Genomic DNA, 288,358 nt, shown 5'->3' with positions numbered 1-288,358 from the left:
GTGGCTGGTTCCACATGCATCACTGTCTTCTCCTGGGCTGTGGAACTGGGTCAAGCAGAAAGTAACACAGGACATGAGAAGTAATTTTCATGGACACCTGGAGTCAGAGCAAGGTCTCCTACTGTATTTCAGCTCCACACCATTAGGAACACAGTACGTGAAACCTGTGGCATTTCTCAAGTGATATACACATTGGTTTGTGAGGATGATAGCTTCTGGGCTGAGCTGGATTCAAATCTATGGTGAAACCTCGCTCCATTGATTTATCTTCACAGGCTGGAAAATAGCAGAGAACTCACTTAATGATATTTTTGGTTATTACATATTTTGTGGCATTACCAAACCAAATCACAGATCCTGTAACTTCTCAGCAGCTTCTCTGCAAGCCCTGGTTTTTTCCCATAGATAAAACAGCTGAATTGATTTCCACTATCTGTTATCTTCTGTCAAGGAAATTCCCATCTTATGGATGTCTTTTTTCTCATGATTTAATTCTCAGATCACTGTTAAAATGGCTGCTGCTGATGGAAGTTTGCATTAAAGCAATTTGCAAAGAACAGCAGCCCAGCTATGAGTCAGCATGTGGCAGCCAGGGCATTTGTTTCTGATGCTATTCTACCTTGTGACACTGGTGCTTGGCACTGTATTTTACAACATAAGAGAATGTTGTTTTTCCTGACATCTTCAGTAAGTGGACCAGAACACTGGATAGCTTAGGGAGAGGAAATCTATACAAAGTAATTTTTCTCCAGCACTGCCGCTGAAGGATCCTCTCTCCTTATGCCAGCTTCAGTCAAAGCACTTAGAAGAGAGAACTTCATTATTGTTCCCTAGATGGCAGTTGCTAGTGTTGAATTTATTTTTTTTTTAAAGAAAGGATAACTGCTGTTTGTATTTGGTAACTTGGTGCATACAAGTTATGGCAGCAACTCGTGGAGTGCATGGCTTTAGATGAATGGTATAGTACAGCCCTACCATTCATTCTTCTCTTTCATCCCTGTCAAGCCCTCTAAGGTGTTTTTTCCAACCTTTTGGTGAGTTAATTAATTTATTATGCCATTAATTTATTTTTTTCTCAAGTCAAGCATGTTCTTTTCACTTCTGCCAATATTTCTGACAAGACACATAGGTAAGTAGGTAAATTTGCTTTATGTATTTCTGCTATGCACTTCAGCCCTGAAGGATGCTTGACAGTTTTGTATGTATGGCAGCAGAGTGTCCTGGGCCCCATGCTTTATAGGAGGCTAGCACCTTGTTTTAGTCACATCCACTCACCCTTGGAACCTGTTTTGCTGTTGAGATGTTTATATTGTTGCTCATCATTATGTTGTGCTATGCCATATGCTCATTTTCTATCAAGTTAATATCACAGCTTTGATTGTTTGTGATACAATGCTTGGAACAGATAACCAGACTTTTAAAAATTATTTGTTTTCTGATATGTCAGGGTTCCCCTAGTTTATTAAATACATTAATTGTAGCTGATGTCACTGAATCATCTTTGCTCTTAAGCTTTGTTAGTTTTGTAAAAGAGCAAATGCATCTTCTTCAAGAATTAACTAAGTGTGAAACATTTTGCCCGAAAGGGTGAGCACCACAAATTATGATTAAATAGAAGTAGAGTTCTACAAAAAAAACCTGTAAAGTGGCATAAATATCATTAATGCTGAATACTACCTGTATTTGCCTCAGGACTCTTAATAACTGAAAGGAGTGGAGTGATGCCAGGGCTGCCTGGCTGGGCTTGGTCACGTTCCTGTGCCTGATCCTTCTGGCAAATACAAATTTGTGTCTTGTCACTGAGTTGTCCTCCCTGCATCTGCCAAGAGGCCCTAAGTCTTTATCTGAATTTATCAGTCTTTATAACACTTTATCTGCACTTCAAATGGAAAACCCACAACCTGTTCTGCCAGCTTTGAACACCCATGGTGGAAGGAGGCTTCTGCATGATCTACCAGTGTGCAGATCCTGCTGAGCAGGGTGTCTATGGACTGGCCTCTGGTGAACATTATTTAACCAATTTATCACATTTGGAGGAATATAGGAGTCTTGACAGTGGGGATGTGAGACCCCTCATCATTTCTGCTTGACTTGTAGCAGCAGCAAGGAGCTGCAGCAGTTACCTCCAGGCTGAGATGATTGACTAGAAGTGATTTTTCAGCAGGTGACATTTGCAATAATTACATGGTGCTTTGCTTGCTCAGAAGGAAATAATCAGTGCAACCTTCAAAAGGCTCTATAGAAAGCAGCTCTTGTAAAAACAATTATTTGAACCTCCTACTAGGGCTGCTCCCGATACAGCTGGGAAATGAGGGGAGTGCACTGTGCACACTGTAACTGCTCCTGGCTGCTGGAAAGAGAAGCTGAGCCAGGTGGGAGAAGAGGTAAACTCGAGGGAAATCACATTTCCTTCTGAAATCCTGTGCATTCTCAACATCTGCTTCTCTCTGCCGGGCTGCAGGTGGTGGGAAATTCAAAAGGAGCAGCTGGGGGATCACATCTATTGCATAGGCTGGAGCAAGGCTGAGGGTCTGAACCCCCTACTCCAGCCTCTCAAAGAAAGTCTTCTGGGTACTTGGCTGGGATATCTTGGTTGTAAAGACAGAAAGGATACTAGGTGCCTTTTAATCCTTTCTGCTTGTCCTGATGTCTGCCATGAAAAGCATCCCCACATCAGGCACCTCTCCTGTAACACCTGCCTGTGGGCAGAAATGTTGGTCCAGGAGTGCTGGGACCAGAGAGGTATCCCAATAGGGCAATGTCATCCAAAAATAACCTAAGCCAACTGATTTAATTCAGCAGAAACATCTAGCATCAGTTACCCAATGTAAATATTTTTTTTCTAACATCACCACATCCACTTCTTGCTGTGAAGTTGAGATAAACCTGGGATATTTTAAATGGGATTTTTTTTTCTTCTGTGAAATTATACTTGTTCTCTTATTTTGCTTTTTAAAAACTGAGCAGACTTTAAATAAGCAAATACATAAATAAGCTTTCTCAAGCTGAGAGAGAACTGGGAAAATGACTCATTTTGAGTGATGCTGAGAGGAAAGATAAGAAGTCTTGTCTCTTGTTCCAGCCAGTAAAACATGCTGACTTATTAGCAAAATCTAATTAGCTTTTCCTTTAAAAGGGTGTAACTAGATCCCTTAGGTAAGCAGGACAGCAGGGCAGCCTGGTGCTGGTCCAGGACCCCCCTGGGGCTGATCCCAGCTGCTGGGTTGCTGGGCCATGCTTGCACCTCATTTTGCCAAATTTGGCCAAGTCATCAAGTGATACTGGCTATCTGCAGCTGAGGGGTGCAGGGTTCAGTATCTGGCTGAGGCAGTGAGTTTTTTCTGCAGCACCCATTCCTGGTAGCACCCTTCCCATGGGGAGGGCTGCTGCCTGGGTGACAGCCAGCAGCTTGGGTGCAGGGATTAGAAGGAACATTTCTGGCCCACCTGTTCTTCTCAACAGCACCAGGACAAAGTCCTACACAGTCCTGGAGGTCTCTCTGTTTGCTTAGCTCTTTAGAGAGCACTGGCTGTGTTTGCCTTAAAGCTGCCCCATGCAGAACCTGGCTGGACTCCAGCGGGAGCTGCCAGGCTGAGCCCAAGATGTGCCTGGGACATCCCCTTCATCTCAGGAGACTGAGCTGACTTCAGGCTCCCCTTTAGGTTCTGATTCTTCATGAAAATCCTGAGGGCCAGAGAAGTTGCTTTCATCTGCTTTGCAGGTAATGCAAAGCCCACATTGGTGTCCTTCTGATGCCCAGTGCCCCCATGAGAAGGAGTACTGCCCAGGGTTTTCCAAAGAGTGCACCCTTGTAAGGCAATGGATGAGGTCTGTGAGAGTGTCTGCAAGAATGCTTGGAGCTAAATTCCCTGCACCTTCTGAACCAGAGCCCAACCATCTGCTGCACAACTGTGGATTGGTCAGGAAACTGCTGGTGACTCAGTAGAGGAAGCTGGGGCATGGGCAGTCTATTTTTAGCTGTCTGTAAATGTACTCAAGTGGCTTACTGCTGAGTTGAAGAAAGGACGGACAATCCCTGCTTGCCCTATTTAGGGAATAAATGAGAAATACTTCCATCCATTCCTAGAGTCTAAATTATAGGTGCTGCTAAGGAGAGGGGTGCTGGGGAGGAGAAATCCCTCACCATCCCTCTGTGTGGCTCAGGACAGGCTTTGCTTTGTTGCTACAGCAGCAATCCAAAAGGCAGAGAGCATGTTTGCAGAAAGAAAAGCAGAGGAGAACTGTGGGCACTCACCTGAACAGGAGCTGCAGCTACCTGGCTGTGCTCAAGTCAGCACAGCCCTTCCAGAAAAGGATGCGAAAATGAGATGGGTAACAATGAGCCCAAGAGGACTCTTTACTGTTTCTCTTACCAAAGGGAGCAGTAAGAAAGAAAATTAAATATTTAAATATTTAAATATTTAAAATAAAAATATAATAAACATTTATAAAAATAGTATCTGTATAAAATAGATAAATGTAAAGAAGATTCTGTTCACCTTGTATCAGAATACAATAAGATATTCTGGAAGAGTAGAAGTCTGTAGATTCATAGCTGACAAAGACATTTTACTCAACCAGCAGAGGATTAACCTGCAGACACAGCAAAGATCAAGGGTATAGTAAGGTTACAAAAAGGATGAGCCATTAAGAGTGTATGAAAAGGCACACATGGAGATATTAGTAGTTTTTTAAAAAATATGTTTCTGCCTGAAATATCTTGTTTCTGTTGACAGTAACTCCAACATTGATTGAAAAGGAGAGGAAAAAAGTAACTTCTCACTGTATGTGGCCTTGTCTGTGCCACTTTGGCACAATTCCTTCTCTGGTTTATGTTTTCAAGGCTTCCACACAACAGAAGAGTGAGAAGCCTTTCACATGGGGGAAGAGCTAACATCCTCAGGGAAGAGGTGTGCAGGGACAAAGTGCCACCTCCACAACTGCCCTAAAGCTGCTTTGAGGAATGGGATGGCTGGGACTGCCAGATGACATGAAGGAGTGACCAAACCAGTAAGGAAAATGAGCCAGATGTTAAGAAGAGCACCAAATGTATCTCCATAGGGTGCTGGCATGAGGATGGCTGCAGCTTGATCAAGGGTCTTCCTTTGGGGGGGGGGGAGTTTGTCTGGTGTGAGCTAGGCCAGAAACTGGGAAGACATTTGGGATTTGGTCTGTGGATTGTTGCTGCCATTGCATCTGTTCTCTAAAAAGAGACCAAGGAAACCTATTCCACCTCCATCTGTCAATGGCAGTGAGAAAGGCAGCTCTGCCCCAGGCACTGCTGCTCCTTAAAGGATTTCAAATGCTCCTCTGCTGAGATGCTGTTGAGGTTTGTTTCCTTGTGGTGGCTGTGGTCACAGATCAGTGTGATGGGCTCACAGCAGTAGGAGGCAAAGAATCTGTACTTAAATGACTTCAGAACTGTGAAATGATTCAATAGACCTAAAAAAGAAAGAAAGAAAGAAAAAAAAGCTGGTGGAGAAGAGAAAGGCAGAATGATCCCTAGAAAGGAAAAGGAAGAGGACTAATGGACTCCTGGGTTTTACTCATTATTTTTTAAGCATTACAAATAAGTAAAGGAGACCTAGGGGGATCGGCGCAGTGATTGATACTCTAGATTTTTAATTTTTAATTAAAAGATGGATTTTCTGTTTGGCACTGTTATGTGCTGGGGCTGCAGCAGTGGTCTGTTGGCTCTCCAAGACTGTTCACATATGATCATTTTCAAATCAGTGTGGATGTTAGCAAACCTCTTGTGGCTTTGCCTAGGAGGTACTTGTGGACCACTTCTGACAACATCCTCACAGGAACCAAAATGGATTGGTAAAAGCTCAGAGCTGCTGCCCTGCTTGAGCCTGAAGCAGTGGCTGAAGAGCAGCAATTCTGGTTGGTGGTAATGGGCAAGATGCTCCCTCCTCTCCCACTGCTTAGTCTTCTCCCCTTGCTTCACTCTCGTTCCCATCTGTGCAAAATCAGAGTGATGACTGTGAAAGACACCAGCACACAGCAGTGGAAATGTCTTCCTCTTTGGGCTTCAGCAACTGAGATGGAAATCTTGGGTCCTTCTAGTGCTGGACATTGCATAGTCCACACTTTTCTCTGCTGATATTTTAGCTGAGACCCATTAAGATCATTACCTTGTCCCTGGGGCCTGTCTTTAGGAGTCTCTTTGACTTTTAATTACTTAGTTGGCTCTTCTCTTGCACTTGTCATGAAGTGGCATAGTCCGGGGTCTCTTGCACTTTGATCTTTGATGTTTTCCTCTGGCTTTAGATTTGCACAATTTTACTAATAAATTCCTTCATGAAGCTGCCTGCTAGTGCAAGCAGTAATTGTTCATGTGTATGGATGCTGCTTGCCACACACTAAATTCCTATTGTCTCTGAGAATATGTGTTTAGTGTTAAAATAAGGAGTTTGGCTATTTTTGGCAATTGCCTTGTAATGGTCTTTGCTGCAGAGAAGGGATCAGTTGTCTGCTTACTGACTCCATAAGGGACATGTCCCTCTCTTAAACCTGGATGCTCTGTTAAAAAGTGATTACTTGTGGATTTGTGTTTTAACATTGTCCATTTTCCATCCACCTTTAGACATTCATTTCCTTCTATCACACTAAAGAGGAGGATTTCATTTAATTATTTTTCTTCTGTTATGTGGGAAAACACTTAAACTTGTTGGTTTGACCACTGGCACTTTGAAAGGCTTTCCCTTGTTTTCATTGTATGGTTGTATCTTGGCTGAGCCACCACCATCACTCATGAGCTTTAATTGATGAGAAAGCACAAGGTGTGTTTGCTTTTTCCTGAAATCTGCTCCATAAAAAAATTTAAAGGTCTATAAAATGCATTAATAGCCCACCCAAATGGAGCTGGTGCTGAGGAGAGGGAGGGGAAGCATAGACTGCCCCATTTCAGGGTAACGGGGAGCCCACCAGCCTCCTCCCATTCTCTAAAGTTATCACGTGTGTTTTGGGGCTGGAAATGCTCACTCGATGAATAACCCAGTGAGCACCTGATTCTCTGCCTATCAGTGGGATTTCTGCTTGGAAAGGGAAGTAGGGAATCTTCAGGAGTGAGTAAAAGCTGCCTCTCCTCTGGCAGCCCCCCCACAGCTCCCACTGCAGCGATGGGGGCTGGCAGGGCTGCCTGGAGGGGAAACAGGAGCTTGGAGTTTCCTTAGGGAGGCTGGCAGAGAGACAGTATGGTTTCAGTTCCCCTGGGGCTTAAAAGAGCAGAATTTGACTTTTAAAATTTTTATTCAGCAATTGCTGAATCTCCAGTGCTCCCTGCTGTGCCTGTGCTGCACCTGGGCAGCCACAAACTGCTTATCCATTGTATAATCATGGAATATTTTTGGCTGGAAGGGACCTTAAATATCATCTAGTTCCAACCCCCCTGCATGGGCGGGGGCACCTCAACTAGATTAAGTGGTTCAAAGTCCCATCCAACCTGACCTTGAGCACTTCCAGGGAGGGGGCATCCACAACCATTCACAACCTCCCTGGGCAACCTGTTTCAGTGTCTCACCACCCTCAAAATAAAGAATTTCTTCCAAATGTCTAACTCAAATCTACTGTCTTTCAATTGGAAACCATTACCCCTTGTCCTATGACTACATACCTCTGTAAAAACTCCCTCCTCATATTATTAAATCTGTGCAGCCAGGGGATGGTGAGTCCTCATCCCCACACAAATTTCCTCTCTCCCACATTGCTGTAGCCCTGTGAGCCCCCATGAGTGTGCTCAGGTTGGCTCTGTGCAAAAGACCAGTCCTGCTTGGGCAAGCTGCCTGCTGCTGCAGGGCTGGGGATTTGGGCAGAAATCAGGGCAGTGGGGCAGAGGAGGGAATGCACACTGGGTAAAAAGCTGGCATCAGCCTTGTAGCAGGGACAGTGCCCAATTTTCAGCCCCCCTGTTGAAGGGTTTCCTTCTGAGGGAGAGCTTAAAATAGGAGTTTTGAACTCCTGGATTAATGGATTGTGGATGAGAACTTTCAGCAGCTTTGTTGTTGCATGTCCTGGACTCAATTTGGTAGCCACAGCCTGGCCTGAAGGACCACAGCTCCTCAATTTCATAAATATTTACATTCAGATATTAAAGTTGTAGTAAGTGAAAAAGTCAGTGCCTGTAGTGGTCTCTTCAGGGATGCAGCTGAAGAAGTGCTTCAGCCCCTCCACACCTTCCCCTCCCAATGCTAAGGAGACCCAAAGCTTTCCTGGGCAGGGCTACAGAGGTCTCTTTTAAGGTGGTTCCTTACTCATTTGTCCCAGTATCAAAATCTGCCTTATCTTCTTGAACTCTGTTTTCTGGAGGATCTTAAGAACTTTCAATTTCAAATTTTTTCCAAAGTATTATTTTGCTCTGTTTAACAGTAAAAATAGCAAAGAAATGGCTCTACTTGACTCTGAGAGCCATTTCTCATGGCTTTCTCATTTCATATCCTAAGTGTGACTTCCAGGAAGAAAACCACATAAGGGGTAATCTGGATCTGTTGAGTTCTGACCCAGGATGTCCAGCTTCCACAACCCTGAAAGCTGATGCAATGGCTCTGCAGAGGAGTGCAAGTGAGCAGAAGCAGGGCTAAAGAGCAAGGCCAGTGTAAGGATATCAGGAAAGGGCAGAAAAATCCTCCTGCCTGGCTAGTTGTGGCTACTGGGCCAGTAGTGGGATGGCCCAAGCACAACAGAACTGAATATGGATAAATACTTTAAACAGAGCTCAGCTGGGAAGGCCTGAGCCCTCCTTACATGCTCCTTGCAGAAGGACACATCACTTGGAGGAGTCACGGCTGGTGTCGAGCCTGCACCTCATAAAACGAGGTGTTCATTACAGCCCTTCATCTCCTGCTCTGCTGGAAGCCCAGGAGAACAGTAGCTCAGAGTGGTGGCTCAGAGGCAGCTGCAATTAACGTACCTCTGTGTAATTACAGCCCAGCACCTGGCCGTGCCTATGAGGCTTGAGCAGAAGCCAAGCTGTGGGGGTGGAGGGTTTCCCCAGAGGCCTTGGCGAACACTGGGCTGGGCGATGGATTGATTACAGCTGTGTGTGAGGGGGGTTAAAAATAACTCTCCAACTTGCCAGAGGAATGTATTTGTTATGGAGTCACTGAAAAGCTGGAGTAAGAAACTCACGAGTGAGCTGCCACTAGGAGCAAGCCTAGAGCCAGGCAGAGCTGCTTCTGGATATGATGCTCCCTACAAATGTAGACTTGGGTTGTTGAGCAAGGAATTTACTCCTGTTTGGTTCCTCTCTTTGTTCAAGGAAGCAAGAATCTGTGAATGTTTTTTTATAATAAATAAATATTGCTGCATCAAGAAAATCCTTGAATCTTATAATCCATTCTACTGTAGTGGAAACAGCCTGGCAAGACCCCACACACTGGCTAATCCTCAGGCCAGATGAAGTTAACACTACATTTAAAATGTTAGTTAACTACTTCATTACATGGCTTATTTTCTGTTCTTAAACAAATTGTAAAGTTTTGCTTAACAAATACATTTACTAATGCACCCTGGTGTAGCAGCAGAGCTAATCACTAACATATGGGAAACATAGAGCCAAAAAATTGCAAATGGACAAGGAGGATAGCTGGGAACTGAAATAAGGGACACACACACACACACTGTTATCCTGCAAGAAAAAGTGCTCTGAGGTTTCCCCTTGTAGATACCTTGTGACCATAATTAACTCTTCATGATGGTGATGCATTAGGATGAAAGGGGACACCCATGAGCACAGGATTAACATACAGATTGAGGTGAGTGTTTTCTTAAAGAAGTTCTCTAAAATACATCCCCAGCATACACTGGGATGGGAGAGAAAAAAGCAGAGACAATCAGGTTGGTTAGGGCATAAAAACTGCTTGGCTTTAATAGAAAGGATTATGATCCCTTAACAAGGAGCACACTGGGAGAAAGGGTAATGTTGAGGCAAAAATATGGGGTGGAATTGGTGTGTGGAGGGAGAGAAATTGCAGAGGCCAGACCAGAATTGCCCTGGTCCTGCACCACAGAGCTGCAGGGTTTTGTAATATTAGGGCCATGATAAATTCCAGGATGTGTAGACTTAGCGGTGCAAGAGGAGCAGAAATACCAGCTGTGTGTGTGAGATGAAAGGTGGCTTAGTCTTAAGAGAAGTGAGAGGTTGCTGAGAGGGAAGAGAAGTGTTTGAGAGCTGTGGCTTACCCTACAGAAGTCCACGGTGTCACACCAGTGTGTATGAAAGATCTGTCTGGACCTTGGAGGTATTTGTCGTAGAAGTAGTTGGTTTTTTATTTCAGGGTTGCATTTTTAGGGGTGGTCACAAGGAAAATAACTTCAACTTGCAAGCAGTAGGCTTTTGCCTGGGTGTCTCCAAGAGACAAGAGCCCCTGTAGTGTGCTCCTGAACATGGGTTTGCAGTTGATAACCTCATCCTTTGGCCAGATGCATGCTGTGGGTCTGCCTGCAAAGTTAGACCTGCTGAAGGAAAGACATACATATATATATATATATATAGACAGATAGACTAGATGCAGACAAGCTGTCAAAGTATAAGAAGACATTGTGCCTCTTCTTTGGCCATCTCTGCCAGCAGAAGAATTCCTCTGGTTGGTGCATCTTATAGCCCAGAAGACTGCTTAGAAAGTTATGGCAGCAAAGAATCTGTGCTGTCAATTCTGCATCCTTCCAGAGACACCAGCCTGAAGCTTTTATTTAGCCTGGCATCTCAGGCAGCAGATTTGCCTACTGCAGTGAGGCACATGGAGGGAAAAGGTTTCTTGTAGGCACAAGGAAATTGTGTTTGTCAAACAGCTTCCAGACCTCCTCAAAGGAGGAGTCAATCTGCATGGCAGAAGGAACCAAATTAGTTCACATCCTTCCAAAGAGATGATTTTTGACTCATGTATGATTGAATAGTATGGTGACATGACTGTTTCTCAGGTTGAGCTTTGGCTCCTATTTCCTGGAATAAGTGCATGCATGGAAGTCTGAGTGCTCTGAACTTGATGATGTTACCTTTTAGGCTACAAATCAGCATTTTTGTCAGCACAGCATTAGCTTTGTTTTGAGAAGAGCCTTTGTGCTGTCTCTGAGTAATGCAAATATTGCAGAATCATTATTTCATTTTTCTTATTTTAAAAAGGCACCTTTTTAACATTTGCTGCTTCAAAATCTGTTCCAAGTTTGAGACTGGGATGTGTTTCTCCCTTTCCTGGCTTTCTCCACTTCTCCCACATAGCTTGGTAGGAGTAGGGAGAATATGAGAACAAGCTTGGGATCTACTTGCTCCCATGAACACTGCAAAGTACCCAACATCATTGGGTGAACAAGGACCCCCAGAGCATCCCCCCACCATCTCCTTCCTCTTCTTGCTCTTGGGCAGCCAAGGAAAGGAACATGTGGGAAGCATACCTGGGTGAACACAGGGAGCAAAATAGTGCAAAATGTCATTTTAATACCTGGGTTAGGCAACCAGGTTAACCCACCCTGCAATTCCACACGCAATGACACTTCTGCTCTCAGAACTACTCTGTTGATCAGACTCCTGGCACGTTGGGCAGCAGAGCTATATCTAACCTTGAAATAGTGGTGATAACAGAGGAAAAAAAGAGTAGGAAGGACAAAAAGCAAATTTGCTTTGGGTGTATCAGTGACAAGGTATGGCATGCTTTAAAAGCATTGCAGCAAGGTGAGCTTTGAGAAGGAGTTTGAGGGCAAATACAGCTAATGGGTGTGTTGTCCTGGAGTGGCCTTCATCTTACTCTTTCTTTTAGGGCAAAAAGGTAAAAAGGGAGATAAAAATGAGATTTTATGTTGGCTAAGTTGCAAAATGCTTGTTGTGTTGCCTCAGAAACCTGAAAAGACTGGAAGAGAAAAGCCCTTGCAGAGAAAATATTACTTAAAACCCATTCCTTTTGTGATATTTCATGTAATCTGAAATTTTCCACTGCTGCCTTCAGTAACAGAGAGGCCCTTCATACTCCCAGGTCTGTTGATCTCTGATAAAACTGCACAAAGGAGGCAGCTCATTAACTCTCATTCTGCACTGAGCATGTTTTGATGTGCAGATTGCTGACAGCACAAAAAATCCTTTCTGTCTGTGTAGGTAGGGATAATAGCAGTACTGACAGTGTGTACCTGCTGCAGGCAAAACACAGGGGATCCTCCATCTCCTCAGTGTTTCATCTGAGGAGTAATGGCCAGGGAACCTGAAGAGTGATTTTGGAGTTGAACCTAATACAAAGCACTCCCATGAAATCCCTTTGCCAAAATGATGATACAGTTCCTGTAATTCAACACCCACTACAGCCTCCCAAGTCAGACCCTGGAAACAAACACTAACTTTTAAAATTCCTGCCATTACCGACAGTTATTGTTTAAAATAATGATAGCTTTTGTTTCTATAAAGATTTGCAAGCTCTCTTGTGTACAGAAGGCTTCTCAAGCATTAACAATTCCAAGCATGAACAGAATATCTCAACATTTTGCTTGCAATGCTGGAGACCCCAAACAAAGCACTGTTGTGTTAATGTAAGGAAGCAGAGAGCAAAACTAACCAAAATGCCTCAGTTATCTTAACTAGATGGAATTAAACAGCATAAATGAGAAAAAGGTTCCATTAATGTGTCATTTTTTAACTAGAGGATGTTAGACATCAAAGCTGGGATGTTTTAACAGAGAAACTGTTGACAATAGTCATTAAGTCTATGCATGATGGGCACAGAGTTTTGTGGTTTTACTTTGATTCCTTTCCCTCTGCTCTGAAATCACACAGGTCATGGAGAAGGGTGAAATTACTCCATTAGAGTCGAATTCTGGTGTTCACTAATAGAACAGCGATATAAAGCAAGCAACAAATTTATTGCTACAATGGCTTGGGTGCTTCATCATCTTAGCCAGTGTCCTTCTCTTTCCTTAAATAGGAGATGGTTTCAGGCCCAGTTTAAGATGGAATCAGTGTTGTCTGTAGCAGTAAACATGGAGGCTGCACACCAGGGCTGCCTTTGCAGGTTTGGGATGGCTGGTGCTGACCCAGAGCTAATCCACCACCCCATATATGCTGGTCCTGGAGAGCCAACAGGTCTACTCTCCCCTGCACTGACCCAAACCCAATTGAGTGCCTGCCCCAGCACCACGTGGGCCAAGGAGGGTGGCAGTGATGCACATCTGCAGGCAGCAGTCCTGGTAAGGGACATCCCCCATGTAGAGGGGGAATGGGTAAGTACACAAGGATCTCCCCAGGTCCCTGAACATCATCAAGCCATGCCAGTGGCACAGCTCTCTGAACATGAGAGGGGAATGTGCCCCTTTGCCCCTGCTGCCAGTGTGTGCCAGGGCCCAGCTGCTCGCCCTGGGCTGGCACATCCCTGCCACAGCCACAGCAGCTCCCATGTCCATGGAGGGAGAGCAATGGTCTGCAGCTTCACAGCCCAAGTTCCCAGCTCCATCAGTCCAAGAAATCTGGTCTCTTCAGCTGAAATGAGACCTGAGGAACATTCATCTGGAATGTCAAGTAGCACTGTTTCATTATGCAGATTTTTCAGAGCTGCAGCCAAATCAGTCCAGGGCTGCTTAATTGCTTAATATGATAAATCATGGCTTTTGCCAACTGCTTGCCTGATTATGTATTTTATTCATTGTAAACATCAGCTCCAAGAGGACAGACAGGAGGCCACGCAGGGTTCCCACAGCCAATCTGATGGGCTCAAGTGAAGCAACCATCTCTGGAGCTATATTTAGCTGTGTCTCATTGCCATGACTGAAAGGGACCTCCAAGAAGTTATCTTTTATACCCCACCCTTCAGAATGAAGACTCTCTTCACCATCTCTTCAGGGAAGCTGTGTTTCTGGGTCTATTATAAAACGTTATTCATCTCATTACTGGTGACTTGTATGTTTTCAGAAGGTATCATTTGGCCTTTTTCAGTGTTTTCAGTCCAGAGATCGAAAGGTCAGGCTGGCTTTTGGCAGGAGCTGGGAGACTCCTTTCTGTCTTAACTCCTACTGGATCATCCCAGGACTACTGTTTTGGGGTTTTTTATGGATTTTTCTCAGGGACCAAGCAATTCAGACAAAAAAATAATGTTTCTGAAATTACTACATTTCAGTTTGAGATCTGAGGAAATTTAACTGTTTTAAGCTGGAAATTAAGGGGCAGGTTAAAGGTGGCAGGCACGTGGTGGTGATAAGCACTGTATGGTCCAGAAGGGCAAGGAGCCCTCTGCTCTTAGGAGCTCAGAGCCTGACAGGAGGAAGTCCAGTAATTGGGGTAGGCATGATCTTAGCCCATCACAAAACCATTCCTCGTGTCAGGGTGGCTACTCCAGAGCATCACTGGTGGAAGAGGTGAGACCAAATGTGTCTCCACCACCAGCATCCACATGGGGTTTGCTTGCACCACTTCCAAAATGCTCCTATCAGCAGAATACGATTTTCATCTAGATAAATGCTGCTGAGGTTCATGCATGTTAATGTTCACAGACTGACTGCCCTTTCTGATCTGCTTTAATTGAAAGATAAGCTGAGTTCCTCATCTTGTTCTTCTGCAGGAGCTGAATTTTGAAGTAGTAAATTTTCCTGCTCTATTCCAAATACATTTGAATTAAATGTGGTCATAGCAGTGGAGAAAGCCTTAACCTCTATATTAAATCCATTGGTACTGGGGGAGCTGTATAATACTGTGCTTTACAGTGCTGATCATTAGAAAGAACTATCTGAGAAACTGTAATTAAGGAGAAAACATCCAAGCCATCCATAGTGGCACAGTAAAATAGAAATGTCTTGTTACAAACTACTGAACATGAAAGTTGTTTCATTTCAGGGGATTTAATATCACTTTAGGATTTTTTTACCCTCTGATAGTGCACAAGATCAACTGTGCCTGTCTGGGTTTTAAGATCACAGCTCCCCTCCTGCAGATAGGATGTACTTTGTTCAGAGAGAACAGATTAGAGAAAGGAAGACCGGAGGTCTAATTACAGAAATATGTATACAAAACATGACCATAGCTGCAGAAACAACTATTAGAGTCACACGTGACAACTGAGCAACCCTGCACGTAATTAAATAAATGGGCATTTCCTCTTGAGCAGAAACTGCATGAGGGGATGGCTGCAGCTCCCTGCCCCACAGCTGTGTGGGCACCTCGGGTATCACATTCATTTCATGTGAACTGACACCACACTTCCTGTGTTGAAAACTACTTTAAAATGTATTTCCATAGAAATTCCAAAAGTTGTTAGATTTATTCTTGCATAATGTCAGCAACATCTATTTGCTTCCTGGTTTTCTTCTTGTTTTCCCTGTTTTCCCCCTTCTTTCTTGAGGAGATAAATAATTTATTGTAGGAAGGGGCACATAGATTTCCTTATTATTTTTAGTAAAACAGTACTTCAAAGCAAGCACTATGGGAGCTTTTCTCATTGTGACTCTGATTTCTGGATAAGGTACTGTAAACTCTCTGGGCTTTCATTTTTCACATGGACATATACTCCTTATTGTAGGTCCATTCTCAGCCTTGTGTTTTTTGAGTGTAATTTTGGAAAAAATACTTTGAAATTGAGGGAATGTTGTATGGACAGTTTGACTGGAAAATCTTTTGGGATTATGGATTTTAATTCTTTGGTCACAGCAGAAATTTTTAAAAAGAAAAAGGCTATACGCTGGAAATCATACCTTTCCCTGGAATTCTTTTTACATTAAGGTTATGCTAAATAATTTAGTGTCATCAAAACCACCTGAGAACTGTACAGCTGAGAAAGCCATGCATTTCTGTAGATTTTTTTAGCAATAGAAGTGCTGATATAAGGTTCAAAAGTTTAACCTTGTTGATTTGGGTATAAGTTAAAAACCAAACTAGTTTTGTAGAAGAAGTAGCTTAGGACTTTCGAAATTCTGAGTTTATAATATTGGAAGTCTAGTACTTCACATCACACCCACACCAAAAGCAAGTGTATAATCTTCAGAGTGGAGGTGTTGGTCTGCATGGTTGGACTTTGAAGTGCTCTCCAGTGCCAGTGACCTTTAGCTCTTAAATCTGTCTTTCACTTGAGGTTTTTGGTAACCTGCCATAAACCTATAAGCTACTTGGAAACTGTAAACACAGCAAGTCCCCAGCAAAATGTAAATCTTGTGCTTCTGACAGCACGAGTTGGAGTCAGAAGGTCTGGAGGAGTGAGGGGCTGTGACCTGCAGATGTAGCACTGCAGCTCCACTGACCCATACAGGTTGGGAAACACTGCTGGCAACGCTTGCAAATTCAGATGGAGTAAGTGGAGAGTATGTTGATAAAGGCAAGAGAAGCATAAATTAATTTAGCAGGTTACCCCTGTGCTCATTCTCTGTGACCCACAACACACATGTAGGATTTGGGTAGGAGATACTACAGAAAATTATTCAAAGTGCATCAAGGAGAGAGATGTCTCACATGGGGTGGTGGAGGTTTATATCTCCAGGACATCTCACGACTGAGATGGTTCTAAAGCAGACTAGGTCTTTAATTCTGCAACCAGACAGTAACTGTTCTGTTAAGAGACTGGCTTGTGGGGGACAGAAGCCACATCATCAACAACCTCCCAGCTTAACCTTGTTTTTGACTCACGGCAGGCAAACACCATAAGTGGATCAGGCAGTTTTGATTCATTCTGATTCACCATCACTACTGGACACTTCATCCTCCATTGTCAAAAACTCAGTGTGTGCATCTCCTTTCTGCAGCTTTGAGCATGGCTTATCTTTAAAGGACTGAGGACCAGTGTCCTGCTAGTCTGGTAGTGCAAGAATTACAAGTTTTGAGGGATCTCATCTCCATCCCTTTTTCCACACCTTTTACCAATGTAAAGCCTCATTCTGAGTTCTGATGCCCAGAATCATAAGAAATTTAGCCTTCAGTTGTCTGAAGATACTTTCAGGTGTGGTCCTTCAACCTGTTTAAAAGACCCTTTGAGAATCTTCTTGCCCCAACAGAATATTATTCAGACTTTAGTAAGCTATAAGTGAAAGTAGGAATAGTTCTGAAGGCTTTTATAATTTCCTAGGCAATTCTGCATTTATTTGTGTGATTTTATTGTGGTCCTGTGATCCCTGAAATCCTCTGGTTGACCTCTGTCCTCCTCAGAATATTAGATAACTGTGTAGAAAATGAGGAGTGAGAATGTACACCATCTTCACATGGCTGGGGAAAGCCCACACATATTAAGCCATTGTTATCCTCAAGAGTCCCAGGAGCTTAGGGCCTTTTCTGTAACAGCAAACAGCTCTTGGGAGGCAGCAGCATCTGCACTTATCTCCAACCTGTGGACTGCTGAGCCCCAGGACCTGCAAAATTCCCAAACTCTTGCAACTGTCCACTCCAAATATACATGCTGGGCACTACAGCTTTGGGTTTGGTTTGCCATAGGTCTCAAGGAGAGCAATTTATCATCCAAAGGGTTTTCTACTCCTCTAGTAGTATCTCATTTACACAAGTGATGTCTTCCAGCAGACAACTTCTAATATCTCAGGAACAGTGTCCTGCAGACAGGTAGCCAGCCCATGGCTAGTCTCTGAGCAGCCATCCCTGCTATCACTGTGATTTACATCTCGTCTGGTAGCCTGCAGAGCTAGGGCATGGTTTTACCACATAGGTGCAGTCCAAGCTGTGGGAGGCAGTGCAGCCCACGGCTCCTGCATATCACACTTCCACCTGCTTCTCCATAAGAACCAAGCTGTGTGCAGCAGATATACTGAGATGCCACACAGAGGCAAGGTGAGAGGCCATATATATGCATTTCATCTGGTTAAGTCAAGACATGAGAAATGTCAGTGCTGTTGGAACCTCCTGTTTGAACATGTCATACATTCCAGTGACTCAGAGTGACAACGAGTGTCAGTGTGCTGCACCACATAGATATACACAAGTCTATGAGCCTGGATAGGATACACCCAAGGGTGCTAAGAGAGCTGGTGGGGTTGCTTACCAAACCACTTTCCATCATTTGTCAGCAGTCCTGGCTGAGTGGGGTGGTACCACACTGTTTAAATGCCTATTTTTTTCTCCTGAAGTTTAGCAAATCCTGCTGGCCTCCTGGGCATCACTGGTATTTGTCAGGGGATCTGACAGGTTCAAGTGGGCTGCTCTTCACGGCAGAGATTCAGCTTTCCACCAAGAGCTGTTACTTAGGGCATAATTAATCTTTTGTCCACATTTTGCCTTCAGCAGCTGAGCACAGCCCCTCGCCACGCTGTGTGGGTGATGGATTGTTGTAAGGACTGTACTGGCCTTTGTCTAATGTGCCTGTTTGTCTCTCTCTCTCTCTTGGATTATCTTCTGGCTCGGTGGCTCTTATCCAGTCGTAGTTGTCCCCAGGATTCCTCAAACCCTGTGGTACATATGGTGTTTATATAGGCTCGGAGGGAACCTCTCTGTTGAGAGTGCGTAGGGGTTGACAGGGCCCTTTGTGTCCTCCTTATGCTTTGCATGTGAATTTTGTATTGTTTCCAGACAAAGTGAAACTCAGTTGTGTGTGGTGTCTGTAGCCTGATACAGGTTTTTTTTTGTTGGTTTTTTTTTTTTTTTTTTTTTTTTTTTAGGGTTTTTTTTTCCTTCCTCTTAGAATTACAAACTTGAAAAATTGTGTTACGCTCTTTTCCAAAGAAGCTGAGACCATTTATCTGACTTCAGTGGCCTTTCAAGGGCAACAAATGGAGGCCCTTGTGTTTGCAGAGCAGCAGAGGGTGAAGCACAGGGGTGCAGGCTTAAGCCAAAGGCCAGCTGTGATCAGCCCTGGGTTTGCTCACCCCAAGCCTCCAGCTAGAGCAGCTAAGGATGGTTTTTTTAATGGAAAAGTGGATTCTTGTGGAGTTCAGTGGCACATTTGGGGGATCACTTTGTCTCCCTTGAAGAAGCTTTCAAATACATTTTGAAACTAGTAACGCCTCAGTGAAGTGCCCAAAACACTTCAGGAGATGAGGGAAGAGGCCTCAGAAAATTTAACTTTGTTTGTAGTTTGCTGTGACTCTTATTTTAACAATTACAAAAATGCCAGGGCTATGTGGGTGGTTTTCAGAAATGTGTTTTGATAACTTTTAAGCCCTTTTGAATTTTGTAAAAGATCCCTTGTTTGCTTCCAGGCTAGGGTGGAAGGGGGTTACCCTGAGCTGAGGGTGGCAGCTGGGCAGGTCTCCATGCCTTCTGTCCTCTGGTGTCACAGCACAGATGGGTGCCTTGCTGCTTAGGTGAGTGGGGCTGTGCTTCATGCTCACCTCTTGCACAAGCTGAAAATCAATAAAAATGCTTAATCTTTGTGACTATGGTAAGATTCTGAGTTGTTCACTGTCTCGTGGTTTTTTCATAACTGATTTTGTGTATTATGCAACAGATAGCAGAAGTGCTTTCATCTGACACAGCAGAGACGAGTGCCTTTCCTCATGCAGCATCCATGTGTGGCTGAGCCAATTAGCTCTTCCTTCAAAAGCTGTCAGTCTTCTCGACAGAAATAAATGCCCAAGAAAGAAGTGGAGAGGCAGGGGACAAAAAAATGTTTAGGTGTGAAAATGCATATAGGAACGCTTAGTAGTGCCTTTGAGACAAGGAAATGTGTGATTTTTAAATTCCCTCTGCTCCCTTGCATGTGGCTTGTTTCATCTTATTTACATGACGCACAGAACCTAAGCTGCAGATTGAAAGCCACAGAATGGGACTGAGAAGCCAAAAATCTAGGAGAAAGTCAGCCCAGCTTGTCATGCCTTTGGGAAATCAATACGATGGGAAAGCTGATCCTTTCCTTCCTCCCATTTTCTAAATGCAAATGTTGGCCTTGTGCTTCACCACCTTTGTTCTCCATTTGCTTGACAGACAAAAGAGCAGGTTCTGCTCCCCCAGAAGGCTCTGGGGCCTCCCACTGAGCCAGCTTCTTGTGGGCTTTGCCTCTGGGCAGACTCTGAGCAGGAGTGCTCTGGAAATGGGATTTCCATCTGGGGAACATGAGAGAGCACAGAAATGGCTGTCCTTTGCTGAAGGGCAAAGAGGAGTTCAAATTCCCCTGAGGGCAAGTGTGTTACCTACCCCAGCAACATCCAGTAATGATGTAAATACAGAATATAAATACCATAACCATGGTGTGTGCAAAAAGAAACCATGGGCTCCTTGGCTTGGGTGCGGAAGCCCCCCAGCATCTCTGTGGTTGTGTCTGATACCACCAAGAACTGCCTGATTAAATCATAGAATCATAGAATCATAGAATTGGCTGGGTTGGAAGGGACCTCAGAGATCATTGAGTCCAACCCTTTTACCACCGTTGCGGTTGCTAGACCATGGCACTGAGTGCCACATCCAGTCTCTTTTTAAATATCTCCAGGGATGGAGAATCCACTACTTCCCTGGGCAGCCCATTCCAATGCTTGATCACCCTCTCCATAAAGAAATTCTTTCTAATATCTAACCTAAATTTCCCCTGGCACAACTTAAGACCATGCCCTCTTGTCTTGTTGAAAGTCGTCTGGCAAAAGAGACCAACGTCAGGAGGTGGCTGCAGAAAGAGGACTTTAACCACACATGCAAAGGTATCTTCAGATCAGGATCCAGGCCAGTGAAAAAGAATAAACACACAGTTGACTGGTAAATATCTTTAAGATGACTGACACGCTTTTATGAACTTACAGAAAAAAAAATAAATCAGAATATATAAAATAATCAGCAAGAACTCAAAAGACTCCTTAGCAGGACAGAGGCAGTGTTGGAGGCTCAGATGTTCAGCTGTACAGCTGCTACCTCATCTGAATGACAGTGAGGATATTTGTATTACTTTATTTTATTTTTTTCATGCTCTTATGATTTAACAACCCAATTAAATTTTCTCATCTGAGACCTTTGGTTTTCACAGATCCACAGAGTGATTTTCTTCAAAAGAAATGAAAGCTATCGACTGGTCAAAAATATCAGAGATAAAGGGCATATCTGGCCAAAAAATGAGGCACAGAAAAAAGTCAGTAGCAAAAACCTTTCTACCTGACTTTATGGAAACCCTGGGTGCTAAGAGGGTTTTTAGAAGCACGATGGGCTAATTTCATATGGCTTTGGTAGTGCATACATTATTCACAGTACCAGGCACAGAAAGTGCATTAAAAAAAATATTGCTAAAAGCATTTTCTTTCCAAAATGAAATATGGAGTTGCTCAGGGGACCAGGTGATGCACAGCATCACCAGAGCTTTGAAAAAAGGAGAAAACTGTGCTGTAGCAGGGAAGAAGAAAAATCCAATAGATCAAAGTGTTCATCAGCTACCTAAATTTAAGTATGAAAGCATTGTACAGGTCTCACAGACATCTATCTAACACCAGAAGAGCAGTCCTTGGCAGGGAAGAATTCCTCTGGACAGAGCTTGGTGGGTCCTTCTTATGCATCTCACTAGATCAGGGGCTGGAGCTGGTGTTTAAGATGGGGGACAGGGACATGAGTAGACAGTAGCTGGAGGACTTTGTGTTTGGTTTTGTTTGTTTTAAGCTTCATCCTTCCCTACTTACCATCGTGCTACTGCCCACAGTGAAGCAAGCAGAGATTGATTCCATCCCCCAGGAGGTGTCCCCAGCCCACCAGGCTCATGTCTCTCCCCCAGGGTGCACCTGGAACTGATGAACCTCACTGCTGGAAGACCAGCCTGATCAGTCACAGACAGTGTCTCTTACCAGACCTGTAAGAATCAAATGGTTCTTAAGTCCATGGCATTTTGGCCCAGTGGCAATGCAAGAAGTGTCTTTGTCGTCCTTCTTTCCCACCATGCATCCCACCCAGAGTTTGGCCCACAAAAAAGTAAAAACCTACTTGTGTTTATGGGATGACTCAGGGGAGATGGCTCTTCTTAGGAAGAAGGTTGTTCTCAGATGACAGAAGCCATTCATATCAGACACAAAACGCAAAACAAACTTCAGCCTTAACTATGTGGAGCAGCCCTGTACCAGCATACCTCTTAGACACAAGAATATACCTGAGAACAAAGCCATGGCCCTTTGCAAACACAAGTATGTCCAGAAGTCCATGCTTACACAGAAGTTTATCTGTCACCTCTTGCCCTATTTTTTGAACACAAATGGTTTGGAGACAAGAGGCATCATAAAGTAATACAAATATCCTCACTGTCATTCAGATGAGGTAGCAGCTGTACAGCTGAACATCTGAGCCTCCAACACTGCCTCTGTCCTGCTAAGGAGTCTTTTGAGTTCTTGCTGATTATTTTATATATTCTGATTTATTTTTTTTTCTGTAAGTTCATAAAAGCGTGTCAGTCATCTTAAAGATATTTACCAGTCAACTGTGTGTTTATTCTTTTTCACTGGCCTGGATCCTGATCTGAAGATACCTTTGCATGTGTGGTTAAAGTCCTCTTTCTGCAGCCACCTCCTGACGTTATTCTGGCAAGGGAAAAAGCACCAAGAAGCTTTCCCTGATAAATCCAAAGCCATTTACACTTCCAAAACAGACTTCTTAGTCCCAAGAGAGAGCAATAGCTAATTTAGCTACATGGTCCATTAGCCTAGTTATGGTTAAGAACCACGCTAAGGCTGATAGCTTCAGCTAATAAAATGCACAGTTTGAGGCCCAAGAACATTTCTAGTAGTGAAGAAAATATGAATATTTATCAGGGGACATATTTAGCTCTTTTAAAAAGGAAAAAGAGCTAACCATGTACCTGAGGTAATATACTGACCTTGATGGCCATTTTTTTATACTGATTTTTTTGCCTCATGTTTCTTTTTAATTCCTAAAACACATTGCATAAGGAGGATGCTAAATGCAGGGCTGCACACACAATTTTCAAAGTGTCCTGGGGTGTCAGAGGTTGGGCTCCTGCCCCACTGCTCTCCCTGCACTGGGGAGCTTGGCCTTGCCTGTTAAACAGCACAGCACTGCCAGCTACTTCTGAGGCCAGAAAAAAAAGGTGTTCAATTGTTAAAAATACTTGTCCTGTTGCACAAGCAGTCTGTGTCTCACACTGTCCTTTGGGGCAGCATGTGTCAAATTAGTTGCAGAAGGCTGTGCAGAGACAGGGGAGGGTTTTAGAAAGCTGTGGGCCAGCTGGGCACATTTTTCTCTTTCTCCTCTTTGACGTCTGGTAGCATTTCATTTCCATCCCCAGATCAGATACACTGGCTGGTTAATAAACTCAGGTGCAGGGCAGCATCTTGCCTGATGAAAATGAATAATTGCATTTTGCTTTCCCTGACCAGAATTTTGATTACCACCAATGTGATCAATAATATTTTTCCTAGCATTGTTTAAAGCTGTAACTTCTAGGAAACCATTTAGCATATTGGAAATGTAAATAGGCATTACATCACAAAAGAGATAAGGGATAGAGTGACTGAGGGAGAGGCATCATGAGAGATCATTCAGAAGAAGGTGGAAGGACTGAGAAATAAAATCAGTCCTGAGACATCTCAGAGGAATACCACCCCTCCTCTCATCAGCAGAAAGCAGAAAGCTTGGGGAGAAGTTAACATGAGCCAGATGTTCATGTTAATTTATCAGATGACTCTATTTCAACATTCAAATACAGTTGAACAAACTGTAGCTGAGTGTCGATATGCCAAGCATGAAAGAATTGCATTGGGTGCTCAGAAAGCACTTGAAACAAATGAACATTTTACCTTCTTCATGTTTGAAATTTCTAACACTCAGTTTTGCACTGGCTGTGTAGAAAGAAGCAGGACTCCAGAGGGAAAATGGTGGGGAGTGTGGGTTCCATTGATGTGTCCCCCTCTGCAGCTTTCCCATGCACAACAAGCTGGGGGTGGGGTCTGTTAGCCCAAACAGCTCCACTGGCATTGGCCTTATTCAAGCATGGCTTTGGGAGGGCTTAAGTCTTATGACCACTTGACTTTGATGACCAGGAAGGGGATAGCTTTGGCAGAAGTTTTTCCTGCACTGGGGACACCCATGGGTGTGCTATGTCAGTCCAGGATTTTAATCCTGCCTGAAGCTGAAGCCCTGAATCATTGGGGGATCTCCTGTGGGAAACAGGCAGCATGGGGGCTAGTGGGGACCTCTGCCTAGCTGGCTCTGATGTCTTGCCTGCATTTGCCAGCATTTGCCACCTTTCTGTCACCCTGGCTCCATTATGTTTGCCTCTGCCTTGGTCTATCTGCAGTGATGCTTACAATACTCCTTTTCTTGCTATCTCAAACAGTATCTTCTCCTAATCTCTCAGCAGGGTGGATTAGTTGTGGGTCAGGATATCCAATGTCCCTCTGCACTTGTTCCTGGCAGGGAAAATTTTCCATTACCAACACAAGGAAAGGCAGTGGTCTGTTTTCTCTCTCGAGCAAGTCTTTTCTCAGAAACTGGACCTTCCTGCACATGGTTGGAGTCTGCAGGTAAAGGGTATAGACCAATAAGCCCTACAGCCCAGAATATGTCCTGGGCATGTGTACATTTGCTGTGGTCCTGAGCAGAAAGGCTGTCACAATTATTTCCATCAAAGGAGATTCTCAAGGACACAGTGTCCTCCAAAACACTAGTGGACTTTGAAGGTTGAATTTCCTGGTACTTTTAAACTCTTCTGTTGACTTTTCTGCCCCCAGAGAGTTCACCCACAGCTGTGACTGGTTGGGACAGGGGCAGCCAGCAGCAGGCATGCTCCCAGCTAGGACAGGCTCCCAGGAAAGCTTTAGCTGTTGGGACCTTGCAGCTTTTCCTAAGAACATACAAATGTGTTTTTTAGGGCTGGACAGGTTTGCAGTTCTGCATGGGTCAAGAGCTGATAGAGTTGGTGTTATCATCTTCAGGTGGGCCAGACATCCAGCCAGAATAGGTCAGGAGGGGTAAAAGCCTTGTGGGGAAAATTATCAGAAATTCTGATGCTGAAACCCATTTTTTTCATAGACTTGTTTTTGTCAAAATACTACAGGCAGCCTGAGTTTATTTTCCCCTTAAAAAAAAAAGAAACATTCATCCAGAATGGGAATCTGCAGCCCAAATGGACAAGAGATACCATTCTCCTGAACATCTTGCTGTGGCACCCCATAATGAGAATTCTGGGCAATGACAACAACATCAATTGTGGCTGGGAAACCTGTCAGATAGATTGGATGTCAGCTGCAGAGCAAAATACTCCAGCCTAATTGTGGGCGTTCAGAAAGAGCTTTATGAATATGTAGAAGTAGTGGAAAATACACTGTGACACCCAGCTAACTCTTCAATATGTAGATAGCTGTGCAATCATGGTGAAGACTAGTAAAATGTACAATTACTTGGAAAAGGGAAATTGTCTGTGAATGTTCAAGCTGAGTAAGGCACACGAAATGATATGAGAGGGCTTTCTGCTCATTAATATCATTCTTATTCCAACTTCAGTTACGGTGGCTCCATAATGCCTCCAAAACATTTATTTTGAATTTCCTGTGCCAGATAAAACATTGTTGATAAAATAATGGACTCTGTGTCAGAGCACTTTAAAAATATGCATGTAAGACCAAAACCAAAATGCTTCACAGAGTCACAGCATCACAGCAAGTTAGGGGTTGGAAGGGGCCTGGAGAGATCATTGAGTCCAGCTCCAGTTCCAACAGGTCACACAGGAATGTCCCCAGGGAGGTTTTGAATGTCTCCAGAGAAGGAAGCTCCATAGCCTCACTGGACAGCTTATTCCAGTGTTCTGTCACTCTCATAGTGAAAAAGCTCTTTCTTATATTTACATGGAACATCCTATGTTTCAGCTTGCTCTTTACTTTTTCAGTAAAGCATTTTCATTGTCATTTATCACTGGGTAGGATGGAAGTAGCTGACAAGGAGTGTGTATGAGTGTGCCAGAGGTTATGGATGTGATTGGAAGAACCTAAACTGTTACAGAGCTTTGAACAAGATGCAATTAAAAATTAGTTGCATTTCTTTAAGCTGTGCCTGCTCCCCATGCTAGGGTTAGAATAGGTCTGGAAATGCAGAATTCATTTAAAATGTATTCAGGAAGAAATCACAGCAGTCAGCACTGCTCCAGAGACACACTGCAACAAACTTTTGATGCTTCATTCTTCTGAAGACATTGGTCACTATTTGGTATTGATATGTGTCCTAAATGCATTTCTGGGTATCCTCTTAAGTTACTAAAATGCAGGACAAGTGAAGATGAACAATGCTATGGGAAGGTCAGATGTACTGAAGTATCCTCAGCCAAAATGCATCAGCCAAAATTCCTACCAGTTTGAGCTCTGCTGAATGAAACATTGTAATGACATTTTTTGTCATACCTTGTATGTTGTGCTATAACAATCAGGCAATGCTCATGGTAAATAGAAGTTGTAATATATCAGAAAGAGAGGTGGCAGCATCTAGGAAAGCATGCTGCTGATTGCCTGGTTTGGAAGGATAACTCTTGCAACCTGGTTTTTGAAGGAAGTTTTAAGAATTATTGCTTACTAGGTTAATTATTTTGGGTCATATGCTACTCTTCTTTTCTGAAAAGCTTTTTGGAGTGGAATACAATAGACTGCATTTGTCTTTTCACAAGTGGGACTGAAACATTTAATTTTTGCTCTGAATTTCATGTGCCTAACACAGTAGATATTCAAGGTTTTTCAGCTTCATGACTCTGGGAAGAGGAGCTCACCACAGCTACTTAAGGTCTGCCCATCACTCTGGGGCTAGTGAGGAAACACCAACCAAGGGGGCTAGGGGCTGCATACACCAGTACACAAGTAAGCCATTCAAGCCATTATAATAAGATGCTTGTCCTCCACATCATAGAATCATAGAATCATAGAATGTTTTGGGTTGGAAAAGACTTTTAAAGGTCATCTAGTCCAACCCCCTTGCAGAGAGCAGTGACATCTTCTGCTGTGTTAGGTTGCTCAGAGCCCCATCCAACCTGTCCTTGAAAGTTTCCAGAAACAGGGCATCTACCACCTCTCTGGACAACCTGTTCCAGTGTTTCCCCACCTTCATTATAAAACTTCTTTTCCTTATATCTAGTCTATATCTATTCCCTCTTAGTTTAAAACCACTACCCTTTGTCCTATCACAACAGGCCCTGCTTTAAAGTCTGTTCCCATCTTTCTTATAGGCCCCTTTTAAGTACTGAAAAACCACATCATCTTCTCATCTCCAGGCTGAAGAACTCCAGCTTACTCAGCCTTTCCTCATAGGAGATGTGTTCCTTCCCTCTGATATTCTTGTGTTCCTCCCCTAGTAATTTTTGTGGCCCTCCCCTAGACCTGCTCCAACAGCTCCATGTCTTTCCTGTGCTGAGAACTCCAGAACTGGACACAGTACTCCAGCTGAGATCTCACACAAGTGACATGGAGGGGCAGATGCACCTCCCTGGACCTGCTGGCCACACTTCTTTTGATGCAGCCCAGGATATGCTTCATTTTCTAGTGCACATCGCACATGTCCAGATCTTCATCCACCTTCATCTGCAAAGTCCTTCTCAGGGCTGCTCTAAATCCTTTCCTTCCCCAACCTGTTTGTGCTTGCCCGGCCCACGTGCAGGACCTTGCACTTCACCTTGTTGAACTTGTTCACCTGGGCCCACTTCCTGAGCTTGTCCATCTTCCTCTGGATGACATCCCATCCCTCAGACATGTCACCCACACAACTCAGCTTGTTGTCAAACTTGCTGATGCTGCACATGCACTGTCTGTGTCACTGATGAGGATACTAAACAGTACTGGTTCCAATATAGACCTCTCTCCACTCCCCTTTCTTCTCTGTAGAGGTGGAAGAGAGCCTTCATTTTCTTGGAAAAGGTACTTTCTTCCTGCTGATTGTTATGTAATCCCAAAATTTGCCTCCTTGAGTTTTCCTGTCTCCAGATTCACAAGCTCTGTTTAGAAGAAGAGCCCTGGAAATGGCTTAAATTTTTGTGTCTGTGCTCCTGATGTGCAACCGATGCAAATTGCCACCCTTGACACAATGTGTTTGGATATGAAGTGTCTATTGTTTCTGGCTGCTGTCTGACAGTGGGAGGGTGGTTTTGAAAGTGGTCTTTCACCTGAATGGTTAGTGGAGACACAGCTACTCCAGAGACCAGTGCTGGCTGACATCTCCTCTTGTATGTGTGTGGCCCTGGGAACTTTTTTCGTTGGCTGATATATACAGAGCTGTATCTCTGCTTCAGATCTGCTTGTTCTAATAGCAGTATCTCCCCTCAGGCCATCAACAGAAATCCAGGCTGCCTAAAAATTTTGGTCTTCTCCCCAATATGCATCTCTATCAGATCTTGGGCAAACACCTCCATCCTTGCACTTGCAGCCCAGGAGTCACCTTAGGTTGGATGTCTCTGTAGATGCCCACATCTAGGTGATGTGCATGTCTTGCAGATTCCTTTAGTAAACTGCTCCACAATTCTGTCTATTTTTTCTCTCTCCTAAAATTATTATCCAGATTTTCAAATGTCTTGATATTTGCAAGGTTGTCTTACCAATATCCCCCCAGATCCTGCTATGAAGCTTGTTTTCCTAGCTCACTGTTTTGAACATGCCAACTCTCTCTATCCACCCTGCCACCAGTCTCCCTCCTCTCTTACAGTGATATTCCATTCCTTTCCCAGGCATCATTTCTCACTTACTGTCAAAACACCAGTGCCTGTCCTAGCAGGATTGCCTCCCACCCTCTCTCCCACCATCCCTCACACCTTCAGTTTTGCTACTAGCATTTCTGTGCTGGAAAAAGCTCCTTGCAGGCATCCAGAATGCTTCATTCTCACCTCTGAAACCTTTCTGAGCAACATCTTTCACTCTAACACCTGTAACCAGCTTAGGACAGGAAGGTGGCTGAAATGTGGAAGGGAGGTTGTTTTTGTCAACAAACACTTTTGGGTTGCTTCTCTGCCTATGCCTTTTTTTATTTAATGGCAAATGTTGGACCATATGATCTGGGCTTTTGTGCCTATGTTATTTAAGTGGTGGTTAGTTCTCCTAAGCACAGTGTTAATACTAATAAGGACAGCAAAGAGACCTCCAAAAACCCCCTGATGGTTTTTAAGAACCCCCTGTACTCCCATCCAGCCTTCAGCAGTAGGCTGACCTCCTCCCCACAGCAACTTGCTCTTCAAGGCAGCATCCTCTGGCTCAGAAAGCCTCCAACCAGGATTCTGGCTGCTTACCACTGCAGATGTATTATCTCAGTGTAGATGCAGTGGGAAGAAGAGGTGTGCACAAGCTGCAAAGCAGTTCTCCCTCTCCTTCTCTGTTAGCCCTGACCATGGTGTGTCCTCCTGTGGCACCCAGTGGGGCATTGGGACTGCAGCCCCAAACCAAACGTGCTCTGTGAGCAGCCCTCTTCCACCTCCCTGGTTCATCAATGGCTTCCACCAGCCTTGCACCACAGGGGCCATCTCTGGGACATCTCCGGGACTTGTTAAAAGGGTATGTCTTGCACCTTTCACAACTGGTTGAAGGAGGTTTGCTTTTTATTAACCAAACATTCTCTGAAGTATTATCTTGGGTTTGGATGGGGTAGAGTTAATTATCTTCATAGCAGCTAGTATGGGGCTATGCTATAACTACGTTATAGTTACTAGCTAGGATTAAACCATGACAGTACTTCATCTGTGAAAATAAAAAATAAAATAAAAAAGAAGCATGACTAGATGAATAAATTAGTCTCCTTTTATTCTAAAATTTCATCTTTCTAAAATGTATGTTTTTTAATGCTAATAGTATGTATGAATAAATGGCCAAAGGTTGGATGCTTGAATAAATTGCCTCTAAAAGCATGGTACTGTTAGCCTTCATTTCAAAAACGTTTAAAAATACTTATTTGTTTATGTCTGCATAGCTCAATAACATAGTATTACCTCTGGGTCATTTTTTGGTCATCCCAAACTCACTCCAAGCACCAGCCACTATCATGCTGTGCTACCACTCTGAAGGTGCACACCTACCCCTGACAAAGCTTTGCAGAATGATCTGTTTCATTTTTCACAGTGACTGTTCTAGAACGACTCTTTACACAGGGTTTGGCAGTGCCAAACCTGCCATCACTGACAGGGGAGGTGACCCAAAGTAGCAACCTCTGTCCTCTGAGGCACCACAATGATGAGTCCAGTGGCTGAGCAGTGACCCAACCCCCAGGCTTCCTGAGCCCCCATCCTGAGGTTTCAGTACTTGCCTGGGCACCCCAGCTCAGACATTGCTTCTTTGTGGAGTCCTCCTTAAATGCTCCACATGAAAGAGAAAAAATTATGGTTAGCAAAAGGCACACTAAATATATAAATGGATTAATTACCTTGATTAGTCCCAACCATGAACATAATCTGGTTTATCCTGCAGTGCCTGGTAACGCAGATGGGTCTGGATCAGATGGCAGGGGATGGAGTGTAAGGACTTTCCTCCACTCTAAATACTCTCTGAGCTCTCTGCTCCACAAAGGACTTTGTATCAGGTGTATGGGGAGCTACAGATGTTGGGGATAATGAAATGATATCTCTGTGAGGAGAGATGGAGATGACCTGAGCTCATCAGCTTGGAAAAGCAACACCAGGGTGGGGGCATATGATGCTGCACAATCCTCTGGTGAACCACATGAAGAAAGTGGATGGAAAGGGATCGCTCTGAAAACTCAAGTCACATTTTCATGGGCAGCAAGTTAAAAATAAACAAACATACTTTTCTTTCATACCCTCATTTAATCCAAAGATCACAGGGCCTTCCAGAGACCTGCATTTAGCAGGGATTCAGAGAAATGCATGCAGGAAAGGTCTGTATGTGACCATTTGACACAATGGACCAGATGAAATCCATGGCTCAGATAAACTGATCTGCTGGCTGCTGGGAGTTGGAGATGTGTCCCAGTGGATCCAGGGCTCTCTGGTTATTTGGACTCTTCACTTTTCCCCTCAGCATCTGCTTCTGGTTACTCTAGAGACTGGATGGTGGATTGGAGAGACCTCTGCTCTGACCCAGTGTAGCTGCTCTCACACATGACAAAGTTGTGTTTCACTTGAAGACTGATGTTACTGACATCTCATTGCCTTTGGCACCATACTTACGATGTAAGGTCCTTCTGTCTCCTGCAACTTCATCACAATTCAGGAGGAAAAAAAAAGCTACAAGAACTTGTAAAGCAAAAATCAACAAAAGCATCCATTCTTGAAATATCTTGTGTATTTCTACTTTACTCATGAAAGTTTAGAACTGTTTGTGTTTACATAACATTCAAATAACAACGAATAAAATATCTGATTGACTAGATATGGGGCTTGGCTTTGGTTTTGGTTTGGGATTACCATCTGAAAATCACCCTCCTCATCCTGCAGGCAAGACTGGTGACAATGGGAAGGATTTCTTCCTTACATTTTATATATAACCCAGAACTGTAAATAGTCCCTCTCTTAAGGGAAGCTTTCTAGAGACAAAGGAGCTTGATGGAACATGGCAGGTTGTATAGTTTGTGTCAGAATATCAATATATCTTTTTATATACATCATTTGTTGCTTCTTTGCCCTCCTAAGGCAGAGGAATCCCCATGACTGTGGTGGCTCACACACACTGTGGCTCCAGAAAATCAGACACACAGCAGGTTTTGATGGGTTATGCCTTGTAGTGGATATTTGTTCCTGGAATAAATCACTCTTCCAAACTGAAGCTACTAGAAGTTTGTCCTGAATTTTTTTGAGTGTGCTTCAGTGCTAACAGCCACATGAACTCTGAATGTATTGCTATATAAATTACAGCCTCATATTGGATTTTCTGGCAACTGGCACACAAAGGAGAGAGAACACAGCCTAATACTACTGTAAAGATAGCTTTATATAGTGTAAAGCTCTCTTTTGAAGTGTGTTTTATTTTTAACATTGCATCAGTTATCTCCAAATATAGACTGCAGTGAGATGCAAACAGGGAGAGAGAACCCAGCACATAGGAGTGTGGTTTTCCTGCCTCTGCCCCGTGCTGGTGCTGTGGGCTCCCCTCCAGATGCTCTCACAGTCACCATCCAGCCACTCCCATGCTCTCCTCTCCTTCCTGAAGATGGGGACCAGACAAGACCTTGGTGCTGTATTTCACACCTGCCCTGTGCTGGGTCCAGCCTGAGCACCTGCAGGTCCGACCGTACCTCCTGCAGTCACCCCAAATGACCTCACAGGCAATGACAGACCTGGACATCAGCTCCAGACATGGCAATCTTTGCTCTTTCTTGAGACAGACTGGCTGTTTGCATGTTCTCCTGCTTTCTCTTTGTGTTTCCACTATATCAGCTTATCTTACTCCCTGGGCTTGCAGCTGCATCCACTTTCATGCATCACCCCCAGCACACAGCCCTGTTGGTGGGACATTTGGGTGATAGATGGGGGCCCCTCTGCACTACTCACCATTGCCTGTATGGAGGGAGCACATCACCTGGCAGCAGGCTGGAGAGCGACCTGCTCCTTGGCAGGAAGGGATGGGAGCTGTACAGGACCCAAGAAAGAAGGTAGGCAGGAGGGATTCCATATCTGGGGCTGGCAGACCTCTGCCTCTGTCCCTGCTGCTGGTAAGCAGAGATACTGCACTGAATGGGCAGCAAGAGCTTCACCTCAACCCTGGTCTTCAAAACGTGCTCTGGTTTTGTTAATACAATGACTTGAAACTGAATTTCCTTCAGCCTCATAATCATTTGGCCATGCAATAGCACAGACTGCTTCCCTCACTCATTTTTTTCTTCTTGTCCTTTTGCAAGAAGGAGGCAGGCATCCTGAACCATGGCTGAAGTTTCCATCAGATGTGTGTGGGAGGCCCAGGAGAACCAAAAGCTGCTGGGGGAATCAGAAGAGAGGACTCTTCTTATTATTAGCCATGTCACCTGATGACAGAAGCTCCTCAAGCATCCACCCACACCACTTCCTACCACTTTGAACCAGCTGCTCAGCTTGGCTTGGTGGGGAAATGCTCAGCCAAATGCTGTTTGTCTGAGGAGTCTGTCTCCAACTCCTCAGTGTTAAATTAAATCACCTTGCTGCCAGAGCAAGGAGGAAGGCAAGGGTGGTGTCCAGGCTTCGTGGGATGACAGGGAGGAAGGGGTCCCCATGGCAAGGAGTGAAGGGCTCCAGGGAAGTCAGTGAAATGGTGGCTTTGCTGAACACCCACCACAGTAAAGTCATTGCTGAGGTCCTTGCCTCTACATCCACATCTATTTCACCTCACTTTTCTTTGGTTTTCTGTCTCTCCTACACTTAATTTTCTGTTCAGCCTAGTACTTAACTCTAGGAATTCCACAGCATTTGGGCTGAGGTCCAGAATAACTCCTTTTGCTTGCAAATTGCTTTAGTCACCTCTATGGTTTTTAGCACAGGTGCTGTTCATTACCTGGCAAAGTTAAATCATAGATAGGTTCTGCTGGGAGAATTAGAAATAGATGAGGAATTAGAGGTGTTTCAGGAAGTCTGAACAGAAAGCCTGGGGGATTGTCATGGCTATTGAGTCTAGTCAGGATTTCCCAGTGGCTTAGTAACACAGATTTTTTTTAAAAATAATGCATAATTAAGCTTTCCTTGATCCCCCTTTCTAACAATGTTGGTGTACCTAAATGCTGCAGGCAGGTTATCTCCAAGGGAACTCATTCCTTATAAACTTGGCCCTGCATGCCTGCTCACCTGGCTCTGTTCTGTGACATCCCATTCCTCTGGAAATCTCTTGAAGACCAGGAATGGCAATCCAAGGGCATGAGGTAATCAGGCATTTCCAGCCCTGAAGAGAAGGGGCTTGATCACACCCTGAGCATCCAGACAAGACCCCAAGACATGGGCTCATGATCTGTACCCATGCTGCTGTGCACCAGCAGGACAAAGAGGCAGCAGAAGTCCCTTCCTCAGTTCTCCTGTCCCTCAGGTTATATCTACTCAGCATCCTTTTTAAAGGCTAATGATTAGCAGCAAGCTGCTCGTTTGTCATTACATTCCCTGTGCTACATTCCCAGAGGATCACAGCAGTGTCTCACTCACAAGCAGGAGGGCCCTGAGCATCTCCCTGGCAAAGGGCAATGTGCAGTTTGCAGCTGTTCTCCTTGTAGCTCCTCTGCTTCTCCCGTGGCTCCTGGGGCACAGGGTGCTTTCATCCATGGGAAAGGTTTGGCAAACCCACCAAGTTAGTGAATATTTTAAGTATTTTATAGGTTTCACTTTTTTTTTTTTTTTTTTTTTTTATTTTACGGGTATTTTAGTTTTATAATATGACTGTGGTAAAGAAAAAAGAAAGCTTTATTATCCAAGTCCAGGCTGCCCTGGTGTTTTATCTGCAGGTGGGAGGTTCAGGTCTTTGGAGCAAGAGGAAGGACACCCTCTGAGCATCATCCTCAGGTTAAGCTGCTGGTGAGGGGTAGGCAGGGGAGAGCAATCCCTTCCCTCAGGACCTCATCAACCCTCTCCTAAGCCTCCCCACAAGGTGATCCTCCTGTGGAGAGAGAAGCTTACCTGATGGTGAGGTTCATTGCAGATTTAAGAGATTTTAAAATGATCCCTGCCAATGACTGGCTGCCTCTTCTGAGCAGGAAGTAAGTTTTCCTAATCACTATTAAGAGTTAGTCACTGGATATGGAAAGCCTACCTGCAGATTCAGATCTTTGTGTACAGCCCAGGTCTTGACCTGACCCCTATAACTATGTAATAATCTTTCTTTTAAAGTGTTATTACTGGGTATTTCTTTTCTATTCTGTTCTGTTCTGTTCTGTTCTATTCTATTCTATTCTACTCTACTGTACTCTTCTCTACTCTACTCTACTCTACTCTACTCTACTCTACTCTACTCTACTCTACTCTACTCTATGTGTCATGACTGGCAATGATTTTGCAGCCTGGGCAGTACCTCTGGCCCTGGCTGGAGGGCAGGATGGGCACCCGGTGCTGCAGGAGCCCTCTGCAGGGTGGGGGACTGAGGGACCCTCCTGTCTGCACAGCCTGTGCAGCCTGTGCCTGACACAGTACAGGAGCTGACACCTCTCCTGGGGACCCACAGTGCAGTAGAGGCATTTTCCTCTTAGTCCTCAACAGAATCAATTCCTGGTCACAGAAGCCATTCAGTGCAAGGTATAGCTTTGAGCAAGAAGGTGAAGGTGTTGGTGGGTGGATGAGAGGGGGCAGCATGCTGGTGGCTGGGGCTGAGAGCAGGTTGCCCAGTGCATGCTGAGGATGTCTGTCAGCTGGCAGAGGAAAAAGCAAAGTACCTGCTGTGCCTCACCACAATCTTAGCTTGACCCGGTTGGGATAAATCCTCTGCCAGGGATTGTCTTTGCTGCTGACTTTAAATAGGAACATCTTCATTACCCTAAGCCTTCTCTTGAGCCTTGTGGCTCCTCTCTCTGCCAAGCCTGCTCTGTTACCCCTACCTCTGACTGACAGATCAATCCTTCCTACACCCACATTGGTACCAGCAGTGCTCAGGGCTGCAGGCTCAGGGAGATGGTTTAAAATCCTGGCCTGTGGTCAATGGGCTGTGGAGTTTCACTAGGAATATTTCCCCAGAGCTCCTCTGCAAACCAAGCATCACAGTCACTTTTTTTAAAATTTTCCTTTCTCTTTTTTTCCTTTCCGTGTGCACAGGCAAAAAACACAGCTGCTGAAAGAGCCCCTGGCAATATCTGACACAAGGCCAGCTTGTCTTTGAAGACACTGCACAGGGGATGTGTTGAGGGACCTGGGTGGAAGCAGCCCCAGGGGCATCACCTCTGGCAGAGAGGGACATGGGGATACCCCAGGGAGGTGGCAGGGAACAGCACTACACCGTAGACAGAGCAGGGCATTACAACAGGTTGTATTTCTCTGTGCTCTCTACCTTGAGTGCAAGGAGAGACACAATCTGTCCTTTCAACTTCCATGTGCATATTAAAGTCCTCCTGAAGGAAACCACAACTTTCTCTTGTGTAATTATTCTGTTAAACGCACAGCATACTGGACCTGGTTTTATTTGTCAGGTCCTGTTCAGGAACCTGCTCAGGATGCCTCGGACAGCAACTCAGGATGGTTGCTTCATCCTTGTCTCCAGCCTCATTGCAAAGAAAGGGGTACAGGGAAGTCCTGCTCAAAGCAGTCCTGCCCCGACCATAGTTGAGCTCCCCCTTATGGATGGCTCAGACCTTCAGATCCCAAAGGGTTTTGATCTTCACCTTTCTTTACATAGCTCTTGCTTTGGATAGGGGTAGAAAAGCTTGCAGAGTGGCATTATATCATTGATGACTTTGGGAGCATGTTTAGCATAAGCAGATGGGATTGTAACACCATTAGTGTCATGACCCAAGCTCTAATCCATTTAGAAATCACAGCTGTCCAATGGAAAGTACAATTTAGGGATCAAAGGTTGTGCCAAATAAGATAGATAAAAAAGACAAACAAACCCAGTGCTCTGCTGGAGCAAGGTGCCAAGCTATGTGTAGGGTCACCCAAAGCCCTAGTCCATTCCTCCATCATCCCTCATTTTACCACCATTCCTCTTCTCCCTATCTAATAACAAGGAAACTCCAAACCAGTGTGAAATCTGTGCTGCTAAGAGCAGAGGAAGCCACGTAGGTGCCAGGAAGCACGGGGTGGTGCTCACTGGGACCAGCAAAAGTGACTCTCCAGTCTTTGCTGGGAACTACCTCAATACCCAATGGTCCCAGCAGCCTCAGATATAGGACCCGATGTAAGAGTGAGAAGTTGTACTGGCACCAAGTGATGTCACAACCTGCTCACAGGGTTCTGTACTTATTTCACCCAATGAATGAATAAATGAATGAAAATATTTAGTATTAGTCTCAGTAGATGGTCCAGGTACCCTGGATTCCTGCTGCTCCCACTTATCTCTGATTTACCACTATGTTGTCCTGTACTTTAGGATTCATTTCACCTCTCACAAGGTGGTCATAAACATCCTATCATTATGGATGAGATCTTCCCTGCATAAGGATGTACTGTGTTTTGTAAAGCCACAGCCATGTTCAGTGTTAAGAACACCAATGGATGACAGCACCATCTCACCCACTGCAGCTTTTTTGGAGGAAAATGGTCCTCACTCCTCCATGCACAAGCCCCTTAGCCAACACTGGCAGGCAGAAATGTGGAGCCATGAACTACCCACACCATCTCCACATGCCCTCTAAGAAGAGTCCTCTAACCACCCTACCACCAAAAGAAAGCTTGGATGACCTCCAGTGAATGCTCTGTGAAGCATGAACCCTACATCTCCCTTGACTGCAAAAGAGAAGCCAGATTTCCATTCAGCAATGACAATTTACATCCACTTAGAGGTCTGAGCTATACTGTTTGTATCTCTAAGGAACTGCCAAATAACCTCTCAGCATACTGATGGGGGAGTACAAATCCACCTGTTGAGCTGGGTAAGCCACAGCAGAATGGAAAAATTTAATTCCTCTCTTTGCCAGAGTGAAGCCAACTAACAAAAAGCTCATTCATCTCCTTAATAAAACCTTTCCTCCTTTTTTGTAATCAATATGGCTCAGACCTCTTTTACAGAGCACAAGGCTTTAATTTAGCTGAGTAAAAAATGCAATGTAATTTTGAGAATCTATAAATGCTTTAAATGTGGAGTATTTAATAACATCAATCCTGGGTAACTAGAAAGCAGGAAAAATATTTCTATGACCATTAGGGATGGCGTTTACTATTCCAGAGCAAACACTGGTAATTTTATCTCCCACTGCTGTTCACTAAATATATTGGCAAATACACTGCCTTCTGAAAGTGGAGAACACATGTTCCCTAACCCTTCACTCTGCTGAAATAGCCATTTAAAAATAACTTTTGAGGCAAGGCGCGATCTGATCCTTTCCATTCTTCTTCAAATGCATTCAGCCCCAGCACTGCTCAGTAGGCTGACCTGATCTTGAACAAATGCTTCACAGATTTTTGGTACTTATCAAAAGCTCAGTTTCAAGACGGGAGAGCATTTCACTCCTAAAGCATAACAAATCAGCTGGGAGACCGTGAAAGCCACTCTCAGCAATCTCCTTTCTGTAGGGTAATTTACTTTCAAATAAGCAGAGAGAGGTGTTTATGGACTCCCCACCATCACTGCTGGCTCCAAGCCCTGGCTAACAATTCAGTCTCCTCCAGGGGAGTGTTCAAACAGGTTGGAGGGTAGGGGAAAGCACAGCTCTGGGCAAACCCTCAGAGCAGGTCGCAGCTGGGGCACAGCTGGGGCTGCTTCTCCTTCCTCCCAGTTCCTTTCACATTCCTCATGAAGGACACCAATAGCACACTGTGAACTGCAAATCCTGGAGAAGATCAGCCCAATTTAGCCTATTCCCTGGCATTGCCATACCATCAAGTTTTGCAAAAAAAAAAAGCAGGCTCAGTCCCCCAGCTGAGTCCAAGCTGTAGTTTTTCTACTCTTTAATGCATAATCCCATGGCCAGAGAAGTAGAGATAAACTGCAGAGTTACTCTGAGGACAGGAGCTGCCACCACCAGCACTGCAGAGAAAGGCCAGAGGAAAGCCTAAAGCCTTTCCCTCTGCACCTTGGAGCAGACTTCATCATTTAGCACTCTTTCCTTTGTATGTGTTCACACATCCAAGGGAGACTTTCACACAGATGGTCCAGCAGACATGGCTGCCAAATGGCCCCTGTGCAGCTGCCCAGCCCTGCAGCCCCTTCCTGCCTGCAGCTGCAGGGCCCTAGGACACAGCATCTCAGCAAGGGACTGAGTGACACCTCATCCTGCAGCTCATGGTGAGGGATTCACTACGTGGAGGTAATTAATGCCTGAAGAATGACATTTAAACATGTGTTTTGTATTTTCTCAAAGAATTAGGGCAGAATTATTCTACTTTGCATTCTGATTAATTCTTTTAGCCTGCAACTGACTTCAGATTTGCATGAGCAGTGTAGTTCATGCTTTCTGCTACCAAAAGTTGAAAAGCAGGATATTTGTCAGATATTATTTTGCTTTCAGTATTTCAGTTAGTCTCTAGTGTGTTTGTCATTGCTCAAGAACATACAATGCATTACCAGGTCTATCATTAATGACAGAATAGTCAGAACGATGATGAAATCTCATTTGTATGAATTTCAGCTCTTCTCATAAAAATAAAAAATCCTGTGCCCCATCTGTAATTCTTTTGTGACCCTGCATGTTGCTTTCTGCCCTGAGGGCCACAAGGTAGATCTATGGGAGTAGAGTCTATGAAACTACATTTACAGTTCTGCCCATGGGTGGGACTGCTTGCTCCTGTATGTCAGGGTATGTTCAGTTTTAAACAGTTTTAAGCCTCTATCTGAAGCAGAAGCTTGCAGCTCCCATAATAGAAACATCACAGCATTACAGTACCGGGGCTCCAAGGTGGAGCTCATGCTCTCTTCAAGCTCTTATGGGATGCTTTGGAGTATGTGCATTTGTCACTCACTGCCTGTCAGCTACACAGGGTAGAAACAAAAGCACTGGCAAATTATTAGGGAAAAGGAAGGCCCACGTTCTGCCCTTCAATTCAAACTGCTTGGCTAGAAGAAGGGGCCTCTTTTATTTACCCCAGCTCCTGGTTCATGAAATGCTTCTCCTTTCTGCCCCATGTCACACACAGTATTCTTTATTACCCACCAATAAATCCCCAGAAGGAGGCATCTTTTCTTCATTTGGGTAGTGTGATTGCAAGACCTTGATTTAAAGTCACACTTCTATATGACACTTTGCTGCCTGTGACAATTAGCCCTTGCCACTAAGACTTCACATGTCGGGGAAGAATTGGGGAAGCATTGCAGGTTTTTCTGAAGGGCAGATGCTTCCCTGTAAACAGTGACAGGAACTCAAGTACGGACTCCCCCAGCTGTTCAGACTGTTGCTTGTCTGTGGGTCTTGAAGGATGAACTTCCACTCTGGAGTGCTGTAGTTGGCATTTCAGTACTGGTTTAAATGCCACTGCTCCAGGGGGCCCGGTCTGCTGGCTGCCACTGCCACCTCATCAGGGCAGGGCTCGGGAAGGAGATGTGGCACCTCCTGGATTTCCCATGTGTTGCAGCCTGGGGGACATGCTTTAACTGCAGCCTCCTACCACTGGTGACAGTGACAACCCCCCTGTTCTGCCAGACTGGTGGAGGAAAAGTGCTCTGGATGAAGCCTTAGCAACAATTCTCTTGTTTACAATTAAGCTTCAATCCTAAAGTAAGAAGCAGGGATGTCATGTTGCTCAGCAGCTGCTCTCTCTGATAAAAGTATTTGTAACCACTTCATTACATAGGCCATTAGGAAAGCAATGTGTTCTTGCTATAGGGCTTATCCAGTGCTGCAGGGCTGCAAGGCATCAGTGCACAGGTAAATTGGAGAACTTGATTCCCCACACTGCATGCCAAGTCTAAGGACCACTGGGCAACCCAACAAATCTTTGGCATTTAATGAGTACTTGCAAATAGCATGCAAGGGATGCAAGCTGCTTTGCCAGTCAAGTCCTGCTATTTGGAAAGATGCACAGCAGCACTCTCAGCACTCAGAGAACCAGAAGGCCTCTGCAGAGGTGGCCCTTCAGGTGCTGGGAAAGAACAGAGTCAAAATGGGAGCTGTATGAGACTCCTACTCAAAGACAGAGCTGAATAAATAAGATACTGAGCTCCTCTGCTTGGGAGGTGTCACCAGGCTCACTGTGGCACTGCAAATTTGCTGGTTGCAAGTCCAGTGTGTGTGCTCTGATTCACACCAGTGCCATGGTGGTTTCAGAGGCCAGAACCTCATGCTGGGCTGCAAGTCACCTGGCAGGACAAAAATCCAAACCCACCTCATTGCCCCATAAAGTTTAGACTGTAATGAACAGGAAAGAAGCCCAATCAAAGGTTTAACCAGAAGCTCACACAGACATTTTTATCCCATTACAGTCACACACACACTCAAACAGCCCAAACACTTCAGGCCAAAGGGCACCACAAGAATTTAAACAGTTTCAGTCTCTTCTGCAACTGCTCAGCCATGTTCTTGCAGAACAGCTGAGTCATAAATTCAGACACAAAAGCTGTTTCTTCTTTCTCCTCTCTTGATTAAACTGCATGGCCAGATTAAGCCATTTCCATGGGTGGAATCTTAATTGTAATTTCCATGGGTGAATCTTAAGCTTTCCTGAAGAACAGTGGAGAGCTGCTGCAGCATGTTTTCAGATGCCTAATTGTTGATCTCTGGATTTACAGTATTGTTTATCAGCTTTCTCAATATTTACACGTGATTCCCTTTCCAGTAAACAGATGACATACTATATGATACTACTGTTCAAAAAAACACAAGGAAATGAAAACCAGAAACTGCAGCAGAAACAGGCAGGAAAGGTGCTGAATTTAGGTTCCTTCCAAAGCCTTTTTACTCTGTCCTTTATTTATACATAATGTGCAGCTTATATGTATTTGGTGCAGGCATGAGCAGTGGTGGCAGATAGGCATTGCTTGATAGGTTCAGACTTTCAGTATTTTTAACTCAGAACCTCTCTCCAACAGTGACAATTTCCAGATGTTTTAGAAGAAAGATTTCTGAAAGGATGATAATAGGAAAGCCAGCCCCTAAATCAAATTCCTCTTTACTGAAGAAACTCATCTTCTGACAAGGAGCATGAGGGATATTTTGAACTGCACTTTTTGAAACTTGATTGAGTGGAGAATGAGAAAATGTCCCTGTTTGTACAGCCTTGCCTGGCTCTGCCTGAATCCTGTGTGGCTCTGGCACATTCCAGCATCCTGGGGCACTGAGCTGCCAGGCTGAGTGCCTTTTGATGTATGCACTTGAGATTTTTTCTACTTTTACTAGAGTACAGTACTGGCTGTACTTTTCTTTCTACTTCTTATATCTTTTTTTCAATATTCTGTTTGTTACTGTTGAAAGACCAGCCTGGAGTGCCTGGTGATGGCATTGCACACCACCTGGAAGATGTCCCATCCATCCTCTGCACAGTAAATCCCTCGGATAGCAGCCTGAGACAAAACCTCTTCCTTAGAGAGTATTTTGTCTGCACTTCAAAAGCAAGGAAGGCAAACCATGAAAAAAGGAGGTGTTTCCAAATCTGCGCTGCCTCCTGGCTTTAGCCATAGAGTGCCTGCATGCCACTGGAGTCTTGGCTGTAGCCCCTGCCCTGCCCTGGGATGTGGGTGTCCCCTGGGGGTTCACGAGCCACAGAGGATGATGCTGAAAACAGCTTCAGAGCAGCCAGTGACTGGGAAAGCAAACAAGTCCATGGCTGGAGACAGGCCCAGGGTAAGTGGCTTTTGCCCCAGAAGGGGAAAATCCCTCTTGCTTAATTGCAGGGAAGCTGTTGTTACTTTTATATTGCACTCTCTGGTCCTTAATTAAATGGAATAATTTTACATAATAAATGGAGTAGTGCACCTGCAGTGGGCCATGTAGATTGGGCAAAATGTTAATTTTAATTACATTAAGTTTATTCAACCATGTTAATGCCAATAACTCCAGCTGGCTGCAGCAGCAAGCACAGTTTGGCATTTATTTCCAGGTATACAAAGCTTTGATTCTGCAAACTGCAAGGAGATGAGCTATCTAAGAGAATTTGATTGGAATGTTTGATTTAGCAAATTAATCTTAAGCCTTGAGAACATAAGAACAAATATATCTGTGTCAACTTCACCTGCCTCAGAGTTATAGGGGAACATTTCCTGCATATTAACTAGCTTAATATGAACCCAGTTTTGGCAATGGCTCTAACTCAGTAAACCATACCATGAAGAGTTAAACAACTGAAGAGATTTTAAGAATTAGATTTGATTGAATATTAACGTGATGCTTTTTCTTAGTACAGAATAGCTGCTAAATAATTCTCTTTAAAGACCAAATTTGAGCTTAGCCATGAGTTGCAGTGTGTGTCATTTTGTAATGGGGGTAACACCTCCTACTATACTGTACTTGGTGTTTGTATACTTTATTTTAAAATATTCTTGTGTAAAGTGATTAAGTGATTTTAGTAAAGGATTTGCCACAACACATGTCACCAAGAGGGTGACAGTCCCTGTATTTCCATGGGGAGAAAACTCAAACCCTTTCTGCTTTTATTCTGTGTTTCTTGGTTTGTATGAATTTATTTTTTGTCACAAGCAGAAGTTTTCCTCTTTCCTGGTGTACAGAGGAAGACAAACCATTCGGAGTCAAGCACATTTGCAGAGGTGACAGAGATGCCTGTTCGAGCTCATTCATTCTGCTTCTGGACTCTCAAGCATCTGCAGAGAGATGAGGGCCCTATCTGAAAGAGCTGTGTGTTACTTTTTAAGGTAATGAATAAATGTACAACCTCATTAACATGAGTTACTGCTGTTAAATAGCCAGGAGATATGAAAAGATGAAGCAGGTTGGCAGGTCCTTGTGGTTTGCGTGCCAAATAAATATGGAATTGAAGAGGTTGCCATTAAAAGGAGACTTCTTGCATATTGATTTACAGTGTGAGTGCCTAAGCATAAACCAGAAATACCTTAGGGGTTAGAAAATACTGAGATTTGATGTGTATTTCTGTGATGATAAAGTAAATTCTTCCTTTTTTAATAGCAACTTCTGTAAAGCCTCTTTTTAAAAAGGTCAGTCCAGTGGATCTACAGCAGATACGGGATGCAGAGAGCTCAGCTTTCTAGAAGTCACTGCATAGTTCCTAGTCCTGGTATCTGCAATAATCTCAAAAGCATTCACACAGGCTTTGCTCAAGATACAAGATTTATAATATAAACCATAGTACAAAACAGCCTTTTTATCAACCATCTGCTGCAGTCTGAGGTTTACCCCAAGGAACAAGAAGAGTTGCAGTGCTTTGGTCTTAGCAGAAGCCACTCCTGGTCTTCAGGTCCAGGGTGTTTCATCACAAAGCTCCTACTCTTTCATCAGAGAGCCCCAGTGCCCAAGAAGTATGAGCTGAACTCCACATCATTTGTGGAAGGCAGCTGCAAGGCAAACCAAGAAGGTTCTTGGGTTCTTCTGGCCAGAAGGCTCCCCTGTGCCAGGCCTGGTCAGAGGTGCACAGGACATTTCTCTTCTGTCCCAAGAAGCTCGACGGACTTGGGAAGTGAAAAATACCAAGTGACTACTAAGAAACAGTAAAGAAATGGCCATGTACAGTGTCCCATGGCAGGACACAGGGACTCATGTATCTGCCCTGTACCCCAGTGTGCCCCCAGGTCTCAGCACAGCAGTGACAGGCACGTTGGGCTGCCAGGCACCCCTGGACAGGCAGCTCTGGGGCTGTGAGGACTCATAGGGCCATGGCAGAGAGCATTGTTACAGCCCTGGTGGTTGTGACAGGAGGTACCTGCAGCATGGGCCCTTGGACATGAGTCACAATTACATGCCTAAAGAAGGTGCCACTGTGGAGGCAAACGGTGGAGAAATAATTAATGCTAATGGCAGGTCAGTAAATTAAACTTACAGACTCAATTACCTGGTACTCCCATCTTGGTGGGCACTGTGTGGATCTCTAGGCTGGCAAATAAATGAGGCTGGAGCATCAATTCACCGGCTGATGTCTGAGCTGAGAGGTGTGCAAGAATGCAGACACATGTCCTATCACTGTCACAAACAGAGGCATGGTCCCAGGGCATCCTTGAGGCATGTGTTTCACATACTGGCTTGGCAGTCAGGAACCAGGAGGTCTCTGAAGATCCAGGGAGGATTGGAGGATGTGGGGGATGATGCAGAGGACGAGCTGCATCTCTGGACTGAGGTTGAGATGTATTGTCATAAGGACAGAGGGCAAAGGCTTCACATTGCAGTCTGTCCTCAGGGAGGACAGATTCCATTCATCTCCAGAGCAGAACCAAGCACATGCTGGAAAAAATACCGAAAGAAAGGAAAGAAGGGGTCTGGTTTGGATCATTGCTATGTCAAAATCTGCAAAATAGGACTGACATTGTGCTGGAGGACAGAAAGCAATAAAACCCTGTTTGTTGGCCTCTGCAGGGCATGGAGAACTGGTGGGAGCTGCGCTGCTCTCTGAGCCTGGCATGCCCCTGCAGCAGTCTGCATTCAGATGAGACCATCCTGGAGGGGACAAGCACTTTCCATCTGCCTGTGGTGTGCCAGTGTGCTCGGAGGCTTAGGGCAGCCCTGGCAGGACAGGCAGGGCAGTGGGGGCAAGGACACATCCGGGGCAGAGATCTGGTTTTATTCACTTTTACAGTGGTGGTGACAAACTATTCGAGCCTCTCTCACTTGTCTTCTCCAGTGCAAGACCCCTGCTCCTCCTTGCACTAAGTTTTTCTCACCGTGCCCTCCTGTGAGCAGCCCGGCAGTGGCTGCTCCTCTGGCCAGGAGCCTCCTCCTGCCGGGATGGGGTCGGTGCCCGTGTGGCCGTGTGTGGACATGGCACTCCAGCACTTGATATGTTTTTTCCATAGCAGCTTTATTTATAGAAGAAGATGCAGGAAGAGAAAAGATAAGAGTTTCTGGTAGCCGTGGGCCAGTGACTGGCTGCTGAAACATTGCCCTCTACTTCGGTGCTTTTTCTGGTTTAATATATTGCCCTTCTGTGTTTATTTTGCAGGTGTTTATTTTGGAAAGGGCTGTGTTTACATTTCTGGTTTTATGTGGAGTGCACATATGGTGATATTTGCTTTGCTGGGACTTAGCATTCCTCCTCCTCCCCTCCCACCCAGGCCTTGCTCCAGCTGAGCTGCCCGGCAAATAAAAGGCTCCTTTCACTTTCAGCCCTGGTTCCACCCATCAGCTTCAGACCCATCCCTCAGGCAGCTCAGACAAAGCATGTTCACACTGCAAAGTGTTTTGAAGTGCAGCTGATATCAGCACTCTGCACCCTCTCCTTGTCCTGGAATGCCAGAGGAGGACAGATGTGACTTCCACATGGAAAGCATCTGAATCATGTCACCACAAAAGGTCTTTTTCCCTTGTTCTGTCCCTCCTGGTGCAGTGACCTGGACTCTGCAGGTCACCCCCAAGCTGTGACACCACAAACCTGGCCATGGTGCTTCCTCTGGTTTGTGCTGAGGTGTATGGAAAACCAGATAAATAGGATCTGTCACATCTAGCCTGTGAAGTTGGGCAGGTGGAGCTTAACTTCCTCTTTAAAGGGAAGAAAGCCACTTAAGACCTTACACTTGGGCATGTGCCCTCAGTGCCAGCTGAAAAAAGTGGAATTAGGATGTGCGATGTGCCAGCCATGCTCTGCTTTATGGTGTCTCTCCCACCAAAAACCACATGTGAAATTTCTAGGAAATGGGGGATAATACTCACTCAGCTTTCACAAGTGGATGAGTTACTTAATTTCTCTGATTTCTTTTCACAGCAGGCTGCTGTCAGCAGTACCACATGCTGCTGACTGCTGCTTTGCATTCCTGCTATTGGAAGTTTTGGGTTCTCGACCTCTTGCCTGATGTGCAGGCTTTGCCACCACCCCTTGCCCTGGTACGGTGGTGTCTTTCGGGTTCATTGGAACTCTCAGGGTGGGAAATCCAGCTGGTCACTTGAGGGCATTGCAGACCTCTTCAGAGCGATGCTGAGAACAGGCTTTTGAAGCTTGCAGCACAACAGATGAATACACTGTGACTCCTCTGGAAGAAAATCCAAGACACCTTTATGAATTTTATGTGTGGATCTTGTGGTGTGACAATGTAACAGCTATTGACTTGTTGCTGATTTTGTAGTCACACAGGTAAGAGCTACACATGGGTTAGACACACTCAAAATGTCACTCAACTAGACATTCATCTGTCCTACAAACACCGTGTTCATGTATTTATACTACTCAAGATTGCAAGGGATCAATCTCATTTGAGTCTTTTTGCTCTATAACACAACTGATTACCAAAAAATGAAGACATGATGGACAAATTTTGATAGTAATGCCCTCTGTCCAGGCGGGAGAGTGTTTCAGACTCTTCACATTAGTGATGGCAGAGGACATCATCTACCTCCTAAGAGTCACCTCCTGCCCCCAGGCACAAGAAGAATGTCTCTGGGCAGAGGAATTGTGTTCCCAGGTAGAGAAACACTGAGAGACAGATAAAAAATTTTCTTGCTTTCCTCTGAAGAGTCATGGGGGAAGATAGCACAGGTCTGATCTGGTTTAGCTCTTCCACAGACCCCTTTTCTCATGTCTTTTAGCATCTCTTGGGTGCTTGCAAACTGGAGTCTCCCAGGAAGGCAAGAGGTGAGGAGCCGCTGTGGAGTGTCTGTGTACAGTCTGTCTGGAAGAAACAGGGGTGAATGCATTTAAGCTCTAGTTTTTGTTTTCTCTTCTCCCTGCTTTGATTTGATTAATGATAAATTAAATCAATTTTTTTCCCAAGTTGCTTCTGTTTTTCCCATGACTGTAAGTGGTGAGTGAAACCCACAAGTCCTTATCTCGACCCACAAGGCTTTAGGTGGATTTCCTCCTCGACATCCCAAAAATGGGAAAGAGAGTGAGTAGCCATGTGGTCTTTTGTTACCAGCTGGGCCTAAACCACAGCAGGGAGGAAGGTTGATTTTATGGGGATTTGGTTTTGTGACAAGTGGGAATGATAAACTGAGCATTGCTGGATTTTCCCTGGGGACCTGGAGAGCACTGGACCATATGGCAAGCAGCCTTGGTCCTTACCTCACTGCCATTTGCTTCCTTATACTCTGTAGGGCTCAACTTTTTTTATTACAACCAAGGTCAAAAGCCACAGAAAAACTTAAGCATTTCAAGCCCGCACAACCCTTAGGACAACAGCACTCTTCTTGGAAGACCTCAACCCTGTAGTTGTCCTCAGAGCTGCTCTAGCAAAGTGAGCAACACTTAAGAGCCTGCAGAAAGCAGAACTCCTGGCACTTTTTCTTCTGCCTGCCCAGTTCAATCTCCTTCCATCTTAGAGGACCTGGGAGTGGAGACCTTCTGTCTCAGAAGCTCTCCCACAGCCTGAGGACAGCTCATCAATCCTCCCAGGGCTGCCCCACTTTGCCTGGCTGACCCAGGCACAGAAGCTCAAAGCCCTGGGAAAACCTGGTGCCCAGGGATTTCACTTACAAACTCTGAGCACCAAGCCCAGGATCTGTACAAAACATATATTAACTAAAAGCTATATTATGCTAAGTTGATCTTTAAATACTCCCAAGTCATAGAAATCTTTAGAACTGGTTATGTTTTAAGGACTGTCTGTTTGTTGACCAGCACATTAAAATTCTTTGTTTAATCTTACCACTGAGCTCTTGAAAAAACAGAAGCAAATTTGCATTCATCTTCCTCCTGTCTGTGTCTGCTTTGAAGAATGAAGTACAAGGAAGCCAACATCTAGGAAGTACAAGAGTATCAGGGTCAGGATTTGAAAACTGCCTGGGAGTTTGGAAATGAGAGCTACAGTTTTCATTCCCCCTGTGCTCAGGCAGCTCTGCACAGCACTGGAGTTGTCTCATTCTTTTGTGAAAGGTTCATAGGTCTCCACAAAGACCCTGCTGACAGCTCGATGCTGAAGGAGAACTCACATTGTAAGTCAGAGTCCCCAAAATGGTCCCTAATTGCTTTTCAGAATGCAGCATCACAATGTGCAGCGAAAAAAGCAGGGAGGACTCTCAGATACTAAAGATGTGGTGTCTGCTCTGTCATAAATATCTGCTGAAAAGGCTGTCATATTCTGTTCTTTTACAAAAACATGCAGATTTGGGAAGCAATGATTTCCTTGTGAAGGATGAAGTCCAGTGCAAAGGCAGGATAGTGACCCATAGCCTACGGCTCCTTCCCTTGGTGCTGTGGTACTCTGCTCAAGCAGGTGTCCCTCTGCCAGGCCAGCAGCCCCCATGGCCCCCCCACTCCCCCACTATCTTCTTGCCACTCCACACAAGAAGCCCTGTCTCCTGGGAGATCCCAGGTTTCAGGAATCCTCCTGAGCCCTGGCAATTTGGGGATGACTCCTCTTTTGTCCCAGCCCTCATCTGCGCTGTGGCCACCAGACCTCTCAGACTGCTCCTCAGCAGCAAGCAGATGGTCACACTCATTGCTATGGGACAGGGGTCACTCTAGACATCCTAACAACCTTCTTCTAGTTTCTGTGGGTTTTGTGACATACATGAGACACAGATGAAGTCAAAATGCCTTTAACTGCACTAGGAAGTGACAAATCGCTGCAGGTGCCTATGTCCCTTCTGACACTGTAGCAGGAGCTGAGGCTCCTTGCATTAGATCACACCTAGACTTTGGCTCTGGGCTTTAAGGGTCATGACTAAACATGTCATATCTATGTATGCTCATACACTCATATAGTTAAAAGTCATTTCAGGCTATTATTGGTGAGCTCTGACACTTGAAGTTCATGAAAAAAAAACCCCAACCTGACTTCTGCTGGTTTCAGGCTGAAGGGGTGCCGAATTCAAGACTTTAATAGGATTTCTCATTATACATTCTCTGCCTTCATGCAACCTTTATTGTGTTCATATCAATTTGTTTCCTTTTATGTGAATTTATTTGCAGAAACACTTGCTCCTCTTCCTCTGCATGCCCCACTTGTGTTCAGATAAGACTTTTTGGATCAGAAATGGGACAGCTTGGGTTCTCTGCTCTCAGATGCAGCATGTTTGCAAATTGCCTGGGGACAATAGACATATTTTAAAGTGAATTACTGAAGAGAAATTGAATAGTTGTGGGTTTTTCTTTTCATATTCCTGCAGATTAAGCCCTATGCCTCTATTTAAAATATTGCACTTGTTAGTAGTCACTCAGACTACTAACACCTTTTAATGTCAGTGGGAAGGCTGATGCTAGCTATAGAGACTATTGGATTAGGCATAACAGTTCCATAGCACTGACACTCACAAGATCTTTTAAGCCACTCTTACTTGCCTTATTCTGAGGTGTAATTGTGTCCTGGACTCCTTGTGTAAGAGAGGTGCAGCTATGGGGAACCCCTGGCACTATGTTTCCCTTGACCATCTAGGTCCCCAGCTTCTCATTTTAAAGTAATTAAGGTGCTTGACCCTCACCACTCCAGCACAGGCTGTTCCCAACCAGAAAAATGAAGAAAAATATGTAGACATGAGGCTGGGCAACCTTGTAGGGCAGCTGGCAGCAACTGGAAAACCTTTGTATGGGTTCCTGCCACTCATCTCCCAAACACTGTTGTAAGTCAGAGATGAGGGGAGGATGCTGAGGGCAGCTCCCCTGAGCTAACATCGGCAGCACAGGCAGAGGCAGGAATGGGCAGAGGAAGAGCATGTGTCTCCTGAAGGGCTGCAAAGGTGTGAACGTGGGTTCTCAAATCATCCTGTCCATGCCTGAATGTACCAGAGGTGCTTTTCTGTGCCAACAAACAGCAGCTGGGTCTTGAATCAGCTTTTGAAAACCACCCCCAGCCAAGCACTCTTTCTGATGCCACCTGGAGCAGGGCTCCCCTTAGACAACGTTCACCCTCCTTAAACCTCCTCTTTCTTCTCCTCACTGCCCATCCAGGGTGCTCCACCTCCTAGTAGTCAGCCACAGCCCACCTCTCCATCCCTGTCCCCAGAGCCAGCTGATAATGGCACCACACCCTTGCTCCTGATAGTTATTAAGCTGATACTAATTTAGATAATGTTCCTAGAATTTAGCTGAAATCTTGACATTTTGTGTTTAAAGAGGACTTGCTGTTCTGCAAAGCAGCTACAAGGCTGTGTGGGAGTTCTTTTACATAGATGTTGCTCCAGGCTTTAGGACCTCCCTGAGGTGCATCCTCTGGGTGAAGGGACCAGCTGGTTGGAGACCTGGGCTGGGGACCTGTGAGGACCATCCTTTCCCATCACTATCCGTGATGACAGCAAGTGATCAGCTGTATCCTGCCCTTATTTCCCACCTGCCCCTGGGCTACAAGTGTGCCAGTTCCCATCCTGCCTGCCCTCCTGTTTCTGTGACAACTGCTGGCACCTTTTCTTCTTGGGATATCTTGTTCAAGGGTGGGTTCTCATTGAAAGGGATACTTTTGAGCACTACTGATTAGTGCTCAAAATTATAGCAATGCTCTGCATAGGCAGGGTTTTAAAACGTATGGTGGGAGGATTAGAAACAGAAAATGTATAGATGTACATGCTTTGCAGTGTAGGTAAACTTTCAGTAGGGAGTGAGGCTGCTGGATACCAAAACTGCCTGGCCCCTGCCATGCCAGTGGTGCTGGACACAAGTGCTGTAAACAAGCTCCAGCCTCCTGAACTGGTTAAGTATGTCAGCACAGTGGAGTTGGGCTGAAACACCTTTAACAATCTGATTCTGGATACATTTCTACCCGGCTTGGTCCAAAATGTGCTTCTAGCTATGATGAGCTAAGTAACATGTGTCTGGAAAAAAATAAAAGAAAAACAAAAAACAACCCAAACAAATTGCTTCCAAATGTTTCTGTGTTGTTCATAAACACTGTCCACATAAAGAAGTCTCTCATAAATACCCCTGAGACTTTCTTAATAGCCTCTGATACAATTCCTTTACTGAAATTGGGCTCTGACTCAAAGCCATAGCTCTGTCCCCTGAACCACTGCAGATGTAAACTTGTGGAGCAACATCTTCCTCAGGTTCCCTGAGGTGCTCTCTCAGGGTTGTTTTTTACCTGCATGAATCCCTTTAGATTTGCAATGTGCCCTCTGCAGCAGCTGTGTTACTGTCCCACAGTCTTTCATCTTGCTACTGATTACATCTGGACAAGCTTCAGTGGGCAGGAAAACCTGAAAAGAGAAGGAATAAAATCTGCGTGTTGAAGGCTCTGGCAGAAGGTAGGAGCTGCATTACAATTATGTCACATTTCTGTAATAGGGCTTCTGGTGGTAACACTGATGAAAAAACCTACCCTACTTAATGCTCAGTGCATTCTCCCCTATTCCATGGTGGAATTAATTTATATATTAAAGACATTGAGGGATCATGGGCCTTCAGGCTGCCCAAAATCCACTATTTTCAGTCCTGTTCAGTCCCGGCTCCACGTGATGCAACGTGGGCCCATCCTGGATCCATCTGCTTTTTGGTACTCCAGGGAACTTCCAGTGATCTGGGCAGAGCTACTTCTTGCTTACACCCATGTAAGTAGGAATGGGACTGCAGATGATATATTTACTTTTTTTTTTTTTTTTTTTTTTTTTAAAGCTGACTGGGTAACAGAGCCAGGAACAGAGACAGCTTTATTATAGTGAAATACTAGATTTTGCCAGACTTCTGACACAATTTTATCCTGCAAGCCCTAAAATCTGGAGTTTCAGTAGACCTCTTGTTTGGTAGGATGTAGCAGGAGCTAATTGCTGCACACACATGCCAGGCAGGAACGCTCTCCATGCCAGGCACCAGGCTGGGGTTGGTCTGGCTCCTGGCTGGGAGAGCTGTTTCACAGTGTTGGGGTAGGGGATGCACAGGGAACAGAGAGCTGTGAAGTCCATCTCAGAAAGTTTCAGGTCTGTTGCCTGTGCTCTGGCCCAATTATATTGGGTTGTACATTATTTGGAGAGAAATTAAGAAGATGGAAGCACATCTGGAACCTCTGCACAAGCTCCCCACACACACTGCCCAGGAGACCTTTGAGCAGCAGAAAAACCAAAGAGGAGAAGACTGAGCTAGAGGTGAAAGTAACCACCAAACTGAGACACATGATCTGCCTGGAAAGCTGTAAAAATGGCAAACAACCCTGCTATTTACAGTGCTTCTTGCATCTTTTGAAGAAGAAAGAACTAGTTCATGCAAGATGCTGAGGGGCTGTAGCTCATCTTGATTGCAGTGAAAAGCATTCGAAACTTCTGGGCTTCACCTTGAAGAGTGGTCCAGACAACAAGGAAAATAGTTGTTTATGCCTGATACGAGCTTGAGATACGCAGTTTGTTCCAGATATGTGCCCAGGGATGTGCAGCAGGCTGTACATTCCAGCAGGGTCAGTCCCAGTTCCAGCATGGTTGTACTGAGTCTGACTGCAATGGGGTTGAGTTCCTTAGGTCACTCCAGCACAACACAACAGTCACTCGTGGTCTCTGGAGTAGCTGTATGCAGGGGAGCAAATTAGGCCAACAGCTTTCCCAAAGTGTGAAAGGGCTCTTCTAGAAATCTCTGCCTATTTTTTTTATTATCCTGGTGTTGAAATTTCTGTAGCTCACTGGGAGATTCATACTTTCTTGTCAAGTTGAGAGTTTCCATAATTTTGACATCTTGTGGCTTTGCATTAGGTGAGCTCAAGCTGCACCAGTGAGGCTGCAGGAAAGGAGTACGGCTTGCTCCATTGCCTTCTGTGATTGGCAGCATGCCAGGCTGGGAACTATATCCAGGATATACTGGATATTACCAAGAACAGAAAAATTGCTCCTTTTGCCCTGTTTTCCAATCAAAATGAGCATGCTGTCCCTCGAAGCATGTCTGTCTCTTCTCTCATTCTTTGCCCTCCCCCCATAGCTTCTGAAACCATTCCCCAAATCCAGTCAGACTGGCAGCAGGGCAGAAATTTCGAGGAGAATGAGTTTCTCTGTTTTGTGAAAACTGGCAGGTTCTTAGAAGAAACCAAAATTAACAATCTTCTTCCCAAGGACACATGGGAAGAGTTCAGGTCTTCTTTATGCAGCTGAATCAGTTAAGATACACTGCTGGACCAGCCACACAGCATGTGATGAAATCCAGGGTTGCTATCATTTCTGGTCCAGCTAACATGTCCAAAATAGTCCATATGGAGTAGCAGGGAGTGGGAGGCAGAGCATGAGTGGTCTGCAGGCCCTTGGGTTGAGCTGGGCACCCTGTGGAGGCAGTTTGGAAACATTAAGGGAGAACTGGAGGGATTTGGGAGCTGCCTGCTGGTGTGGGCAAGAGTTGGGAGCCTTGTAGTGAAGAATCATAAGGGACATGGAACAGGTCTGGAGTGATTGCAGTGAGGAGTATAAAAGCCTTAAGACATGATTCTAGAGGAACCTTTCTCTCTTGGCTGTGTTGGAAATAGAAGTGTTGGAAATAACACTCTTTTCAGTAATCAGGTAACAGTGAGTCTGTTTTGGCATCTAAGGGAGGAAAAAAAAAGGATCTTTTTTCTTTTTTTGCCATTTACTTTTCCCCTCTTTATAGCAAAATGGTTTAATTTCAACCAGTAGTGGAAATCAGTTCCTCTGCATCCTCAGAGCTTTCACTGTTGCCTGCTAACACTGTTTTTCTTTTAGAGCTGAATTTCTAACGTTTTATCTGCTTTGCTGATTGCTTTAAAAATCAAAAAAAATTATAAGGATAGACAATGACTTCTTCCCCTTAATTTTGGCCTCTCCTCCCTTCTTTTGGTCAGCTACCTTGAACTAGTCCTTGCCTGTCAGTGTCAGGCTAGCACTCCGTTATGCAGATGATATTTACTGTGTATCCCCGACTCAACTGCTTTACTGTCTCTATGTTTATTGTTGCTGACCCACCAAGGACCTTAAAATCCAATAAAATTTGCCCCTTGGCCACATGAAAATCTGCCTCATCCAATTAATTTTCTGATACAGAATTTCCAGGCTCATTTTGTACTGTTTTTGTTTTCTCATTGCCTAGTTATGAAATGTTGCATGACAACAGATTTGAACATAGTGGAACTTGCTTCTTTTTGCCTTTTAGGAATGACTTCTGCCTTTTTCTAGCACAGAACTACCTTTCAGTAAAACAAATCAAAAGAGACAAACATGCAGACAGTTAAGAGAAGTCAAATACTTGAACTATTTCTGCCCTTTATTTCAAGGAATCAGTGTTCTTTGTCTAATCTTGAAAAGGAAAATTTTGCATCTGAGTTTAACCAGCCCAGCATTAGGGTGAATAGGCAGTTGTGCCATCACCTGCCCTGCATCCTCAGGGCAGTTCCTGTGGGACAAGCAGGATGCATTTGGGATCAGTAGCCTTGTGCCTTTTTGTAAAATGTTTTTAGCTCAGCCACTCTGACCAGAGCTGAAGGGAACAATGCTAAGAACTGGCTTTGTCTCCTCCAGCCAGGTAGTCTTGCCATTCAAGTTTGTCTGTTCATCTAGCTGTTCTCTGGCAATACTGCCATACTGCATGTTAGCAACATCTTCATCACCAAACTTCACCAGCACAATATTGCTTTTTGTGCAATAAAAACCACCTGGAAGTGGGGTATCCCTGTGTCTTCTCTTTACATCTTCTTAACAATTTAAAGTATTTATAATCTAGGGGCCATCCTCAAACAGTTTGGTGGCACGCATCCCCAGAACAAAAAAAACCTCAAGATAATTTAATGGGTGCAAAATACTGCTCTTGCCCACACCGAGGAGGCAGTGGAGGTGAGGGCTGGATCCACAATACCCAGCCATGGCTGGTCATCTGGCTGACCAAAGCCCTGTCCCTCCTGTTATGGTGACAGTTTCATGTTTGCTTTGGTTTGTTTTGTTTTGCTGAGTTTGGTTGCTGGGATTTAGCACAGCTGGGTGACTTGCAGTATCCCACTTAGAGGTAATTGGGAAAACAGACTGAGTTTTCACTTGCTGTGAGGAAAGTGGGGACATCTGTTGTGGCTGGATAGGGGCATCTCAGTGAAGGACAGAAAGGTATTTCACACAATGAGGCCCTTCACTCAAAGCATTGATGACATAGATTTTAGTTGCTATTAAAGACAGATGAGAGCAGTAAATGTGGCAGATATCAGTAACTGGATTTTACAAAATTTCATTGGTTTAGCTTGCTTACATTAATTCTTGGGCTATTTCTACATGGTTTTGGCAGGAAGCTGTTGGCTCTACCTCACCTGTTCTCTACAGCAACCAAACATTGTCTGAGAGTGGTTACTTTCTTTGCTTGGTTTTGGTGGGGTTTTTTCCCATGTAAACCATGTGGCTCCAAATGGGGGGCAGAGTGAGCTCTTATCTGCCTGCAAAACACTGTGCATGCCTACCCCCAGAGTCATGAGTCAAGAGAAAGACTGGCAGATTGGGTGGATTTGGGGCACTCTGCCTTTACATATAGGTTCCTATAAACCACTGCTGGGTTTGGGAGCACAGTCAGCACATTCCTACCTGTTCATGGTGGGATCCAGCCATGAGGTTGCCTTATCTGTGGCTTTGCTTTTATGAACCAGCATGCTGGGAGAGCAAATCATAGCACCAAGTCTGGCTGCAGGGAAGGGCACTCAGGAGAGACAAAAAGCACCAACAGGAGCCTGCAAATGTCTAAAAGAGAATCACAGAAAGTTAGGGGTTGGACAATGAATCTGGGTTATTGTCCAAGGTCCTAATAGACTCCATATTTGTCATTGCCTGTGAGGAAGGAATGGGAGATGACTAGAGAGGTGTTTTGTTCTCCTCTCTCTGAAGATTGGAGATTTTGTGATTTCTTGCTGCCCCAGATGCCTGGCAGCTCAGTAATGGATCCACTCTCTATCCCTGCCTCCCATTGCAGTGCCAGGCTGTGCCAGGGCTGCAGAGCCTGTGGGCTGAAAACAACCTCTGCCCTTGCCCTTGTGTATGTGCTGTGGGCTCAGGCATATGACTGATCTGCATTCACACATCCATCCATCTCAGAGCAACATCAGGGACACGTGCAGGTGTCTCAGGGGCTGGAGGGGAGGCTGAAGAGGGTGCTGGAACAGGTGAAGGTGAGAAGTGGGGTTGTCAAAGGGATGCAGTCAGATGCTGCTCTGGCACAGCTGGGTCCTCTCCATCAGCTTGGGAAGAGATGATGCTAAGTAGCTCAGATCTTCCACATCCCAGCACAATACCCTCACCAGCTCTTGTGTTTAGAAAATGTATCACAAATTTTGCACCACTTACCTCTTAGGTATCAAAGGGAGAAAGGGGAAAAGTGTGTGTTATCAAGGAAAGGGCAAAGACAGCTGGTGTAAGCCAGAAAACAGATGCCAAAAATGCTTTCATTGCTATCTCTTCAGCTGCTACTGACACTCATAAATCTTTCTCTATTATCCATGAAGGAAGAAGTTAATGAAGCGCCTGCCAGGAATGCTGTGTGCAAGGACATCAAGTTCCCCTCCCAAGAGCAAAACTCCAGGGTTTTCTTCTGGCCGACCTTTTGGTTCTGCTCCAAAGCCTATCTGCCCACTGAAAGACAACCAGACAAAGCCCAGCCATTTACAGTCTACCCAACTAGCATCAAGGAGCTGAAATTAGGTGCTGGGGAGGTGCTGGGTCACTGGGAAGGACATAGAGATGTCCTGGTAAGGACTGGCAGGGAAAAAAAACAGAGTCAGTTGTTCATTATGTCCAAATTCAGCCCAGGTGAAATTTTTCCCCTTTGGCCAGGTAATGACAGGGTGGTAGGCAGTGACTGGCACAGCCTGGAACACCCCCCTGGGATTGTTTTGGGGATGGGGAGTGGGAAGCAGCCCTGTTTGCAGTGGTGTGTACTCAGGCATCAGCTGGGCTCCTGGGAGTGGGCTGCAAAAAAGCAGAACTCTGCAGAGGAAAACAGGTCCCCAAGGCCAAAAGCAGATCTGCCTCCAAGTGCCTGGGAGGCACGGGAGGCGCTGGGCCCACTGTGTCTCCCCTAAGGAAGGACAACACCACCCTCTTGCTCCTGAGTGAGGGCAATGAGGCACCATGTCACAGGTGTGATGAATTTTATCTTTCAATAAATCAGGTTATTTACAGACTGGTGTATTTAACAGGTGTATTTATAGTATTTCCATGTGGGGGTGCAGGCTGGTGATTTGTTGTTACAAATTAAATACTAGTAGCTTCCTGTATAAGATAAGCTCCATAGAAGTGGATGGCAGCAGCTCCAAGGAGAAAGGGAAGAAAGAAAACTGGAGAGTGGAAGCTCAGGAAAAGAAAATAAGAAAAGGCAAAAACATTTGAAATCTGCCAAGTGCTTTTAAAACTCTGAAGCTTTTTTTCTTTTCAATTGGAAATATTTCTTTTAAATCTAGGTGCGACTAAAACACAGATGACTGAATTGCCATTGCAGATTTCTGTTCCTTTCTCCTTATTGGAGAAAGACTTATTTGGGAGCAAAAGGATGTTTCTATCTTGTTTCTTTGTTTTTCTGCACTCGCTATCTCTGTGTGCACTGTTGGTTTCCACGATGCTGTCAGGCACTAGGGCTCTCATCCAGCTAATACTTAAGCACACGTGTAACATCCCAACCAGTGTAAAGTTATCCATGTGCTTAGATGACTTTGGGTCAGGATCTTAATATCTCTGCAGCTCAGATGTGACTTTCACACAGCAAGGAGGAGACACAGGAAAGCCAGACAATTAGCAAATATTGTGAGACCACAGAGATCCTGGCAAGAGGGCTCAGGGGGTAATTCACTGCTTGAAGTATTATTTCAGTCTGGGGGAAAAATTGATAAATCAATTATTCTCCTGAAAGTGCTGGTTTTGGGCAATAAAAGCAATCAGCAAATTCAGTCTAAGCAAGCCAGGTTAGGTTAAAATGTGCAAATAGCAGTCTGAGAGCAGAAGGGTGGGCTGTGCTTCCCAGCCAAGCAGTCCCCCAGGCCAAATGAGAGTGATCACCAGTGGGGCAAACACCGTGACCCCTCCTGCTCACATGGCTCTTTGCTGAAATCCCACTGCAGATTGAGACCTGTCTTTCCAAAAATCCTTGGCTTGTTTTTGAAAATGCCCAAAATGCTTTCTTTGATCCAAAGGGATTAATTTTTTTCCCCTGCATGCTGCCAAGTAATCAATTCTTGTTTGATCCGAATGACTTTTCCCTGTTTTCTTTCTGTTTGGCCCCAGATTAGTGCACACAACTCAAGTGTAAGTCAATTAATGGAAAACATCCACATTCAGCAGCAAAGTAAGCCTTCTGGCTGGTCCCTTAGGAGGCACTGATCATGAACACTAGATGACAGGGGTTTTTTCCAGCTAGGAGTATTTCAGTTAAGTTTTTGAGCTCGTCTCCTGGTGCTTCAGTGCCAGTGAGGTAGGATCCCTGCAAGGGTTATTCCCACCCAGCACACATACTACTGCCCAGAGGCCTAATGTTTTATGGAGTGGGCCATTTCAGCTTCTCTCACTCTCCTGGCTGTGGTTTTGGCAACAGCACAGACTCAAAGTCCTTCCTGACAGGTAAGAAGGGATGAGGCCACTTTATCAGGGGAGATGCTGGGTGCTGCAGGCTCCAGGGCTGCTGTGACACCAAGTCAGGGAATGGGCCCCAGCTCCTTTTATCTGTCAGAGGAGATGTAGTCCTGGGAGATGTGTGAGGTGGCAGAAAGTGAGTGTGGGGAAACTGGCATAAGGGAGGAGATGCAGGAAGAATGCACCAGCCCCCAAAATGATCAGGTCCTGTAAGGAGGTAGGTGCAAGCACAAGTTTAAAAGTTCATGTGAGAAGCAACCGCGTATCTCAGGAGGCAGAAAAATCAATGCAATACTGCATAAGGATAGAGGATGGCATTGTTTAGGCTCAAATGTCAGAAAAATTGCTGCAGACCAAGTGAAGTTATCCTTTCTACAAACTACATCACAAAAGAAGGGAGCGCAAGAGCTCTCCAGCCCTCAGCAGCACCCATCAAAGGTCTTTGTTTGGGAATGGGTTCTTAATGCCAATACTCACCCCCACCCAGCACTCCAGCCCAGTGGCTCCTCTCACTGCTGGGAAGGTGCTGTATGGGAACCCAAAACTATTCTTTCCAAAAAGGCAAACATTCACCCTCCATAGGAGCAGGAATTAGTGGCACTAAAAAGCCATGACAGATATGTGGAGAGTGTAGGATTTTCTTACAGTGTTGCATTCCTGGGAAACCATCTTCCACCTGATTTGGCTTGAACAATAATTCTTTCACTGAACCACTGTGAGTGAAAGGGGTGGGCTGAACCACTTTCTCTTCTTGTTTTTATTTCAAACCCCCCTGTGCTGGTAGTGCCATGTCAGCTGTATCAAAACTAAAATGTCTTTTCCTGTGGGTTTTTTTCCACCCTGGTTTTCTACAAGTGCAAAAGTCAACATGACAACATTTTGCTGAGCCCTGTTTCTGTCTCTTTTTTATCTATGTAACTGATGCCAATGGAAACATCAGCCACTCTTTCAAACAGCAAGCTGCAGAGACCAGCAAAACACATGTGGTTTGATTTATATATATATATACATATATATCAATACCATTAAAATCATGCCTACTTGCTTTTTTTTCTTCCTTTTATTTTTAAAAATGGTAAAAAGTCACGGGCATTTGAGGAAGGATTTCAAGATGAAGCATTTTTTTAAGTGTTGTTTTGGTTAGAGAAAAGACAAGAGTAGATTGTAGAGTAGGCCAGCTGCCTACCTGGCTGCTTTCTGAGAGTGAGGATTAACATCAGGGAAGATCTAATCTTTTGTGGATTCAAAGATCAACCCCCATAGAGTTTCTGCTCCCTGCATGTCTTCCATTTCATGGGCAAAAAAACTGTAACCTGTAGTTACCTCTGCAGAGATGAAAGAAGTATGGGAGGAAAAGCTGGATTGCATCCCACCTTGTAGCACTGTATCCCTGTGTAAGTTATTGCATATGTCCCCATAAATATTATAGGTGGATTTAGATATCAGAGATATCTATGGGTATGTTATGATATATATATATATATATATATATAATACCTATTACTGCAGTCAGTGAAGCTCTGGCAGACTTTCCATTATGCTGAGGGTGAGAGCCAACCCATATCCCCTGGCAGGGCCTGCAACAGGCCCAAATGTGGAGGGGTGGGAGGGATAGAGGAGCTCCCAAAGGCAGGATAGAGACCTTTCCTCACTAGGCATCACATCCCCAGAGTGGAAGGAGGAGTGTGAGTCTTTTTACCATGGTCCCAGGTGGATGTAATGCATTTGCTTCTCAGCAGGCTTCAGCCTTTAAATATCTTTTATGTATTTTTCCAGTCAGTGCCCGTGTCTCATTGCTTTGCGCTCACTTGGTTGATTGACACTACAGAAGAGACTGGTTTGGCATTGGGGGTTTTATTACAGCAAAGTTAAGCTAAATCAAGGAATACAGGCTTTTCTTCCATTTTTAGCAAGATTCTTTGGCCTTTTGCTTTCATTTCTGTGTCCATCTGCATGGTGTAAACATCTTCCTTGCTCTGGGATTTACCCCTATTCCTGGAAACCTTTGCAGGTTACAGCAAGGGCTGTGGGGACGTAGGGATTTCAGCTGGAAATGCAGAAAATCTCCCCATGGAGGAGTCATCCTCAGCTAGACCCTCAGTGGGGAGGGGCAGCAGGATTTCTCCCAAGCCCTGGGAATTAGGAACAGCACATTTTAGGCTGCCATTATCACATTTTTTTCAGAGCATTGGCCCTTTTTTTTCCCTTTCCACTTACTGTCTTTCTGGCTGAAAATTATAACCTTCACAGTATGTAATTAGTACATCCTTCTAAACACCATGCATGGTAAAAAAAACTGCTCCGGGCTGTTGCCATAAAGGAGAGTGAAAAGGTTATTTTCACACCAGAGGACAGAGGTGCTCTGCACACCTGTGTGTCATAGGTGCCTCGGACTGGGCTTATGCTGGAGCAGAGCAGGTACAGGAGCCTTGGGTGGCTGCTGCCCAGAGTTCCAGGGGTCCCTGCCTGGCCACCTTAGGGCCTCAGCAAAATGCTATTGAAATGTTTTGTGATCGTTCAAATGCATGGGTTGCATTGTCTGCTTTTGAGAAAGGGCCTTGAAAAGAATAAAAACCACTACAGTCTCCCTCAGGTCCCCACATTCTTGACAGTCTAATAGAAAGTAATGCACTGCATATCACTGGAGGATATCTATTTAAACAGCAATCCCAAACTTTCTGTTGTCTTGAGCAAGCATAGCCATTAAGTGAAAAAATACATTTGTATGTTATGGTACAATTTTATTGGTGGGTGTTGACGTGAAGTTTCAGCTTTCTGTACTGGATTGATATGTGTGATTATATGTAACACATGTAGTAATCAGTGCGGTTCCTAAAATCCATCACTTTATTCTTGTTCTGTTAAACTGTCACAGCTTTCTCAGCTAGTTGTGAATATTTTCTTTTTAAGGCATGAGTTTTAGTCAGTGGGGGCTGCCTTGATCTGTTGTAATAACTCTTTCAGCTCTCTTCACTGCTTTGTAACAAGGCCCAGGGGTCAGCTCATGGCCCCAGAGGACTTTGCCCCCTGACACAACCTGTCCCAGCAAGCCCTAGGACAGTGGTGGTGATGAAAAGATGGTTTCTAAGCTGTGCTGAAGAGGGAGGTCCATGTATCATTAAGTGCCACATAAACCAGCACTGGATGTTGTTGATGCTGAATCACAGAATCATAGAATGTTTAGGGTTGGAAGGACCTTAAAGACCATCTAGTTTCAACCCCTCTGCATGGGCAATGACACCTCTCAGTAAAGCTAAATATCCCAAGTATCTGCTGCTCTCACATTTGGAAAAGTGATAGAGAAGAGGCAGATGGGGCTTAGGGCCCCCTTCACTGCCTGCTGGCCCCACGTCCCCACCATCCTCCCTTTGACCAGGCTGGGGGAAAGCCCTCCCCGCACCCTTTTATGCCCCATCCCAAACTGTCCTTTCACTTTTAGTATTTTCTCTTTCACCTGTTGCAAAGGGGCCAAAGTCAATGTCAGCAGAGGATGTCCCAGTGTTTGCATTTGCAGATCCCATACAGCTTCACATCTGCTTCTGCTTTCACCACAACCTTCTATTGTGGTTGATTCCTGGTATTTTATGTCCTGGGCACAGGTCAGTAACCAGTACCAACTCAGATGAGCACAGGAGTATTTTTATGTTGCTGACACTTTGACTTTCCTCCATGCTTTTAAAGGTGAAAGTGTCTCCCTCCTTCCATCCTCTCCCAAGTCCTGGCTCTGGTGGTGCCTGAGCTGTGGGGGTCTGGTAAGGTGAGATGAAAAAAAAAAAGCAGGAAATTTGGGGGAAGAAGTGGATTTTAGATAGAGTTACAAGAAAATCTGAGACACATCCCTGCCTGCAGGATAAAGGCTGAAGAGGTGAGTTTGAGACAAGGGAAGACAGGCACTGCTTCATTCCCCTTCCAGGAACATTTTGTCAGGAGCATCAGCAGAAGCATCTTGGGCAGGTGAGCAGGAGGGGCTGGTGGCCGAAGCTTAGGGACACGAGGCTGAGGTGGCTAGGGACCTCTGGGGGTGGCTCACAGCTCTGCATGGCTCTCACCCTGCATCCCTTCAGCAAGGACCTCTGTTCCCTCACCCCAAATCTGGGCAGAGATGCTGGCACCCAAACACGCATCTCTGAGGCTATGAATAAAACCTCAGCTGCGTGTTATTTTGAAAGCCCCTAATTTTAGCTAGTGGGTGCAGCGCCCAGCTGCATATCACCGAGGTGCCCTGCTGCACACAGAGGGCAGAGCTTTTGCCCCTTGGCTTTGGCAAACCAGGCTTTGTTTTTTCTGCCGGAGCCTGGGGATGCAGGAGGAAGAGGAAGAGGGAGGCGGGTTTTCTTCGGGGGACAGGGTTAACAGAGCGTCGGCGATGGGACCAACCCCCCCATAGCTCAACCAGCTCCAGCGAGCCCCCGATGTTTGAGTTGTCCGGGCACCCGTGATGGTTCCAATGTGCGCGCAGTATGACAGATGACCTATTGAAATAATTTCGGAGCAGTGCTGGGGTTGCCAGGACAACCAGTGCTCCCTGGGCTTGCGCCGGGCCGTGTGACGGCCGCCTTGACGTCAGCTGGAGGCAGAGCCTGTGGTTTCGGCCGCGCAGCCAAAGCCTTGTGAGAACCTGGTGGATGCTGGATTTATCCCCAACGCCGCTGCCGCTGCTGCCGCCGCTGCTGTTTCTCAGGGGCTGCCAGAGCATGGACTATTAAAAACTTGCATTTCTGCGGTGTGAGGTAACCATTTGCTTTGTGTTCTCGTCAGGTATTTTATTTTATTTATTTTTTTCCTCTAAAAAAAAAAAAAAAAATCGAACAGAGAGCAGCTTACCGTGACTGATATTTTTTTTTTCACTTGTTTGTTTTGGCTGGAAGTTTGCCTTGATGAACCAAACCAGCACTATCAGATAAATGCAAAGCAGCTTCCAGTTACTCATTCTGTGTGCAGACAGCAAAGCACAATTAAATTTGGATTAATGATCCATGAAAGGAGAATAAAATGATATTGTTCTCGTTTGACACTTTAGGAATATAAATGAACGTGAGTAATCCTAAACTAATGCATTCGGGAGTGAAATGAAATTATGTTTAGGTACCGTGTTGATCTGGGCATCTCTACAGTTTTATACCTCTGTTGCAACTTGTAGGTTTTTAACACTGCCCAATTCAGGCAGGTTTGTACCCAACGTGTTCAGTGCGGGGGAAGCCAGCAGCTGATGAAGCTAGGAACAGCTTGAGATCCAGGAACAGCTTGAGATCCAGCTCCCAAAGTTCAAGTCTTTGAATCATCTTTGTTCACACGGAGTCCCCACACCCCGTGCGCTCTCCGGGCTCTCGGTCCCTCTCCCGGGGCAGGCGGCACTCTTGACCGTCTCGTGTTTACAGAGGGGAGGATCAAGAGCTTCCTGAAAAACTATCTGAAATATGCCAAGAGAGCAACATTGCCGTAGCACAGGCTTTTTACTCTTTTTCTCACACACACACACGTACAGCTTGTTTTCCGCTTTCTTTTTCTTCTGTTGTGGGTTGAGAGTGGTTAGAATAGCTAAAAATGAACTGCAGCATGAACAGCACCGCGGTAATTGAAAAATTGAATGCTGTTCGGTTCTTTTTTGTAAAAAGAAGAGGGAGTTTGAGTCTGTTTCTGCATTTCACTTGCTCCAAGGGGGTTGTTAACGGGGAAGGAGATCCCCAGGGCTGCTGAAGTTTAGAGCCACAGCCTGAGTTTGTTTGTGTGGGAACGTATAGATTCGTTTGAAGAACAGATCACAGTTAAAGCATCGTGTGCATTATTTCCTGGAAAAGTGTGCTATATTTTTCTTGTCTTCTCTAATTATATAGCCCTGTTCCCTTCCTCCCAAAGTTCAAAGGGTTTATTGATAGTGGTAATGATTTCCTAAAGCGAATGACTCTCTGAAACAATCACAGAACTACAAAACAATGTAAAACACAGAGCAATAAAAGATTTTTAAAATTCTATTAAAATTATCCTGATGTTACTAAGTACAGCAGAAGTTAATTGTTTCAGAAAGGGAGCCAAGGCAGAAATTAAAACTGAAAGCACTCCTGGAAGGAAAGTTATGGCTTAATGCTCTGGGTTTCGCTGCATTTGGCATTCTTATCAGGGCAAGAAGGATAAAATGCATCTGAAACCTCTAGACCATCTCACTTGGCATTATCTCATCTGTTCTTTCTGATTTAAGTCTTGTACCTAAGATGTCAATGTCTGGTGGAGTGAAATGTTTTAAATTTTATTTATTAAATTCTCCACCTGATGCCAGTGCATCAGTGCACGAGGAATTCTGACTGGCTCCCCATAGATGAATTTAACCAAGGTGTAATGAAGTCTCATAACTTGGCCAGGGAGCTATTGTCACCCTGTGCTCAGCCTGAAACACTCTCCTCAGCTGGTGCAGGGAGCCATCTTTCAGCTGCTGGTGGTCCGTGGCCCTGCATCTTCATGTGAGTCCCCTCAGAGCGGTGGGGTGGGAGAGGGGGGAGGTGGCTGATGCAACCCACCCCCCTGCAAGGTCTGCTTGTTCACCAGCTTACAGTGGGGCAAGCCTGTCAAGGGATTTGGGCACTAAGTACAGGGACAGATTTGAGCTGAGCAGCACCTGCCATTCAAGAAAAGTAATTTGCCTTTACAGTTGGAGAATTTAGAGCCAGATACAGATGTGGTTGCCTGCCAGGTTTGACTGGAGTCAACATTGTAGCACAGATGCTTGGTGAGGCTTCACCTCATTCTTTTGGGTTTGAATACAGCATCCTGTAACATTTGATGCTTTAAAAGCACCTGGAAGGTAAAAAATAATTCAGGCAGCCTTTGTTCAAGAGCTGTTAATTAGAAATATTTTTCAAATAGATTACTCATCTCCATTGAATGGACATACCTTGCTTTAGCAATACTGAGCAAGTGTTCAAAAGGCACAAACTTCATCTGAAAGAGGTGGTTGATAAACCGCTTCATGTTTTACCAGAAGGGTCCCAGCTGTGTTGTGGCAGGAGCTCTGAGAAGCAACACTGCTGAGGAGGCTGTTGAGTGCCACTGAGGTTGCACAGGGCTGTATTGTGCTTGGCAGAGTGAGCAGCTCTGTCGCCTCTCGTTGATTCTTGGGGGGTTTTGGACATCCCATCAGGCCAGGCCCCTTTGAGCCCCAGAGATGAGGACAGCCAAGCCGTGGCCAGGCAGCAGCTGGCAGGAAAGGTGGGAAATGCAATGGGAGGAGAGGACACAGGTTCCTCATTAGGAGATGGGCAGGGGAGAGTATATGAGAGTTGCCTTGGTGTTGTGTGCCCCTGCTTGGTGATTTCATGTTCTCGTTTTCGCTGATCAACTCCGTACCAAACCCTTTCAAGAAACACTTGGATTTTACCTTGGGAGTTTGCAAAATTGCCAGGCAATGTAATGTTAAGCATTCCATCATCTCTGTCCTACCGTTTCATCAACAATGGGAAAAGAACAAACAGCCTGTAGGTTCTTTCCTGTCACCAAGAAGGGGAGAAAGTAGTTGCGGTCCATCCCTCATCTTCTGCCTGATGCCACAACCATTACACTGACAGATTATCCTCTTACATAAAGAGAATAAGAATAAGATGCACACAGGCTTGATGACACTCCACTGTCTTCTGGGGAGGCCAGGTTGACCCTCATACCTCCCAGCAGAGAAGTCGTAGTGTTTGCAAATATCACCCCCTTGCATGCACACAAGGAGGAGGTGATCTCTTCCCGCAGTCTCCTTGTCTGCAGAGAAGGGGGAGCAGACCAGCAATTCCTGAGGAATTGGAGCACTTCATCATAGGAAAGACCCTGGCTAAAGCCTGGACTGACATCTCCTGGAGCCACTTCTCACACAACTGGGTGCAACAAAGGAGATTAAAAACCAGACACGAGCTGTTGATGGCTCTAGCCTAGTGATAATAACACTCAAACCTTCAGTGTGCTCTACCTTGATCTGGTTGAGATGATGGGCAATGACAATCTAAATTTAGGCTAGAAGCATAATAAAGCCTAAAAAAACCTTACAGTGTGGATCACTGACTCCTTGCATTCTTTTAAACAAAATGGGGGTTCTTCATTCTTTTTAAATGTCTGACCCACTACTCAAGACAATATTTCAGGGGAGAATACAATCCCCACATACAGGAGAAAACTACCAGACAGTGGGAACTGATGTAGCAGTTCAGAGCTTCAAGTCTTCAAATTACATATTGCAGAAGTTGGTTTCCACCCTGCTGAAAATCATTATGTTGTGCTAATTTAATGTCCTGCATCAACATTAGCAACAACTGGTTTAAATTATAACTGAGCTGCAGTAGAAATTTGGCATTTTAATCAACAGTTGCTTTTCCAGTTAAACCCAGATGCCATGCAAATGGTACTCTGACTGCATAAACGTTGACCTGATTGTTTGTTCCAAGCTAAAGCAACAAAAATCCTACTTCTGGAATACTTTTGGTAGTCATATTTTAGAAATCTTCTCTGGTGAGCCAAAAATCTACGCAGACAGTTAGAGTCAGATAACAGCTAAAAAAATAGACTATGTTTTGGCTGTACTTTTGCTGCTGTTAAATTTATCTTCTTAAATAGCAGGGAGTATGAGTTGAGGTTTGAGAAACAGTAATTTTGTAATTATTTTACATGGATTGAATTATTCTATCATCAATTTTGCATTTCAGACAACATTACAGTATGAAAATATAATTAGAAACTGTAATTCAGGAATTGCTGAATGTGATATTTCCCAGAGGGAGCACTCTAAAGAAGCTGCCCTCACTACAGCTTTAGCAAAGGCTGAAATCATATAGGTGGAAAATGTGAAGATGGAGTTGTAAAGTTCCTCTCCCTTCTGCGGTCTCAACACATTGTTAACTTTCTGCTGAATGTCATTTTTTTGTGAGAATAATTCCCACAGAAATGTCTAATCATTAAGAGCTTAAGTGCTTAGATCCTGTCCTGCTGAATTTCAGTCTGACTGTGCTGATAATTGCTGAATTACTTTCAGCCACAAAATGACACTGAGATAATATAGGGATCTGATTTACACGCAGAAAAGCCAAGATGAGTGTTATTTGGGCTGAAACACTCCTTTTAGTTTGCCTCGTGCCCAGTATTCCCAGCAATGCCTCCTCTCACAGGAGAAGAGGATGGGTCTCAGTTTAGCTCTCCTCTTTTTTGTAATTCGAAAATTTTTGCTGTACACATTCACGATGTTGGACAAAATTTTAGCTGCGTAAATCTCACTGATGTCCATCCTTACAGGTTTTCATTATTCTTATTACAATCTTTGGCTTACCATAGGCATCTGACCTGGAAACGAGCACATCCTCACTTTTGAGTTGGGCTTGTGTTGATTAATTCTGCCTGCTTTTGTCTGAAACATTCCTTTCAAGAGCATCATTCACGATCAGGTTTTCCCACCTTGCTGGGGCACAGGACAAGTCCTATGTAGAGCAGAGCTCACGATGCACAACGCACTGGGAGAAGGCAGAAACTGAGTGCAGGGTATGTTTGATGCAGCACTGTTCCTGTACATCTCTCAGTCCCAGTGCTGCTCCAGAGGAAATGGCAGGACAAGGAAAGGAGAAGTACAGACCTCTGAACCCAGGACTTCAGGGATAAATGAGCTGGTTGGTGACATGGTTCTGAGTGACTCGGGGACACTGCCACCCCCAGTCTGCTCTGAGGAACAAGACCCTTTTCCCATGCCTGCTAAGGGCCACTTTCCTGCACCCACCTACAGCCAGGCCAGGCCCTTTGCCTATTACTTGGGGGAGGATGTCTGCCTTGCTGCTCACATTTTGGGTGCTGCATGTCCTGTAAAGGCAGGAGCTTCAGGATGTCTCTTCAGCTGACCTGAGGAAAGATTTTTGTTAGGGAAAGTGAGATAAACCAGTCTGGCTCTTCATAGGTGGCCTGGCTTGGGGAGCCCCATGTGAGTGCTGATCTGCAGGTGGGGCATGAGCAGCTCCTGAGCCTCACACCAATATTTTTGCACATTTACTTATAAACTCCAGAGGAGAATACAGTTTCCTCCATCTTTGTGCACAGAAGCAGGTGCACACGGGGGCTGGAAGGCTTTGAGACAGGTTTATACCTGCCACATTTGTCACAAAGCCTCTTAGCAGTGTGCTGAATTTCACTGTTGAGAGCATGGGGGCTTGGGAGCCATCCAGAGCCATACGGGCCTGTACGGGGGCAGGATGGACCATGGGGCAGCAGGCAGCACAGGGGAAAAGGAGAGCCCAGGGCAGGACTAAGGGACCAGATGACAGTAGGATGCATCCAAGGGCAGGAATGTCACTTCTTGGCTATCCTACAGTCATCATTTCATTTGCCCCAGCAGAGAGCTCGGGTAGCATTGCTCAGTGTCACAGGCTGTCTGCAGTCTGGGCCAGCCGAACCTCGTGTTAAACAGAGCTGCCTGAGGGAGTCCGGAAAGCACCATGCTGGTGTTCTGTCCTGTTGCTTCTGTCTGAACAGTGCTGGAGAAACACTGCACTGTCAACCCTTGCACATTACATGCTACTGGAGAGCAAATATTTTGGTTTCAAAAGCTTTGTGCTTGTTCTTATGTTTTAGAAGAGAGCAGGTTTCAGTGAGACCCAAGATTACATGTATAGGGGCTTTATTAGACAAGCAAATCAGATAGTTCATGGGCTTTCATTTCAGCAAAGACAGATTACAGCAGAGGAAGGTCAAAGTCAGCTTCTTTTCTCATCAATATTCCCCATTCCTAGAGCAGGCAGCTTCCCTGATTACACCTCACATGGCCTTTCTGTGTCTCCTCCAGGACTGCAGAGACACAATGGATCCAGCTCATCTGAAGTGTCTGACTGCAGCAGAATAATACTCAGAGACTTCAGCAATGAAGCAATTCAGCCCTGAGAACCTTTAACTCTAAAGAAAATACTCTGCTCATGTTGTGTGCATGTTCCTAATGGCAAATGCAAGATGCCAGGGGGAAGTGAACACAAAGCCCTTGATTATTTCCACAACTGCTATATGCTTCCTATCACAACACTATTTTTCTTGCACAGTATGACAGCCTGATTGCAGGGACCTCTTTAACTTTGCCATTTTACCAAGCCCAGGTCCAATTAGAGCAATTATATCTCGGCAGAAACACTGTCTGTTGTCCTCTGAACCTGTCTGTCAAGTGTCCTAATTATAGCTGTTTATCTTGCGTGAGGTTTTTCATATAAAATTGTTCTGACCCTACTAAAACAGTGTAATCTGAAGGGTATCCTGTGTTTTTGTAGACTTATCTCACAAAATGATGTGAACAAGAACAGTGCAAAATTAGGACTGGCCAAGGATATGTGACTAGCCAGACTAGCCATGGTCTCATCTTGCTTGAACATTTTTCTGATTTGACACAGCATGCAGATTTTGCTTTCAATTATTTCACTTCACCCTTCACTTTCAATTACTGTATTGCTAAAAACTGGGAAGTTTATCAGAATTTGTGGTTCTTCCTTGACACATTGGAGGGTTTCTTTAATCAAAACACCTATAGTGAGTTGCAACACATGTAATATTTGATGGCACATGATGCTAAAGCATTTACAGCTCTGAGGTCTGTGTGGGACTATTTGATAACAGAGTTATTGAAGAACCACCCTCTTGAAGAAGGTAGTAGGCACATGTGCAGAAAGACTGCCTTTGTTTTGCCTTACCTCTGCTGTCAGAGTCTGAGGATGGAGCTGAGTGACTCCTGCCAAGGAAGTCTCACATGCCCCCACCAAGGTAAAAGATGAGAAGTGGAAATGAAATGCAGAAGTGTTTGGACTCAAGAAGGTCAGGGGCAGTGGAAAGAGGAATTCTTTCTGAATAAAAAAGAGTGTTTTATTATCTCATCCTTCTCCTGGAAAGGAAAATCCAAGGAGAAGTGTTTGGAGTCTTTTTCCTGAAACAAAATGAGCTCTTTTCTGATAATTAGGGAATGAGGCTGCCTTTGAGAGAGCAGCCCTATCCCTGCTGCTGGCTCTGTGACATCCTTGGGAGCCCCAGTCCACAAGCACAGCAGCGCTGGGGCAGGGCAGAGGTGCTTTAGGAACAGAAAACATGAGCTCAGACCTCATTCTTTCTTCCTCTGGCATCAACAGGCCACGTTTATTTTCTGTTTTGCCGCGATTCTGCTAGGTTTTTATCTCACGTGTGAAGGTGGCCAGTCCCCTTTGTCTGGAGGACATGTGGAGCTGCCTGTGGTGGTGGCCCAGATGTCGTCAATGTCTTCCTTTGGCACAGGATGCTGCAGGCAGGAGAACCGTGCCGGTGGTGACCAGGGCTGCAAAGAGACCTTGCAGAGCTGGTCACAGCAGTGGCAAGAATAAATGCTGAAGCACCAGTATAACATATTCCACACCAGCTCTGTGAGGGTCTCAATGAATTTGTGAAGATAAGCTTATAATGCTAAATGTTTACCCAGATCTGCAGTCTTGGCAGGCTCAGTTTCTTTGGGTAGTGAGCTGTGTGCAGGGTTAGATCCCCCCAGATCACCGTGTCCACATAATACTTGTGATGCCTCAATCAGAAAAAGGCAGTTACTTCAGAGATGAGAAAAGGTGACAGAAGCACTAGTAGGGTGATTGCTTACCTGATTTTTGCTCTTTTTCTTAGACACTGGGGCCTTTGCAGAAACCCTCACCTCACTTAATTCAAAGCATCTGATTAAAAATTGAAGAGTATTTCACTAGTATTTCACCATGTATCTGTTTTTAGTTCACCGTGGTGTTGCTCCCATACCTATGGAAACCACACACCATGGGGCCCACCACGCTTGCTGGTGGCACTGTGGAGAGGTGGCTGGGAGAGAGCAGATTAAAAAACAAGCCATGGTTACTAGTTTAAGGCATTTTTGAAAACAGCAGCTTTTCTTCTGTTTGCTGAATTCCCCGTGCTTTTCCAGTGTTGTTCTCACCATCCATTTCTTTCTCAAAATAACATTTTTAAGCAGAGAAACAGCTTGAGCAGGGAGAGAGGGGGATCTGCAGCCGAGCAGGGCAGCTGCGGGCTCTCCTGTGTCTGCACCAAGGGGGTTCTGAGCTGCCCTTGGGTGCTCACAGCGACTGCCAGGCTGCAATTCCCTGCATTTCAGGAGTTTTGCATTCTGGGCTCTGAGCTTGGCAATTCCTTCCTGACAGCCTTCAGTGGTGCTTCTTAGATACAAGCCTTGGGTTTGCACAGCTCGCAGCTGCCCTTGCAGAGAAACCTTTATTGTTCTTTCAAAGGGGAAGCCTGAACGTGTCCAGATGGCTTCCAACTACACAGGAGAAGCTGGGGGATGTGCTTGTGGCCAGCACAGTAGGAAGGTGCCCTGGCAGCCAGCATACTCCTGTTGTCCAGGATCTTTATAGCTTAGCTTGGCCAGAAGCATCACTTGCTAGTGGATGCTGCTTTGAATGAGATGATGGGGAAGCCTTTGGGAAGCCTCTGGGGAAGCCAAGGGAGCCAGGCCCCAGAAGTGGTGATGCAGGCAGATCCCTCTGAGCTGAGACACAGCCCCAGCCCTCGAGGCGCCTTGGGTGTCCCATCCTTGAAATCTAACCTGGGAAAGAAGCTGCTCTGGAGGGGCTCCCAGGCAGCACCCACCAGGCTTGTCTGGGGACACCCCTCTCTCATTCCTCACAGCCAGGCACACAGCCAAACACTGTGAGCTCCAGAAACGGGTGCCAGCAGCCTTCTCCTGGGGGTGTGGAGATGGGGGGAAGGGAGGGTGATGGAAAAGAAGCCCCAAGAGGGATTAAAAATTAAATGCTCAGAGCAGGAGCTTGGTGTCACCATGTCCCAGTGGCTCATCTTTGCTGTGGCTGGCTGGCTGCCCAAGCACTGGGGGGATGGAAAGGAACATCCCATCCTCTGCCCTTGCTGGAAACCAGCCAGCCGTCCTGCAGCCCTGGTGGGGGGACAGAGAGGAGCTGCCCCCTTGCTGCATACAGGGTCTTTGGCACACAGAACCCCCAGAAGCAGCAGTGCCCACCTCTCTGGAAATTCCCAGTCACAGAGGAAGGTACCACGCAAGGAGTTGTCTGGACCCAGATGAGTCACCCATCACTTGGACAGATGCTGCTGCTAAATATGGGGTGCTGGGGGCTGGACTGGTCTCTGGTTTGGGGTCTGAAATAACCACCAGCCACAGGCTTGCTTAGTGCAGGCAGAAGTCAACCCTACAGGGCTGGCATTTGAGGTGCAAGGGTCAAGCCTAATGAGGTTGGTATTCGTTGTGCTCATCTTGCTGCTTGGTCTGCAAGTGCCCTGAAACCCCTGCAGAGCCCCAGGAAGCCCATCACATAACCCAGAGCTTCTTGCAGAGCAAGGGGATTTGAACCCTGGATCTAGTTTATAATCCTTTCTCAATACCCCTTTTCCTAGTAGGAGCTTCCTTCCCCCAAACCTTGTCATTTCTTATTTGAGCATTAACATTCAAGTAGGTGACAAGTTACCCAGTTTCCTGAGGGAATGGCTGTGTCTGTGTTAGGTGCTGCAGTAATTAGGGAGCATCCATCCCAGCACTGCAGCTCAGTGATCTAAACCACTCCCTACCCAGAGCAGTCCCCATTCCAGTTTTGCTCCCAGACAGTTCATATCTTCCCAACTGGTGCCCAAGCCCAGCCTGGGACTTTAGCCTGTGCCACTGGGCCTGTCCCATAGAGCATATGGTACACAGTGACTCTTCAGGAGGGTGCAAAAGCTCAACAGCAGGGAGGAGGGAATTTCTGTGCCAGTTCATCCCTATGCTGGGGGATGCACCCCAGTGTATTTGTTTTGTAGTCACAGGTGATGTGGTAAATGTCATCATTGGTAAGTGCCACCATAATCCCCCCACTGGCTGGGAGTCTTTGGGAAGAAAAAAAAAACAAAAACAAAACCAAAAAACAAAAACCAACAAAACCAAAAAACAAAAACCTACAAAACCAAAAAAAACCCCAAAAAACCTACAAAACCCAAAACAAACTTAAAACCAGAAAAGTGTTTTTCAGAAGCCCAGGGATGGGGAAAGCTCTTGATCTGCAAGCTCTTGCTATGGCCACCAGCAGAAAACCAACCTACTGAAGCATAACAAAAAGGCTGGCAGCTCCAGTCTGTTGAACAAAGCAGTGGGTTTTTAATAGGACCAGAGTGATGGAAGTGAGGAACATGGCTAGAAGCAAGGATAAAGAAAAACCTTTAGTGTATAGGGAGACAGCTGACTGTATAGAGGGAATTTGTCATTTTCAGTGCTGACCTGACTCTACACAGAGATTTCTTCCCCTTATCTGTGGGCTTGATGCTGATTTCATGTTGTTCCTTGGTACACACACTTCATACCACCTGGTTCAGTTTCTAACCTTTTCTAGTTTAGAATCTGTTTATTTTAAAGATATGAAAACTGCAGAGGTGGATATCCAGTGCTAAACCCTTTATGCTATTTCTCCAGGATGAGTAAAGTGTCATCCAATTGGCAGATTATATTATTGTTGTTGGTTTTATTACATCATTAACCCTCTCAATGAGAGACCAACATGATTCTATTTCTTTTCTATTGCTCTGTTGTGCCCAAAACCTGTTATCTGAATCCTCCCCGGCCTGAAGCAAGCACTGCAGAGTGCTCGATGCCCTGGCAGCCTCCCTGCTGCCACAGCCCCGCCACAGCCCCACATCTGCCATGCAGCACCTTCCAGTATTCTGTGTTCCTTCTGCAAGAGGAAAGTGATAGCCAGGTGCTCTCTTCATAACACTTCAGGGTCAAAGAAGTAAAAAGCAAAGGAGATTTCAGTGCTGTTTTCTGCCAGTGTTTCTGTTTTTGTCGAATTCAACCTTTACATTTTTGGCCTTGGAGAATAATGGCAGAGGGGCTCAAGAGAGCCAGTGGGGCATTTATCTGACTCTTTAGTTGTGGTTTCTCAAGCATGTTTGATAGTTTTCATTACTTATTCTGTTAAATGTGGAGTATTTTCCACTTTCCCTGTATTTCCCAGTCATATACAGCTGTCTGTTCCTCTGCTGTGGTGCAGCAGCCTCCTGCTGTCTGTGGGGACATGGGGAGCTGCATATGTGGCTGGTGGGACAGGGCTAAACCTTGCTGCATGCTGGAAGCACAGCTCATTTATCAGATGCTGATCAGAGGTAGGCTGTGTCACTTGGTAGCAGGAAAAATCTGTCACACTCAGGCTCATCAGGCTGGGGTTCTCATTTAAGCCCCCAACTGATTCAATTGTAACTCCAGATAAATCATTTATTGTCAGTGGCTGTCCCAGTCAGAGGAGCATGATCACGACTACCATGTCTTGGCAGGTTCTTTCATGGAAGCCATTGCATGGTACTCCTTGATACTATTTGCACCTTTGCATCAAAACCCTGCAGAGCACCAGAATAGTGGCTGGGCTGGGCTGAATGCTGGGGCTTGGTGAAGCAGGACCCCAGGTTTTAGTAAAGCAGAACATGGACATAATTGCATTGAAGTGTAAAGTTTTTCCCTTTAAACAGAAGTTGCTGTGCTCGTATTGCTTCTACTAATACAGGGGATTTAGAAAGACTAGCACTAAGGACTTATTTTTTCAGTCAATGAATATGTTTTAATCCTTATTAGCCTTGAGCAAGTGTCTCCCAGTGATCTCATGGAAGGATAGGTGTAATTAAAGCTCTGCCCTGCACTGCCTGCCCTGCATTTAAAGCCACACAACTGCTCTCACTGGTGAAACAGAAATATGCTTTTTTAAAGGAAAGCTCAGTTAACAGGAAATATTTATTTCACAAAACTGAACAACAGCTTTTCTTCCTAGCACCATCACATAAAAGCAAAAAACTTTCCTAAATTTCTAGTTATGCTAAGCATCTGGCTCTAATGTGCAATTACTTGACTTTGTTCATTTTTTAACCAAAATGAGCTCTGGTTTTAACACATAGCTGTTTCATTCAGCAATAAAATCCTATACAACCATTTGCATGTTTCATCAGTGTTTACATTCACTGTTCTGTATCATATTTTGTGTTTTGTTTCAGTCTTTCCACTGAAGAAACAGTGTTGCCCCATTTGCACTGCTCAACTGGTCATAACTTCCCATTCCTTACTACTCACAGTTGGCTATCTAAGTCTGCTGCTGGGTAATTTTGATCAAGATTCCCCAGAGTGCTTAATTTGTCCACACAGACAAGACAATGAGAGGATTTTCTCCCAATAATTTCTGAAATCCCCCATCCCACCAGTTACACAGATTTATGATTGCTGCCTTTCAGGCATCTGGCACAAATGGAAGTGAAGCAGCCTTGTGTGACATGCTCGTTACTTCAGGCATTAGTCTTGAGAAGTGCTGGGTAATTGGATGGTTTGTCATGTCTGCTTAAGCACATTAACCCTGAAAATTCTCCTCCTCCAATCAATAGAAGACTCCATAAAAATTGTTTAAACATATTAAGAAAAACGTGATTTACTTCAGGAATCTTTATTGCATTTCATTATAAACCACTGAATCTAATCTACAGAGAAGATTGTTTTAATTATAAGTGGACAAAAGGAAGATCTGCACTGAATCCCCAGTAAGAACTGACAACAATGTGCAGTTTCTCCATCTGATGCAGTCACATAAACTAATTAGGTTTGGTGTTTCTAGTGGGATCGATGGTTAACTGTATCACACAGCCCCCAAAAGAAATTGGCATTAGAGGAATTCATTAGGTACTGTGATATCTGTTCTCAGGTGTTTTTTTCCTGCCCTGAAGAAACTTATGAGATAGCCAAAATGTGGGCAGTGGGTTCAGAGGACAAGCTGCTGGTCTCCCTATTTCCTTTATAATCAGGTTCATGAACCTCCGTGCTGCCCTCTATAAGCTCATCAGTGGCATCCCCCTCCACTTGCAGACCCCATGGGTAGCTCATTGGTGTTTTACAAAGTGAAGTGCCATTTACAAAGCCTTGGTGTCATTCACAAGTATTTTGTACTTTGTTGCTATTTGAAATCCTGGGCAGAAAATTTTCGAGAAAAGAGAAAATTCAGTCCAATGTGGTGTCCTAGGGCAACAGCTTCCCTCAAGCTATGTTCTTCCCCATTAAGTTGGACAGTTGACAACTTTCATGCTCCTTAACTTCTTGACTTTTTGCATATAAGCACTTGATGGTTAAACAGCAGAATACATTTCCTATACCCTGCAGACTGTGTTGCATACTGCAGAGACAGCATTCCTTAGAACTGTCATTTAAAGTATTTTAAACATAGAAAAGACACATCAAAGGATGAATATTATTTTATTATATGAAGTACTTTCCAGGCATGGAGATCTGAGGGTCATTTTCTGCCTGTGGAGGAACGGGTGTGCTCAGGCTACAACAGAAAAAAGGATGCCCAGCAGCAGGGAAATACATGATGTAACTCTGGGGTTGAGGGATCAGGAGTGTAGAGATGGAAAAGCACAAATCCTGAGTGGTGAAGCAGCACCTATGCACCCTGGCTGTGGGAGCAACCCCACATGTTCAGGACATTGCTGCATGATGGTGATAAGCAGAAGGGTTTCTCTACATTTGTCTTGGGGGAGCATATGGCAGGGGCTTTCCCCACCGTCGCAACTGAGATGGTCCTGGGCATGTCCTGGAGCAGAAGATTGGCTGTCAGGATGTTTAAATGCCAATAGCCTCTGTGCCCTGGCAGGGCCAGGGTGAGAGTCTGTCCTGTGCTGGTCCCCCCCTGTCAATCCAGGAACATTGAAAACTGACCATTCCAGGAGTGGTCCAGGAGCATAGGATACAAAAAAACATACAGACAGGTTAGAAAATCCTTTCTTCCCTTTTCCTGTGCATCAGTTCAGTCAACACTGAAATGCAGATGTCACCCAGTAATCTTTGTAAAGTGATCAGAGGTCTCCAAATGAAAAGGTGTGTTATATAAGTTCTTTTGCTCCTTATAGCAGACAGAAGGATCATATTAAGGAAGAAAAACTTTGTAGAAAGGGTAAATTACTCCATCAATACTGAATATAGAAACTAGGCACATGATTCACTTTCCAAGAAAATGGAAAATTTACTATTTCACATATTTGGACAGCATACTTTACTAAGCCTCTTGACTCCAAGGTTAAGCCTGACCAGCTGTGAATTTTACAGAGGTTACTTGTAAATCTTAATTTCAATTACATCTTTGCAATAATCATATTGCTGCTCCCAATCGTACTGACAGAGCTGGCTGGCTCTCCTGTCCTGTCTGCTGTGTCCTGGCACTCCCTCATCTGCTTGGATAAACCTCTGCTTGCATTCCTGCTGCTCTGCATTACTGATGTGCAGCAATGGGAGATTACACACTGCAGACAAAGACATAGATACTGTAAGCATATTTACCTGACATTACTGCCTTTGGCTCTCCTCTTTGGTGATCCTTTGTGCCAGAAAGACTCTGTCCATTGTAAGAAGCACAGTTGGTTTTTAGGATGATGTTTCTCTTCCAGTGGAAGGCAGGACAGGAGGATACTTCCTGACTCATACAGTCTGTATCTGCCTCATATAGACCCTATTCACGGGTTTTTCAAACTCTATTTCCACATGAGCTAAGCCATTTGTCTTGTGATCTTCAGAGAAGGCTGTTCCACAGACCTCACCACTCCAGTGGTTAGAGATTTGCTTCTCATTCCCAGCCAAAATTTATTCATGGCTACTTTATTCCCATTTGTTCTTGTGCCAGCATTGTCCTTCAGTTTAAACAGCTTTCCTCCTTCCCTTGTGTTTACCCCCTCTGATGTATTTATAGACTACAACCATATCCCCTCTTGGCCTTTCTTTAGCTAGGCTAAACAGCCGAGTGCCTCTGGTCTCCCCTGAGAACACAGGCTTTCCATTCCCTTATTTGGCTTAACAGCCCAGCTCTGCAGCCACTGAGAGACCAAAATCCCTTTTTCTGAGCTTGCTTTCCTGGCTGTGTACTACAGTAATCCAGGTGAGTCCTTATGTCACCAAACCCTTGGATAACTGGCTGTCATTAATACTGCTGATTAGCACTGAGTCCCCCTCCCTGGACTCACCTGATCAATCTCAGTAGGTTCATTAGGAAACTTCATTTATCCCCTGCAAGTCAAAGCATATTGGTGTTTTACAGTTAACTTATGGCTGTATAAGACTTTCAGATCTTCCTCTAGCTCCATTTCTAATAAAAGGCAACTCATCAACTCTTCCTACTTGTCTCTCAGAAACTGAACTTCATGAGAAGGGATTTCGTCCCATTGCACTATTCCAGTGCTAAAATCATCCCATTCTTCTTTCATGGTAGCCAGCTGACAATGTTTCCCACCTTGGTGCCAACAGCAACTGCACTGTTTTGAGATTATGCATCATGGTTATTCATGAAAATGTTAAACAAGATCCATGCTGAAACTCCTCTTGGAAGAGCTCCATTGTAACCTCCTTCCACCAGAGATTTCCCCTTTCCTTTCAGTCCATGGTCCCTAAAGAGGAAGCATCTGTCTGACTCTGTCCAGAACACCCACAACAGGAATGATTTACTTTACTCTGATTTTACCTAAGTGCTTTTGAATTAGCCTTTCTATATGAAAAGTTTTTCCAACCAAAATGATTCTATGATTCTATTCCATTATAAATCTATCAATTAGTAATGAAAGCTTACATGCTGGTTTGAAAGCCAGTGCAGGGTTTCCATATTAGGCCAGTTCTGCCAAGAAACTTCAGTTCTAACCTCTAACATTTCTGCAACTTCAGTCTGAGATCCCTTCAGCAGGACTTGCCAATGGTAGTGCTCAAGTTAGGGTGTTAGCAGATGTGTTTTGCTCTGCTTCAATCTCCCAGCAGTTATGAAGCCAAATTCATGATTCAAATGACTAAACTCATTATTCAAGCTTAGTACACTTTTTTATGGGAATTTGGAATGGGGTGAAAATTTTTTTGTGCTCTGGCCTATGTTGATCAGATCTTGGCCTGCAGAGGAATAGAAAAAACTTTATTTGTACCCTTTACATTCAAAATGGGTGAGACTATAAATATCTTGTAGTCCTAAAACAACATTCGGCTAGTTCTTCAATTAAGACTGGAAGTCTTCTCCCTCAACATCTCCCTGCCATTCCCCACAAAGATCTGACTGTCTTCCTTTCTTCTTTGTGCCAAAGGGTTTAGAGACTTTTGAAGAACTTAGTGGTGACATCCCACAAACCGAAGAACAGAGCTACTTCTCTTTTATGCTCAAATAAAGCAAGAAAGGAGAAATTACTGAATATTTGGCTGCCCTTTTGATGACAGGAAAAGCAGTTCTTGCACTCTTTCTCTTTCAGGTTTTCAATTTCTTTCAGTGTTATCAGCTAGTTCTTCTGAGTATGTTCTATAAATGAGAACTGAATGACTCTCCCTTTAAAAAAAAGAAATTAAAGGCCTTCAGAAATATGAAAACAGCCTGGTTAAGTCTGCTTCTTGCACTGTAATTCTGGGGTTTTTTTATTAACACTAGAGCATTCTCTGATCTGAAGAATAAGGTTTCACATTTTCATATTGAGGACTGTCTGACAAGACTTCACCTGGTGCCTACATCTGCAATGATCTAAAGCCAAGGACCAGATACTACCAGGATGCTGCAGATTTTAGCTTACTCTCTTGGTCAACAGTTATCCTGACAGCAGCTCTAAGAATAATTGATTTGAGGATTTGTCTGCTGAACTGAGTTATCAAGCAGAAAAGGTTTTAATGTGGCATGAGCTTGTATTTTCCAGCTCTTTTTGCTAAAACGAGGGAACTCCACAACAGCAACAAATTATATAATTCAGTCTGACATTGGATGTGGAGCAAACTGAAACTGTGCTCTCCTCAAGCACTTTGGTGAAACCAGCCTCCAATATTTCTGTTACTGCCTGAAATCACGCCGTGAATTTGGAGTTTTCTCAGTCACTCTCTAGACTCCAGTGATGGTAGTGAATGGATTTCCATAGTTTGTATGGAGACAACTAAACTTCAGTTTCTTAATCTGGAGGCCCCTGCTTTCTATAGAAAAGTAATGTGGAGAGTTTGAATACAAACTGATCACCTCCTGAGCTGCTGTCAAAGGATGCAACTGGAGAAAAGTTGTTTCTTGATTCAAAGCATTTGTGTAAATGAATATTCTGATCAAGCCCAGCCCCCTTGCTCAGGTGTGTGGTCTGGCTGTGAATTTCCAGTCAAGGATCCTTTCCACCTGGGAACCTCCTTGCTGACTTGAACCCATCAGAGGGAATACTTCTGCTGGTCTCTGCCTCTCCTGTCAATACAGGACACAGGCTGAAGATGAACAGAGCCAGACAGCTGGGTCCCCAGTGCATACAGAACTGGTGGTATCAGTCAGAGATGTCCCTGGGAGCTGCAGACCCCAAGCCACACACAGTCTGCAGTTGGGTGCTTGGAGCCAGATTTTTTCCCCCTCTCCTTTCCTTTCCTCAGAAATCCTTTCCTCAGAAACAGAATATCATCTATTGCTGAAAAAAACTTGGATGTAGGGTGCATCCAAACCAAAAGCACAGGGAGGGGACTGTACCAGCCTGCAGCTGATTAGCATCTCAAAGGGAAGACTGAATTCCTTGTATCTGCAATTGAGATGCAAGCAGTCACTTTATCGACAGAATTAGTTCATATTCCAGTCCATCATGTGTATAGACAGACCACTCTAAGATTAAGCTACTGGAGCAATGAATTTGCTAACCTAATTTTAAAAGATAAAAGCTGCAGTGAAATAAGGCTTCATGGCACACTCCACTCCATTTGATTTCCAGTGCTTTGGAGGCAAGGAAGCCCTCCCTCAGGAAGCTGCTCTGCACTTCCAACCTCATCCTCCAAAAGTAAATCTTCTGAGGAAGGAAATAGAGCAGCACTAAAACTCCCCTCCCTCTGGGTCTCAGCATCTGCTGTTACTCTTTGCAGCTCATATGAAAGGCTGTATGGAGCAGGGCTTGGAGAAGCCCTCCAAGCACCACAGGAGAAGACCTGCTTCCCCTTGCCCCCACCCTCCCCACTGCTTCAGCAGTATCTGACCACCCTCCCCATGGGTTTTGTACAGCCACCAGCACCACAAGCCCAGGCCATGGACCACTTACTTGTCAGGAAGCAGAGGTAGCTTCTGAGTGCTGGTAGCACACAAGGTGCTGATGCCCACAGGCTATTGATGCTCAGCAACAAGAACTGGCATCAAGAGGGGGAAGGAGAAAGCAGCCTGCAGCATGATGATGCTGGGCAGGAATCTCTCTGGGCCTTTGTCTGTATTTTGGGGTGAGGGATGGCTGAACCTTTTGGGCATCACACAAGGTTGGATGGTGTCTGCAGATTGCTCAGTACCAACAGGCCTCCTGTGGCAGCAGTTTAGGGATAGATATAGCAGCTGATAAGGAAATACCAGGCTCTGGGCATATCAAGCTTGATGTGAACCTGGACCTTGGCAGAGGAACAGCTGAACTTGTCTGTCTCTGCAGCCTCAGTGATGGGAATGGCTCTACTAAGGTGTGGACAAGAGATGGGAAAGAGATGGCTGTGTGTGCATGGGGAAGGTGTGCAAATAGGCAGGCACATGGTTTATGTCCCTCTCCAAAGACATCACAAGTCTTAACAGGTCATTTGGTTTTCACTCATGACTGAGCTGCCATGCATTGCTAGTGGGACCAGAGTTCCTTACACAACTTCACTGAATTAAATTCTTCATCTGGCCACGCTGCAAGGATGGCATTGTTAGAAACCACAGGCATGGGGCCCATGTAGTGTTGGTGGCATAACTTTATTTCTCTTGGTCATGCTAGAGGAATTTTCAAGCTGCACCAAACATTCCCTGGCATTTGGTTGTCTTCATATTTGAAAAGGCAGTATTCGTATTGCAAGCTCTGGCAATGTGTTCTTTGTGTGCTAATTTAGCATAATTTCAAATAATTGATCAAGACAAAAAGGAATCCTTATGTTGTTGTCTTCCTTTATGAAGACACAAATGGATGATGCTCCAAATGGTGTGCTGAAAGCATCTGCAGATGCATCTGCTGATTGTGGTATCTTGTTAGCATGGACTGCACATAGCTTCTGTACTACCCAAATCCAAATAAATTAGGTCTGTTTGTTCTGTTGAGTTCACATAGTGTGCTTCAGCTCAAAGGGAAAACACACAAGAAATGCAACACTGTCAGGCACTCCCTCCCTGTCCACAGTTGTTGCCCATAGAGAAAGATGCTGTAACCTATTCGCTTGCACCAGCTTCACAGCTGGCTTCCAGCCAGGAGCTGAGTTCACCCCAGTTCTAGATGTGAACTTCAGACAAGGTTTTCAAGAAGCCCTCAAAAAGACCAGTCAAGGGTTTCAGTGGGTTTCACCAGGACCAGCCCCCTGGACCTTCCTTTGCTTTTGCTGCTTTTTTTTTTTTTTTTTTCCCTTGCTTTTTTTTCAGGTCTTCTAGATATTTCAGCATGCACACATTTCAGAGAGGAGTTTTTGCAAATTTTTTATGAACCAGGGCTGAATTTAGGCAGTTTGGTGGAAAAACACTTTTTGCCTGGACCCTTTGACAAATATGCACATTGCTTACAGGCTTCTATTTGAAGAAGATATCACACAGGTGCATGAAACACTGCACCCAGAGAAATCCTTTCTGTCACTGCTGGCTGCAGTATGTGCAGTTTCAGTCATTTTGCACAGCTCCTGAAACTGATACTCAGCTCTGTGCACAGCACATCCCTGTTATCCTCCACCAGATTTGTTTCAGCCTCTCTCTTCTGTGGTCCTTATTTTGTTGGGTTTGGTTTGACCCTGGACCTTCTTCTACACTTGTATGTGTCTGAAGATCTGCAGTGCCTGTGGGATGCAAGGTGTAGTGTTAGAACTGGAGGCAGGAGGGCAGTGAGCAGGGTTTGGTGAGGAGAGGTGTTTTGGGGTGTCTCATAAGTTTCTGTTGGTTCTTCCTCAGCCAGGACGAGGGAGTGGGGCTCCAGGCTTGATTCTTCAGGATCCTTCTAGAAAGGCTGCTTGTAGCTGCTGGGCTTCTCTGGTGCAAGCAGCTATTGTTTCACACTCCCTCACTTAAGGGAGGGAGGCAGCTGCATGTTAGGGGAAGATATGGCCCATTTCCATCATGGTACATTGTCATTTTCCACAAAAGCATTTACCAGTGATTGCTCCAATCCATTGCCAAAAAAAAGAGCAGTTTTTCTTCCTTCAAATAAGAGTGAATATAGCACTTGAGCTCATCCATCTTCTTAGAAGTGATAGTTTCCCACACTAAATGTGCCACGTACATAGGAAGAAATCATAACAGAGGAACCAGCACACATGTCAAGGTTTTTCTGTAAACTTCCATCTCTGAGAAGGAGATGAGCAATCTTTATATTGAAATATAGCTGCAGTGATTTCTTTTTTCCTAAGTTAGTGTCTGTTACCATGGCCACAACCTTCAGAATTTTCTGACTATTTTACAGTCATTAATAGGAGTAAAAGAGCAGATGTTTAATTACACTCTTCTTATTCCATTCACTAAGGCACGGCTAACATTTTAGGAACCTTCAGTTTAAAAAAAAATGAACCTTTTTCTTGTTTATCACTTTCTTAGAGAAAACCAACAGAAGTTAATTAATATATGCCAGCATGTACTTCATTTGCAGCTTCTAAGTAGGGGTAAGGAAACCAGTTTCTTTACAACTTAAAGACTGAATATTAGACTGGTATTAGTGGCAGTCAGAGGTAGGTAAAAAACAGATTCCAATTCTTGTCCTGGTGACCAGTGGCACTAAAGGACTGAGCAAGTCCTTCAGACCCTCAGCCTTCCACCCAAAGAAACACCGCAGAGCCAGGGACCCTCTCTCTGTGTATTTGTACATCACCAGCAGGGTCCTGCACAAGCCCTGCAGGATCCCTGGTCAGCTGCCCAGGTGCTGTGACTGTAGGTACAACCTCATGTATGGACACTGTATGGACAAACCTCTGAGATTTATTAAAACACAAGACCTCACAAGAAGCTTCTCCGCCACATCGTGGTACTTCTGGTTTTTGAAGAGAGTAAAAAATTTCTCAGGAGATTTCTTGGTCAACAGGACTGCAGTTCATACTGTCCCCTAGGTCTCTGATGGACTGTTCTTGGTCTGTTTCTCTTTACTTTACATGTGTCTCAGTATAGAAGACCTCTTCATTAGAGCTTTCTGGACAGAAAAAAACAAATATGGGGTTGCCTAAGTTTAACATTTTGTATCTAAATGCTGGTGACCTCAGCAGGTCATGAGAGGCTTGGTCTCTCCCTGTGCAAGCTTCCCCAGTGAACTCTCTCAGGCCAAAGGAACAGCTTTCTTTCAAGAATGATCAAGTATGAGGTAGATGGTGAGTCCTACTGAAACTGGTGTGAAACTTGCATTATGCTGAGATACATGGTAAGAAGGCAACCCCTGAAGTCTTTGTACTTCCAGGGATAAGTGGCTGATGAGTGTGGACTTTGGCTGTTAGGCTTGAGCAGGTTCAGATGGAAAGACCAAACTTGTCATCTTACTCTCACTTGCAGTGCTTAAATTTATTTGCCTCCTGTTGCTCTGTGCTTGAGCTCTTCACCAAAGACTTTCTTGGTGGACTGAAGTGTTGGGAAGGTATTTTCATTGTTCTGTTGTTGTTGTCCAGCTCCCCTTGGTGCTGGAATTTAGCTAGTACTGCTGCTAACTTAAAGGTATTGATGCACTAAGCCAACCATGATCTCAGCAGCGATGATGCTGATTAACACTGATTTAAACATTTTACAGAACAGGACAAGGGGCAGTGCTTCCCTTCCCTCAAAAGCAGTGCACAGGCTGGAGTGAGATGCAGCATGGTATTCCCTCTGAAATCCCAAATGGAAACAGAGATGCCAAAAGAGAGGGTCTAAATCAGGGTCAATGGCTGCAGAAAGTCCCACAATGAGAGAGACGTGGTCATTGCATGGCAGCAACTCACAATCCCAGCTGCAACATGGTGCTTACAGCATCTCCACCCTGCTCTTTTCACCATGCAAAAGCTGAGCTTTGGCTTTACAAAGTGATTCTTCCTACAACAGTAGCATGATGTTACAGACCTGTCCTAAATGACTTGGCCAAAACTTAATACCATGCTACCTAACCTGGCTGAGTTAGTTTGGGAAGAAGTAATCTGTTACCTACATAGGCCAGTATCATGGAATCATTTTGGTTGGAAAGGACAACAGAATTGCAGCTCAAAGGTCACATGAAGGTGACTGGTCAGTTCTGTGCAAAGCTCTGATGGGTGACCCCAGATCTGTCCCATCTACCAGTTTTGAAGGACCCATTTGTCTCTCTCTTCAAAGCATTTACAGTTCAGCCTGGCACCCACCTCTGCAGCTTGCTCCCCAGTCTGGTTTGCATTAAATTATCTGGGAATCTAACCAAGGCACAACTTGTTTTCTCCTCTTGAAAGTGTGCCCACGTTTCTATGGTGTTTAAGCTAATGTTACATATAGACGTGCACACACATCAATACATTACATGTACATGTATCTATACTACATGAAAACACAAAGATGAACTGTCGAAGTTGAACAGTTGGAAAAGTGTAAATTTGGGTGATATGTGTTTTCATGTCCCAGTTCTTCTAGCTTGCACCTATTCTCATGTAATTAGAGTGTACAGATATTAATTCAGTGAGATGTGCATTTCCTTTGTTTCTTTCATTTTTGTGACACCCCTTGGAAGCCAGTAGCAGAAGTTCAAGAGTGAGACCTCTTTGTGGATGAGGACACACCTCTCACCATGCTTGTGCTGATCTGCTGCTTTTCAGGTGCTAACTGCCTATTACCCACTCCACAGAAACTAATGACCACTACCCTCTCCACTAATATCCCTCTCTGCTCCAGATGTGCTAATTACCCTTTTCTGCCATTTCTCTAATGCATTAACAATGATTAATTTACAGGCAACAACTTTCTTGGGTTTAGCTTGGGGCTCACTGCTTTGTCTGGCCCACTACAGTGCCTGTGAGAGTCCATTTATTTTTACGTCATTAGGTGGTCAAATAAAAGATTTGTGAAGACCTTTCTTCAGAAATACAGCTCCTTACCAGTGTTTTTTAACCATTCTCACGTAGTCCTGCTATATTTATCATTTCCTATCCTTTTCATGTGTAAAAGGTGGTCCTTGAGGACCACCTGCTAGTACCCTGCTAAGAGGCATCATGTGGAGCCTTCCAGGAGCACTAATACATATTTCCAGTCAGAAAGCAAGCCCACTGATGAATTTCTAGAGGTACATCTAAGCAGTGGGTGGAGAAGGGTACACAAAACTTGTTTGGAAAGAACTTATTTTCCTTCATGAGCAACAGGGAAAATCTAAGTGATGAGACTTGCTTTCAGCTTTGTGCTTGGGGGGGCTTCAGCTGTTGTGCCAGGACTCCAGCAGACCATGGACCCTCACCTCTTGACCAATACAGGATTTTCTACCTCTTGCTAGACACATGCAAAGCTTCATTATGGCTGATCCAGTGTCATGGGGCATTGGACTCACATTCCTGGTACCTGACTGACAGTCCTTGTTAGAGCCCATAGCATGTCCATGTTTGCTCCTTTGAAAAGATATCTAGATCCATGGGCAAGAAAACTGCTTCCACATCTCTGTGACATAACACAGCATTTATTCAGGGGCTGGGCATTGGGAGCTCACCATAGGATGCCCCCTGCCCACGTAGCACTGGTGCATGCTTGTTCCTGAGCACATATAAAACTTAGAGTACCAGGCTCCTATCATCAAGTGAAGTACATGTAGTTGAACTTTGGCTTCCTCTGCTTTGACTACAGCAGAAAACAAGGGTCTAAAAATAAGGAAATGTTTGCCTCTTGGAAATTTTCTAAGCAATTAATCTAAGAATTATTGATGTTTCTAATTTTGTCAGCACAGGGAGGACCAGGAGTCACACTCAGAAATGCAGCTCTTTTCTGATAACTCATAGAGTGGACTGGCTTTTTAATGAAGTTGCCAGAAGAAAGGTTTGCTGTGAAAATCAAGGATATTTCTCTATCCCACACCTACTCCTTCCTCAAGAAAACTTCCAAGAAAATTCTGGCTTTTGCCCAAAGTTGATGTGAGTGCCAACTTTTCTGCCAACCTTTTAAGAATCAAAGGAATGACAAGATATTGTGATGGGAGGTTTCACAAATCAGTATGAGATCACTGAAACCTGTTCCCATCTGAACACAAATGAATGAACAATGTGTGGGTTTGAAGTGTGTTCATTATATGATGATAGCTACATCTTTCATTTAGATTGAGATCAAATGAATCTTACCAAGTGCTGGGTGGTAAACCTGATAAGTGACTGTTTCATTACCCTGTGAAGACTCATGTGAAAACATCCTTATTTTAATTTAACTGAGTGATAGGTTCCAGAGCTCCTTGCGAGGAAATATATACTGTTTCTTCATGAACAGCTCCCATTCCTAGAGCAGTCATTAAAAAGCAGTAAGTCTCCTGTGGAACATCCATCTTCTAATGAAGAAAAAGCCAGTAGAAAATGAGGTTTTATATATATTTGCATAGTTTTCCGTTTCTTAATCTTTCTTGGAGGATTCCTTTGGCAATCTCTGTGTTGCTCACTGATTTAAGTGACTTTCCAGTGAAGTCATTAGAACATTAAGATATGAGACATATTTAGTGGAACAGGATGTGCTTTTATTATTGAATAAGTGATTTGTATGGTGATTTTATATGGCACTTTAGAAACAGTGAGCTAATTCTTCAATGTTCATCCTGTGTCTGAGCAGTGGAGCTTCACTGGTTTTCATAACATTGACAGGAGAGGAGAGGATTAGGAAATACTTTTTACATGAAGGGAGAGGAAGCATAGAATGTCCCAGGGGTGAGTTTGGGCACTGAGCTCATATTGGTGAAGATGATGAGGAAGAGGGAATTGAGAGCTAGAGATGTTTTAAGGACATTTTTAAAGTTGCATGTAGCATGCAGTGAGAGGGAGACATTTCTAGTACAAGACCTTTATAAGGCTGAGAATATGTACGATGCTAGAGGTTAAGGTTACTGAACTGACTTAAGGTTACTCTTAACCTTAGGAATGGGCCTTTTAGGGCAACAAATAATGCCAGAAGTTCAGATCTCAGTGAGATTATGATTCCATAAAGGTGTATGTCAATGAAAGGATTAAAAGGATTGACCATCGTGTAAATGGTGAATCTTCCATTAGACAAAAATTCTGATTAGAGTCAGCATTTCACACATTTGCATAAATTTCAACTCCTTTGCATGCCTGAAAAGTATTGTTTCTCAGGAAAAGGAATCAGATCATAAAATCTCTGAAATTGTAATCAAACCTTGGTGATGGTGTTGTTCAGAGTTCAGAAACTGCTCTTAATAACAGCATCACTGGTACTCTACCATTAAGACAAAGGAAGCAAGGCAAAAGTGTGGTGGATAGAATTGTAATAAATAATAAACAATAAACAATAAGTAATAAATAATAAATTAGACTAGCCTTCCCTAGCTTTTTCTTTAGGGTGAATTAATTAGGGAAAGAGACACAGAAATTAAGTCATAGATGGTTTCCTTCCAAGGTTTCTAAACCCTTCTGCTTTGGTCACAATATATTTCATGGTTAGGATAGTGTTTCAACACACAGTATGGTGTGGGAAACACCAGTACTTGAGAACACTAATGGTAGGAACAAAAATACAGAGGAAATGATAGAGAAAAAGATTAAGAGAAATTATATGACATGGACTTCATCATGGACAACAGAAAAAGTAGGAAAGATGATGTTTGTTCTAGGGAGCTAAGAAATACTAGAGAAAAGTAAGAGATAAGGGGAAAAGAGAAATAAAACATCAAAGAAAGAAGAAAGTCTTATACAATAGCATAATAAATACAAATCCTAGGAAGTGAAAAATGGGAAGAGACACAAGGAGTCACATGTAGAAAATCTCAGAGAAGGTGACATCCTGAGAACAACAAAGAGGCAAAAGTAAACTGCCCTAAAAATGTAATAGGATCAGCATTTCTACTTATTTACAGTCACTAGAAAGTGATGAAAGGTGGCATTTTATTTCATGGTGGATAAAATCTGGGTTTATTAAAGTTAAACTTTGGAGAGACATTTTCTGGTTCTGCCACTTCTACTTTTCTACAACAATGATACAAATTGTTGTTGCTTACATGAGAATAAAATTGTTTGTCAGAAAACAGTTATCTGATAAACTTTTTGTTTACATCCTCAGAGGATGTTAATAGTAAAGACAGAATTGCTGTTAATGCATTAATTTGTGGAGGAGTTTGCCTTAATTAAATTTACAGAAAATTTTCAGTGATGGCAGAGATTTTTTCAAAGCAATAATTCAGATTTTTCACTCCAGATTCAATCCTAGCTTTTATACATGTTACTCACTGCAGATTCTGTAATGCTATGAATATGTAAATAATTTATGTTGATTTCTTGCAAAAAAACTGTTGGTTTTGGGTTTTGGGGGTTGGATTGTGTTTTTTTTTCCTACAGTCTATATTATGACTCTGTGATAATAATGGCATCTGTGATAGATGCCATTACAAAGTTTCCTTTATACTACCTCCAGGTGTACTACTGACACAATATTGAGAACTGTTAAGGCTTTGATTATTGATAGCAAGTAATAGTAAAAATATAAAGATTATACAAGCATTTTTATGTGCATGTGAGAGAGATGAACAGAGAAGGACAACAAATCCTTTTTGCCCTTAATGTTTTCCTATGCCTCTTAAGGGAGTTTGCTTACTGACCTCTACCATGTTGTTCAAAATCCCAAATTCATCCCTGTTGAGTAATTCCTAAAACCAGGCATCACACTGTGTTATGCATGGAGCAGCAGTTGGATAATACACTGGTCTGTGTTTTTCATGGTGCACTGTCAGAACTGGATGTCATTCTGACTTTCAAAATGAACACAAATCAAAATCTTCTTTTAGTAACCTCACAGATCATATCCAAGCAATGTTTTCCATCAGCTTAGTACACAAGTTGTTCTCAGAGGCAGCAGAGAGCAGTAACTCCACACTAAAAGCTTGTTGTGCACCCCAAGAAGCAGTCTTCCCAGGTCAGATGTCCACACAGAGAGGGCAGAAGGTGCCCTGAGGTGTCTTGAGCAACATATTAAATTGTTAGGAAGAAGGAGATCCTGTCATCACCAAAGGTTACTGTGTTCTTGTCCACAGGAAACTTTGTGGTGGGTTTGGTGCCTAAACTGGGGTCCATGGCTGAGCTTAACAAGCAGACTGGATTGTTGGGTGAGCCTGAGGGCAATGATGTGTTTTTCCTGTGCCTTAGCTGCATCATGAAGAATATAATATAATATATCTGTATGGACAGATAACACCTTTTAGGAAAAATAACAAAGACAATGTCTTAAACCAGAATTAAAATGTTATTTTATTCTGTTAGTACTAAAATCTTCCATGTCATTATGACTTCTCAAATAGAATTCAAATTATGACTTACCTGGATGAAGTTATCTTTTGGAAAAAATAGATTTATCTTCCTATTAATGTTCAAACCCAGGCATTTATCATGAAACAAGCATTTTACTTAAATTATAATTTAAAAACCTTTGTAAAATCAAAGTGGCTTTCTGCACGTAATTTGAGAATTACTATTTCCTTTCAGATGTAGGGGCTTAGGCAGTGCCATATGTCACTGGGAGGATGTTTTCTCATTCATTTGGAGGAAAATCTTGGGTTTGAATGATGAATCCCATGAATCTGGCAAGACAGCATGAGGAATAAAATACAAGTGGTTAGCCTGAAATTTCCCTAGATAACTAGGAGCAAGAAAATTACCATATGTCACTGACTTTCCTGAGCAGTGCTGAACAGTAGAATATTACCCTCTTCTGCAGTGTTCCATACTGCCCTAAGTCATTAATACAAAGCAGATGGCTTTGTTGTTGATTAGAGCTGCTTAGAATCGGAAATTCCCATTCCAAGGAAAATTTTGACATTTATATTTATTTTCACTGCAAATTGGAACAAAACATCAGACTTTCCTGGTGGGGTGGAAATTAAAAGGATCTGGAAACACCAATTATTTCACTTCATTGGCAACGAATTGTTTTCTCAATAATGTCAAAACCACTGTAAAGCTAAAATTAACATCTAAGACAGATGCCAAAATAAAACTAATAATAATATAAAGTCACATCAAAAATTTTTGTTTCATTAAAAGGAAAAGACACAAAGTTGAAATGATCAATTCTGACATTTTCCCAGAATTTGTTTTTCTGCATGTGACTCATGTCCACAAAACATTTTTATTTCAGCTAATCTGCATTACCTGATGGAAATGGGTTCTACAGAAAAATGTTCACGTAGTGCTGTTCTTCCAGGGTCAGTAATTCACAGGCTCATCTTGCAAGTTAATGGATGTAAAAATTCTGAGAAATAAGACATGCAAAAAGAGAAAAATAACACTTCTTCAGTTGCTTTAAAAAATTCCTACAGCTTCCACAAAATTCCTTCAGCCATCCATATAACCTCTTACATTAGACCCCTCACGTTCAGGCACACCTGATGGTGTTAGGTGCTGGACAAATGATCCCTAGCATGGATCTTCCTATTTATGAACTTGTAAACACTGCCATTATCTTACTGCATCTTGTTTCCATCTCCTTAGCAAGATTCTGGTCCTGGCTGCCAGAACCTCCCACTCTCCTGTTGCCTACTTTCATGGAGAAAGTTCCGTTTAATTTCTTCAATATGGAGCAAAAATTCACAGTTACTCTCCAGACAGGAACCTCCATCATCATCCCTTTCCCCATCGTAAGAACAACTTTTGTAGTATCCTCTTTGCCAGTTAATAGCTCTGTTTTTTCCAGTATCATGCTTTCATTTTGTCTGTCAACACCAAGTCTCTGCTGTGGGATAGGAGACCATCTGTTAACTGTATTTTTAAGGGTAGAGTAAGCACAAATGTCACTCTTTGGGAGTCACGTGCTATTTTTTTTTTTTTTACAAAGACAAAAAAAATCAAGATCATGAATTCACATCAGCTTCTCCTGTTACTTTGTGCAACAGTAGCTTTCTGCTTTAGTTTCCACTACCTTCCACCAAGGTATTGCATGTGTGGTTAAGTAAAAGGACCAAACGAGATGTAGGACAAATGAGAAACCTGATAAAGTTGCTGCTAGATGAGTTTGATGACCACTGTGCTTGGGTGCACTGGGGAAGATTATGTTACTGTCACTGAGTGCCTCACACAAAGGAGGGAAGCACTTCAGAGGAGAATGAACTGCATTTGATGTAGCTGGAGATGTGAGTATCAGGATAAAGACAAATGGCAGTGACACAGACACGTAGGCAGGTTGGCTTTTCTATAGCACTTGGGCCCTGGTTGGATACCAAAACAAATAGTGTGATTTTCTGGTAGATATCAGTTTACAAGGTACAGGCACTTTTTGAGAAGCTGAATATTATACAGGTGCCAAAATGGAAGATATTATTTCCTTTGAGAAGCCCATTTAGCTGTGGGACCTGAAAAATGTGACCTTGAGCATTTTAGTAAATGTGGTCCAAAAAGGGATTGTTAATCAGAGAAACTTCGAGCTCCTGAATGGCTTTCATAACAGGAGACACAACAACTGATTCCACTCCTGTGCACAGGGGAGCCCCCATTTACACCACTTAGACCTTGGAGGGTCAGTCCCAATGTTAGAAATACTCATGTCTCATCATTTTTCCTGTACCACACACTCAGCCTTACAGCAAACATTTTAGTAACAGAGACCTTCTCTGAAAGCCCCAGTGATGCTGAAGCTGATGCAGAGGTGAGGTAAGGGGGGGTGGGGGTGGTGGGGTGTGAGGGCATCATCCCTTTTGCTGTTCAAGCCTGGAAGACCCCTTACTGGTCTCAAAACATTTCCAGCCCAGAGCATGCACACTGCTGAGAGCAACACGATAAGCACCAGGCTGTTGCCTACATAACCCACCAGTCCTAAAGTCCCTGCTAGAAATGTACCCGCATTTATTGACAGGGGCACTGCCTTTCTCCTGCTTCTCCCTCCTCCACCCCCACACCAGCCCATTGCTATGGCAAAGGAATTGTCATAAAGAGAAACAGGAGACAGCGTGGAGCAGCTGTAGCATTTCTCTGTCAGGGTAAATCTGAAGGGATGAGCCTGGGCTTTTGATGTTTGATATCCATAAGTGTCTGCAAGTTTCAAACACAGGAACTTGTTGCAGCTGCTCCTGCTTGGACTGCCCACCTCAAGTAGAGCACCGAGCTGGAGAGGTTTTACTTTTCTTTCTTGTCTTGAGTTTCTCCTGGGGGCTGTAGCAGGAAAGCATGGAATGAGTTGCAAAGGAGCAACCAGGGATACCTTTTGGAGGGGAAGGGTCCCTAGTATGGGGGCCACAGGAGCAGGAAGGTGACACAAACCAGTAAAACATTTTTTCACCAGTGAAGCAGTAAAAACATCAGGAACCTGGAATCACAGTCATAGCCTAATACAAAATGAATGAGATTAATTCTGATGAACACATTATGAAGCACCAATCAGTGACTGGGTGACACATGTGTCCCCTGTTCCTTCAGTTGACAAATTAAACAGTAGTACTGGATGATGATACCATCTACATCTTTTCCTCTGTTTTTTTTTTTCCTCTTAATTTCTGTGTTATTCCTCTTTCCTGTTCTTCAGTATCTGCTATAATTTTAACCAGAATTTTTACTCTGTAGTATGTGTTTCAGGCCTGGGTACTTGTTATACTGCCCTACAAATCTGCTTGCTGCTGTGAATATTCATAAAAACGTGTCAGATTTTTTTAAATGAATCTTGCTCATTAATTTTATCTATTTTTTTTTGCTGCTTGCCAGTGTAAGCAGATAAATTGAAGATGGCAAGGCTCAGAATTTCACTCTGCATGTGTTTATTTTTTTTGTAAGCCACCTTGAGATTTTTAATAGGTTTGGTTTTCTTTCAAAAATATGTTCCAAGATGCTGGGTTGTTTTTTTTTTAAATAAACAAAAGCCTTTCTTGGCAAGCATTGCCACACTGGTTACTCAAATGAACATATGAAAACAAACTAGAAATGGCCAGAAGGAAAAAAAGTGGCTGCTTCCAAGGGTCTGCAGGGTAGTTTTCTGTAGAATCTCCTGATCAGGTCACACTTGCACTTCATGGCTAAAGGCTAAAACCCAGCAAGTTCTTTCCCAAAAATCACTGTATCCCATGAGAGGGATTCAATGCTGGCACTGAATTTTCCAGCTGGTAGGTAGAGAGCAGGGCTGGAGGTGACTCCAAAGTTGTGAACATCAGAAGGGAGGAATGAGAACAGTGCAAAAGAAGAATGTTCTGCCTGACCTGCTTGCGGGGAGCTCAGTGAACATTTGCAGAGTTTCCCTGTGCAGGGCAGGACAGAGACCATGAACAGACAGATGTTCTTGCCTTGCTCACCCAAGTCTTGCTGGAGAGCTACAAGATGACAAGCAGGGCACTGCCCACATTTTCTGTTGGGTTTGCATTCATGATCAAGCCATGGCAGTGCTGGCATTCCAGACACAAGGAAACAGTCTGCACAGATAGGATGAAAAGTATCATTTGAGGTAGCTTCTGCATTGAACTATTCCATTACAAAGCTTGTAAGGAAGCCTGAAGCCTGAAGGAATAGCTGACCTTATGAAGGAAACTTGGCTTTTACAGCAGAAAGTGTCCAGCAAAGCCTTGACTTTTGTAAATGCACATACCTTCCCCTATTCAGAAACTTTGTGTGGACAAAGAGAAGCCAGGCGTTCATCTGGAAATGTCTATACATTGCATCACAGATTACAGCAGAATTTGCAGAGACTGCCCCATGCTGCACTTTGTGAACAGGCTTTTGGTATCTGCAGCTTTACTAAGCAGTGGTAGCAGCTGCCAGGGAAGGAAGATAACAGCTCTTACTGTGAAATGTGTTGAGAACGGTGAAAAATTTTGGCTTGTGAGCCCTGAGGACACATCCCCAGCCGAGTGCCATGCTCTGAAATGCACTGCAGTCTTCCCTTGACATCCTCCCTTTACCACAGGGTAAGGGGGTGCTGTGCTACAAAGTTTGGTTAGCCAGACATTTGGTTAACCATAACAGAGTTGTACTCCTTCTTCAAACCTGTGACAGAGCCAAATTGCAGAGGGACAGGCAGAAATGCAACTGGAAGAAGAGGCAGGAGAATTTAGTCTGTGGGAGCCCTGTAGGCTGTGCTGTGGAGGCTGCTATGCAGTGACAAGAGATGACTTTCCTTGGGTAGGACACGAAAGAAGGTGGGATCCCTGCCACATCCAGATGTGTTGGCAGCTTGAGAAATAAATGGTGTACATGAGTCCCCTTGCCACATATTCAGGTATTTTTTTATATTCAGAACTTGCTGGAGGAAAACAAGGGTGATGGTGAGTGGAGTACCACAGTGCCTGAAGGAAACCCTTGTACCACAAACAAACCATCAGGCAGTGCCACAGGGGACTGGCTCATCTGCAGCTCTGCTTTCTCACCACTGCCAGGTGGCAATAGTGGTGATGCTGTTGTCCTGCTCAACCTTTGGCTCATTCCATTGGTTATCAGGAACTTCTTCACCTGATCAGCAGAGATCCATATCCCGTGATTGTTGTTCTCAGGAAAATTCCCAAACTATGTGTTAGAAATGTTAAAGACAGCCTTGCCCCCAGGAGTGGATTATTTCTTGGGATTATTTCTTGGTCAGGCCATGTGCACAAGAAACCATGAAACAACCATTTCTGAAGAAAAACAACAGTGAGGTCGTTCATCCCTGTTTCCTGTAGTATTACAGAGCCATATTACTGGTTAAGTGAGCTGGTACTGGTATAGTCATCATCCTGCAGTTTCTCAGCTATGGTGGAGAAGTGTCCTGGTCACTTCAGTGGTGTGTTAGCAAGATTTTCTCCATCCATGTCCCAGAATTACCTCTGTGTTCCTTGTTTGGCTTTAGGACTTTATAAACCATCTGTGTGAAAGGCTTCTTGCATTGTCCAGTGCTATCTCTGTGCCACTGAAACTTTGCATCCTAAATATCATGTTCTGTTACCTAGTGCTTTGTAATTTTCAGTTGTGGAATGACACTGAAATCACAAAATGGATCTTTCATGGCTTCTTTCTGAAAGTTTTCTGCCCTCAGTTTTACACAGTTGGTCTCTGTAGCCAGGGCTGTGGTGTGATTTCTCTTGCTATCCCCACTGGAAATGTATGAGGCAGGAGCTGTCTTCAAATTCATTCTTTACACTTTTCAGCTGTTTTTTACCTTGTTAGCTTCAAAAGTACCAAATATTAATTCTTTACTTTCAGAGCAACACTTCCATGGCCAAGTGCTCTTTCTCATTTTACTTTTTCTCATCAGTGGACTTTCCTCTGGGCTTAAGCCTAAATCAAAGCTAAGATGTCTTAGTTTTAAATAAGTATTTTAATAATAAAACTCACCAGAAACCCCAAAGGAAGGGTTGTCTTCATATGGTGCTTTTCAAATTTGAAGAGCAAGAACATTGTTAGAAATCTGTTGCTAGCTCTTCATTATTACACAAACCCCACAACAGAAAAGAAATATATTTTATTTCTTGTAAGGAAACATATTTAGTAGCTTGCCTTGCAGTAGCACAGCAGTGGTTGGCTGCACATTCGTGGCTGCTGCATCTTCCCAGCTCCATCATCAAATCATGTTTGCCAGAGGTTTCAGGTGGAGGTAACAGCTGTACCTGAGCAGCAGGAAATTGCTGACATGAGACACGCAATGGAGTGAGTGCTCATTGCCTTTCTGCCCAGTCAGTTCTCCCTGTTTGAGGAGAAGGCTGTAGCAGCACTGATGTCCTCTCTGCTCACACACCACAGCACTGCAGGGAAAGCCAATTGGTGTGGTGCCCATCACTACTTCACTTTGTTATTCTCTTAATGCTGACTTGTCACAGCCTTTTGACTGCCAAAAAGCTCTGTCTTCAGTCTCATCTTAAAAACTCCAGACTTAGACCTGATCAGAGCAAGCTCTAAGTATTAACTTTGTGGGTCTGAGCCTGTGACATTTCCTACAATAATCAGTGAATGGAGATTCTTTCCATAGCAACCACACAGCAGTGATGCTTTCCTTTCTGATCTTCTGTAGTTGTTGGCTGAAATGGTATCCACCCTTCAAGCAATAAACCCATCACAATCTTTTACCAAACAGGATTGCCTTCATAATTAAGACTTTAATATTTTTGTATGTCATGTGGTCCCATATACAACATGGTTCATATATATCATGTCTAACACCATTGTGTCAGAGGAAGAAGTTGTAGAAATGCAATTAAATGTAATAATTCAACAACTTGTCTTTGCTTTGTGTGCCCATAGCACCCATATCTTAGTATTGTCAGTATTTTACTTCATGACTATGACTGTGTTCATGAGTTTTTTGCTCTATTTTTAACATGTAATAATTCATTAGAAATTTGAAAGATCTACAGAAGTGATAAAGTGTGAAAAAATGCCTAAAGTCAGATCCAGTTTTATTTCACTCTGTGCATTTATTGCTGTCATTGTTAGCTGACATTCTCTTAGCTCACTCTAATAATAACAATAATACAAATATAATCTATCCTAAGAGTCAGGGAAGAGTATATGAAGTGATTGTAAGGATCTTCAAGTGTCTTCAAGGATTTTCTGTATTTTGACCACAAAAGTATTTTGATCTGTTGTTGGTAGAATGGTAACAATAAATCCCATCATTACAGTTCCTAGAATACCATTTATTAACAAGAAACAATCTGGAGGGCAAAGAGCATGATATAAATTCTCCACAAGGAGATTCAGAATTAATCTTTCTAGTCTTGACTGTGTTGCCTGGTGTCACCGTGGCTGTGAGTTTCACCCTTTTGCTGCAAGCCCCATGTGGTTCACTCTCTTTCTGTGCCTGGAGAACACAGAATTTTCTGATCATGATGTTTCGTTCCTCCCAATGCAATTCACTGTATTCTGCTATTCTGTATTTTTTATTATTTGGTAAAAATAAGTTGAACCTGCAACCATGTGCGGGTATCAGTGTGTCATTTTTTTGGACTGAAACACATTCTTAGCAGCTGCTTCTTGAAGACCACTGCCTGTGTGTTACCTTGCTGCCTTATTTTTAAAAAACTTCTAAACTAGAAGTGTGCAAGCTGAGTTTTGGGTTTTCACACCTTTGAGATACTAAAAAGCAGCAAGGGATTACCTGGTTAATGCCAGCTCACTCCTGCTGCATCAGGGTTGTAAATTGGTCAGAGATTTTCTGACTTTCCCCTCCATCTGTCTGAGAAGTGTGCAGCTCCTGGGGCTGCAGAAGAGCTGCTGACCCTGGGCCTGTGTAGCTGCTACCCACTCTGGGGATTTTACTGGTTTATTTTTTATTAAACCAGTGCTGCCCTAAACTAAGCCTGGTCACTTCACTTATCCACTGCCTTTTCCATCCCTCTCGTGTTGTCTTGCCTGACATAAAGCTGTCTGGCTGCCCTAATGTAATCCTTTCACTTGATTAATTCCCAGCCTGTGTATTATGGACCCCTTCCAACACCCACTGAAGGCAACACAACCTCCAGCTGCCCCAGCAGCCATAGGAGCAGGCCAATAAAACAGGAACTTTTTTGGTAATTTCAGGGTATTACAAACTTGGATGACTTAAAAACTGTACTGTAGGTTTTGGTGAGGATGAAAGAAAGAAAGGCAACAGTTAAAATAACCTTTGAGATGGTATCTTCCTCTTTCCAAGTGTTTTGGAGACAATTGGGAGGAAAAACAAATATTTTTTGGATCAAGATAGTCCCACAGGCCCTTGAAATGGACAGGAGATGGAGAAGATCCCATTAGGTAGGACTCCTCACCCCTTTCAACTTTATCTCTGAGAACAGGAGAACCTATTCTCCATTGACTCTGTATGCAATGTATGAGTTTAGATTAGACATCTAGTTACCAGACAGCCATTTTGTGGAGATAGATCTAGGATGGATTCCACCATTTTACCTTTGAAAAAAAACCCAACTTTGTTGTCATTCTGGTTCAAGAACACAGGAGATTAAAGGGTCATTCCTCTAGCTACCTTATGGAGTTCAAATTAACCTTGTGAAGAAAGGGAGCTACAGGAAACAATCAGCACCAACCCAGGGGAACCTCAATTCCTTTTTCCCAATGCTAAATGGAAAAGGAGATTAGCTTTAAATGGTGGTACATTTCTCACTAGCTGCTTCTGACATGTAATGATATTCTATTAGTCCTCATTTTTTAAAATATTACCTTGGTCTGGAAAGGACATTTTATTGAATTCTCATTATCCACTTCAGACATCCATCATTCAGAACTCCATCTCTGTGGCCCAGAAGCTCCATTCTGACAACACTGTGGGAGTCTTGTATAAATTATTCTGCAATCCTACTTCAGTTATCTGTACATCACCTTTTAGTTATGTCCATCATTCATGTGACAGATTGTCAGGGAGGATTCTGTCAATAGAGAATAGCTCCCCACAATCCAGGCATAATGCTAAGTTTCCAGTAAAACTGATGCTGTTGCCTTTTGGAGCCAGCACATTCAGGCTCCAAAACTTAAAGCCCCAAGGGCATCAGTCGTTAGTAAATCTGCTACACAATGTGTTATGTAGCAACTCACCTTAAATAAAATATAATCAAAGTGATTTAACAGAACCTGTACCCATTAATATTTCTTAATGGTTAATTTAAGGGAAATGAACTTCAAATTTTGATGTCTGGGTACCTTTCTTTCCTCCTTTTAAAAAAATTTTTTTAAGATATTTTTTCAAAGAGCTGTAACCACCCAGATTATTATTATTATTTAGTAATAGATCCAATTTCTGGTTACAAGAACAATTTAAAACCACAGGAATAGTTGGGGTGGGGTGATGCTGCATTTTTAACTAAAATGTGAACTTGTCCATGCTAAACAAGAGAAACAGATTCTGGGTTGCTGTGTTTGATTCTGGCTATAAAAGTAGATCTAGAAGGGCTTTGAAGCCCCTGGTTTCATTGTACACTGGAGATGCACCTTGATCCTGTTTTGAAGCAAGGCTGAGTGAATGCAGCCCCTTGTAACAAGCTGGTTTCCATCAGGGGTACAAATAATGTATCTTACCCAGGTCTGGCCTTGAGAGATCTGAGATGGAGAGGGTGCTGCAGCACACAGCTGAGGCTCAGCTACACCTTGCAACATCCATTTCTTACCTTATGATTCGAAGGAAAAGTAGGATAGCAATAAATTCAACTCAGTTACAGTTCTCCAGACTGTGAAAATCCAATGTAATCAATATATAGATTAGGCTTGTTGATTTTTTGAGCGTATACTTTTAGTAGTGCACGCTGCCCGAAGTTTCAAATGATTGCCAAGGGTAAGCTATCATCAGAAAACACAGAATACAGTGCACTGTTCTTCTAAAGCCTCCAATCAAATAGTTATTAAGTAGTAGTAGTAATAGTTGTGGTAGTGGTAGTAGCAGTAATAATAATAATAATTTGTATGTGTTTGATTTTCCTCTGCAGTTAATATTTTGAAACCAATATGGGAAAGCAAAACAGCAAACTACGCCCTGAAGTCATGCAAGATTTGCTAGAAAGTACAGACTTTACAGAACACGAGATCCAGGAGTGGTACAAAGGCTTCTTGAGAGACTGTCCAAGTGGACATTTATCAATGGAGGAGTTTAAAAAAATATATGGGAACTTTTTCCCTTATGGGGACGCTTCTAAGTTCGCGGAACACGTGTTCCGCACTTTTGACGCCAATGGAGATGGAACAATAGATTTCAGAGAATTCATCATAGCCTTGAGTGTAACGTCAAGAGGTAAACTGGAGCAAAAGCTGAAGTGGGCATTCAGCATGTACGACCTTGATGGGAACGGCTACATCAGTAAGTCAGAGATGCTGGAAATCGTGCAGGTACGTGCTGCTCAGAGGCACCGCGTGGCCTCCTTCCTTCCGAGGAGATTATTAAGCAATGGTCCAATAAAACACTGAATTTAAAATTCTGGAAGCATTTTTAGGGGTTTATGTTCTTGGTTGCCTGTGTAACTGCTTGCATCTTAGTTGTTACTGTGTTTTGCAAAGACCATGTCACAATTCAAGCTACAGCATTTGACATCCATTTTTCCTGAGCAACACACTGCATGGGAAGTTCTCCTCTGGGGAGAGAACTTCTTTATTGGGCAGGAGCATGGCAACTAACCTGATAAATGGGATTCTGTCCCCTGGGGAATCACTGCAAAGGAATTAATCACTGTTGGACCAAGCAGGTATCTTAGATAAACCAAGTAGTGTCCTTTTAAAGAAGACAGGCTCCATCCACAATGATAAAAAAATCTGCTTTGAAATCATGTTGTTACAGTGAACCAGCTCATATGTTTTAAAAGATGTCTGTCTGCCTAATTCCAGCAAGGTCTGTGTACTTCAAACCATACTAGCTGTCTTCGTATTAAATTGTAAGTATAGATAAACCTTATCTGAGTAGACAGTGATGATTCTATACACAGTTTCTTTGGATGCATTTTCTTGCAGTGCTAGTAGGAGGTTTCCCACCTCACCTTGGCTTTCTCTAACATGTTTTTACCCTTGAGGTGCATCACTCTACTGAAAAGCTTAAAAACATTTTTGATATGGTGTTATAGTTGCACAGCTCGAGCCTGAATAATGCATCACTGTTTTAAAAAAAAAAAAAAAAAAAAAAAAAAAAAAAAAAAAAAAAGCCTGCTATCAAGATCCTTCTTTCCCTGGAAAATTTTAAATGCTAAACTATGTACTGTATTATTCAGATTTATATTTGCACTGGAAATCAAGGGAAAGGAATGCACACAAATTACAGGCTGTGGTGGTAAACTGCATGTAGGGAGTCAGCCTAGGGTGTGGTGCCCTCATCCTTCTACTGAGGCTCTTCAGAGTAGCACCAGCACTTTTACTGCTTCAGCAAGACCAAATGCCAAGCTCAGCTGCAAATGGAGGGTTGTTGTGTCATCTTTCACTTATCCTGTTTTGCTCTCCGGTGTCTGAGTTAAAGAGCAGGACTGCATTTGGACACAGAGACCTCTCTGTCTCTTTGCCATGACAAACCCCATGGAATATTTGCGTTAGAAGATACTCTGGTCTTTACAAATCTTCCTCTCTGCTGGGTAGGGTAAACAGGCTATCAATTATTGTTTTCCTAGCTGTATTTCTCCTCATGAGAAAACAAAGACAACCCCAAATGAGCTAACACAGTACAAAGCAAACATGAGGAGCCAAACACAAGCAAGTGGTTGCTCCTGAGGAGGAGGAGGAGAGGTCCCAGGGACCGTAGGGCCCCTTCCTGCTTTCTAATGGCCTAGGAAGGCATCCGTGCTGAGTGACAGCACAAGCTCCCCAGACCAGGAGATTTACAAACTGGAGAACAATGCTACAACTGTGTTCATGTCAAATTTGATAATAAAAAAAAAAGGTCTTTCTAGAGAGCCAAGTGAAGGACCAGCAAAACCAGCAGCTTTTTCCAGTTACCCCACATCTGCTCACCAGCATGATTAGAGGCTGAAGTGCTCTGCCTCCTCTTCACAATCCTGTTGGTACCAAATCATAGGATTTTCTTTTACAACTATGATGCTGTCATCAAATGAAACTGCAGCTTAGGGATCAGCCTAGGGTGACATTTTATCAGTTGATAAAAAATGATTATCATTAATTGATTAAAATCCAAATTGATTATGGACAGAAGCAGTCTAATAAGCCTGGGCAACAGTCATTACTGCACCATGGACCATCAGTGGTTTTACAGTCAGGAAAGCTGCCTTTCCTATAATGGAACATCCCATGAGGCAATATCCTTGTCTATCTCACCCTCTTCTTTCCATTTTTATGGTAGTGGTGATGTCCCTGCACTGCACTGGTCACCCTTAGCTCCTCCCAGTCTCTGGAGGAGTGTTCAGCTGATGTGTGAATCTGAAGTATATGAGCACATTTTTTTGCTTCATTGAGAGGATCCTCTGATGCAGAGTGACTAAACTCATAAAAAAACAGCTAACAACTATCACTTTCATTTACAAAAGATGATTAATTTTTAATATGGAAAGACAGGATTCTGTATCAAATGTCTTCCTGGGGGCCCTCAGCTGTCACAATCTTTCTGATAGTGAAAAACAGAACTCTGTTATATCTCTGATATATGTCTCAGAGGAACCTATTACAAGTCCCTTATCCAGCATATATTTGCATATTGATATAGCAGGATTTGTTACGTTTTCATGGGGATTTTTGCAAGAGACAGTACATCAAAACATCAAAATAAGGGCTAAAAGAAACACCATCAATCGAAAAAAACCTCTTAGTTTCACAGAAAAATACTGCCTCTATTACAGTGGAATTACTGTATCTGAAATAACACGGGCAAGGAATGCTTTTCTTCTTTTTCAGTCCGTTTTAATTTGTGCTTTGAAGGTCCCATCCGGGTAGTGATTTTTGCTGTTATGCTGATGTTTATTTGCATTTCTTTGCTCATGCTCTGGTCTAATCTAACCCTGCTGCAGGCAATGCAGGCACTGGGTTCTTGCTCAGCATTGCAGGAAGGTGTTTGTGGTAACAGTGGTAGCAGCAGCAACACTGGAACAACAGAGTTACAGGTTAAGATGTCTCACATCCCACAGGAGCCCCAGTGGCTGTCCAGCTGCCAAGAAGATGACCATGAATGGGCCACTACAGATTTTTGACTCTTGTTTTCTCTGCAAAACAATGGGCTAAAGGAGGAGGCACTTTCAGTCCTTTCAGCTCCATTTAGGATAACCACGTATGCACAGCCTATCGCAGACTCATTACTCCTGCCCATGAGCTTGCCCTGGACAAGTCTCAAAAAAACCTTGCTTAGAGACACACATGAGCCATCCACATGGAGCTGTGGCTCACATAACCTGATGGACTTTAGTGGTGGGCTGAAGATTGCAGAGTCTAATGAAAGAAGGTCCACAGGATACTGCTGCACCTACCAGGCACAGCACATCTGCAAAGTACTGCAGGAAAATGCTTCATAGCCTGCCCTCTTGGCAGACCTCACTGCAGATCTCCTCAGCTTCTTCTGCTGTAGAAATGCTTTCCATGTCTCCTGTATGTTTACCTATAATCTAAATAACCAAACCAACTCAAAAACAGCTGAGAACCAGCTAAAAGATGTGTTTGTTCCCCTTGCTGAAACGGGACATATTTGGTGAGAGTTTCTCCAAGTACGAGTTCAAATAGAAGATGGAAACCTTGTCATGAGGCATCCTAAGAATACTGAGGCAAGAGATGGCAATAACACCTCCAGTTTAATACAAATACAGCACTTGTGTCTCACTGGATGGATGGCTAGCTCATTTGTAAGCCAGGAGGAAACAGAAGCTGATATGGGAAGAAGCAGAAGCTGATATAGCTCTCAGTAAAGACTGTCAAAAATACCCATGGGATTGAGAGGAAAGCAATTTTTCCAGTCCTATTACTCACTTCATGAGATTTTTAGCTGTCAAAATTTATTTCAAGAGAATAGAAAAAATTGCCTCAAAATTTATTCTGTCATTGCTGCCATCACTATAAGGAGCTCTTAAACACTTTGCCAAGTACAGCATGGAAGTTCAGCCCCCCACACTGCTTCTGGCCCAAGTGCAGCAGTGGCAGCCAGCAGCTGGAAGCAAAACCTGTGAAAATGGATAAAGGGATGAGATTTGCCATAAATCACCCATTGCTGCACATCCACACAAAAGTAGAAAACCAAAGGGGAGAGCTCTGCAGGGAACCAGCCAGTTCAGATGAAGCTACATCCTGTGCTAACTCCAGTGATGAGACACAATTTCTTGGTGACATTCAGGGGCACCAGGGAACTTTAAGGATCCCTCCCGACTGAAGTCCCCCTGCAAAGGCTGCCCTGACTCAGGTGGCTGCTGATAGGTAACCACCTCCAAACCTTCTCCTGCTGAATGCCACCTGTGCCTTTCAGCACAAGTGCTGTGATGCCAAGGAGCTGTACTCTGTGTGGAGTGGAGCCCCTGCAGCCTTTCAGTCCCAGGTTACAGCCCAGGCTTAGTGCAGTCCAGCTCCATGTAATTATCACATGAAACCATCTTCCTCTGAGAGTTTGCTCTTTCAAACACACAATAAAAAGCTCGGTGTAGCTGCACTGAATTAATATGGGGCATGCCTCAAGATTCTTAATCAGCTTTAGCTTGCTTATACTTTGGGAAAACTTCCCACTGAACTTCTGAGTAAGGACATAAGAATTTGCCCAGAGTAACCATTTTCAGCATGAAAGGAACGCTTACTATGTTATTCCCATCTGGCTTTCCTAGAATATCTCATCTGTTATTCCCTTCACACGCCTCTGTGAAAAGGACCCTGGAGGATGAAGTCATCTTGAAGTGCTTTTTTTTGTCCTAAAAATCTGCATATTCTTACTATAGTTACTTTGATCAGAGTAAACATGCCTGCATTCCCAATCCAGGGCATTCCTCCCACACTTTCAATACAGATTCTCTGCTTTGCCATCCTCTCACCCAGAGTGAGGGGGTGACCCCTCCACCTCTCTTCCTACCCCAGACAAAAGCCAGGCATCTTAAGATGCTTAAACACTGGCAGATTTATAGTCCTCATCTCTGCTCTGACCCCTGTGAGTTTTGCATGCTGATGAGGATGAGGAAGGTGTAAATTCTTCCTGTCCACCCTCTCTCTTTTTTTTTTCTTCCCCTACTCCCTTCTTTCCCCAGATCCTTCATCCCTATAGTCATGTGCTTGCATTTTCATCCTTTCTTCTGTTCTGGTTATCAGATTACCATGGCTGTGTGTACAGCATCCCTTCCTGTACTGAGGCTCTGCTCTTTTGGGAGCCTTTGTGCATTCCTGTAGTGCGAACCATAATGATGGGGATTAAAAAGGTGTCCACCACTTTTCCATTCAGCCAGCCACTGTTAATACTGAAATATTCTCCTCTCTTCCCCTGCTCAGGCTCATAGCCAGTGGTACAGACTTACCTGAGGGCAGATCAGGAAATCTGCAGCCACAGCATCAGTGATACAACTGAGGGAGCAGATGTTTGACTGTGCAGAGCATAAGAGATGGATAATTAATTAAACAGACAAATGCCTTTCTCAGAATGTGATTCTAAGTTATTTAATGTGCAGAAGATGTGAAAGGTGAGCTGCTGACAGAGGAGAAGCCAGCAAGATGGATGATGAAGAGGGTGTTGCCTACTCGGAGTGTAAAATGTCTGTGCTGCTTAGTGGCATCCTCCAGCAGGTCACTCTGTGCTGTGATGGACCTGTCCCTTGGGCACCCTGGGCCAGATGATGGGAGCAGGCTGGGCAGAGTGCCTCCTCGAATGGGAAAAAGGGAGGGGAGAGATCCAGTGAGCAATCTTGGTCCTGCACCAAGGACCCCACTCCCAGAGCAGGGGGAAGCAGAGAACAAATAGCTGCAAACAACCAAATCTGCATTCAGTTGCTGACTGACCACTGCAGACGTGTTCGGGGAGGAACAGGAGTTTGAATATGTGGAAGAAATTGCTCTGCATCTGCAGGCCATGGCTGGAGGGCAAAATGACTGCTAAGTGCAGCAACCATCAGGAAGAGGGCAATGAGTTTTGGGAGGAAGCAGAGGGAGCTGGTTACACCAGGGCAACGCTGCCTTGAGCTGGGACTGGATGTGCTGCCTCTCCAAACAGCCGAGAGGCTCCCCCAAAGCCACCATCCCACAGCCATCTGTCTGCTGCTGCTCTGCCAGCTGAGCAGCACCGTGGAGATATCTGACATACAAAACTCTTGTGTACTGGTACTGCATGCTCACATGTGCAGGCAACATTTGGATAACTAGTTCAGAGACAGCTACTCGTCCTTGTTTAAATTAACATTGCCTCTCCTTTAGCGGCAGCTAATACCCTTTGTAACTAATGGATTTCTCTGTGCATAGAATAGCTGTGAGTGGCATCAGTGCCCTGTGGGACCACAACATCTGCTTTCTGTGGAACCAATTGTGAATGGATTTTTTTGGCTGTGTATCAGCACCAGTCCCCAGGACTCGACCACCCTGGTCAAATCTTCATTGTCAGTGAGACATGGGAAATGCAGTGAGGGAGTCACTGCTCTCCTCTCCCCATGAGCAGGGTGCTGACCAGAGGGGGAAAGAAATGAGATGGGGGGCAAGGGAAGGCAGTGTGAGGGGATGAGAGTGGGGAGGATGGAGCCTGGGTGGCCAAAGCACAGAGTCACCTCACAGTGCAGGACCTCAGTGTCTTACCAAAGGAGCTGCCAGTACTTAACAGGCTGTACAAGTGATAAATTCATCTGGTGACTGTTTTCATAAGGAAAAATGTAACCTCGATCCAAACCCAGATCGTGTTTGACCATGACTAAATAAGGAAACAATATTTTATAAATGACTGTCCCACTGAAGAGGGCAGCTGCCTGCACTGGTGCCACCTGACTACCTTCAGTATCCAGACAGCAGGTCACAGTAAATGGCCTTGGTCTATTTTCTGCCTTTTTTTTTTTTTGTAACCACAAGATAATCGTATCCCTGCATTAAGATAATGTGTTTCTTACGAGCTCTTTGCTCCTGTCATATCTCACAGGCAATCTATAAGATGGTTTCTTCTGTAATGAAGATGCCAGAAGATGAATCGACACCAGAGAAGAGGACAGAGAAGATCTTCCGCCAGATGGACACCAACCGTGATGGTAGGCACCTTCCAGGTGCCAGGGTGGGTTGGGTGTTGGGTAGATGGGGGTGTCCTACCCACATGGGGTGACCCCCTCAAGCCCACCACTTCTCCTGTATCCACCCAAGCATTCACAGCCAGCAGGGTGCAGATGGGCAGGGCTTTGCCTTGCAGGGTTGCTTTCTCAGGGATTTTCCTTGGGCTTCCCCAGCTTCCTTCCACCATGCTTTTCCTGAGGCTTGCCAGGTATGCTGCAACCCACCACATGTGCTAAGCAAACGTGTTTCTTTTCTAGGAAAGCTCTCTCTTGAAGAGTTCATCCGAGGCGCCAAGAGCGACCCATCCATAGTCCGGCTCCTGCAGTGTGATCCCAGCAGCGCCGGGCAGTTCTGAACCCGTTCTTTGGATGAATTATGTATCTGCTTTTTGTTTTTTCCTTGCCAAACAACATTCATGGTAGTGTTGCCTCTGTATGGCCAATTATGCCTTCTTTTGTGGCATCTTATAGCTTCTTTTGTTGTGGATTAATATAAGAATGCTGAATTGCTCTTAACAATTTGTCCAGAGCACAGGCAGTACTGTTATAAACAGATATTGTGGTGTTATCATTGTTTTAAAGATTTTGTTTTGTTTTGTTTTGTTTTTGTTTTAACGTGTCTATTTTGGAAAGCAGGGTTGAGAAGGAGGAAATAAATAACAAAACCCTTAGCAGCAAGACACACTAACAGATTTTTAGACTGCTGCTTTAGTAGCTAAGTATTCACCTGCAGTACCTGAAAGTGTAGCATAGGTTGAACCAAAGGGGTTGTGATGGGAAGGATTCACCTGCAACCTCCCCTCCTGTCCAGAAGGCACCAGTTAAGGTCAAAGACAGGACTGGGAAGAAGTAGAAAATTGCAAAACAGTCGTGAGGTGTATTGTCTGCACCCCTGCTCCTACACCTCATTGTTTCGATGCTATGAACATTTTCCAGGTCACAAAGGAGAAGGGGAAAAAAAAGAGATGGACAGTTTTTCCTAGGTTTACAGTGTTTGATTTCACATGGCTTTATCTGAAAATTCAGCAACTTGCAATCCTGATCCCCAAATCCACAACTGACTATACCTCTTGCCGTTTGGGATCAGCAAGGACAGACACAGATACGGAAAACTGGGTCTTGGCATTGAATATAAGAAGGGAGATACACGTTGAATGTGAAATTTTCAGGTTAGTAATGAAGGAGTTTCTACTAAGGAGAGTGGGCATTCACATGATGAACTCGTGGACATGCAGCTCCAGCCGAGGCACATCTGCTGATCTGAATGCTCTTGGGTAGCATGAAGTTTTGGGGGTGTTTTTGTCTCTCTCCATGTAGCTAATGGAGTTTCCGGGACTGCCCCTTAGGGGAAGGCTGTCATCAAAACTTGTTTTAAACATAAAATTGTAGCATTTATATTTCATTTATTTTAGTAAAGTTAAAAAAAAATCTGTACTGAACTGAGGAAATGGTACGCTTTATGGTATATTTATATATATATGAAAATTAAAACAAAAAAAGATCAGCTCTTGAGAGAAATGTTGAATGTTTATCTTTTCTCCTAGGTGCAGGAGTTCTGAAATTTTACTGCTGCAAGACTTTATCCTTTGCTCAGAGTTGCTGTATGCAAAGCCAGTACACATCCGTGGGGTTTCTTAGGGACTTCACAAGCGCTGCTGCAATGGAAAAGCTTTAGTGACAGGAGGCATTATGCTGACTAAATTGGCATTAATCTGTCATTAGCTAAAGTCTGCTCTGTGATCCCGTTGGAAAGGTGGCCATGTAGGCAGTGCAGGGCCTTGGGAATTGGTGAGCTTGTTAGAGTAACCTTTGTCTGACAGGCAAGGTTGGCGTTTTGTCAAGTGACCTTGTAGATGCTAATCCCCAGTAGCCTTAATTTAAAATAAACCAAGTCAACTTAGTCTGCTTTACAGATGATGATTAGCTAAATACTAATTAGAAGTCATGAAAAAAGTAGCCAAATACTAATAATTTTTTGTTGAATACTACCTAGCATGTACAATAGCTGAGACCAAAAAAATCTCAGACTTAATTTTCCAAGTGCAGAGCATATTAAAATAAAATAAAAGTAAATTGAAAATTGAATAGCTAATCAGTTGTACTAAAATGATTATGAGTAGCTAATTACACTCAGTTATGAAGACACACCTTTGTCTCAAACAAAAAATCACAGAAATACAGCCAATGATATATTCCCATTTTCTTAATCAAAATACTGAGGGGGGAATGGTGGAGGGTTGGAGTGAGAAAGCAAAAAAGGCCCATTCGGAGTCACCAAGAGATTTCAATCCTTACTGCTTTTAGCTGTTACAAGCATCCCTGTTAAATTTTGCACTGATTCTTCCAGCTGATAGAAATGTTCTGTCTTAGCTCTTTCTCCCTAAATTTCATTAGATATTCTGTGCACAAATCAAACCCTTCAAAGGACAGCCTGCACCTGATTTCTTCAAGGTAATTTTCTGCTTTACCTGCAGAGGTTCCGGCCCTCTCTCCCATATCCATCATCAGTTCATGTATATTCAAAGCCAGGTTCCCTCCTGGGTGCTTTGAGGGCTTTTATCAGCAGGACCAGCCTGGCCAGACTCCAGGCTGCAGGAAGCTCAGTGGACACAAAATGATCAACACCCCCTCTGTCAGGAACCACCCCACCCCATCCCACTGTTGCTCCATCACCACCATCACCTGTGGGGCAAGGCTGGGTGATGCCAGAGGAATCTTGGCTTGGGTGCAGGCATCCTGACCCAAAGCAGCCTGGGCCTAAGAAGCTGCCATCTACTGAGGGTGAACCTGGGTAACCTGTGCAGTTCCATCTTCTTTCTGTGAAAACAGTTGCATGTGACTGAAACCTTTAAACCATTGTCTTTTGTTTGGGCAACTGCATTCCATCTCTTTTTAGTTTTGTAAGATATTTCTGTCCCAAAACCTAATCTTTCTGTTTGTTTTTGCTCAGTAATTTTAGGACCAGGCTTGCTTTACATGTGAATGCTGTAAAACACGTGTTTGAAAACACAACGTGTGATATGACCCCAGGCCAGCAGAGATGTAATTCTTTCCACAGTTGACAAAATCTGGAAGAATAAGAATTAGCCTACAGCTGCAGAGGACGTAGCTGGAGATAAGACTATAGTATAAACATTTAGAGAGTGAACTGAGGTTATTCTTCTACCTGACTACCACTGGTGTTTGGTATTGTTTTAAATTATTAACTGTCCCTTTCTTTCTCTGCTTCTGCATGTGCTTTAAAAGTGATCCATAGCTGGAGTTGTGATTGAAGCATCTGCAGACCTTGGATCAGCAGGACAGGAGGGGTGTGCTGTGCCTCGGATTGGAATTTTCTGCTTTCTTGCCATTCACATGTGCAGTTGTAGCTGCCTTCATAAGCCATCTGAAGACAAAATGGCTGTATATTTTTCCTGTATAAAATAGCACAGGAAATTAGACATGAAAGTGTGATCCATTAGCAACATTTCCATACAGGAGGATGGCAGGTAGCCATCACCTCTCTCACCTATTGCACATCACCTCTCAAATTTGTAGAAACATCTCCACTATTAGTTGCATGTGAAAGAGGTGGCCCTCACTCATATGCTGTCCAAGTGAATTCATGTGTACATCCTGCTTGCAGGCTGAACCCATGGAAGATGTCAGTCAGCTTGCCCAGCTCTGGGCCAGAAGATGTGAAGTGAGGACTATGGCTTGTTCCATCTGCAGCAGCCTGTCTTTGGTTTAAGGGTGCTTTGGGAAGGGAAATGGGAACACAGCCCTTGTAAAACCAGCATGCATGTGGTTTTGTGAGAACAAATGGTTTATGAGGTTTATGTTTCAACATTATGTGAAGCCCTTTGAGTTCACAGCAGTGGCTGTTCCTAAGGTACATGGAGCTGTGCTGGTCCTCTTGCTGTTATCAGGAGCTTGTAAGATTTTTACCTTGTTGGAGCATTTTGTCCTTTGTTGTTCTCTGTTTTATAGCATGACCTCCACATTTTCTAGACACTGCTGCTAAGAACGATGAGCCAGAAGTAACGTCTGTAGCAGAAGTATTGCAGTATTGCACACTGGCACACAAAGTGTTCATGAGTCTCCAAGTCCCCATAGTGTAATAGCTGCCCTAGGGGCTGAGCTCCTGGGCTTTTCTGCATGTGCTCTCTTCACTGAAGGCAAACATGCAATAAGGCAGCTTAGCTTAATTTTCTTTCACTGCAGACCAAGCTAAGTCTCATTTGCTGTGTGCTGGAAGCACACCCATGGGCAGAAGCCTCAGCTCAGCTGACTCATGGAAAGTTGGTGAACTGCAGTAACTTGATGCTGAGCCCTAATCCCCAGCCTAAGCTGGGTGAGAGCATGGCCAGGGCCTTATGTCCCACTGTGCATGTGAAGTGGGGAACACAGTGACAAGTGGCAGGTCCCTGGGGACACGTGGCCATGGGGAGGGAATCCCCTGCCTCAAAACAAATGTCCTGAGCTCAGCTCAGCTGTCTCCCTTGTTATAAAATTCTCTTTTTTTTTTTTTTTTTTTTTTTAGCAACAGTGGTGAAGATGCAACATGATAGCAATATAACACTGTCAGGATAAAGAAGGCATCCTTCAAAAGAGTTTCCTTTTCAAGCCTTGGGAGCATCAAGCAAAACAAGCAGAGAGGAGGGCTGGCCAAGACCTCTCCCCAACACCCACTCACACCAGCACCTCCTTTTGTCTCTCTCATGGTGCTTCCTAGGTTTCCTGTGGTGAGATGGCCCTTGGATACAGGAAATAGGCTTCAGCTAACTGGAGCAAGACCAGTGGAGATGAATATTTTACCTGCTCTTTGCACTAACATTTGGATGCCCTCTTTGCTCTGTGTTTTGCTGCCTGGGCTCTCACGTAGGACTCTTTCCGTGGAAGGAGGTGGTTTCCTTGGTATAGCGGGCAGAACTTGTCCTTAGAGAGGCAGAGAAACTTGGCAAGCTCAGGCAGTTGAGCAATGCTGGGAGATGCATGTGGAGTTTTCCATTGACTGTGCATCAGACAGCTAAGATACAAAGCAGTGATGTGTCAGGCTCCTGGTGTGAGGTGTGCTGAGATAGGGACAGACCAGAAATTTCACCTTCTAGCTGAGCAGCTCTGCCTGCTGTGTACACAGTCAGAGGCACCAACAAAATACACTTTTAAACACCTTTTGCATGAACATGCAGCTGCAGGAGAATAACTCTGATCTTTCCTGAGTAAAAGTAAGTGAGCTTCTTGCTGTGCCCTGGTTAAAATCCAAACAAAGAGCTTCCAGGAAGAGCATGTGGCATTTCTTACGTGTAACTGAGGGCAAAACATTGTCAGCAGGACCTTTCTTCCCTCTCATGGTAGACAAGAAGGGAAAGCTCCATACAAATCTCAAAGCCCAGTGACCATTTTGCAGCCTGGGGGAGATGAAAAAAGCGGCTATGTTTTAAGTAGACAGAGGAAAAAAGCAGCAAGGTTGGTAAATTGGCATGGAAAACAGTGACAACAGATCATCATTGAGGGGCTGCAGAAGCCTCTGGAATTCAGAGCAGTAGAAATATCAGTTGGATGCAAAGTCTACTTCCTCATCCCGTTGCAGAAACCATCCCTGCCTATTATGGGTGTCTCAGCTGGTTGCACTCCTTATTACAGCCTAGATTTTGTTGCTGTTACTTTCCTATCACCCACATTGAGAAGCTATTTCAGGAGGGGGGAGTGTTACAGCATAAGACTTAAAGCTTTTCAGGTATGCTCTCCATATCTTAATAAGTAACAGCTGGAAAGGCCAGATGTGAGGGGCTTCTTGCAATGTACAGATTTGATTTCCCCATTACTCCTACAGGTGATGTGTTGTTTTAACATGTATAGTTGGGATTAAGGTATAGTGTAAAATGCTGACTAATGCACAATAAACAAGGCAAAAAAAGAGCCTGGGTTGTAGCAAACAGTGTGAGAAGACTAGAGAGATGAAAAACTGGAAGAGATATCACTGCTTCTCTATCAGGGCTTGAATTTGCAGCAGTCAGCCCAGAATAGCTCCTTGCTCACAGCCCAGTTTGAGGGCTGCTTCATCCCCATGTCACACTGTGCTGAGTCTCAGGAGTCTGTGTCCTGAGCAGAAGTGGTCATCTGAGCTTCTTGAGCCTGCTGAGTGCTTCCCAGATCCTGAAGGACATGGTGGCCATGTTGCATTCTCTTACTGTATAGCTGAGATACGTCTTCGATCTTCCCCTCTTGCCCTGACATTATACCAAAGATGTTCTCACCTACCCAGGGCAGGTGCTCAGGCTGTCCAGGTCTCCAAGGCTCCTGGTTGCCATCCCTATTCTCTCTGTGAATGGATAACAAACACCAGCCCCTGACATCTGGAGGAGTCTGGCTTGATGCACTTAGATGGAACAGCTTCTGATTCAGTTCCCAGCCTTTGGCCCTCCTGCATGTACCTTGCCAACCACACTATTTATTTCCTATAATTAAGTAATGGTAGTGTTAGACATGCCAAGAACACACTGAACCTCTGGAACAATGTGGTTTTCATTATCATGTATCTGTTTGCTGATGTACTGCAAAGTCAATCTGACCAGAGCTCATTCTTAGCTCCCATGGTTTACTCCTTGGAGAGTCCCTTTCTTCCAGGCTGGAGCAGTATTTTCCTGCCATCCTGCATGTGGTGCCCAGATGCTGCCTGGAGCACCCAGATGCTGTGGACCAAGAGATCATTTTGGCACAACCATGTCAGGCAGAAACCCTGCCATCTGTCAGAAACACGTGTCACGGGGTTGACCTCTGGTTCTCCTCCCTAGGGACAGGGGTTTCAGTCGTATTCAGGGCTGGCCTCACATTACCCCACCAAATGGAATGAAGGTGATTAGTAAACCCACCTGAGAAAATCCTCTTAAGTTCTAAGCTTTGTTTGGGCTGTTAATTGGCTGCTCTCAGAGGGAAGATTAACAGCTCCTACCTGGTTGTTTGGGGGAGAAATCACAGTTCCCTGTACCACCACCTTTTTATTTCCTGTCATTAGCTTATTCCCATTTCTGAGGCAACCCAATAGTTTTTATTAGTAATTGGGAGAAAAAGAAAAGAAACAAAACCAGAGATTCAATCTTATGAGGATGTAAGGAAGCTTAGTGAAGACATTGTGCTCTGTCTTAGTCATATGAATCATAGAATCATAGAATCATGGGACAGTTTGGGTTGGAAGGGACCTTTAAAGGTCACCCAGTCCAAACCCTCTGCAGTGAGCAGGGACATTTTGAGCTAGATCAGGTGATGCTCTACAAGATCATATTTCTTTGATATATTGTTTGATTTGATTTCATAATTTGTTTTTTAGTAGTGTTCGTGAGTTATTTATTCATTGTGGCTCCTCTTAGATTCAGCCCTGCCACTTGTTTAGCTCCCAAGCTGGCAAAAGTCCCAATTAACCCAAGAGCAGAACTGCCTGAGTTATTGCTAGCAGGGTGGGCTCACTGTGCCTCATAAAGTGCTTAATTATGTTAGGGATTATTTTTGTCTGCACAATTGCTACAAGGAGGCAGATTGAAACTCAAGTCAATATGCTTATCTCTTCCACTTGCTCACTTCAATTTCACCTGCACAGTCTTGTAGTGTATTTTTATGTACTCAGTCCTGTGTCAGTTTTGAACCCAAGGTGGCCAATATTCACCTCTCCTGACAGAAGTAATTGATACCTTTGGATTTTTAAATATTCCTGAGTGAATTATACAGTGTATGCAAAAGTAAACAGTTATATATTTGTTTGAGTAAATTTGGCCAGGTATTTTTGGTTCTGGAAAGACTTACAAATTGAATGGATACAAGTGTCCAGTTCCCATTAAGTCCCTGATTATTCCACAGGGACAGCTTTCTTGTCTCTGTTCCCTCAGGTTCTTTCCACATTGCAGCACAGAGCAGATAACAAAACTATCTTTAAATAAGCTACTATGGACAGACTAACTGCAGCAGCATAGAGTTCAGCATACCCTGTGTCTTGGCAAAATTATTTACCTCTCTAGATGAATGCTTTGCAAGCAAATCTACATATCCTAAGGAAGACTTTTACAACTCAGAAAGGAGTGACAACTATGAATTAAATTAATTTGATCTGCATAGTGTTCTTGTGGCTGTCTAGAATTTCTAGTGTCCTGTGTGTAGTTGCCTATAGTTGTTGTGATGTGTTAATTTTTCCCCCTATTCTGTTGTAAATTAATTCAGTGATACTCCTGGTCTCCAGCCAGTTCTCAGCCAGGCAAAGCACATGAAAATGACACCTAGAGGTGAGCTGCCTCAGGAAGACCAAGGGCAACCCTAGGGATTTGTCCCAGTGCTGTTGCATGCTCTTGGAGCATGTGCCCACAGAGCAACAGGTTAAACCTACCTGGTAAAATGGAAGTAGATGATCAGAGGAACCATTAGAGGAGACAGAGAATTTGGCAGAGGGTTGTTTATGTGTTTTGTGCCTCCTCAACCCCAGCACGTGCACCGTTCCCCCTGCTATTATCTTCCAGCTAGGATCTTTCTTGGATTTTTAGTGTCAGAGTAAAGTTTTCTTATGCTGATAATGCATTTGTATTATGCAACATGCTCAGAAAAAAAAGAAAAAAAAAGAAAAAAAATACTATCTCTCTATGACTGTCCTCTCCTCTTGAGAAGCTGTTCTCTTCTGTACATATGATATGCAGAATGTATGGGAGTCTTACCAGCATTGGTTTGCATTTTTAAAACTGTACTAATTAATGTGTGATACTAGTGTGTTCTCATAGTGGCATCTTTGATGTAAGATGTAAAAACTATTTAAAATTATTCTTTTTTTGTTGTTGTTCTTGTTCAGCTTTTAGAGATAGCACCAAGGACTGCATGTTCACTAGAATCAGCCTTTTTTCAAGGGCCGCTGTAGCTGCACACAGGGGCTGCTGTTTCACCCAGAGCACAGTCCCTGTGGTCTCATTTTAATAGGGGTCAGTTTTGAGTGGAAATTTAATTCTTCCTGAAAAGTCTCGTATCCTCTCTTCCCTCTCTCAGACTAAAGCTTCTCCCTCTAGTGCTGGGTGCCAGTCCTGGCCTGAGGAGCAGACCCACCCAGGGGTGCTCTTGCAGCACCCCGCTGGCCCCAGTGCCAAGCACCCTTGTGCACATGGTTTTCCTTGCAGCTGCTGGCTATGCCAGGACAAAAATGATGGGTTCACATTTTAAGACCATTTGTGGAAGTTACTTATTGACTGATTAGTGACTTATTAACTAAGATTTTGAGGAAGAGCCTCAGCAGCAAGTCTGGGGTCCGAATCTTATTGGAGTTTTCGATATAGCAAGAACTTGGGGTCAGTCCCCAAAAGATGGGACCATTTGGGGGGTCTTCATTGCTTATGAGGTTCAGAGAGGGAAGAGAGGCTCAGATCCAGCCTTTCAGGCAGGACTGACTTATTTAAGAAATCGAGTCTGAGGGAGATGCTTCTCCAGATGATGTCCTGGGACAGAAGACATGCTGCAGCTTAGGAGGTGGGGTTTTTGGTTTTTATTTTTCATTTTTATTGTTGAGGGTTTTTTTTAAAGCAGAAATCAGTTCAAACTGCAGCTGGCAAAATGACTGACTACAAAAGCATGTTTTTCCTTGTTATATAGACACTCACAAAACAGCATTGTGTGGTTAAAAAGGCTCATTTGTGATAGTTTCATTTTCAGTGCCAAAATATATAAGCAGTATTGTTTGAAGGGAACTAAGGATTTTTTTACTGTATTGTTATTACTGTTGAACAAATATTGTTTTTAAATGTTAGATTTTGAAGACTTTTGTATTGTAAACTGTTTTGTGACATGGTGCTTTTTCATACTGGAATTACTGATTGCACCTAAATATGAATTATTTTGTTTTCTTACATAAATATGTAACCTTGAACAATCTTGATGAAAACCAATGTATGGTGGATACCAACAGTTCAAACAAAATCTCCTACTGAAATCCCCTAAATGTTCTTTCCTACTAATAAATATTCTGCTGCAGCTAGCTATGGTGTGCCCTGCTCTGTTACTCCCTTCACATCAGAGCCTCAAAACCTTCAGGCAAAGGGGCAGCAGCCAGACAAGCCAACTTGGAGGGCTTAGCCAGGGCTTAAGCCCTGGATGGGCAATGTGCTGGCACATTGGAGCAGCTGGGTTTCTAACAGCAAAGAAAGGACAGCACAGGGCTGAGAGCCCTGGTCCTCTTGGGGCTGGAGAGGCCAGCTTAGCTGGCTAAGTTTCCCTGCCACAGGTAAATCCTTCCCCAGGTTCAGGGTACTTTAAACTCTTCAAACTATTTGCCTGGGTTTACTTTGGAGTTGGGATTAGCACCAGGGTGCTAAAGATAGCTCAAATCCCTCTAGGAGGTAACAGGAACTATTGCCTATTTCTTCTCAAGGTTAAAAAAAAACCAACCTGTTTGTGGAACTGCACATCAATGTGGTCCTGACACAGGCTGGAGCCTGGGAGGAGCATCAGTTCCATCATCCAGGTGTCCCTGGGATACACAGTCCTCTCACCTTCCCATGATGGCCATAATACAATTTAGCATTAAGACATTAAAAAGGAAGTGTATGGGGTGTACAGATGTGTTTATTTGCATTAGGATGCTAAAATCCTCCACTTACCACCTACTTTGGCCAGTGCACTTCACCGTGCAAAGCTTGAGGACTGTGTCCCAGGCCAGGGATGTGAAGGAGCCTGGCTTCAGGCAATGGCCACCACGGTGCTCTCAAGACCCTGGCAGACAGAAACTCTCCTACAAGGCCTCAGGGAGAACAGGACCTGAGCCCCCTCACTCCTTGTCACTCAGAGAAGAGCCCACTCTGGACTCAGTCACTGTTTTCAGCAGCAAAAAATGAGCTCAGAGCTTGGAAAGATGCAAAAATCCTGGCTTCATTGCCCTGTTGAGCTCCCTAAACATTTGGTCAAGGCCTGGAGGATCGGTGTTTTGTTCCCCTCTCCTAGGAGAGCTTCAGCTTTTCTTAAAGACCCATGTTCAGCTGTGCCAGAAATGTGCTGGTCTGCACACAGCAGATGCAGCAGTCCCTCCCCATCAGCTGGCACCCTTCCCCTTCATGCCTCCCTCCTCCACACCTTGAAGGCAGAGCACTTCCAACCACTCAACTGTTAAAAGGTTTGCATTTTAAAAGCCACTCAGTAAAATGAGTTCCTAGAGAACATCAAAGGCAGTGCTCAGGAAAAGCAATTATTTCAAGAGTTCCAAGGGAGCTGGTCCTGGCTCAGCCCACAATGCTTGTCCAGGGAAAGTCCCCAGGAAACTCCCCTAAAACTGCTGGACTGAAGAGCTGTGGTGGCAGGGGTGGCACCTGGAGCTGTGAACTTGTCTATGGGGGCAACCAGTGCCAGCAAACTGCAGTCAGTCCCACAGCCACCATTATATATATATATATACATATATGTATATATATATTTATATACATACATATACACAGCATTATGGCTTTTGGTTTCTGCTGTAGCTCAGGTGTCAGCTGCAGATAGGCTGGTGAAGGAACCCAGGCTGGGCTGGAGACCATCACCAGGGCAAAGAGCATGTGGTGGGTTGTGGGTATTCCAACTGCATCTGGAATACCTCTTCAGCTCTTGGCTAATGACCATGACTGCATACCCACCAAGCTGCAGAGCAAACTAGTGCCCAGTGCTCCTGCTGTACCACAAACTGCTTTAAAAAATGCCAAGTACACAGGGAAAGTCTTTTTGTTGCAATCATCTAGGCTGTAAAAAGGCTCTTGGAGATGGACACAGGTAGATGAGAGCTTTTCTCTGACTGGGATGGGCTGAAGTAAGCTGGGCTCTTGCAGCTGAATTTGCCAGGCAATACACTTCAGGTGAATCTCTGTTCTTCATTGTCCAGATGTTTTCTGCCTGACACAGAAAGTGTCTCAGGGGCTGGCTCCCACATGGCATATTGCCCCTCTTGGGTCCTTGCTCTTGGCAGGAAGGTATCAGCACTGAACTTCTCCAACCCATGGCAAGACAGAGCTGCTCCACCACTGCTTAAGCAGCCTTCCCTTGCCAAGTCAAATGCTCTAATTTCCAAGCAATTCCTCACTTAGCTCCTGGATTCTTGTCTGAAGTCAGTCATCTGGCAGACAATAAAATGGTTGATGGAAGTGTCTTACTGCAAGAGAGATGTTCTGCACACAGGGCACAGCAGGAACAGAGGTGAGTGAGGATCTCATCCCAGGTGCCCTGGACTCATGAAGGTGTTAGTGCCAGCACTTCCAGATGGGTTCCCAGGACACTCCAACATATCACAAAATCACAGGGTGGTTGAGGTTGGGAAGGACCTCTGGATGTCATCCGGTCCAACTTCCAGTGCTCAAGCAGGGCCACTTAGAATCAGTTGCCCAGGACCATGTCTGGATGTTTTTTAATACCTCTCAAGACTGAGACCTCCACAACCCCCCCTGGGCAGCCTGTGCCAATGCTCAGTTACCCTCAGAGTAAAATAAGTGTTTCCTGATGGTCAGACAGAACCTCCTGTGTATCACTGTGTGCTCATTGCCTCTGGTTCTGTCACTGGGCACCACGGGAAAACAGTCTGGCTCCATCTTCTTTACACCCTGCCTATGGGTATTTACATACATGGATAGATCCCTGTAGCCTTCTTTTCATGAGGCTGCCCAGTCCCAGCTCTGTTGGCCTTTCCTCACAGGAAAGATGCTCCAGTCCTTTATTGTCCTTTTGGGCCTTTGCTGGACTCTCTCCAGCAGCTCCATGTCTCTTAAGAAATAATAATACGCCAGATGTGGCCTCAATAGGGAAGGATCAACTCCATCAGCCTTCTGGCAATACCTTGCCTAATACGGCCCAGGATACCTCTTGCCTTCTTTGCTGCAAGAGCTCACTAGTGGCTCATGTTCAGCCTGGTTTTCACCAAGAACTCAGGTCCTTTTCTGCAGAGCTGCTCTTTGCTTTCCAGCCGGGCAGTCCCCAACACCTACTGGTGCATGGGGTTGTTCCTCTCCAGGTGCAGAACTTCACTTGTCCCCTTATTGAACTTTATGAGGTTCCTGTTGGCCCAGCCTGTTGAGGTCACTGGATGGCAGCACAACTTTCTAGTGTACCAGCTCACTCCTCCCAGTCTGGTGCCCCCTACAAATCTTTCTGAGGATATGCTCTGCTCCCTCATCCAGATTATTAATGAAGATGTGGAACAGGACAGGACTCAGTATAGACTCCTGGGGTGTACCACTAGACATCACTCCAGCTTGACTTTGCACTGCTGCATTCCACCCTCTGGGCCTTACCCATTCAGTTTTCAGTCCATTTCACTGTCACTCATCCCATACATCAACAGTGTTTCTATCAGGATGCTATAGGAGACAGCATCACATGCCCTACAGAAGTCCAGATATACAATACCCAGTGATCTCCCTGCCATTTACCAGGCCAGTCACTGAACCCATATTTTGGTTTGGGTTTCTTTTCAAGACTCCTCTTTTCTAGGGAGAATGAATTTCTGTTTTCTTCTTGTCAGAAAGTTTTCTGGGCTCAGAAACAGGAACTCAATCCCCAGTATGTACTAACACACACACACCACAGCAACAGAAATATTATCTCATACATAGGAATATTTATTTTTTCCTTCTTAAAAATGTACAAAAAATAAAATAACTGTATTTACAGTTTATCAAACCCCTCTCCCAGTTGCAACACTATTGTTACATAAGCTATTTTTTTAATATAAAAGCACACTATTTATACATAAAGTTTCCTTGTTTGCCAGAAAGACGGCTTGTCACAAACTTTGGCACAAACATTCTTGTTTGCATCTTGTCTCAATTCATAGGAAATGGAAGAGCATATAAAACATTTCATAAGCTTTATATTTTAAAAGTCATAAGATATTCCTTTCCAGTTCCGTATCAATCAATATACAGCATCTTTGATGGCTGGAAAGTTTAGTTTTTACTAATTGTTTGAATTAATTTACAACATTTAAACAATCCATAGACTGAAAGAGGAAAATATACAAGAAAGACACTTGATCTCTGAATTCCACTGACCAAAAACTTCATGAGAGAGGACACACAGGAAAAAAAAAAAAAGTTTTTTTCCTTGTAGTTTACATTCATTGATAAAAATACTCCAGAATGCTTTGATGGAGATACCATTGAACATCAAGAAAGCTTCACTGCAAGGATGCACTTTATTTTGGAGATATCAGCACCTGACTGTGTAGAAAGATACTAAAATTTGAGATTTGGGGGTTTCATAATAAAACATTAAGTGGACGGACACAGTGCCAAATCTGTAGCAGGAACCAAAATTAGAGTTTAAAAGACTCCTTTTGCTCATCTCTCTCCGAGTCTTTTGAAACAAAACATCTACAGACACTGCACAGCTCTGATTCTTCATAAGGAAAATAAGTTGAGCAGCATGACACCCTTCAGGCTGCACTATGTAGGATTCAAGACAACTGTCTTAAAGAAAGTAAGGAAATGAGAGGTTTGTTCTTTTAAATAAACAACCACAGCAGTGCCACAAAGAGACAAAAGAAAGCAAGGCAGATATTCCTGTCCCCTGCTGAACAGTAGCTAAATCTTACTCCCATTTAACTCATAATATTTGGAAGATCCAGTGGTAATTATCATTTTTCATTTTAAAAAAGCAACATGTATATTTTAAACAATACACATGCAAACATTTTGTAGTCCTCAGGACCTCTAAATCAAGCAGGGGACAAGGAGGGCCAACGCTTCAGAAGCTTCTATGATTTGTTCTGTCCCTTCCTTATCATTTTGGTAGCCTGTTTTTGGCCAACAAGTCCTTAAAAGATGAATGCTGGGAGCTTGTAGCTTCACATGACCAGCATCCAAGGTTCAGTGGTTCTCAAGCAGCTGATGCTGTAACTGCAACCAAAAGGGTGCAGGGTGATGTGCTTTTTGTAATGACACAGGTGCCTGCAACGTATGTAGAGAGGAGAAATAAAGCCCTCAGACCCTTGCAGAGACATTAAAGTTATGGGAAATCATTCATAACTAGCTCTGGTTGTCCTTTTAAAGTACTCTTACCATCAAAGTAAATCATACTCACATTCCTCGACTCTGCTGCTTTCATTAAGACTGTACAGAGGAATTGAAGACAGGAATATCAGTTCTCTTATAACAGGGATTTGCACACTTTTAAGATGTATTTTAACAAGCTTTCAGTTAATTTTGAAAGTGACTTCCCTTTCCTTGCCTGACCAAAAGCTCCTCAAATGGCAACTGAAAGGTAACTCCTTAAGCACAAATATTTCCTGAAGCTTTGCAGTTCCCACTGATCCAACCTTGCTTCCCAGAACAAGATGCTGCAGCATCCAACAGATTCCAGTTCATCTCCACTCATGTATGACATGAATGTTGTATAAACCTGATTGCTGGTGCTGCCAGGACAATTCTGTCCTTCTATGTGAACCCCAAATTCTCACTGCCTTTTTTTAGTGCAGTTCATCTTAATCTGGGCCAGCAACCCTCTAAGTAGAAGGTTGGATGGCAGATTTGTTGGGGTCAGAAATAGGGCTCAACTCCTGCAAACATTTATTCCTATGCTTTACATGCAGCTTCTGCCCAGACATCGTGACCAGCTGAGAGATCCCAGCTAATATCCATAGGATCCCAAACACTGTCAAAACAACAGAGAAATACAAGAATCAACACCACTGCTCACCAGTCCTGTGTGCTGTTCCACTTCCAATTGCCACCTGCTATAACTGTCCACTTTTTTTTAAAAAAAAAAGTATCTGGGCTAAGTCAGCATAGGCTTTTTATCTGAGCCCGAGCAGTAAGAAAACAAATTGAACCACCATAAGTCTCCTGTATTCCAAAAATGTCTGTTCTTAAGCAGGGTAGCAAGAGCATCCTTATTGGAGCATGCATTTATAAAAAGATAATGGAATTACTACACAAGTCTGAATCAGGAGGAGAAAGAGCACATGACAAAAGAAAAGGGAGGGAGGAAGACAACACCTTGCTTTGTAGATGTATGTGGATTCTGGCTCTGCTGGCTCTGTTGCTAATAATCTGGACCTTTCATAGGTTCTGGTCATACAGAAACTTCCACAGGTACCTAACAATTCTATTTGAAATACAAATTTAATGGCATGCTATTGCTAATGAAGTTAAGAGAGTGTGCAAGAGCTTACAGGACAATTCATGCATAAACATGACTAAATTAGACTGCCAGCTATTCCAACTATTTTGTTTGGATGTAAATAGCCCCACACAGCTCAAAACACTAGAGAACGAGGCCTGTTGAACCAGGCAGTGTTTTTTTACACCATTGACCACCTAATGAAAACAAAGATTCTGTGCCTATACAGAAAAAAGATTTCAGAAGGAAAAAAAAAACAAACTCCAAAGGCTTCATGTAGGAAAGGACCCGTATTTCTGTCTGTCACACAGGATCCACACATGGTGCATGGAGAATAAAACACTGAAACTAATGGGACTGGATGCTGAGTGAGGAGCTCTCTTTGATAAGCCAGAGGAGCTGGAAAGGAGAGAGAGAGAGATGCTGGGTCTAGATGCACAGGGGACAGTCAGGTCTTTAACCCCTTTCCTGGTGTGATTTTAGCCTTCAATTTCCTCTCACACAGAATTGTTGAGACAGAGGTGGAATTTGATGGAATAACCTTGTAGTTCAACTAGGGTTCAGATCCAGCCCTTGTGAGACCCATCTCCACACCTCAGTTGTGTGCTGCTCAGTCTCCACTGGTAAAATTGTTCCAGTTTCAATAAAATATTTACATCAAACCAAGTTTATACCTCACCCTACTGTCCTAGGAATCAAACCAGAATCACTCCATGGAAATACAAGGGCAAGTTTCCTTTAAAAGGAGGTTGAAGTCCTGTTTCTTACAGTCCAGAGGAATGCTTTAATGAGCAAGCTGCTTCAGAAAGCATCTATCTTTGCCTCCACAGGCTTGACAAAAGCCCACTTTGAGAGCTCCTGCTTCACCAAGAGAACAGGAAAGCATCCCTCCTGTACCTTTCTTCAGGCACACTAGGCAGCAAACATATGCATGCCTCTAGGATTTGGTAACAGCTGGATAGGGCACCCAGATATTTACAGCTGGGACTTGGGCACCTAAGGTGGGTTCATTATGCCAGAGCACTCCAAAACCCTTAGCACAGTTTGCTCCAGTGTTTCAGTATAAAAACTGGGTGGGCAAAGGTGGAGTGTATGACTGCTGATGCAGTTATCGGCTTCTCACCAGACACTCCTTAGCAGATTGCAGAAATCTAATCCTCTAGGAAAGACTCTGTCAAACCCTAAACCCCAATACATAAGAAAAACATAGTGGCAGTAAACATGCCCACATACAGTAGTTAAAATATATTATTGCATATTATAAACATTATATACAAGGTTAAAACGGTTTCTTTACCATTTACTTACAAGTGACATTTGTAGCTGAATGCCTTACTTACAAGTCCTCATTGCTACGTGCTGAGAACTACCAGAGGTATTTGGCAAGACTATACACTATAGAGAGATATGGACCAGTCTGAGCAAGAGAGCTCTGTCAGCCACTTTCCCCATCTTTAGCACTGGACAAGTTTATTTATTAACAATGACTGAGAACTACTGGTTAAGTGATTTACACCAGGTTTCTGAAACTAGATCAGCATGATTCCATGTTTTCGGGTGAACTTATCCACACTGAAGTATGGATTTAAATCCTGCACTTCACATTTGCAGTGGGTCATCTGGTTACAAATCCAGAGGCAGGTAACTGCTTGTACACTAGAGAGTGGGGAACAATAAATAAGGGACCAGGCCTTATGCTTGACAAACCCAAGTCCATATGCAGTGGGTGCACATGTGCAGAGTGGACACTATTTCCAAAGCAGTCTTGTAACAGTTTCTCTGATAAATGTCTGTCAAGTTCCCAGGGAATCTTCTGCTTTTCAAGAAGAATGAAATGCTGCGGTTCCTTACAAAAGGGCTCTGCCTGAGGTTAGATCTCTGTCAGTGTGATCTTGAAGCCTTCAACCATGTTCTCCATGTGCAGGATGAACGTGTCCTCATTGGAGTAGTGCTCAATAATGTTGTCATCCATATTTACCAAGATACTGGTGACAAAGGCAAAAGTCATTACTTTCATGTACTAGGACACTGAAAGGCAAAGCCATGCACTCCATGGCATGTGCTAACTTCACTACAATGCAAGAACAAGACTACAGTACAAGACGTTGCAGGGACAATAGTAAGAATCATCATGAAGGTCTGTCCCACAATCCCTTATAGCCTTTGGATTAGAGGCTGCTACTTGCTAAAGTACTTAAGGTAAAAGACAAGCCAGTGCTGGGGTGTTAACCCACTTCATAAGCTGTCTACAAGGCAAACTGCACTCGAGATCCCTGCTAGCTGGTGTTTCCCATGCCTGGTGTTGGCTACTCCAGGTACATCACCATGCTACTCCTCAGTTACTCTATCTGAGCTGCTGTTCCTCTGTAGTGTGAGTCACTAACAGGGTGGAGCAGTGTAATTTGTGCTTTGCACACAGCTCACAGGTGTAGTACTCAACTTGGAAACTGACAACAATTGGAAGTTTCTATGAGTGTTTTCCTCACTCTTTACAGTAAAGTGTTTTTCCACCAAAAAAAAATTGTTGGAAATGGTGTTACAAAGAAGCAAAGCATGAGATGTTTCACTGGTCTTGTCAAAAGCTAAAGAAATCACCAGACAAAACCATACCCTATACTAGAGTTACGGCTGGAAAACAATGATTTAAAATTATATCACTACAATATTGTGGTTATTTAGAAGTAAAAAAAAGTTAAAGTGGAAACACTCAAATTTATGGCAAAGAGTAGTTGCCTAAACTATCCTACATTATAGCTATGACACACATCTAAATTTAGTCATCTGAAACTCTTGCAGCAAACATTGCCTGCCTGCCTTTCAGATTTGAAAGGAAGGAAGAGGCCTGCTTCTTCCTAGCACTGCAGAGAAACTCCACACGGTGTTTGCAGCAGAGGCTGTGCCTTTCCCATGCTAGTGGAGCCACCATGTAAAGTGAACAACTTAGAAAGAAGACTTTATTAAAATACATTTTCCAAACAGAAATTCTATACCCTCACAGTAAGCATATGAATACTGGCAAGATACAGACTGGAGATTCATGTTTCTCCCTCTGACACTCCTTGCTGTCTCCACAGACAGAAAGATTTCAGCGTTATGGGTAGGTCCCTAGAATTGTTTATACTGCCCAGCATCACAGAATACCATAGAATATCAGAGAATGGTTTGGGCTGAAAGAGACCTTAAAAAGCACCTAGTTCTACCCACCCTTCCATGGGCAGGGACACCTTCTACCAGACCAGGCTGCAAAAACCCCAGTCAATCTAGCACTGAACACAGCTTCTCTGGACACAATTTTATCATGACGCCCCAAAAGCATAGCTGGGATCTCTGAGTACTTCTAAAGGATCCTGCAGAAGTCCCTAGTTAGTTTGTTTACTTACCCCTTTTTGCTCTTCTTATAAAGTTTTGCAATCTTTTCAACTGGCAGCCCATATTTCTCTGAGATCTGAAATAATCAGAATAAAATAAACATCATTAAAGACTGACAAATATGAAAGGATCACCTGTCTCTACATAAGGCATTAAAACACAGTTTCTGCCAACCCCACCGGATAGCTATACAGAAAAGCTACTTGATAGAAAAGAAACATAGATTCATTTAAAGATGATTTGGGGATGAATAGCCCTAAACATTTTAATCTAAAAACCACAATCGTTTCCATCCACAAACTTAGAAGCTATAGTTTCATAGGATGTGAGTCATCAAAACTGCCTCAGCATCTCCTAATGCTCTGCTCAAGTCAACAGATTTTGTTGATAATTTTGTTAAATTTCAGCCTGATCAGCCACCTTTCTGCCAGGTGGATTCTGATTTTCTGGGCTTGTGGAAACAAAGGCTTATTCCACTGGGCAGAAGACAGAGAAGCTGATGGATTGATGGATTATAAAAAAAATTTTAAAATGTACACATTTCTATTTCTCCATGGCATTTCAGGGTTCATTAAGCTAACAGGACCCTCCACAGGACTTCCTTTGTCTGAAAATTATCTTCGAGGTACCTTTTGTGGGAGGGCTACAAACATGGTACACACAGCACTAGGAAGCTTCTGTATTGTTGAAGAGAGTTGTAGAGTCTGGCTACTGGTGTGGTAAAATGAGCACACTGTTTGGCTCACAAAACATCATCTAAGTGTACAGACAACAAGATGAGATGCCACAGAGAAGTGTGTTTCCAAGGTAAAGGACTTGTAAAATCAACCTCTTGTCAGCTACTTAAATGATAAAGCAGAAAATACAAGAAAACTTTGGAAGACAGAACTACTTAGCTGACAAACTGCCATCACTAACAAGCCCTTCACTCAGATGCTTTGGCATTGATTGCAGGAGTATACATTAATAAACTTTTAAAAAGTCAATTCTGCAGTGAACCTCTGGTGTGCTCATGGAGCTGGTGCCTCTGAGGCCACAGTCTGAGCCAATTTTCCTTTCCAAATTATCACTCTTCTTTGAAGGAACAGGTCTCATAGCTCGTACTTTAGAAAAAGATTGTCCCAGAAGGCAAAACTATTATGGAAAAATTACATTTTTACAGTGATTAATGCTATGTGACACCCTACAGCCAAAGTTTCTGGCCCTTCCCAGGTGAAATACAGCTTTAGCTAAAAAGCTTATCTTCTGCATCTGAAAAGCACAATTAAGAATCCATTTAAAGACTGTCAAACAGCAACCACTGTTAAATCTTCTGTTTGTGTTCAGACTGCCTTTGAGAAAAATTGATTATTTTGGAGCAGTAAACTGAAGAAATTATCATGAAATTGAAAATGGAAATAAAGCAATGCACAAACTTGGCACCAAGGACAGATTCAAACAGCCACAGACTGAACCTCAAGCACACCTCCTGGCCAGAAACCCAGGATTCTCTGAGATAATTAATTAGCTTACACTTGCCTGCATCACCTATACTTGTATTATTTTCATCTTACCTAAGACACAATTTTGTATGTAAATATATAGAACAATTGTGAAATTCTGAAGAACAAAGCTTCATTTACACTGCAAATAGTTTTCTTCTTACCATAGTGTATACCTGTGACTAACACAAAAGGGAGAGTGTAAATAAGCAGTAACTACTCATAAAGTGCACTAGACTCATCCAGTCCTTAAGTTTTGCACCTAGCAGAAAACAAAATATAAATTAAATTGTGGGTTGTACTTGCTACTTCAGTTTTACTTGCCCCAGCATGTTTTACTACCCTTTTGGATATGGTTCTGGAGGTATTGCTGGTAGTCCTGGTTCTATATTCTCAGTTGCCTTGGGAGAGGCCCAGCTCAGCTGCACAAGCTCACATGCTGCATGGTCCCACTCTCCCTGCTGTGGGGAACACTCCACTTTGTACATTCACACCCCCACTTATCTTGTATCTCACACAAGCATCCTCACTATCAGACTGCAAACCTAATCTTTTTTACTATGCAAAAGGCTGTGTGTAGCCCATGTAAAAGCTTTGTAACCACATGCACAGGGTGGAAGCACATCCTGCAAAGAAGTTCCATAACATACTCAGCTTATCTGGAACAAGTTCAAGTCTTTGCTCCAAATAAGGCAGAACAAGGGTGATGCAAAGTCAGGGTTTGCCATATCCCTGTGTGGCACGTCCTAACCTATTCCAGCTACTCTTAAACTTCTGTAAGGCACTCACACCCTGCCCCTCACTCCAGTGGCCACCACTAGGTTTCCAAATTAGTGCCTCACCTTGCACTGCTCCTGGAGGGAGCTGCCTAAGCTGAGGCTGGTGACTCCTCTCCTGTACCCAGGAGAAACACCCTATGGACAAATCTTGAATATCATAGAATCATAGAAAGTTAGGGGCTGGAAGGGACCTCAAAAGATCATCAAGTCCAACCCCTGTATCTTAGAGAAGTTCTCAGAGAAACTTTCATGTTCTCCTTTTATTCTTTCATTCCTTCTAGCTTTGCTTACCACAGTCTGAACAGAAAGACACCAGATAAGATATCTGGTGTTGAAGTTCTGTATCTGTGGTTTTGTTTTATACCTAAATTTAAGCTTTCCTGTAAAGCAATAACAAAAATGGCTCCATTGCATTGGATTGTTGAAAAAAATCCTTTGTAACAGGCAACAGAGTAAAATTGCAACCTGGATCTGCAGAAAAGTCACAACTGTGTGAACGTGGGGAAATGATTTATCTTATTCTTCAGGTTATTAACTCTGAAGCCTAGTGATCAGTACTTGAAGACACTTTTCACTAACTCCATGCAAGTAAACAAGCAGGAAGAAATCTTACTGTGCCAGAGATTTAATACAGCTCATATACAGCATTCTGCACATTCCAGCATAAAACTTCCCTAGAATATGTGGGATACCTAACACTCACACATTCCAAATGTTGCTCAAAGTGGTCTGGGACCCTGGGACACCACTTCCTACTTAAGGTATGAGAGGTAGTGCTGAGAAAGCCTTGCGTGTCACACTGCCTATGACAGGTGTGGGATTTATATAACATGCAGGGATTAGTGAGCTTTGCAAAAGACTTCCAGCTGACTGAATAAGCACATTTCTCAGGAACCCCTAGGGATTCAACCAATTATACCAAGTAGTGAGCTGTGGATGAAAGGCTTAAAGTGGGTGTGGGGGTGAGCCTCCCACTCACAGGCTCAGAAAACAAGTCTCCACTGCCAAAGTGCTAAGTCCTGCTGCAGAATCTGAGAAAGCAGAGAGCAAGCATCTGCTGGGGCATCTCACTTAACACCCCCTTCCAAAACACGTTTCTAGCCAACTTGGGAAACACTGCTACTGCCAACTTCCAGATAAAACAGCAGGATTTCTCACCTGACTCCAAGTAGGCTACAATAAATTTTAAAAAGATATCCTTATTCAGAGGAATGTTTTCCTTTATCATCTCCACTGTCCACTTTTCTACCCTCTGAAGCAGCAGGACAGCATTCAGAGCAGTAGTGAAATAACAGACTAGGTGTTTCTTTGGGCTGCAATCTCCTGGAATGGCAGCTTTGAGCAGCTGAGGGAATTTGGGTTGTTTAGTCTAGACAAGAGGAGCCTGAGGGGAGATGTTATTGCCCTCTACAACTGCCTGAAAAGACACTGGAGTGAGGTGGGAGTAGGTCTCTGCTCCCATGTAATGGGTGATAGGACGAGAGGAAATAGAGTCAAGTTGCACCAGGGGAGGTTCACATAGGATATTAAGAAAAATTTCTTTACTGATAGAGTGGTCAGGAACTGGAACAGGCTGCCCAGGAAAGTGGTAGAGCCACCATCCCCGGAGATGTTAAAAAAACATGTGGATATACACCTTCAGGACATGATTTAGTTGGCATGGTGGTGCTGGGTTGGCAGTTGGACCTGATCTCAGAGGTCTTTTCCAACCTTAATGATCCTATATACATAACTGCACGAGTCAGTGGAAATGCTTTCTCTGCTGGAGTCAGGAAGACAGAAAGGGCAGCATCTAGGCTGGCTGAAGCACAAAGGAGAACATCTTTGCAATCTTACTTCTGTGGAATGGTCCAGTCTGTTGCCTCATATTGTCTGGAAGAACGCACACATTGACAGGTATCTCATAAACTGTGGTCTAAGCAAGCTCTGCTGAATTCAGATGTTAGCTTTGAATTCTAGAAAGACTTTGGGAGATGCTTGAATTTCCTCATTTAGATCACCTTCTTTAATCTGAATAAATAAGCAATTCTGCACAACATAGGGCTAGGCTATCTACTGATATTCACAGAGTTAACCTTAATTTGGATCAGTCTCAAAGCAGGATGCAAAGCTGGTCATTCACTACATATGTGTGATGTTTTGTGGTAGGCAGCTTTTTCACTATTCTTTGTTGATCAAGACTGACTGGTGAAGGATGCAAACATCTTAAAAACAAACCTTTGCATAAGTTTCTGAGATCCACTGTATCTTTGAAACCTGAGACCTCTAGATACTTGCCAGACAAATGAAATCTGAGAAATAATCTGATTGTTCATTTGGCATGGGGGTATATGAGAGAATAAAAATAAACATAGTATCTGACAAAACAATAGTATTAATCACAGGAAAGCCACAGTGCACAAATAGTGGTTAAACAAAAAAAGAACCAAAAAAGTGAAATTCATAAACAGAGAAGGTGGGTATGATTCAGGATCCCTGGTGCTGTCTTCCAGTTCCAGGGCTCTATAATATTTAGAGCCTCAGTTTCTAAGTTCTTACTACTGAGTTTGGAATGGAGTATTTAGGATGTGCACAATTACAAAACTACATGATTTGCTGAAAAGACTGTAGAGACTATTAAAGAGTATGTAATTTGACAGCTTTTTGGCATTGATTTATCAATCATATCCTGCCCAAGAGAATTAAAATTTTCTGAATGTGTTCCTTCCAGTGAACTGGGACACTTTACAACAGATCAGATTTCTCTGGTGCCGAAAACATGCCACTGAGTCAGCAGCTGTGCTGACAGAAGAATGCAGAAACCTTTCCTGCTTCTGCATCAGCTTTGTTTTTATGATACACAGTGGCTGGACAGGCATGGAGAGGCACAGGATATTGGAGATATTCATGTTCACTTGAAAGGTTACTGAAGGACTACAGCATACTTTTAACTTCCATAGTAACAAAAGATAAAATCATGGTGCAGCTTATCATGAATCAGACTGCAGCCTCTTCAAGCAAAGCCTGGCTTTTTTTATACATGATGTTCTGCAAAACAACTGAGCCGCAGTCACAACTAAATAACAGGATCAGCAAAAGCTCAGTTAGGACCATCAAAATGCACCTAAGTCTCCTCAGAGATACCATGATCTGAATAGGTACTTTAAACATCTTCACTAACCCACAAATCTTTTTTTTGCCTTCTGCTACTGGCCAAATATTGACCAAGTAACTCAGTCTTTACTGCATGTAAAGTGCTCAGTACCTGTAACAAAACACTGAAACAGTTTATAAGAGTATTATATTCACACTTCTAGTGCTCAGCTGAACTCTCCAGATACACTTTAATACCTTTCCCTCTTCTCACCTACACACAGCCAAGGCTTGAAATCAACTCAGCATCCCCCCTGCCAATCTTATGTTACTCTCCATACCAAAGTAGGTACAACCATCAGTGTATCTTCACTCTTCTCTCACCAAATTTCACACATCTACTAGCCTTCACCTCATATAAACAGGATTAAATGTGGAAATGGCCACTCGTGATCATAGATAATAAGCAAAAACTGAATTCCAAGAAGCAGCAAAGTGGCAGGCTGGTAGGTAGGCCACTCTGGAAGTGAGGGCTAGAGAAGGGATTTGGGACAGGAGGTATGAGTCTGCACTGGCTCAGCAGCTGCCTCTTATATGCTGGAAAAGCAATTGCACAAAAGCCATATGAAACACACATGGAAACAGTGCATCCTTGAGCCTTCTCTTTAAAAGACAACTGTGAACACACTGATTGGCATTAGAGAACACTCATTCAACAGGCTCTGAAACATCAGTTCAGAAAGAAGTATTTCAGAAAATAGAGTATGCACCTCCCTGCCTCCCTTGCACTGGTTTTTTACAGTCATTTCTCAAGGCTCAGGTCTCCAATAAATCAGCTTTGTGAATCCATTTAATCCCAGTAACCTGCTGACAGCACTGGATTCAGAACACGCCAGCATTTCAGAGGCTTGCTCCAGAAAGACTTTATTATAGAATGATTTGAGCTGGAAGGACCTTAAAGATCATCCAGTTCCAACCCTCCTGCAATGGGCAGGGAGACCTCCCACCAGATCAGGTGTCTCAAAGCTTCATCCAACCTGGCCTTGAACACTGCCAGGGATGGGGCATCCACAGCTTCCCTAAGCAACCTCTTCCAGTATTTTACTACCCTCATAGTGAAGAATTTCTTCCTAATATCTCATCTAAATCTACCCTCTTCCAATATCAAACTGTTCCACCTCATCCCATCACTATGTGTCCTTTATGGAATGCTTTTAATGTATTTCAGAATAACTTCATCTTTACATTATGTTTTATCTCAATAATGCATTGAAAGCTTTAAGATTTTCTTGCCAAGAAAGACAAACAATGTGAGGACAGTGAATACTTACTGCTTCCATTAACCCCTTTACTGTGGGTGACTTCAGCATCAAAGCATCAAATACCTCATCTGTCTCCTTTCTCACATACAAAAGCACTGAAACAGAAAAAAAGTAAAGTTTGGAGCAGGATCAAAAAAACCAACAGATGAAACACCCCATATCAAGTAGAAAAACAAATATTAATTCATCACATATGAAACAAAGTGCTGAAGATGGCTTGGTTTTAAAAAAAGAAGTAATACTATCATCGATCAACATGGAAAATACATCATAGTTGCTTTGAAAACACACAAAGAAAATTCAAGGAATTTAATGTGAGGAATCTTTAAATATTTAAACCTCCATTTACTAAAACAAGAGAAGCTAAAAAGCATTGAGGCCCTCTCCCTGGGTCATAGGACAAAGTACACAAGCTAGGTCTTCCTCAACCTATGTCTTGTCTTCCACCTCTCCAGCCTTCATCCAAAAGGCTGGGAAAGTATGTTCAGATAAGACAAGTCTGGCCTGCCTTTAGCTGAGCCTTTGAGAGTAAAGTCAACAAAAAAGAAGACAAATAGTTGTCTCTGACACTACCACAAGGGTAACTGCAAATGGGGCCTGACCAATCTTAAAATAAACACTGGAAAGCATGAGTCTAAAGTCACTTGAGACTTTATAGGGGAGACATTCAGAAGCACATCTGAAAGGCAGGCATTTACCTGCATGCTCAGGTACCCAAATCCATTGGGTACTTCTGAAAATCTCCTTTTCTTCATGCAGATGTCCTGCTGGCTCTTGGTTTTCACAGGTGCTGTGCCTTTCCCTCTCTAGTTTTGTTCTGCCCTCTTTGACTTGTACAGGTCAAAGGAGGAAGCTTGCCATTACACGGCAAAAGCAAAGCAGACAGCTAAATAGTGAATAAACATAAACACTGGAGAAGTGTTTTAGGTGTAATCTCACATGACTCTGACAAAGTAGTAGGTTAAATAAGATGTTCCACAATCTAGTTCCCTAAATAAACTTCATTTTCAAGTAGCAGTGCTGCACATTAAGCCCAAATACACACGTACTGTTAGTTATTTTATGTCTGTGTGATAAACTACATTGGTAATTTTATTCTTTTTTTGTATGCAGAGAAAGATATCTCTTGAAACCACCAATCCTTGTTGCCCAGAAGGCTTAATTGCCCACTAGAAAACCCAACAAAGAACTTGAAGATGAATCAACAGAGATTATGGCATTTTTTATGCAAAAGCAATTGTTTGGAAGCTAATTCTCAGGTCAAGACTGTAGCAGGATGGACTCAGGACCATTTGCAGACAACTGAAGCTTCTTTGCTCAGGTCTAGAAATGATTGAAAAGAGATTTAAAACATGGGCAGATCAGTCACCTGTCATCTTCTACAAACCAGAAGAATGGTGTTTTTTGCATCTTTAATTCAGACGCATGAGCCACAAAACTTCTATCACAGGCATACGGAGCCACATCCTTTTCACCTACATTTTGGTAATTCTTCAGAATGTGCCTGAGAGTGTGTTTTTAAAGCAGCCCTCAGGAGAAGGACTTGGGGGTGCTGGTTGATGAAAAGCCAGCATGAGCCAGCAATGTGCACTTGCAGAACAGAAAGACAGCTGTGTCCTGGGCCAGTTCTGGGGTCCCCAATACAAGAAGGACATGGAGCTGCTGAGGCAAGTCCAGAAGAGGATCATAAAGATGATCAGCAGAGGGCTGGAGCACCTCTCCTACGAAGACAGGTTGAGAGACTAGGCATGGTTCAGCCTGGAGAAGAGAAGGCTCCATGAAGGCCTTATAATGTAGTGGCCTTCCAGTACCTGAAGGGGGGCTACAGAAAAGCAACCTGGTCTAGCGGGAGGTGTCCATGCCCATGTAGGGGGGGTTGGAACTAGATGATCTTTAAGGTCCCTTCCAACCCCAACCATTCTATGAGTCTATAAAGGACTTAGAAGCTGAGATAACTTTGGGTCACAATCTATGTAACTGTCAGAATATAAGAGAACAAAAAAACTCCACATCAGTAGTTAAACTTTACTGTGTTGGATATGTTTACTTCCATGAGCTAGCACTTGCTCAAAGTACTTATTTTACCTCTACCAACACTTTTATCAATTTCTTGTGACCAGAGGGCTGTCCTGGCTTTTCAAACATCTGGACCTCTGCCAACCTTAATAATTACAAATGTATCTGGAAGAAGAAAAAAATCACTTGGTCCAAGGTTAAAGCTGAGGACATTGTTCAATCCAAGTGCTTAGCTTTAAATCTCTGTTGTGCTTGACATGCCAGGCAACATTACAGTGAATGAAGGATCCATTAGAAGGACAACAGGGAACTTGAATCACTATTATACACACAGGGAACCAGGATTAGTAAACATATGAAGGACTGTTGTTATTTTCTTTCCCCTGACAAGTGTGGAAATCCCAGCTTTAATTCACTAAGGCACTTCTTCAGAAGTGACTTCTGGTGACAGTGATGCCTCAAGAAGTGCCTGTCTCATCCCTGCCCTTATGCTCTGTTACTCTGGCCTGTCTCAATGAATCTTCCCATGTCCCGAACTCTTGAAGAGCACATGCCAGTGAAAAAAACAACCCTCTTTTGAATTGTTTTTCAGACAGATTAGGTCCCTGCTGCAGTGTACAATGTAGCCCCACAAGCCTTTGAGCTGGCCCACAGCAGGAGTTGCAGCCAGAGCAGAGGGAAGGGGCTGCAGAAGCTCCACTGGGCTCAGCAACATCACCACTGAATGCCAAGTCAGTGACAAGTCATTTAAGGCCTCTGATCCTACTGTCACTACATTCACGGCACATAGATGTTCTCACTTTTAAGTGGTCTCACTTTTTTAATTGCAATATTTGGAGGAGGGTTAGGGGAGAGAAACAGAAAGACACAATCTTCTATGAGGCAGTGAGCTACTTTTGACAGAAAGTAACATAAAACAGATTTGCCTGACCTCTACACTGCATGGTCTCAGCACTTAACCTTCTTGCCAGTATTGAAACTCACTGTAGTCCCTAATGCTCTTTAGACATTAAAAAGAATTGCAAAAGATAGGGGTGATAAATGTATCCTTAGTTACTTAAGAAATAACAGTGATTCAAAAATCGTGGAGTGGCAACCAGCCTTTAATAAAGGTAAGGGAGGTTGTTGCACCTGGGAGATAGTGGGAATCCAGGCTACTGAAGTGAGGATTGAAGTGTGAATGAAGAACAATGTTAGACAGCTCTTCTGAAAGCATTAACAGCTTGGCTCTCCACTGGCAAGTCTGCCACAGCAGAAGAGAAGCAAAAGACACACAACAAAAATGAAATGATGGACATGACAGGTCAGTAATCCTCCTGCTTGGGCCACTTAGTCCAAGCCCAGGCATTACAGATGCACGGATTGATACCCTATAAGTAACCACTACAGCCTTTAAAAAGAGGTCTCTGGATGGAGATGTGGCACATGTTAGACAAGGAAAGTAGAGCTGGTACTTGTGGCCTGGCTTTCCTTTCTGTATTTGGAGTTTTCATGAATTGCTGAGTCACAAATTCCCTGGGTGATAAGAGTTCATGCTGTCCTCCACAGGGATGGTTCACAAAACCCTGATTGTTATGGATCCAAAATGTTTCAAAGTAGTTTAACAAGACTTTGCTGAGAGACAAAAGCTAGACAAGGTTACTTTCTTCAAGCTGAGAACTACAGAACTGGTATCTCCCTGATCTGTGACACAGCTGCTGGATTTATAATTAACAGGAAACTCCTTATGAACTCAGTAAGGGAAAGTGATTTGAGAACTCTTACTCAGAAGTCAGAACAGGAAAAAGCTACAACTTTAGCCAAGTAGCTAGTTGTACTGCACACCTGGTACAGATTAAAATACTTGATGTTTCTGTGTTGGGCACTTTTGCCTCCCTTAGAGGTGAAAGAATAATTCAGACACAGCAAACCTGCATGACAATATGAACTCTATTTTGGCTTGCAAACTTCTTCAGACCTGTTCTCTTGAAGAGTACCCTTTAACACTTCTGTTTCTGTCAGACAGTATTACAATTAGGTCCAACAGCTGCCCCTGGCCCCTCAGTTGGTGCTACTTACCTGAACTGCTCTCATAAGGAGCCACCTTGGTTTTACATTGCTTCTAATGCATATTTTCACATAGCAGACCTACTCACTCCCAAACATTACACCAGTACCACACCTGTATCAGCTGTCCAGAATTAGTAATTCTGGTGTACCCAATATATCTGTGAGAAAAAAGCTTCTAGTATGGCAGAGCTGAGGAAAACAGTAGAACATTTAAATGCCCCATGACTCCTGTGGCAAAGACAGCATTGTCAAACAGGCAGATTCAGCTGAGCTGCACTCCATCAGCACAACCCCAGATAAAAGGATCCCGATGGCAGGAAGTTCACCAGAGCAAAGGCCATGCTGGAAGAAGCTTGGCCTCCATCCAGCATAGTCCAAGTTGCAAGAAACACTGAACAGGAAAGGGATGTGAAGACAGGATCATCCAAACCTCTCTGGTTCCATGCCTCTCCTGAATTTAATCAGTTAACACAGTTTTGCCACCGGTTGATAAATGTTGGGTTTTTTTCCTTTCAAATCTTTCCCTTTAAATAGTTTCAGTTCTGGATAATATTAAAAAAAATTACCACAATGATCAAAGAAATAAGAAAACCAGTTGCCCAGGCTTCCAGCTGGAAAACCCAGGTAAAAAGAAAAAAACCAACTTCTATGTAGCCTTTGTGGCTGTCCCCATCTGCCCAATGAAGCCCTGACAATATGAATCTGGTCAAGGTCTTGAATCAACCAGATGCAGGTCTGTGGTCAGTACTGACCTCACCTAATTCATTGAAGATCTAGTTAAAAGAATAATATGTTCACATTATTCCAGGAAGATATCAGTCTCCATCCTGTAATCCTGTAAGCTTCTTCTGGTTCAACTACAACACCCTAACCAAGAGAAAACCTTTGCAAAGGCAGGCTCATAGAAGGTTGTTTCTATAAAGCTCAAATGAGTCTTAACACATGGTGCAACTAAGAACAACTGAGCTCACTTCTGTATCTTGTGGCTCTGATGTCTCACAAACCAATGGGTAAACTCAAAACATTTGCAAGTTTGAGTTATATAAGTTGGTCAGACCTCTGGAACCTTCAAAAAGCTTATGTGGCAGAACTTTTGAGTTAGAAGGAATGACATATATTGCCCAGAGTGTCTAACTGTTGCAGTGTAGGAAGTTATCACCTATAACACTGGACCAGAAGCAACTGTACACAAAGTAGATGAAACCACTATCTGCTCATCCTTACCTTCAGCACAAAGTTTAACAGCTCTACCTAAAATATTACTTCATTGTTACTCAGCTTAAGCTTCACTGTAGCAGACTGTAAAACAGGATTTGGTATAGCATAAGGAACACGACTGTGGTAATATTTATTTAGATCAGTAAAAAAGTTAAAGGAAACAAACTTGCAAACAATTCAGGTCTGCTGGGAGATGCCTTTCCATGCCTTGTATTTCTAATGGGGTAGGAAATTTCTGAGATTTTATTCAGGCTAATCTTACTCTACAGTCTGCTTTTCTGTGTAAGATGTCAGTATTTGACCCAATGCATCTTGCATATTTGATTCTGATCCTAGCCAGAACAAAAAAGATGAGGGAAAGTTAAAAATAGAAAACCACAGATTTGCTACTGGAACATTTACGCACTATGTAGCTCGGCCAAGGATCAAGAAACTTTCTAGCTCTTTTTTGTGTTTTATACACACTTATGTCCTCATCCTGCCTTAAGATAGCACAGTTCTTTATATTTTCTGCTTTAAAATCATCAGCAGCATTTGTTACAATGCCTTCCTGTGTACTGGCAGTTTAATGATATATTCTCCCATCTACCTCACATTTGCACTAGCATTAAACAACTGACTTGGGCTGAGCCACACCAACCCTTCCCAGCCTGAGGCCATGAGTACCAGAGCATTATTTTTATCTGATATGATTTGGCTGTTACCTCTTTTGAGGCCTTCTTCTTTCATTTGTTTCAAAGGAGATGGACCAAACTCCTCCTCCACAGGACGGAACATCCTCTTCACCAGGACACTGCTACTGGAAAACACACAACAGGCACCAGTAAACACGACACAGTAAAACTGTGCTTCCAAGAGGAAAGGAGACAACAGTAGCAGTCATGACTCAGTTTGTACTTTGGCAAAAAAACCCAGTAATTATTCAAGTAGGATCAGACAAGAAAATGTATGGATTTGGCTTTTGGTGCTCATCTGAACACTCCGAGCCCAGGCTCAAATTGCCCAGGCTGACTGGCTGGGACAGGTGACAGGAAAATATGCTCCATATTACTATTTTGAAAATCCCTGAGGCCTGTAACTGTTTAACAAAGGAAGGGAGGTGAAGAGCAATAAACAGCTAAGTAAGCAGCTGAACCCACATGTATGCATTGATTCATCTCCTCTTTGGGGTTAAGGAGACAGCCCCAGGAAACACCAGGAATATTTCTAAAATCCAAGACCACACAAGCCAGTGAGTTCAAAGGGAATAACATGCTGAGCCAGATCGAGCCTGAAGATGTGACATGCTCCACCAGGGAAGCTGAAGGCACTACAGCACCCCCATCCTTGGCATAGCTTTGGCAGGACTTGGCATCTCCTTTTACTCTTGGAGGAGAGAACTGAAGCCAGTGTGCTTGGTGCAATAAAGCCCTTTGTTTCTCAAATTGCACTGTGAGCCTTATGAAGAACATAAGCTTCATAGAAGAATCAAAATGGGTCTCGTTTTCAAGTCAATGTTAGCTGCAGGTGCCTCACCACTCCCTCCCACAGGCCACTTTCTGCAGGCTTAAAGTGCAGTTGTCTTACTCCAAACTCTCAGATTTGTGGATGCTCACTTGGGATTCAAGCAACTTCTAAAAATATGGGGCTTACACACATTACAGTTAATATTGCCTGAACTTCAGACATAATGTCCTCATTTCATGATATCTCTAACAACATTAGAACAATTTTCCCAGTCCCTCCAAAGCGAGACAAGGGGATGCTCTCAGTTCCAGCCTTCCTCCTCCCCCCCCAGGATCTCCTGTTCTCTTTCTGCCTTTCTCTTCTGGAGTTTGGGGATTTTCTCTGCAGTGACTGTATTTGTCATGTACATGTGTGTGTGTGTTGCTAAACAGCTTCCATGAACAGAATGAAGTTCAGTGCTTCATTTAAAAATTCCTGTTTTTTTTAATTATTTGAGAACACATATGAGACACTTGATTGTCAAATACATTGTCCTATCCCTGTATAGAACCTTATGGCCCTTTAAATTGTTTTACTCAGAAATGTAATAAAAAATAGATATCAAAACCAGCCAGCTCACATAAAGGAAAAGGAAGTTACTATAAAATAAACCTCCCTCTACCAATTCTACATATTATTTGTCCACCTATCGTTAATTATGGAAATATGAAGGAAAGGGGAGAATGGGTATCAGTTTAATCGGATTACATGTTTTGTGCCTGCTTTCTATGAGCCTGCATTGCTAACTGCAAAGCTTGTAAAACAATAAATGTCTTACCCTTCTCTCTCATCATCTGTATTATAGTAAACCTAGAATGGTGGAAAAAAGAAAAAACAATTATTCCCAGAACTAGATAGATGCTTGACAGAATAACTTCAAAATGGAAAACAGGCAAGTGGTTCACAGTTTTTCATCAGTTGAAAATCCTTTTCCTTGTATAAAACACAAACATCTCTGGTTCTAATTGTGATCTGGAAAAAGTATGGGTTACAAAAGCTGCTGTTGAATATCATCTAGTGGAAATATATTATAGGATTTTGACAGATGTTGCCATCTCCCCTGGTTTGTATCATTTTCTCAATTATTTTACAATCCTCTAAATCAGATCACTACTCACTTAAAATTACCTCTAATAGGATTTAAGCCACAACATTCAAAAGCTTTTGTGTGTATTTAATACTGTCTGAAAATCTAATTAAACTATAAAAACCTATATTAATCTACAGACCTAATGGAAATGCAATTCCTAATGGTACAGCTGAACTTCTTTGCTGCCAGAAACACAGGCTGTGGACAGAACTGCAAGTCCAGACTGTTGTTTTGCAAAAATCAATACAGCTCACAGAAACTGTGACCACATTTACAATAGCAGCAAATGTGACTAACAATGGCAGGGGAGGTATAAAATCACAGTCTGTTGTTGAAGGCTTAACAGAACAGTCAGGCAAATTCCTCACACTGTGCCTGCACTGAGGGCTGCACCAAGTGAACCAGCATTCCAGCTGCTGAGTTACAGTGCAAGTGTGGGGCAAAGCCAGGGCACCAGAGGCCCTGTACTGCTGGGGCAGAGCAGGGCATCTTGGGCAGGTTTCCAGCACTTGTGCTGGCAAGACTCAGAGCACACTTGGCTCTCAAGGAAAACCTTCACTTCTGAACCTGTACAGTGAAAATAACTCCGAAGTGTGTGTGTGTGTGCAATGTAGATGCCTGCAACTCATTCTGTGTCCAGGACCTGAATGTGGCTACACTTTCATAATATATCACTCTTATACTAAGTAATACACACAAAAAAAGAAAAGTTCAGGATAGCAAAAATGCCAATATGGCAACTGTATAGCAGTAAAAGACGGGGCTGAACACTGCCCAAGGTCTAGCAAACTGGAATGCCTTCCAGTTATTTTGGAAAGTTGTTTACAGGATTACATATGCTAAGGAATGCTTCCACCTTCTCCTGTTTTGAGACAAATCCACAGTCTGGATGGGAAGCCATGAGGACAGAAGGTACACAGCACTGAGAAGTGAGTAGGCGTCTTTCCTGTTTTGGAGAGCAAGTCATCAACAGCTGTGACTGCAATGTCTGCACTCTGTGCTTTGCTCTACCACAGTTCTCATTGCTTTAAAATAAACGACAGTTCCAAGACTCAGTGTCATTTCACCTTCATTATTTTAATATTCTGCAGCAAGATGCATATAGAATTTCCTCATCTATTATAAACAGATGCATAAAGGTCTCATTCTACTACTTGTCAAGTTAGTAAGTAACAGATTCACAATAAAAAAATTGTCAGACCTGACTCTCCAGTTCAGATTTGAAACTTCCCAGCAAGTAATAAATTGGTCTTAAAAGAGGTAAGTCAGCAAAGGCTTTCTCACATTCACTGGTGATAATGACTGTCAATACTGACTATTAACATTAGCATGATAGATTTTCACTTTGTAGAGTGAAAATATTTTCTTCCAAAGAATTCCCAGCTCTAGCTGATGCCAACAGAAAATGGGGAGTGGTTTTTAATGAGCCTTTTAATGAGCTCTTTAAATCCTTACACAACATGTAAGAGCTCAGTCTTTGTTTTCCGATGTCACAGGGAGGGGGACCTCTGCTACCACAAGGTGGCACTTCGCTTCATCCAACCTAATAGCACACTGAAAACCAGACTTTGTTTCAGTCTCAGATCAATCTTTCATTTCAAAATTTTCATGTATCTGTTCCATTCTTTCTTCCTGGAAAAAGAATGGCAAAACCATAACAAACACTAAGTAGTCAGTTGTTAATGAAGTATAAACTCTTTTTTATAGTCTTTTTCACACCCAGAACTGGAAAGGCACTTGTAAGGTCTTTTTTTAAGTGACTCACCAAGGACCTCATTTACCAAAACAGGAGTTGAAACCAATGACCCCCAGAAAGAGTGCTTTGCTTTCCTAAAACCTGCCTCAGAGCACACATGGCTGGATGACAGGTGGGCAACAGTTTCTCATTATCATTTCTTACCTGTCCGGTTCTTTGTAGGTTTCCAAAGTGAACATCTGGTATGAAGAGAACTGGCTGGGAATCCAGGTCAGCCATTGTTTTGAAGAAGGTGATATCGCTCTTTTTTTGCAGAGGGAGTGCACTCAACTTCCCTTCAGCTGCTAAGAGGATCAGAAAGCAATGTGGTTATAAGAGGAGGCATATTAAGTGTGACTTTGTCCCAAACTGGAAAGGTCAATCTTACTTACAGTTGTTACACGAGGCTTGAGATGCCTGACCTTTGCCTTTCTTCCTGTTCTGCTTCCTCTCTTCATCTCGGATTTTCCTTTCTGCTCCCTAATTCAAAAAAGACAACCCACAGATAATACCCAGACCGGCCCCTGTGAGAATCATCTGCTGCGATGCCTGAAACCACAGTGATGGACACAGCAGAAATGCTGAGACAGCAGTTATCCCATTACAGATAAATGTGTACAGGCTGCTGGGAATGTGCCAGCTCCTAAGCACTTGCCTGTGCCGGAAACTCAGGCTGGCACATCCAGCAGCCCCCAGGGCTGGAGACACCAAGAGGAACATATGAAGATGCTGGCTTGCAGAAGATGGGATGGATGGCGTAGGCAGCATGCAGATTGTGGCAGAGCTGTTGCCACCACAGCTTGTGCAAAAGGCATCCTGAGCCCGGCACCTCTGTGATGGATAGAGTGCTCAGGCCAAATACTTTGTGTATGTACTGACATAAAACACCTGCAGGATTGCTATCATCTCAGATCATGTCTGTACTAAGTTTTTCCCTAAACTCTACTCCACCCACCTTGTCTGGGAGTAGCATTGCTCCACTGTGGCCAACTTTGTAGAGGCCTCTGAGATTTGTCAGAGCAAGAAGGCTACACTGATAGCTTGCCAACAATGCAAGGGCTCTTATAGAAAAATATGGGTATTTCAAAAAGGGAGAAGGCCTCCAGTAACTGCAAAGCAATGTAGCACTGTCTTAGTAGGCCCCAGTAACTCCTGGGAAGTTGCAGGCTTCTATTATGTAAATACTCTCAACAAGTTTCGAAAATAAAACTATTGACATAAAAAGCAGCAACAACTACTTTGAAGTTCTACTGACTTACTTATAAATATGAATAATCATGCTGTAAAGGATATTAAAGATCCATATGCTCCTAGACAGTCAGCATGCAAAATAAAGACTTTTTTCTAAATTTAAATCAGAAGTTTCTTTAAAAGAAAGGGGAGAGAGGTAAGGAAAGCCAAAAATATACACTCAATATGGCAAAATTCACACATAAGCCAGTGAACTAAGCCTGAAAAGAATGCAAGGAAAGATACATTCCTGGCTGTGATTTATCAATAGATTTCCATAGGCTGAAAGACATGGAAAAGAAACAGCTCTTTAAAAAACATGAAGGTGTCTCATAGGAACATCTCTGAATCCAGGTCCCAGTCCAGTTGTCACTGACTTCAAACACAGAAGACAAAGGATTCAGAGTTGTGCCCTTATCAAATTGTTTCTAAGGGCACATCTGTGTCTGTAAAAGCCACCTGTTCTTTGGCAGGAAGCTGAAAAAATATGCCTCAAAACCACTGTCGTGCAGAGGTCACAACCCCAAGAGCCCTGTGCTGCACAAGGCAGCTCTGCCAGGCAGCCACAGCCCTTCCTGCCACTCAGGGCTGCCACTCTGCTGCTCACAGGTAGTGGGGATGAACCTGGAAAGTCATTTAGTACACGGAGGCAAGCATGTGTTTCCTCTCAGAAAAGCCAAAATTTATGAAGACTCAAATCTTTTACACATAATAAAGAATGTATGTTTTGCCAATCTTCCTTTAATATTCTCTGCATTTAAAAACTTTGTAAAGCTTCATGGCTTTGTCTTTGTTCATTCAAGGCAAGACACCCCCAAGGTACAGGCAATCTCTGAGCAGGACAGTCACTCCCACCTGCCAGTGCTTATTTGTGCCACAATGCAGCAACTGCAATACCCACAGAACTACCTAACAGCCCTTCCAAGCTAGAATTCCACTTGGCACACTGCAGGGGCAAGCCAAGCCTCCAAGATGTGCCTCACTGTTGCAGATGCTGAGTCAATGGATCACAGCACTCTTTTTGCATAGCAGTGCATTTCTCTGGACAGTTTTCACAGCTGAGCCACCTGGTGCACATCTAATATATCAGTTTGCATATCTCTTCAGGACAGAACTAAAAATAACCCTGTCATAAAGGGCTATAAATTATGCTCTGACCAGTCAAATAGCTGAATGAGTTTTTTGTGTTTTCATTGATGTCTGGACTTCATATAAATGCAAAGAATATTTTTTGCTACTAACCATTAGCAATAGCAACCTATGAACTTGAATCAATTTTTTTTTCAAGTCTTCAGCTCATTTAAGCTTATGTCTTGCATTCCTGGCCTGCATCAAAAGAATAATGGACAGCCAGTCAAGGGAGGCAATCCTCCCCCTGTACTCTGCTCTTGTGAGATCCCACCCAGAGTATTGTGTCCAGTTCTGGAGTCCTCAACATAAGGAGGACATGGAGCTCCTTTAACATATCCAGAGGAGAGCCACTAAAATGATCAGAGGCCTGGAGCACCCCTCTTGTGAAGACAGGCTGAGGGAGTTGCGTTTGTTCAGCCTGGAGAAGAGGAGGCTCTGAGGTGACCTTACAGAGACCTTCCAGTATCTGAAGGGGGCCTACAAGTAAGCTGGGGTAGGGCTTTTTACATGTGTGTGTAGCAAGAGGATGAGGGGAAATGGTTTCAAACTCAGAGAGATGTAGGTTAGACATTAGAAAAAAGCTCTTTACTGTGAGGGTGGCTGCCCAAGTAAGTCGTGGATACCTCCTCCCTGGAAGTGTTCAAAGCCAGGTTGGATGGGGCCTTAGAGCAACCTGGTCTGGTGGAAGGGGTCTCTGCCCATGCAGGGGGGTGGAACTGGATGATCTTTAAGGTCCCTTCCAACCCAAATCATTCTATGATTCTAGCTACAGTCTTACAAAGCCCATACACTCCTAAGGACCACTCAGATCACCATTATGAATCTCATGTGCACACCTGTTTCTTACTCAAGGCTCAAGTGTTCCACATCTACTAAAACAGGCCCATGGACTTCAGCCTTCTTCTCTCTAAAGCTGAAGATCAGTAGGCAATACAAGATGCCTGATACCTTGTGATTATTCATTTTCTCTATGATGGTCCACAGTAAAGATGAGGGCAGGAACTGCACCTATTCCAGGCAATACAGATTCCCAATTTTACAAGTAAAGAAAACAGAATTAATTTATTTTCTTTTTGGAACAATGTTATGGTATTTGCCAAGTCAAATGTTGCTGCTTCTTTTTCAGCAGGCTATATAGGAAACACAGAATATCAAAATAGCTCTGAATGCCCAGTTCTTTCACACACTGTGGCTAAACACATCTTGCAAGATATAAATATAAATAGGCCTGGTAGCAAGTTTGCTTGACACCCTACTTAAGGAATAAATATTATGTTCTCTTATCAGAATGCAGAATCAGTGACCTGTGCATGATAAAAAGACTGCAAGGACAGAGAGAGTTAACACTGAGAAAACAAGAAGTTCACTTTAAAAACTGATTTTAAGATTGTCTATTAGAAAACAAACAGGGACAAAATACTAGAGAACAAATAGGAAGCAAGCACATTGATTACAGCCTGCATTTCCATACATTTATGTCACACAAAGTCCCACAGTTGCACTATCACTGCAGAAAAAAAAAATCTAAGAACAATGTCAGGCACAGAAACGTTTTTTCTTCCATGCTTCAAATTAAGATACATTTCAGGACTCGGGTAGAAGGAACTTACTGTGAAGTTCCTCTGATCCAGATAATTGTAATAAATCAGGAACTTTTCTCATCAGCTTCTCTTTGGCATTGTCAGATTGAGGTAATTCATATTTTTCAAATGGATAAACATTATAATATGCTTGCTGGCTTTGGTGTTTTTTCTTTATATGATCCTGTAATATTTTTTTTTTTTAGTTAATCTTGAAAAAGAGGTCAACAATAATTGTCTGAGCTTCACAGCCTTTCCTCACCAGGCAGCAAACACTGCCTTGGTCACTAGAGGTCGACTCTTTCAGAAGTTACTCTGAGAAAAGAAACTTAGCAAAGACCCCCCCACCTAGAACCCACTCAACCCTGCTCCACCTCAACCACTGCCAGGGTTTATTTTGGCATCATGGAAAGATGAAGGTAGCCAGCCCCACCAGCTACCTTTCTTGAGCATGAGGAATCCTCCTAGTGCTACCAGCAAGTGGAAATTATCCAACCATTTCTTAACTTATAAAAGCATCCTGACAAACTGATGTCAGTAAAGAGACTGCAGCAGAAGTGAGGGGAGAATCAGGCCTCAGTCTCTTTCCCAGTGCCAATTAGCACTAACTTGTCATGCAAATTTACCTCAATAATTTCCATTTGTGCAAATTTCAGCTGTGCATTAAGTTAATAAGCTCTATGTACACGTATACATTTATATTCTCATGATATATAGCCCACTATGGATACCCTTGAGCCCTCCAGTTCCCACTTGCAATACAGTTTTCATGTGGATAACATTTTAACTACCCCTGTGATCTTTTCTTCTAGTTTGTGACACTTTTGATTAAAAGCCTGAACATTCATTTCCTGCTCTCCAGTCTGTATATTTGAAGTACCAATTAAGCCAATAGAGGGGACATGTATTATTCAAAACCTCTACCAGTTGTGTCTACAGGTCACCCTTGATGAGTTTGTGCTCTGAATTTCCCTTTTTTTTTAAATAATTCAGAGTTTTCTAATTGCTTTTCAAAAGTAGGTAGATAAAAACGACTTGTTACTTTGATATTTACTGAGCTTTTAACATCCAGCTGCACCTTCAAACCTCTAAATATTTGACATTCAAAATTACAATTAAAAGCATAACATTTTGACTGCAAGAAGACCCCAGTGCATACATTTACATTCATTATTTTCAAAGTTTTTGCTCCACTTACACAACTGACAGATTAGCCCTCAAGATTCCGTTGTCAAGACAGCAACAGGGGAATGAACTGAAAAGAGGGGAAGGAGCAGCAGCACAGGGACCTTGAACCGTTGAACTCCTACCCTTTCCATTAAAAAGTTAATGCTACGTATTGCCTGGGGCATGGCCTTTTGCCTTACTATTCCCATCTGTAAGATGGCAAGACTAATTTGGATGAATTTCCAAGTCACTTAAATAGATGTAAGATACCTGAATCCCTGAACTCTGACTAGAATCCAGGCATCAGTTCTACCCTGGAATCTCTTTTCCAACAGGGTTATAGTCATCAGCTGGCAGGTGTTAAACACAACTGAAATGTGGTCACACTCACATGTAAGAACCATCACTGAGACAAGATTTCTGAGCAACTGTTTCTACCCAGTGATAAATACAGCTGACCATGACACTATCAGGTGTGTTAAGTCATGATCTGTGTCTTGATGCTGAAGAACCTTACCAATTCCCACAAAAAAACGGGAAAACCCCACTCTTAAATTTTGCAAAGGAAGGAAAAAATGTAATAGTTATTGAGCTGCTACATGGGAATAGGTAATACATTTTTGCAGTTTATTTTTAATAGGAAAATTCCATCAACATAAAAGTCTCACTGAAGTTTCCAGAGTAACAGTATGTAAGGAAGTAGGGAGGGCATGGCATTTGCTGCATTACTGGGACTTTGTGTTTTCCAACATATCAGAAAAGAGCTTGGAAGGCTGAGAAGTGCATTTCTCTATTAGGGACCTCTCTACAAAGTTTATACATTACCTATCCTGGCTGGGAGAGCCAGGAGAGATAACATGATCAGACTGTCACTTGTATGAGCCAGTGGTCAGCAGTGACCTTCCACGTAGAGATCTTTACGTTTGTGGTTTCTATAACTTTTTTGATATTGATATGCTGTCCTTAAACAGTCCATCTATGGCTCACAAGCTCAGGAATCACTGCCAAAAAGGCTGTAAAACAGTAATTATAGCCTAACCTGTTGGATTTATGATATAGTTGGTCCAAATTATATCATGAAAGACAATTCTTTAGGAAAAGAAAAAACATTTAATTAGGTCTAAAGTATGGCAATAACAAACTGCTTATCAAGGTTTCTCCTCTATTCATGGTAGTTGGCTACCCATGGCTTTCCACTTACCTTGTCACAAAAAACCTTGATCTGGCAGTAAGCTCGGTGGATGGGTTTATTGCTGCGGTTGTTGTAGCTGTAAGTATCGATCTGGATCATCAAAGGAAGCCCTTTTACTCCTTTTTGTGAGGAGAAGTCTGTGCTCAAACAATTCACTGTGATGAAAATCTGTGTGCCAGAGAGATGACTTTTAAAATGTGCTGCAAACAACTATCAAACTCCTGGAAACACTTGATAGCAAGCAAATGAGAAAATAAAAGCAGGTAGCACCCTCAATAAAAAAGATTTCAGCTACAATCAGCACACTGGCAATTCACATGTTTATTTCTGATTCTGTCCTAAATTCAGCAAAAACACTCCCACACTGGGAAGAAGGACAAACTTTATGACAGGTATTGATGCATCCATTTGCATCAGAAGCTTATATTTGAGGTAAATCATATGACTGCCCCAACTTACCATGCTTTGGTTCACACCAGAGAGCACAGAGTCCATGAGCTGGGTTCTTTTTGGAAGATGTGTTCTAAGAGCCCACCTCACATGTTCTTTCTGTTTGTGGCTGCCCAGTCTGCAGTAACTGACTAAAGGTAATCTGAGATAAAAACTCTTAAAAAGTATCTCACATGGATGTCAGGTCTTTAGCCCTGACTTGTTCCACTTTAAAACCTGTTTCATATCTTTGCACTATTTGCTAACACAGACATAGAAAGACCATCTTGCATCATCCTTTCCAACTATGTTTTGGCCTGGCATGTTCTTCTGACAGCTTACAATTTAAATTGTGTGGCCAAAGAAAAGTCCTAACCTCCACTACTCCCCGTCTCTCTTCACACTCTGACCAACAGTACTCCTTCCTCCATCCCATAAACAGATACTCCTCATCTTCACTTCAAGGGCCCTTCTATCTTTCTTAAATTTCAAAACTGCATCTCATCCTGTCTTTCAAAGTGGGAAGGAATTTCTCAAACATTACTTCCTATTTCTTCTTAAAAGTTCCCCTTACCATGTAGCATCCATGCAACTTGACACTGCCATGGCTCCTGTCAAGCCCTGCCTGCCTTTGCCTCAGGAATCCATCTACTTCCCTTCTGCAGCCCCCATCACTGTTGACAGACACTTGCTACCTCCTGCTCTTCTTCATGGCCTCCTTTGCCATGTGTTTGTAACAGGCCCTTGCAGATGAGCCTCCCACCACCAAATATCCCTCCCGGACCAACAAGCAGAGGGAAAAAAAAAAGTCTGAGCAACCAGAATACCAGCATCCCTGAAAGAAAAGCCTGAGAACAGAGAAGGGCTCCAGTAGGGCTGATGGGGGGCACTTTACCCTAATGGCAGAAGTTAACATTACAGTCGGGGTTTTTAGATTGTTTGCCTGACTGAGCTAATGGCACCTCCTCGTTTCTGCTTCTGATTGTATCACAGAGCTGCATTTACAAATGAAATAGTTGAACTTTAACTGCGGGGAGAAGAGGGAGGTGGGGAAGGGCCCTAGGTGAAACTCTGATTTTTAAAGCTGATAGTGTTATTTCTGTTTCAAATTACAACTTGGTCTCCTCCAGCTCCAAAGGTAAAGTGTGGCTATGTGTGCATATGCCTTTGAAATGCCTGAATTTTCATTTGCCTTCAGACTCCTTTACAGTATCAAGGTAATGTTGTAAAGCATATGTGAACACAGAGCAGCGGAATGAGTTTTAGAATAAAACACAATCTGGTCTTTCTATATTTTAGTCCATACTTCTGCACATGGATTTTTTAAACTGTACATTAAAATGTGAGAGGGGATGTGCAGGCTTTTCCATCTGCTCGGCACTTGGTACATCCACCACCTTTGCTGCACACTGCACACTTGGCTGAGAAGTAAAAAAAAAAAAAAAGAAAAGAAAAAGACCTTGTCCGACCTTAGTCAGCTACATAACACTGTGCGTCATCTCTTCCACTGCCTCCAGAAACACGGAGCAGAGTAGGAGAGGCTGGGAAAGACAGACTGTATTGTTTTAAGAGTCCCCATACAGCAATAACAGATTATTCAGCATGAATAATAGATGGATGCTGTAAGATTCAATATCCTTGTCCTGACACTGCAATACATCAGGATCTCTGAGGAGCAATGACTCTACATTCATGCGCATGAAGTGTACTACACTTTGTCATTCATTTGCATCTCACAGATAAGAGATGGATTCGAATTAACACGGGTACTTTATTTTTAGAAAATTTTTCTGTCTCCGCAGAAACTTCTACTAGCTTTCCTGTAAAGGACAACACTTTGAATTTGGAAAATCCTGGGGGCGTTGCAGAGGGAGGGGGAAGAGGGCATAAGTTCTGCTACCTGAGTTGATTTAAGCAGTGTTTTTTTCTTTTCATGACTGAAGATTTGCACCAGTTTCAACACCGTGGTACAAGTGAATGGGACCCAGGGAATCCTTTGGACAGTCCCCTTCTCTCTGCCCCTGTCCTGCCCAGAAACCTTCACCTCGTCAAGGCAGTGGCTGAGGAATGCTGCCTGCTCTGATCCCACCTGCCCACTTTGCCCTTTACAAGCCTCATCTCTTCTTCCTCTGCAGCTCTTGTCCATAATGCAGTTACTTCCACTCTCCAGTAAGAAAAGGAGTAAACACAATCCCCTGGGCAGCCCCAAAAAGATTAAATACCATTCTACCCCTCTTGAAAACCACCTAGCTCTGGTCTCTTGAATGGTAGTTACATGGCTAGAAAATGCAGAGTTAAAAAGAAATGACAGTTGCAGGAGTATAAATTACTGGGTTTTTTCCCTCAGGGCCCTGACTATACTTGACTTATAACTCTTTTAATGAATGTAACTATGGCTGTACCTGAATTAATTTTAAAACCTTTTTTTTTTCCAGTGCAAACTAGATTCTAGCAATGTTTTGCTATCAGGAACAAGTTTGGATTGTCGTTATAGTGATGGGTTTTTTTAAATGTCAGCATATCTTAGATTACAACAATTAACGATACAGTTCCACCCATCTAGTCTCCAGCTCAGGCATGCCATTGGCAATGAGAAACTAATTCTGAGAAACATTTGGTGCCTGAGAGAGTTTCAAAAGTGGCCTAAGATAATGACAACTCTTCTGTTTGTTACAGAGCATGTCTAGAAAAAGCACTCTGTTTCGGGAAAGGCGCTCCTCCACAGCCTAGATGTTATTATGTGAATTACTGAATGTTTGATAAACACTGCAGCATAATTAGTGACGTGCAAGACACAAATACATTAACCTGCCTTAAGAGAAAGCAAGGCCCAGAACTGCATTTCCCCTTTCATCGTTTAATCCAGCCAACATGACTCCTGCCTGCTGCGGTCTCTCAGCTTACACACTTTAAAGGTCTACAGCTATGAAACCTCTAATAGAAGCCTTTTATTACTATTTACATTTCTGGCTCCCATCGTCTCCGAAAGAGCCAAGGGCAGAAGGGAGTAAAGAATGTTACACTACAAAATCAGAAACTTAGAACAATTTCTCTGCTGAATACTGGCAATGCACAGAATTTATGCCTGGGTGGCAGGTCTTTAGAAAATCCCATTTTAAAGGTGTTTATCCCTCCAGACTGTAACAACAAAGAGTTAAACTAATTGTCTCTTAAATGACTAACATCAATCCCATCATTCCTCATATACACAAGAAGTATGGTTTTATAGTTTCTCTTGCCAGCCATTACCTTATAAATCCCATACAAAGGTAAGACCTTTGTTTTATTTCAATACAAATGTCTCCAGCAAATGTTTACACTACTCTTTTGAAGCTTCCTCAACCCACACCACACCCAGGCAACTACATAAAAATGCCATTTGCCTTGAATCCTAGATGCATATTTACTGAACCATTTGTATACACTGAAACTTCAACATTACTTGCTACCACAGGTTAAGTCTTCCTTAATATATACATGTATGTGTGTAAGCATGATATATATATATATATATATATATTTTATATATTTATATATATATAGAGAGAGAGAGACACACATGCATAGAAACCAAGGCATGATTTATTAAACCAGTTACCAAATCTAATCCTATATAATTCCTGGTATTAAATCCCTTCATCAAAGTATCTTCCTCCAACCTTTACATTTTCAGAGTAGTGAAAATATTGATTTCCTTCCTAATAAAATGAAACTTCATCTAAGTTAAGAAATTAATAATTAAGAACAAAATAATTCTTACACTATTCAAAGTCTTTATAAGTACTGCCAGCAATGCTGAGGAACAATAGATTGTCACCATACAAATCACTGACAGACCGCACTGCTCTGTCAGCATCATTTTACAGTTGTGCCCACTGGAATCATAGCTCACTTCAGCCCACAATGTCTAAGAAACTAATCCTGCAAATCACTCTCTCATTGAAAACACAGCTTATTACTGCATAGGCTATGCCAAAACTCATTAAATAACTGGAAAGGTTCCCAGAGGCTTCAGCATGCTTTGGATTCAAGATCTCCATTTCAGTTAAATATAGCAGGACAATTACTGCACACAAGTATACAAAACAACTGCACAGCACACAACTACTGTACACACCAAAAACCATCTACCAGCACCTGTCCAAATAACATGTCTACCAATATCACAGAATCACAGAAAGTTAGGGGTTGGAAGGGACCTCAAAAGATCATTGAGTCCAACCCCCCTGCCAGAGCAGGGTCACCTACAGCAGGTCACACAGGAACACATCCTGGTGGGCTTTGAATGTTTCCAGAGAAGGAGACTCCATAACCAGGGCTCTGTCACCCTCACAGTGAAAAAATTCCTCCTTATATTTATACCGAACCTCCTATGCTTCAGTTTATAACCACTGTCCCTCATCCTATTGTTAGTGACCCCTGAGAAAAGCTTTAGTCCCTCCTCCTGGCACTTGCCTCTTACATATTTACAAACATTAATGAGGTCACCCCTCAGTCTCCTCTTCTCCAGGCTGAAGAGCCCCAGCTCCCTCAGCCTTTCCTCATAAGGGAGATGTTCCACTCCCTTAACCATCTTTGTGGCTCTGCACTGGACTCTCTCAAGCAGTTCCTGGTCCTTCTGGAACTGGGGGGCCCAGAACTGGATACAATATTCCAGATGTGGCCTCACCAGGGCAGAGTAGAGGGGGAGGAGAACCTCTCTCCACCTACTGACCACTTCCTGTCTAATGCACCCCAGGATGCCATTGGCCTTCTTGGCCACAAGGGCACATTGTTGGCTCATGGTCATCCTTCCATCCACCAGCACCCCCAGGACCCTTTCCCTTATGCTGCTCTCCAACAGTTCAGTCCCCAACCTGTACTGGTGCCTGGGGTTGTTCGTTCCCAGATGCAAGACTTTACACTTGCCCTTCTTGTAAATACATTAAATGGTATTTACACCCTTATAAATTGTATTTATACCCTTCTGGGGTGTCAGCCACTCCTCCCAGTTTTGTGTCATCAGCAAACTTGCTGATCGTACACTCTGTTTCCTCATCCAGGTCATCAATAAATATATTGAACAGTAGTGGTCCCAGTACTGATCCTTGGGGGACTCCACTAGAAAACATGTCTGTTTATCATGTCCAAGTTGCTTTGCAGAAATGAGTAATTTCTTGGTATCACTGAAAAGTAAGTTTTGTCTGCTTTAAAATGACATTTTCTTTCAGCAACTGTTCACTAAAGTCACACCTTTGAATTTAAGGTTAAAAGGTGCTTTCCATAAAATATACAGTCAATGCATTGTTTTGGAGTAACATAATTCATTTAAAATTAGCAAAAGACTTAATCAGAGAGAAGGCATATCTCCAAGGGTTGCTCATGCTTTATGACAAAGATACTCTCCTTTTACCAGGAGAGTTCTGGTTCTTCATTATCTTTGCTGCAAACAAACTTCTGTCAGCAACCAGACCACAAGCAGGCAGATGAATGTCTACCAAAAATGAAGCTGAGCTCTAAATTCAATAGCCTCAACTAGAAATTTGTCAACCAGATGCTGCAGCAGAAACTTCCGCGGGGCAACAGCAAAGCAACTAACCTCTAGTGTATCATAAAAAGACTTTTAAAAGATGGTTTAAAAGTCAGCCAGTTCTTGTTAACTGATGTTTGTCTCCTCACCTTTTTTTAAAATAACTCCTTTAAAAATACCAAACATAACATTCAGGTTCAACTAAAGGGAGCCAACAAATAACCTTCCCCATAAATGGTGCATATTTATATACCAAAGTAATTACAGGAATAAAACTGATAGACTATATAAAAAGTATTCTTCACTCTTTCTTATTGCACAGTATGTTTGTCTCCAGGCAGCACAAGGAAGTTTGACATGACTGCAGAACCTTCCTGTCATCCCCCTGTATCCTGCTCTGAACCACAAGCCCCACAGTGACCTCTAGATAATGGCCCCAGTAGAAAATTATTTTGTTCTAGTAAAGGTAACAGTGTGCCAGGTTCTGCTCTGCCAGCACACTTCTGCGTTTGACTGCTGTTGATGACCAGATACAGCAGAGGAAAAGATAGTAGAGTGGTGTTACCAACTTCATTGCAGTTCCCTTAGTCCACAGAAAGCAATGGTGAGATAATTCCACAACTCAATATATGCTATACATGATTTCATCTTCCATTAACTTTTTCTGCCAAGCATCAGTTGGAAGACAAGCAACTGAGCATGAGAAGCTGGAGCCAACACCCCAGCTCCTTCCATATTACTGAGAGGATGGAGAGGCCTCTGAATGCCTGTTTCTTCCATGTATGATCCAAATGAGATGCTGCCTTACAAACCTTTAGCAGGCTCACTGTTAACAGGCACATTCTGGTACCACCCCTGCACTGTTATACCCTCACCCCAAAGGGCTTCCAGGAAGAGGGTGCTGTTCTGCCTTCATGTGGCAGGAAGAATCTAGCTTTAAATCAGCTGCCCTCCAGGTGAAGTAGGAAAGTGAAAATAAGGTAAGTCCTCCTGGATGCAGGTCCAGTCCCTCAGGAGACACATGCATATTTGGTTAGGTGATTGCTGCTGCTTCTGTATTTCAACACCAGTCCTCTGTGCTCTTCCAACAACCACTATTTTCTTTATTTCTTCCCAGGCCACTGGAGCACTTCATCACATCTCAGAGGCCCTGGAAAGAACGGCTATGTGCCACTTTTGTCTGACTCAGAAAAGGAAGGTCTTTGTGCCTATGAGGTTAAGTTTTAATCTTGGAATTGAGGTAAAATGGGAAAACAACAGTGAGCAGGAACAATGGAGCCAGTTTAAAGATCATCATTCAATAACGTTAAGAAAGGAGTCTGTAATTAGGCATTCAAGTTCTTCATCTCTCTAGAATGAGGTAATTGCTGGAGAAAAAACAGCCTTCAGTGAGATGCCTCAGAGTCCATAGCTTTCTAACACCACAGGGAAATCCTACGGGAATCCCCAGACCCAGCACAACTGGTTGTTGCATTAAAACCTCCAACAAGAACAAGTATGTGGGTATGTGTGCACATGTGTGGGGAAGGAAACACTTTAGTGCACGTTGATAAGCTTACAGGTACAATCTGATTTATGTTTGATAGTCAAATACCAAAGAACATTATGAATCCTCTTACTTTTATCAATACACTTGCAGTTCAAGCTCCTAAAAGATCAGATTTGATAACTGCCCTCTGGAATAACATGGATAAGAAAATTTGCATTTTAATGACTACATCCAGCAGAAATACAAGCAGCTTTCTTAAAATTTCATTCCTGACATTTTTTAATCCAGCAACAATGAGCCAGTCATTATTTTAAAATCTGTTATATTTCATGAGATCATTACAAGAGTTGTGTTCTTAATGTTCCAGCACTGATGGCAGGAGCACTGTGAATAGCATGAGATTAAAACAAAACATCCAGGGATAACACCTGACATCAACAACCTGATCCTTCAAGTTGTGACTTTCTTGCTCCTAGATCAACATGGTGTCTTGCTAAGTCTGGTTTGCAGCAGCAAATGCAAGTGCATCAAAGAACTTGCCAGCCCTGGTAATGGTAATGGGGATGGTAGCTGCTGGGTGAAAGAGACTGCCATGCTCTGGCCTTGGTACTGCTCCAGCAAAGGCCTTCGGGAAAGTTTGTGTGGTGTAGAGATCCCCAACCTGCATTTGTTTGCATAATGATCAGATGCACACCAGGGTCACCTGTTGTGACTGCAGAGGACAACAGATTGCTGTATTTTGAAATGGAATCACATAACAGGAGAATATCTGGGGTGGTGAGAATGTAATTACTTGAGTAAATACAGCATCATTAGCAACTGGGCCAAGTAAGAACTCTGTTTACCAAGGACAGCTTTTGAATTAGGCAGTTTTCAGAACTGTTGCATTTTCTGTAGTGCTCTATTCTTTTAAAATGTGCAGCAGAGATGAAAACCTGAATTACTGCAACCCTCAGCACCATCAGTCAGCAAGTCAGGACAGTGACTGCTAAAGCCAACTCTCTGTGTTCTGTGCAATCTCTGTAGGGCTCTGCTAGAAATGCAGTGGGGAATCAGGGATGAAGATGTTTCTGTGTTAGAAAGATCCTTAGCATTACTTGAGCACTGGGTATTTTGTATTCAACAGGAAAACAGTATCAAGGAATTTACTCTCAGTGGCATTTGCTGGTTTTTATTTCTACATCCTTGAGAGTCCCACGTTATCCTCCACTCATTCCACACAACCTATTTCCTTTGTTGTTTACTTTCCAGGGGCCAACTTCTTATAACTACTGGCAGCTTTTCATTCTCCTGTGCTAAGTCCATGCAGGTCAAACACTCTGCCACTCTTTGGATAACTTTATCTAAAAGAAACTTGCTAAAGTGCTCTGCTGTCCTCAGAATTATCAGTTGGAAGGGACCTCTAGAGATCATCCAGTCCAACTCTCCACTAAAGCAGGATCACCCAGAGCACATTACACAGGACTGCATCCAGGCAGGTTTTTAATATCTCCAGAGAATGGGACTCCACAGCCTCCCTGGGCAGCCTGCTCCAGTGCCTTGTCACCCTCAAAGTAAAACAGTTTTTTATTATGGTTAAATTGAACTTCCTATGCTGCAGAGCTTGTCCCTGCTGCCCCTCCTGTCACTAGGAACTCCTGAGAAGAGTCTGGCTCCATCTTCCTTGCACCCACCCTTTAGATACTTGTAGTCATTAACAAGGTCTCCCCTTATCCCTATCTGCATTCTTTATGCAGCCCAGGATTCCACTGGCCCTCCTGGCAACAGGGGCACATTGATGGCCCATGGATAATTTACTATCAGGACTCCCAGATCCTTCTCCTCCAAACTTCTTTGCAGCAGGTCCACCCCTAACTTATATTGGTGCTTGGGGTTCTTCCTCTCCAGGTGCAGGACCCTACACTTGCTCTTGCTAAACCTCATTAGGTTCTTCTCTTCCCAGCTCTCCAGCCTGCCCAGGTTATGCTGGATGGAAGCACAACCCTCTGGAGTGTCAGCCACACCTCCCAGTTTTGTATCATCAATGAACCTGTTGAGGACCCACTCTGTCCCCACATTCAGGTCATTGATGAAGATGTCAAGCAAGACGGAATAGAGCATTGACCCCTGGGGGATGCTGCTGGTTACAGGCCTCCAACTTGACCCTGCTCTATCACATCATCTATAGGTCCAATGTAGCAGACATATCCCTGAATGCAAAACCTTGTATCTGACAGTACTCATATGTTTACATAAAGACAGACAGAAAGACAGCACCAGTCCTCAAAAATATATTCATACCCAATTGCAAGGACAGTCTGTATATTAATAAAAAATAATGGCACAAACAGAAGGGAAGGCATAGTCTAGTTTACAGAATACTGATTATTAAAGGAAGTTTGTAACTTAGAGAAAGAATACACTCACCTTGTGTCCTCCACTGACTTTGCAAGTAGGAATAAATACTTTACTGTTTCATAGGCTGGCCATATTTTACATAGAAAATCAGAGAGGCCACCAGTAAATATTGTCAGTGATACAGGTGTGAAGCCACTATCACCTCAACAGCCATCACATACCATCTTGCCTTTTAAGGATGGCCAAAATCCCCAGGGTCAGCAAAAGTCCACAGTTTGCCTGGCTTTCCAGAGACTGAGCTCTCACCTCCACCCACCCTTCCTATCATTTGCTAAAAAGAGAAGAAGTGGAACAGTGACTAAAGATTTATGGTACTTATAAAGGGAAACCATCTGCATGGCTTTTCCTCACCTTTGCCTCCTCATTGACATCCCAAGTAAAGGACACAGCATTGAATGCAATTTCTTCAATATTCCCAATGGTATTAAAACTCTCCTTGTAATCAGCTGTAAGAAATAAAAACAAAAAGACTCATTTAAGAAGTCTGAACTTTCTCTTTTGAATTCATAGCACACATTTGCTTTTTCAAATGGCTTGTCTAATGTATCAAAACTACCTCTTGTATTGTTTATGTTGAATTATTAATAAGCTTAATTGCAAAGAGGTAATAGACTGCAGCTTGAGTCTTAGGCATTGTAAATCACTAGCTTATGTTCTTGCAAAAAATTCCTTACTCTCAAAAACAAATCAGTGTAACTGCAGTGGGAATGAGTAGGTGCATTCATTAGATTGGCCAAGGAATAACCAAAACTGGAAATTTAACTAAAAGCAATTGAACATTTACCAGGATTGTTTAAGTCTTGACATAAACAGCATTATGGTAAATCCTAGAGAAGCTTTCTAAAAAGCCAAGAGCTATAATTGGAGGAAATAATCAGTAGTAATAATCATTTCCTGCCCAGCCATTTCAACTTCTTCAGGAATTGCTGGCTCTCTAGTTTAAAAAACAAAATCAAAACAAAACAAAGAACAAATAAAACAAGCAAAAAACTAAACTAACAAAAAAAAAGAAGAAAAAGAAAAAAGAAAAAAAAACCCAACATGCTACAAAAAGAAAAACAGAAAATGAAGAACCAAAAGCACTATGATCCTTTCTCCAAGAACATAAAAGAGAAAAAAAATATTTTTAAATTGTCTAACTATAAAATCTGCACCCTCTTCCCACTTCTTTTCAAAAGCACTGTTAATATTATCAAATCAGGTAGCATTTCAGAAGGAACAATAAGCAAGAGGGAGGAAGTCTGAATTTCAAAGAGGAGCCCAGACCCTGCTAAAAACACTAAGGACCAAAAAACACCTAAAGGCAGGCAACTACCAGGCCTTCTTTTTAACTGAAAACAAGAAAAAGCTCCCCTTTTTCTCTCCTTTTGCCAGTCAGTTTAACATATTTACTTCTTTTGTATAACAGATTTAAGAGAAGAAAACAGGTTTGTGAGAAGGTAATGTCTGCTTGATTAAAGGAACTCCCAGATTATTCACATAGATGCATCAGCTCTCTCCAGGACATATACATTTCCTTAGAATCCCTTCAGGGCTGTAGTGGCTGTAATTGGACTCTGTGCCAGAGGGCTGAGATTACATCATGCAGCAATCTTGATCCAGCTTTTGCCCAAATACCTGTTTCAAGAGCATGCTGATTCTTGGCTTTTTAATTAGAGAAACATGATGGTTTTATATTCTATAAATGAGACACATATGTTTTCAATATCAATTTATTTTGCCTTCCTAAAAAGAAACTGTTGGTCTTTGAAAAATAATTTGTAGATAACTGTTTTAAATTAATTTATAACAAAAAAATTGATGCAAGAATTATTTAACAGTTGAGACATGCAGGGATGCTGTCATTTCACTGGGTAAGTGCAACTGTGTGCCTGGGATACAGAACGATTTTTGGATACAATAAAAATCCACTGTTCTGACCACAGGAACAGCATGAGATACTGGTGATGCAGGAAGTGAATGCGGTGTTAGGAAGGGCAAGGCAGGCTTTTTGTTACCCATCCTGAACACAGATCTCCCTTCTAACTGAAGTAATTGTCTTCAGCATCTAAATTCATGGGAATGCAAATGAGAGGAATTATAAGATACATAAGTAGTTTAATATGCATGTTCACACAGCCAGCCACCCCTTCAATTTATGATTCACCAGAAAGTGCCTCATGCAACTGACTGCTGCATATGGGCGTGCTGTGTAGGTGCACTTTGGAAAGACATGAACAAGATGTCTTGTAAAGACACATGTTTTCTTCTCCTAAAAGGCTGTCAGAACCCCACATCCCCTCAATCTTTCCCTTCCTGCTATACATGCCTCCACTCCCTTAACGCAAATCCCATGGAGTGTCCATGTAACATGCTGTTTTGTTTAAAAGCAGAAGTGCATCCTGTTCCCCTCAACTTACAGGTAATTAAAAAGAATCCTCAGTAGATTAAGTAATCACTTACATCCAAGGATATTTGAAAGTTGTGTGACTACGATTTTTTCTTCTGCTGTGAGCTACCAGAAATAAAAAAAATGGGTTCTTTGATACACAAGAAAACAGCTTTAAAAGAATTATTTACTCTTCTGCTAATTGCATATTAAATAATGGCAAACTTCAACATTAAACACCTATCACTTGCACAAATTACATATCATTGTAGTAGGTTTTGTATTGTGCACATAATAACAACTATCCTGGAAAAAAAAATGGGCAAGGCTCTGGAGCACAAACAATTCAAAATCTAAAGCTTCCGCATCCACCCTTTCTGTCCATGTTTGAATCCCTTCTAATATCTATCAAATTATGGTTCTGATTCTAAATAATTTGTATTTGCTGTGATCTAGTATCATACTCTTTATTTTAAAAGAAAAAGCTGTGATCCACTGTCACAGCACAGCACTGTGGAAAAGTCTGCTTTTATTCTCCCACATTCCTGCTAAAATCTTAAAGTGCCTTTCTCCTTCTTCAGAAAAATCCGTAACAGCACATAGCCTGAAGTCTGGAAAAGACCTTTTCCTTCTTGCTTAGCAAGAGTCAAGTCCTCAGGTTTATTCCTCAAGCACTGAGGATTCACTTGCATGTAAGTACATGTCTATCCTATTGATTTCACTGCATCTTCAGACCCAGTACTGCACCTCATCTATTCAACCATCCTTCCTCCCAAGAGGTACACAAAACAAATTAAAGCAGTGACCCCCTGTATGTCTGGAGTGAGGGAAAAAGTCACTGTATTCTGATGTCCAGAATGCAAGAGTAGGTCAGAAGGGAGACAGAGAGACCTGTGCTGCTGGAGAGAGCAGAATCACCACTTCTGAGGGCTACAGAGCTGGAACCCAGAACCAGAACAGCCCAAATTCATTTGATACTGTGCCTGCTAAGGACCAAGTCATGCTCTAGATTAAAAAATATATTCATAAACAATTATAGATTCACAGTTGTTCAACATATGCTACAAACATTATGTTAAAATAATATTAATTATTATAAACTTATATGGACGATGTTAAGAGTTTTATGGCTATTCAGATACTTTTAAAGAAGCTTAATACATGATTAACACTTTACATATCATTGATTGTTGGTGTGAAATCCAAAATATCATAGAAGTAGGGCTACCAGCAGACTGCCAGATCATCCCCAGAAGATGGGACAAATCTGACACCATCTGACAACATTTTCCTAAGCAAGCTTCTCTAACTGCCTGTTTAAATGGCTCTCCAGGGCATATCCTGGCATTTCCTACTGTCCCTGACAGACACCAATTCTCCCAGTTAACCACACAGGACCTGGACACAAATTCCATACTCCTTACAGGAACCCTTTGAGGAACTGAGTTTTTAATGTCAAGGGAAATCTCCATAGAGCCACACCATAATTTAGCTTGGAAGGGATTCCTGGAGGTAATCTGGTTCAACCCCTACCCTACTCCTGTTCAAAGCAAGGCCAACTTCAAATTTGGATGTGGTTGCTCCATTAGAGCACATAATGAGAAAACTGCAAGATTTTGCTAAATGCAGCTTGATGCTTGTATGTGGAATGCAGCTGGGAGCCATTCTGCCCAAGTAAGCCAAAATTCACAATGTAAGTCCCAAAGAAAATCACACGTACTTCAAAAACATTACACTTGGTAAGAGCTAAGGCTGTATTTCTTTTGTTCTCAGGAAAACACTACTGAGCAACACACCTAGGTCTTTCTTCTGAAAACACCAACATGAATTGTGCTTCTGTAGTTCTTAAGTCTGACAGGGAGTGCTGTATCAGTAAGACTTGCTACACCTGGCCTCACTCATGTTTGCAATCCAAATAAAGAATATGAGCTGGAGTGCCTCAGAAGTCAGTGCAGACCTATTTCATCTCAAACTAATAGAAACATGAAAGATACTCACTTTAACATAGACAAACACACATATCACATACAGTATTTGTTCTGCAGAACACTGTTTTAGAGAATGTGCACCACAAGCTGACTTGTGTGGGTTAGGGGACTGAAATGTGCTGGTACAGCAGGAGCGCAGTGGGGCCAGAGGGTGTTGGCACTACAGTGGAACAAACTCCTCAGCACATACCTTCAAAGGTATGAGCATTAGTACTGCAAGCTTGTAGGGACTAGCACAAAAAAACCAGGCAGCCTTCAGAAATAGCTGTGACGTGGCGTACTTGCTCTTTTAACATGTCATGATAGGAGTCATTTGGTCTGGGGTGGAGGTTTAACTGCCTTAACTATCCCAAAGGACTAAAGAATAAAAAGCTAGGGAAATGGAACTATGATAAGAAGAAGAGAGAAGATGCATGAAGAGCTGCTTTGACCAAACACGACTGACTTTAAGTAATGCCAGTCTCAGTTGAGGCTGTAGCACTTGAAAGTCAAAAGGCACTGAATGTGTAGGACCATGAAGGGACTAATTTCCAGCACTGGAGGTGCTTGATCACCCCTGAGGCCTTGCAGTGCTCCCTCCAAGTAACTCGGCTTTTTTTTCACCCCTCCTCTCTGCCCCCTCTAATTCCTCCCATTCAATGGTTTGGTTCCCTCAGGCGGTCAAAACAAGATAGACTTTGTCTGCTTTGGTCTCGCCGACTCCTTTGACTGGAACCCGCTGCAGATGGCTGCGTGTGTAACTGCATGTGGGAGGGGAGAAGCTCTTGATGTCTAGACACTCCCACAGATTTCAACTTCAGGCTCCTAGGCAGCAGCTACGTGTTCTTCCTCTGCTAAAATCTCCCAAGCATGCGGACAGGGCAGTTGTGACTGAAATGGGCTCATAAATACCTTAGATGGGATGAATGATAAACAAGTCTCTCAAGATAGCACATCAGAATTCACTTCTCCTTCATAACCTACAAGACTCAAAAACTGGAGCTTTAGGAATCCTGTCCATGCCTTTGCAGTCACCATAATGATGGCATCTCCCTTCACTCTCAAGCTGTACTTACACATCCTAACTGTTATGTGGGCTGCTACAGCTCCTGGATCAAAGAATGGATCAGCCTTTGAAAAATTAAAGGCAACAAACACTCTGCCACTCCTGAGGAGGCGCAGACCTCAACTTCCCAGCAGCAGAAGGTGTAACACCATTAAATACAGCAGCTCTTCTTTGAGACTGCCGAGGATCATACTTTCTGCGTGGCCTCCATCTTGCTTCATAGATCCCATAGCCCAGTCCTAAAAAACTGGCAGAAGCCTTCTAGCTAATATATCCAACCACATCCCTCTGCATGGTACCAAAGATTTCCACATTCTGCAATCTTCCCCTGAAACATCTGGAGATCCTCTTATACTCACCGATGTCGAGGACCCTCTGCTTGGCTGTGTGCTGCCGAGAATGCCAGTATTTCCAGTATTTCAGCTGTTCATCTCTGTTTTTATCCTCACTGAAAACAACCATGACCACACTCTAAGAAAATCAACAACACAAGTTGCATTAGTCAATCTAACTAATATCCAGAAACACAAAAAATTAGAATTTTCCATATGCCTCTAATACTGATCCATTTATCACCCTTCCCCAATGCTTTTGTTGTAGAAGATTCCTGGGTTTTAGTCCAGTTCAATATCACAATGCATATAAAGACTCAGGGCAGAATGAATGTAGTTTTAAAATAATGCAGTGCCTAGGATGATATTCTTGATAGTTCAAATGAAATTTAATCATATTCTTGTAAGAAGTCTCAGTTCCCTTAAGCAAAAAGTGGTCATTTCAAGGTCACAGGATCCACAATTCCAATTCTGATCCAAGTCCAGTCCAAGTGTTGGAGATCAGATTTTTTGTCACTCTGGAAGATGACATTACACTGTAAAGGAGCACAGGCTCACTGGCTAAAAGCAGGACATTTTCCAGTTTTACCATCCACAGTCCACATACCCAGCTAAGTAGCAGGACTCTTCCACATAAGTATTTAATGACAAACTCAGTGTGACTATTTACTGAGCTGTGATGAGGTTTTCGGTTCAAGTTCTGAATTCCCTTTGTTAAGTGTGTGATTCAAAGGAAACAGTGAAACTTTATGCAAAACTTCACATGAGTAATAACAGCTTTTTAAAAAGCCCTGCTGTAGGCAAGAAAAACAAAACAAAACAAAAAAGAAAAAATGCTCATACCGGGTAAACTGAAGTGAAAAGAAATCACGGAGAACAAAAAAATTTCACTTTTAAATATCCCCTTTTGTTCCCATTCTTTCTTTAATCCTGAATCACTAAGCTCATAAAAAATACCATCAAGCTACTACATAAGCCTAGGAGCTGGATCACATTTGGTTCATGATCTATGTCCCTTCACAGTCACCACAGTCACAGTCACCCTTCACGTGCTCTGTGACCTTCTCCATTCCACCTATAAAGGCCAAACATCATCTCTCTGTCTTCCAGGTCTAACTACTGCATGGGCACAAGGCAGTATGTGCCATGAACGAGTCCTGAGTGAGGAATATGCATACTGGCTGGCCATCAGGTATGTGCTGGCTGAGGCACCAACCAGAATTGCCAGTGAAGGCTGTAGCTTTTCCACTTTTCACAGCATTCATTTTCTACCTCTTACATGGAACTCATAGAGGTTTAATACCTTCAAAACCTCTTGCCCCTCTCTCAGGTTTGGATGGAATTAGCCATAAATTCAACAGTCTCATGGCTGGGGGCCTGGCAAACAGAACATGATTGTGAAAGCTGAGCGTGGTTTCACATTCTTCTGCAAACTGCACATCCTCCAAAAGAAATGGTCCAATCTCTCCTTTACAATTTCCACATTTCTGCTGTCACAACTTCAAAAATCATGTGGATGTAGAGTGAAGAATTATCAGCACTGGTTTTCAGCCAGAACAGTAATCTCCTGATTCCTGCTTCAGCTGCACAGGTGCTAGAGCTGCCCCACAAAGGCGGAAGGAATGGGTGGCTGGCAGGGAGAGAGACTTCCACAGTTTACCACACACAGGGAGGTCTTACATCACTTTCAGCCAACAACTAAACACCATCAGCAGCTTCATGTCCTTAGGAAAAAGGGATAAAAAGTAACTGCTATTCAGGGTTATAATACATTGCTTCTCTTTAGGAAGAGTCTCTCTGAACTTCATGTAGGATAGAAATAGATAGGTTGTTGTCTGCTTCACTGCTCACGTTGACTTTCATTGGTTCCTTCAGGTAAAGTCACACCATTTTTAGAGTACTTCATTTATTTTGATGGAAACTCTTTTTCAGACTCATACATATGCAACCTTTCCAGCTTCAGGGTGAAATTTGCAGGGCAGCAACTCCGAGGCTTATTGTTCATTCCAAAGTTACTGCGTTAGGATTTGCTTACTCAAAAACATTATCAGGGAAATCAGGAGGCCTGTTCTCCAGGCAGATGCTGCTGAATACTCAAGCTCCAGTTCTTCCCATGGAATCTAAGATGCAAATCATCCGTTTTGTCAAATTGTGGGTGAAAGCTCTGGTATCAAGTTAAAGATCACACTTACATGATGTAAGTGATTTAAACTTTGTCACAAAGGGTGGGTTCACATTTTATCTGGAACAGTTGCTGAAGTCCATGTGTGAGTGAAGATGAACTTAAACAATAAATGTAGCAGTTACTGGATTTTTTTCTTTAATCATGGCAACAAGTTCAACAATGCCACCTGTGCAATTACTATTCTGCCAAACCATAAACTGAGACAGATACATATATAATTTACCTATAAGATCCACTTAGAAAAAACTGAACCCCAAAATATTTGAGACCACCATCAATAATACTCTCCCACCTTTGTGGACATAAGAGCAAGCTTGCTTTTTCCTCTTCCACAAGAAAAAAAAAATTACTAAAAACTAACCTATCCCAACTATATTTATCTGCAGAGCTCCATTCCCATGTAGGAAAGAAAGTGGACTGTACCCTGACTTTGCTGATGGGATGCCGGAAACATTTGTTGTCACCGGTCTCGCTGAGGGTGATGGCGTAGAACTGTCCTTTGTTCAGGTAGGTCATGGGCCCCTCCCCTTGCTTCTGACGCAGGGATTTGGTAGCTTCTAATGTGTACTGAAAAGTGCTGCTGAAAAGACAGGGAGAGAAGCACCAACAAAATCCATATCACTTTCTCTTTTTCTGTTTCTCCCCATTTCCTACATATTACATGCGTTGTATAAGCAAGGCATGAGAAGTCGATAATAAAATTCCAGCAAAAGGTCACACAGGTATTTAAATGTGCAATTTTCTTTTTTCAAGTTCATTAGATCTGGCAATCAAGTGTAAAACTATCTGGACTAGAAGTCTCTTGGAGCAAAGATTACATCTTTATTTTCTCTGAAAAGAACTATCATGAAGTACAAGTCTACATACCCATTCAGATATACAAGGAGGACATGCAGTATGATTTGCAGGAAATCAGCTACCTCCAGAGACATTTAAATGTGAAAGTGTCATAGAAGTATAAATCAAAAAGCCAAAAATAACCAGCAAACTAAACAGAATAAAACTTGCAGCAAAAGATGAACACTGAGACTGGAAAGTCCAGCTGCTACTTGCAGCACAAGAGACAGGAAGGAATACAACCAGAAGGGACAGTATATTGGTTTGTTTAAAGACAATGTGCCATCAAGGTTTTTACAAGCCTTCTTTTCAAAATTAATCAGCAAAACAAAATACCTACATTTAGTTGTACCTGCAATCAAGTAAGAAAGTTTGGACTTGTCTTGGAAGTCAGATTTTGGAAAAGATTCTTCTTCATAGGAGAACTTTCACTTATAAAGCAGTTCTCAAACCATGAAAAGTTAAAGGTGAATTAACTAGTGAACTGATTAGGTGAATACAATTCTCACAGATCCTCTTCCAGCTGCCTCCTCCAATAATGAGCTTAAACAATAATCCAATAAAAATTATGCCTGCAGCTCCTCTTAAGTGAAAAATAATGTTAACCTTGCAGAATAAATTGTCTCTTCAAACTGCATTTGGCCACCACAGGAAGCTTAATGCAAGGATGTCCTCATAAACTGGAGATGCAGGGGAAGCATTTTCACAAAGGTCCTAATTCAGCAAAGTATTCGAGCATTGCTGGAGTACAACCAAAAAGACGAAAATGTTGGTACAAAACAACAATGTATCCTTAACTTTCTAGTTCAAGCAAATACTCTAGATCATCTTAACACTGTGATATAATATGGAAGCAAGAAGATAAAAACATTCCTAACTATCTAATGGGGAAAAAAAATTCACTAAAATGCATGAGTAACAACATATAAATTCTCACTTGAAGGGAGCATAGGAAAAAAAAAAAACTGATCCATTGTCTTTCCATCCAAAGCAAGAGGTTCCAGACAGTTAAATATGAATTATTTCGTTTACTATCAAGACAAATTCCGAGTGTTTCTGATTACTCTAGCTTATAAATGGGAATTCAGATATTTTTCCAGTTGCTTAAAAGTTGCAAATCAAAGCAAAATTAAGGTAAAAAGCAAGCATTAACCTGTACCTATCTGACCCACTGATGGCAGTGCCAGCACTTCTCAACAATGCAGTTGCTGCCAACATGCATTAAGGCAGTACAGTACAAAGGGGACTGTGGTCCCCTCCGCTGTCATCCTGTGGTGAGCACCGCTGCATTCCTTCTCTCCTGCACACAAGTGCAAAGGGCCCCATCCCTGTGGACCAGAAGAGCAGAACCACTGGTGCTGTGGACCCAGCACCCATCCTACTGGATATTCTTGTCCTATGGATTGACCATTTGTTAACAGAGCAGGCACATCCTCTGATTTACTCACACTCAGGGACTGCAGGTTGCATGTTGCAAGGCTGCTGCACAGTATGTACTGAAGCATGCTGTGTCCTGGGAGATGCACCTCAAAACATCCCACAAGTCAGGGAGAAGGCCTAACAAGGATGTGTGCTGAGAAGGGCTTAGGATGAGCCAAAGCAAGAAAGTGTCTTAACAGCACTGCCTACAGGCTGCCATGATCTGGTCTTCTATTTCCTGGCACTCTGTATGTTTCAGAAAGGCTTCACAAAGTGTAAATTCCAAGACACACTGCACCTGGCCTATTCTGCAGTCTCTGTGCAGTACCACTTGGGAACTTTCTTCTTCACAGCTGGCAATCAAAGCATGTCCTATTGCAGGAGGATTACTATTACCCTTAAAACTTACTGCAGCTACTCAAATTATAATAATATTATTCTGAATCTGATCACAGGTCTTAACTAAAGTCCTGTGCAGGACAGGGTCTTTTATCAGGCTTCAAATTAGCTTCATATTCACCAACTCTTTTGCTGAGCCTGAGGGCTTTCATTTCTGAGCATGTATCACTTCCAGGTAACTCCCAGGAAAACTGTATTTCATTTTTCCTAATGTACATTTAGAGGTTTTGTTCTAAGATGGACCAGGGCCATGGACCTAGGCCATAGCATCAGATACTTCATGTCTGAGAACTGTTAACAAAGAGAATGCTTCAGATTCAATTTTGTAAATCTCCAGTGTAATAAGTGAGCAGTCTTTGCTAAATATCTGCTTCATATGTACTGCCTGTATAATGACTCAGTTTTGATCTCACTGAAGTTAACAACTGTTTTAATATACCTCAGAAAAAAGATCAAGCTGCAAGGAACCTCCACTACAGAAGCAGTCATATGCCTACTGCAGAAAAACTATGTAGGCATGTTCCTGTTTCTGAAGTCAGAGTAAGCTGTCAGATACAAACAGAACTACTCACAAGCTTGAAATGAAGCATCAGCTTATACATTTTATATCGAATTAACTGATCAGTCTTTATCAGTTAAATGACTCTGCAGTGTCTGCCCAGTCTACAAATGCCTACCAGATGGACACTATTCTTTTCAAACATCAGTTCTTGAAACTTCTTAAAAAATGTTTTGTAATTCTTACAGTTTCTACATGGCCTGCAATAGATACATCATTTGTATTTCTTTATAGGTAAACATGATGTGCCACAACAAGGAGTGTAAAATGACAGAGGGTTTCCTAGAAAACCTACTCGAAGTAACTCAAAAAAACAGAAAGGAAAAGTAAACATGGGAATTCCATAAGGTTCATGGACTCATTCAACCATGCTGGACATCTGACTTGTGCATCATGTCATCCTGAAAGGTGACAAAGACCTTCCATGACCCAGCTGTCAATGCATGTCCTGTTACCTGGGGAATTTCCCTGAACACTTTAATGTCATGTATCTCCGGGGACTTCAGAGGATTAACTAACTGAAAACAATTGCTGGGGAAGATAAGAGATGGAGATATAAACTGGTCAGACTTGGAAACTAAGATGTGCAGGAGAAAAAGGGGAGAGGACTGCTGGGCAGCATCAAGGGAGCCCTGAGCATGCCCTAGGTAAATGCAGGCAGCCTCTCCTTGATAGATTCCTACATGATGCCAGTCAACACATTTCAAAGGTTTTGCCATACCTTGTTTGTTCATAAATATATTCTTCAGCACCCACGGACACACTGCGATACTTCTGAAAAATAAAAACAACAATTAAATATAGCTCAATACATTCAAAACAAAAATACCAACAAAAGTAAAATTATGTCTAGTTAAAGAAACTATCAACAAAAGTCCCTAAAAAACTGGAGTGGATCCTCCATGGTTTTTACACTACAACTGACACAGATAATTCACTTATATCAAGCTTCTAGAGTTTTCATAACCTAATTGCTACAGGAATGTAGCAGAATATTTTATGCCCTATTAAAGTCTTTGCCTACACATTAATATACTTTAAAACAAGCCTGTAAAAATGTACCTCATCACAATATAATTAGATTTTCAAATGAAATAACAGTTTTCCTAGAGACATCACTTTTTGCTTTGTCTTGTTTTATTTAAAAATATGTAGCCATCCTTAAGGCCTACAATGAAATGCTGGTAAGAAATGAGATTGCTATACTGCTTGTTTTGAATGTTAGTGATGATGCAGGCTAAGAAAATATTTACCTTAGACCTAAGATTCTGCTTAATTGAAATGCACATTTTATCATATTAAAGGAGACCTACTCTTTAAAAAAATGAAAACATATCTATCAAAAATTACATCAAGAGGTGGGATTCTGAAAAATTTAAGTCTTTTTGCACAGACTAAGCAAGAATTTGAACTCTGTCTACCTGAGTGAAGAAGCCCATTTGTACTCGACTACATAAGCCTTGCTGCTGCTTCTTGGATTGCCTTTTCCTCAAAATATGTTGTTACTGATGTCTCTCTCATGACCCTAAAGATCATCTAGTTCCACCTCCCCTGCATGGTCCGGGACACCTTTCACCAGACCAGGTTGATCAAATTCCCGTTTTACCCCCAAGTTTAACAACTGTGCACATTCAACAGCACTTTGCACAGCATGGACTGACTGGGTGGCTCTCAGTAGTTACTCAGAACAGAATCAGTCAGCTACACCACTGAGGGAAGGCCATGGGACTGGTACCACTGGACTCATAAAAAGCCACTTACCAGCTACAATGAAAAACAGTGATTATGTGATTTGGTAATGCAGAGAGCAGTGTTTCTAATCCAGGATTTGATGTTACTGATTTTTCAATGGCAAGCTAGATTTCTTCATTAATTATTCGTTTAGCCGACCTAAATGTGTTCTGTATCTGAAAATGGATTTCACCTCCAGACATCCTGATCTATGATGTTCGTGTGGGGAAAATTCACTTCTCTATATTACACATACACAAGCGCAGTTAATTTCTTGTATTATCAATCAGTAACTCGGCCTTAATGTAATTTGCTTTGTATTTCTGTTATATTTACCATTTCACAGACCTGGACGAGAAAATCCAAGGAGAGTTTTAGCACCTAATATCTCTAATTATTTGCAGAGGTACTGTCAGCTTTAAGTAATTTTTACCTTTTTAACATTTCTGGCTTGTTTGCATTATTCTGCAGCAGGCAAAAACAGATGGAGGGTACTCACCATATTAAAACTGACTTTGTAATTAATTACTCTGCCTTAGCGAAATAGTGTGAAATAATCTTTCTTCTCCTCATTTCCCTACATACACATGCACCTTACCTTTCCCTGCCAGCCAACTTCTCCATTCCCCTCTAGTCACCCAGTTCTACTAGTTTTTTCTCACTTGTCAGTGTTTCAGAGTATAGCTTGCGCAACAGCTTCTGAATAAATTACTTGGGTTTAATCAGCAGCAGAGGCTGACACTGCTCATTTGCACTTTCAGGAGAACATTAAGGATTTCCTGGTTACAAAGTGGCAGTTATTTCTTACTGTTATGTATAGGTCTGAAGGCAGATCTTATAGTGGATAACAGATCTTCTTTCAGAATGGCAACCATCCTCTACTTGACACAACATCCCAGAAGACAGAAGATCAGTATCTATATTTCTCAGTTTCCAATAAACAACTTTAAAACTGCCTTCTGAAACACTTCATGATGCTCCCCTATCACCAGGGCACAAACTGATAGGAACACAGAGAGAAGCAGAGAGAATCTGTTGAAACAAGCATCACTGTTCTTCTAATGGCTCTTGTGGACAGGTCAATTCTCCTTATCTTGTTTACAAGCTCAAATCTCCTTATCTTGTTTACAGTGTTTTATTGAGTTCTTAGATGCCAATTTGAGGTGGAAAACTTACTTCTGTACCTCCATCTTTGAAGGTGTCACTGTACGTACTGTCAGGAGTACTGCGCTGGTCATCTTTGAGATAATTTGTGTGGGGAGCAATGTTGGACACTTCATATGGTTCAAAGATAACTCCTCGGTGCTCCTCATTTTCTCCTCTTGCGTAGTGTGCTTGTGGGGTCATAAAAACAGGAGTGAACTCCTCTGCTTTAACCACAGTCACTGCAGTCCCTGTGATGGGTGTCGAGCTCCCAGACACACTTGTGTTGTATTCCCTTTTGGATGGCTCCAAAGGATCTTGGTTCAAGGAAAGGTTAACCGGCACAGTCTTCAGGACTTGCACGCGGTTCTCTCCCCCACTTAAATTACTCTGAGCTTCCGTGCTATTAACACAATTTCTGTGAGACAAAACCAAAAAAATGTTATGAATGCTTATGTCATGAAATGTTATGAATAGCTTAATGCTCTTAGATGGCAGGGAAGGAGATCTTTCAACTCTGATAAGCTACTGCCATAAGAAGCAGTACATTAACAAATACTAGGCAAAAGACATCATGAAGCAAGCAGAGGTCCAGAGCTCTTTAACAACTAGGAAAAGATAATACAATTGATACAACCTATAATCAGTATGACTTGTTACAATAAATTCTAGGTACAGAAGGCTTTGATTTGTCTTACAATTTGGATGTCAAAACAACCCAGCAGTGCAACAGCCTTTAGGCACAAAATAAGCATAAAGAGTAATGCAAGGCATGGATTACTTACAGTCAATAATTTGCACGTGAAATAGGCAGAATATCAACAGCAAAATTCATAAACTGATGCGTGCTCTTTCAGGCTGTTGACAAACCACTACTGTTCATGTAAGTCCAGTACCAACACTCTTCTGAAAGAGCAGCAGGCTTGGGAATCCCATTGTATCAGAGCAGATGAGTAACTACAGCAGCTGCAAGCAAGGTAACCTCCAGCAGCATTCTCACCTCTGGTTGCTGTTGAAAGCGATCTGATTGCTGATACTACTTGCACTGATATAAAACTGTTAACTCATAAAACTTTTAGTAGGTGTAACATACTACTTTGTTTTCAGCCCAGGAGATCTGTTCTGACATTACAACTCCTCTCTCTTGGCTTTCCACTGAAGACCAGTTTTGTCAGTCACACTTAACAGAAGAACTTCTTGGGTGTTTGTATAGGAATAACTGTCCCTTTAAAAATAGTTTCATACTCTGTTTTGAAACAGTGAATTTATACTATTGCCTATTTCAACTTTCATCTTACATGCTACTGGAGATCTACACTGCAATAAATCTTGTGTAGCTTCTCTCCACTATAATTTTACATGAAGGTGTCTTTCTATATGTAGAAACTTAGTTCTTTCTACATAAATACACATCCTCCTGTCCACAAGTCTTAATAAAAAAAATGAGTCAGCTGCCTGTGATTTCCTTCAAGTCACTTTTAGCCTACAGAGGAAGGCTGAAATCTGAGCAGAGTGAGAAAAACATTACGAGAAAATTGTTTAATGACAGTTACTTAATTTGATTCTGGTCAGATCCTAAGTTAATGTTCAAGAAAATTGAATAAACCAGATTACTGAGGTCAAACTACTCACTTTCAGAAGAAGAAAATTGAAAGAAAAACAGTCAATACCCAACTGTCAGTATCATCTGATTTAACTAATCTCAGCAGCAGCAAAATACAACCAAAAAACCAAACAATCCCCCCACAAAAAACTACAAACACAACACAAACAAGGAATGAAAATTTCTGCTAACTTGCAAATTATGTGTTTAAAAATACTGCTAAATTTTTCCAACAAGTTAAAAAGAGTACATTTTGCTTCCCAAAACAGTCTTTATTCCTTTATCTTTTGGAAGAAAATCATAAGCCCTCAGGCTATCATAGATCCTTAAGTTCACAACTGATCAACAGTGTTAGTAGCTGGGTATATGATTTTGAATAATACTGTACCTTTTATCTTGGTCTTCTTGATTATCACTCACTTTGTTAACAGACAACAGCCTTTTATCTCTGGGAACCTGAGAACAACACCAGGCACGGGGTCAGGTAAATGCAACTCTCACATATTTGCAGCCTCAAGCTGCTTTACTGCAACTAGAAAAATGTAACTGAATCAGTGTTGCCTAGTTCCAAGAGCTGTTTTTCTTTGGGAGATTAATTGTGAACAGAACCATAATTTCCAAAGGGGAAAAAATGTAGGGATTGTTTTCTTGTCTAACTCTTGGGCACACAAATCTGGAGCAAAGCACCCTTCTCTATGACCTTATCTTTGGAATACCACGCTAGGTCAAGCTATCCAAAAAGCATGGCTTATATTCTTAAACACACATTTTCACTGAATAATAAGAGATGAGAAGAAAGATGTGATGGTTTAATGTGCACTGCATGGAGACCCATTTAGCTCAGAGGAAAAAGAGGGTCCAAACCACAAGCACCAGCTAAGTCCTCCTGTTATGGAACAGTCTGGAGAGCGCAGGACTCATAACCAGGACATGTCTGTAGATCTCTCCCTTTCCTAGCATGGGAACAGGTTGAGGCAAGCCAGCACAGCACCTGAGAACACAACTTCTGCTTTGCTGAGTGCATCAACAGCCATGAAAAGTAAAAATCCAGTCAAATCTGGCCCTTCCATAGACTCAGAATTGACACCAAAAGTGACTTAAAAGATTTGTCTTCCCATTTACTCATTTCCAGACACCGGCACAGATATGAAAGGGAAAAGCTGTTGTCATGTCTGTACTTTTGTTTTATTGATGAACCAGCAATTTGGGAGCCAAAACTTCCATTTCTTACAAAAGAAAATATATCCACTCCATCACAGCAGTTAACTGAGGATTAAAGAGAAAGAATAGACCTAAGAATGAGCTAAAGCTGTACCTTTTATCTTTAAATGCTGTAGAGAAGTATCAGGAAAATATCTGAATTTAGAAAAAAACACATTACAGTGGACTACAGTAGCCAAGGTTAGTATCAGCTACATCTACAAGACCACAGCAGTCAGAGAGCACTTGCCATAGACTTTCCTTCTCTTAGGGACATACTCTCTCCCTATTAAGTGTCCTGTTGGTTAAAAAAATCTCTTTCATAAATTTTAGAAGTGGGATCCAAGCCACAATTTGCATGTGTTGATTTCCTTGTTAAGATCATACACATATATATATATATATATATATATATAAATATAGACTCTCCTTCAGGGATATATATCACTACAAGAAAACAGAAGGGGATGGGGGAGTTGGTAAACCTGTTCAAATAATTACTACTGACTTGAAAAAGTACTTAAAAAAATTATCCAGCATGCCACATTATTTAAGTCAGATGATAAATAAGGACAATTCAAGGGACTCTCGTGCACTGGAAGTCCTCCTCTACACTTCTACATTAAAGCACGGAGATTTAAGTTAGGTTTTAAATCGCTGCTTGACAGCATCAACAAGTTACCCATTTTTCCCAGTTTAAGACAGAAATAGCTATGACTGAATGCTGGAAATAGCTTTGAGATTAACACATTTTATTCCATCTGAATGCCAAGTCTTTTGCAACTGCCTGGAATAAAAAAACAGACATGTCTCTTAAAACAGTTTTGAGAAGGGAAAAGACTTGTTCACTGGCTTTGCTGTTAAAATACAGCAGATTAATGAACTGCTACATACAAAAGTATCACTAAGACAGAAGCCAATTACTTCTTCATGAATTATGGTGGCTTCAGGATTACTGAGACAGTTTATGTAAAATGAACAATTTTATACTTCAGTGCTTGGTAGCGACACTGATTCCATTTGCAGAGTACAAAGGGGTCAGCCTCAGTTTCAGAATGAAATGTCTGCATTACACAGAGACATTCCCTGTAGGGCTCCCTGATTTCAGCAGAAAAGTCAAACATAACTCCACTTCAACACTATGAAATACACACAAAAAAAAAAAGGTGGTATTGAAACTGTAGGTAAAGCTCTGGGCTTAGAACCTAACAAACTCAGACCCTGTGTCAGTGCTTCCCCTGTAAATTGACTTAACTCTGTGTACAGCTCCATTTCCATCCTCCCGTTTAGACTACAAATTTCCAGTGCAAGGGCTAGCCCTCACTGTGTGTTTGTATACAGCCTCCTATTATCATTATACAAATATCAATAATATGGGAAACTGTCAAATGAGAGATACTCCAGCTAAAGAGCAAACTAAAACATGTGTGGAATGAAACAGAAAAGCAGACAAACTTACACATGGACAAGGCCTCCACTCTTCCACTTTTTAAAGAACACTTAAAGTGATCACAAATAAAAAGGGGCTTATTTATCCAGTGCTCTTGCAAAGGAAGAGGGAGAAAGCTATGCTCAAAAAGAAATCATGGCTGCAAATTTAATATGGAAATTCTAATTATTTTTTTTTCTCCAGAACTAAACTCATCAAGAAAGCCTCAGAGAGGCTTCCTAAAACAGAAAGGGTGCTTGATGCAAAAATCAGAGAAATATCAAGAGGCAATGACTTCTGTCTTCAAAAACTGGCTCTATTGATGCATCATAGTGTGAATAGTCCCCTCCTAAGTACAGCAGGGAGGAATAATGATGGAGTTACCTACTTTATAATAGTCATATAATAGGCCAAGAGCAGCAGCACTGTCCTCATCACCATTTATGCTCATCATAGCCTTGGTAGCTGCTGTTAGGGGATTCTCCAAATATGACTTCCAGGCTTCATCTTCACTGGTGTAGGCTCGTCTGGTGTTGAATGAAGTGTCATTTGGCCCCAAGGCCACAAGTCGCTTGTTACTGCACAGACAGGAAGAATAAAATGGTGATCCAGATGGGATTACTTTACACTCAAGGCACATTAAAAAACATCACATAGCTCAATGAAAGTGATATGATTACATCAAGAAAGCATACCTGTATTAAACTTGATTACATAAATATTTATTGGTATTAGCTACCTTCCAAACTTAAAAAAAAAATATTATGTGCAGATCTTGTGATAATAATTCAAATAGATTTTTACTAATATACAGAGCTATCAAAATTTTATAAAACTACTTGGAAAAAAATGAAGTAACACTCTAAGAACATTTTGCCCCATTTTTGCCAGATGTGCACTTGATTAGGGGAAAATATATTTAACTGAAATCAGTTACAAAAAACAAAAAAATAATGAAGAAAAAGAAGCAACTAACACTAATCTAGTGTTCACCTAAACCAAGTATAGTTTGGTATTTAATAATTTGCTATGCCTTATAATTGACCTAATCTCAGCTTTTTGAATGCAATTTGTCAATTATTTCAGAGTGATTTTCTGTAACGGGACATGAGCAGTGAGTCCAGCAGATGGAGCAGAAGAAGTCAACAAATTTGGTCTCACTTTATCACTCACCACATCTAGTTACAGACCCATGCATGGCACATATACACAAAACCATTAGTAAGTGGGATTTGCAGCAGAGCAGTTTCCTCCAGTCTGAAAGTGGTAAAAACTGACCCGTGCCTGTGCATATCGCAAGAGAGGCTGCTACACTACAGCTATGGCCAACATTTCCAGTATCATGGAAATATAAATGAAGATAATAGTACCTGCTTTTGTAAAATGTTCAATAAATTTACAGATAAAGAGCGAGAGAAAAAAAAAAAGTTGTATAGCTATTACACAAGATGGTAAACAAACAGATTAGGCAGAGGAATAGTGGAGTGAGGGTTGTATTGCTTAGTGCCTGATGCAAGAGCACTGTGGCTCAAGTTACAGGGATTAACAGTGAAACTTTCAACACATTCCACCTTACAAATTTGAAAGCTGTAAAGATGGTGGAGTAATGCAGCACATTACCAACTTAACTGGCAAAAGTAGCAGTTATTCCCAGGGACCTCCATAAAACATTTCTTGCTATCTGCTATATAAAACCTGTGCATTATTCGGCCTCCACTTTTTGCAGTTCCTGACCTACAGTGGTGCCAGCTCCCCAGATTTAAGACAACCAACTCCAGCTGTTGCACAGGGAGCAGCTTTCAAACACTGTGCAACCAAGCCTTTGATTTCAGAAATAGGATTTTATAAAAGCACAACTGAGCTCATGCAGTAATGGTGCTCAGATGCAAGGAAGGTGTCTTGTCTGGCCCCCAAGCCACAGTGACCACCAGCAGACTGGAGCTTCAGCCAGGGCTTGGCCACTGCCTACGCACAACCTGACAAGTGCGTGATCTGGTGTTTAAGGAAGAGAAGGGGGATGGTGGAGATTATGATCTCTACAGCACAGAGCACTGTTTACAAGTTTCTTTATTTAATGAAAAACAAAATAATCCATTTGGTACACAGAGCTGAGCTTTATGAGCTCTGTGGGGGAAAGAGAGCATTTTGTAGCTTCACTTCATATCACAAAATACAGCCAACAGTAACAGTTCGGATTATATTCTGCTTTCACCCAAAATATCAGTGGTTTTAGTAGTTTCCTTTATTTTCCAGAGGCCTTTCGCTGTCTCTCCTGAAGATTTTTGTTCTTGTTTCCACGCATACATTTGTGTTGTTACAGGTTTGATTAAAGCAAGTGAAGCTGAAGCACAAATTAGGATCAAAAGAAAAGTCAGAGAGCACTGCTGGGTCCGCTTGCCTTTTCAATACCTTATTGTTAGTGACTCAAATCAGATTTGCAACAGCCCTGCTGTTTGTGCCAAAGGTAGCTGGGGGCCTATTCCCACTCTGGAGTAGCCAATTCTCCCTGGCTCAGAGGCAATTATTCCATACAAGGATTCTCCTTTCCTCAACAAAGCTCCCCTTCAGCTAAACCCTGGGCTGCTTCACCGCATGGGCAGCTGCCCATTGCAATACACAAACTACCACTCGCTCTCCTTCCTGCAGGAATCTTCCCTCGCAATCAGTAAGTGCCTTTTGTTACGCGGAGCACTCCTAGCCGTGCAATACTCATAACTCATTTGAGTATTACAGGCAGACTGAGAGATGCCCTGTAAATACACACCTTTTAAGAGCTGGGCTGTGCTTGTCTGAAAAAATGCTGGAGGAGTCAATCTCTGCTGCTCTTAGTGAAGACAATCTTAAAGCAACAAAGAGAATGTCCCTCAGAGGTGCTGTATATGATTGCTTTGGGGAGAAGCTAAAGGGATGAATGCTCTAGAAATAGCCACTCAGTAAGTAAACAGTTGAGGGGGCTGGAAAGGCACAGGTACACAGACCCACTGCCTCCCCAGAACATGCTTTCTCTAAAACCCAGGTTCTCACATTTAAAGACTAAATAAAAAAAACTCCTCTAACTTGAGAGATGGTCTGAAGGGTAATCAACCGACACACTCATTGTGTTTACTCTGCAAACAGAGTGAAACAATAGCACTAAGAAAAATAAAAAACTTCCTCATCACCTCTATCCTTGTAATCAGCTCTGTGGGAGGTTAATGGTCAGACCTAATTATCATGATTTAAAATAGTCAATCATTTCAAAGATTATACCCAAAGCAGTCATCCAAAACAACTGCACTTACTTGAAGAAATCTTCTCTATTATTTAAGGTTATTTGGATGAGAGGAAGGGTTTCTCTTAAGAAATGAGTCTTGCACGTGCACACACATTCCCTTTCCTTTTCCAAGACTGATGAATCTCCTGGACACTTAAAGCCAAACGTGACAGAGGGGTACCAAAGACCACCACACCCAGAAGAGACAAACACTTCATATTTTAATACATGCCAAGAAAACTGAAACCTCCTGAACGAGACTCTGCACGGGCACGCTCCCCTGGTTCCGTCAGGCACCCTTCCAGGCCAAGGCACCTACAGCTGTTCCAGATGTGTAACTAAGTGGGAAGCTCTGAATGCCCCACCTGCAAAACAAGTCGCAGTTGGACCCTGCAGCTGGCAACACACCTTTGAATCTTATCAAAAGTTGCAAATCCATCAGTGACCACATTAACAGAGAACAACTCACTTAAGGAAGGAAGATGGGCCAAGATTGCAAGTGGTAGACTCCCATCTAACCTGGTCAGCAATATCAGAAAGCATTTCCTGTAGCCACAGGCACATCTACAACAGTCTGTCTGCAATGGAGTGGAGAACAAGCCCAACCCTAACTGTGCCCGTTTCTCACTTGGGCTAGCCCACCATTCCTTTACATGGTGGTGAGGGTAGTTGCTGCTAACCAGAACACAGCTGGAGGGACATGGCTATACAACCTGGTAGCCCACTATTATTTTATAGATATACATGTATTTTCCAGATTTATACTAGTTACAATGATTTCTGCAGCTGATAAACTAGTATTTTTTGAAGTAATTTAAAATTAAGACTATGGAATTTTATAAAACCCTATGCAAATGTAGCGTATAAACAGAGATGTTCAAAACTGTGCTTACTTTGTTTCATTTAAGTTACTGCAGCACAACCTAGGTAATACATTCTACTTAATGTCAGTAAATTAGCTGACATGGAAAGCACTGGCCTTTAAAGTTCTTCACATCAGAGATAAATATTCAATAGCCAGCTCTTAATGCTATAAAATCCTACTACAGTCAAATTCTCACCCAGCTTACTGCAATCTGTGAATTAGCTTCCATAGAATCAGAGATGCCCATTAACACACTCATGAACAAAGGTGAAATATGGCTGTTTTGTGATCCCAGCTTGTTTTTTATTCAGAAATAAGCTTTCCTGCCTGCTAGTCTCAGCTCATTTAGATATTCAAGAACTTTCTGCTCAACTCATAAAGTTCACACAGTCCTCAATGTCTTTGCTAAATATACCACCAAACGTAAAGCAGACTAAACCAGCCATACCACATCCTATTCTCATCATAGGTTCAGCACTATATCTTGATCCAGTTGGTGCCAGCAAGGAAGAAAGCATCATCCTGCCTGCCACCCAAATTTTGCCTTACTCAGGAAATTCACCCGTGAAACACAAAGCATTTCCTGGGGGTTTTTTATTACTTTTTTTGGACATTGCATTTGTTCTTTCAACAAACTTAAAAAAAAATTTTTTATAAGAATCAAAGTTTTCCACAAACATCCCTGCAGACTTCTTTGCCCCCTGATAATGCATTAGGGCTTCATCACTTCATAGTTCAGGTCAGAGACCAGGCTGAAGTACACTGTGTCTCATTGTGCTATGGGAAGAACACCCACCTGCTTACTCTTTATTCCAGTGCAAAGTAAGAAATGGGAAACATCAAGAACACCCTCACTTCATTTGGTGTGACATAATGTATGGAACATGCTTTAGCGGAATGCAAAAGCTGGAAAAAGAACTCATTCTCCCAACTCAGTTTTGTCATAGGTAAGGAGGACAGAGTGTGATTATTTACAAGCACTTCAGTAGCTCTAAAGTCCTTTATAAATTTAGTTTACTTCCACAATTCCCATTTCAACTATAAGGCTATTAGAAAACAGATTTAGAACAGATGTGCATGCAATCTGTCTTACACATAACATAAATACATATGAATTCCAAGGCAGAAACTGAACTACTATGACCATTCAGAGGGCAGCTAAGGACAAATCACACAGAAGCTGGGTAAGTTAACCAACTTCAGATTCCAGATCATGTTTTGTCTATGCTCATTATAGAAAGATGTATAAATCAAAGCTCAACTTAGTGCTTAAAAGTATTTGCTTTAAAGATTCTAAGGCTAGTCCAAATTTACTACCCTCAGCATACTGTTTTGCCTAAACACCAAATTAAAAGAACTTGGGAAAAAAAAAAAATCACAGCAGTGACTCACTGCAAGGTTTGATTTATCTAGTTAAAAAAAGTTTAGACTCCTCAGGATTTATAGCCAAAAGTATAATTAAGAAGTCAGCAACATTGTTATTTCAATTAGACAATAGTGTTCTGTTAAAACTACAAAGGAGCATAAATGTTTAACGAACAGGAAAATTATGGCCTATGTGTCTTAGTATTTTGTCTTTGATAGCCAACAATCATACCGTTCCCAGAAGCATGAGCAGGTCTTCAAAATGCACTTAGTTCAATCCAGTGAACATATAAATATTCAGCTTACTTGAAAGTGAATGCAAATCAAAGCATTTAGACCACTAGGAAGCCAGAAGATGCCCTCTGGCCCACACAGCAGTCCATACCAAATCAAAAACTCCTGTTACAGAGGCTGAGTAATTTTTGCCTACTAATGAATATAGGTTTGGGACTCTTGCAATTTTGGGACAGTTATTCTTTTTGGGCACAAGACAAATCTAAACAAGACTAGACATTAAGTGATTAAAAGAAATTATCTTACCTTTACAAAACACTTTGAGAGGAAGTAAAATAATACACCGAGAGCAGAAAAAGCAAATGGTAAAACAGACTAGTTCAACAATTAAATGCTTACTAGAAGTTTTGTTTTTACTAAGAAGCAAAATAACTTGAGCATGTAATAGCAATTAAAGAGATTAAAACAAGTGATTCATTAACATTGACAAAAATTATTATGCCAAAGTGGATGAAGAAAAAAGAAATCGGACCCAAGGATTAAATACATACAGTAAGTACCTACTGAGAACCAGTCCAAGTTGGACTCAACCAAGTGTTACTCACCCCGGAGACAGCTGTTTATACCCATGATATCAGAGACTTTGTTTCCCTTTTAATTACATACTACTTTTACCAGACTATTTTTTGTTAGTAGTGCACTAAGTAGCCTGCTTCCCTTCTTGTTTTGTGTTGTTTTTCAAACCAAGCAGAAAATAGTCTCAAAAATGCAAGTTTCAGCATATTTTCCTAAAAAAACAGACATCTCAAGAAATGAGAATACTCTGGAGCTCACATTACTGCAGAAGCTGACAGAGTTGACCAGAATTAGCAGTTATGCAGCAGCTTTGCCAAGAAGCTTAATTCCAGTGCACACAGCACCCAAGATTGTTTTAGTTGACTTAAAGTAGACAGCAGAAAGCTTTAAAATTAAAAACAGGTCATGCCAAGGGTTCCCAGACCTGCTGCAGTTTAATCTGACCCCTGACCTGTGGCCCTTGTTTGTTCATTGCTTCCACAAAATTAATGGAAATGGAACAGTTACTGCACTTGATAGCACTGATTGCTGTTTTTCCAGAATATGAAATCTTTTACACAGTTAGAAGGAAAACATGAATTCAGCAATTGAGCAAAACTGGGAGTCAAGGTTTCCCATAAAAGAACAACTAAAATAGAGAACTATGGAAGATGCCATCTCTCACTGCTAGGAAAATTAACACACCTGCAGAGATACATAAACCTTTGAGGCTAGAGACATATTCTCAAGCTACAGGTATGTTGCAATATTTGACATCACAGTTCACAAGCACTTAATATGGTTTCCTTGGTTAAAATTTCATAGGCAACAGTTCTCTTCCTTATAAAGTCACTACTTCTGAAGAATACGAGTGACCCTGTACACTAGAATGTCTGAATAATTGCTTCTATTTTTTTAATTAGCTAGTGCTGTCCCAGTCACTAATTAAAAAGCTAATGAAGACTCATCCCAGGAATTCCTCTATCAGTACTTGGAAAGTGCTATTTTGTGTGTCTGTGTACAAAAAAGGGCAGCTTAACCTGCTGCTTCATAATCATGGGAAACCATCAGTGGTCTGCATTAATATTTGTGAAAATATCTGACCACAAATGTCAACCCGTGCAGTATCATTTCTCATTCAGATGTGCCAGCCAGAATGAGAATGATGATGCCCCCCCTGGTCCTTCCACAGGGAAGAGGTTATGATCATTATAATCAAGTGACTTGGGGAAATCCTCTCCCTGATGTTCTGCTTTGATCTTCAGTCTGGTCTCAGACTTCACTAGGGAGACAGCAGTGTTACTGTGAGTTGTAACCATTTGATACCCTTAGTCCTCTCAGTTAAGCTCAGTTAAGCTTCCAAGTTCTATGAGGTTCTGCACACTGACTTTCCACCTGCTTTGCACAAAGATGGTTTTCTGGGGAACATTCATGACAGCACATCTGACATTTGAAAAGTGCAAGTACTGAACACCTCCAATTCCTGTTTCTCCATTCATTCCCAGGTGAGTAACACTTTGGAAAATTCACCTCAGTGGATACTCTGTCCAGACACAGCAGTCTGTGACCTAACTGCCACTCAACATCTGCTGATGGGAAATACATTTCGCCTGCTAAGAATCATTAAGAACAATTCACAGAATCACACTGCAAACCATAAATGCCCTTTGTTGTTAAAGCACTAGATGCTTAAGTTAATTATTATAAAGGCAACATCTACATTTACACACCGAGGAAGCAATAGGAAACCAGGGTAAAATTACTCTGTGAAGAGTTCAAGATCAACTTCTGCCACCCTACCAAGCAGCCATCTGGATGTGAACATGCCTCCACTGACACATGGGAGCAGGTCTGAACACATTCCCACCTCCAGGCTCACTCTCCCCTTGGTTATTTACCCACAAGCACAGGCTCAGCAGCAGACCCAGGCTGACCCACGTCTCCTTAATGTGGTCAGTCTGAGCATGCCCCAGCCCCAGCTACTTGGTGTCCGGAGTAGCTATTGCACACGCTGGGGGTGTTGGGAGCCTGAGCAGCCTGACTGACAGGCAGACTTGTGACTGACCAGCTAGCAAGAGAGACACAGCCACCAGCACACTCAGGCCTGCTACCAAGCCAGCCCTTTGTGCAACACCAGTCCCAACCTACATGGATCTCACGCCTTCACACACGCAGAGCAGCAGGGACACCACTGTGGCAGTTACTATGCAGATTTCAAGTAGTTGTACAATTGCTGCTCCTCATTCACAGGAATGCTCACAATCTCTAGAATCACGTAATCACAAGTATTAAGGTCACCAATGAGCTTCACTAATGCACAAGTGCCATTAATCTGGAGTTCTGTGGTGTTCTTTTTGTTTTTTTTTCTGTACGCTGAGGAACAACTTTGCAGCCTATAAATGCAGAAAAGAACTCTGGAATCATCTTTACATCTTGCAAAGAGGATGTTCCCTCCTCCCTATCCTATGCCCCTTGGCCTCTCTTCAGTCCCCAGGGTCCCCTCGTTATGGCTCTGGGAACTGGATAACAGAAGCAGCTGCATGGACCTCTAAAATGCTCACAGAAATTCAGGGACACACATTGCTTTCTGCAGAGGGTCAAGTTTGTGCAGTTCTGTCTTTAACACCTGCCATTTGCTTGCACTCCCTCTACATATGAAGAACTCAGACCAGTGAAAAGTTGATGTTAAAAATGATCTCCAAGAGATCAGGCTACTCTCAATGCAACACTCCCCTGAGCCAGTTCTCTAGCTGCACAAACAGGTCTACTGACACAGCTGGGAGGGTGGAATGAAGGCAGGAACAAGTGGCCACAGCCTGCTGAAGTCGGTGCTGCCTCTGAAAAATGCATGTGAAATCATGCCTTATCTCTTCTGACCTAGGAGTTTGTGGAAGCAAGCAGGCAAGACCCAGCCTAGGCAGAAAGACTAAAGGGAAAGAGGGAAATATGCACACTATCTTAAGGATAATCTCCCCTTCCAAGCTCCTCAGTTAACATTAGAATGAAACGACTTGTCCTTTAGCATTTTCACCTGACTGTCCACCTTCCTCCCTTAAAGCTGATGGTTCTGATAGCACTAAGGCACTCCTGTCCCAGCTCCTTCCTGACAGGAAGCCACTGTGCACCAGCTCTCCAGAAAACCCAGCAAAGCCCACTGAAGGACAAGACAGGAACATTTTTCCACAGTTTCTATATCCCCTCACCTGCTTAGTCCTCTACATCTGCACTTTACTAGCACAAACCCCACAAAAACATGTCCAATGACACTGACAAATTAACTGACCTCGAAATAATGAGCTTCCTATTCTTGCCTGTAGGGAAGATCTGTTTTTAAGTAAAAGAAAGGCCACGTGGAGGAGAACAATGTTCTACTCTCCGGATTAGGTTTTAATTGGATATAATTAGAGCCTAAAAAACAAACCACCAACAAAAAAGAACAAATCCAAAAAAACCTTTTCATGCAAACTCCCCCCCACCAGTCTAGTATCTCATTCCACCTGGTCATCCTTTCTGAAAACAAATGTATTTGTCTTCTCATGTTACACTTGTGTAGAGAGCGCCCAGGGGATTTCTTATTTCCTTTTCAAACTCTTACCTACCCCCTATGAATTTTCCAAACACCTTAACCAGCAACATATCACAGGCATACCTGCAACAAGGGAAGTGCTGTTATTTCAGGGTACGTGCTCTGCAGTGCTGTTATGTTCTTCACAGTGTTAACAACAGAAGCACTACACAGAGCAGGGGATGAAGGTCATTAATGCTCCAGCCTTAGTAGCTTAAACTTAAGCCATACTGTTTCTGTTAAAAAGGAAGGATAGTCCTACAGCTTATTAGCATCCTAGACCCAGAAGGAAAAGAGTTTTGTCCAAGTTTCTTGCATGAGTTAGGTTTCCACTGAACTGTTTTTGTTTTAAAGCTGAGTGTGGTACTAAAGTTGCTCCTTCTCCTCTCCCTGCTTTTACCCTCCTGTCTTTTGATCTGCTGCAGCCTAGTTTCTGCAGCTTTGATGGAGCTATTCAAAAGAAGAGTCGGTCAGGGAGTAACTCATGGGCCGCTTGCAGCTTCGCGATGTTCTACAATTGCCCGTTGCTTTGGTTTGCCCTCGATCACTGTTTCTTGATCGCTGTTTCTCATCAATTCTCAGGTCTTCCGCAGTAATCTGGTTCCCCTAACTCAATGACTGTTCTTTCAGGTGTTCCTCCTTGCCTCACCGGCATCCCTCAGGGCACTGTCCTTATCTCCTTCCTTGCACTTAAAATCATTTACTGCTCTTATCTGGCCACCTAAGGCTTTAGTTCCCATCCCTGCCCAGATGAACTCCCAAACTCCGCTTTGTTCCCAACTCCTACCACAATCAGTTTAATTTCATGTCCTTAACTACCTTTGCACTATCCCACTGTCAACTGAGGTTTCAAAAGGCCAGGACTAAAACTATTTTGCTAATCTTTCTCTTCTGAGCTGCCCGTCTCTTCCCTATCAGTACAGCCAACCCCGCTGTTTTCTTTTGTCGGATGATCTTCTTTCACTCTTTGACAGGCAGGCTGTCACCAACCCTCTCTCAATCCTACGTCTCCAACACCAAGCTCCTCCTCCCTACCTCCTTTGCCACAAAGGCCCCTGAGGAGGCCAAGAAGGGTTTGCACCTGAGCAGCACCAAGCGTAGCGAGAACACACGCTCAACTGAGGCTGCTTCAAAGCAGCAGTAACACAAAACTGCCATCTCTTGCTTAGCCTCTGCCATATCCCGCCCTCCATCTTCCTTGCCCCGTTACTCATCCCCCACCGCCTCCTGCAGAAACACCCATAACCCGAGCAGGTAAAATGGCCTTCCCGCCCGGCTGCCTCACAGCGGCTCCCCAGCGCCGCGCACCACCAGGCCGCTGCTGCCGCCGCCGCGCTCCCGGCCAGGCCTCGGCCCTCACGCCAAGCCGCCTCGTCGCCATCGCAGGCATAAGGACATCGGCTTTACCCCATGCCGTACCGGGGCGGGCGAGGAAAGCGGTAAACAAAAGCAACGCCTGTGGCTCGGGGCCAATTGGCACGAAGCGTTGATGGAATCGGACACACACTGGGGTGGAGAAGAGGGAGCGGTGGTCTGCGCACCAGCCGACAGCTCCCGGCGACGCTCTCCGCCCCGAGAGGCCCCTCTCCCGCCGAGCCCACCGCTGGCTCCTTCTCGTGCCCCGGCGGGGTGGGGGTGGCAGCACCACGGGGGTGTCCCCCGGCCCCTCTGGAAGGCACTGGGGGCTCACCGCTTCATCTCCACTCTTCCTTCGGCCTGGCCCGTTCTCGGGACAGGCTGCTCTGCACGCCTCGTCACCGCTGGGCCCGGCCCGGGCCGCTGCGGCCTAAGGCCGTGCGCCCGCCCCGGTGGGAGAAGGGCCGCGGCAGACGCGGGGTCGGCTGGAGAGTGCAGTTTTGCACCTCCTCGCCCTCCGGCGCCACTACTGGCAAAGTTACTTTTTAACTCTGGGCGGAGGCGCCCGTCTCTGAGCACTCGCGGGCCCGCCAGAGCGTCCCGCCGGAAAAACAAGGTCAGGGCGCCGAGGCTGAAGGCACCACACGCAGAGGCTGGGGCGGGCGAAGCTGCGAAACAGCCGGGACGGGCCCGGGGCGGCGTCAGCCTGCCCGCCTGCCCGCTCCTTCCCGGCCGAGGGCAAGAAGATGGCCGTGCCCGGCCCGGGATAAAAGCCCTTTGTTGCACTAACACAAAAGCCAAGAAGCACTGTCCGTCCGGGGCCTTCGGTGAGCGGAGGCCGCTCCGCTCTTGTAGGGCGAGGAGAGCTTCCTACCGAAATGCTACCCTCCAGGTGGGAGGCAAAAAAACACAAAAGGAAAAAAAAATCTAACTCAAAGTGATATTAAAAAAATAAATCCCGAAGCCCCACCACCAGATGAAAAGCGAGGTTGGGGGCGGCGAGCCGCAGCCTTGTCCTCGGGTGCTTGGGGAGTTGCTGTGCCGCCCGGCCCGGCGTGTCTTTACGGAGGAAGGAACGCCGTCCCGGCAGGTCCGCGCCCGCCACCGGAGAGGGGGAGACACAACCAGCCAGACGGGCCGGCCGGCCCCGCGCAGCGGGAGCAGCGGCGTGCCTGCGATCACTTACTTGTCCGTCTCTTGTGACATGTTTGATCCAATGAACTCTCTCCCCTTTTCCCGGTGCCTCCGTCTCTCTGGCGGAACTGGACTTTCAGGTCTGTGCAGGTGAAGGTGTGTGTGAACGCCCGGGACGGCGGAACCAGAGCTACTGGTAATTCTGCTTTCCTTCCCCCCCTCTCCCGGCTCCGCAGCCAGCCGCCGAGGTAGGACAGGTAGAGCCCCCTCCCCCTCGCATGTGGGGAGCGGCGGGGCTGGGGCTCAGACGCCGACGAGGCTCGGCACGGCTGGGCACGGCGCGGCAAAGCGGCCGGGCCGGGCGAGCACAGGTAACTTTCCCGAGCGGCGACGGATTCTTTCACTAAAGGAGCGGGGCAGAGGGACGAGCCGCCAGCTGATTGGGCGGCGCGGGCCGGCAGGTGCGCTGCCATTGGAAGAGGCGCGCACAGGTAAGGCCGCCGCCGCGCTACAGGTAACGCACCTCGCGCCCGCGCCGCGCCGGGAGGCAGCCGCGGGGGCCGCCGCCGCCGCCGAGGGGAAGGGAGGAGGGAAAGGAAAGGAGAGCCAAGGGGGAGCCGGCGCTGAGGCGGCGGGCAGTTCCATCGGGGAACAACCGGGGCTTTCCCCCGGGAGCGGGACGGCCACGTTGAGGAGGCGAGGAGAGGCGAGGCACAGGGCCGTCGGTGTCTCGCGCGGCAGCGGTTGGCAGCCGCTGGTGAGAGGAGAGAGGGGAAGAGAAGGGCGGCCCTGGGCGTGTGGCGGGGCAGCGCAGGGCGCCCCTCTGCCCTTCTGCCTCCTCTGCCTGCTGCAGGCACCGGGACAGCGGCGGAAAGGAGTCACCGTGCCCAAAATCCACCGGCTCCCACGGCCGGCCTGTTGCTGTCCTTGGATGGTGCCCAGAGAAGTGTTGGCGTTCGCAGGACAGTTTCGTAGTTAGGCTTTTTATCGGGTTCTAGGGCTTTTTTACTTTTTTTGGTTTTGTTGGACCTTATCCGGCACTGAGACCATGTTTGACGTCGGTGAATGTCTCGGTGCAGAAGGCAGCTCACAGCAGAGGGATGAAGTGATGCCAGGATGTGGATCTGAGCGCTAACAGTCAAGACGGGAGGGCTGAAGGGCCTGTTCTGTCAGCAGAGAAGAGATGGAGAGAAACCGGGAAAGCTGTCTCTGTCCAAGCAGATAGGAAGGACTGTGCCATCGAACTGTCAGTCACCTTTCAGTCCGGTGCACCCTGCAATTACTTTGCCTAAAGACCTAGATGGGCATAGAGGGGACTGGATTGAGCTATGTGGGCAGCAGCTTTACCCCTGATGGGGAAGGTGAGAAAGCGAGCCTCTTCCCCAGCTGGATCAGCTTGAGAAGAGTGGAAGCATAGCAGAGAGACTTCATCCACTCTCACCTCTTCTCAGTCCCCATTCCTCCACCAGAGGCAGGTCAGGAACCTACTAATTCTTCCTGCCACCTCTCCTGGAGCCATCTTCCCATACTAGGCACTCCTGAGAACCTCTGCTGTACAAATAGTACTGTATGTGTAAAGAATGCACCATTATGTGGGGTAGACCATTGTTTTATTCAGTGATCTGTGCAAGAAAAGTAGCTGAACAGTGCCAAAGCTGTCAAAAATTGTACTGTCTTTGGTGAAGGCCTTTTCTCTTTTCTACTTTTGGTTTGATCCAACAGGGGAATGTAGTAGAAAGCATGTTCACAGAAATATATATTTTTATATCCAAATATATATGTATACAAATATATAAATATGTTTCTCTCTATATATAACATGTAGTATTAAAGCCTGGGGCCTGGTAAGCTGTAACCTATTTCTGCAGCTGAAATAAAACTTGGCTTTGTAAAGTCTTTAGTACTATGGGATTGCAATCAGGCACAAATATCTATTTCTAGGTCTCAGGCCTTATCTGTATTCATAGTAACTAAGCAAATTAAGCCAAATAAGTATAAATCAGTACGTTGGCTTAAGCATAGCCCTGTAAAGACTTCTGCCACTTTAACTAAACAGAATTAGAAAAATACATTAGCAAGATTAATGGTGCTTTGATTGAGCACAAGATATTATTTAGCCTTTCTTTTCCTCCATTCACAGGAAAGAAACATTACATAACCTGCAAATTCAATCAGAAGTTGATAATGAGGCCTGAACTTTGAATAACAAATACTGGTATTGAACTCATAGGCCGTTATTCATAATAATGCTTGCATGAACTCATTTGTATAATATATTTTGAGGAAGCCATAAAGCTTAAAAAAAACACAGAAGAGAAACAGAGTCACTTAATCATTACAAATAATGCAGCTGCTTTGAATACAGAATTACTATGTAATCTTCAAACAAGCCTCTGTGGCACATTACCCTGAGATACTGAGTTATTTCAGAGAAATGGTAGAATGGTGTAACAGTTTAAGTTAGTGAAGCCCCCGATAACTGCAGAAATGATAAGGTTTATTCCCCAAATATTTGCTAAGCTGAAAGAAGCTTTGAGACCAGAAAAGCTTACCTGTTTCATCACTGTGAATAGGATTAACCAAGTCAGGTATCCTCTTTCTCAATTTTTAATTTTTCAGTTATGAGAAACATTTGGATGTCGTTTTTTTCCCAGCTGTGTTTCTCCTGTATGAAATGCATAGGAAAAAACGAGAGGAAGATCAGTGATGAGCACTTTTGAAAATGCCACCTTCCCCAAGGTAGAAATACTGCTGATGTGGAATCTTACAAGAAAGAAAACTACATTTGATGCCATCTGCAGTCCTGGACCAAACCCAAACTGTAACTCAAACTGAAATGGAGTTTGTTGTTCTAGTACTGGGTCAAATACAAAACTGCCTTTAGCAGCCTGCTCTCAGGAGAGATTCTCTTAGAATGAGGTAGTCAGGAGACTATTACTGCTCACTGTCTTGGGTGGTGTTCCAAGGTCAAAGTTAGGAATATGAGTGGAAAAGGCAGCAATGAACTCTTGATTTGAGGTTGTTTGAACTGACATCTGTTAGTTAGGACTTGCTTAAATGGAAAAACATACCCTGAAAACTATTTTAACTAGGTAGGCAGGCATAGGGCTCAGTTGTTTTCTGGATGATCCTTTTGCTTCAGACTGCAGACTGGAATTACATTGAAAGTGTCAGAATCTACTTCTAGCTGAGCAGGTGAACAAGTCTGACTTAATCCAGTCTAATACTCATTCTTCATGATCTACAAGATTATTATAAACTGATCTGTTAGTTATTGAGAAATCAGCTAATGTTATTTCTGGCCAGACCAGTATCACTTTCTGCAGAATAAAGTCTGTGTAGAGCACAAATGAAATAGTCATGCAATACCTTATTGAAAATCCAGGACTTGTCTTTGGAATGTACAGGAAAAAGTTAAAACAGTAAACTACTGCTTTTCATACTGTGAGTGCTGCTTTGTTTGTGCATCAGCTGACAGTTTTCCATGTTGTTTTAAGGATTCACCATAGAGATTCAACTGTCTAAGACTTTACCTCTTGTTTACATTATTTACTCCACAGCAGCTAGCATTAATGTTGTTTGGACTTGCCATCACTGAGTAAAGGAAATAGCGTGTACAAATAAGGTTTAACTAGGCTTACTAATTGCACTAAGTACCTAAAATATCTTTCAGAATACTATTAAAAGAAGTCTACACGATAAAAGATGTTAGAGAGATATTTATGTCAAAACAGTGTTGTAAAGCAGTTCAGTGTAAAAGCAGGTGTTTGAAACAACTGTTTTCAGTAGGCAACGATTACCACATATTTTTATTTGTATCTTTCTCTGTCACTGATGGCTGTTGACATAAAATGCACTCTCACAGTAAGTTCAAAGACAACCACCTACCTACTAATTTTGATATGCAACATTTACTGTTAATCCTTCCCAAAGCCTTTCCTTTGTAGTTGTCTGTGTATGAAACTATATTTATTGGAATTGATGCAGACCTTGATCCTCAGCTGACCTCAATGAAGCCATCACGTACACCAAAATAAACTTAACAGATTTCAGTGAAACCCTCCTATGCCCCACATAGATAGTTCTTATGCTCTAAGAATTATTCCCCACTGTTAACTTTAAGAAAGTCATTCCAAGTAACCAAGATCCTGATAACAGTTTTCTTACAGTGCATTACAATGAAACTATAAAAATCCTATCAAAATAGAAGATTTTGTGATTAATGGCAGGTACTCGTGGATTTCTGTCGTGCTGCCTGGAAACTGAGATTCATGCTCCCCGAACAAGGTCTGCTGGGAGCCCTTTAGCAGCCTGGAGCTCCCAGGTGCCTCCACATCACGTGTGACAGCAGCAGTTCAGCCGTGTGGACGACCATGGAATATCAAACATTTCCTGGCTGCAGGGTAAGGAGTGGAGCCAAGTGTGGCACTTTCTATTTGAGATGCCAATTTGAATTTCTTTTAGATTTATCAAAGCAGTATGGCAACATGTAAGAGAAAAATGAGAGGCTGTATTTACTTTTGTTTTGATCATTATGCTTGTAGAATTCATGGTTCAGAAAGATGCCAGTTATAACGTGGCCATCAGGTGTATCTGCAGTGCTGAACTTCGTGTGGCACACACAACGTTGTTTCAGCATTTTTAGTGATGAAAATAGGTCACAGCATGGAGATCCTTTTTGTATTGAGACACTGAGATATGTAAGAAAGTGACAAAGTTTGGCAGTAGGTTGGAATATTAGGTTCATACTTGATTAGCAGACATTGAAGTACCAATTCATTTCATAAGGATTATTGACAGTTTTGGAACCAATTCAATAGAGTTTAATACAGAAGGGTAGCTTTTCTGCAGATGCTTTGATCTATATGATAGTGTTTTTTAGGGATTTACTCACGCATTTTGAAACATTGGGAAAATACAATTAGGTCACCTAATGACAGTAATTTTGCATTTAATGCAAAACTAGTGTGAAAAAGAGTAAGAAGGCATCTTTGCAAAACAATGCAATGTGGGGACTCTGGGACTCTGGATATACATTAATTAAGCTGACATTAAAATTCTGTAATGTCATTATGGGGCAGAGCTTGAGTATATAAATAACTTGACCTGTGAGAAAAATGATAAAGAGTTCATCTTTCTGAAGCTCTGTCCAGCTTCCTGTCTTAATCATGGGACACATTTTGAGTAAACTTAATTTTAACTATTTGGGGATAAAGTGGTAAAGTGGTGTCAGTTTGTTTAGGTTGTCCTCAGTTCCAGAGGAATGTAAGAAGATAATTGCCCTATTACATATAGAACCTTTTTTTTTCATTAATTAATATAACTTTTTTTTAAATTGACAGTAATTTAAAACCAAATTTTTCTCAAAATTAAAGGTGGGCTCTTCTCTTCTCTTCTCTTCTCTTCTCTTCTCTTCTCTTCTCTTCTCTTCTCTTCTCTTCTCTTCTCTTCTCTTCTCTTCTCTTCTCTTCTCTTCTCTTCTCTTCTCTTCTCTTCTCTTCTCTTCTCTTCTCTTCTCTCCTCTCCTCTCCTCTCCTCTCCTCTTCTCTCCTCTTCTCTCCTCTTCTCTCCTCTTCTCTCCTCTTCTCTCCTCTTCTCTCCTCTTCTCTCCTCTTCTCTCCTCTTCTCTTTTCTCCCCCCCTTCTCCCCTCTTCCCCTCTTTTCACACAGATTTTCTGGAGTATCAGAATTCCTGTTGTTGGTGCTGCAGTGGGGTCTGTGGGAGCTGGACTGGTCTTTAAGTTCCATGGAGGCCTGGACTGAAGGCTCTCCCTGGGGAGTGGGGATGGGCAAGTCTGTGTTTGCCCCTGAGGCTGCTGCTCCCAGCTCTCATCCCTCAATTCTTGAACCATAATGGCTTACAGAGCATCATCTTAAAGGGATCTGAAATATGCTGTGATCACCCTGTGGAAAACCTAAGAGCTTCAGATGTCTTTGCATTGGTCATAAGCATGTTGAGATTTAAAAAAAAAAAAAAAAAAAAAAAGTAGAAGCTCCAGAGGTCTAAAATGCTGCACTGCAATAAGCATTCAGAACCAATGACGAATGTGACTCTTTGCTCTAACAGTCTGTCCTAAAATAGACGTAAGTGTTCCAGCATGCAGAGGTTGAAGGATGGCATATAAACAATTGCTTGTTTACTTTTCCCACACTCAGGAGCTAGAGTAAATCCAGCCCAAAGAATCCACAGAAATACTTCCAATCGGAGCAGCCTGAGTTGGGAAACAAAGCTGTGGATGTATCATCCTGTTCACTTAAAATCAGTGCATTTTTCTCTCAAAATAGGTCAATACTATAATCAAATAGCAAGCTACTTAAGAAATCACAGCAAATGGAAAAAGCTGCTTTCAGAATCTGCTGAATAAGAGGTGGGGTTGATAGCCCCTGGGCTGTTGCTCATTTATCCTTGTGGCTGCCCTCAGGAGCAGGCAAATGTTATTTTATTTGAAGGGCAGAGGATAAAGAGGATTGTCTGGTAGCATAAAAGGAGCCAGTGTTGGAGCCAGGAGATCTCTGCAGTGCCTTGTTCTATGGAAAGGTCACTAGACCATGTGTCTCTGTGTTTCTGGTTAAGCTTTTTCAGCTCTGCTTTTAGTGCCTTTACAGACAGGTGTAGTGGTGTCACTTTCTACTATTTGTTACTATCTTTTGAAATAGACTGTTTCAGAAAAAAGCTTCCAACTGGTTTCGTTCATAAACATACAGGCAGTATGTAGTATTACTCCATCAGGCTTTTTGGGCAACATAGGATCAGAGCTTATTGACAAAATCTTTGGCCTTTCTTATTGCGTGGGTTTGGTTCTTCAGTGCTTGGGATCATTTGGCTTGGGGAAGACCCCAGTTCTAGATCCCCTGCAGCTGCTTCGTCAGCCTGTGCTATCAGGTTCACCATCTCTAGTGATACCATGTTTATACAATGCACATGCTCTGCATGCACCTACAAGCCTGCTTTATCTCTGCACAGACTGCTATGAAAGTAGATTTTGGTATTCCTCTGCTGCTGGAAGGACTTCCCTGAAACCCAGGGAGATGTGATAACTGCTCTTATCTTGTTCTGCCCTGGTGTTGTGGGATAGCCAGTCCCAGGAATCAGGCTCTCTGTGCACCACTTTGACATGCTGGTTCCAAGTTTCTTTACACTTCATTATTATTCTTTTGCATAATCACTGTTAGCTGTGGTTATTATTACACTGCCTAATCCAGTACTGATTTTTTTGTTGTTTTTTGATGCAGATTGGAGTTATTAGGAAAATCCAACTTCTTTAGCTGTGCTCTATGCCCATGTTGTATGCTGCTTTATAACCCTACCTTTGATTCTTTGAGTGCCTTGCTTAGAGAAAGGATCAGACAAAATATTTGTGATTCCTTAATTAATTCAGGATGCAGAAACTTCTTATAGTGATGTGCCCTAGGCACTGAGTGTAAATAGAAGTCACTGCAGATTTTGCTTCTGTTGTTTCAGTACAGAAAGCAAACATCTCAAAATAAACCATACTTACTATATCTGTGCCCTTATATTTTTTGCTTCTTTTCCCAAGTAAGTGGAAAACTTAGTTTCAGGAGGAAGCAAAGTAAAAGTATTCTGCAGTGAAGTTTTGTGTGGCTCCAGGACAGAGATGCTGAGCATTTGCTTGTCTCTCACTTGAAAACAGTACTTGGAGAGGGCTGTTTGTTTATATAGAATGTTTGGGTGTGAGGGGCAAAGCAGGTAGATTTATATTTATATTTCTTTGCTCCTTTTTTCTCTGGCTCCCACACATGAGCAATAGCCCTGCAGGAAAGGGTGGGGGCGAGATGTGTGTGTTGCTGCTTATTTCATCATAAACTTTGCTCTGAGTATGAGGACTTCTCAGAGGAAGGCAAGCCCTGTTTTACCATCACTGGGGGTACAAATCACTCCTCTGCATAATCAATACCACTGTTAAGGTGCTTGAGGAGGGAGGCAAAATCATATACTTGGGCTGGGTCATTTCAGAGTGAACCAGGTGCTGGGGGACATGTTGAAAGTTTCGAGGAAAGCTCTGTGAGAGGGAGACCAGACTGATACCTGCAGTGTCCCAGCCCCATGGCAAAGACATCTGGTATCATGGGAAAATTGCTCAAGCTCTCACAGCCCAGGCACCAACTGCCAGGGACAGTTTGAGACCTGTGCAAGAGGCAGACACGGGGAAGTAGGTGCAGCACCCCTCACTTTAACAGACTTGCCAATGGTTATGAGTGGAATCTGTGCAGAGCCAGGAACTTACTACCCCTTGCCCAAATCTCAGCCTGGTGCCAGAGGCAGGCAGGTAGTTTGCTGAATGCTCTAGCCTGACTCCTGGAAAGTATTCTTGCATTCACAGTGAAACCAGTGAGTTCCCCAGTTTAGAACACATTTATTTTTGAACTGCACAACCAGGGTTTACGTGTTTTGACAAACTTGTGCTGAAGCATTGAGAGGCATGTGGATTCTTAGCCCCTGAAACACCATGCCTGTTACTTAAGCTTGCTGCATAGCAGAATCCCTCAGCCCTCCTGTGTGGTGCTCCTGAGATTGACTGAGAAGGGCATTTTGCACCAGCCTTGCCTCTTTTTTTGCTTAAGTCACCAGCAAAGGTGAAGGTAAGGTTTACAGGGGCAAAACAATTCAGTGTGAATTGCACTCAGAAAATAGGCAAACTGCATTTGAAATGTAGGATTTAAAACCCGAATGTCTTTATTTCATCAGAGCTAATTGGTTCAGCCTGTTGAATTTTAAATGTTGCAATGATAACTGAGCTCACATCAGTACCTGGACAGGACAAGTGATGATGCAGTATCCTGTTTGTCCTCAAGGACAGGGACTTACCTTGGGCAGCGTGGGATTCATCCTCATGTGTTTTATAACTCTTGGTAAAATCTTATTCTTATGTATGTATGAAGGGCAGGTGGTGGACACTGAGCTTAGTACCACGACACTGGAGCAGGAAGTAATCCCATAGTGGGGGTTCCCATGGGTTCTCTACAGTCACAGCGATGGATCAGGCAGCAAAAAAAAAAAACAGGACACAAGAGAATGTCAGATAGTCCTGTCACCTGGCTCTCCTGGGATCTTGTTTATAAGGCAAGGGGGAATAGTTGCATGCTTCAACCCTCCTTCTTTCAGTGAAATTGAGTAAAGCATATTTTGTTGATATTCCTAAGAGAGAAATGCATTAGAGTCACCACTGGTGTGCTTAGCCCAGTTGAAAGAGCATGAAGCTGCCCAAAGGGGCTTTCTCTCCTAGGTCATACATTTCTGCTCTCTTGTGTCACAGTAAGCAGCCTTCCTCTTTCATCTTTCTGAAAACTTTTCTGTTTCGGAGTTTTGTCAGAGTAAGATTTCAGGCAGGTAAGCAGGCTGGTTTGGCCTCCTAAAAACTCCATTTGAAAAACTGTGGGAGTGCTGGAGCCAACAAAAAGAAGGGGATGGTAGTTGTAGGGCAGGCCCACCTCTTTTGGCAGCAGCCTGGTTTTAGCTTTGAATTAAAACAATTGTGAAAATGCATACAAAGCATTCTTTTCTGTTCAGGGTGAATCAAAGCCTTCCAGGTGTAAGGATGGGAAATTAATTCCAGCATTTGCACAGTTCATTCCTGCAGCCTGGCACATGGCTGCCCCACATGACAGCTGTGTTAGAGGCACAGCATCACCAGCAGCTCTGGCAGCATCTGCTGCTTGAACCTTTCAGCCTCCTCCAGTGGCTGGAGTGATGGTGAAATTCTGCAAGTGCAAGACAATCCACATCATCAGCACCACTGTACACCCAGTGAAACGTTTGCATTCATGGAAGTGTAGGGATGAGCATAGGTATCAGATCAAGAACATGTGAGTCAGATAAAATTACCTTCTTTTCTTTGAAAGGTGTGTGTGTAGAAGATGTTGTGCCTGGTTTTTATTGACAGTACTATGAAGAATGACAGCCATTCAAGGTGTCCTTTGCACTGCATCACTGTTCTTTGTTTTGGAAGTGATTTCACAGCTGGCCAGTGCTCAGATTCTGTTAGCTTTAGACAACAGATGCCTGGGGCTAAATTCGATGCTTTGGCCCTCCAAACCCAGCCCTACAAAATGGGGTGTGGGGAGTGGGTATTTCCCCTTGATCTGTGCAGTTCCCTTTGGGTTCCAGAGAACACAAGACAGGGAAGGGGAACCAAGGATATCTGAAAATCTTCAGTAACAACAAGGCCAATTATACACATGCCAATTACCTCAGTGTAAACAACCAATCACACTGTAATGGGGAGAACCTTTTTAAGCCTGAGGAGGCTGCTTTGAAGTGCCTATGCTCAGAGATTGCCTGTTAATGCATAGAATTGCACCAGCAGCAGCTTTCGGCTTGGGTGAAAAGAGTTTGGTGGCAATGACAATTGGGCTGGGTGGATTGGGAGTTGGATGCCCTGGTATGACAATACAGTAGTTAAAATTCCAACAGCCATGAGGCAGCAGCTTGTGGCTGCAGGCTTGGGCCTCTATCAGCCAGCACACATCACGGATGGCAGTGTGAAGGAATGGGAATTTTTTGTTACATATATGTGTGTGTAGTCATTGCCTTTGTGTCCAGGAAACTTCTTGACACACACAGTACAGACCACTCGCCTCACCCCTAAGTCTGTGGCCTCCTTGAGTTTAGGGCTCTCTCAGTCCCAAGTGTCATTTTTAATTTTGAAGCCCTTTACTGTTCAGAAGACCTGATCCTGTGCTGGTTGGAGCCTGATGAGAATCTTTCTAATTTTGTGAGCTTCTGATCCGGCCCTGTAGGGTTGAATTGAGTCTTTTTGCAGGTGAACACTGCTACCTGCATAGTGCTGAAGGCTACTGCAGGTTCCTGAGCCACCTTCTCCACTCCTAGAAGAGAAATCAAACTCAATGGCTTCTTCACTGACTCTTCTCCCCACGCCTGCTCCTCTCAAAAGTCTCTCAACATTCACTGTGTACAGCCCCTGATCAGCCTGGGATCAAAGTGCTGGGTTTGCCCTCCTACACTTAGCAGAGCTGCATCATCTGCCTTTAGACATGAATTATCAGTGCAAGAAAGGCAAACATTTATTCTCTACAGGCATAATTGAATTCCAGTTGTGTAGCAGTACTTAGATGATTTCTCTCATTTTCTGTGAAAGAATGCAAGTCTTACCCAAGTTAACATCAATGTGTCTGACTCTCAGCTGGGAGAGGATTAGGCTAATAGCTGCCAAATAATAGCCACACAGATACTCTTAAATTGGCTTAATTTATGTCTGCTGGCCCTGACAATTGGAAGAATAGGTAAATATACACAAAGTGTTCAAAGCTTGGGATGATGTGATGCTAATTGAAAAGTCACCAAAGGAATCTTACATGGTGTGTTGGAATCTCAGTGCATAAGATTAATGGCTAATTAGTGGCTGGGAGCCAGAGCACACACCTCCAGCTATCTCACACTGAGAACAGGCACCTTACCCCATGCAATTGATTCTTGCCCCTGATACCAGCAAAGCAGCACCTATTGTGGGCTGCAGAGAATGTGAGCATGGGAAGATACAAACAGTGCCAGGGCTGTAGCAGGTTCTCCTCAGGAGCACAGATGCAGTGTCAGAGATACTGCTGTTTAGGATACAAGCACTTGAGAGCTGATCTCTTTTCTCTTTTTAACAAGCACACAAGTCTTCTTATCTTACTTTCTGCCTCTTTCATGCCATGTTTGCAGCAGATGACAGAACACACTCCAGAAGCCCTGAGCTTCAAAACCTGCTTTAAAGTCTCTAAAGTGAATGTGTACAGGTGGTAGCACCCCCTTCCTTGCACTGTGTCTTAAAATCATGACATTTAGAAAACAGAGGTTTCGTCTGTCTGTCAGTGCCCCGGTAGTTCCCTCTCAAGCATTCCCCTGGTGTGCAAATGAAGTATAAGAATCAGCAATTTAAATAATACTACATTTCTGTCATATGAATCTAAGGTTGGCCTTCAGAAAAAGTGAGACATGCAAAATTGTAAGAACTGGTGTCATGGATGCATCACTGGTGCCACTAAACTGACTTTGATCAGGCACATCTGGTTTCCTCAATTGTTTTGCATTCATTTGTGAGAATCCAGTATTTATTTCTTCATTTAAGAAGGTTGTTTTGTAAGTCTGAAGAGTTACATGTTTTTTTTTCTCTTCCCCACATTTGGTATTCCAAATCTGAAACAAGTGTAAACACAGCTTTAAACTATTACACACCCTCTCGATTATACTAACTGGTGTTAAACCTCAGACAGGCACTGAGTAGCAGCACTAGGATGGTTCACTTCTGAATGTTACAGAAGCTAGAAAGGTTCCTTTCCATGTCACCATCTCCTTGAGTTTTGTTCAAACTGGAGTCAGAAGTGAGATGACATAAGAAGCCTATGGTCACAGGCAGTGAGTTGGTGGTTATAGAGTCAGCTTTTCTGGAGATCCGTGCATGGGAACTTCTAGTCCAGTTTCCTTAACTCTCCAGTCAACCAGTCCTCTTCTCCAGCTGTTGAGAAGAAGCTAAGTCATCCATAATCTTCCCAGTAAATCTAATTAAAAGGGGACATCCTTCATATTGTAGTCATGTTGTTGTAAAAATGATCACATAAGTAGCTGGGAAAAGTTAATAGATGCTCAGACATAAAATAAAAAGTTCTTTTACAGGTCTGAAAGAGAAAAGTTGAACTTTGAGCTATTCTGGCCCATTCTCAAATATCCTGTTGAGAGAACAGGTATGGCAGCCCCAGACAGTCCTGGATAAGGGTGACTTCAGGGGATTCCAGGAAACTTAATAGCCTATGTGGAGAAACAAATGCCTGAAACCTCTCTTCATTCAGTAAATGTTTGTCAAAACAGGAAGGAGAGATACAGGAAAAATCAGCATTTTCTGGCCCAATTATTTCCAGCTGGTTTTAGATGGGTATTAGTTATGCAGCTGTCAGTTTTCATGTGATGTTTTTTAAATGGAAACCTTTCTATAAGTTAGTTATCTTTTAAGATATCTTCCTTAAGCAGAATGCTTGTGGGTACCATTACTGATGGTTTCAGCTACTACTGGATAATAACGTTAAGATACCCAGCAGAAGCTGGTTACTGTGGCAACTGATGCAGCATACCTAGTATGGAGCGGTACAGTGCTACAGGCTGAAAGACACTACATGCTGGAGCCTGGCAAGGAGCAGGAGCAGATGTGACATCTGTTTTATCTCACTGTCAGGTGAAAAGAGGGAATAATCTCAAGTATACTCAGCAGAATGGAGCTTGGGAAGAAACCACGGTTTCTTGAGTAGCTTTTGAGAGGAATCTTAAGAGGAGTCTCTAGCCTGGTGGGTAGGTTGCTTCTGCCAAGATGCTACATCCTCTTGGGACCCACAAGAGCAAACATTTGCCTTTCCTCCTGGCCAAATCAGTACAGCCCTCCTCCTCCCTGCTCAACCTGGGGTATCTCCAGCTTCCATGCAGTGGCCATGGTGCCAACATCAACTGCTTCTTCACAGCATCCATATAAAATCAAGGATTGGTAATGGTTGTTAATCCATGGGCTCCTCCTCACTTGTGGGAATGGCCCTGTCACAAAGCAGGGCATAAGACAAGTGGGTGTCAGAGGACCACAAACAGTGCAGCCATCTCCCCAGAGTGCAGAGGAAGCTCTGGGAAAGGGAGTCATCCATGTAATAATCTCCAGATTGTGCATATGATCAGTTCCTATATTGCTGAGGGTTTTTGTGGGGTTCCATTAGGCTGTGTGTGAGAGAAGACAGGAAAAGAAGGAGTCTTTTGTGCTTTTTCCTTCTGGAAAGAAACTCAGCCAATTGTCCCACCACCTACCACTCACACCTCTCAACATGCTTTGAGACAGGTAGCTCTGGATAGACCTGGCAATCTGCTGGAGAAAATTATTTCTTTCATCCCCTGGGAGGACATCCTTTCTCTTTTAATCTTTTCGGCACAGAAAAGAGAAGAAGAAAAGGGTGAAGGTGCTTAAGAGAAGGAGCTGCAGAGAAATTTCCATTTCCTGTGGAACTCTGTGCATGTCACTTTAGGTCTGCATGAGCCCAAAGCTGTGCTCAGCCCCGTGAAACCCCTTAGCTCACCTGTAAATCCTGGGATTTCTTCTAGTTTCTGAGCCAAAATAGAAATCTTTCTTCAAATAAAGTATAAAACCAATTTGCGTTTCTTTAACATCTTCTTTCTCCATGTAACTTCCAAAATAAAACTCACCTATTGCAATATAAAAATATAACACTCACCTATCCAAAATTTTTAAAGCATCTATTCTAAAATAAAATTAAATGTCTAAGATGACATCTGGAAATCTACAGAAGTCTGGTTTAACTGGGGTAAAGTTAAGGTGACAGGCAGGTCAAAATCAAGCTTATCATGGAGGGTCTCTGCAACCTTTGTGGAGAGAGATTACCATCTTGTCGGGGTGATCATGTTTCTGTTATTATCAATAACAATCTGGTATATACTATTTACTCTCCCCTCTTTCCTAGGCTATCGTCTCAGACAGCTGGGAGACAGGACGTGACACTGAGGATGAAGCTATGATGAGACTGAATGTTGTCATTGAATCAGATCATATCATGTGCTGTGAGAACATGTAGGTGCCACAGTCCTCATCTCAAAGCATTTCCAGTCCAGTCCAGCTCCTTGTAAGGAGGAGGATCATGGTGAAGTGGGGACACTTGAGGCTATTTTGAATGCTGTGATTTATACCTGTATTTTTTTGATCAAGTCTGTTGTTTATTTTACTGCATTTTGAGGCAGAAGCATATGGAATCTTACAGATGTCACAGCAAGAGCAGGCTGCCTTTCCATGTACTCTTTTGCAGGGGAATGTCTTTTATGTGCAATTAGCCTGAAGGACTGAGCTTTATGATGGAGCAGTTTGGTCTGAACCACTTTCCCTCACTGGCCTGTTCAGAGAGTGCTAAGAGCGGGCAAAACCATCCATTTTCACAGCCTTATTGGGCAACAGTACCAGGCTGCTGCCTATGGCTCTGTGCAGAGACCCTCCTGCTGCTCAGGAGCTGATCCTGTTCTGCTCAGCAGTGCAAGTCTGAACGGGGTGAAATGAAAAGGAAATGCCTGTTCCAGCCCTCCCGGATGGCTCCGGGCTACTTGTACGCTCATTTTTTCAGCCTTGAAAGGTTATGCATATTAATTCCTCACTATCCACAAAGTACTTTTGGATCAATGCTGCACTGCCAGGATCTTGGAAAGCCGTCTCGTGTGATTCTGGAGACAGGAGTTATGCCGTGTTTATTAGGCTGCCTGCTCTGTTCTCCTGTTTTGGTAATCCTCTGCTCTGCTACAGGTATTAACATGTACCAGAAAGCTTCGTCACAATAAACAATAGCCAAACGTGCCACCTTGTTTCTTTAGCGTCCGTCAAAGACAGGGTGGTAACTTTTAAGTCAGTCCCAGCAAAACCCATCGGTGGGGCTGCAGGAAGGTCAGAGGTTTGCCGGTTTAGGATTTCGTGGGAATATACACTTGTTTGGACTTGGCCCAAGAGCTTCGTTTACCTGTTTGACAGGTAACAATTAGCAAGTAATAGCTCTGCTGGCTGGAATGCGGCTGCGAGGGCCAGCGGGCGCTGGGTTACCTGGTGGGCAGGTGTGGGTGCAGCGCCCAGATAGGTATGTGCATGCACTGCATTCCTGGGAATCAGTTTTCCCTTAAAGATGCAGCGATGACTGCAGGGCACAAAAGGGCTGGGCTTAGCCCAGGCTCCAAGATGCTGTGCTGTTTGCAAGGTAAAGAAGTAAAGTAAATAGTGGAGAGCAGAGGAGTTGAGGGAAGGACTGTGAGACGCAGCTGCCCCTTTTTTTCCTTGCTTGGAGAGAGGAGAGTTTTGATTCTTCCCTGAGAATCTCAGTCCTGGAGAATTCAGTGCAATTAAAGTGTCATGGGAGATATAAAAGAAGGGAAAAGCTGAGATAAGCTACAGTTAATTTGAGGAGTGTGTGTCTGTCTAAAAGTTAAGCAGATGAGTGTCCAGCATGGCTCAGGAAGAGTCTTTCAGGAAACTGTGCATTGCTCCCCAGCAGCAGCCCAGCACAGGCTGGCAGAGCTGTGAAGTTTGCTTGGCACTGTGTAGATGGGAAGTGGGGAAACGCTGGATCAATTGGTTTAGAAACAGTTAAACAGCTTGTGCAGTTACTCTCAACTGCCAGGAGCCTCATCCAAGAGGCTAATCCAAGCCTGATGAGTTTATCGAATAAACCCACTTTATTTGTGGCAAGCAGCCCCATTTCCAGCTCCTGCAGCAGTTGGGAAGATTCCTGCATCAACCCCTCCCAACATCAGTCCCTAGAGGGAATCTGGTATTAATTATGTAGACAGTCAGGGACTTCGCAGGCATTTTGAAGATGTTTGATTTTTTTTTTTCATATCACGGCAGGCAACCAGTCTCTCTTTTAGGAACAGAATGGTTTGCTCATTCTTTTCATATTTATTCCCATTTGTGAACAGGCTTCTGTGTTTGTGTATTTCCACTTACGTGTTTCATACTTGACAATTGAGCTATTGTGTGACTTTGGAGAAGCCACATCCTCTTTCCTGGTCTCTGTATTTTCACCTGCAGAGCTGGAGTAGTGAGTCTCATGTTATTAACCATGAGAGATATGGATTATAAGTACTGCTAGTTATGAACATGTGTGCTATTATAGATATGTATTTACTTATATCATCCAGTAATTTATTTGAACATTTTTCACTATAAGGTTACAAAGTATTTATTATTTTTAATAAAAATCATGTCTTTTGTATTTATAAACAGCTTCCCTGGCTGAAAGGACTTTATCCTGGGTGTACTAGTTAATGTTATTTGAGGAAGAAGAAATCCAAGTATAATTAGAGACCATTTGCCTTCATCTCAAAGCACCTAGCATCACTTTGAGTCAATAAGCATTATTTGTACACTGTTATTTAGTATGGCCTTCATTAAGAAGGAGTCACTTTGCTCAACGGTGTCTGGGCCAATAGATGGTCATTAAGTCTGACTACTAATTGACACAATAGTAAGATCTGTATTTATTCCCACAAACTCCTCATGAGCTAGAAGCAAGCATGTCAGAAGCACAGAGACATCTCTGCACTGTGGACTGACCTGAGTAGAAAATACAACCCTTTCTCAGAAAGTGCTGAGATCCATGGCAACCCCCTTCCCTCAGGCCACAATTACTGCATAGGAAGATGCAGCTGGTTTAGGTTGGACCAGAGGCTCATGTATCACCATGTGCACCTCCAAGAAGCCCTGCTCTGGGGACTTCAGGAAGAAGTGAGCAGCACACCTCAGTCCAAGCATCCTCCATTCTGCAACTCAGAATTCCTCAGCTGGAGCTTGGAACTACATCTCTGCATTTCACACCTCTGAGTCAACACTTCATTTTGTGAATTTGTCTGACCACAGTTTGAACCTCTGTACACTTGTGACCTCCATGATGTTATGCAACCATGAGTCTCACAAGTTATAAGGTACTTCAAACAATAATTTTGTATGTTATAAACCACATTTCTGATCACAGCACTTTTCATCCATGGTACTGTGTGAAACAGCTGCCAAACTGTTCCTTCTGTCTCCCATTTATTGCTGTCCTCTGCAACCTGCAAGACTCCTGCACATTTCTATGTGTCTTCTTATCATGTCCATTTTGACCTTGTAACATTTCCAGCTGCCTTCCTTTTGGGCATGGAGGACAGGAACCACATGCAGTGTTGAAGACCAGGGGCACTGTAGATTTCCCCAGTGGTGTAACAAGTTTCTGTTCCTTACATTTCTGACATTGCTTCAGCCCTGCTGAGCAGAGAAGCAACCTGAGCATGCCAGGCAACTTTCATCAGCCTTCACAGTCAGGACTGTGCTACCCAGTCATGCTGCATAAGCACAAATGCCTCAGAGTCGCGTGAAGAACTCTCCTCCCTCCTGCAGCTCTCTGCTCACCTCCAGGTTTTGTGTCCCTGTGTGGGCTTGATTGCCCCATCTGTTGGAGTGAGTGGAAAGAGCTCCCCTGGTTTCAGCAAGAATGGAAGTCATGGGAACATCAAGGGGACCTTAGTATCAAGGGGAGCTGCATGGGAAGGCTGAGCCATGGTTCCTGCTGAGTGATGTGCTGGTCCTTGGCAATGGTAAATGTCACGCTTGCAAGAGGGCAGAGTCATTAAAGTAGAAGAGAAATGTAGTACAAGGGGCCACCTTGTGAGAGAGTTTTGCCTCACCTTTCACGTTCTTAAATGCTTTCTGTGAACACAAGGAATTCAGCTTTTCAGTTTGGTGCTGTTTTCTGTTGTATCGGCACTTTAGCCAGAACAGATGTAAACGTTTAAAGAGTGGAATCAGTTAAAGGTGACTCAGGAGCAAATGTGATGTGAAGAACTTGAGCAGACTGGAAGAACAGCTGTTGTACCAGATGCTTTTCTAAATGCACATCTGGAGGGATGAAGGTAAAGAGCGGATGGTTTGGGAGGCACTTCATCAGTGCAGTTCTGGTGAAGCACACCCTGTTTTGAAGGGACTTACATCCATCACTGAAAGAAGCCTGCAATGAATGGATGTTAAGAGGCAGGATTACTCCGCCTGCTATTTGGGTTCTGTACAGAAGGTTGGCAGAACTTCATGCTGAACATGGGGACCCTGGAGAGGATGACAAGGGCTCTGTTGTTCACTGGTAACTACCAATAAAGAGTTCACTAGATAAAGTGGGTCATAAACGGCAATCTGAAGTAGTCTTTCACCCCAGCAAAGGATATTTTGGGAGGGCAACATAGGAAAAGGACCAGCTCTAAGGAATTCACCACCACAGGTTATTCCCAGGCAGCACCAGACTGCCTAAGGGGGAACAGAAAACATGTGGCCTTATTCTCTGTGAAGTGTTTGTGGAGCTTTTGTCACCATAGTACCAAGTCACCAAATACAGAAAAGGCCCCTCCCACGATTCAAAAGTGTACCCGCAGTGGCCATTGCCTTTTCTAGCAGAGCTTCTCCCTCTACCCAGTGTGTAATAGCTGAGTGGAGCAATACAGGACACCTACAGGCTTCTCCATCCTCACAGCACATTGTATTACCTAGACCCAGCAGCTCTTTATGGGCTTTTATGGACAGGTGAGAACAGATGCCTCTGCCTCTCCAGAGGTCTCTTCCTGGGACTGACTACCCTACAGGCAGAAGTCCCCTGTGACAACAAACTGCCTGGCAAGGGAGACTTTCTGGGGCTGGGGCAGATGAGTGAACCACAACATGGAGCAGAGGAGGGGAAGATGGGGGCTGGAGTCTGGGAAGGTGGGCAAACAGCCTGTGACTGGGAACAAGAGCATGGGGAGCACTAAACTGCTTAGACGAGACTGGAGCAAGGGAAGGGGACTTGGGAGCAGTGCGGTGACATCAGGTCAGACTGAAGACAGACACGGGGCCAAGGGAAAGACTGTTTGAACAAGAGAGAACTGAGACCTAAGAGGTGTAAAAGGGAAATCAGTGGGGCTGGGCTGGTCTGTGAGGCATAAGGGCTACAGATGGCTGAGAGCTCCAGTGAAGACCCAGTCAGCATAAGACTGTGGGTGGCCTTCAGGTTTAGCCACTGTGTTTTCTGCCTTGCCCTGGTGCTGGATTGCCCAGAGATCTCAACATTACTGACAGTAATGATGGTATCAGGAGCTGCATCACTGCAGGAAACTCACTTCCAAGATGCTAGTTGGACCATGGAGAGGTGTGGTCCTTCCAACAGCCCTGGTTGGAAGGAATCCTGAAAGATCATCTGGTCCAAGCTTGCACATGAAAGGGAGCCTAGCACCCTGTCCAGTTGCATATTGAAAACCTGGTGATGGGCACTCTACCACATCCCTGGGGAAGCTGTCAAACTCCACGCTTCAGGTGGGACAATAAGAAACTGGAGAAATGGAATAACAGGCAGTAAAATCCTTAGTATTGGTACAAGATGTGGGAGGTCTTCAGTTAGAGCAGGCAGATGAACAGAGAGGCCAGATAGCTTTCCTTGCCAACAGCACAGCAATGAGAAAACCACTGCTGTACCACTGCAGGAAGGCATCTCCAGCCAGGGAGAGTGATGCTGAGGCCATTCCAGAAGGGTGAGAGACCCCATGGACATCACCTGCCTCATTCTGCCCTAGGGGAGGTGTCCCAGACTTAGCTCAGCACAGAAACAAAAGGCTGCAAGGAGGTACTAATACTTCAAGGAAGTAACTACCAGGAAACAAAGACAATTTAAAGGGCAGTGTTGGCACAAGGACAATAGGGTATAAATGGACTTTGACATATTTCAGGTGGTAAAGAAAGGTTGGCATCTAACCAAGTGAGTTACTGGAAGAGATCTCCCAGAAGGAGCAGTGAGAAGGAGGGCCCTGGGGGCTCAGGGATGCATTTTGCTTGGAAAACCCCATCAGGATCACCTAGAGCCAGGGCTTACTGGGGCACTTGAACCCTTACAGACCACTTGCTCAAGCAACTTCTATTTTGTTAACTTTTGAGTTGTCACTGCTCTTCCAGGGTACTTGGGAAGAATCGTACTGGGTCTTCTACAGCTTTAACTATTTTCAGTTAATAAGATAGTCCTCATACAGACCTGATTATTTACTAGTATTAGAAAAAAGAGAAACAGGAAAAGGAAACCATCTGTATTTAATTTAAAAAATTAATAAAACTTAAGCCTACTACCAAGGATTAAGTCCTGACACAAAGAACTTGACTGTTTGGGCCAAAGCAAACAGTTTGCTGTTTGACTGCAGCCCAGCTAGTGATGGCAAGCCTTTGTAGAAGATAAACTGCAGCCATCACAGCTCAGGGGATTCTTTCCCTGCCAGAGATAACAAAAGTTATGAAGGATGAGTAGTAACATCCCTTGGATAGTCACTGAGGTATACAGTCTCTCCTTCAGACTGGGGAGAGATCAACATGAAGGAGCAATGCCTGCCAAAGGAATATTTTCTGATAGGAGAATTTAGATTGTAAAGGGTTTTTTACTGTGAGCGACAAACGGAGTTTATTAAATCTTTTCAGTCCTGTTAAACAGAGAGCAAACACGAGTCCTCACACCCAAGCAAACACACAGATAGGTTCTTATACAACTCCACTCCCTGTGGCTGCTTCTTGCCAGTTTCCGCAATGACTTTATTTAAACAAAATCCCAGGACAGATCCACTCCAGAACACTTCAGCATCACCTCAGCCGGAGCTTCCTTTTAAAGTGGCAGATCCCTGAGTTTTTCTTCTAAGGCATATGTGCTTGCTAGCAGCCCATGTTGTCACAGGGAAGCTATTGAGATCTATCTTGTCTTGCCATAGCTGTGCTGCTTGAGATTGCTGCTGGTGTTTCTTTCTTTGTAAGAATAAAGGGGACGTAGTGAGGATTAGCACTGTCACCACACTCACTTCTTCCCTCCTCTCCCCATCACAAGCCTTACACAAAGGGCAGACACAAACACATTTGTGTTGCACAAAGGTAACACTCAATCCAGTACTTTGCAAGTAGATTGGTAACTGAGATTTTTTATTATATCATTGTTAAACATAGTAATCATGTTTTCCTTCTATGAGCAGTGTCTGTGAGAGAGTATGAGAGTTGACCTGGATGACAAATATCACAGATTAATACCTGTGTCTTCCAGATCATCAAAACTGAAAAGCAAATTCACAAGTATCTCCAGCTCTAACAAATGCCACCCTGTGCTTTGCTTTTCCTTCCCATCACTTTTCCAGAGTCTTCCAAGCCTTCCTGGCTGTGGCTTCTCTAGTAGCTATCGTGACACTTCCTACTCAACAAGTGCAAAAGTCCATGGGAGTCTTTCAGTATTTTTCAGCAAGATTTGGAGTCCTGCCCTGCAGCCTGGTGGAGAGGCTGCTCTTGGTTGAGGCCCACGCCAGCATGAGCTCACTGGCAAATGGTGCTGGATGGAAGCCACAGGAGAAATGCTTCCTCCCATTAGGAGATCTTGTAGTTCTCTTAAAACAACAGGGAATATAATTTTCCTCCCTTAACTTCAGCTTTTGACTTTATGAAGATAGGAAAATTATGATCCTTTACTACATAAAAAGACATGTTTGAAAGTTTAATACAGTGCTGTCTTTGAATGGAAACATCAGATGCTGCGGAGTCTCAGCCATATAGATTTTTCAGTGAAAAGACTCACTTTGTCCTTGTCACAAAGGAAAAATAAATGACGTATGCATTTTTAAAAGATCTCACCAATCCATTCATGGAATATGACATTAAAATGGAATCTGAAATTGAGTTTCAAACATAAAGCTAAAAATAGTAACCTAGAAAAATACAAAGGGTGAGCTGACCCAAGAACTAGAGGTCTGAGTTTAGCCTACTCTTAGTTTGCTGAGGTTGTGATCACTAAAGCAGCTGAACACAATTCAGCTTGAGCTGGCAGCAAGACATCTACAGGACCCTGTCCAGAAATTTGGCTGTCTCTGTCCCCTCACGTTCCATCCCATTGTTGATGCTGGGAAAGAAGCAACAGAGCTGCATGGCCTGCAGGAAGGCTTTTGGGACATGAAGATGGATTTTTTTGTGAACCACCAGCAGCATAACAGTGTCTCTGGCTGGGAGGTGGAGGGTGAATTTCTGAGTGCTTTGCTGTTGGAGTCAACAGAAAAAAATAATCACCGAGTGCTTTGGGTAATATTCAGGGCTTCTGTCAACACTACCCAAATTACCAGAGTACTTACCATAGAGGCAAACCTTGGGAAATCACATCAAGTGTTTAGCAACCACTGATCTCATAGTTTTTCTTATTTGAGCAGTGCAGGATGAAAGCCTCCTACAAAGGCCAAGCAGACAACTGACATGTCCCAGCCAGTTTCCGTCAATGGCTAAAAGAAGTCATGGCAGACATTTAAATAAAATCTCCCTCTGTATGTGCAGTCATCTCTGAAACTACATCAGAGCATGACTGCCTCCATGGCAGCCTTCACAGGTAGGAGTGATATCTGAGCTCCTACGAAGAACTTTGGGAAGCAGTTTTATCTAGTCTTGGAATATCTCGTTGTACTGACTTTAAGGAGAACACTTGTTCAGAACATCTAATTTTTGAGGACAAGTAGTTTTGCACACTGTAGTTTTTAGCCCACACAGGAGATGGGGAAAAAACTGAGGAGAGAAATCTGAGTTTCGTCTTTTCAAAGCCTTGTTTTCCAAACCCTTCTAAGCTTCCTTCTGTATCACCCAGCAAGCCCCAATGTGTTTGCCAAGGCAGGGGCTGCAAGGGACAGTTATGTGACGAGTTATTAGGAAATAAACCAGGAGCATCTGATGTCACCAGACATCTCACAAAAACACACAGTACAGGATTATCAGGTTCTATCTCCACTCCAAAACCAATGATAATGCAATGCTGGTGAATGCTCCTTTCACAAACGCTGCTGTGTAAACCTTGCCTTTGGGTCTATGAACTAGAGAATGTTTCAGTTCCATTTATCCCTAATATCTTGTGAAAAATCTTCTGGTCTTCAGAACTGCGCTCTGTAAAAGGCTGAATGAAGTCAAAAGGAAATTCACCTCTCTACCTTGGAGAAATGTCCTGCTAAGAACTGAAGTAAGCTAAAAAAGTCACTTTGGGAATAGAGGCTTTTTTTTCCATAATCACAGATTGGGTTTTTTAAAGGAATGTTTTTGTTTGACTGTGGGAAATTTCCTATTAGATTTTGCTTAATGTTGTAGTGATTCAAAAATCCTTTTTGAAATGTCAAATATTTTCAGACAGATTTTGTAAATAATCTGGAACTAAACATTTCCAGTCCTTCTTTCATTACCCCAGGAACACAGCCAGATGCTGGATACCTTTGGAGGAAGGACTGTGGTGCTGTAAATTACAACTTTATGATAGTGCAAAAAGAAAAAAAAGCTCCAAACAATGTTATACCTGACACTTATTTACGAGTGCACAGAAGCAATTTGAAAACTGCAAAATCCCTCACCAGCCTCATTTAATCTCATGCTGTGAAAGACTAGCACACCAGTCACTTTCACTGCTAGCAGTACAGCAACTGAATATTTTAGAACTTGTTAAATAAGTTGAGTCAGATCCATAGACACTGTGAATCGAACTTCTGTTGTTACTCCAACATATCTGTGGTCAGACAGTGTTTTCTGGAGTCATTGCACAATGGGGGCCGCCCCAGGGAGCTCTTACATCAGGTGTAACCCACATAAGCTGCAGTCATGCCACTCTCCTGCCACTGACACTGTGGGTCCCTGCCACACATCCTCTCTGGAGGTGCTAGAAGAAGGGGCCAAGCTGTCGTGATCCTTGTTGTCCAGCCAGGCTTGCATTTCATCCCTTCCTGGGCCTGGTCCCCAGCTCCATCTTGCTCTCCTGAAGCCTCTGCAGAAGCCTCTTTGTCCAGCCTCATCCACCCCCGTCCCCTCGTTGCTGTGTTCATGGTAATGAAAAAAGCATCTCTGAAAAGGTTTAGTCAACAGTGGAGAAATTATCATTTTGAGGGGAACACAAGGGTAGAGACCAATGGCTGGAATGTGTTTGTCCACACTGGGAAGGGGAGGAGCAGCTGGATGCTGGCAGCAGATTTAGCACAACGCTTCAGGATGACTAAATTGCTCAAGGTAAAAGGGTGGTGAAATATTAGTTGAGTTGCTGTCAACTGAGAAAATACATTTATCACAAACTTCTCCCACTGGACTGGGAAGAGCCTGCACCTGAGCTACCAACATCTCCCACTCCATCCAGCTCCTGACCTTCATGAGATGGGAGTGATGTGACTCTCCAGCAGCCCCTTCTCCAGGCTGAGATCGAGTCAGAGGCAACTGGATGCAATCTGCAGCTGGGTCCTTATCTCCCATGGAGCAATGTAAGTTAAAAAAGCCACCCATGAGATGTTATACAAAGCACCTCTCATCTCTTTCCCTCAACTTCCAAGGTTTTATTCTCTATGGATAGCTCTGTCTGTACCACCCTCAGCCTTGAAGGGCTTTTGCCCATTATCAACAGGGAAGGTTTGATACTGAGTGGTGACTCAGCCACCTGCACACTAACGGGGAGGACACTTCTTGCAGTCAATAGAGAAGACCCAGAGGGTTCTGCCTGTGCAGATCTGTAACTCCTCAGTGATTGCAGCATCAGCCTGCAACAAGCTGAGCAGATTTGTTTTCAGTTTTCTCTTGAAAAGCAGCATCACAGGTGAGGGCTCTTGCTGTGCTGATGCCATCTAGTCATAAGTTCAGATCAGACTCTGACTCTGCATCTTCCCTCATGAATTATATCTCTCAGGCACCTCTTTCCCAGCAGCTGAGAGATGAGTAGCTGCATGTCTGAATTTGTGGTCAGCATTCTGCAGCCAGTTATCAGACATGATATGTCAAGTAGCTGCCTCTGACTAGAAAGGACTGTGTACACATCCTCCTTTTTAGCTGCAATATTCTTCAGTCATGCCAAACGTGAACTCATGAGTGATGCTCATGTGAATAATCACCTGGAACAACCTGATGTATTTTCCAGCTGTCTCACCCAGATCAGCTTCTGCCTTTGCTCCAGAAGCTTCATTTCCCCCTCTCCACAGTATGAGCTCCATCCCTTAGCTTTGCCTATGTTTTAGGTGCATGCTGCAAGTATCACTGCTTTCTTCAGTGCTTCTGTACAAGGCTGCTGAGAAATGCCACTGTCATTTCACTCAGATTTTTTCAGTGCTGAAGTGACCTTCAAATGTCCTTTATTTCTTGTTACACAGTTCCACCTGGTCTTGATGGTCCACAGCATACTGAGTTTCTGGGTTTAATTTGCTTGAAATGCACTAATGCAGTTCTGGCCTTTGCTCCCCATTCATTTGGCTGGGGTGCTGGAGCCTCCTTCAACCATCAGACTCTTCCATGACAGTGTCTGATTTTCAAATAACGCTTTAGTTGTGAGCAGTATCCTAGGAGGGCTGGGGCTTGCCTGCAAAGCTCTTCTTGGCAAAGAGAGAGGGAGGGAGCTTGCAGTTGCTGCCAAGTAGCATAGGCCTCCCAACAATAAAATTGTTACTTTTTTCACCTCTGGACCCTGGCAGAGGTGGGGAGGATGACTTTGGCCGCAGCACATTATATGAACTGAGTGAGTGTCAGCTACCCAAGTGCTGTATTAGTGTACCCCTCTCTTTCTGAAAGTGCAGTCTAATGGGCCATGAGACCGTGGCATGTGTGGTGTCAAATTAACCAGTGACATCTGCACACAAAGGGACACTAAGCCTGGCAGTATTTTAAGTCTTCAGGTACACTTTCGGACCAGGAAGCAAGGTGAGATCTCACATCCCACTACTGAAACTGCTATTAGCAAGCAAAGCATGAGACCTCCATGGGTTCCCATAACATCACAGGCAGAAGGGTGAGCTCTGGGCATCAGGGTGACATTGGAGCAGCAGGGTGACACTGGGGCAGCAGGGTGATCTCTGGGAGTCAGGGTGACAATGGGGCTGCAGGGTGATCTCTGGGAGTCAGGGTGATCCCTGGGCAGCAGGGTGATCTCAGGCTGCTGCCTGACTGGCTGCTTTGTCCTGCACAACGCAGCCCTTGCTCAGAGCCATGGCATGAGCTTCCTTAGGAAGCACCTCAGCAGCACATAGTGTGTCAGGGCTTCTCTGGAAATATTTTTGCATTGCTCCATGTCCCAGATAATTGCTTAAGCCCCCATCCCTCCACCACTCACATGCATTTTAGGTCCTGCTCCATTGCACTTGCCAGTTTTCCTCAGGCAGAGGGAATTTATGCAGAGGGACTGTGGGTGCTGTAGCATGGCACCCATCCCCTCCCACCTCCTGGGAGACCTCTCCCCCTCCTTAGCTCCCCCGGCAAGTGGTGGTGGTCACAATTCACCTGCTGTGCCCCTGTTGGAACACTCAGCTGGGCAGAGACACACACCCATGGCAGCCCTCTGTCTCTCTCTCTCTTACTCACCTTGGCAGCACTCACTCTCCTTGTTTTTCCTCTGTATTTTTTGCACCAAAGGTTTTAACTTTGGCACAAGACCTCAGGGAACAGGGGGCCACTGCTGGCATTTGCAACATGGAGGAGGCACAGCCCGAGTGTCCCTCTGCACCCTACAGCTGCTGGCAACCTGAAGAGAGCCTGAGCAAGGACTAAGCCTCTGCCCACACAGCTTCCACAGGGTGTTTGTTCACACTGCTCACTCTCAGCCTGGGTCTGAAATGGGCCGTGAGCTCTCTCCCTGCCACGGCCCAGACCCACACAGGGCAGAGCAGGATCCATGAGGCCTCCCTTTTTGTGGAGACAGGAGGGAACCTCCCCACATGGACAGAAGCTGGGCTGACCTACCCATGCCCAAGCCAGAAAGCAGCTTCAGGTGTGTTTGATTTACCCATAGTGGCAGAGGCACCCCCAGCTTCCCATCCAACACCTGTTTGTGTGTCCACCATGGATGCAGCACCCTGACCAGATCTGTCCTGCCCTGTGCCCAGCTCTCTCCAAGCCACCACTCTCGGAGTCTGCTGCAACACCAGCTAAGTTCAGGTCATCTGATACTCCCTGGTGTCACCCCTCCTCTCAGATCCTGATGACTGCTGCCAAACTTCAACCATTTTTAGCTGAAATTGCCCTCTAGATACTAGTAGAGAGGGTTAACCATTTTGAAGAGGAGATTTAGGCCAAGCACTGGAGTGGTCACCCTGGGAAGACCACACTGGTTCAGCACCTTTCCCTCAAGGTGTTCTCAGACTGCTGCTGCAGCTTAGCATAAGACATGGCCCTCTCTATGCCTGTGAAAATCAATCAAAAAAACCTGGCCAGGTCATAAACCATTTAAAAGCAGCCTCCATCTACACAACAGACCTGATTTCCTGGGGTTTTGTGTTGGTAATTAATGAACTGGCTTCCAGAAACAAGTAAGTGCCAACTGGAGGGTTTTTTGTCTTGCAGCAGGAACATCTTGAAAACCACTATCCCATGTATAGCCTTTGGTGAGTGATAAACTGCAAGCTCCTGTGGCCAACTTTCCACAATTTAGTTCTGTTTTTTTTTTTTTGTATCTCTTTCCTTCCTATATTCCCTTACTTCTGTGACACTAACAGGGAGTTGTTTGTGTGACATCTGATTGAGTCAGGCAGTGGCTTCACAGCTTAGCAGGGGCTGGCAGGCAGATAACACACATGCCTGCACACGTAGGTACACACTCACACACACTCAGACATGACTTGAATGAGCCATTTTTCTTAGAAAGCTGGAACCACAGCAATGATAGCAATGATTCTGGCCAGTGGTGAACATTTGTCTGAGGCAGTGACCGTCACCCAGGCTGGTGGGATGTCACCCAAGGGAAGTGGGGCTGCTTCTTCCTTTTGCCCTTAGACAGAAAAACAGCTTGGAGATTGCTCTTCAGAGACTACTCAGGTAACAACACAAAGTACAAATTTACTCAAAAGTAAGGAGGTGGGAAAGCTATTTGGCTTGGTGGAGGAGGTGCCTATGTTGTGGACCCCTAAGCAGGCCACCCCCAGGCTCTGCCCAGGCACTACCTGGGCAGGTGCTTTTGGCCTGAGCCAAGACTGTGCCAACACACAGGAGGGAACACATAAATACAGAAAATCTCTTCCTCTGCCATGATGATAATTTCATGCATAGCAGAACAGGGTCTAGAGTCTGCAGAGGCTGCCCCTCCTAACAGGCCGTTTGCTGCCATGGCATCCAGTCCTGGTGCAAAAGATGACAGCTTAAATGTTTTTGGGAAAGGCATAAGCCACATGGCTTAATAAAAGCAGTTGTCGTAGCACCAAGCACAACACAGTAGTTAAAAGATACAGATTTATTTTGATTGTTGCCCTTCTGTAGAACTGATTGCAGGGAATAATCTGGTTTGTCACTCAAGGGAGTGACAGATAGTGACAGAACCTGCAGTCTGTAGGTACAAGAGAGATGACTTGGTCTTCAGCCGCTGCCTGCCTGTCCTGGGTTTTTGGCTGTGCCCAAAGCCTTACAGACTCCAAGGCTTCTTTGACCTGCGAAATTAAATAGCTGCCAAGAGCAAGGTTGAAAGTGAAGGCTGGTAAAGCACTGAGACCATCAGACTGGCAGGGCCAGAACAAGCATCTCTGTCAGCTTTTTCTCCACTTGAATAACAATATTAGTATAATATAGGAAAGGACCAGTCATTGTCAGCTGCTGATAGATCTCCAAGAGTCACAACCAAGAAAGCTAGAAACCTGTGTGAAAATCTGGTTAAAATGTGTCCATGCTCTCTCTCTCAGTGTCAAAAAGGTCTGGTACCATCTGTCAGAGCAACAACAAATGTCCAAAACTGTCTGCAGTGGGCTACATTAGGAACTGATCTCAACATGGCCTGTTGAGAAACAAGTCCAAACACTTTAGGATTTGCTCTCAGTCAGCCTCTCATTGCAAAGTAATCAGCAGCTGATGAGATCTGAAATATTGGTCAAGCAACAGCTTAAGCAAGTGAGCATTGCAGCAAAAATACAGAATTCACACACAGACATCATGTTTCAGGAGAATGAATCCAAGTTCCTTACTCTGCTTGCACTGCACGACAGTGTTGGTTACTTCAGAAACAGAGTTGTAGGATCTCCACAGAGATCATTGGTCCTACAGAGCAAGGCACAAAGGATCCACTCTTAGCCTGAGCCAGGGTTACCTACAGAGCGGGGCCTTTGAGCCTGATTTGTGCTCAGCTACTGCTGACTTAATTCAAGGGTATGAGCACAGGGAGCTTGTGCAAGCAGCCCCTGCTAATGCGCTTGCACATTCAGAAGGCAGTGGAGCAAAACCACACTTGAGTCACAGCTGAACACACTTGATGAAGGAGACACTGATGTATTTCACTATATTTAGATCAGCCTGGATCATCTGAAAAAATATAAACAGCAAAAAAGGGAATAAGGATGGAGAAGGCATTTTTTTTTCATAAGGTTGTTAAAGAGCAGTCGGAGAGGAATGAAAAGGGCAAGAAAATATTAACTCTTTCTTTGCATCTCTGGCTGCAAGAGAACAGATATTTTCTTAAGCAACAATCTGATTACTGAGAGCAGATGATGAGGAATTAAGAAACCAGGAGATAAGATCAGGAATAGTTAATAAAAAGCTCAGGATCTGTAAAACCAGTAAAAGGGAAAGGCCACGTGCAGGCATGCTGAAGGAAATGGGGAAAGAAATTAGAGACGCTTTAGCAAATCTTTTCAGAAGTTCAAGAAAAATCCCTTGGGACTGGAAAATGTAACAGAAATAAGTGCTGGGGGAAAGCACCCTGAGGGCAAACCAAGGCTACATCTAGTCAGTTTGAAATCCATTGCTGGAGAGTCTTAAAGCTCTTTAAAAGATCCCTAAGGAGAAATACTTGGAAGAGCATAAGACCAGCTCACTGAGTTGCTTGAATTTACTGAGATTGTTACTGGTAGAACGGAACAAAGTAGTGGTCTGTGGAGGGAATTTCTGGAACACTGTCTGGCAAGAAAAAAATTTTTAAAAGAGAAAATGAGAGAGGTACCTGAGTAGAAACCAGATGACCTATGCACAATGAGAAAAACTTGCTGAGACATATTTGTCACAACCACCCTTCCAGCTTCAATCCCTGGACAAATTGTATGACAAATCTAAATGTTATCATGAGAGTTTTGTAGAGCAGTTTTAAGTTACCTTAAAAATCATAACACTGAAATATGATTATACATGTCCAACCCTGTATCACATGCAGAAATATTAAGCTGGCATTCCCTTGCTGGATTTAGCTAAATGTGAAAAGAAGCTTTGATGGTTTGCCTGGGTGACAGCAGGGATGACACAGAGAAAACAGCAAGACTGATACAACTGCAGTATTGCAAACAATACTGAAGCAATAAGATTGCATTGCTATAATTAAAGTAGATGTGGTTTATTAACTAATAAAAATAAACAATGAAAAATCTGATCATAGAAATAAAGGGAACATAGATATGAAAACCTAGCATATAATTTTTTGAAAGAGTTTCAATATTGGTAAAATACTTAGCTAAGTGATACTATTCTGGCATCTAATCTCCCCCATCAGGATCAGCTTGCAGGAAGTGGCACAAAGTCCTAATTTCTACTGTTTTATTTTCTTCTGTCTGCGTAGTGTTTTTTCTATGGAGTTATAATTCCTCTACAATAAAGTGCTACACCTCATATCCACAGTGTTGCTATAATGCTTCACAACTTCTGACAGTGCTAATATATCAAACATAGCTAATCAGAGGAAAATAATCTATGTTGTCATTAATTCCATCCAGCATTAATTTGGCAGCACCACGTTAGAAAAGAGCCAGCATGGCAACATCATCTGTGTGTCCTGCTAACCATGCATCCTGCTGCACCAGCCAGAGAGCAGCCATGCTGGTGGCTGCCGAGGCACCCCTGCAGTTTGCTCAGGCAGTCCCCTGCTTTAAACATTAACTCAAATAAAAAACTGACATGAAAGACATAGCAAGGACAGATGAGAAAAGGAGTATGAAGAGGTCCCACATCTGTGTTTGCATTTAAAAGACGAGAGGGCAGCAGTGGTGTGGCCCCTGTAGGGGGTGTGTGGCAATGGCATTGCCCAAAGTCATCTTTCACCTTTCCAAGAGTGTCCTTGGGCCAGCAGGGCAGCTATGCAGCCATGCAAGCACTGACCACGTCAGCCAGCATAGCCAGGACACAAACCCTGTAAATCTATGAGCATCAGAGCTGTAGAAACTCAAGAAAGGAGCTTCAGCAGGGGGTGAACCCCAAATGTTGCCAGCTCAGGAGCCCCAGCATGGCCAGAGGAGTCAACAAGGCATTTCACTTAGGTGCCCAGAGATCAGTGCTAAGGAAGAGCTTACCTAAAAAAATAAAATGACCTAGAAACAGATAAAACCCAAATGTAACCAGAAAAGGGTTTTGAAATACCAGGCAGAAAAGGAGACAGCAGCAATTAATGTCTGAGTTTTAAAAACATCCAGGTGGTGAATCAGGAGCTACAGGAGCTGGAGCTGTAAAGTAAGGAACACGTACACTGAAAGCCATCAGACCAACAGAGAGCCTGGAGAACAGCACATTTCAGGAGGCTTGGAAAAGTGCATCCAGTATTGATGTAATTGTAGCACAGGGACACCAGGACATGGGGCAAATAATGAGAACCCATAAAATGCTTCCCTTCAAACCCTGAAGTCAGAGGTGAAAAATTACTGGCAGCTTTGATCACGTAAGTGCAATGTTTAAGTAATGAGGTTGAATGACTTCCATCATGAGGAGCTACAACCAGGCTGGCACAGGAGTAAGTTGGCAAGTGAATGGAAAACATGATGACCATCCATTCTTATGTTTACATCTGTATCATCTATCAGAGCTTTGAATATGCAGGAAGAAGGATCAATTTTTTCAAAAGAATCCAGAAACATAAAAAAGACAAACCTTTCCAAAGCCTTCAGGGATGCCCCTGGAAAATCCCTTGACAGTTTTCAGTTTCATAGCACACACTAAGATGAAACATAGCAAGCAAGAACTTCTGCAGTGCCATCCTCTTATATTCCTCTCTGCCTGTATGGAAACTGGTTAAGCTTTGGAGCTCACTGGTGACAGATCTGTGACTATAGTGACCAGGGCCCTGCTGGGGTCATGGCTCTGGAGACCTTTATGAGACAGAATCACAGTCAGTGCAGCTGAGGTTACCAGACACCGCTGGAAACTGTCCAGCCCAACCCTTGCTCCTGCAGGATCAGAGAAAGGCTGCTCAAGGCTGCCTCCAGTTGGGTTTTCAGTATCTCCAAGGGCAGAGACTCCATAACCTCTTTGTGAAACCTGTGCCTGTGTTGAACCATTAGCACAATACAAATGGTTTTTCTTATCTGCAATTGAAATTTTCTGTATTTCTGTGTGTGCCATGTCCCTGGGCACCAGTGAGAAGAATGTGGCTCCCTCTTCATCTCCCCATCAAACATTTATGTACATGATCCCATGAGCCTTGTCTTCTCCAGGCTGAACAATCCCAGCTCTCTCAGCCTCTTTTGGAATGAAAGTTGCTCCAGTCCCTTCATCATCTTTGCATCCCCTCAGTGTACTCACTACAGGATGTCCCTGTCCCTCCTGTACTGGGAAGCACCAGACACTGCACTGCAGATAGGTCCAACCAGTGCAATGCTCTGCCTGTGTGCCAGGACACATTGGCTTCTTCACTACATGGGTGCATTACTGACTGATGCTCTCCTTGACCACTGGGGTACACCAGATCCCCCAAGTCCTTCTCTGCTAAACTGTGTTCCTGCTGCTTGGACCCCAGCATGTACTGATGCTTGGGATTATATCTCTGCAGGGGCAGGGTTGGCTGATTCCTCTTGTTGAACTTTAGGAGGTTACCTCTCTGACCCTCTTCTTCATCCTGCCCATGTCTCTCTGACTGGCAGCACAACCACTTGGGGCTTCAGCTATTCATCCTAGTTTCATATCATCTGCAAACTTGTATTGTTGTGGAAGTCCATCAGATTGGTGAAGCATGATTTCCCCTTCATAAGTCAACGCTGACTACTCCAAATCACCTTCTTGTCCTTCATGTGTCTGGAAGTAGTTTCAAGGGTTAGTTGCTCCAACACCATTCCAGAGATCAAGGTGAGGCTGAGCAGCCCATAGTTGCCTGGGTTCTCCTACATGCTCTTCTTGAAGATAGGATTTCCTTCTTGAAGACAGAAGACATTTTCTGTCCAGTCTTCAGGAACCTCACCCGATTGCCACACACATATTGAGGTAGCTTTTAATTTTTGTGACACTCCATCATAGCCTAGCAGAAAGCAAAGAGCAAACATCCATTTTGTTTGCTGTTTGTCATGTGAGGAGTAGCAAGAGAAGACTTTATATCTCAAGTGTGGACTAGATTGGCATTTTTAGGTGTTCCTAAATCCTACTCAGAGATGATGTCTGTGCAACCACCTTAGGTAATCAAGGAATTTTTTAACTGAAGTAGGCATAAGCCTTAGGCAGATAAAGTGATCACAGTAAAAGGATGTCTTTTTTATTCTCCAGTGTGGAAAAGGGTTGTAGAAGAATAAGCATAACTTCATACCAGTAATTCCACCTGCAAGGTTTTTGTTACTTTATCACAGTGTATGTTCAAATGTGAACATTTTTCTACATAAATCCTGAATTACTCTCTGTAGAGTGTGTAATGGGGAAACCTGCTTCTTTGCATGTTTTTTTGTTTTCTTGCAGTTAAGTTTCTTAGCTAAACCCAAGAGTAATGTGCCATCTCACTTTGGGGTGACAGGTAGAGGATATTAGGGACAAGCTAACAGGAGACAAAAAAGTCTTTCAGATGCATTCATGTATGCCCAGTTTACTTCCAACTGGGAATCTCCTAGACTTAGCACAGTAACTGAAGCCTTAACAGGATGTGTGTAGTTCCAGCCTTGCCTGTCTCTGTTGGAAGAATTTCTTGAAACAATGTCTAGAGGTCTGGCTCAGGGGCATTCTGGGAAGGTAGATGTTACTGTAGAGGTTACTGCTTTCTAGGTAAAAAGGGAGTGATTAAAGGCCTGGGTTGGAACAGGCTTTTTTATAGAGAAACACAAATGCTGATCCCAATTTTTAAGTTCACCCCCAAAGGGGATCTGAAAACAAATTTTTGAAGGAAGCAAGGCAGTGCTTCATGGACACCTTCCAGCATCACTGTCAGCTGGGACTACAACACTGGCACGGGCAGAGGGGTCAGGGCAGGACAGACCATTGGTGTTTCTTTCACGTCCTCCAAGCTGCTCCTCTGGTGAGTCCCTTTCCCTTCTCATCCTGCTACCCAGCTTCATCCCCCAAAAGTGGGGGAATCCCTACAGCCAGAATCCCCAAAACCAAGACCAGCAAAAGATGCTGCAGTTCCTACATTTCTTTCTGAGTTGCTGGAGGTGCCTGAGCATCGAGGAAGGAACCCTTTCTGCTAGGTCCTGAGCTGGCTGGGGCTTCACAAGCAAAACCACAACCTGAAACTGCAAACAGCAATTCTCAGACAGATCATGGGGCCTTCAGAAGCAGTGCAAGATATACGTGTTAATTTGTGGTTAAGTCCTATTTATCTGGAACAGCACTAGAGGGTGGCTTGGCCTTTCCTGTAGCACAGCAGTTGGAACTGCTAAATGAAAGAGGCATTGAAAGTTAATAAAAAAGTCTGAAACATGCTCATTAAAATACTTGGAAAACTTCACAGTTTGGCTTCATACCATAGAGTGAGTATGTGAACTTGACCAGGCTTGCCTGCCTCCCTAGCAGACTGTCTTGACTTAATATTTAAAAAAAAAAATATCACCTGGCGCCTGATGCTGTGCTAAAAAGCCCCTGCCATGTCAGATACTGTTGTAATTTGCCCTGGAAATGCATCAGAAGCAAAGGAATGCGTAAGCACAAGTCCAGAGCTAAAACAGGGGAAATACTGCGCTGGTTGTTACACAGATCAGTGGTTGCAGATGGTATCTTATTTATTTCAACCCTCAGCCCAAAGTTTCAGGGACTGATAACTCTGCACCCTGCTCTGGGTCATCTGATCTCTGGATGGACAGACATTGCAGCCACTGCTCCCGGAGCAGCCTCTTTGGATATCACAGTATTGAGCAGCCTGGCCATATCTGGAACCATTTCAAGGAAAATCTAGCCCTGTATTTGACCTCATTCTTTTATTTACTCACTACGCTAATTAAGTCAGGCATAGGGAAGGCAACAAGACAGGTAGGATGGACTATTTACATAGCTACAAGCGGTTTCTATCTGATGGAGTGGAGTGGATTGAACCATAGGTGGATTGTGGGTCAAGAGGTTGTTTGAGTTTCACATTTATGGCTGCACCCTCCACAGCCAGTGTTTTTGTTACACCACTCCACAGCACTCTGCACTGACTGAAGAGTGGATCTCTGAGAGACCCTAATTTACCAACAGCTGAAGCCATCCTTGATACACTATTTAGTTCTAGGGTAAAAAATAAAACATATATGAAGTAACAGCTTGGAATTCTTTGCCTCATCCTCATTCCTCGCCACTTCTTCAGGATGCAGAGCCCTTGGCTAGCATTCCACCATCACATTTGGGACTATCCTGCAGAATATCATGTTTACCCTGCTTGCTTCGAAGTGCAATGACTACCTTGTACATAGTAATGAAATTTTCACTTATTGTCACTTCTATGAGTGCAAGGTGTTCAACTTGGTGGCCTTTGGCCTTTTCCCTAGATGAGCTCTCAGATTTTTCAGGTATAATGTATGGAACCTTATGGCTTTATTATAAGTAGGGCTTATTTTACCAAAGAGGGTGACTAGTTTGTACTTCTCCTTTTGCCTAGGCTGTATTATGAGTGTATGATTACATAGCACTGCTTCAGAAGTGGAATCCTGTCCCCAGACATGCTTCCCTTGGGAACCTGCTGTAGAAGGTTTGAGCCATATATCTCCCATCCTGCAAAATCCCAAGGCAGGGCAATGAGGAGGCACAGGACAAGTTCAGACCAGGCAGGCTGTGCAGAGGTCACTGGGATTCATGTAACACCATGTGTGAGGAAGACAGGATTTGCAGCCTCGCCATCCATGTTCTCTACCCAAAATAGAGTAGAAAAAATTCTGCTTGAAGAGCATCACATTGCTGAACAGATAACATCTGGCTTAGTTTGGGTGACCAAACCCAAAATCTCTGTGGAGGAAGCACACCTTAGTATCCCTGTGTGGCAATGACTGCTCTCGGGGCTGTCCTACCTATGGACACTGCCACACTCCTCTGCACCCTGGAAACACATGGTATCAGGTACAACCTGCTCCCAAGGCCTTCAGAAAGAGGAGAGATTCCTGGTAAAACCAAAAGCAGCACCCATCTTCTCCTGACCCCTTTGGCCTGCCTCTTTCCTTCACAGGAAGCTCCCTGAAAGATTTCTCAGTAGGAAAAGGCCACTGGTGAAGGGTTGGAAAGGAACCCACACAGTGGAAGGTATGCACATGCCTTCCTTCTATAACTTCTCTACTCTCAGTGAAGAACAAAGAAATAGCAGATGTGTATCAGATGTGTTTACATGAAAGCTGCAGTATTTACTGATGCTTTTAAGGTCATATTTTACTTCAGTCAAGCATCGAAAAAATGTAAAGAATATCTTGCAGTTAGTTAACTAAACACCTTTTCCTGCCATTGGATTGGGTAAGACAGATACTCACAATAAACATTATCTGGGGGATAGTTCAAGGAATTGGAAAGAGAGACCAAAATCCACTTCCTCAAGGTCACTCATCCACTTATGTAGTCCAGGCTGGCTGAGCAGTGACCGTAAATCATCACATTTGACACTGACTTGGTGGCCTATGCAAAAGGTGAGTGACTGCACACAGTTCCTGTGGGAGGAACATCATATCACAGCTGCCAGCTTCAGAGGCACTAAGTGGTTGCTTCTATGAAGAGTCCCTGGCTCCACCAGGCATGGAAAGATAGTTTTCCCCCTAATCACTGGGAGTTCTAGTCAAAGCATGTCTATACACAGGAGTGTAGCCAAATCTGTCACCTAAGCCCATTCTGATGGAGCTATAAATCCAAGAATTTGCAGTCTGCAAACACAACCAGGACACACCCTGAGTACTCCTGCCTGTTTCTCTAAGTCCCAGCAGGTGATATAATGGCGTGGCATTTCCTTTTGGCATCTTAACCATTTTCTGGGACCTATGTTGGCACCATCACTGTGGTATCCCAGTACGTACATCCCTGTGAGAGATGAGACAGTATTTTACAAATGGGAAACTGAGAGACAGCAAAAGTGAAATGCAGTCTCTGGTTCAGACAAAAAACATTTGGTTTCTTGAATAGAAGTTTAATGTCTTTTGCACTGAAGCACCTTTCCTAACAAATGTACTCTCTGGCTCACTAGTTAAAGTTCCCCACTCACACACTGGGATGTCAAGAAATTACATGTATGGCCAAGTTGTTCCCACAGTCAGCTCTGAGGAGTTTGACCCTGGTCAGTGGGAGAGGCAGGGTACTAACTAAATGAACTGTTCTGATCCAATAGTTGTCCAATAACTGTGTTACTTGAAGCCTCCACAGAAAAATTAGGAGAAAAAGGACACAGCTCCTTTCAGTCTTTTAGAATGGGAAGTCTGAAGCCATTTTGCACCCTTGCATCCCTGTTACCATTCTAGACTATCCACAACACATAAAAACTATGGTGTGTGAGCTAGAGCTAAGCTTTCTGGGAGCTACTAACACAAAATTAGAAACCTCCCACACTGAATTAAATGAGTGCTGTGCATGCACCAAATTGTGTGAGAGAAAGTGATTGTAAATATTCTCTGCAGTCTGCGTAGGAGTTCTGTGGAGGCAGCCTCAAGACCTCCAGCAGCAGAAAGAGATAAATGGGCATTTGTTCAGCTGAGAGTCTGGGGAAAAGGGTTTCAATATGTGCTAAAGGAAAGTGGGGATTGAAGTTACAAAACTGTGTCCTGGTGAACTCAAATAATAAAGGCCTGAATGATGCATTGCTGCCTTGTGCAGCTCCTGTCCCATGAGGAGGATTCCAGAAAGGTGAGAAAGGGTCTTTCATCATCTCTTGTCTCTCTTCACCTGGCAGCTTTCTGTGTTAGTAAAAATATCAGAGAAAGGAATCCTAAATTTTCTTTGCGCAGCGAACTTCCATTAGCTGGAAATGCCCTTCCCAGCTGGAAGATTCCATGAAGTATTAGAAAAATAATTAAGCTATGTAAACAATATTCCTGAGTTTTGCCCAGTCTGGGCTAACCCCAAGCTTGGCCCAACAGCTGTTCTCACAGGGGTTCAGACAAGCTTTGCTGCATGCAGAGAGGGGAAGCCACACCTGAGGAACCTGCATGACAAGGGGCACTGGTGGCATCTCCTCATGGGAGGCTGCTCCACGAGCCCACCTACCCAGCTCCCCTATGGCCCTGCTGGCCTCTGCTTTGGGATGGAATTTTTCTATGCTGCCTCAGGGAGCAGCATAGACAACCCTCTACTTACCTGGGGTTTGTATTTTTATTCAAAAGAGTTCAATCATTACCAAGACAGACAGAAGGAAGGGAAAAACAGTAATTTATGTTCATTTTTGCAAAATTTGGTGTATTTGAGCACTTTTTTAATGTGGTATGGAAATTTGACTTCTCCCCTTTGTTGTTTATTCCTTCCTACCAATAACAGACCCTGCACTTTCCAATACTTTCTCAGAGCCAGAAAACATGCTTTTCTCTAGCTTTTTTTTAAAAATAGTTCAATATTTCAACTTTGCAATTATCTTCTTAAAAATCATACAAACCATACAAAATCATACAAAAGCCTGCATTGAGTACTGCATATAGTACTCCAAATTAAAAGCTGTCATTTTGACAAAGGATAAATGACAAAAAATAGTATTATTAAGGAGACACTTCAGGCATCTCTGGACCTTTTTCACAGAAGGTTTTAGTTTATCCATCTTGGAAAAAGGATTAAATATACATAAGCAAACAGTTTAAATCTACTACATGCGTTTAATTTAATTGCAGAAGCTTTATAGCTTCAGGAGGTCTGAAAGTTGATGAATACTAAATCTGAACATACCTCACCAAGGTAAGTGTCTTTGGTTACATTTCATCCTAATTTCAGCACAGCACAGAAAGCAGCGTGAGCTCACAGGGGTGTGTCTGGCAGCTGTGGAAGTTGATGGACCACAGCAATGGGAATATTGCCATTTCTGAGGAAGAGGGTGGGAAAATTGATGCCAGCTCTTGGAAGAAAAGATCTTTACTTTGTGCTTGCTACAAGTTGTGCACCTACAACAGCAGATCACTATGCTGATACAATTAAGTTGCCAAGTATGGCTGCAGCCTAAGAGGCTCCTTGAATACAACAACCAACCATTTTTTTGTTGCTGATGTAACAATATTTCACAGGAACTGTAAATCTGACAGATTCTGGTGAAAGCTGGTTCTTATTAATACCAGTTAATTCTTACTAATTTCCAGTTATCTCCTGTCACTGTACTTCAGCATGATCAGCTCATCCACATGTCTAATGCATGACCAAGAGGACTCTGCTCTGTGTCGGTGCCATTGCAGCTGTTGGGTCCATGCAGATAACCTAAAACAGAACAAAACAAGGAATAAAGTCTTGAGCTCTCCCATGAAGCTCTCCCATGGAGCATGGACTGTGCATCCTTCCTGATAGAACCTGTTGACTCATGAAACTTGGAGCCTGAGGGGCTTAGTCAAGTATCTTAGATAGAGATGAAACGCTAGCAATTATTAAGACAATTAAAAGGATTATCTTTCCTCTTTCCTCATATGCTATAAACTGTTCTCTAGCTGGGGTAGGAGGACATGAACTCCTCTTCTGAAGAGCTCTTGATTAGGTGCTCAAGGTAAATTTAACAGCATTCTCTGTACTGTTTGGCCACTGTCCCATATCAGATATCACTGCAGATGAAGCATTGCTCTTCTCCACCAGGGCCGTGGCTGTATCTTTGTTACAACCTCCATGATGCATCTCCATTGCAGACACACTGTTTCTGGGCAGTGTGGGGAGTGCAGATACAGTTTGCTTTCCACACACTGTATTTGGAAGTAGACAGCGTGGGAAAGTTCTTGTGTAAGCTCCATGCCAAGCAAGCGTGTGCCTGTATGGCACGGGTGATGGGCTGGGTGAACAAGGAGGCTCTGCATCAACTTGTTGGTGTTCAAGGAAAGGATGGTGTCTATTGATTAGGGCATGTAGGCAGATGAGCTGCAGACATGGAGCAGGATTTAAAGATCTGAAGTTCACTGGGAGTGGCTTTCTGGTGAGAATAGACCTGGCAGATGCACCATGTGTGCAGGCAGCTCTGCACAGCAGTTTGGGCATTGGAACAGGCTGCCTGGGGCTGAGTCACCATCCCTGGAGGTATTAAAAAGATGTGGAGATGTAGAGCTTAGGGACATAGTTTAGTGGTGGGCTTGGGAGTGTCACGTTATGGTTGGACTCGATGACCACAAAAGTCTTTTCCAACAAAAACAACCCTATGATTCTGGAAGAGAGCTGGACCAGAAAAGTGGAGGACTGGGAGGAGGTAACAAGGGAGAATCATAGAATCAAAAAAAACCCCCTCAACCTCCTTTCAGGTAGTTGTAGAGAGTGAAGCCAGGGGCTCTCCAAGCATGTCCTACCCCAGCCTCCTGTGTGTGTGCAGCTGCTGAGGGAAGCACTGTCTGTGTCTGTCTGTGCAAACCTGTGTGCAGGGGGCCAGCATACTGAGCACTGCCCCAGGCACCTGCCCCTTGCTGCCCAACACAGTGGTGACAGCCTCCCCACCAGCTGGGACATATCCTGCTCTCCCACTCAGGAATTTGGATGAGAGGTGATGGGCCACCTCCTGGCTGCTGCTGGAACCAGGTCCAATTCAGAAAGCAAACCACCAGGGCCAGTGCAACAACATCCTTTCACCCCACAAGCATACATTGCTTAGTCTCAAGCTGTGTATGCATTATACAGATGGCAATGCCCTTCTCCAGAGGCCTACAGTGGAACCTAACATGCCTGGGGAGGGCATTTTAAGACTGATAAGACGTGTTTATTCAGCTGCTGTCTCCAAAACTGACAGGACTTTCTATGACTGCAAACCCTTCTAACTTTTAAAAAATGTCACATAATCTTATGAGCTTGAATTTAACAACTGACCATCACAAAAACCAGAGTAGAATCTTTGAGCAATTTTGATACTGGATAATCTATAAACCTTTTATTTAAATCATATTGAGAAGGTATAATTTTCCTTCCTGCTGTGAAATTAATGTACTGATTCCTTCATGGCCAAGTGGTGAAGAAGCAGAAGAGTCATTTTGCCCAACTACTGGTTTCTCTGTCACACTGTTAACTAGAGCTGATACATTGCTCATGATGTTATCTTCAGATAATGCTACATGATGAGGAGGCTGAAGATGCAGACTTCAAGTAAGGTAGAACAATAATACTAGGAGAGCTTACAATAAAACTATTTGCTCTGAGCTTCTTTAAAAACATTTGACTTTAAAAAACTGCACTGAAACCCATCTCAGTTTACCAACTTTTAAATGAAACAATGAATGGTCCCAAAACTGTTGACATTTGACTATGACTTTTAGCAAAAGAAGATAAAAACACATTAATCTCTACAAAGGTTCATCTAAATATCTTGAGAGTTCTCTCACTTTGTTTCAATATGTTCTGGTCCCTTGACAATCAGGATTTAGTCACTCCAAATAAACTATGACTCCTAGGTGCTAGATTTATAAGATGAGCTTGCCCCAGAAAATACTGCATATGGTAGCAAGGGACAGTTGTGTTTTTTGCAGCATTTTCACAGCTTGGCATTTCAGAGGAGAAGAAAGCTCATTAACTAGCTGATTAATATGCTGGGAATGACCTTGCAAAGAGAAAAGAGCATGAGAATAAAGTTTTCACAAAATTTCTATATGTCAGCCTGGGTAGATCGAAAAAGAATGGAAAACAGCATGGACTGTCCAAAGCCCCAGTCCACCTGCCTCTGGCTTTGCCCAGGCAAGTTGTCAAGCTGCCTTCCTATTAAGAAAGGGTTTTATAGCCAGATCTTACAGAGCTCTATACTTTCCAAAAAAGCTGGTGTCACATGACCACCCTGGATGGTGGCTCCAACCTACAGCCTTCATTTCAGTTGGCAATGCCCAGTCTATGTTGACCACAGGAGTTTCTCCCAGTACAGGGTTTGGTGGCAAGGAACAAACTATGCTTTAAGAGGTTGAAACATGGAATCCAGCATGTAGAGGAAAACCTTTGGAGAAGAAGATAGGGCTGTGGTCTGAGAACAGATCACTCTGACTTGTACTCACTACTGTTTGAGTAGAGTACGTGCCCCTCTCAGAGTACATCCTGTCCCTGAGGTGTTAATACAGATGAAAACTTCAGAGACCAGATTCTCAGCTGGTGTAAATTGGCATAATTTCATTAGCCAAACCAGCCAGACCCTGGCTGCTGCAACAACACCTGGGATACTTATTTTCCACACCTTGCTGGATGAACTAGCATCCTGCCTGACCATTATCATGTTAACCACAGAATATTTTTTTCCCCTAGATGTGCTCCTCTGTCTGACCAAAAGGCCATAGAAGAAAGACTTGGGAGAAGCCTCAGGAAATCAGCTATCCCATTGCCTACCCTGCAGCAGGATGAGCTGTACTTGCACTGTATGCTTTTCCATATCTTCAGATGCCACACCTGTGGATATAGCCAGGAAGGTTTGTTCTGAATGACTGAGCAGTTTAATCCACAGGTAGACAAAATGCAGAGGGAATGTGAGTGCCTGCAGATACAGAGTAGCTTTAGAGGCAGATTCTTAGCAAAATTATACCTGGATGTTAGAGTGGGACTGGGCTGGGGAGTAGCAAGGAGCCCAAACTGCAAACTCAGGCATCTGCCAGTGTAGCAAGACGAACCTCTTTTAGGGAACGGCACTTCAAGGTCCAACCAGGTGTTCCAGCAGAGACTCACAAGTAGTGCCCTAAGCCTGTAGCCCTCAGGGTTGACTAGCCTGGATCACTGCTGTTGCTCTAAGAGCAACTGACCTCTCTGCTGGCTAGCTCAGGACTAAGCTGAGCCTGTGAGTTTGAGCCTCACCTTTTATTGGCCCCCTGGTCCTGCTCATGCACAGTGGGGGCCCACCCTAATCAGGCACAGGTGGGCTTGACACAAGCTCACGCCCACTACCTGGCAATTAGTGGCACCTGGTTGCCTCATTTCACTACATGCCAGCAGCATTTTTCCACTTGTGCATAGGCAAGGGTAACAAACAGGCTCCAGCTGCTGGTGTGAGTGATACTCTGAAAGCTTGGAAGTAGTGAAAGATACCTTGTGTGGTTGGAGCAAAGGGTTATTTGGGTTCAGCTGGTGTGCATGGACTAAGGACTCAACAGTATTTTGGAGCTGTGGGCCCCTGTACCCTCTACATGGGAGTTTAATGATCATTCTTCACTCTTGTGCATGCTGTAAATTATTTGTTTCTCCAGCTACCAGACATCTGTCTCTTAGCTCTCTCCAGACCTTTTTTAAAATGTGACACTATATTCCCAATGGATTCATTCAGTTATTTATCAAGCACAAATTATCCCAGAGTATAAGACAGATTTATTTAAGATCTTCTATTCAACTAAAACCCCATGAAACTGAATTACTGAATCCAAAGAGTCCTCCAGGGAGAGTGTTTCTGTACAGAGGAAAATCACTATAATTTATCAACTTTTTTACCTTAATCTCCTCCAATTTCCACACCTAAACTGATAAAATGACACTAGAGCAAGAGTCCTGACCATCCTACACACCCTTGCAGTAATACACAGTTGAAAAATAGAATCCAGTATGCTCACTGTACTGACAGAGAAACAAAGACAGAAAAGAACTCCTTCTTGCCATTAGAACCACCAACCATATGCATATTAATTTACTTTAAGTTCAGCAAAGCACCCTCCAGTAATTTTTAACCTAATCTAATCTTGCTTGCCTTTTAACACCCAATTCAAAAGATACCACAATAAGCACAATAAATCAACCAACTTGCAGCAGCACCAAACACAAACACATCCGCAAACCTGAGTGGGGAATAACACCTGACAGAAGTTCTCAAGATGATGTTATCTGCCATTTCTGTGGGAGCCTCCCTGTAACTTTAATCAGAATAAAACTTGCATAGACTTGGGCACTGTCCCAGCATACAAAAGGGCAGAAGTCATGACCAAAAAAAAAAATCAAGTCAATTTTTTTCTGGAGCATCCTCAGGGAGAGAGTATTGTGTGTTCTTCACTGCTGCAAGGGCTTGGTAGAGATATTTTGGTGGAATTGCTATTCTTTAGGATTTCTTGAGCCCAAAGCTGGACACAGCTTGTGAGGTGCAGCCTAGTAAGGCTCACTGAGGACCTGGGTCTGGGCATTTGTATGAGTGTGTACATGCTTGTGTTTGGAAGGAGAGGACAAATAAAGTCAGAAAAAAACATGATGTCTCAAGACTGATTAATTTTTCCAGCAATTACACCAAGTCTACACCTTTAATTAAAATTAAATTAAACTAGACCTATGGCCCTTGTCAAGGAAGAGAGTCGACAGCTGCGTGATGGAGTAGTATCAGAGCAGAAATGGGGGTTTCTATTCTCCAAGGAGTCAGTTGTAAGCTGAAGATCTCAGCTGAGCCACCACGACATATTACTTGGAAAGCAGCATACTCTATTCTTGGTGCTGTAGAAACACCATTAAAATTGCCACAGGATCTCACAAAAAGCTTCAGGGTATAACTAGAGTGCTGGGCCTCTGTTCCTACTGTGTGACATCAGTGCCCTGTAAAAGGGGCCCTGACTCTGCACCTCAGGCATCATGAGAAAGCTACAGAGCAGGAGAGGGAGCATCAGGAAAGCCTGAGAACAGTCACCACAGGCAGTGCATCCCCTAAAGCATGTGTGCCCAGGGCCACCTCAGTGACATTAGACCTATGTGGGACCCTGGCAGGGTCAGTGGAGGGAATGGGATCCCTTGGGAAAGGGTCTTCCCAAGTGAGGCAGTGCTCCCATACACTGAGCAAGAATCACAAAGCACAGCCTGAGATCCTGACCCTCTCCTCTTTTCTACACTTCTTTGCCCTCTTGGAAGTCCAAAGAGTCTTGTCCTAAAGGACACACTTGGCTGAGCCAGGTCCTGCTTTTCCCCAGTAAGTCAATGGTTCTGGCAGAGATGACCATCACCCCATTATGTGACTGGAGAACACTTGTCCACAAAATGGAAGACTGCCTCCTGGTTCCCCCTCCTCAACATGATCACAATCCAGGCTTTCCTCCACCCACCCAGGTTTACCCTCAGGCTTTCTCTCTGCCTGCTCCAAATCTGCCTTCCTGTCTGAGCCCAGCTCTGCTTTTGCCACCCCCAGTCCCGGTGGTTAGAGAATATAAATCATCATGAAAAGTGTGGGTTTGAATGCCTTCAGGCTGAGAAGAGCAATGGATCCAGGTGCTTCCCAATGCAAAGCAAGAATGCCAGCCATTGCGCTTGTTCTCGGCAGCAAGTACAAGTGTCACCAGTAAGGGTCACATTTTTATGATGGCAGCTACAGCGTTCAGTGGTGAAGTCAGAGCTTTGCACACAGGCAAAACCAGCCTGGACACTGGTGGATTCCAGGTTTCTTCACACTGAAATCTAGATTTTGAGGGAGTTTACATGCGTATGCACCTTCTCAATGCATTTCCTTGTTTTCCTGCATGCCTAAGGAACTAGGGAATATACTTTAGATTTCAGCTGTGCTGAAGAGATGGCATTTTGGATTTCTTTCTGGAGGTAAGGCACCTATATTTCACTAGAATCGGGTTTCAAGCACTCTGACTCATGGAAAGTTGCTAACAAAACAGACACCCAAAAGCTTTATGTCACAATAGCAATCAAATGTCTTGGTTTATTGTGAGAAGAATTAGAAATGACACTAAATGGAATTTTAAATGAACCCAAGCTAAACATGGTAAGACAAAGACTGTCATTTTTGCAGTGTGTTTCAAATTGTCTGTTTCATGCCCAATTTTAAGGCTTGAAGTTAGGTCCTAAAGGTATATACTGCCCCAGGAATATTCAGCAAGTCCCTTTTTCTAAAAGGTGGTTTGTATAACAACTTAATTCAGCCCTGGTATAATTCTGCTGCTTTTATTTTGCTTGCTGCATGTTTCCAAGCTGGGAAAAGACTAAGAAAACAATAAGGAAAATACCTTTCTATGTGAGAGCACCTCTCTATGGTAAACCCAAGGCATATACACAAGATCTGTGGAATATTTCGTTACTGTGGCCCAGGGAACTGTATCTTTCAAGGGATCTGAGGAGATTAAGGCTCAAAACATGCTACATACCTTGGGAAAATCACTTAGTCTTTCTCTGGCTAGGTCTATCATATAAATTAAACCCTGCCAGGGGATGTTCCAGGGCATTGGAATTCAATCCTCTATAAACTGTTGACATAATCCTTGGCATCAGCTTGGTTTAAGCCAACTGGCAGTGTCCCAAACTATTTCCCACACAGTTCAGGAGCCAGCACAACCCAAGGCCATCCCCAGCAGACATGTAGAAGGCAGCCACTCCACTTTGGAGGAGAACACAGTGAACACAAACTGTTCCATGCCAGTCAGCCCGGGTGCTCAGCAGCGAGCCTGGGCATGTTCTGATGACTGCTACAAACACAAGTGATGCACCTAAAATGGGGATAATGTATCATTTCCTTTGTAAAGTGCTTTGTGATTTAAGCATGCAACTACCGTTACAATCCTTGCAGGCACATAACTGGACTACCCATAAGATTATTTGAAAGCACTTGTAAGCAAAAGGTGTCTTTCCCCTCCCAGAATACTGTATAGGGAACAGCTGCCAGAAAACACATCCTATAGGAAGCTCATGCTCACACCTACAGATAATCCTTGCCAAAAAAACCCCAAATATGGCAGTAGCATGGTGGCCTACAGGGGCAAGATTTCTAACTTCCTGCTCTTTGTAAGCACAGGAGAAAATACATTTATGCATTGCTACCCCTTCCTGTGAGAGAGTAGGGTGGCCTAATCCATCTCCAGAGATCCTTTTCTTTAGCTGGCACTCTCTGTCCCTCCTGACAATCTTGCCACAGGACCCAGAGCACCTGTGCTAGTGTGATGGACATGCTTTAAGTACTGGACCAGCTTTGAGTCAAACACTCTCTCTTCCAAAAAGGCTCCACTGGAGAGCCCTTGGTGATGCTGCAGATCTGCTCTACAAGCCAATGAGCAATAATCTGGAGATACTGCAAGAAGAATAGAAAGAAGGCAGAAGCAGAGGGAAAGTGTCCTCCTGGTCCTAGAGCCACTACTTCCCCTAGTCCCTGCCAAGTATGCTGGACTTTCTCACCCTGTTTGAGCCTTTCACTTAAAACCATTTTGCTTCCCGACCCTTCCAGCCCCCATCTTTCAGCCCTCAGTGAAAGGCAGTCACTTACAGAATGAGATGCTGGAGCTTTATCACAGCTCATACTGGCATCAGTCAACAGCATCCACAGCCAAGGTCTACCTTTTTGGCCAAGCAGCTGGCAAAGCTAAGCCTCTTCTGCTTTCTCACCCAGAAGCAGCAAGGCTCCATCACCTCCCCACACCACTCCTGCCAAACAGAACACAACTGGCTTGTGTTGATTTAAATTTGTGCAATTTTATATGTATGTAGTCTAATAAAAATGTATATATATATTTGCTTCCTAGTGTAGGATAGTGTGCTGTACAGTACAGTACTGGTGTTTTCAGGGGAAACAATGCTATTTTGGAAACAGGCTATTCTGAGACTTCAGTTCACAGCAGCTTACGCACCATTTCCTTCAGGTCTGCTAGCCCACACTTCCACACATCCTCTGTGTTGCAGCCCACAACTCAAGCTGGTTTGTACATAGTACTTTCTGTGCAAAAAATGACAGAAAATTGAACTAATTATAATTATTATTATGGCAGTTCTTTTTCCAAGATTTTGGAAGAAGCCAGCCTCTGGCATAAGGAGGCATTCAGCCGTGTCTTCACACAGTAAACAGTTGCCTAAGTGTTTACTTCACTAGTCCATTTTACAGAGGGGACATGTTTGCAGGAGGCATTCACCCTGAAATCGTGCCCTCCACACCCATGAACCCGTGGTGTTCATCATCTACTGATCTCTCATCTCATTTCTGAATAAAGGAATAAAAATATACTTGCACACTGAGAAGGACCAACTTGCAATGAAACATTTCTGCTGCAGAGAAGACAGAACAGTCCCTTTGGCAGAGACCTGACGGGCTGTAAGCAAAACTTACTCATTATCATGCACCTTCTGATGGCAATACAGAAGTAAACAATGACCCTACAAAACACTAGTTCTGGCAGATGAAGATGCTTCATTGCTCAGTAATTATTAAATTAGATGGATTATTAGCTACTGTGCTAATACATTTTTTAAAATGTTCACTTGGCCAAGTGCCCCTGCAGATTATCAGGAATCGTCCAACTCCAAGCCCCTCTTCTCTGTATTTCCAAAGCTGCAATTTTCTATAGCATTTAAAAACACCTGTACTTTTCAGAAAGGCAAAAATACTCTCAATAACTGCTACATGTTTGGCAACACCTGTCTCAGATGTTCCCAAGACTCCAGACACGGCCTCCCTTCTCAAACGGAGTTGCTTTTAACAGACAGATCTTGAATCTACACCTCTGACTCAGCTCTTTCCACTCTCAAACCACTGTGCAGGTACACAGAACACAAAGCCAGTTGGCAGTAACTCACCCTGCAGCTGATGGTACCTGCCCTTCAGATTTACCAAAGGAGAGTAAACCCTGCTTTGTAATATTCAAGACCTATTTTCTTCTGGTTTTAACCTTGTGTGCAGCCATGGGCTTGACTCCTGAACTGTTGTCAGCAGGAATGATGCCACTTGGTACCATTCACATGAGATTCAGCACCTGCAGGCTGAAGCCTGTCAAGAAAGACAATTACAAGAAAGTAATTTATGTACAGAGCAGGAAAAGCAAGTAGTATGTTGGAGTAAAGTTTTTTTTTTTTCAGAGAAAAGCCAGTGAGGTAAGGGCAACTGCATTTGTAAGTAGGCAGATGAGAAGAAGAAGAGAATGTAGGTATATAGGCTAGAACCAACTCTGCTTTTATCCTTAAAGAGAATAGTGGAAAAAAAATGTGGCTTGATGAAAGGAGGTTGTAGCCTGGGTGGGTGGGTTGGCCTCTTCTCCCAGGCAGGTATCAATCAGACAGGAGGGCAAGGAATTATCTCTGCCAGGGGAGGTTTAGGCTGGGTATCAGGAAGAAATCCTTTACAGAGAGGGTGATCAGGCATTGGAATGGGCTGCCCAGGGAGGTGGTGGATTCTCCATCCCTGGAGGTTTCTAAGAAGAGACTGGATGTGACACTCAGTGCCATGTTCTGGGAACCACAGTGGCAGGAGATCAAGGGTTGAACTTGATGATCTCAGAGGTCCTTTCCAACCTGGCTGATTCTGTGATTCTATGATTTTCCATGGAAAATTGAGACACTTGGTCCAAGTCACACTATTTCCATTAAGATTAAATTATGTCCCTTGTTTATAATGGCCAAACTATTCTTCCTAACCATGGAAGAGGGGGTGCTGGGTGCTTAACTGCAACCTGCTGGCCCAGCTGCCCCTCCAGGGAAGATCACCCCTGGCAGTCGCCAAACATCTCCATCCTTCAGGAAGGGCATCAGCAATGCTCTGGGGGCTGGTCGGGCATGGAGGGCCCAGTGGTGGCTATGTGGCCCCTGGTGAGGTGAGGGAGTGAGGCAGATGAGCAATATGTCTTGCTGAAGGCACAGCATAAACAGCTCTAAAAGCTTCCAGTCCCGTGTTGAACTCTGTGGGCCACACAAGGCTGAGGAGGATGAGGGTGCAGTGCCCCACACAGCGAGGCAGCACCAGGCCCACGACGGCGCCCCTCCCTGCCAGGTCCTCAGCAGCTCTCCTCCTCCGCCCAGATGAAGCCATTTCCTACTGCTCCTCAAACAAACTTCAGCTTCAGGCAGCGTGCACAGATCTCGGGAGCCACCCGTGAAGCACTCAGGCTCTGGAGTCTCAGAACGGGGCTGCGAGCGCCAGTCCCAGCCGTGCCGCAGGGCCGCCATGTTCGCCGCACAACCCGCTGCGTATCCTCACGGCCTCCCCCTCGCTCCCCAGCGACTCCCGGTGATTTTTTCGTCCGGGTCACTCCACGGTTGGATCGTTCGGTCGAGCGAGCGAGCCGGGAGGCAGCATCGTTCCGGCCGCCCCTCTGCCGGTCACCCTCAGCCTCTTGGCGGCAGCGGGCGGGCTGTGGCGCAACGCCGCCATCTCGCGGTTGGCAGCCCCGACCGCGCCGCCGGCGGCAAAATGGCCCCCGCGGCCGCCCGGCCCCAGCACCCGCCCTGCTGGGAACCGGGGTGGTGAAGGGAGCTTCGGGGAGGGGAGAACCAGGGCTGAGCAGAGAGAGGGCAAAGAGGGACCGGAGACGCAGGTGGGACAAAAACCACGAAGGTAAAGAGGACAAAACTGCCTCATCAGCCCAGCGGTGCCGCGTTGTGCCCAGGGCTGCAGCCTGTGAGAGCATCCCTCCTGGGAGGGGTTTTTAAGCGTATGAGATCAGCAGATCGACTTTATGGTTTTGGGTTTTTTTAATTTTATTTTATTTCCTACAGAAGTTAACGTCTTCCTGGAAAATTTAGTAAGGGGCTTGGGGAAAACCAAACAGACAAACAAAGAAAAAATCCCAAACCAACAAACTATGTGCAATTTCAAAACTAAAGGCAAATCTGCATCTGATGGGAGGAAGAAGGACTTTCTTACTCTGGGTTTTGTAACAGCCAGATGCGTTTCAGTGTTGCTTCAGAACTTGCAGATGTCAGGGTGTAGGGAGCGGGCTGCTCCACCCCATTTCCCTGCCAAACTTCATTTCTTTGAAATTTCTCATACCACTTGTCTGCCTCAGGCCGAATTTCAGCTTAAAATTTTCCTAAAAATAGTTCAGCCAGCACCAGAACCGGTTAGTGGTGAAATACTTGTTCTTGTTCAATGTGAATAGTATGTACAGTCATTTTGTACCATCAAAACACACAAATATGTGCAAACTGGAGTGCCTCCATGCATGAGGCATGAATTTGGCAAGGAGCCAAGGATGTAACTGTATCCCCCAACTATTTAAATGGTAAAAGCTCTAGAAATTTTTCTTCTCATTAGGGATTTTCTAGAGTTTTGCAGCTAAAATCCTTGCAGAAGCATTAAATTACAGCATAGGGCCACCATGGATAAAGGAGACTTTCCTGTCAGTGCTGCTTGTGTCTGTTGCACGCTGCTGTTGGATTTTCGGGTGGCTGAAATCACTGTATGTGGTTTGTGTGCTTACCTGCCCTTTGTGATGCCTCAGAGAGCATGGCAGATCCCTGCCCTCAGCTCAGAATCTTTTACACAGTCCTCTCAAGCAAAGAGGTGGGTATTACACAGTAGATGTCTCAGACCCACTCATACCCATACAGCTATAGATATGAGGCCATGCAATAGGTATCTTTTCCATTTGTTATTTAAAAACTGGGCAATTAAACATTCACAGAAAATAACAGTAAAGTCATAAAGCCCCATAAACCACCCCAGAACTTGGAGGCTGACTGTGCACCCACCACTGCTCCCCTTGCTCATAGGTATTAAGGTGTGCCTGTACCACAGGGTTCCTGCCTCTGTGGTGCTTTCTGTATCGTGACAGCAGAAGCTTGGGGCATGTCGAGATCTGTGCTCTAACAGTCCGGGTGAAACTGAAGTGACTGAGTGAGGGAGCTGCACAGCTCAGTATTGTTCAGTGAGTGAGCATCAGGAGCTCAGGGGCAGCTGGGTGTACCACTTCTTACTGCCTTGTGAGGCTCATGTTCTGTGTGACAAGCAGGATGGGCAATATTCCAGTCTGTTAGATGTCAGGTATTTGCAGACCTAGGGGGAGCATTAAGAGCCCAGCACTTTCTACTGTTAAAACCGCCCGTGCATCTCCAAAATAAAAGAGATCAATGTAATTAATATAAAATTGCTTTTTAATTTCAGTTTGCAAGTGAGCTCTGCTCCTGAGACCCCCGTGACTTGTCCCATAGGAAGCCAGCTTACACCCAGCTTGCAGCACGAAGCAGCGGTACAGTCTTACACAAGTCAGCGGTTCCATCCAGCTTCTTTTCCACCACGAAATAAAGCAGACACCAGCAGGGATTTCCCTTTCTCGGTAGCAGGAGCAGCTCCTGCCGGAGCCGCAGCAGCGAGGAGCTCCTTCCCCTGCGCTGTCGGAGACCACCACCTGCTGGGGGGTCGGCGCGGTTCTTCCAGCGCCGTCGCCTCGGCAGCCCCAGGCCCGCCCCTCAAGGCTCTCTCCTTTCAGATTCAGGGCATTTGTATCCGCATCACACAACTCCCGTCTGTCTGCACAGCACGCAGTTCTCTGGAGATAATAAATATGCAATTTGATAGCACCCAGTCACGCTCTGCTGTCTCCAGCGAGAAGCAGGAAGAGACTGTAGTGTTACATCCTGTTTTCCTTACCCATCAAGTAATTAATTTTGAGGACTTCTGACTAAATATATCAAAATAATCCTTCCCTTCAGTTCTTTGTTATGCATTTAGTTGTCAGTTTGGTTTGGCTTTTGGTGAGTTTTTTGGGTTTTTTGGGGGGGGAAGGGTTGGGTTTTTTTGTTCTTGCTGGTTTTGGTGTGGTTTGGTTGGGGTTTTTTTGTGGGTTTGTTGTTTTTTGTTGTTTCTTTTTATATATATATATATATATTTCTGCTGCAGTTCTGAAGTTCATTTCTGATGTATGGGTATCAGAAAGCACTGCTATAGCTACAGCAGAAGAGCAGCTTATCTGGAAAGTGAGAAATCACAACTTCTGATTGCCCTGGTTTCTTTCAGTGGGGAGGTGATGCCAAGGCAATGAAAATGAGCTGCTCTTTGTCACTGGAAAACTTACAGGTTTGGGAAGTGACTATGCTGTGGTTTTGGGGAGGGGGAGAGATGTATAGATGGTTAAGAAGAAAAGAATTTTCCACTTGTGTGAAGTAGAGATGTTCAAACTGTAAATGATAGCAGAGCTCTGGAAAACCTCTGGGTGGAGAGAAGAGACACCAGCAGATGGTGGAAGCATTTGCTTGTATAGGTTTGGCTTCTGGGATTGGTTTTTCCCATGAGCACAGCAATGATTTCAAGCCTTGAAACCCAAGTTTTTTGTTAGCTACAGTTTTTCCTTTGTGTACAGTTGTGATGCACATGAAAACACTGGTTAAGTTTCAATAACAGAGTAAATTAATTGTGGGAAGGTAGTCCAAATATGCTTCATGGGGCATGGAATTAATATAATAATAATCTGATATCTAGAACAGACTACCAACCAGAAAAATCTGTCAGCTCACCAGTTTGCTTTCAGAAAAATTCATATAATCATGTTACCATGCAGTTCCCATGAGAACTCAGTAAAATTGTGGAAGGAGCTCCTGAGAGGACCCATCTTGTCTGTTTCAATGGCACAAGAAATGTCTCTGGCAGTGTCTGGTGGGGAGACCATTTCACCATAGCCTGAACTACTGGCTAGCCCACAAGGCTTTTAGAAGAAACTTTTTCTCCAGGAGGTACCACAGATCAGCTGTCTGAGCAGAGTCCTTCTGCTTTACTTCTGTTTGCAGTGAAATTAGGTAATGCTCATGTTTCTGGCCAGGCTGACTGAAAGGGATTTAACCATCAATTGGAACTGATTTTGTGCTTGGGTTTTCCTGGACCCACAGGATATAATTTCAAGTCAGCCTTTCCTGCATGCTGGCACATGTTAGTGTTGGCTTTCTGCGTCTCTGGGACCCATAGGTTATAATTTATGGTAAAATAAACAAATTCTTCTTCTTTTCTACAGAATGAATCAATGAGTGACTGGAATATTGGAATACTGCCAATATCAGGCACTGCTGTACAGTGCCTAGGAGCCTGAACTAGGAACAGTGAGGAACTTCCACCTGCAGGACTTGCCACAATTTCTGCTTCTGTTCTCACCTGTGGCTCATGCAAATGTAGCACCTCTGGGGCAGGAGCTGACTTTTGCTGTGTGTCCATCCCACGCCCATGGCAGAGTGATCCTGCTCCTCAGGCTTAAACAAAAGGACTTCTGATTCATTAACATGTTTTTAGCCCCAGGGGAACTGCCAAGCCTAACTGGGATGAGAGGTACCACAATACCAAACAGTATACAGGCTATGGGATGGCACAAAATTACAGGGTGAGACAGGCTGATCTGAGCCATAGCCTGCTACTGTAAATCCAGCCAGGAGGTTTGTGGTGTTCTTTCTAAATTTTCTGATTTGCTGGTTTGACAGGCTTCAGCTTTTTTGATAAAGCTGCAACCTCAGTTGACAGACTAAACAAAAATAAGGTCAAAGCAGACCAGAAATTATAACTGTCAATAAATGTTGGCAACCCTGAAATAAATACCACTTTTGACCTCTGTTTGTTGATAAATAAAAGCAAAACTTTTAATTCCGCCTCACTTACCACCACGGTCACTCAAGAATCAAACCACTACCAATCTACAGAGGGTAGCTTTAGGTTAGACATTAGGAAGAAAATCTTCACTATGAATGTGGTGAGACACTGGAACAGGTTGCCAGGAAAGTTGTGGATCCCCCATCCCTGGAAGTGTTCAAGGCCTGGTTGGATGGGGCTTTGAGCAACTTGGTCTGGTGGGAGGTGCCCTTCCCCATGGCAGAAGGGGCTGGACCTAGGTGTTCTTTAAGGTCCCTTCCAACCCAAACCATTCTGTGATTCCATGATAACTCAGACTAGAGATGAAGGGGCATAGGTAGGAGCCTGATACTGAGCAACGTTCAGTGTAAATCTCAGTGGAGTGGAAGCAAGCTGGGGCTTCAGGGTACTGCTGCCATTTAAATCAGAAGTAGTTATATTCCATCTCCACCATAAGTAATAAACAAGCTGTAGAAGCAGAAAGGTTGAATTACATCATTCTTGAGCACTCTGTACTTTGAAATTGCTTTGAAATTTTAACTCCTAGTTTTGGAAGTTACCATGCAGGCATTTTGCACTCTAAGCTGACTGCTTTTGTTAACTTCTCATCCGTCAGGTGAATGGCCTGCTCTCCATCTCCACTTCTCTCTCTTTGATGGCCATAAAAGCTGTGCCAAAAATACAGCCAAGACAAACACTGCTTCAGATGTTAGCTGCCCCTAATGTAACTCCTGCACACTGTTAACAGGCTGCAGTAAGTTTGGAAACTTACTGAAACACATAAAACACAGATTTCTCTGGAATTCCAAACTTTGCAGTTGTAACTGTCCATTATGTTTGTGGCAGGAAATCTGGATGAGATGTCTAATTAGTAGAATATCCAATATCCCACTATAAAACATCAGTCGTTTGGCACATATCTAAGTGCACCTTCCCGTTGCTAAGTTAACACCATTTTAAAAATCCCCTGAGAATCGAGCTGCAGAGTTTGATGAAATTACTTTCCTTAAAAATAAGCCTTTTCTGTGAGGGCCTCACATCCAGAGTACCTTCCAGTATCTTCTCTAGAACCTCAGCATTTCGTGATGTCTAGACCTGAACTTTTATGTCATCCTTTTAAAGAGAATCATAGAATCACAAAATCACAGAATTGCTCAGGCTGGAAAAGACCTTCAGGATCATTAAGTCCAACTTTGTCCTAACCCTATGACCCTATTTCTGATGACCCGCCACTAAACCATGTCCCCAGGCACCACATCCAGATGGTTTTTAAATGCGTTCAGGGACGGAGACTCAACCACCTCCTTTGGGAGCCTGTTCCAGTGCTTTGTTATAGAAACAAAATTAAGATTTAGTGAGCCTTTTCAAAAGTGTCGTTCATTCCCATTTGCTGCCCATTTTTTCAGAAAGCCTTTGTGCAAGCTGTAAGTATCTTTATAAGGAATCCTGACGCTGTAGGCTCCAGAAGGCTCATCCATAGGCGTGAGAAGTGAGCTCTTCCACAAAGCTGCCATGTCTTGCTGGACAGGCTGAACCTCCACCAGGTGAGAGCCCCAGCTCCAGGTATTTCTGCCTTCAGGAGTTCCCATCTGCTCCTCTGCATCTCAGGCCTCGCTGAAGCATGTTTGACTGAGGAGCAGATCCGTGGTGGCTGTCACCTGTGGCTGTGTCACTGCCATCCTGCAGCCTGCATGCTGGTTACAAGAGGTCACTGATGACAGTGCATTTGGTCCTGTCACTGCCCCTTTTTATGTGCCTCAGCCCCCTCACAGAGCACGGCACATTAAGCCATCAGCTGAGCAAATTAGGCCCAGGAGTGCAATACTGCAGATAGAGACCGCAAGCTGCTGGGGCAGCTCTGTGTGACCTTACCCAGCACTTGTCCTTGTACGGCTGCCTGGGGCCAGCAACACCCCCATGGGGACAGCTGCACACTCACTGCTGGGGAGCTGCTGCCAAGCCACTGGAATTCAGCCATAGTAATGAAGTAACTTGGGAACTTCTGAGTTAAATTTAACATTTTTCAAAACATATTTATTCCCACAGGCACTGGTGAGGCTGTCCAGCTGGTTCACAGTACATGGGCTATGCGGCCAAAGGTTAATAAAGCTAAGGTACAAACTTAGAATCACATTCATTCTTATAGCAGCTCACCAGACGATGTAATTTTCTGCCAAATTAGCAACAGATGAATTATCAAGGTTCTGCTGTCTTGTCTGACATAAAACCTGTGCTTGAGGAAAGGAAGGGCCTTTACACTTTGTGAGAATGCCAGAGAACACGGGATCGGGGAGCACTGCTGCCTCACAGCTGAGACAGGCAGCAAAGGGAAGTGAAGTGAAGAATGCCCCTCTTCAGCACACACTCAGACTCAGTGTCAAATTCACTCACCCTAACAGTCTTTGGCAAGTTCCCAAAGTGCTGTAAGAATGATCAGTAGGCACAGAATAAGGAAACTGACTGTGTGCACTTAGTCCACTGTGTGCTTTTAGGAACCCCTTACAGAGCAATTAGTACCTGGATAAGGTCCTTTGTGACAATCCAGCCCATTTCTTTGGCACCAAATAGGCACTAATGCCTGTGTAAAAAGCATGTGGGTAGTTGTGTTCAGCCCCAAGCAAGAAGAAAGCACTCTGCACACACAGAATGCCATAGAAACTGACGGGAATTTCTGATGTTGAGTTGGACAAGCACAAAAGCAGACCTTGTACATGACAGAAACTCCATGGTGAAAAGAGCATCCTCCGGGCCCTCCTGCTGCCCCCTGTGGGTACATTGCCGGGTGTTTCAGCCTCTGCCTGAGCCAAACACTTTAAGCAACAGTTCTGCCTTTCTTCCCTGATAGAACTGCTTCCTTAGGTACTTTGCCAGTAGCTTCTTTGGAGTTTAATGTAACATCTTCAGCCTCGTGTTATTAGGACTCCTCAGCTCTCTCTCAAAGTTTATCAGTAGAGATGTCTATATATTTGTAAAATGATACAGTGAAAAAGTGAATAGCAGAAGGTGGTCTTCTTATATGTAATGCTGTGTCTCCATGATCACATTTATATTTTCAGAGGGAAGATGCAGTAGCTGTTGTAAACAACAAAGGAATACTTCCTTCCCTGCTCTGGCTACACAAGAAATTAAAGCTAGGGTGGCTGGCTGGAAAAAAGGTGGAGACACAGGAGTGACCCTAAGTGAAGTGGGAAAGAAGCTTACAGCATTTAGTGTGCTCAGACTGTGAGGAGGAATAAAATTATCTACATCCAGAGAGTTGAAGAACTGCTATTCCAGGAACAGAGATTTTAAAATTTAGGAGTACTCCAATCTGATAGCAGAACAGTAAGCACTGTACCATGCACCACTTACCCAAGACAAAGATTATCTTGGCAGTAGAAGACTTACCAGTTTTCCTACAATTGTGGGCCAGGTTTAGAATAAACTTGAAGAAACGAATAATTAAGACCTGAGGGTAAGTAGAAAATTATGTAGGTCAAATGATTGGGGCAAACCTAGATGGAATCACTTGTTGATTTTCGTTTACCTGGCTGCTAAACTGACAAGGTAACTTGCTAAGTCTGGTTGGTTTGATCACTTGTGGTGATATTTGTCTTGGACTGGACAAGATACCCTTAGATCTAGGTATCAAAGTGAGTAAGGAGACAGTGCAAGTCGACTTGGGCAAATTACTGTGTGGAAAAGAAACTGATACTGGAATTTCTCAAGGTGTTGGGCCTGATTCTTTTAAAGATTTTAATTAATTACCACAGCACATGCGAAATTTTGAAGCATTGTCAGCATGGAAGAGGGATGGAATACTAAAAGCTCTACATGGCACTGGTGACTAAGGAAATAAGGTAGCATTTGCTAGGGCAGAATAAAAGCCACAGATGAGGGTAGGAGATATTTGGATGATAGATGTCAAAATGAGACCATTATTAAGGTTTCTTTATAGGTGATACAGAAAGAAAAGCACTTCTGAGAGTCCAGTCTTAATATGTGAGACTATGAGCTGCAGTGAATGAGCTGAGGGAGGTGCCTCTCTTGCACACTCAAGAGGTAAAACCCAGTAAGTTTTATGTACCCAAAGAGATCTTTCTAAATCAGAGCACTGCCATATTCCAAATCACATATACCCAAAGCTCATCCATGTGCAGTCCAGACATGTGCTCAAGAAAGAGGAATTCAGGACTGCACCATGGGCAGAGAAAACTGCAAACATCACTGTGAGAATGCTAAATATATTTTATGAACAGCACCTAAAGTAATTAGGCTTGTTTAGCCCCACAAAGTGAAGGTTGAGAGGAACTCTATTGCCTTTTTAAATGTATCAGAGCAAGGGAAGAGCTTTTAAAATTCTGAACATGATGCTGATAAGGGATCATAGTCCAGTTCAGAATAAATTTGAACTCGAAATAGAAGGTTCTGTGACTATCAGAGCACTTGGTCTTGCCCAACAACCATTTTCAAAATGCTGCTTGATGTGTCTGTAGCCTGGGTTTTTTTTGGTTTGGATTTTTCTCCAAGTTAAATATCATAGTGAAGAGTCCTACAGAAACAAGGATTTTTCACTATTAGTGAGATCCTTGTAATGAGATCACATCCCCTCTGTATTTCTGGTTCAGCCTTCAATGTTGTACATTCTCAAGATCAGCCTAATAAAGAAATTTTAATTGTAAAGGTTATTTTCTGATAACAGGTGAATCTTGCTGAGCTGCCAGACTTATCTAAGATATACTTACCAGTGGCTGTGCACATGGAACTGCTGTGCACATGAGACAGGGTGTTAGGGGAGCTCTGGTGCTTGGGCTACTTAAATAGGAAGGCAACAGACATTAGAAATCCTTGGCAGGGAGTAAACTGGGTGTTTGTTTGTAACACAGATGTGAGATTAACCTTCCAGTCCTTTTAAATTCTTCTTTCTCCTAGCAGCCAGGAGATGCTTTACAAATAAGCCTGTGTCAGAAGCTGAGTGAGTGAATGATGCTTCTTGACTGGCTGCAAACGTGCCGACTTGTGGCTGTCATTAGGAATCAGCCCCACATCATTAGTCTGGGTGCAGCGTGTAAGAGGTACTCCATATTTCTCTGGCATTTTTACAGCATCCTTGGGTGGAAATTTGCAAGTGCAAGTAAGTGTAGGGAAGAACAGGAGCATATTAAAATTTGCTTTAAAGAACTGCAACTGAATTATTTTTAGGAGCTTTGAAAGACCTTCATTTCAGTGGTATAGCTGGTACCTAATATTTTATTAAAATCTAGCATGCAAATAGATTAAAGTGGTTCATCTTCATTCTTAATTCTTCTTAAAGAGAATTCAAAGTAGTTGCCACAGATCAGGAAGTGAGGGCTGTGTTCTTCCAGCAATCCAGTCCAGTTGGTATCTCTCCTGGTATGGGGAAATCCAAGGATTTGCAAAGATCAAGAAGATGGAGCCAGACTTTTCTCAGTGGCACCCAGTGAAAGGACAAGAAATGAGCATAGACTGAAATACAGGATAACCCACTTAAAGTAAGGAAAAAAAAAAACCAAACAGCAAACATTTTAATTCAAGAATGGCTAAACACTGATACAGGTTGCCCAGGGAGGTTCTGGAGTCTCCATAATTGGAAATACTCAAAACCCAACTGGACACAGTCCTGAGCAGCCTGCTCTAGCTGACTCTGCTTAAGCGGGGCATTAGAAGCAATCTCCAGAGGTACCTGCCAGCCTGGATTGCTTTGTGATTCCGTGAGAGGTAACAAAATTCTCAAGTGAGCCAGGTCCTGCAGAGACTGCTGAGACCTGTGTACATTTAACTTCAGTTCCCTACTGTTGGTTAAGGAGGGTACATTGCTACCCTCAGTCCTGTAGAATAGAGGCAACACCCAAATGTCCACAGACAAGAACATTGGAGTTATGTTGTTTCCCTAAGCAAAATTTTACCTGCATCTTCTTAGGGATGATCTGCTGCCAGGTCGGGTGTTAGGCAGCTACCCAAGAGGCTCCACCTCCACACAGGGGCCAAATCACACTGTGTGTGATGGGGCTGTGCTAAACAAACTCAGTGAGTCTCAGGGCTAGCAGCAGGGCTTTAGGAAAAGCAACCAGGTTTCTCCATCTTCTGTAGTGACAAGCACAACATAAAGCAGTTGTGTAGAAAATATAGCAAGGCCAGTTTGGGGGCTTACCTGTCACTAAAGTTTATTTTGTTTCATCCACAAAACTACAGATGAACTTGGCTTTAAACTAGTGAGTTTACCTTCCAGGGTATGAGTAGAGGCTTTCTCATCCTTCAGTTCCTGTCCCAGTGATTCCTCCCTGCCCAATGTGCCTCTGACTGACTGGAGGAACAGAAGAGTTGGGTCTTCTGTGGAAAACACAGTAAGATTTTCTTTTACAATAGTGATAAGGTATTGTTTTGCTATAAATAAAAGTTCTTTCTTGAAGACCAGGTAGCTCTCAGAGGACAGGTGAATGGGGTCGGATACAGGAGAACAAATCACTCAGTTCACTGGTGTTTTACCAGCACCCTGTTTACAAAAACCACCATGGCAATTGTGTCTGCCACCTGTAGGATGTCAGTCTGCAGGTTGGGTCATGTAGGAGGGATACCAAAATACTATTTATATTGCAATTATGGGTCTGACTGTATGAAAAGGAGAGGATGTAACAGAGTCCTGGACCATGAGGTCATATAAAGTCTGAGCTTTCAAGTGCTGTTCTTGATGCATCTGTTGTTGATGCCAACATCTCTGGGTTAGTACTGGTGGTACAGTGACAGAGCAACTAAAGTAAATTTTCCAAAACACTTCTCCATCCTCTCTGTGCCATCATTTTCTGCATAGAAATATAAAGGAACATCCTGCCTTTTATGCTCTTCCCAGGTATGCTCCTTATCCACCTCACACAGCCCATACTCTGCTCCTATTCATGCAAAGAGGAATGCCAGGGAAAAGCATTGTCTGTCATCCTTAGGTTTCTATGTGTACAGCTGATGGCTTAAGGGGTGCTGTGGTAGTGCATGTTGCTCAGAATTGCTCTTGGGGGCATTATGAGAATGCAGTGAACTTTTGCGGCTTTCCTAGAAAGTAGGACAGGAACAAAGAGGCAGCAGCAAGGAGCTCTGCGAGGCAGTAAGGAGGTGTGAGACTGCTCTGCGGGGGCTCTTCCTTACTGACTCATCTGAGCACTGTACTCCCACTTTTCATTTGGAAATGAACTTGACTAAAGCTGTCCCTAACAGTGTTGGCATCACCTCTGCACCTCTTTCTCTCACAAGCACGAGTGGGTGGTGGCAGCTGTGCACATGAAAACACCAGGGCACACTCAGCCCTGCTCTGTGGTCACCATTGAATACACTTTCATTTATACTGTCAAAAATGTTGTCACCATGGCAAACATAAGGATCAAGACTCCTAACATACAAAAACTGGAAAAAAAAAAAAAAAGGCAGCAGAGCCACTGGTTGAAGGTCTCTGCTCTGGAGTGCAAGCTACTGCCTTGCTATTGCTTTTTAAACCCCCATGAGATAGTCTTCCATTACGTGTGAAATGAATCCATCAAAAATTGTGACAGGGGAACATGGATCAAACTGCCAGATGGAAGAAAAAGATGGACGTACAAGACACCTTGCTAATCATACCAAATGTTTCAGGTGGGAGCAGACTCAGAGGTGGGAGCTGCTTATCTGCTGTCCTTCACACAGCAGTACTGATAGTGATATTACCACCTATACTGATATTAAAACCTCAGGTGGATATCAGCTCTCTGAAACATGAAAGGAAGGAGCAAAAAGACTTGGAAATCTGAATTCTGCAGTTGCTTACCCTTAGGTTAATTCAGTCCTTCATGCTGTTCATTATTTCCTTCAGGAATGGGACAAACTGCCTGGTTTTATTGATGAATATGATGACCAAGCCCCAATTTCACAAGTCTGACACTAACCAGAGTTAACAGTCTGAGTCTGAGATCCTGATTTCAGGCACATCCCTTGCAGAGAGAGCCTTGGTGTAAAGCATCAACTCATAAAAATCTGTCAACCTTTGGAAAATTCCTGAATGGTACTTAGTCTTGATGGACTGAATCCTGTACAAAGATTAGAAAGAGACATTCAAGGCATCTCTGGAACCACAGACTTATGCTTCTTAACCCAAGACCATTTGCTGTCAGAACAAGCACATGGGGAGCTGATAACAAAACTCATCCCTTCACTCTTCCACAAACAGGATGCAGTAGCAACACACCCAACAAGAGCAAGAGCTCACCTGAAAAATGAGTCAACAGATCAGTATTGTGAGGAGTGAGTGGAAATTTTCTGTTCCCAGGACAACAGCACTAAGCAAGGCTGAAAAGTGATGTTTTCTATTATTGTGGAAATGCAGTATAGTCTGCAGCACCCAGGATGGAATCAGGCTGATTTCAGCATTACAGTTAGAGCTGACTCAATCAGTGGCAATTTAATATCCTTCTCAATTGCTATTGTCACTGCTGTTGCTTCCCCTTGGCAGGGATGTCACAGCCCAGTTCATCTCAAGCCTCTATGGTACCCTCAAGAACGAGCCCCTTTCAGACATAACCACTGCAAGAAGCGGTGTCACATGTGAGGAACAAGATCAGGGTTGCAATATCCAGGAGGAAAAATGCAAAAGAACTCAGTGGTAATTCGGAGAGCTATTTCTGTCCCCCAAAGTTTCACGGGTGTGTATTTTCTCTAAACTGTAAAAATAAAAGGCAGGATGCTAAAGAAAGACCTGCTTGTTTTAGGCACTGGAGCAACAATTAGCCTTTATGCAAAGATCAATCCTTAAGTAGGGAGGTGTGGATCTCTCTTAACACTGCTTGACTTTTCCACAGGAGGTTTTATATTTATAAGTGACTGTTCCTGCTCACACAGAAAACTTCTGTCTCCCTTCATCCACTTCTCTGGAGATTTCTGAACTTGTCATCAAGCTGATCTCCCAGCCAGAGGAACGCTTCCCCACTGTGCAATTAAAATTTATCAGCTTGTCCTTCAGCATGTCTCAACAACTCAGAGATTATTAACTCATCTTTCAAGTGATTAATACTCCTGAGTGTTTGAGAGGCATAACTCTGGTGCTGGGGAGGTGCTTGGAGGCCCTGGAAAAGAAGTCATAAGTGGAATGAAAATGTGACAGCTGGAATTGAGAAGCAGACTGGCCCTGCTCCTGCTCCAGTCCTGTACACATTCCACTTGGGTCCCACTTTGTCTGGCATCTGTAGACCCCACAACACAAAGAGTGAACAGCCCCTTTTTAGCCTCCTTCCTTTGTATAACAATGCAGATCTGCAGATTCTCAAGAGAGTACATCTGAGAAGAAGTCATTTCACTTAGCACTGCCTAATTATAGCCATGTTGACAGCCACAGTTGTAACTCCTCTGCTCAGAGATTTTTAGTATTCATCAGCAGGCTCCTCATTGGTTGCTGCAGAGTACCTGTCAGTCATGATAATTACTTATTTGTTTTAACTTGCCTCAGAAGCATTCCTAGAATTTATGGCTGTGCTGTGAGTCGGCACAGGCCTTGTTATTCCAGCTTTGCCTTCTACTATGACAGAGGTATGGCAGGCATACAGCATTTATAAAGTCATCGCGGCCTGCCTCTAAGACAAGTGATGCACTGAGAAAACGCATGACTGTGATGCATACGTGTTTGCATCACGTACAACACTGGCAGCACTTTACTATAAAATTACTCCTGGGATTGCTCTTGTGGCTTTGCCTGTGCATGTATGTAATTTTCCAGGAGATCTGGTCTGTTTTTCCTTGCATGTGTGGCTGAGACCGCTAATAAAGCTGCTGCGTTCAACCAGGGTCAGGCTGAGGAAAAAAGAGAAAGAGAGGACAAAGGATAAAGACCATGTTTCACAGACAGCCAGGCATGGGTCCAGTGCTTTTGTCCCAGAGGTCTCGTGTTGTGTCCCTAAACTGACTCTGACACCCTTGCAGGAAGCCAAGCTGCTTCAGAAGATTGTCATGCCCCTCATTACAGCAGGGGATGTCCTCAACACCACTTGACTGGAATGCCAATAAAGAGCACCCAGACCACACAAAACACCGGGCAAGAGTAGTGCAAACACAATCATTTGTGCTCTAATTAAAGGGCTAGTGTTCTAATCATAAAGTTGGAAATGAAGCAGTGTTCCCCCTTCTCCCCTACTCCAGAGCACAGGGCAAGCACATACCCACATACCATGCTTCACCCCACCATGCACCCCAGGACTCCTCTACAGCACATCCCTGCTCTGGAGCCCAACAAGCCACCCCAGACACTCTGCTACCTGTGTGATGTTCCCATGTGCCTCCTTCTCCACTCCCCACCCAGCTTGCTGCCTCCCACAGATACTTGGTGGCTTTCTAAGTCATGATGAACATAAATGAAGCTTCAAACCACTCAGTGATTCTCTGATTCCCATCTTGACCCAGAAGAAACCCTTCCTCATTTTATCTCTAATTTTGGCACCCCTGTAGTGCTGAGCCATGGCTAGAAGCCTAGAAAATGCAGCCTTTCCTCTGTGAACATTCCTGACTCCTTGCACATGGCAGAAGAAAGGGATTCACATGCAACACCTCGACTCTGCTGTGCTACTGCTCTCAGGAGATTCCCAAAGCATCTACCATCTACAGGGTGTGCAGCTGTTTCAGCTGTCTCAGAGCTTGGGAGCCTCTGTTGCTTGTGTCCCCCTGACTGGAGCAGGGGGATTCCCCACACACACTGCCCCAGGTCCTGAGCTCTCAGAAGCGAGCATCTCAGTTTGGACACAGCATCTCCAACGAGTGGATCACGAGGTTGCTCCAGAGGCTGGGCAGAGAGGGGTGACTGGCAGGGAGAGCAGGATGACTGTCAGCCTGTGAGCAGCCCCAGTGCAGTCATTCTGTCCACATCACAATTTCTTTCTGTCAGCACCCCTCCTTTGCAGGACCACATGGGCCAGAATCACCATGGAGACCAGACCCAAAGTCTGAAGCATTGCAGCCAGTAAGAGCTTCTGAGTTTAGAAGAGCTTCAATAACCACACCGTATTACAAATATGCTAATAATCAGTTTGGGGAAGTATTGAAGCGTTAAGGCTCTGCATGTTCCCTGCAGGAGGAGGCTGCTCCAGCCTGGCTTCTGATGTTATTGTTTTAACTCAAAGACCCATCACACAATCAGTTCTGCTACCAGTCCTTGAATCCAAATGATCTCCCCTCCATCAGACGGAAACTTTAATTTGATGAGCTTCAAAATGAGACCTTTCCCAAGGTGAAACACTCAGTGAATGTTTTATTTATTGGTTTTTATTTTTTACACAGGAAGACATGCCTATTCCATCAGGAAGGTTAAACAAGAAGATGTTTAAAAATTCATTTAAGTGCAAATGCAGTCCTTACTACTCTAGTAATTCTTTCTCTTAACTACACATTAAAGCACAAGAAGAGGTTGTGCTGTACTGGAGGATAAATGATATCTCGTCTGAGGCAAGACACAGTTTGTAGATACCTGCTGCTGGGTGCAGGTGCAGCTTAAATCATCTCCAGCCCTTTCCTCAGGCTCACTTGCCATCCATCTGCTCTCTGAACTTGTACTATACATTCCTTTAAGCACTGAGTGCCTCTGTTTGTCTTACCCAGCAGCTAAGCTCATGTTCTTTGGAGGGAGAGGATCGAGGTGCTCAGAGCAGCTCCAGCTGCCCCAGCTGACCTTGCAGGGGACTTGTGCAGGGGCACAGATGGAGGGAAGACTGCATTTTGGAAGCATCACTCTTCTCTCCCTCTGCAGGAGAAGATGGGGTCGCTCTGGAGTTTGCATTCAGACTTTTTTCTTCAAGGCCAGGTTGACTTTGAACCTGGTCTAGTGGGAGGTGTCCCTGGCCATGCAGGGGGTTGGAACTAGAGGATCTTTAAGGTCCCTTCCTACCTAAAACATTCTATGATTCTATGATTTTATGATTCTAGCTCCTAAGGATCTTGATAACAGAGTGCAGTTGTTTCACATCGTTCTCTTCTTTTCTTCCACATGGTGTCAACAGATCAGCATAGCTTAAATTTTTGCAAATTGGTTAAGTAATAATTCCAACATCCAAGAAAAAAGAACAAACTAGTGGTTTATGGCAAAGCAGAACAGTTAGCTGAGAAATTAGCTTATTTGATTGGAAATAGCATATTATATGTCCTAGTGGATCCTTTAGAACTAGAAAAATGTGCATGACTAATGTAAATAAGAACAGTGTTTTCTACACATCTTTCCAGGAAAATCAGTCCTGACAGCTTGTTGGATTTGCCTTTTCTATCTGTTTGTGATGGCAACTTAGAGTCTTCCTGACTGACTGTTCAGTCAAGTAAAAAGGAAGAATAAAACCAATGTAGGCTCTTACATGTGTTAGAAAACCTGACAGTGCCTGGTCCTAACACAATGCATTATTCTCCAGTGCTAAACCAAGGCCAGGCCCCTACGCAGACTTTGTTCCTGAGCTTTGGCTGCTGATGCCAATCTCTGATTTATACAGTGTGACACAGAATCATTAACACGTGTTGAGCAATTTTAAATTCCTTCACAATCGGGAGTAATCAGTAACACAGGATTGGAATATCAAGTAAAAACTGCAGTCCCAGTGGTGGAAATGGCCTGGCTGAAGCACTGGCACTGGAAGACAGCAGAGCTAGGGGTGCAAGAACAGGACCTCAGAGTCCTCCTCCTACTCCTGCTGCATCAGCATTTATAGTCTCTGCACAAGGTGCCATTTAACACCCCATGCCTCATGAAACAGGGACTTTTGCACTAGCAGAAGGATTTTTCTATAAGATCTCTAGGCCCAAAAAGAAGGGGTAGTATTGATAACATTTACAGAGCAGGTGTTACAGCCCAGCTCCCCACCTTGCTTTTGGCACCCAGCAGAGCCCGTGCATAGGCAGCTATACTGCAAGTCTGACCAGGTCCAGCATAGTGTGGCTTTCTCACACCCATTTCAGCTCCTTCTCCCTTGACGAGAGCCACCCTGGTGCCTGCTGTGGGGTGCATGGGCTCAGCTCTTCAACTGGGGAGCAGTGAGCCCTTCCAGGCACTGACAGCACAGCACCCACGGGGACAGGGCCAACGTTGATGGTTCTGGGGCAGCAGTGCCCTCCTCTCCCTTGGAGCCCTCTCAGATGCACCAGCAGCACTCTGAGTATGAAGCACTGTCCTCCTGCACCACCAGTCCCTGCAACACAGCCCTCACCCTGCCACTGGTGACGTCCCATGGCACTGCCATGCCCTGCTCTTTGGGGACATCAGCCCCAGTGGGCTGCACAGGGGACATCCCCGGGGCATGGGAAGGAGCACCCAGATCTGCGTCTGCACTGCAAGAAACAAGGTTAGTGAGGCATGGAAAAAGAGGGATTTCCAGTCCTTTCCAGTTCTTTCCCACACTCTTAGCATGGATGTTCAGGAAACTAAGAAGTTAAGCAGCTTGCTGTTATTTTTCCTCTCCTGTGACCCTGGTGACAGTGAGTAAGTGTAATGCTTATGATAGACTTATTACCATAGTAACTCAGCCAGGAGCTGATGATTGCACAAGTAGATGCTGAAAGGGAAAGAAAGTCTTAGGAAGAAATGAGCTCTCTGCTACCTGGGTGCATCATCCCTATCTGCACTAGATACTCCTTTCAAGACAGTGGGATTCCTCCAGCACAAACTGAGAGCAAATAACAGCTTAGGTCTAAGTCTGTGCTTGCAAGACAGTATTCCCAAAGGATCCAACCTTTTACATCTAAATGAAAAATACCCTCCCCCCCCTTATTAGAAAAGGCTGATTTTTAGCAAGGGTCTGCATTTCTCCCACTCTCTTTGAAGCGAGGACATGGGGTGCAGCTCGAGCTCTGCCACCTGGATGTCTGCAGCTCTCCATAACATCAGCTGCTCAATGTAAAGAAAAGGCCAGCATTAATGTTTCAGCTGAGTGAAAAGGGCTGGAATCTCCATGCACAGGATGCCCTTGGCTGCACGGTGTCTGACCTCAGAAATCTTGGTGACCTCAGAAGTCTCCAGAGCTGAAGGGTGGAAAACCTTTGAATGGACTGTGGCCATGAGACAGCCCCTTGTCCATCTACTTGAAAACAACACAACAGCAACAAATATTTCACACATTTGCTTTCACAGTGCCCCATGGGGTATAAAATCACTGTCACACCTACCACACAGGAGAGTAGGAACTGAAATCTAAAGAAGCCAAGCCAGGCACCAGTACCATTTAGGGGACATGTAGCAGGGCAGTGACTTGAAAGCTTATAACTAAGGTGAATTTATTGAGTTTGTAAGCAATCTCAGGGTCACCCTTCCTTTCCTAAAGAAATAAGATCAAAGAAGACTAATCCAGGTACATAAAGTTTTGCTCATCTTTTCTTTTTAGTTTTGCCTGTTGGGTAATAAGCCTTACAACATCAAAATTGCTGTTCTTTTAATATTCACCACTCCTATTCATGGGCAGAAAATTTCTGCTCAGCATCCAAGGAGTGAAAGGAACACAGAGGAGCAGGATGAGATTATTCTTGAAGTCATAGACACCAGGACTCTGTGTGCATAGGTAGAGGTATATATATGCATATACATGTATAAATATATGTTTATATACATGCTTATGTGTGCATATTAATCCAGAGAAATCTCTCCCCTCCTGCTGTGGATAGAAAACATCTGTCCTCCCTTGGCACAAGGTATCAAGGCTGCCTGTGCTTCTGTCCCTGCCTCATGATTCCATCTTTCCATCTTTGCCTGACAAAGTGCCCACAAAGGCACCTGACAATATTCACAGCCTGCTTGAGCAGAGTAACTTCAGTGCTGCACTTGCCTGCAGATCAGAAGCAGGTACAGATGAATCTCACTGCCCTGTTGCTGGGTCTTCCCAAGCTGAGAGCAACAGACAACCCTGCTCCTCACTGACTTGGAGCTGGTACTGGAGCTGGGATCATGCTGCAGGGCTGGCCTGAGTCAGCACCCACAGGATAGGCATGGGCTATATGGGTGGGCAAGAGGCAAATTTCCTGTTTCCAGTGCTGGCAGCTCACCAGAACAAAAGCCCAAAAGCATTGGCATCACTGGGACCCTGGAGAACTCTGCTGGTTCAATGGGGTTGCTTGGAGAAACCCACCAAACTTCCTCCAGAGCGCAGAGCATGCCTGCACCAGGCACATGGTTGATAGTCACAGCAAGAAGGAAGAACTGCCTGGCCTGACTGCAGACTGCCATCAGGGTGCTGCCATTGCACCAGGATACTCCAGGTGCATATGGTGAAAATTGAGAGCAAACTGAAAGATGGGCCTTGCATTTCCCCACTACCTGAGCTGCAAAGGGTATATTTCTAATTGAAAGAGCAGTGAATAAATTAATGAGCTGTCCCTTCTGTTACAGGAAAAATTAATAGTGTTGGCAGAAATGTCTTCACATATCTCAATGACAATTGTGGGGAACTATTAGCATGTGTCCTTCCTTGTCTCACATCTGTGTTTCTGGGTAGCACACATACAGCCCATGTGCCAAAGCCTGAGAGATCACCCACCACCCAAAATGTACCAAGTGGAGAATCTAAGTTTCAGCTTAACTGAACTCAGATAATGAAAGATGGTGTGTACAGCTTCCTGAAATAGAGAGAGAAATTCTGTCAGTCTGGTCTGTGCTCAGCTCAGGAGCTCCTTATGAAGATCCCTGTTTCCTTTTCCTCCCTCTTTAACAGGCACAAGCCTCCTAGACTCTCAACATTTTCTTTTTTTAACATTCCCTGAATCTTCAAGGCCATCACCTCTGCTACACTGCAAAGAGGATTTCTTTCATACAGATCACTGAGATGATCTGAGCCTGCATGGAGCTCAGTTTACACAATTCTTACTGGGTGTAAAACACCACCTCACTGTGCTTATCACTCATGCATGAAAGTCAGTGGTGAACCATGGACCTACAAAAGTCAAGAGGTGATGGCAGGGGAGAGTGGACACTCCTGAAGGCTTTTATAGCAGAATCTGAGCCATGCCCTAGGTAAGTGTGGCAGTGAAGGGGACTCTTGCCTTCTAGTAATACACATCCTATGATGGGGATCTGCCACCACTGTCAGGACAGCCAACATTTGAGATAAAAACAAACTTACACAAATAACTTCAAAAGCTAATGCCATATTTTACCCACTCTTCTCTTAAGAAACTAATGGGAAAGTTCTTGAATGAATGCCTTTATTTCTAATCTAAGGCTGACACATAAATCAGAAAAGTTTTGCTGCAAGCGTTGGAGTTACTGGAGATGGAGCCAGGCTGACTGGCCAGTTCACACCTCCATTCCCACTGGGATCAGACATCAGCAGGTGCTGAATGTGTCCAAACCCCTAATGCACCCACACCCTTCTCATCACCAAAATCTCTTTACAACAGGAAAAAAAATAAAGGAGATACATACCAGTCCTTAGCTTGCTTCTAAAATACTAATGAAAATGGAAAAACGAGGTCAGAGACAATGCTACAGCTTTGTATGTGGCAGCCTGCACTTAAGGAAACAGACTGGAAAGAGTCCAGGGCATAGGAAAGATGAAAAGGAGAAGAAAGTGGAGATAAAAGTCCATGGAGCAGCTGGAGTGTGTGCTAACATGGGGGGAGATTCTGCAGCTAATGATGAGATGACAGCATGCAAAGAGATTTGAATGTGGAAAGCCAAACTGGGAAACCAGATGAAAAGCCAGAATAGCAGGTACTGAAGTGTGTGTGATCACAGAAAAGAGGCTGGAAAGAGCAAGAAAGTGGGAGCAGCAGAAGAGAAAGGTTTCTTGAAAGAAGAGACATCCGTCGTCTACTTTGCCAGACTCAAAGGAAAGCAGAGGGAGTCAGCAGCACTTCATCCATCTCTGCAGCAGGTGGCTTGCAGGCTCCATCTCCAGCCAGAGCTCTGGGGAGTCACAATTAAACGCAGTGAAGTGGATTAAGGATGGAGCATTGGAGCGTGGTAGTGCCTGAAGCCTGGAGGGCAATCTCTAAATCTGCCTGGGGCTTGTTCCTCTGATCTGCAAGGAAAATTGTGTTCACAATCCTGCTAAGAGAAAAAAATAAAATAAAAAATAAAGTGCAAGTTTACTATATGGTGGTAAGCCATAGAATTCTGAAGTAGCAGGGGAAGGAGCCCTGAGACAGATCCAATGTGGGCTTCCAGTCCCAGACCTCACACCCTCATGGCTTGCTGTAGGAGTCCCTGAGCTTCTTTATTCCCAAATCATGTGGTGGCAGGAGCAGGAGAGGTATAAGTCAAGCATGTCTGGTGCAGGGGAGCCAGGCATCTGTGTCCCCAACACTACCTTGCAGGCCCTGCATCTCTACAAACCCGGGAAAAGTTCTGGACCAAGAGTCCAGGACATCCAGCAGTGGTTTCACTGCCATCATGGAGAGTCAAGGAGAGTCAAGGGAGTTTTAGCCTTTAAGGCCAAATCCCTCATAGTGGCCACACAGAGCCTGTACCACAGCCTGCCAAAGGGAGCAACATGTTCAGACACAGCACACAGGTTAGCCACTTGCATGGCACTGCTTGATCACGGTCATGAGGCACCCTGGGCACCCACCAGCTCAGGTCTTCTCACCACACAGCCTGAGATGATGTTGCCCACTCTCCCTGAGAAATCAGGGACTTAAAGATTATTGCCTTATCTGTGTATAGGCACCATCCACTGATGCTCCAGACATCCCAAATATATATAAAAGCACCCCAAACCCAAGGCTTCAGCAGTATGAGTGATGGAAGCCTGAGGCACTAGAGCAAGTCTAGAGAAGGGAAAAAAAGCTGGTGAAGGGTATTGGAGAACTCGTCTTATGAGGACCGTCTGGAGAAAAGGAGGCTGAGGGGGGACCTTATCACTCTACAGCTGCCTGAAAGGAGATTGTAGAGAGGTAGGGATTGGTCTCTTCTCCCTTGTAACAAGCAAGAAGAAATGGTCTCAAGTTGCATCAGAAGAGGTTTAAATTGTATATTAGAAGAAACTTCTTTAGTTAAATGGTAACACTGGAATAGGCCGCCCTGGAAGGTGACTGAATTGCCATCCCTTGAGGTGTTTTTTAAAAGACATGTAGATGTGGTGCTTAGGGGCTTGTTTTAGCACTGTACTCAATAGAGTTAGGTTAATAGTTGGACTCAATGATCTTAAAGATCTTTTCCATTCAGAACAATTCAGTGACTCTGTATATATATATATATATATATGCACCCTTCTGAACTAATCTTACATGAGCAGCTGCTCCTGAGGATCCAGTAGCCAAGCTCCCAACATGAATATGCTGCATTACTTGCATTTGGTTTTGTTTCCAGTAGACAAATATTTCTATTTGTCTTATTATAGAGCAACACCCAGGAAGCAGCCAAATAGCTTTTGCAAGCTGCTATGTAGTTGCTTCATGCTGGTAAAGACTAGTTATGCTAGTCTTAGGAAGTCAACCTACATCCTTTCAGCTTATTAAACAGGCCGTCATGCTAGCAAGGTTTTGCTCTGCCTTATTTCAGTCAGTTGGCACACGGACTCTTTTTTCAAGAATTCACAGTCATTTGCATAAGAACATTAATGGAGCAATTTCAGATATAAATGCCCAGCTTAACCTTGCCGAGCCCTTAGCAAAAGTCCTCTCCCCTGTGAAGTCTTTTTGGCATTCCTCTCCTCTCCTCTCCTCTCCTCTCCTCTCCTCTCCTCTCCTCTCCTCTCCTCTCCTCTCCTCTCCTCTCCTCTCCTCTCCTCTCCTCTCCTCTCCTCTCCTCTCCTCTCCTCTCCTCTCCTCTCCTCTCCTCTCCCCTCCTCTCCTCTCCTCTCCTCTCTTTTTCTCCTGTCTCACAAAGGCACACATGACAGAGGTCAGGTTCCTCTTTGTGCCATTTTCAGAAACAGTGGCTCTGACAATAAGAAAACACAATGTTTCCCACCTGTCTTAGGCTAAACTTATAAACTGTCTTTTATAGAGGGACTAAAGAAGAGTAAGACCAGAGCAGGCAGGCCAAAGACTCTTACTGCTGGCAAACATCAAGACCTTGCATTCAGTGACTGGGCAGTTACCACACTTGGATGGGGGCAGTGCCATGATCAGAGCCCTGCTTGCTGCACTCTTCTGCATGCTGCATCTAAAGTAATGACAGTATTTAGGAAAAAAAACCCCACAATAATCCTAAAACTGGAAAATCTCAAATCTCCCTTTGCAGAGCACAGACCCCTGCAGCTGGAGTGCAGAACCAAGCTTCCTCTTTTTGTTCTCTGGGATTTTAGGATCCACTGTCATACATTAGCATGGTCCCAATTCCAGCAAGGAAAAAGTAGAAAATCTTTCTATATCCTTGAAATAGCCTGCAACTTGCTGGTTTCTGCAAGGAGGTGACAGGTGTGTCCCCTCCAGCTGAGCAGCAATCCCATGCACCAGACGCTCTCCAACATGCAGGAAAGCCAATGCCTGTTGTATCCTACTCATCACACTACCTATTTTGCTATAGCTGTACAGAAAGATTGTGCTTTGTCAACATTAATAAGATATTTATTCTACATTTCATCTCATCTCAGTTCAATTACTGCCCTTGAAAGCTCCAGTCCTGGAAGCCAGCATCTTTGTGTAACAGGAAGATGGAGCCCTCAGGTACTACACGCTATGTGAAAGAAGAGCCATGTCATTTGATGCTATAAGTTAGCTCTGTCTTTTGTGAGTCAGTCAATCCTGGGTTTTCCTCAAGTGGTCTTGGTTCCTGCTCTCATCCTCCTTCCTTATCTCTGCCATTCAAGCTTCTCTCTCCTTTGCTCCTTGACACCCCTGTAAGGACACCTGTGTGGGGTGCATGGTATGGTCACCAAGTCTAGGATATCCTCCAACCTCTTGGGCTACGGTTTCCTTTCCATGAAGTCACTTCCCTCTTTGGTTGACAGTTCCCCTTCAGTAATGCCCTCAAGCTGTCTGCATGAGATGCTACCTGCCTGTCCCCTGGGCCAGCTACCTGTTTGCCTGGGGATGCCTTCCATGGCACATAGCTATGAGCCTTGTGGGACAAGGGGAAATGGCCTAGGAACACAAGAGAAGCAAAAAGGGTTACTGCAAACTCAGGGCTAGTTCCCTGCAGAGCATGTGGGCAGTCTTCTGTGGGTGCTTCCAGCTACCCCATCCTGGCACACCAGCAGGGTGCAGGCAGAACCCAGCCCTGCTGCTTCTCTCACTGGCACCAGCACCCCGCACCAAAACCCGGTAACGAGAGGGCAACACCTCACACCTCCATCTGACCTGGGTGATATGGCAGAGCCAAGCCTGGTGGTATTCCACTGAAGCAAGGGTGCATTTGAGCGAGCAAATAACACATCAGGTCAGAAACTTCTGGCAGGCAGGATGCAAAGCAGCAGAGGCCAAAGCTCCAGACTGTGCCAGCAGAGCACGGTACACTGAGCTGCACTCATTAGTAGCCTGGAGAGAAACAACATCAGCACGGATGAATTCTCTCCCAATCGTCTCCCCGCAGAGACCTGCTCGTGCATCAGCCCTCTCTGCAGGCACTGCACAAGCTTCCAGCTCTGGCTCTGGCATCCTGCTGGTGCTCTCCCGTGGTGAGGAGAGGTGTGCCTGGCAGGAATGTTCTTGGAGGCCAAGGAGAGTGGTGGGGCTCACTCAGGGTGCCAAGGTCTGCTGGGCAGAAAGCTGAATGCTCCTTTGGAAACACTTCTCTTCTGGGCCATGCAATTTCCTGAGGAGGCTGGGTAAATGGGTCACTGGGAGGTGCTAGCAGTGACTCCTCAAGTGTCAGCAGAGAACATTTGCACTGGGATGTGTTTCTCAAGTCAGAGTTATGTGTGTTCTCTGAGCTTTATTTAGACACTTTTGCTAAGAGAGGAACAACCATATGTTTCATGCATTTAAGGTTTTAACAAATTATTCACCAAAAAATTACTCTGAACAATAATGCATGGCCCATTAATATATACACACAACAATAAAAATATTTGGGCTCCCTCAGCAAGACTAATTCATGGTTTTTCCCAACACGTTCTGAGGTTAATGGAGCAGCTACAACTCATCAAACATACATAGATATTACTGTGGGCAAGATAAAACATTCCTAAATGTAGCTGCATGCCTCTAACAGACTTGATACATTTAAGGGGTACATGTCCTTCAAAGGCCAGCACTACAATGTCAGTTCAGAAGGAAAAAATGCTCAACAATATATCAGTTTTAGGTAACTTGGTAAAAAGAAATCCAATGCACAACTCAACTTTGCAAAGCTTAATTTTTAACATCTACTTTGACATGGCATAGTTGTTCTATTGGTTGTTTAGCCCAAAATGATTCAAAATCTTATAGTTACCTAAAAGAACAAGAAAAGAGAACAACAGACAGCCCTCTCCCTGCATCACAGAAAGGGAAGAGCTCTTTGGCTCTCCAGACCAACCTCTTGTCCTCCTGGAGCAGAACCACGCACTGCTGCATGGCTGTGCTCATTCTTACCAGAAGTGTATCAGGGTATGACACTTCACATTTTCCTGCTGAAAACTGCTCTGTTCTTGGGAAAAAAAATTTTGTAAATTGCTTGTTCTAACTATCTTTTATTGTGCTATATTCTTAGCAACATTTCCTGAAGCCATATCATTCTGTGGACCAGCAATAGCTAGTGCCAAAGCCCTAGCTATTTCATGCTAGGAAAAAAATATTTCATGCAGAGGAAAAAAAAACCAAACCTCTTTCAAAGTGGTCTGTTTTGGAGTCTGTTTTTATTCTTATAACCCCCTTCCCTTCACCCTTTATTTCTCAGTTTTAGCTCAGCTGTAATTGACCGGAAGTCTGAGGTGATGGTCGGGCTGTCTGGTCTAGTTATCTGTGAGCAGGTGCTCTTCCTTTGCCACAGGAAAGCACCTGTGACAAGGTGCCTAATCCTGTCTCTCCTTCTTCATTCTCTTCTTCTGCCCATGTATGGTTACAGCCTTTCTCAAAGTGGCATTTCCTCCCTTCTTTCCAGAGCAGAGAGTTACATGACATCAGATGTTGTCCCACAAGGGCATCAGCTGAGATGATGGCTGAGTCAGCTGAGGTTAAGGGCTGAGCTTCCAGTGCTGTGCAAAGGGAAGCTGGCACAGTTTCCTCCAGCAATGCCTTTGCTATTTAGTTTGCATTTCTGCTTTGGGTGAGAGGCAAAATCTTCTCTAAAAAGAAGTCAGCAGCTCAGTGGCAGCCTGAAGGGGATGGTTCTTGAAAATGTTAGGGTACAGGCTTTTACTTGGTACCCCAGAAAAAGACAGTAGTGATCTTTTTGCAGGGCTCACACGTAACATATTTATGTGAAGTGTAAGGCAAACAGACAAACAAACAAGCAAACAAACCAGTAATAATAGAGGTGAGCCTCTCATCTTCTGCTGCAATAACAAGGTTAAACCACTCAAGATGTCGTCACCGTTTTGAGAGGTGCCTCTGGTTACGACAGCTCTGACACAGGGAGGGAGGAAACTCCTTTCAGAAGTGTCAGGACATGCCCAGCAGTTATGACATGTAATGTTTCCTGTTATCATGGGCTCTTTCATTAAATGTGGTGGGGGAACCACGTATGTCATGCCAGCCAAGCCACCCGTGCAGCCCATGAGGTGGCAGAAGGAAGCGGGAGTCACTGCGGGCACAGCCTGCCCGGTGTGCTTCTCCTCAGAGATGGGGGTTTGAATTTTGAAAAGGAAGGCAAGAGAAAACCCCACTGAAGGACTGAAGCATGTGAATTTTTTCCAGAGGAGAAAGGGATAAACTACTACTACCATTTTTTCTATACACTGAAAACAATCAAGAGAAGTGCAGAAAATAAGGTGCATGCCTTAGTGCTCTTTTAGCACTGTGTATTTCAATGAGGTAAAGCAAATGACAGAATTATTTTATGCCTCCTTGTGAAGTGATGATTGCCAAGAAGATGCTCACCAACAGCTCTGTTGCAATCCAGACTGGTACTTCATCAAACTAGCTCCCTACCAAGCCCACCTGGCCTGTATGTTTATTGACTTTTTTATTGACAAGATTTATACCTGGTGGTAATGAGTTAAAAATATTAAGCTTGTTCAGATCTTCAGTCTAATGCATATTAATATCCTGAAGGAAAGCAGTACATTAACTTGTTCAGGAATCAGCAATCATTCTCTCAAGCTCCATCAATGCTGGGTCCTAGTGAAGCTTCTGGGGGAATCCCAGAGTACAATTTACCCACACAGACCACAGCTCTGTGCTCCCTTATCAGAGAAGACACAGTGGGAACATTAGTGAAAGGCATCCCCTGTAGCCATGTACTTGGCGGATTTGCTTCCTGGCAGAACTGTGCTTCAAGTAGAAGGGTCCAACACATATGTTAACTCCTGGGTGGCCCTTTACTGGGCTTTCAGCATGTCCTCCTTCCACTGGGACTATCTGCTGAAGGAAAGGAAGCTCATGCACTCTGGCTCATCATGTACTGCAAAGGACTTTTAAACCACAGGTGCAAGACACCACTCTGCCTAATGTGATAGCTCAGCAATATGGCTCTACTATTTTTCAGAAAAAGACCAGAGAAAACAGAAGAATAATCTGCTTAATTCCCCCGCTTGGTAGGAGGAGGGAGGTCAACAACATATCTCAGACAGCAGAGAACCTGTGCAAAAGCCCCTCTGTGTTCCTGCTGCCTGGTGCAGCCCTGTGTGTGCCCCAAAGGGGAGGCTGTGATTAGAGCTGATGCCATTGCACCCAACCACAAAGCACAAAGTCTGGGGAAACCCACTTTTATTCAGTCTGCCCCTCACTCCTGCAGACACTGCTGCTGGGCTGGAGTCATGTGCTGTATTTCCTAGATAAAAGTGGGTGAGGTCAGTTCAGGCTGTCTTGGTGGTAGATCTTAACTAGGCTGCCTGTGGACTAGGTACCTTCCCTGCCATCACTGCTCTGAGGAACAAGGCTCACTGCCCATTACCCAAGGAGTTTTGCTGGCTGGAAGCTGGAGGAGCTGCCCCTGCTCTGGAACCCCAGGAAACAACCTCATAATACTTGGTGCTCACCAGCTTGCCCTTCAGTCTCTGCCCTTCTCACAAAACCTGCAGAAAGTGCTTGAGGAAGGGGATCCTTTTGCTACAAGGCTATTGTGTTATTTCTGCTCTATATTCCCTTAAATCTCCACAAAGCTCCCACACCAGCAGTTTCACACCACCTCCTCAGGAACCTGTGGTGCTTCTTGCAGCTCCAGCACAAGCATGCAGCACCTTCCATGGTGCTCTCTGGGTACTGAATTATGTTGTTCTGCCTTTGGAAACCATTAGTCCTTCCTGGTGCTTTTCTATCACTACAGAGCTTAGTACTCTTACAGCATCACTGTGCAATTAATATTGCCATTGTTTGCTGATGATCCTCATCTATCTCCCTTGTACTGCAGTTTTGGGCTAATGCAGATATCTCCAGCAAAAATAAGGCTGTAAGGTTATTTTCATCTGAGAAATTCTTTGGATGTAGTGCCAGTGCTCCTAGTTGGAATAGAACACCTTATTCCAAAAAAAGTTAAAAAGGAGTTGAGGAGCACAGCTAATCCATGTTTTCCCATGGATTTATAGTTGGATTCTCTGGTGTCCAGCACGACACAAAGTCCCACTAAAATTTGTAGAGGTGGGATGTAATGTCTTCTCTGCGTGGATTCTATGGTGTCTGAGAGCAAAACCCGCAGTGCGGCTCTCAGGGCCTGGGGAGGATGCTCTGTGCACGGACGGCTGCCTCTGCTGATTAACTCACTGCTCCCTCAGATTTTGAATGTAATCAGCCAGTGGGCCCAAAACAGCTAGTGGGACAGACTGAATGTTTGCATATGACTCCTTTCCACGGGAAAATGCTGAAGAAGAATACATGGTCAGACCAACTGTGTGCATATTGCTAACTGTTCTGAGTAAGCCTATTTTACCTCAACCAGTCTGGTCCTGTCAACAAAATGTAACTACTAAATGGGAGATGTGCCAGTAAAGCCCAAGTAGCTCTGATAACATTGTGTACGGAACAGGAAGGTTAAGATAAAGTCAATGGAAAGAATTTAAAGCCAGGTGAGATCTGAGGCAGAAGCAGAGCCCTGGCATAGCTGGGAGCCCTTGCGCTCAGCTGAGCTTTTCCATTTCTGAGGCAGAAGTGTCCCCAGCACTCATAAAGGCTCTCCTCAAGAGGACAGACTGCTGGAGACCAAGTGCAGGGTAATATCACTCCTTCTGAAGAAAAAGCCCTTAAAAATGCAGTCATCAGCTTAATTGCTGCCTCTGTCTGTTGGCAACAGGAAAGAAATCAGAGCTACTTCTGAGTTAGTCAGCTTACACAGGGCCAACGTACTGCAGAGGCAACACCAGCAGATGTTGTGCTAGAAATAAATTGGACTATACAGTTGAATATATGCCAAGGACCATGTTTGATTTCCAAAACAGCAGCTAACAGACCATGAAGAGAAGCTGGCAGGAAAAAGCAGCAATCAGCTGTCAAGAGCTGCAACACGTCCTGCGAGTGAGGAGCTGAGGGCTGGGTACTGCATTCTCATACCATGTGCAAGCTGCAAATGAACAACTGCACCTCTTTAAAATTCACTTGTGTGCCTTCTGGAAAGATTCAAATGCAGGCAACAGCATTCAAATCAGCAGAGGTGGCCTGGATTTCTCCCAGTATCTCTATATCATACATAAGACTTCACCAAAGAGGTAGCCAAGCACAGCTGGTGCTTGAGCATTTGTCGTGCACCTAAAGCAGAATGGAGCTGTGCATGTTAGTGCCAGTGAGCAATGCAGCCCATAGTATTAAGGTTTCTTAACCTTAATCCTAAGGTTTCCCTCTTAGGATGCCTTGTGAGCAAATCAAAGTTCAGAAACTGTTAGTCCCATCTCGCTTAGATGTTAAGCAATCATGTTATTCATAGCTGGCATCAGCTGTCATGATCCTCCTGTCCTTATTCAGACCAGGGCTGGCTAAGGCTCCACTGTGACATGTGCCACCCGATAGCTGCCAGCCCCACTTGCAGCCAGTGACTGCAGAGCAGAAGTGGTGTAGATGTTACTGGAGAGCAGCCACCCCAAAGGGGTCAGGGTTTAACTTCTCCAGGTTCTGCCATGTCTCTGGTGGAGACTTTCCTAGCAGACTGGAACATGTTTGCTAATACCAGGTTTGTCCCGCCTGGACTCAGCCCTTTCTTTGAAGAATGGATATTGGATACTTTTTTAGGATCACCACTATTGTACTGGATATCATTGCCATGATCTTTCTGTCACAGAACAGTGGAACAGCCGCTTCCCCTTTGTGGTCCAATTAACAGGATCGTGAGGTCTTTCCACCTGACGCTTTTGGTCAGACAGGCCATTTCTAGACTGTGCCAGGCAAATAACCTTAATGCCACAACCTGCTGCCTCCCTCATCACGAGCAGCAGAAGAGCTGCAGGTACTCAGGAGAAACCAGGCTTTCTACTGTGTGATCAAGTTGGTTTATCATTTTTGCTCCAGTAAATCCCACCTAAAACTCTTCAGAATTCACTCAGATTCAATGAAACACAACATATGGGTATGCTGGCCAGTTTAATACCTCTGTGCCATTATCTGTTAGCCTTCACTGCTGAGTACAAATACTGTGAACTGAGAAAGTTGTCAGCTGAAGTGATCACAGGTTTCCACAGCCACGACGCCTTTGCCCAGGGCAGGATACTGATGTGTCAGGACCTCTGTGTGTTGTGCAGCGTGCCCCAGAAAGACTGCAGCCACATCTAATGCCACCACTGAGACTTAAGAATGGAGAAGTCCTCTTATGAGACAGCTGAGGGCAGCAGATCCAACATCTGAAGCAGGTGCACTCCACGGGATCATAAAACCAGAGATGAACAGTGAGCCAGTCCACTCTGCCCTTCACTGATTCTTCAGCATTGTCATAAAATTCTCTACAACAGCCCTGAATAAAATTCACAGAGACCTGACCAAACACTTTTTTCTTGCCTGGGCTGTGCTAAGCTCAAGGGTGTTTCCTCCCATCTTCTCATCTTTCCCAACACAAATAGTTCTTCCTTCTTTGCAGGTGGGTGTGGTAGAAAACCACCTCCAGTGCTGAGCCAGCAAAGCTATATGGTCTTTCCCTTATCATCACTGTTTGCTCAAGCACCTCACCCTCCGTAGCACCTCTCTGAGCCAGGAGAGCCACAGGCTTTCAAGCTGCCTGGAGCACAAAGGTCATTTTCTGACCCAAGCTGAGGTCTAATTAGCAGAGTTAGGAGCCACACTGCCTGTGAGGAGAGTACAGGCTCTGTGCTGGCAGAGTGATGAGGATCAGAGTGATGAGGAAGAGATTTGAGCTGCAGAGGAGCTACATCAGCCTAAGCCCTTCCATCAGCCTGCTCTATGTGCACAGCTGCACCTGGGTACTGATGGAGGCTCCCAACTCAAAGGTGGTGTCAGGGTCTCTATAGTCTTTAGTGAACATCAGGCTTCCCTGTTTTCTTTGTGGAAACTTTTCCTGGCATATGGAAAGGGACATCCAGAGAAAGATCTGGGGAAGATCCTCAGGATATCTGAGCACCCAGGAAAGCAGTCAGAACAGTGGGTCCAACAGGACTGCTGGACACCAGTGAGATCTGACCATGGTCACACTGGGGGGCAAGTTGAGTCTGCACTGTATGTCCACCCAAGTCCTGCATGTCCACAGCACAGTCTCAGAAACCCAGGAGAGAATTACAGGTGTCCTGTTTATACAGACTTATGGAAACCATGGGAACAGACTGGGATCTGACTACATAGAATTTTAAAAAACAATTGTAAATGGGAACCTATCCTCAGTGCCATCCTTTTTACTGGTGTTGGTCACACAAGGACCTGTTCTCAGCAAAGCACTATTCAATATAAGCTCAACATCCATGTTTTATCAAAGAGAAAGATATAAAAAAAAAAGGATCTGATCCTGGTTTAAAATAGCTGAGGAAACATTTATCTCACCAAAGAACTCTACAGTACCAGTGAAAAATACAGAAGCAACAAGCCTGTAGATCATTTCCAGCCTAAATTTATCTTGCTTGAAGGTATACATTTTTAAATAGGGAATGGGTGAATTGTGCAAGGGCTCAGTCTGGGACACAGGGGACAGAGCCTGGAAGAGTCCAAGACAGCTGGTTTGGATAAGGGTACACTGGAGATGCAGGAGAAGGAAGGCTCAGGTGCAGGATGGTAAAGCACAGCAGTCTTGGTTTGGGAAATGGAAGTGAGTTCAGCATGCAGGTTTTTAAGCTGCCTTCCTGTGTAAGCATGGACAGGCCTTTTTTTTCTCACCTGGCCTTTTTTTTTGCCATGGAAGCATTCTAAAAGACACTGGGACAGACAGGCAGGTCTTCAGTACCAGGCATCTCCACTTTAATTCATTATAATTTTTTAGCCAAGTTACAAGAGCACAGATTTTGAAATTAGCTTTACAGACCAGCAGTCTGATTAAAATGAAAAGTCAGGTTGTTTAAAGGAGAGCTTTACTTTTTTCTGGCCTAGTAAATACTACTGTGCAAAATCTGTACCTGATGTTACCTCATAGCCAGCTTTTGTTTCTTTTCAGCTATGGGACTCTCCTTTAAATGTTATTCTTATCCTGTAAGTGTCTTGCCTGATGAGAGATGTGCCTGATTAGAGCGTTTTCACAGAATCGTAATTCATTCTCCTTGGTTTTATCCTGCAGTTCCTAAGCAATATCCAGGTTAAAGAATAGAGTAAAAAATGCAGCCCTCTGCCTGTGCTGCTCAGCCATACAGCAGGAAAAGGAATCCCATGGTATTCTGTCTTAAGTATAAACTTACAAGCAGCTCCTGGGACATGTCTGTGGGCTTCGTATATCCAACAGTCACTCAGCTGCACTAATTCTGACAATCAGCATGTACATTCCACCTCACTGCCCTGCAAGTAATGTCTTTTGCCTCCACTTAGCTGCAGTCTTTTGGCATAGCTGGCTGCTTCCAGAAATGTGCTTTCTGTTCTGCTCCCACATCCCACAGCGCATCGCTCTGCTGCAGCACTCTGGAAGCTTTTGCAGAAAGCAATGGGATCCAGTGGTGTGGTGCAACTAAAGCATTTCCCTGAAATCTCTTGCCAGGCCCTGTTTATCCACCAGTGTTTGTGAATTAGGTCTTGTGTGTTCAAAGCACTGTCACCAGCTGGCAGGAAACACTGACCAGCAAAGCAGTCCTCAGAGCTCAGCTTGCAGCAGGCTCTTTGGATTTCTGCCTTGTAGTGATGCAGTGACTTCAGTGAATGTAACAGGGCATCTGAAAAGGAAAAAGTTGAAACCCAGAAGATGTTTCTCACTGATCTCTTCCTGAAGCAGCAGACTGCTGGGGCTCAGCCAGCACTGCAAACCTGGGAAGAGCAGCAGTGTGTGTGTGTGTGTGTGGCACTTTGGGATGTCCAAGGCTGCCTTCCTACCATGGGGAATGCCCTGCAGCTGCAGAGCCTTTTCCTGTGTGTTGACTTTCTGTGCTTCTTCTGGGATGTGTCATTCAGGGATGTACCCTTGGCCTCTGCTTCCTTGTCCAGCAGGATTTTACATGCTATTTGGAGAGCAGAAAGAGCTTCCCACCCTGGCCTTAGCAGATCCAGAATAGCAATGAAATCTGCATGTGGATGACTGAAGGACAGAGGGAGAGGTTGGCTGTGGATGAGAAGCAATTGCCCCTTCTGCAAGGTACAATAAGCAGCTACCAAAATGTTTGTTAGCTGAAGGGTGGAGTCTTGCAGATGGGCTGTGGGAAGAAGCCAGCAGTGCTGGTGGATGCTTTCAGCCACCTCACCAGAAAGGTATCTCTGGGATGTGCCACTTGGAAGCACAGGCTGAGGGATGTATTGCCCTCCTTGAGACTCAAGGAAGTTGTCAACAATGCTGGCATTTTTCTGAGAGGTTTTAATCACAATTGCTGAACATTTTTATATACACATGACACAGTGTGATGATTTTTAATGCTTCATGCGTATATTTAACTATATTGATGGAGACGATGGAAATCTTAGTATTCTATATTAATTAAAATGCACGTGGTTTTCATTATAAGGCAAGGACCTGAACATGTATAAGACTCAAAAGCATGAATGGAGGGCACACAAAAAAAAAGAGAATGAATGCATCAGATTAATTGGTGTGCATTTAAAAATAGTAACTGTACATAAGGCTGTGCAAAGCTAAAATCTATTTTAAGTTGTTTATAAGGAATGGAAGCGTGTGTTCTCAAGGTCTCCAGTTTGTCTGTGTGGGTTGGTCAAAAAAGTTGTAACATGCTGAGAAAGACATTTGCCCCTTGTTTTTAGCAAAAGTCACATCCAACAAAATTAATTTAAAAGAAGAGATGAATACTAAAATACTTAGAGGTCACAATGCAGTCTTCACCCGTGCTCTCCAAGTGGTCCATATGCTTTGCCAGCCTTTGAGGAACTGCATCTCCGAGCTTCTCACTGCCTCCCCCTCTGTCATTCTTAATGTGCCTTTTCCTCAAGCTCTCTTTTTTTTGTCTCTCAGAGTGTGGGACACAGATATGGGCAGCTCTGTGTCACATCTTCCCTTGAATGTTTTTTTTCACTTTTAGTGGGAAGGAATGTTCAGTGAAGCAGCACTGTCCATGCTTGCTGCAAAGGGTCAGGAGCTGTTGGACAGAAAAATAAGAAAAAAAGAGAAAGGACAACTCGTTGTAGTCTCTGTGCCAGCAAAAGTAAACCAACACAACAACAAAACCTACCATCAGCTTTTGGGACACTCTTCTCTGTCCTAATTTAAAGCTCAGTGGTAGAAATATTACTATAGGCTGCCTCATTGCATAGGATCCTGGGCCCATGGTAGGGGTGATGTAAAATTGATTGTGGTATCAACTTTTGGAAAAGGTTAACAAATGTCTGACAGGCTGCCAGCTCGCTGGAGGTATGGAAGAAGGGGAGCTGTCCTGATAGGAAGGATAATGTCCTCTTATTTACGTCACTCTGAGGTCTGCTGCCGCAAGCATGACTGCACTGAGGACTACAGGGATGCTGGCAGTATGGCAGCCATCACCTGAGGTTGTCCTTGTCCTGGAGGATGTCACCCATCAGGTGTCCCTGAAACAAAGAAACTATTGAGAAAGGCAGCAAGCAAACCAGGAAAAGATGCTGCACTGCTACTAAAGGGGCTGGGCCTTCAAAGCTCATGTGGAAGGGTATCGCAAGCCTGAGGTACCCTGCCAAGAGAGCTGCACTGCTGTGCCAGCTTCCTTCCAAAACAGAGTGTGTTCTTTGGCTCTCCTTCTCATTTTCTTCACTCTTCTTTTTTTTTTTTTTTTTTCCCCTTCTTCTTCCATTTTTAAACCTTGCTGATCAGCACACTGTACACTACACAATGCCTAGTTCTACAGAAACATGCAGAAAGGGTCATACCATCAGGTGCCTTCAAGGATTTCTTTCTGCAGTATCATGATTTGATATTATCTCATGCCAGCAGAGAGCTAAGAATCTATGGAATCTGTGAACCAAATATGTGATTAAAGGTCTCACTCTTTTCTGTGTTTGCTACAATAGCCATACAGGGTACGACCAGGAGGTGCCAACACCACAGCTGTAGAAAGTAGCACACAGCAACCAGGGTCAGCAGAGGGACAGGATTTAATGTTGTGTTAGGGAGGCACAAACTGAGTGTATGAGAGCTGGAGCTGTGGTTGTGAAAACTGTATTCACAGGAAAAAGAATGGTATGTGAACACACAGGGGAGGGAGCGGGTAGAAGTCCCCAAGGCAGAGAAAGGGTAAATGAGCTAAACTCTACCCTGTCAGGCCCCCAAGTCAGGTTAAGTACTGATGCATGATGCTCTATATAAAACAATACCTACTGCAGAGGAATCCAGCCTGTCTGGGGTTCTGCCTGCAACCATGTCACCCCATCCCTGAAATTCAGCAATACTGTCTCTCATCAGCTTTGAGTACCCTTTCAAAGGACATTGGCCCCGAAGCCTGTTTCTTACAACCTCTGACTGCAGAGCCAGTTTCTCCTGCATTCTTGTCATCATCTGTCTGCATCTACAAAATTTATTGAGAAGATCTCTGTCACCTGCAGGGCTCAGGGCACATCCCCTTCCCTTTCCTACACATGTTCAGACGTACCGAGGGGCCATGGGGGCACACACCAAGTAGAATCACTCAATAGCCAGGCACGGGATATGGGCTTGTCTGCTCCTTGTAGGTGAGTAGCAAAGGGCAGTGCTGGGTGTAAGCCAGCATTTAGTCAGTGAGATGATGTTTCATTGATGTGTCAGTGGATCAATGGAAAGCACGCAAGCAAACGAGCAGGAGAAAGACGCAGGCAGTGAGCGTGGTTGGGAAGAGCAGTGGGAGGCCCTGGCAGGTGCACAGGAGTTGATTCAGGAGGGAGATGCAGCCCCACCTATGCTGCTGTGAGCAAACCTGCCCTGCACCTCAGAACAGCTGCTTTCAAAATGGTTTTAATAACATGTCAAAACGTCAGCTGGTTCCTAGCAGGGGACTGTGCTGGGCACACGGTCAGATAGCTCCAAGTGACCAGCAGCAAAACTCAAGTGCCAACAAGTTGCTGATAAGCAGAGCAAGAAGTTTGATCTAATGACAGAAATTGCACAGAAAATGATGGCGGGACTGGAATCCAAAGAAATTAGAAATAAGCATGAGATTAATGAACAGTCAAGACTGTTTAGGAAAAAAACAAAACCACCAAAGAATCCTGCTTTACAGCATTGCTCTTTCCAGTTTCCTTTGCTGCTTTTGTCCTGAGTAAACTGACATTATGCTTTTCCTGATCACATTGCTCACCACATTCATGCTTGTCCCTGAACTGGAGCCTTGATTCTCATCAACTGTGTCATACTGAGAACAAGTCTGGGGTTTTTTCTTTTGGTTTGAGTTTGTGTTTTATTTTGTTTGTTTTGTTTGTGGTTTTTGTTCGTGTTTTGGGTTATTGGTTTTGTTTTGTTTTCTTAATTAAGAGATATTTCTAGGGCTCCATAAGAGCTAAAATGCCTTATCCATACCCATATGTAGCTGTTTTTTCTATGTGTATGAAGCTGCTATAGATTTCAGTGAATTGTAACCCCTGAAACGTTTTTGTAAGGCTTGGCTTGGGGATAAGAACAAACTCTTTGCATTTGGCCTGCCCTTAACTGCTGAGAGGCACCCTTGATTTTCACTCTATTGAAATGCAGAATACTCAGTAATAACTGTGGGGTTTATGAGTTGCTTTTAAATTAGCAAACAACAATTAAAAAGCAAGCAGAAAAAAACCTGCTGTATATTTCTAGCAACTTCTACAATTCCATCTAAAGCTTGCATTTGTTTTTCACTTTAATTTCTATTTCTAGTTTCATTCAAACACTCTGGCTTGCTTCACCTCATATGGGAGTAACACAAAGCAGAGGAAGTCCATGAGCCAGATAAACTGCAATTACGACGGGTTCATTTTGTCAGAGCTATGCAAAGCATCCAGCACCCAGCCCAGCCTGGCCTTCTGGCCAGCTCACCATATCCACCCTGGGTCCCTCTGCTAACCTGCATACGTGCAGAGAAATATCCCCTTTGGTGTGACAAATGAGTTCCATGTAGGGAATAAACTTTGAAAGATTATTTAGAATGAATGGGAAATTTTCCTTATTCTCTTCATAGTAGAAATCCCAACTATGGGGACTCATATTCTTCTTTCACACTGGGTTTTTTGTTTCCTAGTTTTTGTTTCCTAACAGTCTCTTTGGAAGCATCTAAATTGCAAAGTCATGATCTGGGCAATACAGGGACCAAGGCAGTAACCAAGATCTACAGCATGAAGGGACATAGGACAAAGCAGCCAGAGGGAAAGCTGTGGTTCCCTGTCCTGCAAGGAGGTCCTCTGTTCCCCCAAAAGCAGAAACAGGTTCGGAAAACCAACTAGAGCTCAAAGTGCATTCAAGAAATCTGGTTTATTTGACATTCTTGTCAAGCCAGGTGCATAGCAGCACCCTAGTACGGGGACATGACCCTTGAAAACAGTCTCCAGTTCCACATCAGAGAACAGCAGTCTTCCTAAAATAGCATCAGCCAGGAAAGAGGCTACTTTTTCACTCAGCAATCTTCTCTCCAATCAACATAAAACCTCCTTCTGAAAGCCACCTGCTTACAAGCACAACCCCTAAAATGCTCATGTCTCCACATTGCCCTACAAACACATGCACTTCCAGCGTTATTTTTATAGTTGCCTATTTCTGTGATGTTCAGAGCCTACTACAAGTATCTTTTTAATGCAATGTGGATTGCACTACCCAGCTACAATTTTCAGTGCCGTCAACTTAATGTGGACATCATTGCAAATGTGAATGTTAGGGAAAAGATAACTTCATTTGCTACCATAGGCTTACGTTTGACTGTCTTGGATGTCGCAACCAGACCTGCATCCAGTGATTTAGGTGTCAAAAATATGCTACATAGTTCCCTTGTAATGCTATCATGTTCTTTGAATGATTGAAAATGATGCCCTGAAATGTTCACTGAGGATTTTTTTGTTGCTTTTCCTCTCTCTCTCAGATCAGAATGGCACATTACAGTCACCAAGCCTCAGCTCCTGAAAAATGCCAAGCCACCACCTTGTGACTCCTTGTAATTCTGCTTGCTGTTCTGCCCCAGACACAGCACTGTTCAAGACTCCAGGCTTATGTTAAAGTTACAATTGCTCAGAGTGGCAAAATGTCACAGCTGAGCAGAGATACTGCCTCAATTTCTCCTTTTCCTAATAGGTTTATAATCTGAGAAGGCAGAGACATTCAGCTTTCCTTTGTGAAACATTAAGATGTCAAGAGAAGATAAAGCCTTCCTTTACAAGTGTTCCTTTACCCCTCTTCACCAGGCCTGCCCACATCTCTACGCAATGCACGTTAATGCCTCCCAAATCACCGGTGCTGTGAACACAGCCTCTAAACATTTTCCTTTGACATCCTCGCCTTGAACACCAAGACAAGGTCTAGCACATTTTCACTTGAAACAAACGCTGCTTCTCCCATCTCAGCCCATTTCCTTCTGCTTTCAAGCATCCTAAACCTCCCTTCCTCTGCAGGGGCCTTCTGGCTGCCGCCTGAACAGCATTTCAGCCTCACCCCCGGCCCCTTCCCTACCGCCCCTCCTCAGCCCTTTTCCGCATCTCACAGAGGACGAGCACCAACACTATTTTAAGGCTGCGGCGACAGGCAGGGCCCAGGGGATGGCTGAGCAGAGGAATGTGGCTGGGAGCCGGGCCTGCCGGGAACAGACGAGGCTCTGGGGGGAGGCGTTACCGCAGCCCCCGGGGCGCGGCGGCCCAGCGCGGTCCGACCGGGACAGCGATTGGCGGGAGGCAGGCGGACAGGGTTCGGCTGAACCGAACCCAGCGCAGCCCCCGCAGGGCCGAGGCGGGCTCCAGGAGCCCCAATGACAGGCATTCGCAGCCGCCCAGCTGCTAGGAGCCGCCTGCGATACCCAGGCCGGGGACTCCCAAGGTCTCCCCGTAGCGGGTCGGTCAGCCGGGACCTCTCCCCCGGCTGCCCCCCCCACACCCCCAGCCCCCCCCCCCCCCTCCCGTCCCGCGCGTTATGTAACGGGCGGCCGCCGCCATTGGCCGGCGAGGAGAGGTCGCGCGCCGGCAGAGCAGGCGGGGCCGCGCATGTGCAGTGCCCGCGCCCCTCCCCTTTCCCTCCTCCTCCTCCTCCTCTCGGGCAGGCGGTGGCGACTGCTGCGGGGCCGCGCGGAGCCTTCTGCACCCGCTCGCCAGGGCCGCCCAGGCCGGACTCCCAGCCCGGGTGAGCGATGGGTCCCGGGGCCGGGTGCGTGTCGGGGAGCGGGTTCGGCCGCCGCGCGGAGGAGCAGGCCCGCCCCGGGGGGAAGGGGGCGGCCCGCCAGCGAGGCGCGCTCCGGTCCCGGCCTGCCGCGGGCCCCCTCCCCGCAGCTGGGGCTCCGCGCTGGGGGCCGGTTCCTTCCTCGGGCCCTTCCCGCGGGGCACGTGGTGGGGCTGGTTCCCGGGGCTGGTTCCCGGGCCCTTCACGGGGGGCCGCGGCCTTCCCCCGCTCGTTCGCGGCTCCGGCCGGGCCCAGCCCAGGGGCTTGCCTGGCAGTGGTGCGGGGCGAAGGCCGGGCTGGCTGCCCCTCCGTCCTGAGCCCTTCGGCGGCCGGCCGGGGAAGCCTGGGTGCCTCCAGCTGCTGTTCCTCTCTGGAAGTGGCAGGGGAAGCAGCTGTCGGTGTCCGCTTTTAGGACTTGAAACTCTGCTGGGGTTCTGGGTACTTAGAAGGAAATGACCCTGTGTGAGGCACTGGCGTACCGCAGGCTCCAGCCCGCCCGCCCTGCGCTGCACTGCCCTGCCCTGCCCGCGCTGTTGCCATTATGATTCGGCAGCAGATTTTTGTGCGGTGTTGGGCTTCTGATGTGCTCATGCGTTTTCCCTTAAAAACATCGGCAGGCCTGTCTGCTGGACTCTCCGAGGGTGTGCCCGATAAGGAAATCATCGCCTGTGTTGTGCAACTGAAATGGCAGATATAGCCACGTACAAGAGCTTTTACTCATTTATTGAATATTTTATTCTTTCATTCTTTTAAACGAACTCTGGGATTACTTTTTATTCACTTAATGTGCTGATAGTCCAAATAATGTAAATTTTCCAGTAACCGAGTATTCACTCTGTGGGTTTCAGCTGCATTAATGTAATTTGCAGTATCTAAACTCTCGGATTTTTGGTCTTGGGCATCATTATTTGGAGGTTCATATTTGTAAACAGATGTTTTTTGGTTCGTGTTTTCTTGTTTGCCTTAACTAAAACCAGCAGTTGCTAAATATATACAGCCTCGGTGTTACTTGGCTGTTGTAGTGTACTCCTTAACATGCTCTTATCGAAGAACTAAAATACAAACTAGTACTCAGAGACTTCATGAAAATTATTCTTTTTATGTTACCTTTGAGTATTTCCTATCAGGAGCCTCCGTACTTCTGGAGGATTACTGTAATGCTAGTAAAATAGAAACAGATTAAAACCTACTGTTCTTTTGAGTGTGTTCAAAGCAATTGGAATTTTTTTTTTTTTATTGGGAATTCAGTGTGCTGTACATGAGCAGTGTGAGGCCCTGGCTGGGATGACCAGGAGTAACCATAGCATACAGTGAAATGTACCCTGGTGGTTTTAGTCTTATTAACATTCAGTGCTGTTGAATGCTACGTGTATTTCTGTGTGCTTATTAATAGAATTCGTGTTTTCTTGAACTCAGTTTTGTTAGATATATGGACTTTTCAGTTCTTCTTTAAAGAAGCTGATGGGAGAGCAGGGAGCCCTGGAGATGTAGTTGTAATACTTCTGTGAAGGGGGTTACCTGGTGGTGTTAAATACAATGACACCTCGACTGGCCTGAGAGGTGCCTCTCAATCCTCAAGTTGTTTTGGGTCACAGGACCATCTTTTTTTTCAGTATTAAGCAGTGTGATGCTAGGGGTCCTGAAATTGTTGGCAATACTAGGGAATTTCCAGATGGAGTTAACGTGTCATAGAAACTTCATAATGGTTTTAAGTGCTTTCCATACCTATTTACTGAGTCTTTGTTTGGATAGGCCATTCTCACTAGTGCAGTGGAAGGCCATCTGTCCTTGTGGGAAGGACTGCAGGACAGACCTGTTGTAGCTACGCGGAGTGTCTCATGAGTACTAAACTTGGAGGTTACACAGAGGGGCAGTGATGAAGCAGGCAGCCTCCTGGGATCATTAGGGTTTCCTGGGTGTCCAGAAAACAATGGACTCTGTTAACTGCTCTGTGATTGCGTAGTAAGTCTTGTGCGTTGGTGAGAGCTGCACAACTGGATCCTGTGTGGGCCAAGAGGGACTGTGAGAAAGATAATAGCAGAAAGTGGGCTGCTGGCTTATGTAACCAGGCTCTGCAGCCTGCTCTGGTGGTGTGCCCAGATCCTGCCTGCATCTGGGGGTGGGATGCAGGCTGAATTGTGTGGCCTGGTGGGCTGCATGCAGGTGAAGTGTTGTCATCCCAAAATATGTGGAGTTGCTTCTCCCTTTAATGGGATTTTTATGGCTTATTTCTTGTAGTGGACCTTCTAAAGGCAGGTGGCAATAGAGTTTGCTTCCTTTCTGCTGCCATGTTGTATAGAGTAATGGCTTCTGATGGAGGTAGTTTTACTCAGGAAAACAAGTATGTACACATGTAAAGTCAGCTGAAAATCAAGAACCTATTGTTCTTGCAATTCCCAACTCTAAAGCAGGTCACAAGCAGGTACACCAGAAGACAGTGATACAGCTGGGGCAGTACTTTGATTTGCCTTCCTTGGAACCTGTTCCAAGGTTCAGAAATAACAGCTGAATGTTAAGATTAACAAAAAAATAAAAAACCCACAAAAAAACTATCAGCCCCCCAAAATTTTACTATGCCCTTGGAAATAGTAAGTTTCTGTTATCTTTAAAATTAATATTGTCCTGACTACTGAAAACACTTCCCAAAAGTAGACCTTGTAAAGAAGTAACTTTAGAATGAGCTAAATAATTCTGGTGCGTATTTTAAGAAAGGTTGTGAAACCAGAGTCTTTACATATAAAGAGTTTGGAGATCTCTCTGTATACAAATTATGGGAGTTGTAGGCCTTCTGGGCAGAGTACGTGATGGCTTTATGTTTATGGCTTCTGAGTCAGCTATCAGCAGTAGTTTCTCACATTTACAGGCTAAATGTCTTCTTTTCATTCGTAGATATGGCTCGTGGACAGCAGAAGATTCAGTCGCAGCAGAAAAATGCCAAAAAGCAAGCTGAGCAAAAAAAGAAACAAGGACATGATCAGAAGGCTGCCGCCAAGGCTGCCTTGATATATACCTGCACTGTCTGTAGGGTAAGAGGAACTGAATACAAAATAGTGCCACGGGCAGGTCTGTCTTTCAGCCTAGAGAAGAATTTTTAGATTATATATTGGGAACTAAAGTATTCCTTAAGTGGCTGTCTAGCTTGTTGCTGTAACTATTTTCATTTGTTACATGTCTTGCTTGCTGGTTACTCAGCTGTACTGATAACTGAGATATGAGAAAGTCTGAGAAGTAATGTACAGAACTGTTTTGAGTAGTTATCTTGCTTTTTGAATTGCAGGAGTCTGCAGGTGCTATTAGTGTTACATATAAAATGTATAAGGAGTGAGATCACTTCCTGTTTAATCTCTAAATGGGAATACCTTGTCTTTGTGGTGGAATTGGCCCATCTAAGGCTCACTGTTTATTAATGTTAATGTAGAGAGGAAAAGTGGTGGGGCCAAAAGCTTTAGTGTAAGTTTCATACACAGTAACTTCTACTAGAATAAATGACTTGACAGGAGAACAGAAATGCAAGCCCTAATCAGATTATACTTTTCTTCTAGCTGTTTTTCCTTAATGTGCTTGTTTTAGAACTGAAGGATAAACTTACCATTTTTGCTGAAATGGTCACAGAATAGAATTGTTGCTTTGGATGTCTCAAGATTGTAAATTAAGGGCTGCTCACTTAAGTACTTGTAACCAACTCCTCCTCTTGTGAAGTCAAGCTGTAGCAAGTCATTTCAGGCATCATGTAGGAGCAATGGTCTGAGGTAGCTTGTGGCATGAAGAGGATCAGTCTGTGCCATGCAACTCTTTGATTGTATTCATAAACAAAAGAAACACCTTCCATAAAGATCTTACTCTGAAAGGAATAAACATTTCTCTTTTAGGCGTTGAAAATGGTAAGGAAGTAGGTTTTGCACCAAACCAGCATTGAAAAGTGTAAGATCTGCAGGGAAGTTTCTAGCAAGAATAGCTCTGTGGATAAACATGCCAAAAGCAGTGTGATACTACTGCTTTAAATCACCTCTCTGGAAAATCTTAGGGTGAATCTGCTTTCTTAATGTGAAGCTAAACCAGCAGTGCTTCTGTCAGTAGAGTGGTGTCAGTGAGGAGACAATTTGCTTCAGGAAAAAAGAAAATAAAACTGGGGGGTGGGGGGACAGGTTTTGTAGTATTGTTTAACTCTTGTACTGTGCATAAAGTTAAATGTCTCTCTTTGATCAGACACAAATGCCGGATCCCAAGACCTTCAAACAGCACTTTGAAAGCAAGCATCCTAAGACTCCACTTCCTCCAGAATTGGCTGATGTTCAGGCATAAAGTTGTCTACAGGTCATTACCTTAATTTTTAAGTTACTGTCTGAGGTATCTTTATGAATCAGGTGGCTTACTACCATCACCAACTGGGACTTAAAGCTTGCTTAATATAAAAATTCACTGTAGGTTAAAGTTACACCCCAGAACTGTTACCCAGAAGCAAGCTAACATCCAGGTGAAATGTCTGTGGCACTTCACTGAGTGTGGAGATAGTTTTGAAAGGGATTAATGTTATTTCAAATGGTCATCCTTAGAGTTGTAGGAATACCTTATTATTTAGTTCTTGGTTTGCAAGTTTAGTTTTGCTTTGAACAAAAGGCATACAATAAATACAGTGTCTGTTGCTGCAAAACACATAATGGAAATAGTTGTTTAGTATGTTTCCAACAATAGAGCCTTTTTGTTGCTGAAGCTATGCAAGTGAATGCAGATTTTTCTGCATTCAGATATAAAGCTTAACCTCTGAGTTTTCCCAATAGCCAGTGGTTGGGCTGTAGTTGAAAATGGTTATAATAAATGGCTGCAGTGAGGTAAAAAAGCAGGATTGTGGTATTTCATTTATGAAAAAGTAAAGAACATTTTGTAACAGTTCAGCTTAACGGAGTTATTCTTGTTTTTTGTAGGTGAAATCATGGCACCTATTGACTCTTCTACTGTCAGACCTTACATAACAAACCTGCAGCTGCTTTTCTAAAACTGTTGATCAGCAAAAATGAAGGGGCTACAGAAACACTCATATTTTTATGCTGTTCCCTCTTGGGCTTCATGCAAAGACAATTCTGTGTAAATGTACAGTTGTGCCCTATTTGGAAATCCTGAAAAATCAGTCCATACTTGTTATAAAAAATTTTTTACAATTGTAATTATATTGATGTTCATATTGTGTAAAATAACTCATTTAATAAAGTAGTACTTTGATTTTACAATATCACAGATTAAATCCTTGTAGAGGTTCTGTTTCAACTTTCTGCATTATCTGCCTTATAAAATAATAAAAAAGACAAAGTGGAATTTTCCCCATCCTGCCAAAACATGAGCAGTATTATTCCACTGAAAGTAATGTACATTACAGAAAATTAAGATTAAGTGAAGAGGAAAGCTGCTCAGATTTACTGTTCAGTGTGCTGCCTGCTTGAGCCCAGTCACTTGTGGTCAAGTTGTTGGCTCAAGGTGCAGCAGACTCCCTAGAAGCTGCACAAGAATAATGAGACTTCTTTCTACATTTTTGTCCTGTGTACTGGAGTCTAATACTGCAAGCCATTTTGAATGGGATATCTTTACTGTGAGGGATCATCTTCTTGAAGACACTCTGGAATGAATTCTTATGCTTGGTGTCCCTTTTATAGCAGAGGAAGCTGAGGGGTGGCAGGACTGAGGGCTTCTGGGTGCGCTGGCTTGAAAAGTGTTTGCAAACACCAACGTTAAAGCAACTCTGCTCTTAGATGAAAGATTGATCTGGAAAGATTTTTAATTATATTTTGAGCAGTCAACCACACATATTCCCCCTCAGATGTGTGGTTATTTCAGTAGCAACTCTTCAAGAAATGCATAAAAGAGCCAGCCATTAACAACCTTCCTTCAGCCATTAACAACCTTCCTTCCTTCCTTCAGGTTTTTTTCCTTCAAAACCTGCTTAAAATAAGCCTGTTGGAAAAGCCAAAGAAACAAAACTAATATGGCTACCCTAAGAAATCAAATGTGATTAAGGTTGCATTGACAAGAAAAAGCTGGTTAATAATTCTCTGGACAAGAGCATTTGAGCAGCTAAACATAATTATCCTTAAAGTGTTCTGGGCTCAGATCTAATACCAGATGTATAGCACAGAAGTAGTGGAGGAACATCTGAATTGTGCTAGGTCTGCTATACAAAATCCCATCTTTGGCATTTGGGGGGGGGCGGCTTATTTAAGAGCTTTAGTTTTGACCTTGCAGTAAGAAGCAATATTAAATTTGCTGTGATTTACCGAGGTTACAGTGGATGTAAAAATTCTGGCAGTCCAAGTAGCCCTTGCTACACAGCAGGTCTGTACATCTGACCTTCAAATGGCCTCCTAAGATCTAGGACCATAGTCTCAAAGACTCATTCACTTAAAAGAATGCACTTGGTATTTTATTATATAAAGTCAAAGCCTTTGTCTTTGTCCACTCATTTGCTCTTTATTGAACTACTTCTGTGAGATTAGCTTCCTGTCCTCTTTGCTGTGACAGTATCTGTAAATACTTACTTTGGCATAAAGCTTCTCTGTATTATAGTCTCTCCAGGTTAACCTGTATACCACTTAACTTTTATAGATAATGTTGTTCTCCTCTCAGAGTAATCCAGTACTGCACTTGTACACCTGACTTGAGAATGTAATGCTTCTTTTATTTTTCTTTAATGTTATCAATTCGTATATCCTGAAAAACTGGCTTCCACAAGACAAGAAATCTGCTTTTGACATTTGTGCTGTATGGGGGAAGAGATCCATGAGTGTTCTGATGCTGTAGTTTGTCTAAAAATATGCTGAGTGCAAATGGATAAAGGTGTTTCTTGCACTGACTGGTGTTTGATAATCTGGTTTTACTTTGGAAAATGTTCTGGGATGTATCCCTATAACTCGGTCCTGAGGTGAAGTATATGTTCTATTCCTTCAGTTCAGATTGTGTAGCATTAAATAAAAAGATTTTGTTTCA

The 288,358-nt window shown here is 43.7% G+C and overlaps 3 protein-coding genes across 6 annotated transcripts in view; 2 read left to right on the top strand and 1 right to left on the bottom strand.

The window, feature by feature from the left end:
- The first annotated feature begins 63,327 nt into the window (after nucleotides 1-63,327).
- Nucleotides 63,328-118,337, top strand: NCALD (neurocalcin delta). 4 transcript variants are annotated; one of them, XM_008502670.2, is made up of 5 exons: nucleotides 63,385-63,498; nucleotides 101,177-101,573; nucleotides 108,238-108,343; nucleotides 108,620-108,739; nucleotides 109,906-118,337. In XM_008502670.2, exons 2-4 carry the CDS (start codon nucleotides 101,196-101,198, stop codon nucleotides 108,715-108,717), a joined length of 582 nt encoding a protein of 193 aa, XP_008500892.1. In that variant the 5' UTR covers nucleotides 63,385-63,498; nucleotides 101,177-101,195; the 3' UTR covers nucleotides 108,718-108,739; nucleotides 109,906-118,337. The 4 variants fall into 4 exon arrangements, with proteins under 4 accessions (XP_030300283.1, XP_008500892.1, XP_030300285.1 ...); XM_030444423.1 differs by having other exon boundaries at nucleotides 63,328-63,526; nucleotides 108,620-118,337; XM_030444425.1 differs by lacking the exon at nucleotides 63,385-63,498 and adding an exon at nucleotides 63,759-63,802 and having other exon boundaries at nucleotides 108,620-118,337.
- Nucleotides 118,338-126,305: 7,968 nt separating this feature from the next.
- GRHL2 (grainyhead like transcription factor 2) lies at nucleotides 126,306-191,098 on the bottom strand. The gene is made up of 16 exons (XM_030445389.1): nucleotides 190,793-191,098; nucleotides 178,802-178,991; nucleotides 176,173-176,240; nucleotides 174,215-174,599; nucleotides 172,029-172,081; nucleotides 168,517-168,673; nucleotides 165,936-166,047; nucleotides 160,527-160,621; nucleotides 150,361-150,519; nucleotides 144,444-144,531; nucleotides 144,217-144,356; nucleotides 142,005-142,036; nucleotides 140,446-140,540; nucleotides 134,468-134,553; nucleotides 127,816-127,880; nucleotides 126,306-126,420 (listed from the first exon to the last, which is right to left on the bottom strand). The coding sequence occupies exons 1-16, from the start codon at nucleotides 190,810-190,812 to the stop codon at nucleotides 126,306-126,308; spliced, it is 1,860 nt and encodes a 619-aa protein (XP_030301249.1). The 5' UTR covers nucleotides 190,813-191,098.
- Nucleotides 191,099-281,227: 90,129 nt separating this feature from the next.
- Nucleotides 281,228-288,358, top strand: part of ZNF706 (zinc finger protein 706) — a 7,135-nt gene continuing 4 nt past the window's right edge. The window contains exons 1-4 of the mRNA XM_030444826.1: nucleotides 281,228-281,350; nucleotides 284,276-284,412; nucleotides 285,593-285,700; nucleotides 286,309-288,358. The exon at nucleotides 286,309-288,358 is cut by the window's right edge and continues 4 nt beyond it. Of these exons, the coding sequence (XP_030300686.1) occupies nucleotides 284,278-284,412; nucleotides 285,593-285,688 (231 nt within the window). The 5' untranslated portion in view covers nucleotides 281,228-281,350; nucleotides 284,276-284,277 and the 3' untranslated portion in view covers nucleotides 285,689-285,700; nucleotides 286,309-288,358. The remainder of the gene's footprint in view (nucleotides 281,351-284,275; nucleotides 284,413-285,592; nucleotides 285,701-286,308) is intronic.

Source organism: Calypte anna, chromosome 2 (assembly GCF_003957555.1).
Source record: "Calypte anna isolate BGI_N300 chromosome 2, bCalAnn1_v1.p, whole genome shotgun sequence".
NCBI classification, from domain to species: domain Eukaryota; kingdom Metazoa; phylum Chordata; class Aves; order Apodiformes; family Trochilidae; genus Calypte; species Calypte anna.
This window is presented reverse-complemented; position numbering and strand designations above follow the sequence as displayed.

Coding starts and splice junctions, on each gene's coding strand:
- NCALD (XM_030444423.1), top strand. CDS start 101,196: ATGGGAAAGCAAAACAGCAAACTACGCCCTGAAGTCATGCAAGATTTG. Junction 101,574..108,237: donor AGATGCTGGAAATCGTGCAG/GTACGTGCTGCT, acceptor CATATCTCACAG/GCAATCTATAAGATGGTTTC. Junction 108,344..108,619: donor GATGGACACCAACCGTGATG/GTAGGCACCTTC, acceptor TTTCTTTTCTAG/GAAAGCTCTCTCTTGAAGAG.
- GRHL2 (XM_030445389.1), bottom strand. CDS start 190,812: ATGTCACAAGAGACGGACAA. Junction 176,241..178,801: donor TATTATATGACTATTATAAA/GTAGGTAACTCC, acceptor TGTTGTTCTCAG/GTTCCCAGAGATAAAAGGCT. Junction 127,881..134,467: donor TAAAGGGGTTAATGGAAGCA/GTAAGTATTCAC, acceptor TGATTATTTCAG/ATCTCAGAGAAATATGGGCT.